This window comes from Thamnophis elegans, chromosome 2 (genome assembly GCF_009769535.1).
Source record: "Thamnophis elegans isolate rThaEle1 chromosome 2, rThaEle1.pri, whole genome shotgun sequence".
In the NCBI taxonomy this organism is placed as follows: Eukaryota; Metazoa; Chordata; class Lepidosauria; order Squamata; family Colubridae; genus Thamnophis; species Thamnophis elegans.
The window spans coordinates 40,255,306-40,543,663 of record NC_045542.1 but is presented as its reverse complement, the minus strand read 5'-3'; the positions used below and the strand labels follow the sequence as shown (position 1 = coordinate 40,543,663).

General features: G+C 40.8%; 2 protein-coding genes and 1 non-coding gene across 5 annotated transcripts in view; 2 read left to right on the top strand and 1 right to left on the bottom strand.

Annotated features, from left to right (window-relative positions):
• Positions 1 to 52,842: 52,842 nt before the first annotated feature.
• MAP2K6 (mitogen-activated protein kinase kinase 6) lies at positions 52,843 to 173,785 on the bottom strand. 3 transcript variants are annotated; one of them, XM_032209993.1, is made up of 12 exons: positions 172,618 to 173,785; positions 98,081 to 98,147; positions 90,141 to 90,189; positions 89,032 to 89,145; positions 86,137 to 86,256; positions 84,867 to 84,983; positions 81,673 to 81,724; positions 78,343 to 78,470; positions 72,489 to 72,566; positions 69,924 to 70,063; positions 55,815 to 55,860; positions 52,843 to 53,163 (listed from the first exon to the last, which is right to left on the bottom strand). In XM_032209993.1, the coding sequence occupies exons 1-12, from the start codon at positions 172,628 to 172,630 to the stop codon at positions 53,086 to 53,088; spliced, it is 1,002 nt and encodes a 333-aa protein (XP_032065884.1). In that variant the 5' UTR covers positions 172,631 to 173,785; the 3' UTR covers positions 52,843 to 53,085. The 3 variants fall into 3 exon arrangements, with proteins under 3 accessions (XP_032065884.1, XP_032065882.1, XP_032065885.1); XM_032209991.1 differs by lacking the exon at positions 172,618 to 173,785 and adding an exon at positions 171,859 to 171,996; XM_032209994.1 differs by lacking the exon at positions 172,618 to 173,785 and adding an exon at positions 134,960 to 134,999.
• LOC116505099 lies at positions 168,572 to 168,678 on the top strand. Its single transcript, XR_004254888.1, has one exon. It is a non-coding gene; the product is annotated as a U6 spliceosomal RNA (small nuclear RNA).
• A 49,042-nt stretch (positions 173,786 to 222,827) lies between the features above and the next one.
• ABCA5 (ATP binding cassette subfamily A member 5) overlaps positions 222,828 to 288,358 on the top strand; it is a 79,218-nt gene continuing 13,687 nt past the window's right edge. Inside the window, 41 exon segments of the mRNA XM_032210824.1 lie at positions 222,828 to 222,857; positions 222,860 to 222,939; positions 224,655 to 224,670; positions 224,673 to 224,891; positions 226,138 to 226,268; positions 227,231 to 227,326; positions 229,607 to 229,649; positions 229,652 to 229,738; positions 229,741 to 229,797; positions 229,800 to 229,837; positions 233,356 to 233,523; positions 234,432 to 234,620; positions 236,386 to 236,411; positions 236,413 to 236,506; positions 236,508 to 236,532; positions 238,050 to 238,218; positions 240,283 to 240,310; positions 240,312 to 240,342; positions 240,637 to 240,747; positions 245,290 to 245,465; positions 246,103 to 246,222; positions 257,337 to 257,475; positions 257,601 to 257,691; positions 259,543 to 259,682; positions 259,980 to 260,099; positions 260,839 to 261,040; positions 266,874 to 267,043; positions 268,853 to 269,025; positions 271,629 to 271,766; positions 272,913 to 273,026; positions 276,319 to 276,489; positions 277,625 to 277,738; positions 279,188 to 279,325; positions 280,239 to 280,304; positions 282,262 to 282,353; positions 283,588 to 283,711; positions 284,442 to 284,559; positions 284,662 to 284,753; positions 285,943 to 286,118; positions 286,655 to 286,730; positions 287,146 to 287,240. Coding sequence (XP_032066715.1) covers positions 222,836 to 222,857; positions 222,860 to 222,939; positions 224,655 to 224,670; positions 224,673 to 224,891; positions 226,138 to 226,268; positions 227,231 to 227,326; positions 229,607 to 229,649; positions 229,652 to 229,738; positions 229,741 to 229,797; positions 229,800 to 229,837; positions 233,356 to 233,523; positions 234,432 to 234,620; positions 236,386 to 236,411; positions 236,413 to 236,506; positions 236,508 to 236,532; positions 238,050 to 238,218; positions 240,283 to 240,310; positions 240,312 to 240,342; positions 240,637 to 240,747; positions 245,290 to 245,465; positions 246,103 to 246,222; positions 257,337 to 257,475; positions 257,601 to 257,691; positions 259,543 to 259,682; positions 259,980 to 260,099; positions 260,839 to 261,040; positions 266,874 to 267,043; positions 268,853 to 269,025; positions 271,629 to 271,766; positions 272,913 to 273,026; positions 276,319 to 276,489; positions 277,625 to 277,738; positions 279,188 to 279,325; positions 280,239 to 280,304; positions 282,262 to 282,353; positions 283,588 to 283,711; positions 284,442 to 284,559; positions 284,662 to 284,753; positions 285,943 to 286,118; positions 286,655 to 286,730; positions 287,146 to 287,240 — 4,475 coding nt within the window. The 5' untranslated portion in view covers positions 222,828 to 222,835.

The following is a 288,358-nucleotide window of genomic DNA, read 5'->3' as shown; positions in this document are numbered from 1 at the left end:
GAAGAGTAGAGACCTGATCTGATCATATCTCTGAATATTTAATTGAGTCATTTGGCTAATTTCCATGTGTTCAAGTTTATATTTTATATAAAATTTCTATATGAGCAAAGCAAAACAAAAAACAATTAGAGTGCGAGAGAAAGACAAAAGAAACAAAAAATAAATAAACTTACCCAGAAAGGGAATGCTTCCACAACTGAAGAAAGGAAAAATGTTCAAGTATTTGAATTTTTCAGAGGTGTCAAAAGGAAGCAATCTGACCTCTCAAGTGGAGGTGGGGGGGGGGGAATCCAGTTCTTTGGCTCGTGTGGTTCATGCACATTGAGGACATTTAGAAACATGAAACTTAAAAGGTTGTGTTTAAATGACATCCTGTATCCAAAACTCTGCAAGGGACACAAACAGGAAGAATTTGGAATGAATTCTGCCCATTTTAAAACATTACCCTACAGTACTTAAACATGGAAAGAATGTCAAGCTGTTCTTCTGCATTTGTTGAGGTGCCAACTGTGGAGAAATTAGACTAACCCACACTCAGGTTTTGTTTGTTTTTCTTTGAAGGGGAAAAAATAGACTTGGAATTAGTACTTGGAGAAGAGAAGCAGCATGTTCCAGTTCCATCGGCCCTCTTTGGATCTTCTGGCAGAATACCTACTTATTATTGCTCTTAATTCTTCCTTGTACCCCAGATTTGGCACCAGCATTGTCGATCATGCTGTGTTATATACAATTAGTAACATCAAGCAGTGGAAAAATATATTCCTTTGGATATGAATGGAATATATTCCTTTGGATATGAATGGATGAAAATTGCCCAGAAACTCTGTCTGGGACTGTAAGAACAATAATTATATATACACAACCCCTGGTATGGGGTTATATTATACACAATCCCTGGTATGCCCCAATTATGGGAGGAAGCTAACTGCTTCCATTCTCTGTCCATCGGCTCGTCACAAGAGACCATCACGACAGAAACCCAATATTTTTACTGTCGCTTTTGTTACATTTGTGTTGTATTTGTGCTGATAAATAAATAAAGGGAGACTAGTATAGATCTATTTCAAGCTATTTAGCTCTCATCAGCTAGCCATACCCTTCAAATCCCAGTAAGGGTATGGCTAGCTGATGAGAGCTAAATAGCTTGAAATAGATCTATACTACTCTCCCTTTATTTATTTATCAGCACAAACACAACACAACACAACACACACACACACACACACACACATACATATGTATATTTTCTGATCTGGAGTATTCATTATGTTTAGTGGAAGGGCATCACAAAATACATAGATTAAAGAGCGATGCATCTAGAATGGCAAGGCATCATAATGTTTAGATGTGTGTATGGTCTTCATCCATAGTGGGCTGATCATTCTCAATGGACTGAGCTGCATTCATAAAAATGGGGAGTTGTATCACTGGAAAAAGCATCATCTAGAACAGAGCTCTGGTCCTGGCAACTGACCCAGATTGGATCCAGAACAGAACTTGGACCACTTTGTATAATGCAAGATCAAAATTAGCTTCACTGTTTCAGGTCGATGAAGGAAAAAGATAATAAAACGGCTGTGGATATTTGTGGATGTTATGTATGCGCAAGTGTATAAACCAGAGTTCTCCAAACTTATTCACATTAATCTTAATGTATTTTATCTTTCCAGCAAGTTTGTCTCCTTTGGAAAATCCCAAAAGCTGTAACTATGAGACATTGGCTAACCAAGCTTATTAGAAGCTTTGAACACTATGATTGATAGTGGCAGAAAATTGGAGTAATAAGAAACCTCGGAAAGGTCACAGAAAGGCAGCATATGTTTCTCTGTTTTTTCGGCTAGCATGGCCTCTCAGCTGAAGTTTACCGGAAAAAGAAAAGAGAGATTTTTTCTCTCTCCAGCAATCAAAGTTTTGAGCAAACAAATGTGAGGGAGGAGCTAAGAAGCAGGGAAATCAAGAGTTGGGAAAAGAATAATTCTTGCAATTGGAGCTCCCATTCTTTTTGTGGGAAATTGATGATGTCAAAAGCCAGCTGTGATATTCAGTGTGAGCTTTAGCTCTAGCATTCTAGTGGAAGAAGAAAAGCTGTGTAGAGAATCAAATAAGGGGTAGGAAAATGTGTGTATTGCAAATGCAACAAGTTCATTGGTTTAGGATAATGGTTTACAAGCACTGCAGAATCCCAAAATGAGTCCGGCCTAAGATCTCAAAAAAAGAAAAAAGAAAAAGAAAGAAAGAAGACTTCATCAAAGCTTAGTTGTTTTCTTGCAGATGTTTCATTAGCAAACTAGATAACATCATCAGTGTGCTGATGATGTTCCCTAGTTTGATACTGAAACATCTGCAAGAAACCCACCAAGTTCAGAGAGCACGAAGGACCCCACAGTTCAACTCCTGTACTATAAATATTCTCTACTATTAAGCCCTCCTCACTTTCATTAGTTGTTTTTGAAAGTGCGCATCTGACCATGCTTCTAACGTATCAGACATCCCAACCTAGAAATTATCCTCTGTTTTATTTCTAAATTTGATATGGGGAGAATGGATACTCCTGTTATACTTTGCCAAATTATCAAGATGGTGAGAAGAACCTGCAACGGTATGTGGGAATGATCTGAGGAGACAGGAAGAATCATCTGTAAGCAACTGGCATATAAAAAATGTCTCAACCCACTGAACAGGGAATGGCATAGGAAATACTTTCAGTCTGGCAAGATTCTATTAATGTAGGCTAATAATAAAGATAGTATGGGTGACCCTCCTTGGGCTTCTTGTCAGGACTACCGTGCAATGCTAACAGAAGCAGAAATAGAGCTGCTACCTAATACAGGAACAATTCTACTCAAACCTATTTGTAAGCCGCTTTGCAAACTCAAAGTGGAGAACGTGGGGACATAGAAATCTGACCAATAAATACAACTTGGACTCCAGTGACTTCACTAATATGCAAGGACTCAAATAAAATTTCGCCTGATTTCCTCTCTCCCATGGAATGAAGCAACAGGGACTGTGCCTCACCACAAAGGAAAAAAGTTTCTGAGCTCAAATAAACCAAGAGTCAAACATTCTAAGCAATGTTCCAATGTTTGAGAGGCTGTCACAAAGAAAAGGGGTCAACCTACTCTCCAAAGGACCTGAAGGCAGGACAAGAAGCAATGGGTGTGAACCAATCAAGGAGAGAACCACTCTAGAACTAAAAAGAAATTCCCTGATGGTTAGTACAATTAATTGGTGGAACGACTTGCTTTCAGATATTGTGGGTGTGCCAGCACTGGAGATTTTAAAGAAAAGATTAGACAGCCACTTGTCTAAAATGGTATAGGGTCTCCTGCTTGAGTAGGGGCTGGGTTAGAAGATCTCCAAGGTAGAATAGAATGGAATGGAATGGAAAAACAAAGATGGAAGGGATCTTGGAGGTCATCTAGTCCAACTGTCTGTTAAGACAGGAAACCCTAGACAATTTCAGACAAATGGTTATATAACATCTTATTAAAAACTTCCAGTGTTGGAGCATTCACAACTTCTTGAGGCAAGTTGTTCCACCAGTTAATTGTTCTGTCATGAAATTTCTCCTTAGTTCTAGGTTGTTTCTCTCCTTGATTAGTTTCCATCTATTGCTTCTTGTCCTATCCTCAGGTGCTTTGGAGAAGATCTCCAAGGTCTCTTTCAACTCTGATACGTTTCTTCTTCAAGGATGCTTTAAATCACTCAAATAGCCCTCCCTATAAATCTAAAATGAAACAAAAGTACTATATCAGAGGTGGGTTGCTCCTGGTTTGGCCTGGATTGGGCAAACCAGTAGTAGTAGCGGCGGCATGCACAAAAGGATCGCAAGCAAACCGGTAGTAAAACAAAAATTGGAACCCCACCACTGTACTATATGTGTTAATGTTGAATTAGAGAAACCATTTGTCTCTGCAGATTGAAAGAACTCAAAAATAGGGGGATTTGGAAGAATGTAATCTGTATATGTTCCTTTTTCCTTGAATCTGTGGATAATCTCTCTCTCCCTCCCTCCCTCCCCTCCTCTCTCCCTCCCCCCATCCCTCTTGTTCTCCCCTTCTAATGTGTCAGCAAGGAATCATTTGAATGAAGACTAGGGATATTTGCAGAGTTTAGTCAAAAAAAGTCAAATGCAGAAAACGGAGCTTTGATCACCATCATAAATACTGTCATCTCAATGTTTTTGACCACAGCCTTGTGGAATGACAATTTCTCCATATTATTAAAAGGCAACAGATAGCCTTTATTTCACAGAAATGGTAGGACTAAAACATTCATTGGCCTACTGGCTTCCTTTTATGCCTAGCAAGGTAAAAGTACTGCATGCCCCCCGACTGAATTGGCACAGCATCCTAAACCATCCCCACGAGCTGATTGTTTTTATCTTAATAGATTTGGTGAGCCTGCTCAAGGTGGCTTAGAAACCATAGTTTATGGACTAGCATATTGCATGAACAAAAGTCAATTGTTGTTTAATTTTTAAAAAGACCATAAACCAAACTTGGCTTAGCACATTGGAGGACCAAGTTCTAATCTGACTACAGGTAAAGGTAAAGGTTCCCCTCACACATATCTGCTAGTCATTCCCAACTCTAGGGGGCGGTGCTCATCTCCATTTCAAAGCCAAAGAGGCAGCGCTGTCTGAAGACGTCTCCATGGTCATTTGGCTGGCATGACTAAACACCGTCATGCCGGCCAAACGGAACACTGTTGCCTTCCCACCAAAGGTGGTTCCTCTTTTCTACTTGCATTTTTACATGCTTTCAAACTGCTAGGTTGGAAGAAACTGGGACAAGTAATGGGAGCTCACTCCGTTACGTGGTGCTGGGGATTCGAACTGCCGAACTGCCGACCCTCCTGATCGACATGCTCAGCATCTCAATGCTGGACTTCTGAAGTCCAATGGCTTCTAGAGAGTCCAGTTTCTTACTTCAGTAGTTCAGGTGCTTTGCATAACCTCCAGAAATCAGATTCTGCAAGTTTACCAAAGTGATTGAAATAAGCATCTTCTGTTCAATTTGCTTTTCAGAAACAATAATACCAATGGTAATAATAGTGGCTGTATTAATAATAGTAGACTGATCAGAAGCTCCAATTGGCCAGTTTTGATGTCTGAACTTGGATATATGTAGTACCTCCGTCTGATGTGCAGAGGGAAGTTTCAAAATCATCCTCAGGGAGTGAACAAACAGTTTCTCTGCTGGTAAACAATAACACTGTGTGGTATGAAACAATTGTTCAAGCTGTTTCCCTCTACTGGAACGTGTGGGATCTCATGACCATCTCACTACAATAGCCCACCTTTCCTTGAGAAACATCTAAGGGGAGGAGGAGGGAAGAAACCGCATCCATTCATAAAGTCAAGATCAAAAGACCCAGTGATGCATAAAATTATTTTTCTGTCAGGTCAATGCCCAGCTTTTCATGGCGGCAGGAAGGAAGGAAGATGCAACTTTCTCAGCTTGATGGAAGTCAGAGCTTATTTCCAGCAGCCCCAGGTCAAGAGGTGATGGGAAAAGGACAAGGTAACGTGGGTCTAAAAATAGAGCTCCCTGTGGTGGAAGAGGAGAGGCGATGCCTTTAAGCACACAAGCAGAAGTGGAAGAAGGTAAAAATAAGACCTGGTGGCCTAGTAGGGCTTGAGCTCGTAGCATCTGGAGCAAGTGTCTGAGCATGCCGTAACTCCCCAAGAGGAAATGAAATCTGGAAGCAGGTGAACAAACACTGATGATCACAGCACGAAGGTGGCTTTTGCTGAATTGTCTCTGGCGTGACAACGTGGGCATCAGGCACTTTCTGAGAAGTGCAAAGAGATGGCCGTACATTAAATCACCAAGTAATTCTATCCCGGCTAGCTCTTCAAACTGGGCATGGTTTACTTTATTTAGCTCCACACACACCAAGGTCTCAAGGCTTCCCACAGTCCTAGAGGACCATGAGGGAAAATCCCTAATGTGACTCCAAAGGTTAACCCCAAATTATTACTATTGCTCATGCAAGAGGCAGAGAAAATGATCAAATACCTTGGGAAGAATCATATGAATTAGATCAGATTAGCAGAGTTGGAAGGGGCCTTCTAGGTCCGTAATAGCGAACGTACGACACACGTTTCCAGAGGTGGCATGCAGAGCCCACCCTGTGGGCATGCACGCCATTGCCAACTGCTCTTCTGGGTTTTCTTGTGCACATACGGACTGGCCAGCTGCTCTCTTCCGAGTTCCGGCATGCATGTATGCACCAGCCAGCTGCTCTCATCTGGGTTCTGATGCTCTGGTGCATGCGCATGAATGTACACACTCCAGTTTCAGCACTCGGTGCCAAAAAGGTTAACCATCACTGTTGTGGGTCATCTAGTCCAAACCCCCACCCACCCAAGCAGGAGACCATTTCTGACAGATGGCATTCTAGTCTCTTCTTGAAAGCTTCCAGTAATGAAGCTCCCACAACTTCTGAAGGCAACTTCTGTTCCATTGGTTGATTGCTCTCACTGTCAGAAATTAGATTTAATGCATTTAAGGCTAACTTAATTAAAATTAACTCAGGGAGCAACAGTACATTTTCTTCCTTATTGCCCGAGCCTTCAAAAGTAAATGTCCAGTTTGATCAAATTTCTGTAGATAAAGTTTAACTTCCCTTTGAGAAGTTAGAAACCAAAACCAAAGGAAAGGCTGGGATCTGGGATCAGATCTTCCAAATATAAAGCAGACATGGCACGGAAAAATTACCCTGATGCTGATTGAAGCAAGAGGAGTTGGTGGGTGGTGGAGGAGAGGGGGAGGCCAGCTTTTTCCCCTTAGGTACATCTGGTCAGTTTGCCTCCAAAATCACAGAAAGATATGGTGAGCCTTGCACAAAATGAAGGAAAATACAAGTATTTATGAAATGATCGTTCAAAAGGGGCAATGTTGGATTGTGCAAAAGGCCCAGGAAAGCAATGCGGTAACCTTAAGGCGTATGTCAGCATGTGTTCGCGTGTGTTGCAGCATGTACATTATTAGCAAACAAATGGAATTCTACTTTTCTTCCAGTTGCTGACTGTTGGAGAAGAATTGGTATGGAATGTTAATTAGTAAGCATGCCGCTTACAAAGATCTCTGAGAAGGAAATACATTGCATAATAACTTTTTAAACCTGGCCTTTCTTTGTTCAGTTTTGCAATTGTTAGAAAATTTGGCATTACCGGGAAAGTTAATGTGGGGACACAACATATTTGTCTGTTTTCTAAAAGCTTGTGTTTATTTCAGTGAAAATGTTCTACACCCTACACTTTATTGTGATGGCTTATACATAGTGCTACTAAGCAACAATGATATACAGGCAGCCCTCAAACTTACAACCTTTCATTTAGTGACTGTCCAAAATTACAACAGCATGTATTTTCACATTTATGACAGTTGCAGTATCCCCATGGTCACATAAGGAAAATTCAGACCCTTGGCAACTGGCTTATATGCCAGCCCCCGACCACCAGATGGTCCAGGGCTGCCATTTGAGTGGGGGAGGAGTGGCCAGCTGGGACACACGCGCATGAGCATCAACGTCCATGCCAGCTTGCCATCCTGAGCCACCATCTGGGATGACTTTCCAGACACGCGCCTAGATCCTGTATCGCATGGATCTTGCATCCACAGGGCTGCCAACTGGCAAGCCGGGCCCAGACTTTACCCAGCTGATCCTCAATGCAAAGAAACAGCTGGATGTTGGATCATGAGAAAACAGCTGATCATTGGATCGCAGGCTGGACTTGCTAAGCCGGGATGGGTGGCTGGGAGCATGGCCAGACTGCGGTGGCTGTATTGGTACAAGCAGTTTGTGGGAGGGGTGTAAGCACAAGGGAGTGGAGCACGATAAAAGGGGTGGTGAAATAACCATGGTAGCACAAATTTTGACTCCTTTCTGGGTGGTCACTTTGTCCCGGGTCCACATTTTCAGATAAATATTCTCACATTGACCTCTGTTGCTGGCTTTTCTTACAAGGGGCGCCAGAATATGACATTATATTTATGACGGTTGCAGGGTCCCGACGTCATGTCTCGGGATTTTGTGACCTTCCGACAAGCAAAATCAATAGGGAAGCCAGATTCACTTTACAACCGTGTTACTAACTTAACAACTGCAGTGATTCACTTAACAACGGTGGCAAGATAGGTCGTAAAATGAGACAAACAACTGTCTCACTTAGCAACAGAAATTTTGGGGTCAGTTGTGGTCATAGGTTGAGGGCTACATGTAAACTGAACATTTATGTCCAATAAAGATAGGAGGAACTGTAATTGTTTTTAATACCTTTTCACATCTGCTTTGGCACAAGGGTAGTTCTATAAGGCTTATGAGCGTTTGACGTTAAGCTTACAATTCATTCAAGTATATCATTTCCTATAATCGTTTTTTTTAAAGCCTCCCCAAGGAAAAAGTCTCAGATAACACTGGGAATGTCAGGAAAAATGACCTGCAAATGAGGCTCTTATCTTACTGAAATTATAACTCCCATGGTGTTCTCCCTTACTTTCCCTTGCATTACTCTTTCAATTGCTTTTCCTATCTAGAATTTACTATAAAAACATTTCATGACATAGATCATAGAAGCTGAACCACATGTTGGAAAATTCTTGCAGACCATATCAACTGGTTCAACTACATTTACACACTCAACTATTTTATGATTCTGTTTTACAGCATTTACAATTTCCACATGGAAAATTTCTTATAGGATAAGCCTAGCCACTTTGTAGTTGCATTGCAGTTTCTTGTGCTATTTCTTCCCACTGGATTCTCTTTCATGTAGTCAATTTCCAACCCCATTAAGTGCATTCTGAATGTTACTGCTTTAAGAGAACAGCTTTTAGAAGCATGATGTTAGATCAGGGGTATCAAACACGCAGGCCGGATGCATCACGTGCAGGCCACGCCCATCCCAGCTCTGTGAATGGGAAAAATGTCACGAAACATCACATGACGGCAACATGGCGCCACAGGTTTGACACCCATGTGTTAGATATAGGGTAACTGGCTACTTATGATCTCTTTCTTAGCTAGAAAATGGCTGTAAAACATAGGTATCCAACCTTGGCAACTTGAAGGTATGCTAACTGAGAACTTCTGGAAGTTGAAATCCACAAGCCTTCATTTTGCAAGGTTGGACACCCCTTCTGTCAACTTCCATAAGCTGCATCATTTGTCGGAAAGCCATTTAAATCAGTGGCCTCCTGGGCCAGATTTGAAAGTAGTCAGAATCAAAGGTTTCTCATGATTCTTTGGTAGGACATGGTTTTGTTGAGATCCCTGTGAGATTGGTAAAGGACTCAGAATTTCCACCATACATTCTCACAGGGTATCATTGAAGTGAATAATAGTCTAGGAAAGAGGAGGAGGAGGAGGAGGAGGAGGAGGAGGAGGAGGAGGAGGAGGAGGAGGAGGAGGAGGAGGAGGAGGAGTGGGGGGAGATGGTCCAGTAATGAGATGGAGAGTCTCAATTTCAGCAAACACCTCAAAGCAAATAGCTACATGCAATGAATATTATACAAACTGGTGTTTAACAATTAGGAACACTAACACATTAGCCACATAAACCATATATAATACACATATATAATACAATATAATTAATATATAATATAATTATTATAACTAATATATAATATTTTTCTCATCTGCATATTGTAACTAAATATAAACTAGATTTTTAAATGGAAAGTTCACAAAGCACATACTAAGATCCAAATAAGGGCTACTCTGTCAAATAAGCTTGGGCCAAAGAAAGAAAGGTGTCTTTGCTATTTTCCTTCATAGCCATTCTCCTAGCCCAGGGGTCTCAAACTGGTGGCCTATGGACCAGATGTGTAACATGCATGTGCCACGCCCACCCAAGATCCGCGAAAGGGAAAAACATCACAAAACGTAATTTGTCAGCAACGGGACCCCGCAAGGTTGACACCTGTGCCTTAGCCTTTTCCCCCTTAGCATGATGCACTTGACTGACTCCATCTAGAGATACATCCTGCAAGGAATTCAGAAGGTTGGAGGCGACAGAGAGTCCCAAACCCTGACAGGGCTGCTTTACGCTGTTGTCACTGCGTGTAACAAACAATATATGCTAACCATGGCATTATCACAATCATCTATCGGCTGTGACCAGGGGGGCCTTTGCCCAGGTTCGTCTGGTGCACCAATTGCGGCCCTATTTGGATCGGGAGGCACTTCAAACGGTTACTCACGCCCTTGTCACCTCAAGGCTGGATTATTGCAACGAGCTCTACATGGGGCTACCCTTGAAAAGCGTTTGGAGACTGAAGTTAGTCCAGAATGCGGCCGCGCGAGCAATATTGGGTACACCGAGGTACACCCACGTTACACCTGTCCTCCGCGAGCTGCACTGGCTACCAATTGGTCTCCAGACACAATTCAAGGTGTTGGTTATCACCTTTAAAGCCCTACATGACTTAGGGCCAGAGTACCTCCGAGACCGCCTACTGCCACATACCTCCCAGTGGCCAGTAAGATCCCACAGATTGGGCCTCCTTCAGATACTGTCAGCCAGACAGTGTCGGCTGGCGGGCCCCCGGAGGAGAGCCTTCTCTTCCGACTCTTTGGAATCAGCTACCCCCAGAGATCCAGACCATACCCACTCTCATGGCCTTCAGGAAAGCTGTAAAAACTTGGCTGTTCCGGCAGGCCTGGGGCTGTTGACTTCACTGTTGAGGTCCAGCCCCAATTAGAATGAATGTATGAGGTGTTGCTATTTTAAACCGTTTTCTTTCGTTATGTGTTCGTTATGTGTCTTTTTTTTCTCTCTTTTTTGTAAGCCGCCCTGAGTCCTTCGGGATTGGGTGGCATATAAAATAAATAAATAAATAAATAAATAAATAAATAAATAAATAAATAAATAAATAAATAAATAAATAAATAAATAAATAAATAAATAAATAAATAAATAAATAAATATGCTATCCATTCAGTCATGTCCGACTCTTAGCAATTCTATGGGTCAGCAATTCTTTGAGGTGTTATCTGCCCTGACTGGTGTCAGCTTTGATGGTAACCAGCCACTGTGTTCTTTGACAGCCTGGTTTCTTTTACTGCTAACTCTTCCAAACATAATTGCTTTCTCCAGTGAATTCTCCCACATGAAATGGCCAAAATAAGTGATTTTGTTATTTTTCCTTCTAGTGACATGTCTGGTGTTATGTGCTCCAGTACTTGCTTGCTAGTCACCTTTGCTGTCCAAGGAATACGTAGGAGCATCCACAAGTGCCACAGCGCAAATGAGTTGGTTTCCTTTCTGACAATATCACAATGATCCACACCTTTACTGTCTTTCTTCTAAGCAAGGTTTCTTATCCTTAAGATATCATGAAGTCACTATTATTCCTATTCTTCTGCAGAAGGAAAATTAAAGTTGCAAGGCCTACTGGCTCAGTACCATCTAAGAAGATTGGGGTCAGGATGGGGGTCAATTCCCAGGGTCTCTAGGGAAGTCAATTAGCCACCTTAAAATCCCAACTTCTAGCCATGATTTGTGTCATACTTAAAGCCCTGATCAAGAAAATCTGCAATCTGTTTATTCGATTAATATCTGAGCTATCAACTGGAAGTCTGGAAATCTTTTGACAGCTACTTCCCAACCATCTTTGCTGCTTTGTAGAACTCAGTGCTCTGGCAACTCTTTTACCATCTATGGCATCTCTGTTTGAAACCAGCTCCAAATATTTTCCCAGCCTTCACGATCTGCACTGATGACTGAAGTCCTGCTATTTCAGCCGGACTTCTCCTTTCCCATGTTTTAAACTTTAATCCTTCCTCTGGGGATACCAAGTTACACAAGCTTGTTCTGTGTTCTTGCTGGAGAGACGCTGGTAATTATTTAGTTGGCAAGATCACATCCAGATAATCCCAATGCGGTGAAGTGGGTATCAATTACAAGATTCCCCCCCCTTGTCTTCTTTTCCATAACTTCACTTCTTTTGTTAAGTTATTTCTAATAAATAACACATTATTTATTAGCACAAGCTAACACATTATTTATTAGCACAAGCTGACTAGATTGGTGGTTTTGTTTTTTGTTTTTTTGCCGTCCTGAAGTTTGTTGATTTGCCACCTACCAGGCCTTGTGAGTTTGCTGGGAGCAGACGGCCTGTGTTTGCTTTACAAATTCCTTCGTGCCAGTTTGAATTATCGTGGACAATGGAAAAACTACTCAGCGTATTTCATTGTGCATATTCTTTCAAAAAGACCCTATTCCCAATGTCTCTTCCTTGGCTATTAAATGCATACATTGCCTACATCATCCATCTTTCAGAGAGAGCCAAACTCACTAAGCTCCTATCACAACAACAGAAAAATTCTTCCAGTAAACTGGCCCACAGAAATCTCGGATTTATGAGGTGGTGGTGGTTTGAGCCTATGTAATACTTTCAGGCATCTTTTGCTCCATTTCAACGTTTCCCCATTTAAAGCAGGTCGCAAGTACACTAAATCTGAGTTGATGTGAAGGTAGCTTACTGTTTGTTAATCAACAAAGACTTTCTATGCTGCATTATTGACTCATCAGTTTCTTTTGTGCCTATGTAATCCATGCCATGATAGTTTTGTTGACCACTTCTCCCCATTTTCTTTAAGTCTAAATATTCATTGGAAGCCAAAACTGTAGGTATTTATTATGCAAGAGGAGATTCTTCTTAGGAGTTGGAAACCTGCTCTTTACTGTTCTGCAACCTCTCTAAGGAATTGTATCTGGTGTCTTCCGTTCTTTCTGTTCTCCTACTACTAATGTTTCAGTATAAGGGCAGTTTTTTGTAGGAGAAGAACAGCAGAGCTGGGAGGAAGGAGTTAAATGTCTCATCAACTTAGAATCCTTATGTTGTCACAAACAATCCAAGTTCAACCCCTCCTGAATTCCTTTGTCCCTTATCTGGTGTCAATTTAATGTTGAAGTTTAGTTGACCAGATTCGTGTGTATAGGCATGAATAAATCATCTATGTTGCAACCTAAAGAAAGGTTGGGTTTTTGTGCCTGACAGTTTCCCCTTGTTGACTAACAGGCAAAAAGGTCAGAGTTATCTCCAGGCTCATGTTGGTTTTGATTGTTCTGGAGAGAAGGGTTCGTGTTTCCTCATCATCCCAAATGCACTTTTCTTGAGTCACTTTTCAACACCTTCAAACCAAGATTATGATCAGAGAATTTAATTGTTTACTGGACATTCTAGTTTCTAAGAGGGAATTACTCCTGAAGGATTTGGTAAAAGAGTTTGCATTTCAAAAAAAAAACCTGAAACCCTTTCCTGGGCAGCTGATAGAAAGAACGGTGAGAGATTATATACACCCATTGCATTAGGGAATTTCAAGACAGCACTTGACTTGAGCTGTAGAATTTGGTATTCTGGAAATATGTATCAATATTTTTCAAATATAAATGATTTAAGTACAGATTCTAATCCTTAAGGCTGCAAAAACTTAAACTGGATAAACCACGTCTGGCAAAATGTCAGAAGGGGAAGAATATGCCGATCAGAAAATGGATAATGTAGGCAATGTATGAATTTAATAACCAAGAAAGAGACATTACAAATAGTATCTTTCTGTATTAAATAAGCATATTTTTAAAAAATCCCTGAGAGTTAGAGGATCTGTAAAAATGCAGAAACCAGAAAGTAAGTAGATGCAATTTGGATTATTTGAAGAGATTGCTGTTTTTGTTTTAATTATATTTGATACCCAAATTTGGGAAGAAACTTTCTATACATGCCGAATATGCAGTACAGACCCTGAACTGTTATACCAGGGGTGTCAAATTCAAAGCCCTGGTGCCCTGGAAAAGAGCCAAGGACCACCCCGTGGTGCCTTTGTCAGAGAAAACGAGCTCAGGAGGGCTGTATGTGGCCCTCCAGAGATCCATTTTCACTGGCAGAGGGTTGCAGGAAGCCGTTGCAGTAAAAAACAGAGCTCGGGAGCCCGTTTTCACTGGCAGATTGTTTGGGCCACCACAGGTACCCCTGATATGAGTGACATCAAGCTGACCATGCCCACCCTGACCACACGCACTCTGCCCCCCCAAGGTGAAACACAACCCTGATGTGGCCCTCAATGAAATTGAGTTTGACACCCCTGTGTTACACCAACCCAATGAATACAATTTCATAGAGAGTAAAGTTTATTCTTTAGTCATCTACGTGTGCTTCATTTGATTTACGATATCAGAATTATTCCTGAGTATTTTAAAGGCCCTTTCCTTCCCAGCAGGTTCAATATATATATTCTGAATTCTGTAAATATTTCTTCTTTGCAAAATATTGGAATATTTTGGCAAATTGAAGTTCAATATCCAGATTACAATAACCACTAATTTATTTCATCCACTTCACTTCATTAATAATTCTATTCCATGTTACTATGCTTTTCCTTTTGGGAAATCTAGGTTCATACATTAACTTGAATCACATAGCAGGAGTTAGCAATTTTTAGGCACTTTTGTTTGTGCTTTCAAGATTTTACCACTAAGATTGTGTGCCTTAAAAAAAATGAAGAAAAATGGAAATAGTTATTTCATATTTCCTCTTCCAGAGATTTTAGCTCAATTATGCCTATAAAATATTATTAAACCTGGTTGAAAAAAAAAATCCTTTGGCTGACTTATGTTTGAGCCCTGAGCTATTTCAACAGTCAGGCCTGTACAGAGAAATTTTTAGATTCACTCTCTAGCATCCCAAAGAGAGCAAATTCAAATTACAGGTGATTTGTATAGAACTACTACTTTGGCTGAGCTTGGAAGCTAAGCAGGATTCTGCTTGGTTATTTCTCTGATTGGAGACATCCAGAAATTTCAGGAAAGGCTAGACTGGAAGTTCAAAAGTATCCTGGAGAAAGTAATGGCAAACCATTTCCTTACAGCTACTAAGAAAACTGCATGACTGTGTCTATGATCTAATCAAGAGTTGAGTTTGACTTGAAGAAGGGTTTGCTCTGACTTTTTACATCCAATCAGAATACATTATAAGATCTAGTACACCGGCTCAGGAATTGGACTTGGATTTTGGAGTCTATCTGGTAAACCGCTCCAAACTTGACTGCAGAAAATAAGACTTCAGTAACAGAGTTGTCAATGCCTGGAATGCAATACCTGACACTGTGGTTTCTTCCCCAAATCCCCAAAACTTTAATATTAGACTGTCTACTGTCAACCTCACCCCATTCCTAAGAGGTCTTTAAGGGGCGTGAATAAATGCACCAGCTTGCCTACTATCCTTGTCCTAATATTCCCTTGTATTCATACTCATTTCATGTATTCATAATCATGTTTATACTTATATCTGCTATCTAATTCATGCATGATGAAAAAAATAAAAATTCACTGGATGCTCCTTCTCAGCTCAAACCACATCACCAGGGGTTCTGCTATAGGGTTCGTCTTAAAAAAATGAAATTCCCATGGAAGTTACCTTGAACTCTTGGAAAAAAGATGGGAGATAATTGTCCAGAATTATACATATAGAAATCCAACACACCCAAATGCTTCAAGCTGAGGGAGGATCATAGTAATTGGTAATTAGTAATTAGAAATCTCAGAGTAATTGGTCTGGGACCAAGAAGACCTGTAATCAAGTCCCATGATTACGGACCTCACTGGGTGACCTTGGGTTAATGATACTCTTTCTTAACCTGTCTGTCTGATGGGATTATCATGTGGAAGATAATAGCCAAGCAGAGTACCTAAAAAAACATAAATGTGATGATAAACCAATATTTGGGATAATTTATATTGGTGAATCTTTCCCACCAAGACTTCCTTCACTTTTCAGTATTGCATTTTGGGGCTCCGCAGGTGGGAGGATGGTTATGAATGCTGGAAAACAAAAGCACAGTCAAAAGGGCAAATGCCCAATTGTCTAACAACAAAGCCATAGGTACAACCCTCTGACTTTCTTTTATGAATACAAGCTGGCATCTGTTCTTTGACTAACTTAGAGAAGATTGGACAAGACCTATGGGGTCACCGTTTTCCATATTTCCCCTTATTTTTAACAGGAGGACAAGTGTTTGACTTCCAGCCAGTTCCAAATGATTTTCTTTTTCTCTGCCAGTAAATCTCTGTGTGAATCAGGCTCTAAAATAATTCCTTTTTCCTCTAACTTATTTCTGAAATGGGGAAATGTATCTTTTGCTGCCTCCATGTGGTTTGTTAATGAAATAAGCTGATTGTTGGAAACCTGGTAGCTTCTTTTTTCCATGGCTTTCGGTAGCATCTGGGAAAACTTCGTGAGCATGAATAGCCTTGTATTCTGCATCATACATATTTTGGACTACTCCACTTAATTCTGACTTGCTTCACATCCCATACTGGAAGAACGTAGGGGATATTTTGCATTCTGGAAATTGAACCGATCCTTTGGGTCATAATCAGCGCATGTGTATATATGTCTTTGTGTTTAGTCCTACAAAACAATGTAACATTCACCTATCCCCATCAGTACTTCTGTCTCAGACCTCCTTGAGTCTTACAAGAAGAGTGGAATAACAGTGACAACTTAAAATAAGATAGCCAACTTTGGTGAAACAGAATATAAAATGGATTTTCCAGATGTGTTTCAGTGTCGGATATTTTATAGATCAAGAGTGAGAGAACGACAGCACCAATTTACCTTTAAAAAGGAAATCAATGCCATAAAAAAGTGACACAAGTAACATAAGCATTAACTTATAAAATAGGATAGCCGGGACTTGGGTGGAATATTTGTATAATAAATGATGATGATGATGATGATGATGGTGGTGGTGGTGGTGGTGGTGGTGGTGGTGGTTCGTCAGTCTTCCAGATGTTTAGGCCACATTTTGCACTTTTCCACCTATTGTATCCTTCCCAAAGACCTGAGATAGGCAGATGTTGCTGTTTGATGGTGCTAAAGGTATCTCCCAGGATGTAAGCTGCTCCAAGTAACTTTTTTTTTCTACAATTGACTGGTGATTTTGTCAATGTTGGTGGTATTCAAGTGGTGCTCCAGTTGTTTGGGGATTATACCCAGGACACCTATTACAATTAGTACTATCTTTCATTTCTTTTGTTATTATTATTCATGTAAGTTTATCAACCACGCAATGGATTATGAGTAGCACCAATGGACTCCACATGAATTGTTGTTGCTCTTGTTTGTGTTGTGGTGAAGAAACAAATGAGTTGTTTTTTTTAACCATGATTAGAAATTATATATGTCAGATTTGGAAGGCACAATGCAGAAAACAGCCATGGTTATTAAACCTACACACGCATACAGAAGAATGGGGAAATGATATTTGCACTAAGAATGGCTCACTTGGACAACTCTTCTTGAAACTTTCGAGCAATTCATAGATTAGTTTTATGTAATAATTTGCACATGCTTAGCAATCACAGTTAGAAGTTGAGGGTGTGCCAAAATGTACATATTAAACCAGGGCATTTTCTAGAAGAAAAGTGAGTAAGTCCTAATGATAGTTAAGTCACCAGGACAGAAACTGGGAGACCTTGAATTCTAGCACTGCCTTAAGCATGTAAGTCGGCTGGGTGACTTTGGACAATCACTCTCTCTCTCTCTCAACCCAACCTATCACACAGAGTTGTTGTTATGGGGGAAATAAGAAGAGGAAGGATTTTCTGCCTGGAATTACTTCTAAAAATAATAAAGATCGGATAAAAAAATATCTAGAATCAAATCAATAAAATATAAAGGTACACTTGTCCAAGTACATATCATAAATTAAATGGATTATCTGTGTGTATGAAATACAGATAGTCTTCGACTTAAAACAGTTCATTTATTGATGGTTCAAAGTTACAACTACATTGAAAAAAGTGACTTATGACCGTTTCCCACACTTACGACGATTGCAGCATCCCCTTGGTCATATGATCAAAATTCAGATGCTTGGCAACTGACTCATATTTATGACGGCAGCAGTGTCCCTGGGTCATGTGATCCCCTTTTGCAACCTTGTTTCCAGCAAAGTCAATTGATAAACCAGATTCACTTAACAACCTTGTTACTAAAAATGGCAGTGATTCACTTAACAACTGTGGCAGGAGAGGTCATAAAATGGGCCAAACCTCAAACAATGTTTCCTTTAGCAATAGAAATTTTGGGCTCAATTGTGGTCATAAGTCGAGGACTACCTGTATTGGGCAGGTTGTTGCCACATGTTTCGAGAGCAGTAGGACAGATGATCTCGGAAGATGAATGGAAATACTCTAGAAACAAGATTTCCAACAAGCTGACTTCAACTGCTGCCTGTCCCAGCCCCTTAATTAATAGGAGATAAATTCTGATTTCCAAATCCTGGGTATTAAAACTGAGACCTTGTATTCGAAGGGAATAGCATTAAAATTTCTTATTAAAATGCTAAAGAGGCTGTACCCATTGTCTTTAAGCAAATTCTTCCTTGTGTTTGTTTCAGCATTATATCAACTTGAAAGAGTCCCTCTCTAGGAGCTGTGTCAGTGGATAAGGTCTACAGGAAATGGGTGTATTTTGCCTCCTGGTTTTGTCAAAAATGCCGCAGCTTTCTTAAACGCTAAAGGCAATGTAAAGCCACACACTTTCCCCCTGCCTTCAGAGAATGAAGTGGCTGCTGCAGAGTCATCCATCTTAAAATATTAACATCTGCTTTTGCAATTTCCATTGGGGTTGCCAAAAACGTAGCCTAACAGTACTGTGCAAGGCTCAGTTTACAAAGCTTTTGGACAACTCCTCACTCGAGCTCAAACAAAGCTTCAATAATGTTTAACATCAATTTGCCCTCTTGATTAATGTAAAATGTTAGCAGTTCACATTTGCATCAGGTGTCTCCCACAAGATGGAATAAATGGAAAGTTAGTCTCAACTGGTTTTGGTCACCCATATGGCCATACATTCTTACGTAGCCTGCAGGCTCTTCCTTTTGGGGGTGGGGAGGGGAGTAGTCAAAATTCCTACAAGATAACTTATACTTGTGTGCACCACACAATACAGCAAAATATACACATCTCAATATTATTTGAAATGATACCCACAAGCCTAGGGACTAGCTGAGAATATATTAGACTTGCTATTTCTGAAAGTTGTCAATACTGACATGTTTCATCATCATCATACATTAAAATGATTTAGACCAGCCCTCTCTGATTTGGAATAGGTTTACAACAAACTGTTAGAACTTTAATAGAATAACACCATTTGCCCTATTCAAGATTACCAAAGCTGAGTAATAATACCTCATCTACAATCATGGCCTTTGGGCAGAAAGGAAGAAAGAAAGAAAAAATAACAGAGTTGAAAGGGACCTTGGAGATCTTCTAGGCCAACCCCTTGCTCAAGCATGAGCCTGTATACTGTTTCAGACAAATGGTGGTCCAATCTCTTCTTAAAAACCTCCAGTGTTGGAGACCCATAACTTCTGGAGGCAAGTCCTTCCACTGATTAATTGTTCTAACTGTCAGAAAATTTCTCTTAAGTTCAGGGTTGGTTCTCTCCTTGATTAATTTCCATCCATTGTTTTTTGTTCTGCCTTCGTGTGCTTTGCAGAGTAGGTTGACTCCTCTTTTTTGTGGCAAACCCTTGAAACACTGCTACCGTGTCACTCTTTTCATTAAACTAGACATTCACAGTTCCTGCAACCGTTCTTCATATGTTTTAGCCTCCATTTCTCTAATCATCTTTCTTGTTCTCCTCTGCACTTTTTCTAGAATCTCAACACCTTTTTTATATTGTGGCAACCAAAACTGGATGCAGTATTCCAAGTGTGGTCTTACTAAGGCAATATAAAGTGCTATTAACACTTCACATGATCTTGATTCAATTCTTCCGTTAATGTAGTCTAGGACTGTGTTGGCTTTTTTGGCAGCTGCAGCATACTTCTCTTTCATATTTAAGTGATTGTCCGCTGGACTCCAGAATTCCTCTCGCAGTTACTACTATTAAGCCAGGTACTACCTTTTCTATATCTATGCATGTTTTTTTCTTGCCTAAATATAGAACTTTACTTTTCTCTCCACTGAATTTCATTTTGGCTATTCCTGCCAGCTTGGTGTCATCTGCAAATTTGATGAGTTCCCCTTCTATCCCCTCATCTAAATCATCGAGGTTGAAGAGTACTGGCCCTAAGATGAAACTTTAGGATACCCCACTGAATACTTGCTTCCATGTAGATGCAGTTTCATTAAAGACTACGTGTTGAGTGCAGTTGGTCAACCAGTTATGAATCCATCTGATGGTGATGCTGCCAGCCCATATTTTTCTATTTTATCAAGTAGTAGGTTGTGGTCAGTGGTGGGTTCTGGATCCCGTCGCAACCAGTATGCTGCGATGTGGCCGGACATCCTCCATGTGCACGGGCATTGCGCACACATGAGCACCATCATCCTGCGATGCTCCAGCTGCTCAGTGGAGCATCGCGCAGGCACCGTACGCTGCATGTGTGTGCACAAGTGGCCCGGTTGGATCAAATACAAGTAAGGAAAACAGGCGGGCTTCTCCCAGCAGGCACAGGTATGCCCATACTGGGGCATACCGGCCATAACCCACCACTGATTGTGGTCTACTTTATCAAATGCCTTACTGAAGTCCAAGTAAATTATATCCATAACATTTTGCTTGGACCACTAATGTTGTCAAAAACATTTTTTCTTTATGCCTTTTTTCTCCTTCCTTTTCTTCTAGAGAAAATTCATCCTTATCAGTTTTTGTGCTAGGAACGATATGACATGCCCATGATAAGTTTCCTTCACTCCTATAACTTGCAAACTTTGGAACGTGGAATCTAAAATTGGAAATTTCCATCTCTTTGCTTTTAAATGGGGATATTCAACATATTGGACCTGGAAGCTCTCTCCCAGACATAAAAGAATTGATACCAAAGTGGAAATGAATGATCGATTAAATTATAGAAATCATCAGCAGAGTGACTTTGAATCAGTCCCTCTCGGTCAACCTAGGAAACAGGAGTCAAGGGTAAACAAGAAGCAACCTACTTTTGAAAAGGTAGTTTTCATTTTTCTGCCAGGAAAATTCAGGGACTTGTAAGTCATAGAGAGTCAAAACTGAGTTTGAGTCATACACACAGCTAGGCTAGCCACAGAGAAAATGTGGCAAACAAAATCCATAGCTGAGTAGTACAGGAGAAGGAATGGCAGGGCCTGGAGATGGAGTTAAAAGAGGGATCAGGCTAGAATCCTTATGTCACCACAAGCAAACTAACCCCACCCCCTTTGAGTGCCATTAACCCTTATCTAAACCTGGCCAAGTACTGATTAATCAAGAAGATGCCTGTTCTTAGGCCTTTAGCAATAAATCAATTTAATTGACCCTTTTTGTGTGGACCTGGTCTTCTGCACCTGACAAGTAGCTATATTAGGCCAAGTAAAAGAATTCAAAATCATTGCAAGTTTTTGCATTTTCTCCCAAATCTGATGACTTTTTAATATTTCCAACATTCATCAATCAATTAAGCAAATAATACAATTAAGCAAATATTCCTTGCTTAATGACCAATCGCTTAATAGCCATTTGAAGTTACAATAGCCACCACCCATCCAAACTTGCAACCTGGTTCCGGGGTTCCAATACGCTTGCAGTCACATGGCCAGATTTTGGGCGTTTGGAAACTGGCTCACCTTTATGAGCACAGTGTTGCACAGTCGTGTGATCACAATTTATGATGGCTTTTGGTGGTTTCTGGCCTTTTCAGCCATTATCCGCAAAATGTACTGTGCCCATAGGGATGCATTTATTTGTTTAACATCCATGGAAATAATTAATAACCTCTGCAAAAAAAAGTTATAAAAATTATAAAATTGGGTCACATGGATGCCTCAACTTACAACCATCATGATTTACAGGAGGAATTCCGGGCTCCTTATGTTCATAAGTCAAGCACTTTCTGTACATACAACATTAGACATTAAAAATCTTTCAAAATGTGAAAAATACAGTAGAAAAAAGAGAAACATATCATGTTTCATATCATTATAGTAATTAAAAGATACAACTCTCTATATGCCAGCAAATATTATTCAAGTATGCATGTGGGTGTATTAATTTCTAATACATTTATGTAACTATTGTTCTTTTTTAACCTTCTGTATTTTGCATAAATGAGTTCCATATTTCATTACGCTAGTCCATACAAAAAGACTGTTAGTGTAACATTGGAATGATAATTGCATATCTCCATTCACTCAATGGATTGAATACCTAATTACACTTGCCACCTATGAGCAGATTGCCTGTAATCAAAGGTCTCATAGACTGGGATGCCATCTCCTGTGGCTTTGTTGAAGCTTTGCAAAACTTCATCTGTGTGTGCCAGACGTATAATAGGAAAGAGACAGCTTTCTGTTGGGCAAAATACAGGTCAGATTTTAATGTGAATTATATCCTCATCAGAAAATGTTGTAGGAGATGATCAAACCCAGACCAAGGATGAGGTCAAACATGTCATCAGTTTGGAGTCATTACACTTCCACCAGAGGCCTAAGTCCAGCCCTCCTTGAAGTCCATTCTTACATCACTTTGTTTTGACTGTTTATGCATGAAATAAAGTTTAGGAGTTTTGAACTCTATCCTGGCTCCTGGTTTCTTACGCCTTATATATATGATAAATAAGCACACACTAAGGTAACCATTGGTTTGATACTTAAGGTGGTCTTCCTGTCTATAGTCCCATTTGAAATAATACAAGATCAACTTATATTACAATATTCTTTCATCTACTATATAGTGTTCCTGTTTTTATGGGATGTTCATGTGTGAAGGCTAACCACTTAATCCTTAGCATTCATGGAAGGATAGCACATTAAAATGAAGGACAAAATTGTACAGTCCATTCCTAGACAAATATTCATGAATAAACTGTACCATTTTGGCATATGAATAAGAGAGTTTGGAAGGGTAAGATAAATTTGGAGCAAGTGTGCACTATTTCATGAGTAAAGCAAGGCCAGAACTTTCTGAATTGACCCTTTTATGGAAAATTAGATGATTAAAACAAAGCAATTTTTTTGGGGGAAAAGTATGGTCCAGTTTCTGGAATAGAACAAAACAAAATCTGTGAGTGCTATCCTTTCATTTGGTTTGGATTTGCTTTTAACCAAATTGTATTCAACACTAAAGATATGTTGGCCCAGATGAAGACACTCATGAAAATTGAGCAACCAAAAATCACACATAGCTTAAAGTATTTGAAGTTCAATCAAATAATTTATTTTAAAGATGAAATTATATCCTTTAAAAGTTAACCAAACTTCTCATATAATCAGAAACATTACATCTTAATGAATCATTTGAACTACTGTCAAACTGAACCAGGTTTCAACAATTTCCACAACCATTCAGATAACAGTTTCTGATGACTACAACTGCATGGTATTCTCATGAGAAGGTTGAATTGTGAGCCCTTATTTTGTTTCAAGAAGAGGATTTAGTTTGGTTCAAATTCAGCCTCCTGAGAAACTTTGCTCTCCATGATCTGATGCAGGGTGGGAAGAAACACAAACGAGAACAGGTTTGGTGAATCAAGTCTGAATACCCTGACAATTGGTTCCAAATATATTTGTCACCCCCATGGCCAAGCCTTCCCAAAAAATGTTGGCAGACAGCCTTTTGCCAGTGATAATCCTTCCCAAGTAGACTGGCTTGAGCCAAGTAGAATGAATCATTCTTTGTCCAAGAGTAGTACTGAGTAAAGGAGCTCCCAAGATGATTGGTTTCCCAGTGGTGCTCTGTGGAGCCAAGTGGCTGAGCAGAGTGATCCCTCCAAAACATCTTTAAAAGAGAATTTAAAAAGCTAAGAAGGAAACAAAAAGACCAGAGCCAATGCCTAGATAAGCAGGGATTAACACCAGACAAACAACCTATCAATGAGAAAATAATACTCTAATCAAGGAACTATCAAGGAGAAAATCATACCCCCATCAACACTGGCAAGTAAGGTGCTGTAAACAGGAGTAAACCCACAATGACTAGTACTGATTATGTTACCTAGTTAGGTAATGAAAGTTAGTACTGATTATGTTACCTAGTTAGGCCAGTGAACAATGAGGCTCAGAAAGTACCAAGGACCCCATAATTCAACCCTGAGGTACAGATATTCTCTTCTATTGAAAGGAGAACATATAACTTCATGTGACAGCTTGTGTTATTCACTGACAGCTCATGCAGCCACAAGTCATATGCATTACTCTTCTGTATAAAATGGAAAATTTAATTTCACTCAATATCTCATTTTCTTGCATTTATATTGTCCCATTTTAGAATGACTGCATGAAGTTTTTCACCTGCTCCTTGTGTGTGTGTGTGTGTGTGTGTGTGTGTAATAAGACACTCCCATCTTTGTATTTCCAGATGTTATGATGTAATTTGTGACACTCACAAACGTGTGTTTGTGTGTGTGTCACAAATTACATCATAACATCGGGAAATATAGAGATGGGAGTGTCTCATTTCATACATACATCTGGAATGTACAAATTGGAAATACAAAGTTTAAATTCACATTAAAATGCAAAGAATATTGCTCCTATCCCTTAAATATCTTCTTTTGTGCTTGTGAATAAAGTTATTGAAAAAGCAAAATGAATTTTGTTTGGTAGAAATACATTTTATTAATCTGTGGGCATTCATAAGAGAATGGCATAACACTGCAGAGTACATTGTGATTGTACTTTTTGACCGTGCCAAACTTTTTGACCTGGCAGAGATTTTAAAGATTCAAGAATGCTGCTGTTTTCACACACTCTTTGGGTTTATGGAGAGTTTCGGTGCTTCTTGTTGTTCAAAAGGAAAAAAATGTACAGTCATGCGCTATCTGTTGCACCTCTGATTGAAAAAACTAATCTGACACATCACTTTTCCATCTATTCTTTGATCACAGAAATAGAAGTTGCATTGAGGTTTGCAGGTATAACTTAGAAACCGTATAAATTGAATATGGGGAAAAATGACTACAACTACTGTATAAAAGTAGGACAGGTACTATCCAGAGCATCCTTTCTTGGCTCAGGTGCCCTCCATACAGTAACTGTGGATTTCAACTTCCAGAATTCTTCCAGAATTCTCTACCAACATGTTTGATAGACAGATCTATGTCAAGAAACCATGTTATTCTGTTTTAGCAAATTCAATAAATCTTACAAACATCTGTTCCTATCATTGGCATTATTGCAGATTGCTGAAGATACTGCTCAGCATCAGATGACTTCTTATTGGTTTTGAGATTGTTTCAAATGATGTTATAGCTTAATATATATTAAATGGGTGAGTGCGAGGGGACAGGAAAGAAAGAAATTGTAAATATAAAGATTGCAACATACTTGGCAACAACAGCCAAAGTCCATAGCATGACCTGCATCCTACATCAGAGTTTTAAATGCAATTTTGGAAAAGCAACAGCCAAATGACAATTTTTCATGTTGGGAATATACGAAGTATGCAGTTGTTCAATTAATTATCTGTAATTGAATTGACATCTTCAATGGCAATCAAATCAAATGGCACAGAATAGAATTCTTTATTGAGGAAGTAGACACAGAAGGAATTTGTCTCTGGTGTATAAGCTCTCAGTGTACATAAAGGCAACAAAGTGATAAGTCGTGGATAATAAATCATAAACCAGTTTAGAATGGATGTATGATTTATGATCTATGACTTATCACATTTAACACATCTTTATATTACACATCTATTTAGTCTTTAACCTGCTCCAATTTATTTTAGAGTTCAGCCTCCAACAAATCACTCAAAGGCCATGTGTGGCATTCAACCTTCCCAGTAAGTTGAGAACAAACTGGTACATCCTCTCCTTATCTTATACTGCAAAGTGAGAAGAGAGCTAAAATTGAGAGGTCACATTCATTTCTGGAGACCAAGAAGCATTGTTGGGTGGTAGAGGAGAAACTATGCACATTCTCAAAAGGGAAGATGAAGGGAGGTTAGCAAGACAGCCCTTTTTCTTCAGATATAGATACAGATTAACAGAGTTGCAAGGGACCTTGTACATAGCCAAGTCCAGCCCCCAGCCCAAGCGGACACTACACCATTTCTGACAGATGGCAGTCCAGTCTCTTGTTGAAAGCTTTCAGTGATGAAGTTCCCACAACTTCCGAAGGCAAGCTGTTCCATTGGTTTATTGCTCTCACAGTCAGAACATTTCTCCTTATTTCCAGGTTGAAACTCTCCTTAATCAGTTTCCATCTATTATTCCTTGCCTGGCCTTCAGGTGCTTTGGAGAATAGCTTGACCCCTCCTCTCTGTGGCAGGCCCTCAAATATTGGAACACTGTTATTATGTCTCCCCTGGTCCTTCTCTTCACTAGACTAACCATGCCCAGTTCCTGCAACCGTTCTTCCTATGTTTTAGCCTCCAGTCCCCTAATCATCTTGGTTGCTCTTCTCTGCACTTTTTCTAGAGTCTCAACATCTCTTTATAGTGTGTTTATATAGTGTGTTTTTATAGTGTATAGTCTTCAATGTTTTCTACTTTGGCTATCTCAGTTTTATGAGGCAACATTTTTCTCATTAATGGGAATGGAAGAAAACATCACTTCATAGCATAGAACACTTCCATCAGCCCTCTGATTTCAGGCATACCATCTTCCAGATTCTTTGTGTTCATGACTATGGATCCAACTATAATGTCTGCATATTAAAGAGAAGCATTAAGATGCCTTGGATTTGCAACAGTATCTCAAAATGCCAGCAGCATACCTATGCTACTGAGACCTTTCATGATTCATAAAACATTCCATTGTCTAGCAAAAATAATACAATTTAGTCATTAACTAATAACATCTATAGCAAACAAAGATGACAAAATGTCAATGCAGTACCATATCATAAATGTTGCCATTTTGGACCTGTGTGTGACATCTGATGCAAATAAATTCCAGTGTTGGCACAATGTCATTGTTCATATTTAGACAATTCCCTGCTTACCAGTTTGCTCTGCAGTTGCCTAGAGGAACAGCTGACTTTGTTCTCCCTTCATATCCCACTTCAGAGAACCAGGAACAAAATTCCATTTTCCTTCCACATATTTTTCTATAAAAAGATTTCTGCAGTATATTCCGTTTTCCAAGAATCCAAATAATATCTTGTCTGTCTGTCTATAGCTAACTAGCTAGATAGCTATCATCTATCTACTCTCTGTATGTCTATATCTATCTAGCTATCTCTCTGTCTGTCTTTCTGCCTGCCTCCCTCTCTCTCTCTCTCATCTATCTACTTTCTGTCTGTCTGTTTCTATCTACCAATCATTTATTTACTGTCTCTCTGTCTGTCTGTCTCTCTGTCTGCCTCTCTCTCTCTCTTTCTCTATCTATCTATCTATCTATCTATCTATCTATCTATCTATCTATCATCTATCATCTATTTACGTCTATCTGTCTGTCTGTCTGTCTCTCTCTCTCTTCTCTATCTATTTATCTATCTATCATCTATTTACTGTCTCTATCTATCTATCTATCTATCTATCTATCTATCTATCTATCCATCCATCATCTATCATCTATTTACTGTCTATATCTGTCTGTCTGTCTGAGCCAAGGTGGCGCAGTGGTTAAATGCAGCACTGCAGGCTACTGCTAGATCAGCAGTTCAGCGGTTCAAATCTCACCGGCTCAGGGTTGACTCAGCCTTCCATCCTTCCGAGGTGGGTAAAATGAGGACCCAGATTGTTGGGGGCAATATGCTGACTCTCTGTAAACCGCTTAGAGAGGGCTGAAAGCCCTATGAAGCGGTATATAAGTCTACTGCTATTGTCTGTCTAGCTATCTGTCTCTTTTAATTGCTCCACTCACTCATTTCTCAACTTTGTGCCTGTATCTACAACTTTTAAGCTCCCCAGTCTTGATTTCTAAATCAACACATCTGGAGGGCATCAGATTGAAAGAAGCTGTACCAGATTTTTTAAAATGTTAACATTATAAAATGGAAGAATTGGGTTAAACCTTGGGCAAGCATACATTTTAAGAATAGCTCAACAATGGAAAATGGCTTCCAGGAAAGCCATACTTTCCTCCTCTTTTCTATGAAGTTTTTCAAGGAATAGAAGTCCTTGGATTTGTGCTCTTTTAGGCCCGTGGCTTAAGCTCATTCTTTAATCAGGTTTTCTTTTGCCATAAAACGATTCATTAGGTTTTCAAAAATAATCTAATGTGAAATAAAGTACAGCCATCAAGATATTCAGATTTTATTACTTCTGGCATTGTGGCAGAGTTGATTCAAACAGATTTGCTCTATTACTTACAGCTATGGAAAAAAAAATAAACCGCACTTTGAAACATGTCTCATCAGATGAGACTTCTAAATCTTGCATCTCGCCTTCTGTTGTAGAAGCAGAATTCTCCCATGATGCTCTAGGAACGTGAAATCAGGTAAAGAGAATAGCTTTCACCTTACTTCCAGATAAAAACTATCCAATAGTTAAAATTCAGGTGAAATTCAGCAGGTTCTGATAGGTTCTGGAGAACCAGAAGTGGAAATTGACTGACTAGTCTCACCCCCATCTATTCTCTGCCTCCCGAGTCCCAGCTGATTGGGAGGGAATGGGGATTTTGCAGTATCCTTCCCCTGTCACACCCACCAAGCCACACCCACAGAACCGGTAGTAAAATTTAACCACTGATCCAATGGAACTTTAGAGAGGGGGGGAGAATTCTCAGAAGAGAATGGAAGATGACACAATTGGAAGGAACCTTGGGGGAAGAAACTTTCCCTTTCTGTAATAGACAGTGACCTTGTGAATCAGAGATGCATAATTTTTGACGATTGGCTGGTCCCAGCACACTTTGGTGGCTCATAATCTGAAAATGAAAGAGACAGGGTCCATTTTGAAGGCACTTTCAGAGTTAATGCCTTCAAATGAATGCCTTAAGCATAGGTATAGCTTCAGGGGTGGAATTCTACCGGGTAGGACTGGATCAGGTGAACCGGTAGCTCCGACTATCAGCTGGGAGCGAACCAGTTCGCTCTGACTTTCAGGTTGGCCCACCTGCCTGCCCCTGCACTATACTCACCTATATTCCCTTTTCTGAAGCCTAGCTGATAGGCACAGCTGAGTGGATTGCTGTTTTCCTCCCCATCAGTTATTTTGAAATAAGAGGAATCCAGAAGGTCTTGAGGGCTTCCCCAGTAGAACACAAGGTAATTTTTCTGTAAATTGTGCACATGTGCGAGTGAAGCGAGCCGGTTGTTAAACCAGTAGGATCACACGCCCGCATGGCTTCTCATGTTGCCCCTTAAAGCCACCCCCACCCAATACAAAAGAAGGAGGCTCATCCATTGGAGGCAAAAAATCAAAGCAGATACATAATACAGGTAGTCCTCAATTTACAACCATTGATTTAGTGACTGTTCAAAATTACAATGGCATTCAAAAAAAGTGACTTATGACCAATTCTCATATTTACATCCCCTGGGTCATGTGATCAAAATTTAGTTGCTTGGCAACTGGCATGTATTTTGACGGTTGCCCTGTCTGTAACAGGGTGTGTGTCATATGATCACCATTTGGAACCTTCCCAGCCAGCTTCTGCCAAGGGCAGTCAATGGGGAAAGCCAGATTCGCTTAATCACTGCAGTGATTCTCTTAATGACAAAAGGGCGCAAAATGGGACACAACTCACATAACAATTGCCTTGTTTAGCAACGAAAAATATGAGGCTCAATTGTCATAAGTCAAGGACTGCTTGTATTATTCCCAAGTTTTCCTTTTGTTCATACTTGCTTCAAGTCCACAACCAGGTAAGTTGCTAACACCAACTCTACTTGGTGTCTATTCTCCAAACTATGAGAACTGAATGAAAGGAGGCTGGATCACCCTCTACTGGCCAAAACCTCTTGCTCCATTCCTCTTGCTCAGCCATGTCTGCTCAGCCATATTAGAGGAGTAATTTTTGCAGTAGGAAGTTCCATCCCGTGAGAAGCATCGTTGCCATATAAGTTGGGCTGGAAGACTACGAAGCAGCCTTTCCTTTCAGATAATCATCTTTTAATGTAGGGAGCAAGATGGAGGAAGAGAGTTGATCCGGTCCTACTGTCTGCCTCACATTTTGCTGATCGTGCAGGGTTCTCCATATGTTCAAGCATCTGACCCGGGAGGGGGGGGTTAGTCGGTTTGGACTGGTTCGGGAGAACCAGATACTAATTTTACTTTTGGTTTGCTGAACCAGTAGTTGCAACGACTGGCTGACCCCACCCCACCCTGCTCCGCCCCTCCCAGGAGTTTCCACGCGACCCGTTTTGCATGCCAGGTAAGTGAAGGGCCTGTGCGGAGACTCTGGAACGGTGGGTTGCCAATTATTTTACTACTGGCTTAGGCGCGCTCCCACACATGCTTCTATGCATGCGCAAAAGCATCCAGGCAGGTGGGCAGAGCCTCTGGCTGCCACTACTACCAGTTCACCTGATTTGGGCCGAACCAGAAGGAACCCACCTCTGCTCTGGGAGGGTGAAAAACAAGCCTCCCAGAATCTCCGGAGGGCCTCCGGAACCCAGGAAAAGCCGTTTTCACCTTTCAGGTGAAGAAAAGCTGAAGAAAAGCCTCCGGAGCCTGGGGAAGGCAAAAAATGGGCCTCCTGGAAGTTCCGGAAATCCAGAAATGGGCCCATTTCCAGCCTCTAGAGGGCCTCTGGAGCCCGGGGGAGGACGTTTTTGCCCTCCCAGAGACTCGAGGAAAGCCTTCGGAACCTGGGGAGGGCAACCCCCCCACCACCGCCTTGGTGCAGGAGGCGGAGTAGGCTACTCCCACCCAGCAACCAGGCAGAGAACTAATTGCTAAAAATTTTCATTCCCCTCTTGATCTGACAACTGAACTACTTTAGAAAAAAAATCATTTCAAGCAGCAGGGTTTTTGTTTTTTTTAAATATCCTTTTGGATTTCTCTCACACATGCTGATTGCTTGGCTCATAGTTGTTCCATTCTATTCATCTGAATATCCATTGTTGGCTCCACAATATTCTCCTTCCAGCTTGCCAAGGCTATCTGGCTCACCAGGATATTGCTCTACATAGTCCCTTGTTCTGATCCAAGAGGCAGTTTGTGCGTCCTTATATCAAATGTCGTGGAGATGGGGGAGAAGTCTATTAACCCTGATAATTAGAGGGTTGCAACTAAAATGCTTTTGAAGATGTATCTTTATACTGCTAATCACTATCAGAGCAGAAGCTCAAGCTTCATTTCCTGTTAGGCAACCCAGCCGAGCACTTAAATGCAGTAGGCATTGGGCATGTTCACTAAAGGTTGTGTGGCAGCCAGAGATACAGGTAGTCTTCAACTTACAACCATTCATTTAGTGACTGTTCAAAGTTACAACAGCACTGAAAACAGTGTCTTATGACTGTTTTTCACACTTACAACTGTTGCAGCATCCCCATGGCCATGTGATCTAAATTTGGATGCTTGGCAATTGGCTCGTATTTATGGTAGTTGAAGTGTCCCGGGGTCATGTGATCACTTTTTGTGACCGTCTGATAAACAAAATCGATGGGGAAGCCAGATTGACTTAGCAACTGCATTAGTAACAACAAGTGCAGTGACTTAACAACTATGGAATGGAAATTCATAAAATGGGGCAAAACTCATTAAACAACTGTCTCACTCAACAACAAAAATTGGGGGCTTAGTTGTGGTTGCAAGTTGAGGACTTACCTGTACTTACAGTTAAGTAAGTTTTTCAAGAGGCAATGGACTTCCTGTTTTTCCTTTGACTTTCTGGTTTTTCTGTGTCCAAAATGTGAACTATGCTGTAAGTGGCCATTGTCTTTTAAATGCAGATGGCCTGCTGAATCTTGTCCTGATGGCTTTGTTCTCTTATGTTGTGCCATGAGCTTATGAAGTGGTTGTTTTGTTTCCCCAATGTACAGATCTGCACATGGCTCACTGCCCTCTATGTCATCTATGTCAAAATTGAACAGCCCTCTCTCAACAGAGGGGGAGGGATGCAACATCATCCAGTCCTTTCAACAGTTCCAAGAAGGCTCCGCATCCAATTGCACTCCTCAGGTGACCCTGATGACACAGATAAACCTCAACTACTCACTAAGGGAATGCAGCTGTCTGCAAGGAGTATCAATCCTTCCATTCACCACCATCCAGTCAGAACTGAAGAAGCTTCTTCAACGAGAAGCAAAACGTCTTCAAAGAAAGTCCAGTTGCCTCCTGAAAAAACACCATGACCTGGATGACTGAGACTCTCTATAGACATTTCCCCATCAATTATATTTAAATAAGAGGAAACCAGAATATCTTGAGGCCTTCCCCAATAGATCACAAAGAGACACACAGATATAAATTGCTCTTCATTCTGCTTTATGTAACCTTCAGGCAATTGTTGATATTTGGTGAATTTAGTAGATAGAGATGGGTGGAACTGTAAAAACAGCCAATATTATGAGGCAAAGTAGTACATCACTGGAAACCTTTTAGAACTATAGAATTTGGCCAAGTACACCATTTCATACCAGACTGTTTTTTACAGGAAAAGAAAGCTGAAAAGAAACAGTAACAATAGATACTGGAAGATGATCAGACTCCAGTAACTGTTAACTCAAAAAAAAAAAAATCTTCAGTCAAGTAAAGTCCCAGAAAGTGCTTGAGTGTGTGTGTATATGCACATGCCCAAAAACCCAAACAGAAGCAAAAAAAAAAAAAAAAAAGGTTTAAAAAATGTAATTTTTTCTACTCCTGGCCTAGCCAAAGCCACAAAAAAAACTGGAAATCTCCAATTGATGCCTGATTTTGATATTTCCAGAGATGCTTTAAAGTTCAGAGATGTTTCCAAACCCTTGTGGAACTTTGCAAGCCGTGTTTGATTGTGGTTTTTCTATTGAAAAAAAATATCTAAATCTTTCTAAGAAGTAGCTTTCCACTTGTTTTGAGCATGCAGGGTTCAGAACCTGATCTATGGTATGATTGTGTAAAACCATGTTTGGAATCTCCAGCCAAACCTTGTAAGAAATACTCCAAGACCTTCACAATGCTATACTGTCTCATTTATAAGAAAAAAACCACAGAGGTCCCTGACTGTATACAGTTATTCTGAGATATTGGATACTATTTATACAGTGATGGGCAACTTTTCAGGGGTCTGGGGCTGCAGGAAGCCCTCTGATGAAGCAATGACATCACCAGAAGGAATACAAACGAAAACAAATTATTTATTACTCTGCTGGATCTGCCAAGGTCTCTCATATGTTTGATCAGTTTGTGGGGTTTGGTATGGGGATGAAAACAAGCCTATCAGAATTTGGTCATTTAAATAACACATTTCTATGCTGCGACCTCATTGTTTTGGAAGGATGCACATAACACTTTCCTGATGTAAAACTTATTACTGATTACTTTATTTTGAGTGATTGACCTATTCAGGTCAACTCATAGGCATCAGAAGTCAAAAAGTGAGTCTGATTGTTGAAAGACCTATTAGTGTCTACTCTGTTTCCCCCAAAATAAGACCTCCCTGGATAATAAACCCAGTCGGGCTTTTGAGTGCATGTGCTAAAATAAGTCCTCCCCCAAAATAAACCCTCCCCAAAAATATTGCAACACAGCAGCAGCTATGAGGTAACCACACTCGCTGCCTCCTGCACCTCAAAAATAAGACCTTCCCAAAAATAAGGCCAAGTGTTTATTTCGGGGATCAATAGAAAATAAGAGCCTGCCTTATTTTCAGGGAAACATGGTATTACTGGAGATTCAGACCATAATAAACATTGATTGATTGATTGATTGTCTATTGCAGATTCAGTGCAGCTTGGTCTCAATCAGAGGGCTTCCATGACAAAATCTTACTTTCCTGAACCAAGGCATCTCCTCCAATAGGATTGCTCAAATGAGATGATGCCAAGGGCGGCTAATTAAAAAGGACAACTCTTTGCAGATCTAAATCTGGAACAATATTTTCTATTAGGAATAGAGGTAGAAGAGAGAGAACTTGATCATTAAGACCAAGTAACAGCTACACTTAACTAATATGAAAGAAAGACAAGCTGTGGCATGGTTGCAGTGTTTCAATATCGAAGGGCCTCCATAAAGAAGAGTGGGTCAACCTATTCTCCAAAGCACCTGAAGGCAGAACCTGAAGTAATGGATGGAAAGGAGAGAATCAATTTAGATCCACGGAGAAATTTCCTGACAGCGAGAACAATTAATTAGTGGAACAGCCAGCCTTCAGAAATTGTAGGTTCTCTAACACCGGAGATTTTTAAGAAGAGATGGGATAACCATGCTAAAATGGTATAGGGTCCCCTCTTGAGCAGGGGGTTGGAATAGAAGATCCCTTGGAGGTCCCGTCCAATTGTTAATTTTGTTCTGTTGTTCTCTTAAAATATAGTCAATCACTGAATGTGTTTCTCTAAAATTTGGTGCTTCTTTTATGTTCTTTTTTTTTAAAAAATTTACAAAACAGATAGGCTAGTTCAAAATTCATTACACAGGTTCAAAAATTATGTATTAGAACAAAGTTTCTTTTTGTCCTATTGGTTTTTGTTTAGTCATTTGCTTTTTAGGAGTGGAATTTTTTTATTCTTTTAATACACACACACATTCAAATAGATATATTAACTGCCATAGTGCATACGTATTAGAGAAAAGGCTGAATCCCTATTTCGTATAATTCCTAGGGATTATAAAGACATTCAAACAGCCGTATCATTTTACATCACATATCTATTATTTGGACATTCCAGTTAACGCATAGTTATATAATTCGTATAAACTGAAGCGTCAACAGTTGCTGCATAATTCAATGATGGCTAGATTTAGAGTTATTGTACAGGAACCACAAAATTACTAAGCATTTGGAGTACAGTTCTCATTGTCCAAAGTCCCAAAAGACATTGAAAGCAAACCTTTGTAGAAACACAGCTTTTGAAGAAGTCTAGATCATTGCAAAAGCTCAGTAAAAAAGGAAATATGATATTTTGGAATTATTTATTTCTTCAGAGAAGCAACTTCTGCTTTTCTCTATCAGAAGGCAGCAGCTTCTTTAGAACTATTGTTCATTCCTAGAACTGAATTTTCTGTATTTGAAACATTTATTATTACAGTTAAGATTTATAAGCCCAGGATGGACTTGCAAATAAACCAAGATTTGGATAATGAATATTGTCTTAGATGTTATCTTAGGAAAGCTATCTGCTTTTCTGGAATCCTTAGCTATAGTTCCCAGTTGACCTATAAATGAAAACTGGGATTAATTCCAGCTTCCTGATTTCTTCCATTGCTTGTATAAAGAGGGGAATAAAAGGTCAGCAAATGAGCTCTGTCCCATCTTAATAAGCCAAGATCTTCCAAAAGTAGCTAAAGTTATGGGGCTGATCAGCACATAAAGATGAATATAACTACTGAAGTTTTTCACTTGAAATTATGGTAGGAGATATACGTGTCACCTGTGATGGTTTCTGCACACATTTAAGATAAATATCTGTTCTGACCCCCCTCGTCCTACACCAAAGCACACTGAAACAAAGATACTTCAAGGATTTATTAACACACAGACTAGACCTTGGCAGCAATCCAGCACAGACTAGACGTTGGCAGCAATTCAGCATAGACTAACCTTGGCAGCAATCCAGCCTGCCAAGCTAGCCACGAGAGTTCTCCAGCTCTAGTAAATATGTTGACTCCTACGACAAGCGTGTAGAAAGTCATTCCTTTTATAGTCTTGAGAGGAGCCTAATTACCACTAGCTGAGTTCAATTATCTCCTGTAACTACATAACTGTTCTTTATGCCCATTAGCCCTCCGTTGCCGGGCATCCAGGACCAACTCCCTTTTCTCCTGCCCACTGCTCCAATGCATGATGTCAGGATCACACTCCCTTGTCTCCTCCCCACTGCTCCAAGGCTCAGGTGCCTCCTGGTGGCCAACCAGCCTCTCTGCATCCTGTTTGGAGTCGGAACCCTGTCCAGGGTTCTCCACATCCTCCAGAGCTGACTCATAGGGCCCCTCGCTGTCGTTGTCTGGTGGCAGCTCCAATGGCTCCTGCTGGGACACAACAATATCTATGGAGATTTTCAATCATCCAGGTCATGGTTGTCACAAAGGTGCTTTTTTCAAGAGGCAACTGGACTTTCTGGTTTTTCTTTGAAGATGTTTTGCTTCTCATTCAAGAAGCTTCTTCAACTTCTTGAATGAGAAGCAAAATGTCTTCAAAGAAAACCAGAAAGTCCAGTTGCCTCTTGAAAAAAGCACCATTGTGACATTTAAGATAATGTGCACTCATTCAACAATTAACATCTATACAAGAACAGTGTGAAACAGGTGTGCATGTTACTGTGATGGTTTCTGCACACATTTAAGAAAAACAGGCACTCATTCAAAAATGAACATATGTACAAGAACAGTGAGGGCTCCTCACCCAAAAATAATTCCATGTGCAAGATTTCATGTGTTGGTGTATGAACCAATCTTTTCAGTCTGGCAATACTGACATTTACAACTTGCTTTATTCAGAGACCTCAAATCTGGCTGTGCAAACTCATAAACCGTTTGTGATCACCGCAATTTAAAATTTTAAATAATATTGGCCTTTCCAGAAGGGAAAAACGGAAGGAATTAATCTACAACCGAGACAAAACGGGAAGGCATTTAAAGACCCTAATGTTTGCTTCATCAAGAAGACCATCTGTTTGCCAGACTGCCAACGGCAGAAGTGGTTTTCTTTCTAACCTCAGGTTTGTGACTGTAGGTGTGACAGGGTTGTGTTCTACCAGAAGGTGCACTTAGTTCTGTTTCAATTATCTCCAGACCATTTCAAATAAAATATGAATGAGATGCAATCATCCTTTGTGAGACAAATACTGGGACTTAATGGGGTTGTCACCACAGATACTAATGATATTTGATTAACCCACAATTTTTAAAGGCTTTCTATTTGTAGTTAATATATTTCAATTGCATGGAGTTTTTTTTAAAAAAAATCAACTGCTCTGACAATGATTTTCAGATTGCTAACATCATAAAATTAAACTAAAATACGAGTTTTGAGTGTTACCAAATTCTTTTTTTTCCCCCAGTGAGGCTTCAGCAGTGAACTACACTTAGAAATCAGGTGAGATAGCGATTTCAGCGAAATCCAGATGGCAAGAACGGATATCTAGCCTTCAGAGTGTGTTCTGAAAAATATTCAAACTCAGGAGCAAAATAAAGATACTAGAAGAAAATTAGGTGCTTTCCAAAAAAAGAAAGAAAGAAAAAAATACTCCAAGGAACTGAGATTGAGGAACAAAGTTGAACAAGATACTGTTGATAACTTAAAGAGAAATAGAACAAGTTAAAAGAAAACAGAAGGAAAAATAAGGAGGGGGAGGGAGAAGAAAAAGAATGGGAAAACTTATTTTGCAAGGGGGGAGAAAAATGCTGTTAAATCGGAACTGAGCATGCCTGGCTGTTGAATTCTGGGAGTTGAAATCCCACAGTCTAAAAAAATTGCTGCCTCACCAGCCATAAGCTCACTGCACGTCACTGGGGAAGGACCAATTTCCTTTCTCTTTCTTATAGTTCACAAGTGGAAGATGAAAAAGGTATCAAGAAAAGTTGAAAGAGAATGGAATTTAGGACTCTCATAGGAACTATGCAAAATGTTAAATCCTCTAAAGCTATAGAACACTCAGAGCTCAATGCTGGTAGTCCTTGACCTTGATTTAGGGACTTTGAAATTTCAACAAGCATTGAAAAGGGACTGAAGACTATTTTTCACTTATGACCATTGCAGCATTCCCAAAGGTCACACGATCCAAACGATTATTGGTACTTACCTGAATATAGATTCTAATGATGAGAGCGGTAGGTGCTACCTTCGGCTATCGTCAATCATGATTGACGATAGCCAATGGTAGCACCTCCCATTCTCCATCATTGAGAATTTGGATGATTGGCAACTGACATGTATTTATAACGTCCCAGGAGTGACCTTTGTGGCCTTCTGACAAACAAAATCAATGGGGAAGCCAGACTCACTTTACAGCCATGTCACTAACTTAACAACTCCAGTGGTTCACTTAACAAATGTGGCAAAAAAGTAGTAAAGTGGGGGGAAACTCCCTTAACAACTCTATTGCTTAGCAACAGAAATTTTGGCTTCAAATGTGGTTGTAAGCCGAGGGCTCTCTGGAATCATTTTTGTTATACACAGATTTTCTAAATTTTATTTTGTACTTGCAAACTCTTATTCTTTTTTAAAGAATAATCCCCACTTGTATTGAGACAGAGCTTCATTTTTACTGTGGAGACATCAAGTGGAATGAAGGTATGGGCAGAGCTACCACAGAAACACTCATCTCTACTAATCTCTAGACAACCCATGCATCTGTTTGGCAGAATGATTCAAGAAATCTGATTTCTGATCATCGTGGTTAAGTCATGTTAAGGGTGTAGGGCCGTGATGGCAAATCTATGGCACGGGTGCCACAGGTGGCACGTGGAGCCATTTCTTAGGGCCAGCTGACTTCGGCCTTGCCTGAAGCCTCTGGAGGGTGGAAAAAAACCCAACGTGCAAACCGGACGTTTGGGAACAGCCCTAGGGGATTACCCGTAGTGCCATTTTTCGCCCTCCAGAGGCTTCAGGAGGCTTCCCTGAAGGCTCCAGAGGACGGGAAAAAGTAACTTCCGGTTTGCCCGTAGGGCCATTTTTCACACTCCGGAGGCTTCGGGGAAGCCTCCCAAAGCCTCCAGGGAGAGGGGGAGGTTGTTTTTGCCCCTCCCCTGGCTCCTAGAAAGCCTCTGGAGCCTGGGGAGGGCAAAGAACGGGTCCAACACGTGCCAAAAGCGGGAGGGTGGGGGTGGGTTGCACACACATGCACTCAGGGAGTCCCATGCATAGCATTATGGGTGTGGGCACGCCTGTGCATGACCTCCCTGCGCTCCCCCCGCTTTTGGCACGTGATGGGAAAAAGGTTAGCCATCACTGCTGTAGGATGTCTAACCAATAAGAAGAATGCAAAGCAAGACAGGAGCCCTACCAAATATTCAGCTTTATAGAACTGGTTCAACCAAGAGTGTACAGAAACCAAACAAGATCTTACCACAAGTTAGAAGTCTGATAATCTTTCCTGGTAACTGGTTCATACATTCTCCTGGGAAACAAATGACATTCAAAAATTCCTTTGAAGTTCAAAAAGATGAAACTTTAAAGACCCCTTGTTAACAATCCAGGAATTCAAAAGTTTTCTAATGCATTGTATTAACACATTGTTTTGATGCAGGTCCAGCTGGTTCTACATGTCAGATTCCCCCCGAGGAATTTTCTTTTGGTTCCTATTAAATCTGTTCTTCATCCATTACCTGAGGCTTTGTTTCAGACTCAGGGATTTAAAAATACCACTGAAAATTGGCAACAACCTAGGAGGTGACCATGTCCAAGATGAACTTGAGATAGATCCCAAGTGGTGAATTCCAGGCTTGAGATTTTTTGTTTTCATCTCACAGATAAAAGATTCAGGGTTGATTAGAAGATGGCATTTTCCCCTTAATTCTCAGAAAGGATCTATCTATCAAACTGCCAACCCAAAGCCCTTTTAAGTATCATGAATAAATTATACATCTGTATGGCAATTCTACAGTAGGAGAACATTCTGCCTGAGAAGCAATCAGCCTTTACAATAGGATAACAAACCCTGGTTCCAATAGAAGAGAACATTTGTGGTCCAGGGTTTAACTGTGGGGTCCTTGGTGCTCTTTAAACTTCATGGTTTTCTTGCCCACATTTTATTACCAAACTAGACAGCATTATCATCATCATCAAATCCTAGTTCTATACCATGCAGTAGAAAAATGTAAATCCAAAGTATCTCTATATGCAGCATTTGTTGATTTTAAATGTACCTTGGGCTCTTATTTCCAGCAGAATCTTCCAGGAAAAGTTTAAGACTTTCTTCATACTGAATTTATAGGTTGTACATGAATGCAAATTTGTCAAGAGGCTGCCTACAACACAGAACTTCTATTCCATTTGTAACTTGTATTCTAACTCGGTCAGGATCAAGCATAGCTGTTTCCTTGACCCTTTGCAATTCTATATTAATCAGCAGCTTGCAAAACTTCATTGGACAAAGGTATCCAAAATTACTTTATACGCATGTCATGGTGATTTTATCAAAAATCCTAGATTGCCTCCGGAGGGCTCTTTCTAAGGACAGAACTGACAATCAGCTCTTGTTTAATTACCAGAAGACAGATTTTTGCTCTTTGTCAAAAGCCCCCCAAAATTAGCAACTGGAACATCAAAGCCAACATCAATGAGTAGGTAAAATGAATGTCTGGGAGTTGTACTCTATGCCTTATGAAGAGAGTGCAAATTTGAAGCGTGCTGCAGACAATTTAGAAAAGTACAAGTATTACACAGGAATTGTTTTTCCTAAAAAGGAAATGTGCATGCTACGTTTCAAGGCTGTTCCTGGCTCAACGTTTATTCTGAGTTCAGACAGAACCATCAACACCCAATTTCATCTTGAAGCTTCTCTAATAATCTTTGTTTTGAAACTTAACTTCTGCCCAATGAGTCTAGCTCCACTAATATATATTAATGCATTTTATTCTGTTTGGTAAAAGAGCTGGATGGATAAACTGCTAATTTTTGTCTTATGCCCGTGATGGCAAACCTGTGACACGCAGAGCCATCTCTGCGGGCATGTGAGCCATCACCCCAGCTCAGCTCCATTGCACATGTGCACGTGCCTCCTGCTGGCCAGCTGATTTTTGGGTCTCTGCCATGCATACGTGAGGGTTGGGGTTCACATGGGGGGGGTCGTGGTGCACATAAACAGGGGGCAAGGGGCATGCAGACATGCGTAGGGGCAGGGGGAGCACAGGGGTGTGTGCACGTATCCATGGAGGGGTGGGGCGTACACAGAGCTCACACGTGCATTGCATTATTGGGTGGGTGTGTGCTTTTGGTATGCAATGACAAAAAGGTTAATAATAATAATTATTATTATTATAAATTGCGGCACAATTCAGTAGCACAAATGATCCATTGGAATTTGTGCAAAAATTATAATATTAAAACAGCAACAAACTGGTGGGAACATCAGCCTGAAAAAGTCACCGAAAATCAGATGGTCAGAGTCTTGTGGGATTTCACATACAAACAGACAAAATACTGGCTCCATAATACACCAGACATCACACTGGTTGAGAAAAATAAGGTCACATCATAGACATCGCAAAATACCAGGTGATAGCAGGGTCGCCGAGCAGGAACATGAAACAATAGCAAAATACCAGGACTTAAAAATCGAACATTCAACGACTATGGCACAAACAGCAGTGTAATTCCAGTGGTAATTGGCACACTGGGTGCTAGTCCAAAAGCACTGGAGTTACATTAAACAGTTAAAAATTGACCAAAATCACCATCAGTCAAATGCAAAAAGCCGCACTGCTTGGATCTGCACACATATTATGAAAATACACTACGACGTCCTAGGCCCCTGGGTGGGGCCCGACTAGTAACAATGCCAAATCCGGTGAAACAACTGGCTGCTGTGATACAGTTGTATAATAATCAAGAATGGAGAGTTGGCAGAACAAAGCACTGCATGGCCAATTTCTGGAAAAAATAAAAGATGAAGTGGACAGTGAACAAACTTGGTTATGGTTAACAACAGGTACATTAAAGAAAGAAACAGAGTCACTAATCCTGGCTGCGCAAGAACAAGCTATCCGCACAAATGCCATTAAGGCCAAAATCGAAAATTCCTCTGATGATGCCAAATGCAGACTTTGTAAAGAAGCTGATGAAACTGTTGATCACATACTCAGCTGCTTTAAAAAAAATCACGCAGACTGATTATAAATTGCGGCACAATTCAGTAGCACAAATGATCCATTGGAATTTGTGCAAAAATTATAATATTAAAACAGCAACAAACTGGGGGGAACATAAGCCTGAAAAAGTCACCGAAAATCAGATGGTCAAGATCTTGTGGGATTTTCACATACAAACGGACAAAATACTGGTTCATAATACACCAGACATCACACTGGTTGAGAAAAATAAGGTCACAATCGTAGACATCGCAATACCAGGTGATAGCAGGGTCGCCAAGAAGGAATATGAAATAATCGCAAAATACCAGGACTTAAAAATTGAAATTCAACGATTATGGCACAAACCAGCGGTGGTAATTCCAGTAGTAATTGGCACACTGGGTGCTATTCCAAAAGCACTGGAATTACATTTAAAACAGTTAAAAATTGACAAAATCACCATCAGTCAAATGCAAAAAGCTGCACTGCTTGGATCTGCAGGCATATACGAAATACATTATGACGTCCTAGGCCCCTGGGTGGGGCCCAACTAGTAACCAAGGCCAAATCCGGTGAAACAACTGGCCGCTGTGATACAATTGTATAATAATAATAATATAAACATAAAGTGGAAAAAGTTATTGAAAATGAAAAGGTGAAGATCTTGTGGGACTTTAGAATACAAACAGATGGTAATTTGGAGCACAACACGCCAGATATCACAGTTGTAGAGGGCCGAAGTGTACAGTTTATTGATATTGCTGTTCCTGGAGATGCCAGAGTTGAAGAAAAAGAGCTAGAAAAAATAATGAAATATCGCGACCTGGCCATCGAAACTACACGGCTATGGATGAAGCATGTTAACAGTGATACCCATTGTCATCGGGGCATTTGGCACCATGTCCAAGAATTTTACAAGATACATCAACATCTTGGTGTTATTTTTCCTGCAATAACACCAGCAGAACTGCAAAAAACTGCACTACTCGGAACGTCTTATATTTTAAGAAGGTACTTGGTTGATACCTAGGACACTGGCAGCAAACCGTATCAACCATTAGCACCAATCACTGGTATTTGTGATGCATTTTTGAATGTTCAGTTGGCTGAGTTTCATGTTTAATGAATAAAGTAAATAACAATAACAATAACAACAATAATAATTCTTTATTGTCAGTGCACAACATATGTACAATGAGATTTGTTAGCCATCACTGTCTTACGCTATCTCCAGACAATGATCAGGTTGGAATGCTTCTTAAACAATCAGTCGACATTGCTGAATGGCAAACAAAAAATCTAATCTGTAATGATGTTAAACCCTAGACATTGAATCTGCAGCTAGCAATAGAAGTTACGACCACAATTGAGTCCAAAATTTTTGTTGCTAAGTGAAACATTTATTAGGAAAGTTTGTGCCATTTACGATTTTTCTTCCCATGGTTGTTAGGTGAATCATTGCATTTGTTAAGTTAGTAACATGGTTGTTAGCAAAGTCTGGCTTCCCCATTGACTTTGCTTATAAGGTCACAAAAGCCCATCACATGACACCAGGTCCAGAGATGGGTTCCTATCTATTCAGTCCAGTTTGCACAAATAGATAGTAACTTCAGCAGACACGTGACCTTACAGGTAGTATCCTCGGTGGCAACACTATCTTGGTTTTCTGTTCTGCACATGCGCACAACAATCTTCATGGGAAAATGTAATTTTCCCCCTTTTTTACTGTTGTGCGCATGCGCAGACTGTTTTAAGTGCAAATGCCCTGCCCACCCGCCCCATCCAGTCACTCCTCACCTTTCGGGTAGCTTCTCTGCCTAAGCTGCCACGTGGTGCTTACCCTGCGCCCCAACTGAGCTGCCTCCTCCTCCTCCTGTCTACAGGTAAGTCTTGCTACCCCCCCCCCCGAGCTTCACCCCACCATCCCCACTGGGATCGCAATCCTACCTTCCCCCGCCCTTCCAGAATTCCCACCAGCCCCATTTTTGTTCCAGCAGGCTTTAGGGAAGCCTGCTAGGCCCAAAAAAGGCATGGGGGGCCTAGCAAGCCTCCCTGGGAGCAAAAGCAGGGTGGGGGCTTCAAGAGAGAAAGAAAGAAAACCTAAAGAAAGAGAGGGAGAAAGAGAGAGAAAGAAAGAATTCCCAAGTGCATGGAGCAGGTCTGCAAACTTGGCAAATTTAAGACTTGTGGACTTCAACTCCCAGAATTCAGCTCTGATGGCCTGAGAATTCTGGGAGTTGAAGTCTACAAGTCTTAAAGTTGCCAAGTTTGCAGACCTCTGGCATGGAGTTGAGAGCTTACTGAAAGCGTGGGTAGCTATCATTGCTCAGGCTAAGCTAATCAATAGTGGAAGGGAGGGAGGGAAGGGAGAAAAGGGAAGGGAAAGTGAATATGATATGGATGGATGGATGGATGGATGGAGAGAAAAAGGAGGAGGGAGGACCACAAACCTGGCACTAGACGCAGCTTCAGAGGATGCTTTGAAACAGCACAGCAATCCTGGGCTGGAAGGGAACTCAGAGGTCATCTAGTGAAACCCCCTGCTGCAGCAGACCTTATATCATCTTGGTTATTTTAGGGCCTCCAACACAGAGGAGAAATTCCCAGAAATCCCCAGGCATCGCCAACCTAAAAAAAAAAAAACCTAGAGCAAAAACACCTAGAGAAAAGGAGGTTGCTGTGTATTGCTTAATGGACTGCTAAATTGGCAAAATGGACGGCTAAATTGGCCATGGCCACCCAGTCACATAACCACCAAACAATGCCCACCCAGTCACATGACTGCCAAGCCATGCGCACAGAATGAGCCACGCCCAACAGAACCGGTAGTAAAAAACGTTGAAACCCACCACTGCCCAGGTCACTGCAAGGGTCATAAATATGAATCAGTTGCCAAGCATCTGAATTTTAATCATGTGACCATGGGGAATGCTACAATGGTTGAAAAAGTGTGAAAGATGGCCATGTCACTTTTTAAGTGTCGTTGCAACTTTGAATGGTCACTAAATGAACTGTTCTAAGTTGAGGACTTATCTATGGGAGGTTCTTTTGCATTTTGGACATGCCCAATCTTCTTTCAGGCTTGTTTAACATTTCCTCATAGTCTGTGGGTGCCCTTACAGCTCCAGATCAGTCAGAACAGTCATGGCAGTCCTGAAGGCCCAAATGTAAAAGATGGTGCTGGGCAGGGATTTGAACTTTCTTTTGGGTGGGGAAAACCTGGAGACTTTCAGATTCAGGTTTTTCCCAGGTGCCAAAGTGACATCTCTAATAAAATTTGAGGAAACTCAAGCCTCGACGTCTTCTTTAGTTGGGGATGTTACTTGGAACCCTGACAAGCTGTATGTAACATTTGCTTGGCTCATCTTTTCTATTTTACTATGTATCTTTTTGACTTATTACATTTCTATTGGGTTTTAAACTGCTGGATGTGGGCCATCATCCCATGATCTTTCTCCATTTACAGCTCTACTATGGTCATTGCAATTATGCAGTGAAGAAATGCAAATTGGGTGAACTGTGATTCGTGGAAGTTCATGAGTCTCTGTAAACGTATTCCGAAATTTGCACAATATTTTCATTATAATGTGGAATCTTTTCTTTTTAAAGGAACATTTCATTAACCAGAAAACCCGTCTTTCCACTGTAGGAAATAATATGGTGATGAATTACGCTAATTTATGTGTTTCCACCATTGACTAACATTTATCAGCTGGAGTTGGTCTTTAAAGTAGTATAGAAGTCTAGTCAAAAAGGCTAATAAAATTTTATTGTCTATCCGCAAACTATGCTAAGCCTTTATTTTCTGTTTCAAGCTGCATGCTGATTCAATGGTTGTCTTACTCAAAGAATGGGGAAGCAAAAATTAAAACTGACTGAATCGGATTTACCTGCCTCCAAAAATTAGATAATGAAGAGGAGGGGGAGGTGAAAACTGTGTAATATGAAAACTATTATTGAGACTAAAATCTAATAAACATATACCTGTGTGTGTATAAAGAATGGGTGATAAAATTGTTGATTTTCTCTCTTCTCTCAATCCCTGGGAATCAAATCAGGTATTCCCCACAGAACTGAACATAGCAGTATTTCTCAACCTCACCAAGATGTGTGGACTTAATTTCCAGAATTCCCCAAGGAGCTTGCTAGCTGAAGAATTCAGGGAGTTGAAAACCACACATCTTAAAAGTAGTTGAGGTTGAGAAACAAATATAGTCCTTGACTTACAACCGGTTGCTTAATAAATATTAGAAGTTATGACAGCTTTGAGAAGAGCGCTTTACAACCATGTGAATTGTCTTTGTATATGTGTGTGTCTTCAAGTAAAGGGTTGACACGTGGAGATGGCCTGGACTAGTCCTCTGCGGTCTTTTTGCAAAGGTTTTTCAGAAGTGCTTTGCCATTGGCTTATTTGTGACTGAGAAATAGTGACTGTCTATCCATCCAACTAGCTTTGTACCTAAGATGAGACTTGAACTCAAGGTTCCTACTGGTGCCTTAACCCCTATAACAAATCACTTGGTTTAGATGAATTATCATGCTCAATTTAACAGATATTGTTATTGAAGTATTAATGATATTAACCCAGAAGTATTGCATTCAGCCATTTTTCGAGATGGGAAAGAACTTTCCTCCCATGCAATAAAAGACAAAATGGATACATTCCTCAAGAAGCAATTCCTAAAAAAGTTGAGTTTTCAGATTTCAAATTTTCTAATTAACAAATGGTGGGCAGATAGATGGTTCTTGGTAAATTCCTTCTCCCAATATTGGCTGTGTCATTGTCTATCTATCATGTTAGAAATCCACCAATGCCTGCTCTTCTAGTGTGGGAGAATCGGGAACAAGAAATTGTCAGTCAACTATTACTTTATGATTAAACCAGGATACATCAAATCCTGTCTTTCTGTAACTAATATTGCCACTGTATATTTATTAGAAAAAAAAAATCCCACCTATATTCAAGGATGGTGATGATGGTTTTGTTGCCCTTCTCACACATCCTTAAAACAAAGCCAATTGTTTATGGAAAAATTATTGTATCAATCAATCAGAACAGAGCTGAAAGGACCTTGGAGGTCTTCTAGTCCAACCCTACTCAAACAAGAGACTCTATATCAGGGGTGTCAAACTCAAGGCCCGTGGGTCAGATTCAGCCCTCAGGGTGCTTAGATCTGACCCATGGGGCTGCCCTGGAAATAGCAAAGGACCGGCCCACAGTGCCTCTGCCACCGAAAATGGAGCTCGGGAGGGGCTGCACACAAGTGATGTTGAGCTGGCCACGCCCACCTGATCCCCAAAGTCAAACACAACCCTGATTCGGCTCTCAGTGAAATCAAGTTTGACACCCCTGCTCTATACATTTCCGACCAGTCTCTTCTTAAAAAAACCCCAGTGATGAAGCACCCACAATGTCTAAAGCCAAGCTGTTCCACCGGTTATTGTTCTCACTGTTAGGAAGTTTCTCCTTAATTCCAGGTTGCTTCTCTTCTTGATTAGTTTCCATTCATTGTTTCTTGTCCTGTCTTCTGGCACTTTGGAAAATAATTTGACCTCCTCCTCTTTGTGGCAGCCCCTCAAACACTGGAATACTGATATCATGTAATATATCATATGCATAACATATATGATGATGCCACTATCTGCTAATGCTATGCTAATGAGAGGAGATTGCCTTTTTCTTTTCACAGTGCTGTGGGCTTGTAACTCAGGAATACCTTATTACATACAGCAGAAAGCCACAAGAAACAGATTGTGGGCTTTCACTCCATTACATACTGCATAGGGGTAACTAAAAACTATGCTTGGGAGTTCTGTATAAAACCTTCCATTCCCTGTTCAATTTGGAGTATCTCACACACCAGATGCCGTGGTGTGGATCAGAGTTTAGACGCTCTGAATATCAATTGTACAAATTTACGTAGGGTGTATTTTCAATTCACGCACAATTAGGAAAGAAAAATAAGAGCAACCAGTAGATCAGTCAATTATATCAGATACACTATTTCAGCTAATCTGTCAAGTCCATTATGAAACCACTTTTTGGGAAAATGCAGCGATGGCAAATTTACAGGCTCCAAATCCCAGAGAGTGAATAGCAGACTAGCTAAAATTTGCTGTTGTCTGTAACTAACATTAAAAGGCCTTAACGTTATGGTTGAACATCATCATCATCAACTGACTCAAAGTGAGGTGCAGAATACGTGGGCCAGAACTTACACACACTTAATGATGACTAGGTATATTTGTACATCACCAAACAGCAAATGTTATGGTTCAGAAAATATTACATTATTCAAGAATAAAAATTTTAATTTCAGGAAGAAATTACCATAAATGGAATTTTAAAAATCCATTTTAGTCCCATGCAATCATGGATTAAGTTACTCATAATTATATGAAGCTTCATAGTTCAATGGATTTATACTATCTCTTATTTTATTTTAGACTATTAACTCCAGGGTCTGGAGTTAATTAGGCTGTGTTTTATGACATAGAAAAATAGTTTTGTGACATAAGAAAGGGCATTTAATTTTCCTATTTTGAAAAGAAAACATTGACCAATAAATATTAGTCAACATTTAAAACATAAAATGCGGCAACTCATCCCTGCATTATTTCCTTCAGTGGAAAGATAGATTTTTTTAGCTGAAATGTTCCTTTAAAACAAAAGAAAACAAAACACTTTCCACATTATAAAGGGGGGGGGGCAGAATCACACAAACATAATTTCTAAGGCCTTTTCTGAGGTTGGTCTGGAGACTGTATGAAAATCAGAATCCATGAAAATATTTCCTTCATTCCCTAAATAAATGCACACCAGGCTGTCTTTAATTGATTGGTTGCTTTCCCGAACAAGTTGTGTGTGATGAGGAACCTCAGTGGAAGAATTCAGAGCATTCAGAATAAAAGGAACCCCAAAGTAATTAAGAGGCTGGAAAAAGAAACCTTAAGATTCTTTTGTTTTTAATGGAGGAATGAGTTATCATGGTCTACATCTGAAAATAGAAAATCATCAAGTAGTGTGTGGCATGAGATGACAAAAGCAATACCCTGTAGAGAAGAATTCAACAATGACCTTTCAGTTCAAATAAGAGGGCAACACAGTGTGTATATGAGCGCTTGCGCGTCTGTGCATGCCTCAAAGCCACCCCTTTTCCTTCACTGCTCCAAGCAATTCTGAAAATGGGCATTCCTGCTTCATAAGCTTTTAGGATACACAATCCAAAGGTGGAGACACAACTTCAGTGCAGTGTTTATTAGCTTGCTATCATGCATGGCAAAATGTTCTGGTGTTGTTAATAGGATTTTGCTTCAGGCATCAGTCTCTGCCAGCTACTTCTTGCTTAGAAATGGTTTCAACAGTCATCTATATTCGTTTCTAGAATGTATGCCATTATGGCAATTTTTTTCAGCACTGTTTTACAGATCAGGGGGGAAACCAACAACCCAGGAGATCACCAGTTTGCATATAGCCGTGCCCCAAATCCACATACCATTAAAAATAATTATTCCGAAGTAACTTAAACAAACCTAAGACAGCTGAGAAGGCTGAAATTAAAAGATCAGTCACAGCAGCCATGATTCCTGCTCTGTTAACATTTACTAGAATAGAAGAATTTTACTAATAGAGCCTTGCTGAACCCAGAAACATTTTCAAATATTGGAAAACATCAGATGAAGGGTTCATTTTTCTGTATAAAACACATAATGGTTATCTGTGTCAGTTTATTTATTTATGACAGCCTATAAAAATGAAGGCTCTGTAACAACTTCAAGCAGGATGGTGTATTTCAGAACACTCTGGGGTACATGTGCAAGTCTCTGTGAGAGAATGAGAGAGAGTGAGAGACAGAGAGAATACACATAAATACATGTAAATGGGCGATGTCTTCTTTTAAGCCTGTTTTCAGGAGACAATCCGATCAGTTATTTATTTTCCATTTTTACCTATCTTCCTTTAGAAAATGGACGTAAATTCGGACTGCATTTCAAGGGCTGTGAACATTTTAGGGGAATTATGCTCACTAACATGATATGAGAACTTTTAAATAACAAAGACAAGCAAAGCTTTAAATCTGGAATAGAAAATACAGATGTTAGGCACGTTTTATTCTATAACTGTGGTAGGGTTCGTGTACCTGCCAAGAGATGAATTATATTTGGACAAACCTGACGAAAGAGCTCACAAACACCACATTCTAATTCCTAAAACAAAGCACGAGGCATGTAGTGTTATTCTTTCCAGTCAGACTTAACTGCAGACATCACTGGCATGCTCCAGCAATTGGAAACCAATGGGAATATTAATATTGTCTATTAAGCCCAATTTGATCTCCTGAATCCAGCCCGTCTGTTACCACAGCACTCCGATAAAGGTGTTCTGAGGTCAAGAGGATGTAATATCCAACAGAGCTTCACTATTCCAAGAAGGGAAAAAAAGGCAACAAACCAATCTCTACAACAAGCGTCAGATCTGTTTATAGGAAAATCCAAAAGTGGGTTTTAAATGACATGTTTTTCCAAAGTGAGACTAGATGCTGGAACTAGTTCTAAAACCTAACTGGCTGAGCTTTAGATGCAGCTGAAGACAATCAATCACAGCAGCTAAGAATCAGCTAGAGGGGGCAGAGAAGGTAACCAGACATGTAAAATAGTTACAAACCATTCTTTGCTTTTGAACAAATGCAATGAAAGGGAAGAATTTTAGTGTTTTATCTGCAATTAAACATCTTCTAAATCACTTCCTGTGGACTTCTGCAAAAAAGACCAGTTATACTGTAAAATATGGACTGCTGGAAAGCAGGATCAAAAATGTCTTTGACAAAAAGCCACCTTATCAATACTAATACTGGTCTTCCCCAATTTGATGCTCTCCCGATCAGAGGTGGTATTCAGCCAGTGTGGACCAGTGCAGGTGAACCAGTAGTGGAAATTTGGAGTAGTTAGCAGAACCGGCAAATACTTCTGATTGGTGCCGCCCCCGCTGTTTCCTGTCCTATATTCCCTTGTTTTTTAGCTCAGCTGATTCGTGTGGCAGAGTGGATTGCCACGCCTCAGCTGAGCTAAAAAACAGCTCAGCCCACCAGCACTGACAACAAGGGCAGTCTTTAAGTGCTGCATGCGCACGCAAAGCGCTGTTTCATAGAACTGGTAGGAAAAGGTTTGGAATCCCACCACTGCTCCAGATGTGTAGGGTGTTGACTACATATTGGCAAGCACATCTTGAAGACCCTGGATGCATTTCTACATTCTACAACCTCCATTTGGAGTGCTTGAACCACTGGGAAGAATTAATTAATATTGCCAGAAGGAAACAGAAATGCTTCTTGAGCAAAAAGTTGCCTTGGAAATCAAGGGAGAACTGCAGTTATTTTCATCAGATAAGATCTGGTCTTATTTCTGAAACAACCCCAATAAAAAAGTGTATTGTGAAGTAAGAGAGACACACAAATTGCCATTTTCATAAGTTAAAACAAAATCTATGTCAACCACTTCTGAATGAAAAATCAAGTAGTTTTAGCCCTACCAGTGTGTGTGTGTGTGTGTGTGTGTGTGTGTGTGTGTGTTTTCTGTTGCTCATGTTAGATGAGGGGAATAATGCTTATTAAGTAATTCTATCCTGTTCTATCTTTTGTTTTCAGATAGAGCCTAGTCTAATGTGTGCCAGAGATGAGAATCTCTTCAGCCAACTTGCTGCAGTAAACTCATCGCGGCCAACCTGCAGCGGGCAAACTGGCCAAGGCCAACTCGCTGCAAGACAATTTGTTGCGGGACAATTTAACAATTCTATTTAATTATTTAAAATAAATAAACATTATTTTAATTTTTGCCATTCACATTTCATCCTGTCCTTCCTTTTGCATCTTTTCTTTAATGATTCTATTCCACCATTTCTTTGATATTAGTGTAACTCTTGTCCCGAAGCAAGCTGTTCTGTGGCAAGTTGTCCTGCAGCGAGTTGTCCATGATGAGTTGGCCGTGGCAGATTGGTCATGGTGAGCTGGCTGCGGAGAATAGATTCATGTAGGTGAAAAAGAAGACCACTATAGGACACCTGAGAGTCCAGAGCAAGCTCAGTGTTCTCAGAAGAATGTAAAACTAGTAAAACTTTTCTCATTTCTTGATTACCACCCCCCTTTGTGAAACCCATATCTCTATGCCTCCTCAGTCCCACTTTCCTTTGTGAAGCCTTTTTTTTTCATTCAAAGGCACAAAACTCTCTCCTAAGCCAATAGGGACAGAGTTCTTCCTTGATTGGCCATGATTTGGAGCAGGGGTGTCAAACTGGCAGCCTGCGGACTTGATGCGTCAGGGCCACTCTGGTTCTGTAAAGGCAAAAAACACTGTGATATGTTGCGATACGTCACGTGACACTATCGAGTTTAACACCCGTGAGTTAGAGAAACGTCATTATTTAAGCAACAATCAAATGTCTAAAGGTGCTTTTGATTTTCCACTAGCTTTTAAATACATCACTGCCACTGTTAATCCCACAGAGCCTGATACTGAGATAGAATCTTAATCTTAAAGATATAATTGTTTATAGAAACTGCAGTTTTAAACCAAACCACTGGAATAATAATTTCATCCAACAAATCATTTTTTTTCTTTTTTTCTTTTTGCATCCTGCTGATGTTCTTGCCAAAACAATCTTCAGACATATCCTAAGGAATGATGTAGACTTCCTCATACATTGCTGGAGTAACATACAAACCAAACTCTTATTTCAATGTAAATTAGTCATCCATGTCATAAATGGGCCATGCCTTCGCCTCTTCCTTTTCCTACAAAGCACTATAAATACTCTTTTCTGTAACTTCAGTGTTTTAGCTGTCATTATTGTCCATTGTCTCACATAAAAACAAAAACAAGAATTCTATTAAAAATCAAGCGCTTAACATAAATATTAAAATAATAGTAAGGACAAAATATAACTCTATATCGAACTTCATTACTACCGTAGCACCTATTACCATAAACAAAAGAAATCTGATTTGACAGAAAATTAAGTATGGCTAGTTGAGAGGTTGGTTAGAGAGCCCTAAAATATCATCATTTAAATCACTCGTTGTTTTGTGTTTTGTTTATGGTTGACAATCTTATTAAAATTCATTTCACTAATCAGTTCATTCTATATCACTATGAATACCAAAGAACCCTTTAAAAAAGCCTTCAAGGGAAGGAGATTAGGATTTTACAAAAAAAAAAAAAAAAGGAAAATGGCCACCAGTTAAATTCTCCTCTGGCTTTCCTGTAATGAAGGCTGTCCTACCATGACCCCTTCCTCCTTAATCCCACCAGTCCATCAAAGAATAAAATAATGTACAAGTCCTTTTTTTCAGTTTTCCAGGATGAGTTTGACAAAAGAAGCCACATCTGTTTCTTTGGATTCATGAAAGGTAAAGAAGGGGTGTTGCTAAAAAAGAAAAGAAAACAATGAGTGGAAGGTGACAAAAAGTCCCAATAAAAAACCCATATTTTTAATTTGTTTGTTTGTATCTTGCCTTTATTATTTTTACAAATAACTCAAAGCAGAGAACATACAACACACTTTCCTCCTCCTATGTTGGGCTGAGAGAAAGTGACTGGCCCAAAGTCACCCAGCTGGCTTTCATGGCTAAGGCAGGATTTGAACTCAGTCTTTCACTTTCTAGACTGGAGCTGTAAGCATCACACCAAACTGGTGTGCTATAATAGGACCTTATTCCCCTCATGATCAGTTTGCAGGCTTCCCACAGACTTTTTAAAAAACTTTTCAGCATAGTGACTGAGTGCTTAGTCGGCATTGGTTGTCACAATGCAAGTATGGGATATTGTTTCTTGAGGGAACAAACTCACAATTGCTTTTCTACTGCCCTTAGCCTACTGAGATTTCAACCTCCATCGACTGTTTCCTACTCCGCATCAAAAGTACATTTACTGACTTCTGCTGGTTCAGGCAGTATTGTTCACTTGGCCTCCTATGTTTCATTTCATTATAGGCTGCTGACCACTGTTATTGCTGCCCTTGTAGATATTTTTTGTGTTTTCCAATGAAACACAGGTGTTAATACAGCAATAACTCAAATAGGTTCACAGGCAAAATAGAGAAAGGTTGTGTTTGTTTGTTTGTTTTTAAAAACACAACCTCATATCTCTTTTTTTAAAAGAATACTGATATATTACTCCATAATGAAGTCACTGGAAAGTCTTGATAAGCTACCTTTCCCAAAAATTTAGATACCTCACTATGCATATTGAAAATTGTGGCAATAATAAAAAGCAGAGCTCATACTTTCCATATGAGTGAGTGAGTGAGTGAGTGTGTGTGTGTGAGAGAGCGAGCGAGCGCATATGTATGTTTGTGTATTTCAATTTATAGAAAAGCAGAAGCAAAAATCACTTGGATTAGAAACCTACTGATTCATCCATGAATGAGCCGAGGTGGTGCAGTGGTTAGGGTGCAGTACTGCAACCACTTCAGCTGACTGCTAGTTCTGCAGCTCGGCGGTTCAAATCTCACCGGCTCAGGGTTGACTCAGCCTTCCATCCTTCCAAGGTGGGTAAAACGAGGACCCAGATGTGGGGGCAATATGCTGACTCTGTAAACTGCTTAGAGAGGGCTGAAAGCCCTATGAAGCAGTATATAAGTCTAACTGCTATTGCTATTGCTATCCATCCCTGATGCTAATTCATAAAACATCATATCAAGCAACTCTAGCCTTTGAAGGGGAATCCTTCCTTCCTTCCTCCCCTCCCCTCCATTCCTTCCTCATTCAGTGATTTCAAAATTGTGCCTGGGTGTTCTGCATTCAGATATACCATATTTTTCAGAGTATAAGACACACCAGAGTATAAGACACACCCAGGTTTTGAAGAGGCATTATTTTAAAAAGAAGTAGGTAGGTAAATAGATAGAGGAATAGAGAGGGAGAGAAAGAGAGAGAAATACAGTAGGCAGATAGGGAGAGCGTAGTTACGTAGGTAGGTAGATAAAGGGAGGGGGGAGAGAGAGGGAGAGAGGGAGAGAGAAATACAGTAGGGAGGGAGGGAGGGAGAGTGTAGGAGGTAGGTAGGGGAATAAAGAGAGAGAAATAGAGAGAGATAGAGAGAAATACAGTAGATAGGTAGGGGGAGGGAGAGAGTAGTTAGGTAGGTAGATAAAGAGAGAGAGGGAGGGAGGGAGGGATGGAGAGAGAGAAATATAGTAGGTAGGTAGAAGAGAGAGTAGTTAGGTAGGTAGATAAAGGGATAGAGAAGAAACAACTGGAGAGAGATAAATACAGTAGGTAAGTAGGAAGAGAGAGTAGGTAGGTAGGTAGATGTTTCCAGGTGTATTTAAACATGTGCTGGAGAAGGAAATCACTGACAACCTGTAGCACTTAAAACTCATCAATAACTCTAACTAAACAGCTTTCTGAAAGGGAAAAAAAAGGTTTTGCACTTTGCAAACTTCCCCAAAACGGCCTTTTTTCGCGAAAACGGGGACGGTTTTTTTTTTCAAATAAAAGGCATAAATAGCCCTGGCCGGGGGTGGTGGTGGTGTTGCAGAGTCCTCCTGGGGGAGGGGGCAAAAAAGAGCAAAAACCGGCCCGTTTTTCTGTCAAAAAAAATGCATGCATAGCCTTATGGAGGCTTATAGAGCGCTGCTGGGGGCTTGGCGGGGGGAGACAAGAAATGGCCCATTTTTTGCTCATTTCTGCCCTCCCCAGCCCCCAGCAGCGCTCTATAAGCCTCCATAAGGGTATGCACAGCAATTTGGGTGAAGGGGCGGGGCTTCAGGAGGCAAAAAATGCTGTATTCGGTGTATAAACGCACCCAGATTTTCAGCCTCTTTTTAGAGGAAAAAAGGTGCGTCTTATACTCTGAAAAATACGGTAGGTCGGCAGACAACAAGGGAGAACTAGGTGCAAGCTAAGACATGGTCCTACAGGCACCAACTCTATAACTGGCATTTCTTTTGGCTATGTAAAGGCTGAAGGCAGAGAACAGAAATATTGGGATGGCACTATTCTTCTTGCTTCCTCATTTTATTCAAAAGCATGAGTGAAATCTATATTACACTTGAATTCAACAAGATAAACTCACCATTAGCTCATGATATGTAGGTCTCTCTGTGGAATTTTTCTTCAAGCTTTGAAAGAAAAAGAAAGATACATATTATTTTACATTCAGTATATAAGCAACAGCCAAATGCCAATCTAACCCAATGAAAGCTTAACAGATAGATCTCTCTAAAACCGGATGGAGAGATTAACCAAACTAATAAGTCATCAACAATATAAATAAATTCCCCCCAAAATTGTCAAATAAAGTAGGGGGTTTAAAGACTTCACTATTTTAGTATAGAAGAGTGGCCCCCAACCTTTTGTGCATCAGGGGCTGTTGCTGTGGAAAGAGTTTTTTTGGTGGAGTGGAAGGGGCGTAGTTTTGTGTGCTGCCTGCACTCCCTGGATGGGGCTTCGCTTGTTTGCATGGCCCTGTTTCTGGCATGGTGTGGACCAGAGACTGGAGATTCCTGATATAGAATGCTGTTCTATGAGCATTTTAAAAAAGCAATCATACTATTCTGCACAAATTCAATAGCACAACAAATATACATTCTGATGCATACCCCCTCTAACCGTAATTCTGAAGCATCAGCAGGATATATGCAGTAACCACATCTCACAAGCACAGCAGTAGGGCAGATTTTTTATGACTGAAATTAAATTCCACATGTAAAATCTAATTTGTGTCTGGCTGAAGTACAACTAAATGGAATAAATGTAGCTTCTTCAAGCAAAAATGGTCTGTACCTTTGAGTTTACAAATTCAAGAGTAAGACAGAATAACACTAATATAATTTATAATCTCATATAAAAGAGGTTAAAGTAAAGTTTAAAAGTATCCACTGATGGTACATCATATCCATACAAATTAAATGTGATTTACCATATTCATTTGATTTTATAACAAGTTTTAAAGGAAGACTTTTTGCTCATTTTTGTTCCTTTTAAACAAAATATGAGTTAGAATGTAGTTCCCAGGTAACATTATACAAGCTACTCATAGACTTTAATTTTGTTTACTGGGCTAGGGGAAAGGAAAAAAGAAAACTTTTTAAAAATTCCTTCTGAATTCACAGTGGCAACTGCTTTGAAACTTCTGAAAATTAAATTGATTTTAAAATAGGAATTCAATTCTGCTTACAAAACTGGCATTTCAATAGAGGTCAATATAATCCACAGCATGGCAAAAAATTTAAAAAAGTGGTTTCTATTCATTTTTTTAAATGGCTGCTTTCATGATAATATCATCCTTATGTTTTTATGCTATAAATAATATAATGTGGAAATTTCTAATAAAGCTTGGCTTCTGCTTTATGTACTTGGTGAATGTTTTACTGTGTAGTTTTATGAGTTTTCAAGTTTAACCAAAAATAGTTTTAAATGTAAAAGAGAAATTATGCCAGTTATTTGGTGCTTTAACAAACAAATGTCAAACATTTTTAAAAAACCAAAAAATGCTGCTAGACAGCATTGTGTAGACAACTAATGCTGAAAAAATTTCTGGCTTGCTTAAAATTTTCAATATGGCAACCAGAATCTCATTTTCTTAGTTTACTGGCTAAATATTTTTAGAGTTGGATTTTTTTTTAACCTCCAAAAATGTAATTCAGAAAATAAGGAAACCCTTCTACTTTATGTCATACATTCTGGCTTTAAATGGATACCCTTACCTTGCTGGATATCTTCCATACCAAGACTCTTCATAATTAATAAATCATACATTTATATGGTGTAGGACCAGTGGTGTGATTCAAATAATTTAACAACCAGTTCTCTGCCCTAAAGACCAGCTGGATAGGCGGGGCTTGGTGGTCATGTGACTGGGTAGGCGTGGCCAACTCAACATCACTCACGTCGATGGGCACTTCACCTTAGCTGTTACAATGTAATAAGGGTTAACCTGAGAGGCAGTTTCTGTTAGTAGGGCAATAAAGGTTAGGCTAGAAACACCAGAATGTTTTCTTCCTGCCTTCCTTACAGGATTAGCCCTGTAAACTGGAAAAAAAATAAAATTTCTTCAAACAACCGGTTCTCCGAACTGCTTAGAAAGTTAACAACCGGTTCTCCCGGATAGGTGTGAACTGGCTGAATCCCACCACTGGGATTCAGTTATACAAAGTTAATTAGCTTACATTCCCCTGCAATCCCCAGCCAATAACAGCTATGACCAGTTTTACTAAAGGGAAGTTCTGTATGAAATGAGCTGAAGGAGGAGGAACCAGCAGTTCCCAAGCTAGAAAGAAATGTTACGCTAACTTAGTTTGACCACCTCCCAAGGCCATTACCATAGCCACATATCCAATGAGCCCTGGGGACACAGTGGTTAAAGTGCAGCATTACAGGCTAATTCTGCCCACAGCCTGGAGTTTAGAATCTGAACTCTATAACAGACATATTAAGGCTTTGACTTTTGTGACTGCAATATATGGTTTCTATCTGTCCTGCAATAACAAGTTTATTAACTTTTCAAACTGTGCCTAATGAGGCTTTTTAGAAGAAGCCAAGTCCTTAATAGGGACCTGAAGAATCTGAAGAACTAACATTCAAATCCTAGTCAAAAACAACAATTCAAGTGCTATTAATATCTGCTAATATTTGTGAAGGTGAAAGAAAATCAGCAATTTTGGTATCTTGGTATCTTCTGTATGTTTAATACTGTATCTGCCAAGTCAATATAAACAATGCCAGGAACTGAGAAACTGGTACCAGATTGCTTTACATCTTACACAAAATGAACAGAATAGATTTTTGGGTAAAACATCTATAGATATGAGTTACTTTACCATTACTGATAAAAGATGCAAGATAACCGAGGTATTTTACTTACTCCAATAGAGACATTACTCCCAAATTTTAAAAATGAGAATAAGAGCTACATTTGACTTTATGCAAACCAAAAACCTAGAATAAATTAAGAAAATTTCAATTTCAGATAAACTGCAGCAGGATGGATTGCTGTAATTAACATTGGTTCTCAGTTCACAATTTTTTATTATGTTCCGCTTCTTAATACAGAGCTCGAGAGTACCGTTATATGCGCAAAAGTAAAACTCATTTGGATCGAACAACTGACCACTCTGCTTTTAAATCAAAGTAACCCTTGTGACTAGATTATCACTACTTGTTCAATCCTTTCAGAAAAAGAATCTGTGATTACTGGTTCTTGGCAGTTTACAATTTCTTATCCATTGAAATAACAAAAAATGTTGCTGTGTTCTTAAAAACTACAATTGATTTTAATGAAAAAATTGATGTGTTAATCTCTTACACTTCACAACAGTCAGTTTCACCAAATTCAGGGAAGGGCAACATTATTTCTTGCTACCATCTTTCATCTCCCTGCATGAAGCTCTCAACCTATCTACTAATATTCATCACAATATCCATACATTATAAACACAGAACCAAAACTTTAAAACAGTATTTGTACCATTTTTATGAATATTGATATTCATATGCTTAATTACTTATCGTCAACATAACTTTCAAATAAATTTAATGCCAAGACTAAGGGGGAGGGAGAGAAAACAAAATTACATTGAACTACAGCAAATTTTATTTCTTTCGTTCCCTGGTAATATTCTTTGTTGCAAATTTTATCCTGTTCTGATTTTAAAACTGATTATAATTATTTAAGTTTCCTCATGAAATAAAATGTTAAAGTAGATCTCTAGTTTTTATGATACATATTCAATCAAGTTAGGAAGGACTAACCCACCCGCTTAGACAATAATATCATAGTTGGATTGAGGATCTGGCATGAAAGGTAGTTTATTGCATTGACCTAATTTTAAGAAAAGGTTATACAAGTAGTTCTTGACTTACGACCACAATTAAGCTCAAAATTTATGTTGCTAAGCGAGACATTCGTTTAGTAAATTTTGCCCATTTTACGACCTTTATTGCTACAATTGTTAAGTGAATCACTGTAGTTGTTAAGTTAGTAATGTGGTTGTTAAGTAAATCTGCCTTTCCCATTGACTTTGCTTGTCAGGTCATAAAAGATGATAATGTGACCCCAGGATACTACAAGCATCACAAACATGAATCGGTTGATTTAGCATCTAAATTTTGATCACATGACCACAGAGAAGCTGTAATGGACGTGTGAAAAACAGTCACAAGTCACTTTTTTTCAGTGCCGTTTTAACTTCGAATGGTCACTAAATGAACTGTCGTAAATCGAGGATTGCCTCTACATGAAATCCAGGAGTAGATCCTTGCAAAATTACTTGATTGGCACATTACTAATGTATGCTGTGATTTTGGACTTGCAGTTGATTAAGACCAAAGACATCTAGCAATACTAAATGGAAAGCTCTTCTAGTCTCTTCTTTTTCCCTGCATGTCTTTCACAATTGATGCAGGTGATATGGAACAGTATTTATTTGAGTTCCTAGAGCAGGGGTCTCAAACTCAAGGCCCGCAGGCCAGGTCTGGCCCATGGGATGCTTAGATCTGGTCTCTAGGGCTGCCCTGGGAACAGTGAAGGATCAGCCCGCAATGCCTCTGCCAGCAAAAGCGGAGCTCGGGAAGGCTGCATATATAAGACGGCCTCCTGCAACACTCTGCCAAAGAAAATGCTGTTTTCACTGACAGAGCGCTTGTGCTGCTACAGGTGGCATGGACACGAGTGACATCGAGCTGGCCACACCCAGCATGGCAATGCCCCACACACCCCTAAGGTCAAATACAACCCTGACACAGCCCTCAATGAAATCAAGTTTGACACCCCTGTTCTAGAGGATGACTTCTAGCTTCTGTCCTATATTCATTCATGAAGTCAATGCTGTTCAAATTTGACCTATCTACTAGAACCATGATGCATTTACCATCATTACCAGGGAGCAAAGTGGCATCACTCAGCCATGCAGCTTCTCCTATCATTGATAACCATGGGCTGAAGTGTGGCCCATATATCTGTTGCAGAAACGTAGGCATACATGTCCCCCCCCCCCCCAAACCCACTCAACACCCTATGAGATGGAATCCTGATTGGGCAAGGCTCTAACTTCCAGGGCCAGTTATATAAGCAGGTCTGCTTATAACAGGTATTCATGCCCAGCAATTAAAGATATCAGGGTAATCAGCAAGAAAAGCCTTCAGAACTATCTCCCCAGTGAGTTTACAATTACACTTTCATGTGTATAAAGGATAAAAAGAAGTTAGGACGGCAAGCTATGCTTAGGATGGAAAGTAAAGATAAGTTTTATGACCTATGTTCTGTAAAAGAATTAATGGCTCTCTCTTTGAAAATTGCAGTTCTAAAAGATGCCTTGTGGAAACAGGTACAAATCTGACACAATAATGCTGGTCTTCAAATATTTGACTAAGCGCTGAGCTGATGCATCTAACATTTCATTACTGGCTCTAAAATACAGGGCAGGCTCGCCTTCTACATTCAATTTATTTAACCTACTGACTAAATATGGAGTTTGTTATTATTCATGCTTGTGAAGATCCTCCGTTCTGAAAATAGCTTTACTACAACGGCTGGCTGGAAACACTTGAGGGCTATGGGGCTGGTGAGATGAAGAGGCAAAAAGACTGTTTATTTCAGTCTCTTTCCACCAAAAAAAAAAAAAAAAAGCTTTGAAGACAGGATGTAATAGCCACTCTCTTCTTGGCAGGGTATTTATGGGGAAGATGCTTGGAGCAACTTGAAAAAGATCCTGACACATACACGTGAGTTCATGGAGGGGAAGGAGGCATAAAGAGCCACATTATGAGAAAGCCAAGTGTGTTCATCAGCTCCAGCAAACACACACCCTCTGCTGGGATTTATCAGGCCCGGAAGAAATAAGGATGCTTGTTGAATGGGTACTTCCTGATAATCTCTTGCTGCTTCATCACAGAGCTCAGGTGGACGGAAGCGCTTCTGCTGTGTAATAACAAAAGCCGATGAGTCACATAGTCGCATATGCACACGCTGCCTTGGCTTATCAAAACTGACAGGAGAGACCGTGCGTGGACAAAATGGATTATTTTTAAAATTTGCATTGAATCCTATCCAAGTTCATCCTGAAAACACTTTTGCTGTAGACTAATGTCTGTTGGTTTGTTGCTTTCCAAAGATGCTTTATGCCAGCACCCCCCAATCTTTTGGGCACCAGGGACCGGTTCCATGGAGAGGTTTTCCCTGGATCAGAGAGGGTGTGGTATTGTGTACATCCCATAGATGGGGCTTTCCTTGTTTGCGCAGCCCGGTTTCTGGCATGCCACAGCCCATTGCTGGTCTAAGGACTGGGAGTTAGGGACACCTGGTTTATGCTATATGGATAATGTTTTTTGTAGAATTTGATATCTATCTATCTATCTATCTATCTATCTATCTATCATGAATTATTATTAACAAACATTAAAGATAAAGATTCCCCTCGCACATGTGCTAGTCGTTCACGACTATAGGGGGCAGTGCTCATCTCCGTTTCAAAGCCAAAGAACCAGCACTGTCCTAAGACGTCTCCGTGGTCATGTGGCAGGCATGACTAAACGCTTAAGGTGCATGGAACGCTGTTACCTTACCACCAAAGTGGTTCCTATTTTTCTATTTGCATTTTTTATGTGCTTTCGAACTGCTAGGTTGGCAGAAGCTGGGACAAGTAACAGGAGCTCACTCCGTTACGCGGCACTAGGGATTTAAACCGCCAAACTGCCCACCTTTCTGATCAACAAGCTCAGCGTCTTAACCACTGAGTTGCTCTAACAAACATTACCAAGTACCTAACTTAATATAAATTCAAAATGCAGAGAGAAAAAAAATATAGAAAATGCAAAAAGAAAATCTACTAAAAAATCAGTACAAAGTATTGTACTTATAACAAATTTACCATATGTATACAGTATTCCTGTATTATGATCTATTGCCATCAAAGTAAACCATGACATCCTAATTTTAATAGTAGTTGTTTTGCTTCTGATGTATTGATAGAACCGGTGAGCCACCAATGTTGCGAGGACCTTTGTGAAGGTGCAAGGAGCTGAGGCCAGACAAAAGGGGAGGGCGTGGTATTGATAGTGGAGGTCCTCGTGTAAGAACCTCAGGTACCTGCGGTGGGCTGGCAAAATTTGAACGTGAAGGTAGGCCTCTGTTAGGTCTACCGAGACCAAATAATCCCCCTGATGGATCCCCTGGAGAATGGATCTGAGGGACAACATTTTGAAGCGCCTGTAAACTAGACATTGGTTCAGGCGCTTGAGATCCAGAATTGCCCTCCAGCCCCCAGATCTCTTCGGAACCACGAACAGGTTGGAGTAATGGCCCAATCCGCGCTCCGCTGGGGAAAGAGCTTCCACCACCCAAATGTCGAGAAGATGATCTATAGCCAGATACATTAAGCGTCGGTGTTCCGGGTCCCGGGAGGGAGGGAACATTCTGAAGGGCTGTGACAGGGTGGAGAGGAACTCCAGCCGCAGACCGAGCCTGATGATGGATCTGACCCAGGCGTCCATGGTGATCCAGTCCCATTGATCCGCAAAGTGAGCCAGGCGGCCGCCTATGGGAAGATCTGGGTTGGAGTCATTTCCCCCTGCGGAAGGGACGGCTGCCCCCTCCGTGAAAGGGCCGCCTAGACTGGCCCTGGTACCTGCTACGGTCCTGGTAAGATGGGCGTTGGAACTGTCTGTCTGGTCTAAAGGAGTTGTATCTCTGCTGGTGATCATGCTCGGGTGCCCTATAGGAGGGCCTACAATAGGGGGCAGGGCGAGTGTCTGACTTTTTGGTATTGGATGGAAGGACCTTCTTCTTATCCTTATTTTCTATTAAGATAGGATCTAGAGATTCCCCAAAAAGATTAGCACCTGTGTAAGGAGCGACAGCCAAATTCCATTTGGCCTTGTTGTCCATCTGCCAACTGTGCAACCACAACAAGCGTCGGGAGGTGACTGACATGGCCAGAGTGCTGGAGGCAAATTTAACGGCGTCCAGGGTTGCATCGGCTGAGAATTGAGAGGCTGCTATGATCTTAGTTATGTCTCGATGCAGAAGCTCATCCTGGATCGGAATACGCTCCTGGAGTTGACGGAGCCACATAACGGTTGCGTGGTTAAAGTAAGAGGCCGCCGCTGCCGATCTGATTGCCCAGGCAGAAGCGTTAAAGTTCTTACACAAGGTAAGTTCCACATGCTTGTCCTCCGGCTTCATCTTATCAGCCGCATCCCCAGAAACTACAGGGGAGGAGGCAACCAGAGCTGCTACTGGTGTATTGATTGCTGGCAATTGCAGGACCTGGGCAAAAGCCTGCTCCACATTGTAGAAGAGGCGATTGCTGCTGCCCGGATTTGAAAAGGTGGAAGGACTGGCCCACTGGTTCTTTACTATGTCAAGGAATGGGGGGGGGGGGGGCAGGAATATCCTCCTTGTTTGTGGTGGTGTTAGAAAACATAGCCAGATCGGGGTCCCTAGGCTGAGGGACCATTGGATCCCCAGTTCCAATCTTAGTTGTTTTCCTGGCCTCGTGTAGCAGAGTTTTAAACATGGCTGGTGGAAAAAGACCCAGAAAGGTGGGGGGATCTGGAGGAACTGAATCCTCATCCTCTGAGAAGCCCATATCGTAGTGATTGTCCTCCCCCAAAATGGAACCTTCACTGACCATGGAGGGGAATGGGGGCCTGAGATGCTGCTGCCTATGAACCCCCGGTGCCCTGCCAGGGTGAGGGGCCCTGTCTCTCTGGGACATGTTGGCTATGCCACGTGAGATGGCTGAAGAAATGAGGCATTTAATACTTTCGGGCAGGAGATCTAGTTCTTCAAGATCCTCCTGCAATGGGCCTGGTAATGGTGGATCTTGGGGAGCTAACCCTGCAGAGGTGTGGTAAGATCTAGAAAGACCCTCCAAGGGGTCCACCTCCCCACCCCCAACGTCTCTGGGGGATATAAAAGGGGAAGGGGAAGCCCCCTGCCTGGAATACCTATGGGGTCTAGATGGGGAGACTGAAGGGGAAGGACTAAACCCTTTCCGGGGAGAGCCCAACTGGGTGGATAAAGGTCTGATGGGGGACCTGGATCTGCTGGCCAAACAGAGCCTGGTGGTCTGGGTCTGCTTTTCTGCTCTGGCTATGGTATTCTCCAGAGCTCTCTGTCTACTAAGTTCATCCCTTGTTGCTGCTCTGTAAGGGCGCTGAGCTGCCATAGTTTTGGAGGCTGCAGCCCTCGTTCTGGACCTATCTGTTTGGTCTTCCCTGCCTTCGTTGGAGGCTTCTAATGGGGTCTGAGGAGGCTCAGATCTTGCTGCCATCGCAACACTCACGTGTCCAGATTCAAAGGCCACTGTAGGTTCCACCGGTGCCTTGGGCTACGGGAGCTGCAAATCTGTATTCAGGACAATGTCCTGCCGGCCTCAATTAGTGGCTGTGATGCAGGAGCTTGGGGGCGGCCATGCGGTTCCTCGGACGGCTTTCTGCATGTGGCGCAGTTTAAAATGGCCGCCGGAGCCTCCAAATGCACTGCCGAGAAGTCTGGAATGGCCGTGGCCTGCCTTTTAAGAGCCACGACTCGTCCTTTAATCGCCGCGGCCCCTTGCTGATCGGGGACAGCGCAGCAGAAGGCAGCAACTGAGTGAAGGAGAACGGCGCGCTGGGGAATCTCCGTGTGCTCCGAGGCTCTCAGCGCTGGAAAAAAAGCCGCGGAGTCTCTTTTTAAATTTTTGCGGCTTGCAGCAAGCTCCCAGGAGCTGCGCTTTGAAGCCCGTCACCCCCGCCAGCCTGGGGATCAGAGCAGGGCTCCTGGCCCACGGAGTGGGAGGGCAATGCCCCGAAGGGCTCTCCCAAGCCGCACGAAGCAGAAAAGACTGCTCCTGGGGCCGCAGCTGATATAATTTGGAATTTAGAAACTAATCAATCGAATCAAATAATCAATTATAATGAATTTATAAAAAATTTCCTACCTAAGAGCCAAAACAACAGTGCTTGGACCAAAAGACTGAGAGGAAACTGGGAGCCAATGGGAAAGGAGGAATATTAAAGAAATTTCCCTCAGTCTATGGACCAATCAGACTGTGACAATACCCATACGTAACCCCTCCCTCGATTCTACTGGAAAATGAAGTTGGATACATTACTTTTTATACTATGAGACACAGAATTCAGGAAACCATCACCATATTACTAACTACTTTGAACAGATTTGAGCTATATTATAGAAGAGTTAGTCATCAAGCTTTTTATTTTTCCATTCTCCAGATGAATGCTCCCAAATATATATAATCCCTCCAAAGCAACGCGAGGAATATTGCCAAGTACTGTTTGACAAAAGAAAAGAGCAGAATTCCATTTCATGTCACTTTTATGGGCAAACTTCAGAAATGAGAGAACTACACATTGCTTTCTCCACACTAATTTTAATTCCCTAATTTTAATAGTTAATTTAATTAAGTATTTCTTACCACAATTTTATTTCTGAAGGTATTTTGCCCAACCCCCAAAATGGCTTAAAACTCTGAGAAACCAATCTCAGTTCCTCCATAATCTTCTGGGAGGTCAATGTGACATTTCCTGAAAGCCACTGTAAATAGTCCTTTAGGAAAAGTTCACTCAGACACACATGGCTTAGCTCAGGAAGAGGGCAGTGGAAGTAAAGCCAGTTTGCGTAAAGCAAACAGTAAAAAATCTTACTGTACCTTGACCATTTCCTTTGAGGACTTCTGACTGTTTACAAAACAATGAAGCTTCTATAGAAAGCTTCAAGGTGATTCTTTAATAGTCATGGATGAATGTCCACTAAAAACCCACTTCCAGCTAACCCCCCCCCCCACACACACACAAAACAGATCGGAAAAATTGTCTTCCTTTTTCTTTTTTTAAAAATTATTTGTATTTATTTATACACAAAATCCTTAAACAATCAGAACTCAGGAAACTAAACTTGCAAAGATTGGGTATAATGTGTCACCTTCCAAGATTAACAGGATAATATAAGTAAGACCTACTATTGGTTGCAATCTTATTGTGGCCACCTCACTATTTACAGATTTCACAAAGTAATTTTATTCTAAACTAAGGATATATTTTGTCTAGGCTCCAAGAATATAAATTAAAAAAAATACAAAATAACTTTATGAGAGTCAAAGTCTCTACAGAAAATAATTACAATAAATCCAACAGGCCTAAACAGAAACCAACACAAGACATAACAATAATAACAAATCAACCCACAACTCTAGGGGGCAATGTGTTAATCAGGATTTCAGAAGAAGTCCAAGATAGAGAGCCAGCTCATCATTTTAGCACAATAATTTAAGCCTACTTTCTCTTTTGCCAATGCTTTGCCTTCTAAGTGGGAAATTAAGAATATATATAACTACTTTTGATATAAGATACCAACTTCTATTTCCTTCTATGTATGCATCTTCTACTTCCCTTTGTTGTTCTTTCTCCTATTGTTTTAACCTCATTCTCACTCCATCTTAACTTTTGTAGACCTTTCTCTGGTTTTTGTGTTTCCCACCTCAATAGTTTTTGGGGTAATATTTCCTTTTTCCTAAATTCAGATCCACTAAATTTAACCGTCACTATTTACAGGCAATGATCACAGGCCACAGAGATTAGGATTCACATGTTCTGCATGGTTACATCTTTCCCATTAATTCCAGGCTGATCCAATCTGAACTCTCTACTACTGATTCTTGCTGGGGACCACTTTATCCTTGGCAAACAAGAAAATGAACAGAAGACTGTGCATGACACCCAAACTTTCAAGGATATGGAAACCTGCTATGCTAAAACAGTTTTGAAACACTTAAGAGGTTTGAGATTTTTCATTTCACAACATTCATCTGTTTTTCCTTTGCTTATTTTGTTTGGCACTATTTATTACAAGGTTAGGAGTAATTCAGAATGAACATTCAGTATTTAATACTTTAGCGTTGCTATTGTTTTTATGTAATATGGGTTATTGCCCCGTGCAAGCTTTGTTTTATATTCTGGGATTTCTAGTTTATGAGCAAGTGTCAACATTTATTTTGATTTTATTTATTTATATTTCATGTTTCTAGACTGCTCATCTCCCTTAAGGTTAGAATAGAAAATGATGCGTTCATTAGAAATATCTGCCAGCTATACTTCCAATGAACATATTTAATAATAAACATATCAATGGAGGGAAAGATAAAGAGGTTGGAATTCTTTCCAACATCTTTGCTAGTGGCAGTCATAGGAGGTGTCTGTATTTTGTTCAGTATAATAAAGTACAGGTAGTCCCCAGCCTAAAACTATTTTTTTAGTGACTGTTTAAAGTTACGTTTCTGAAAAAAGTGACCTATGACAATTTTCACATTTACAACCATTACAGCAGCCCATGGTCACGTTATCAAAAAAAACTAGATGCTTGGCAACTGGCATGGATTTATGACTGTTGCAATGTCCCAGGGTCATGTGATCACCTTCTGCGACCTTCTGATTAAGCAAAGTCAATGGGGAAGCCAAATTCACTTCACAGCTGTGTCAAGAAAGGTTGCAAGATGGCGCAAAATTAACTTAACAAACTGTCTTGCTCAGCCACGGAAAGTTTGGGCTCAGTTATGTTGTAAGTCGAGGACCACTCGTGTTTTCTCTCTCTTTCTGTGTTTGAGGATAGCTGTGTATCTTTCCTTGGGTTGGGTCTGATAGGTTGCAAGTGACACTGTGTCACCTAAAAAGTGGGGACAGAAATAAGCAGTCAGCAGAATTCCAAAATGTTACATAACTCCATTAGGAATTGTTTTTCGCATCCCCTGGACAAGTTTGGCCAGTTTCAACCAAAACCTTTCCTTTGTTGGCTTCCCCTTACAAATCTGGTTGCATTCTGTTCTGTTTTTAGATAGTTATTGTGCTTATGGACAGGCAGAGTCTTTAGCTTATTTGGTTACTAACTCTGGGTTGGAAAGAATAAAAAGAGCAGGACACTTTTGTAGAAAGAGCTTTTTACAAGGCATAATAATGATACAGCTGCAGCCGGACATCTGGAAGAAAGCATCCTTCATGGTTCTGGGAGAAACTCAGTCCAATGGGATGGACAGGTCTGCAGCACTGTGAGTTAGATGCCAATACATCTGGAGGTCTGAGCAGAACTGCAAAATCAATTAGCCCACCCACCTTTTTGCTGTTTTTAAAAGAGAAAACTGTGAAGACCAGAGACAGATATGTGGGTGCCTAATTGTTCTCATTCAAGAATAATATTCCACACATCACATAATGTAAAGCTAATGCTTTAAGAACACAAGTTAACAGATCTGTTCCCAGCACTAAGAACATTACAGTTTACAGCTCGAGACATGTAAAGGACAGAGAAAGAGGAAGGGGACACAACAGAAATGTTAGCATGGTTGTTAGAACTAGTTGATTGGACAGACTGACTCTAGAACTCAAAGACTGGGGTGAGACAGAATATCACAAAATCTGGAACAAATGGTACCAATGGTTAGAAATGAGGGGAAAAGGCCGGGACAGAAAAACATAGACAAGTTAAGAATTGAAAAATATGCTATCAAGAATGTGTGATAGGTAGGAATTGAATATGTATTTGTACGATTAGTAATTATATAAAAGAAAGGATCAACTGACTGACTACATACACCTATGTAATTGATATAAAATGTAATTGTTGTAAGATCCAATCACTATATGGAAATGTTTATGCCAGAAATGTTGCACTATGTCCAATGTTTTTAATGTTTATCTAATAAAAAACTTTTTATTACAAAAAAAAAGGTTACTTTGAGTAGCAGAGACCATTAGTGTTGTGCCCATTTTCATCCATGCTTCATTTTCAAAGGATAAGCATTGTAAGACTTAAAAACAAAAACATGTATAACTTGATATTCAAATTACATGTTTACTACCTTCCTGAACAACTACTGCACTCCTGTTCCAATATTTGTATTAAAAGACTGATTGGGGTAAAGATAGAAAGCAACTCATAAGCAACTGGGTTTTTTTTTCCCTTGTCAATTTCTCCTTTTGTGAGAAATGACACATTTTAGAGACAATCTAGGCATCCTCTGTCATTTGGGGATTGCAGTGCATTTTGGAAGCAACTGCCTGATTTTAAGCTGCATTTATCTCTGGTCAGCATGTCAGCGTACACCTGTATGCCCCCAGTAATATGTGAGCAAATTCAAAGGTTAATGAAGCGGTATCTGACTTCTCCATGATTCAGGGAGAATGTTCTTACCACTGTGAGGTAAAATCGACAAATCCAGCTGAAAACGTGTCTACAGGGAGCTGTGGTGATGGTTCTTCCACTACCTGTTTGAGCTGCTGGAACGGCGTCCCCCAGGAGTCATACGGAAACCGCAAGATTGCTAATTCAATCTAGGTCCAAAAACAAAAGACAGGGAGACATCAAGACATCTTCCGGAGACACTTCTCCCCCTCCCTCTCCCCCATGCCTGCCCAAAGAAAAATATGAAAAGACTACTGCTAAAGAGGACCCAAACTCAATCCAATGTTGTTGCACGCTGCCACCTGCAGGCTGAGAGCTGAAATTACAACTTCGTTTGGATTTTATTTTTGTGATTTCTGCGCCGGAGGCTGTGCTTTTCTCCCACCCCCCTCCCTCTTCCATTTTTCCTTGGAAACACTGGGCTCATTTGGTGCCTCTGAGGCACAGCCTGTGCAAGTCTCTGGAGACAGCATGTCTCTGGGAATATTTCAAAGCTGCAGCTTTGAAATATGTGAGACGAGTTCTTCTGGTTTGTGCCACGTACCCACAGCTTCTCTAGAAGACACGAGGATGCCAGGGGAGAGTCTGCTTTCCTCTCTTTGCCCAGCCCACGAGGGCTGTTGCAACAAAAGGGGACTAATCGTTCCCAAGAGAATTATTCTGACTTGCTACCAGGAACCTTAATGTTCACCCCAAATGCGTATTTCTCTCCTGCGGGCATGGTGCCAATGGAACGAGCTTTGTGATGGATGGTTGCTATAGGGCTTTTTTTCCCCCCCGTTTGCAGACACGCAACCCACGTATGCTGCTGCCTGGTTTTTCAATATTCATCACAAGCAAATGCAGAACTATGGCTGAGGACGATAGCTGGACCTGCTAAGATTCTTCCATTTCTGAAGAAAGTATAAAAAGCCCATTCTAAATTTAAATGGATAAACTCTTTTGCCAATCACATGGACCAATTGGGGAGTTGTTTATAAATTATGCTCTTATAGCTAACGTAGTGCTGGGTAAATTCTGACTCTGAAAGGGTTTGCTTCCCCCCCCCTCCCCAACCAGGCTTCCCTGAACGGTTTATTCTTTCACCCCTATTGCATAAAGGTGATGCACAATAAATTCTGGCTTTTGCCCAGAAAATACAATTATTTTGCAAAAAAACCCCAATAAGTTGGGGGGGGGAGCGAGAGAGTGAGAAAAGGGACCACTCTTTAAATCACTTAAAGAGTACAAACCAGGCAGATTCCCAAAACACAAACAAGACAAGCAAAATAAAAACAAGCTAAACGTCGTCTTTCTATATGCAGCTGAATTCAAACAGTTATGGGAAGAGAGAATGGGTCAGGAACTAACTGTGTACTCTTTTATCAGTCAATCAATAACAGCCAGTCAGGATGCTTTCTAAAGGATGCTTACCTTTGGAAGGGTGTAAAAAACTGTGGGGATTCATGGTAAAAGGTAACGGTTTCCCCACACATGCATGCTAGTCATTTCCGGCTCTAGGGGGCGGTGCTCATCTCCGTTTTTTAGCTGAAAAGCCAGCGCTGCCTGAAGACATTTCCGTGGTCATGTGACTGCCATGACTAAATGCCGAAGGACCACGGAACGCTGTTACTTTCCCACCAAGGTGGTTCCTAGTTTTCCACTTGCATTTTTACATGCTTTCGAACTGCTAGGTTGGCAGAAGCTGGGACAAGTAACGGGAGGTCACTCTGTTAAGCGGCGCTAGGGAGAAGTGTGACCCTGAAGGAATTTAGAGCAGACTTTGGGAAATCATGAGAGGCAGAGCAAGGCAGGTGCAAATCGTGAGAGGCGGAGAAACCTGGACAGGAGATAGTCCAGAGATAGAAGGAATTATAAGAAAGAAACTCAAAATATTCCCACCTTGATTTTGTTTCATACAAAATGGGACTCAGAAAATAGGTTTTCAAGATTCTATGGTACCATTCAACAATAAAGCAGCATTCCTTGAATCCCTACTGCACCTCTGTTAAACTCGATCATGTCATGACTTATCGTGAGGTATTGTGATGCTTTTTGCCTTTGCGGAGTCATGGTGGACATGGCCTGTGCGTGACACATTCAGCCCGTGGGCCACCAGTTTGACAGGCCTGCTACGGTGTCTTTCTTCTTGAAGAGAAACTGAGTTGAGTCTTGAAAACCTCTTAAAGTTTCTCTCTCTCTCTCTCTCTCTCTCTCTCTCTCTCTCTCATTTTATACTCAACAAAGTCAAGACAAGCTTTACCTTGAGTTTCTTTCTCACACTTTCTCCTTTTTTGGTCCATCTTTAAAATCCCACTCTCCTTCTCCCCATAGTGGCGCTCTCTCATCCCTTCTCTAAGGTCAGTTCTAAATTCTTTTACAATGACTTGCCATCAGAACACAATCAATTCACTCAAGAATCTTCCATGCAATTTTCCCCTTTCTTTGAAACCGTACGTTTACGCTACACACCTTCTTAATTTAAATGCAGTTAAACCCATTTCAGATTACAAGGATTTTGAGTTGCAAAAGTCAGCAGAAAAGAATAAATAATAAAATTATTCCCGGCATCATTCTTCAGTAATGTATTCTTACCATTGTAATCCCCAGACTCCAAATATCAGATTTTACACTGTATCCTTTTTGGTTTAGTTCCGGGTTGATTCTTTCAGGCTTGAATGGGGAGTAAAAGAGAGAGAGAAAATTAAATTGATATATACTGATTCCCTGAAAATAAGACCTCCCCAGATAATAAGCCCAATTGGGCTTTTGAGCGCATGTGCAAAAATAAGCACTCCCCGAAAATACTGCAATGCAGCAGCAGCAGCCATGAGGTGATCACACTCGCCACCTCCTGCACCTCAAAAATAATAAGACCTCCCCGAAAGTAAAGCCAAGTGCTTATTTCTGGGGTAAAAAGAAAATAAGATCCTGTCTTATTTTCAGGGAAACACGATAGTTAGTTTTAAGTGTTTACTCAGGGAATGGAATAATGTTCTACTACTGCTATGACAAACGTAACACATTCACAGGCCAAACTGTTATTAAATCAACTTAAACTGGGTCTGGGTCTATACAATATGCTTTGAGTCAAAGGCAAAGTAGCCAAATTGTATTACAATCTAGTATGCAACAGCACAGGACAGTATATTTACAAGAACCAGGTTAGTTACAAATAGCAATTTGCCTCCCTTTCTAGGATAGAAGTGTTGTGGTCTGCTGGTGGCCTGCAGAGCTGGCAGCAGTCAGACAGTGAGGAGCTTGGGGAGGAAAATGGGCCAGTCCTGGAGTTTTGCGAAGGAGGCAGAGTAGGGGCCAGGGCCATCTGGGAGTTATGTGCTGCCTCCAGAACCTCCGGAGCATGACACCAGCGAGGCAGAAGAACAGTGTGAGCCTGTTCCCACTGTGCGCATGCACAGAGCTTCCAGAAGGCAAGAACAATTAAGACAAAAAGGGTCTACAAATGCCTGCCTTTGCTCACCCCCCAAACATTTGCACAAATGGACACATTCATCCCTCCCCATATTACTTTTGACATCAACAAAGATATTGTTTTTTCTCTTTTTCCCCTTATGCTACAATAATCAAAGTACTGGTAATAGGGGGATTCGACAGGAAGTTCTCCAGTTGCACAAACGTGGGGAATGTGAGCTCTGAAGAGCCTCACATGAACCCTGTCTGACAAACTTACTCTGGTGATCCTTTTTTGGATCAGAACCCTCCTGGAGGGGGGAGGGGTAAAGAAAGGCAGAGTCTCATCAGACCCAGAGGGAGGCAACAGGTCCCTCGCAGGTCGGAGATTTGCCTTATGAATCGAAGTGGGGGCGACAGCCTGCAATATGGCTGACAAGATGCTGACTTCCTGTCTAAGCAAATGAACAGGAGGGTGAGAAAGAGATGAAAGACTGGTAAGAAAATTTATCTAACCCACAGCCATAAATCAAACCTGGTAAAGGCAAAGAAATCTTGAGAGCATAAATAATATTGATGGTCAGACCGGGATTTTCTCCAAAAGAAAGAAAGAAAGGAAAGAGAGGGTTGAACCCACCCACCCCCACCCCCCAAAAAAGCTATTTTGCTTGAAACAAATTCGGACAGAAAAGGAGAAAGCAGAGAAGTGACAAACTCACTCAAATACAAACTCTAAATTTGGTTTTGGTTTTGAAATAGAAACCAAACTTTCCGAAGGATTTACTTCGCTTTGAAGCAACTCCAAAAAATCAAGAAAAAAGGCACTTCTTCTCACTGATAACTGATAACCTAACCTTGACTGTGCGGGAAGTTCTAATTAACCAACTGCGATAAATCAGAATATGGGAAAGCAGGAGGCAAAAGAGAAACGTACCCAAATCTGCCTGTTTGCAAGTTTGTTCCAATTGGTATGTTTTGAGCAGCTGTGGCTGACCAGAGGCGGAAGGTGACAGGGGAAAGAATTATTAGAGTCAAGAACTGGGAAATGTGAGGGTTCTCCCCCCCACCCTCCTTTTGTCCTTTTTTTTCCTCTGCAAAAGAATAAGATGCCCCCGGCTTCTCTTCCGGTCTCACAGTAGTTGAAATTTAAGGTGGATCAGACCCTCAAAATAAGACTTGTATAACTAACTGCAATTTTGGAACTGGACATTAAGGAAGAACAAAAGACTAAAATGGCTCCCATCGCTCTTCCCCACAGTAGCTGAAGTAGATAAATTTAAGGTGGACCAGAACTCTGAAATAAGAACTGTATAACTGTAACTTTAGAACTGCACATCATGGAAAGCTGGGAATTTGAAGAACTATGTGAAATTATAAAAAATATGCAGAAATCATTAAAATCGTTAAAATCAAGCCTAAATAGAATTTTGAACCCAGAGAAGCAGAGTGGGAGGAACAGCTGGATCCTGTCCCAGATGCACATATGCACGGAGAAGTGTGGAGAGGAGATCAATGCAGGACTGAGGGCCAGCTATCCAGGAAAAGGAGGAGACGTTAACAAGCCCCTCCTTGGCTGGGATATAAGGAGGGGTGTGGGAGGCATGGTTGTTGGCGACATTTGTTCATGCTCCAGAAGAGTTCCCTCCGGTGGATTCCTTGACAGGATTTCCTTGCCACTAACCAGATTGGTCAATACTCTTTGTGTTGAGATTGAAGTGCCAATTGAGGCTCCCTGCGGGGAACACAAAGACAGCTTGTGAATCACCTATGGATGTGTGACCTGGAGCTTTGTCAGTGATTGCGGTGTATTCCTGCCTTTCTAAATAAAAAGGAGTTTCTCCTCACGAGTAGGCTGTTGAGTGGGGCTCATGAAGGCTGAGTCAGAACAGAGTGCGGTAAAGAACTATGGAGCTGTATATAAGTCTAAGTGCTATTACTATTGCTATCAGATACCAGGAAGAAGTGGGTAAGATCTTGCCTTCCCCAACTCATGATTTTTTTAACAGTTAAGGTGACAGAGTGCTGCCAGAATGACTGGGTAAAATGTTTTGTGAAGAAAGCTTGAGGTAAAGATCATCACAAGCTAATAAAGATTCAGGATAATTTGTTTGATAAAGGCAAATGGAAGGTCTTCCATCTTCTGCAAAGATATCTGCCTCTTCACCACTTTATGGGAAGGTCATTAAGGGAAAGCAGACCAAGTCTCCACTCTTAAGAAATTCCAGGAGATAAAAGTTGTTCTGTATGATCAGTTCTTGAAATTCTTGTACAAATTAGTTTCAGTTCAATAAATCTTGCCAACAAAGCTGGGTGAGAATCTTGCTTTTAGTTTGAGAAGCTGGTGCCAATCTTAACAAACACTTAGCACAACTCCCATCCTATACATTCTCCAGTTTGAGGGTATTTCCAAAAAAAAAGGCAACCAAAAATGCTGTTGTCTTCCTTAATGGGATAGAATGCAAGCTTTCTGAAGCCAATAATCACATCTTGCTAGTAGAAAAAAGCAGCAGATTGCAAAGACTCCTCAAAGGGGAAGAAATCACAGATGGCAGCCAAAACAACAGTGTTAATATTCCAAAGCCCTGCATGCTTGGTAAATTTCTCAGCAGAGCATCCTCACTGACAGGTTTGTGCATTTTGCTTAATTGTGATGGAGAAGATCCTTGCAGATTTGTCTGTAATCCTGGTAAGTTTATTATAGTATTAAGATGGCATGGCCACCCATGCACAACCTATAGAAGGCAGCCGAGACAGTGACAAATTCATTTCTGTTGAATTCACAATTGGCTCAGTGTGTGCAAGCTGAAAGAGTTCCAGCCAAAGGCACAGGAAATCTATAAGCAAATGTAGGAAAGTGTATGTATTTCTGTAAGAAATGAACTAAATGCTTATATGGCACTACAGTTTCTAGTAGTCACGCATCAAGAATGCGTTTAAGATTAAGGTATTGGGAGGGAAGTTCTTAAGAACATAGAAAAAAAATCAAGAAAAGAGAAACTACTGCTTCCTTGTTCCCAAGGAATATGAGACTCTCCAAGTTCTTTAGTTCAAAAAAATAAACATTACTTGGATATACTTGTTCAACTTTGAACTATAATGTCCGAGTCTCATGATACTCTCAGATTTTTACAAAGATGTTCAAGATAGTTTACTTCTAATTAAGTGTGCATTGCAGATTGCACATATGCTGTATCTCATTTTCATTTTATAGTATCAGGTTTCAATCATTTTTGGCTGACCTTAATTGCCAGAGTAGAAGCTGTAATTACCAGCCCCTGTGTGAACTGTTAATGTATGTACCTAACTCCAGACATTCCCTTCAGGAAGGCTGAGAAAGTGCTACATCACTGCCCAAAGGCATCTATTGCATTGTACTGCGGCAGAATCTAACACGCCTCATCTGGGCCAGTCTAACTTGATGAAAAGTTTGGGGGAGGGGGGAATACTGTAAATGTTAAATGCTCTTTGGGGTTTTAAAGGTACATGGAGCACCATGATATGATTGAGCACAGCGACTGTTCTCCCTGTGTTCAAGGGTCTCCAAAGGAAAGATCAAGAGTTCCAATCCAGCTGTTTCACTGCCTCTGAAAAGGAAAGGCTGGGGGATACATCAGCTTATCTGCGCACAGTCAAAGTTCTCATTCTGGTTTGAATAATGCATCAAATGATTCTTTCTGCTTAAAGTGAACATGTGTATGTGGCTTCTTATCTCCAGTGTTCTTACTGCAGAGTTTCTATCTGGGTCTATCGTCTAATCCTAGAGAGGTACTTAGAACATTTACTTGAATTGAAACCAACAAAGAATCCTATGGCTGGATGCATGGCAGGAAAGCAGCACACCAGCCAGCCACGATAGTTTTGTTTTGCAAACTTTATGCCTATGGTGGTTCCGAATAATTACACGTCCTCTTCCTAGTTTTGAAGACTGGGAATTGACAGGTCCCAGTAATCTCTTCCTGTCTCTCCAGTTTCAGTGCTAGTATGAAAATTGGTTAGATGGGCATGGGACCCAAGATTGGTGGTGTTATCTTGGTTTTTCGCAGTATTCATTTAGAAGTTCACTGTAGAAGAACTAGAGTTAATCATAACTACCATAGTTGTAACTTATCTTACCATAGTTGTAATATATCTTAACAAGATGTTGGATAGCCATTTGTCTAGAAAGGTATAGAGTTTCCTGACTAGGCAGGGGGTTGGACTAGAAGACCTCCAAGGTCCCTTCCAACTCTGCTATTGTATTATATTGTATTATATTATAAGCTGTGGAGAACTGTATTTTGAAATAGGTCATTATGAACTTGGTCAACATCACTGGCTGGAAATGGTCATCAGGAAGTCATATTGTGAGTCTCTATTTCAGATCCTCCCGTTGACAGAATGTGGTAGGTTCAGTCCTGGCACCTTAGAGCAAAACAGCTACTCTAAAACATTGTTTCATTTTACAAGATAACCAACAAAGTCATTCTAACAGATTTTCACCAAGCCAAATCTTTAGACCTTCATTCTTCTACTGCCTTTCTGATATTTCTGCTGTTTCTATGGTGTTTTTTTGGTGTTCAGATGCAAAGCAACCTTGAATACCTTAGAAATGTAGACTACATACATAAAAACACCCTTTCTTAAGGCCCTCTAATCTCTTAATTCGGGTTAGAGTCCGGATAACTGAATACAGCCAAGTGTTTACTGGCCGGATGCCCTTCCTGATGCCACATGGACTTCGCAGCAGATACCTTTTCTTTGCACCCTGAAAAACTATCTAGGATTGAATTGTGAGTGGGAGGCAAGCATCTTCACCACTACACTGCCCACACACTCACATACACACACACGGATCACAGAGATGGACAGTCACTTAGTGACTGAACAATACACACACAGAATATGTGTATATGTATATAATGTATATGTGTGTGTGCACATGCACACGCACATGTATATATCTTAAATTTGATAAAACAAAGCAAATATCTGCCATTGTGTGCATAGTAAGTGACGTGACACAGTTTGCCCTGAAGGTTTCACGATTCACTGCACTTACTGCCATATACGGTTTGCATCCAGCATCCATTGTCTTAGCCACAGAATCAACGAGGTACCCACTAATTCCAAAGTCACACATTTTCACCTGTCCTTGTGTATTAATCAGCACATTGGAAGGCTTGACATCTGCAAAAGAAATTACAGAGGAATGTCATTGCTTGCAAGCACTCCCTTTTTTTTTCTTGTTGGAGATTATGGTGAAAAAGGAAGCAGGCTACAACATGGGTTGTCACCAGCAGAGGGCACCCAAAGCAATGCACCGTTTATTTGTTGGCTTAAAATAAAAAGATCTACACACAAAATGCACACACGCAGACACAAATGTATTTTTCCATAGACTGTAGTCTGGCGTTTATTCCTACCAATAATTCCACTATTAATTTACACTGAGGAAACAGCTAATAGAGTTCAAACAGAATGGCAAATGCTTTTAGCTGTGTGTTAATCAGGATGAAAAACCTAGAAATTGGCACTGAGAAGACATACTTTCTTTCAAAGTTTCTTCTCTCCATGGAGCAAAATGAAACATGGTTAATTGTTGATACTTACCGTATTTTTCAGAGTATAAGGCACACCTTTTTACCTCAAAAAAAGAGGCTGAAAATCTGGGTGCGTCTTATACAATGAATACAGCATTTGTTGCCTCCCGAAACCCCACCCCCTTCACCAAAATGGCCATGTAGAGCCTCTAGGAAGCTTTTAGAGAGCTCCTAGAGGTTGGGGAGGGCAGAAATGAGCAAAAAACGGCCCAGTTTTTGCTCAATTCTACACCCCCCCCAAGCCCCCAGGAGCACTCTATAAGCTTCCTAAAGGCCATCCATGTCCTTTCTTTTCTTACAATAAATGGGCCCATTTTCGCAAAAAATGGGCCATTTTTGCTTGGTTGTCGTCCCCCCCCGGGGAGCACTTTGCAAGCCCACTAAAGGCTATTCATGCCTTGGGGGGGGGGGAAACGGGCCCGTTTTCACGAGATTTGCAGAGTGGAAAAACTTTTTTTTTTTAATTTGCCTCTTCAAAACATTGGTGTGTCTTATACTCCAGTGCATCTTATACTCCTAAAAATACGGTACTTATTTGACCAATCGATTTATACCTTGCTTTGCATTCAAGAGCTCAAGATGGCATGCATAACACTCACTTATATTGTTTTTCCCAAAAGAACTCTGTGAAGCAGATTGGGTCGAGAGATCAGCCCAAAGTCAGCCAGGGAGTTTCAGTGGCTGAGGAGGGACGAGAACCTGGGTCTCCTCCTTTTCCTAAGCCAACTTCTTAAACACTACAGCAGTTAACTTTAAAAGTGGCCCTCTAATATCCTACTAACAAATGTCACAAGTCACACTAAACTATAGTACATGATCATAAAAGTAGTCCTCGCTCAGCAACCACAATTGGGCCAAGCAACTCAGTCACTAAGTGCTGTGTCACTAAGTGTATCCCATGAAGAGCTTATAAATTCATTTCCCCCTTGGTCATTAAGTGCCACAATCACTAAGGAAAAAAAAGTTATGTGATTGCGATGTGCTATTTTGTTTCCACCTCCTTCATGAACATTGCTTGTCAAAAACCAGTTGTGAAGCCTGCAAAAGATAATCACATGATTGCATGATGCTGCAAGGGTCATTAATGGGCCTGGAGAATCCATTCGGAGCCAATCAAGTGGCTTGTTTGATTCCGAAGTCAACTATCTTGGGTGGTGGTGGTGGGGGAAACGGGAGGGTTAAATTCTGAATTTTTAAATTTTTTAAACCCGCCTGGAGTCACCGCGTGTGAGTTGGGAGGCTATGTAAATCTGTTTAATAAATAAATAAAATTCAAGGATTGGTTGCAGTGCTATTTTTTTACATTATTGTAACTTTGAGCTAAACATGGCAATCGGTAAGTCAGGGCTACAAATATGATCATGATGGTGCACTACTACAGGCTAACTCAACTACTTCAGCTCGCTGCCAGGAGTTCGATCCTGACCGGCTCAAGGTTGACTCCGCCTTCCATCCTTCCAAGGCTGGTAAAATTGGGACCCAGATTGTTGGCAGGGCAATATGCTGACTCTGTAGACCACTTAGAGAGGGCTGTAAAGCACTGTGAAGTGATATAGAAGTGCTATTACTAGTGGTATATGCACATCATGAACATGTTTGAGGCCTCCTTCTCTGCAACACTGGTTTGCTTAACATGACACAAGCACTATTTGAGATCATGGCAGTCACAAAGCTTAATTTATCCATTTTGGATTCACCATCTGTTACAGCATTCAGACAGAAAAGATGGCAGGTGTGTTTCCTTATTGTGAAAACAGACAAACAGGACCTCTGATTAGAACTAAGGCACGGGAGCATTCCACAGAGCTTTGAGGTCAAAACTGGCTCTTAATTTGATAACTATCTGCTCATCAAGCTACTCCAATGAAAATCTCTCCAGCCTGGATGTCCACAAAATACAGTGAGGCAGGATTTTAAGTTACAATCCAGAGGACAGCATTTAACTTTTCAGTTGTATTACTGATTAATCAAAGCATATGAGCCAGTTTGTCCCCTAAGTCAGAATAGCTTGGCCTGACTTTAGTTGCTCTCCATAGCCCAATTTAAGACTTAAATACCGCTTCATAGTCTTTTATAGACCTCTCTAAGCAGTTTACAGAGTCAGCCTATTGCCCCCCAACAATCTGGGTCCTCATTTTACCGCTCTTAGAAGGATTGGAGGCTGAGTCAACCTTGAGCAATTCAGAATCAAACTCCTGCAGTACTGCATTCTAACCACCACACCACCACTGAGTAAGCAGCAATATAATTTTTAAAAAATAATAAAATAAAATAATACAATAGAATAAATAAAAAACCGTTATTCTAAACGATGTAATACAAAGTAGTCGCCTTAGAATAATAGCATGGCATTCCACTGTCTGTCCAAAGGCTTTCAGTGAAAAAAAAAAATCTGGGAAAACAGGAAGCCACTATTATGCAAAAGCACTACTTGCCCAGTGCCCCGGGGCTGCAGTGACATCCCCATAGGGAAGCCTCCCCCCCCCCCAGTCAAAATGGTTGGCTGGGGTTTTTCTTTATTGTTCACTTTGGACCCAGGGTAGTTAAATGAAAGATTTTGCTTCTTTAAAACAAACAAAAAACCATAGCTTTTCAGAGCTGAATGTCAATGGCAAGATCCAAGAAGCATTGGAAGGAAAAGAAGGAGGAGGGGGGAAAGGGTGGGAATCAGAGACAAATATATGTGGGTTCGGGGGTTAAATGATAAGAGAGATCTTTTATCCAAAAGCCCTGCCCCCTCTTTCCCAGCTGAGTGAGAGAATTGAAGCACCAAGTTTGTGCTTACTTACCTCGGTGAATTACAGAGAGTTTACTATGTAGGTGTTCTAATGCTTTTACAATCTGAAATGCATAAGAGAGAGAATCAGCTGCAGCGGCTGAAGCAGAAAGAGTTATTTTCAGGGCACAAGTTCACACACACACACACACACACACACACACACACACACCCTTTCAACACTTAACCCCAGGTAGAGACAGTCTGGGGTTGGGCATCTTGGTAATTAACCAGCAGAAGAATGCTGAGCCTGCAGTCTAATACCAACATAATAAAACATGATTCATGCCAAACACCCTTTGCAGCATGGCCAAGCTAAAGGTTGATATAAGGAGCCCTTTTTCCAAGGGTCAGACTCTACCCATCCTTTCTGCATCTTTACAGGGGAAATTTTTTTGATTAAAATTCCAGCCGTCTCCCAATGAATCAAATGTTTTTATAGCAAGGATCTGTTTTGATTATTTTTCCCCCGCAGAACAGAAAGAGTTGGGGGATGAACAGAGCGCTGGTTACCAAGCAGGATTAAGTTTAAAAATTCCTTTGCAATAAAATAATATGCACCTCCTATTATCAATTACCTTACTGTACAGGTAGTCCTCGACTTACAACAGTTTGCTTAGTGACCATTCAGTTACAAACGCACCGGACAAAAGTGACTTGTGATCGTTTTTCACACTTCTGACCGATGCAGAATCCCCATGGTCATCTGATCAAAATTCAGCCACTTGGCAACTGACTCATATTTATGACGGTCGCAGTGTCCTGGGATCATGTGACCAGCTTTTGCGACCTTCCGATAAGAAAAGTCAATCTGGGAAACCAGATTCACTTAACAACTGTGTTGTTAATTTAACAACTGCAGTGATTCACTTAACAAATGTGGCAAGAAAAGTCATAAATGGGGCAAAGTGTACTTAACAAATTTCTCACTTAGCAACATGAATTTTGGGCTCAATTGTGGTCATAAGTTAAGGACTATCTGTATAAACACAAGAAATGTCAAAAGGTTAAACAGATATTTTTTGTTGTACCTAAGTTGGTCCTGATCTTCTCCTTTCCTGAGAACGGTTCCTTCCCCATTAACAAAAATACTGCCACCACTTCCATCAATGTATTCCAGGAAACTTTTAAGGAAAGATAGCTATATAATAATTCTGTGCACCTGCTTTTACTACAGTCCATTTTCAAATGTGTGTTGTTTTTTTAAATGAAGGCAGATTGTCTGCAAACTGACTCCAAGCAGATCAGGTTGCACCCAGAACCCTTTCTCCTGCCTCAAGGGTTTAAGAAGCTGCAGACTGCAGACAGATAGACTAATAAAACCAAATAATTGCATTTCCTTCCATGCTCTTTAGAGGTATGAAGAAAGAAAAGGAGGAAATATAGCTGCGATTGACAGCTCTGGCTTCCAACCGATAGCTCCCCCCACCCCACTTTCAGCCCTAGTGTTTAGTGAAAGGTATAAGAACCTCAGTTAGTCAGCTAAGCAAAACATAAATACAATCCTTTTTTTTTTTTCAACTTTTTTTTGGGGGGGTGGATTTTTACTTTTACAAAACAAATAGATTCCCCACTCCAGAGTTCATAGAACTCTGCCCCAAAACCTACAAATTACAATCTTTTTTTAAAAAAAATCTCAGATTATCAAGGTATTTAACGCAGAAAACATTGTTATCATTTATCTAACCCATTTGGATTTGAACTAAGGTGGCTCATGCTTGAAGCAGGAAGGGTAAGGCCCAAATCAAATTTTATTTTCAATATCAGATCTTCTAATTACCATATTTTTTAGGTATAAGACGAACCTTTTTCCCCGTAAAAGAGGGTGAAAATTTGGATGCATCTTATACACCAAATATAGCCCCGTCCACACCGGCCCCCGCCCTTTGGCCTCTGCCTCCCAGCAATTTACCTCCTTGCAGCAAACAGGAAAATTGGGCTTACAGAGGTGGCAATAGGCTATGGCAATTCCTGCGGCCTGAAAGAGCTGATCATAGGGAAGCCCTGCTGAAATTGAAAGTGAAACTGGCTGTTTGCTATTTGCTGCAAGGGGCAAATTGCTGGGAGACAGAGGCAGATTTTTTTTACTTTTAATCAGGCTAAGCTGTTTGCTGCCAGGAGGTACCGTATTTTTCAGAGTATAAGATGCACTGGAGTATAAAACGCACCAAGGTTTTCAAGAGGCAAATTTTTTTAAAAAGTTTTGCATTCTGCAAACCTCCCCAAAACAGCCCCCCCTTTTTTTTTCAAAAAAAGGGCATGAATAGCCCTTAGGAGGCTTGTAGAGTGTTCCTAGAGTGGGGAAGGGGGGTGGCAAAAACGAGCAAAAAATAGCCTGGGTTTTTTTTTTTTTCAAAAATTGGCCTGTTTTTTGTCAAAAAAGGCCATTAGGAAGCTTATAGGATGCTCCCCGGGAGGGGTGTGCAAATTTGAGCAAAAAAACATTTCATTTTTTGCTCATTTCTGCCCTCCCCAGCCCCCAGAAGCTCTCTGAAAGCCTCCTAAAAGCTATGCAAGGCTATTTTGGTGAAGGGGCGGAATTTCAGGAGGCAAAAAAATGCTGTATTCAGCGTATAAGACATACCCAGATTTTCAGCCACTTTTTGGGGGGGAAAGGGTGCGTCTTATACTCCAAAAATACTATAAATGCCTATAGAATGTTCAAATTATTAGACTTATTTTTTAAAGACTGTTTTATTATTGTTCTAGACAACTTAACTAAATGAAGCAACTATTTAAAATAAATGCTTGCAACCCAGTGCTATTGTATTTTCTTTTAAATAGCAGAGAATAATGTATACTTCCAGAAAGCCACATCAATTTTAACAACATCTGTACAAGTATAGTCTGAAATGTAACACCACAAACAGTGTATATCATCTGTACTGTTTGCTGCAAGGAGGAAAATTGCTAGGAGACAGAGGCAGATTTCCCCCCCCCCTTCTTGTTTTCCTCCCCAGAAGCTAGGTGCATCTTATACTTCTGTGTCTTATACTCTGAAAAATACGGTAAAAGAAACAATCCCTTAAAACGCACTGTACACACGTGATCCCCATTTAATAACAACAGCAACGGGGACTACCAGAACTACTGTTGCTAAGCAGTGTGGTCACACTGTTTTTTTTTCTTTTACCCTGACTTACAGCCGCAGCAATGTTAAATCATTTTTGAAAGAGAATTTCAATTTTTAAAAAGTAGAGCACTTACAGAGACAGCTATTTTCCCTAGGATATCCTCAGGAATCGTTAAGCCCCTGTCAATCACTTGCTTGTAGAATTTGTCCAGTGAGGTATCCATCAATTCCATACAAATCCACACATCACCCTAGACGAATGGGAGTTGGTGAAAGGGAGAACACATAAGTGATTTTGAGCTTTGACCAGTTTCTATCACCAAAACATATCCTTACCAAAACACATATGCACCACCTCCAAAACTTTCTTGTCGACTTAGGTTAGATTTTCAATATGGCCTACCACACACCGTAGTCTTTAGCTGCTGTGTGGAATGTGAATTATTTAGATTGACTGATGGAAGCAATGAGCAATAGATGTGTGGGGAAAAGGCACCAGAAATTAGATAATAGTACCAAGAGAAAATAAATCATTTACAAGCTGCTTGTCAGATAAAAACGGTTTGATCAATAAAATTCAACCAGAGAGAGGTCTACCTTCTAAATCACTGCTTAATTTGATTGTTTATGAAAAGGATGAAAGGATATGAAAGAAAATTCTGCTGCTGTTTTTGTTATTGTTGTTGTTAGGATTTTGCTATTTTAAAAGTCTAGCATCACAGTCTGATACACTAAGGCAGCCATAATTAATGCAGCCCCAAAAAAGTCTTGCAGATCTTCCAACAGCATAACTCTTCTTTAGTGAGATGATTTGGGATTACACATCCTTCCAATACCTCTTTTGCTATTTTTCATTGCTGGATGAAAATACATGCTATTCTCCACCGAGCTTTTCATCTTCTAGGTCAAATGAAATTTTTGTTGTTCAGAACCTTCTGTCCGTGCCTGGGTTTCTTTGTGGGTTTTGTGTATATACTGAAGATATTTTGTATCAACTGAATTGTCTCCAGGGGTCTTACTGTAACAACTGGTTATGCGCTGTTTGAAAATGATTTAAAGAAAACCTTTGGGCTTTATTTGACCACCGCAAGCTCTCTGCCAGTTATTAAAGCAGTCCATCTTTTTTCACAAGAAGGCGCAAACCCCCTTCTGAATAATCTTTAGCAATTACCAACTTATAGTATTTTGGTTTGTTGTAAGGCATATTAAATAATAGGATGGGACCGAGTTTGAGTAACTGAAATCCATGCATTATTTGGTTTCAGATCCAATCAGTTGTCAAATGAAGGACAACACTTGGAATAGCCCAGCAGGTTGCCCACTCCCAGGCTAAATGACCATCCGGTTAAGCTAGTATAATTTTCTATGTCCTAGATAAAAGCATGAAAAGGTCTTAAGTCCTACCTCTCGAAATAGTGCACCATAGAATGTGACAGTGAAATGACAGTCTACGGTTCTCATAGAAATGTCCAAGTCCATCAATAGCCTCTTCTGTTCCTGGCTATTCACGGTTGCTCGGATTCGCTGGAAAACAAGAGCCAGTTCACTCTTCCTATTTTTAATCATGGATGCTTTATCAGACAACCACCTGGCTGTCAAAACAATGACCATCCGTCAAAAAGATCTTACCAGAAGCAAACCTTCTCTTCCCTGATCTTATGGATGAACAGAATCAACCAAAGAGAGTTTCAAACATGTCCAGGCAATTAGCCCTGTAGGTGCTTAAAGAAGATAGCTACCTTTTCAATCACACCGCAAAATTAACTGGCAGCCAGGGCTGTTTTCACAGCAGTAGCATTACATTGGCAGACCTAGGAGTTTGGCTTATTTTATCAAGCTAATTTAACCAGTTATTTTTCTAGTGGCTCATCTCTTTTACTGCAAGACAAGGAGAAACAAATGCCTGCTGGCCTACTCTCAGAAGCAGGAAGCCTTCAAATTAGGTTTAAAGATGGCAGCCACAAAAGTTGAAGCCAGCCAAGGTTGTGGCTTGGGAGCCTTACCCCGAATCCCAGCATCCTTTGACAAAACTCAAGGGCTTTTACGGCCTTAAATAAGAAGACTGCAGTCTTTGGCACACTTACCCAGTGGTAGTGGTGGAGAGTGAGTTTGTTGAAATCCAGTATAATCTACTACTGAGTGCATAAACATAAGCTTAGGCTACAAGTGCCCCATAACAGACACTCCAATACGAAACTTTTTTAAAAGCCTCTTTGTGTCTTTGTGAAATGGGGATGATAACACTTACCTACCTCACAGGCGTAATTTATGTCTGGGGAGCACTGTGAGATCCTCAGATGTGAGGTGCTATAGAAGGGCAAAGGATGATTGTTATTACGTAAGTGCTTTTCTTTTCTTTCCCCCCTCTCCGTTTATTTATATTTGCTTTCTTGGGTCTTCTATCATTAACAAAGCAACAATGGCAGAGCACTGGATAAAGAGGGACCACAGAATGTGCACCAGGTTTAGGAATGCATTCTTCACCTGCCCCAATCCAACACAGCTGTTTGCATGAATGGCAGTTTTGATGCACTCTGCCAGGATTCTGCCATTCATGGGAAAGGTGTTTGTGCATGTATGTGCATCTACTGAATTCTTGCTATCCATGCCTCGATTGAGTAGGCTCTCATATTTATCCAGTCTCTGTGCTCACTAGGGATAAGTAGGCCTTTGTTGACCTTGGTATCTTTTATTAGGCATTGGTTACCTCAACAAGCTAAATCATGATTTGACTCTGTATCTGGATATTATCAAAATATTAAGGGAGTACACTATGGTTTAGCAGTAATTTGGATTCAATAATATATTTGTATCAGGCTAGTAGTTGTCAAAACAGCTGGAATCTGTGACTAATATAACTGATAGGCAGTTTGGCACTCCATAGAAAATTTATATTTCATGTAATTGTAATTGCTTTAAAAACAAGTTCTAGTCTGTTCCCCAAAGGCATACTTTACCATTCTCACAGCTTCTAGAAAGGAAACGAGCAAGTCATAATCAATTATATTTTGTATGCTAATCAGTTTCAGTAGAATCTGCCATCAATATATGCAGTAAATTCTTTTTCAAGTGTTTTAATTCAGTGGAAAGGGGACAAAATATTTCTTTCTCTTTCTGTTTTAAATTTTCATATTTAAAATATTGGAATGAAATTATCTAATGATATGATCTGTATGGGTGATTAGCTACCAGGAATTTATATTAAAGCAAAAAACCCATTGATGTTCAATGGCTGTAATGATATTCAATGGTTATAATATCCATAGTAAATTCTAAATATTATTGAATATGATGCTTTAAATACATAATTATAAATATATCATTGTAAAGGCATATTACAAAGAACTAAGTAGAAGTTCTAAGTCAGTCAGATTTTTTTTGCAAATAGCATTCTTTCACTCTTCACGCAGTCCGTGTGTGTGCGCGCGCGTGTGCGTGTCTACATGTGCCTAAACTTTAAACCAAGGTCTGAAGTAGATTTAGGATCTTAGCATATTCCAACTGTGGTTAATCTGAGGCCTTCACAATAAAACCAGATATTAGAAGGAAAGACCAAAACCCACATTAAAAAACTTAGTCATTGCTTAACAACCCTAATTGGGGATGGAATTTCCATAGTTAACCAAAGTGACTGTTAGATCAAACATCACATAACCGCACCGCTCAGCAATGATAGTTCTAGTATTCCCTGTGACTACAAGGGATGTCATGTGCTTTATGATCACACTCCTTAGGAATAGAAATTCCAGTCTCAATTACCATTGTTAAGCGAGGACTACCTGTTCCACTCATTCTAAGCAAAAAGAAAGAAAGAAATATTACATGCTAAGAAAAATCTGTTTCCAATGTAAGCAGCCAAATTGCTGTAAAAAAAGCCAACACACACACACACACACACACACACACACACACACACACACACATATTTATATATATATAAATTAGTAAAGAACCACAAATAATTTCTAAAACCCATTCCTGTGTGGCAATCAATCACAAAAAGGAGAAAAAAATATAAAGAGATGTTTGATTTTTAAATATGGAAGCAGCACTTATGGAACATAATGCAAATACGGGATCAAATTTTATGAATGACTGTATGTGCGTAGATCTAGACAACTTATGATTCACCAATGTACAAGTGAGCCAGATATTTGGGGCTTTCAAAACTGAATGAAATCTGACCATTACACTTTGGCCTGATCTCATCCATCTTGCAATTTCAGAATCCTGAAGAAGAGCTGGGTGAATTTGGACAGTTGGACGGTTAATGCACACCAGGAGAGAATCTTACTCTACCTTCACTGCCATTATTTGCCCGCTGGGCATATGTCGCATCATCTCTACCACCCCATATGCACCACGTCCTAATTCGGATATTGGCTCCAGGTCATCAGCTTTAACTTCAAAGTTCTGTGAAGAAAACAAAACAGAAGTTAAAAGGCAGATCTTCATTCCAATTCAGCCAAAGCAGGTGAGCTGTTTAACTTTCCGTTTTCTTAGACTTTGTTTCCCTAAAGGGAAATGAACACTTGATTTTCACACATTAAATAATTTTACTTTTGTGTGCCTAATTGTTTGCATAGGTTCCCCCCTCCCTTTCACTAGATTAGACAAGTGGTTTGCACAAGAGATATTCTCTCTTTGGAACCCAAAAGAATAGCAGTTTTATCCCTCTTCCATTCTCCAGATCACTTCAGATGTAATTCAGCGTCTGATTTCACCACAGGTGAGAGTTGCAGGTGAAGGAGGATTGTGAACAAGCACTCAGGGTCATGGGCAGGTGTATGGATGCTGCAGGGGTGAGGGGAGTATTACAGGCAAGGTGTAAGCAGACACTGCAGAGTACAGGTGGGTGAAAAAACTGCAAGAACAGGAACAACTTTTGATTCCCCAATGGCTTTCCCATTGATTTTGATTATAGGAAGCCATTAGAAAATGTTGGAAAACAAAACCATTTGAACATGGCTTGCTGTATTGTCATAATTGCAAGATGGGCACTGACCATCATGTTGCCGTGGTGACAATGGCAAAGCCAGAGCTCTGAGGACCATTTTTAAGTTCCCCCATAATATCACCATTGTAATTATGAATGGTTGCTGAATGAGTATCTACCTATATTGATGCTCTAAATTGAAAGTTAATTCAATGCCTGTAAAAGCACCCCACATCATTTAAAAATGTTAAAGCTTTTTGAATGCTGGATTAAACAGATACAAGATATAATATATAAAAATGTAAATAACAAGAGTGAGAAATAAAATTATATTCATACAGAGACACACACACATACACACACTTATAAGACTACTGCATTCATTCCTATTCACTTCTTCATTAATTTCCACCTTAGTCCTCCCAACAAGCACACAAGCAGATCCACCCACCATATTTTATCTTCATCATACCTTGTCTCCAATATTAATGCAAGCTTTGGAATCCAAATCTCTAGGTGGCCTGTGAAATTAAGAAAAGTAAAATCAGAAAATAATCTGATTTGCACTTAAATTCACACCTATGAATAATTGTATAGAAAAATGCATTAATCTACTCAGAGGGGAAAAATGCTGATTTGGATTGCATTATTAGGAGAGTTTGGGAATTAATACATTTTTAAATTGTATACTTGGAAAATATTGCTCTTTAAAGAAACTATTACTTGTATATGTGAATCTCCTATCAAGTAATTTTTAAAATATGAATCTAAGTTTAGGGGTTGCCAATAATTAGCTATCACAAGAAATTTTTTATCTATCTCAAGTTGTAAAAATATTTTTAATTAATATGTGTATAATGATAAAAAAACACTGAACATTTTTAATGTAAGAACTTTTTTAAAAAATGCAGCAGCAACAATTATAAAAAGGCAGAAACTGTATTATTCAAAGGACCTTCAAAGTATAGTTTGTGAACAGGCATAAATACATTTTAAGCCTTAAATGTATCTTAAGTGTTAAATGCTTACTTAATTGATCTCTTCCATTCTTTATATTACAGGTAAATTACTTTGCTGATCAGTTAAAAAAATGGAAACTCAGGCAATTTTTAAATATTCTTCACAATTCTGCTTGGTGGTTAGAAATTTGGTCCATTTTCACAGACCATCTTTTGAATAATATTTATTCAGAATTATTATTTTGAATATTTTCTGTACTCCTATAGATAGTATTGTGGTTGAAAGAATAACTAATTCCTTTAAATGATGAACTCTTCAAAATACCTTTTACTCACCACAAAAGAGCCATATATTATGTTTGATCTTCATGTCTTATATATTGCTGAAGTTGGGGTTCATTATCACTCCTTTCCTCTAACCCTCTGTTTTATTTTAATTGTGTGCCTAAAGAGATATACTGTAAATGTTCAGTTTTCATTTAATCTAATCTGATGAATTGCACAGAGAAGTAAGCTTACCTGGAAAATGTCTTATTTATCTTGCATTATACCTTATTTATCTTTCAAATACCTTATTTATCTTGCATTATCCATGACAGAAATAGCTCCAAGTAACCTGAGCACGGATGAACTTTGTCATGAATCCCTTCTTTTACAAAGGACCAGCAACGTTTCTTTTTAAAAAGGCTCCTGCTTAAGTCGACTATAACTTAACACAGAAAAATCAGAAGATGTTAATGAATAAAGGGAATATATGTGTCCCAGGATAATGAGAAAGGATCCAATCTGGGTAGGTCACTGGGTCTTTCAGACCAGACTGCAAGTGGTCAAACAAGGAGACCTGAACTCATTGGTAGCCCCACACTGCAATGAACAAGGACACACATTCAACTTTGCAATAACCAAGATTGTTGGACGGGCAGGGACAAAAACAGCTGGGGAAGTGATTGAAGCCTGGGAAACACACATACCCCCAGTAAGCCTATAGGAGTGCTGATTTACCACCAGCCTATCAAGTATTTAGAAGACCAGGGCTGGGCAGCACACAAACAACAGCTAATGACTTAAAAGCCAGCCATCAACACACCCCAATCACTTACAATAGGCACTATAAATACCACACACAAAACAGCACACACTCTGCTAGAGAGAAGTTCCCTGAAGATGGGTTTTAGCATGAGTCTGAAAGCTCAGAAGACAAAACCTCTGGTCCGACCCAGATTGGATCCTGCAGAAGACATTAAGCTGAATTCCTCAACATAATCCAAAGTCCCTGTATCCATGAATTTTCAACTTCTGATATTAATAGAAATTTGCTTACTGTATTTCAAATTCCAAATAGGCCTTTCCTTTTCTTAAATTGTTCTTATTTTTAAAAAAGGCTGCTTAAATAACTCAGAACTCCTAAATAGCAATACAGTACTGAAAATATATTCGCTGTCTGTTTTAAATGGCTTGCCTCACATAACATTAGAATAGTTTTTAGAATTTTCATGAATATTTTGATACTGTGGTAAATACAAAACAGTTATCAATATCATTACTCCCTATCCAGTTCCCAATCAGCAGCAATTAATAATGTGAAGTGGGAAAATATTGTGTCATCACAACGTGATGCACAACGTGCAGTGAATTGCTGCAGATATTTCACAGAACTGGAGTGGACCAGTTTTAAGACATAACCGGCCACGTTATATGAGGGACTAATAAATGACAGCCTCCACACACATGCATACATTCATACATATATGCAGGCACAGCTTGTGCCACTAGCCATTGTGTGTTAGAATAATAGGTTAGGATTAATAAACTGGGAAGGTTAAAGACCCTCTCCCACTTTCCTGACCTTTCCTGACTTATTAATGTTGTTAATGTTGATTTTACTTAGTGCCCTATATCTGCAAGACATATTGATTATAGTGCAGAAAACTAGGGCAGTGAAAAAGGACACTGCCACTGAACCTTGAAGAAACAGAAACTTAAAAAAAAAGACTGTTGGGGCTATCATAACACTAAGACAGACTTAAGGACACAGGAGGCAAGAGGGTAGAAACAGCAGTAGACTCTTGTGATGGGCCATATCAAATAACCAGAAATGTAACATATGAACACGGGAACAGTGCAACTATACACCTTATTTACAGTGGAAGCTCCTATAAATCTGTATCTTTATCAAAGAGTTATTTTTACATGGACTTCATAAGTGATCGTGGCCACTTCGATTTATCCACTGATCATTCTACAATTTCAACGGGGTTGAAATTCAGTCAGTTCTGACAGGTTCTGCAGAACCGGTAGCGGAAATTTTGTGTACTTCGGAGAACGGGCAAATACAACCTGGAACGGAGATTTTGCAATATACTTCTCCCAGGAGTGGGGAGGGAATGGGGATTTTGCAGCATCCTTCCCCCGCCACGCCCACCAAACCGAAAGTAAAAAAATTTGAATTTCACCACTGATTCTACAGTAGCTTTAAACCTTCCCCATTGCCAAACGGGTAACTTCTTCCCTACCAGTGGCTCATTAAATTTCTGCTGGTGAGATAGTCACACCTGAATTGCTATTAATTTCTCGACATTTGCCAATGATATAGGTATGGCCAACTGAAAGCTAAAGAAAGGAGAAGAGAAATAGTTCTGCTCTAGGAAATTGATCACAAGAGAACATTCAGCCTTAAGAACATTTCTCTTATGAGAACATTAAGAATGTTCAGCATTCTGTTGATTACTAGAGCAGCATCGGGTTCTTGGTGGAGACTGTACTTCTGTTGGTGTTTTGGATGCCTTGTTATCAACTAAAAGAAGAGGGAAGCACGGGAAAAAAACAGATACTGTATGCTTAGAAACTACATCCAAAGGAACTTATAAGATAAAACAGACCTCCTTTTTGAAAGGAAATACAGCAGACAGAGTCAAGAGCAAGTGGGAAAAAAAGGTTGTTATCCTAGCTGACTGCCAAACTAGAAAGAAAGGAAGGCTTGACACAATTCAGTAAAGCAAGTCTCTGTATTATCTGACAAATTTGTCAAGGTATCAAGAAATCATTAATCCAGCAAATGTCAAGGCTCCAAGTCACTCTCCGTGACCCTCCACACTAGGCAAACATTATCTTTTTCCTGGAAGCAGTGGAAAGGACTTTAAGGGCTTTCCAGGCCCCATCAGACTTCGAAGCTAACAGAAGACGTAACACAAACCCAGAAAACAAGAGACAAGACAGCGAAGAGAAACTTGGTTTTCCTCCTGATGATTGTTGCAGATCAAGCAAGAAAATGTTGCCTGATACTTTCATCTACATCACAGCCTTGAAATGAATGAAAACTGCACAACTGAAGAGTCCAAACGTTTAAGCAGTCAGCTTGTTAGAATGCAATGTAAGAACTCTGTCTGGGGTAGTGCTATCCCATTCTGAGAGAAAGATAATGTCTAACATAAGACCCCCCCCCCCCCACAGTCAGTCTCTCAATAATCTAAGTTCATGCTATGAATCCCCAAGCTACCCATGAATCCACATCTAAAAAAGAAGGCAAACTTAAGTCCCCAATGCCTTAGGTTCTGGAATCTTTACTGCCAAACTTGTCAGAGTTTTGTTGCAGAAATCCCATCCAGAAAGCTCACACAGATAACTGATTCAACAGGATTCATTAACTTCTTTACATACATAATAACACCAACAGCAGATTCTTCCAATGTGATAGAGTTACAGGAAAAACACAGGCAGAGGAGAGATGGTTTCAGTTTCAATTCAGAGAGCAGACTAGATTAGTTTTCTTGCACAGACTCATAGCTACATAGGTAAGTCCTGCCTAGGCTCCAAGCCATATGGCATGGCTCTCAGTCACCAAACAGTTCCCATTGGCTGACCCAGTTGCCATGTCTATACATTGGCTGACCTTGTTATCATATCTCTTGCCAGTTCATGAATATTCTGACAAAACTGGCCACAGCATCAAGCAGCTCAGGTAGGGCAGGCACTTTGTAGCAGAAAGTTCTGATACACTAACAGCAGTACTAGCTGATCTCTAGAGCTAAACTTCATGAGCAGGATCTCATGTCTGGTTTCTGCAGAGCAGTAGCCCCAGAAGTCACTGGAGTCCTTTCAAATGACAATCACAACAACCACTGTTCCTACACCAGAGATGCTACCAAACAAAACATTGATGGGCACATTTGCAAGAAGGGCACCCCACCTCTGACCCCATGTCCTGCAAGGTTCACATAATACATGCAAAGTTGACTCTCTCATGCAGAACTAGAGCCGGAGTGGCACAGTGGTTAGAATGCAGTACTGCAGGCCTCTGCTGCTGAATGCCGGGTGTCTGCAGTTCATCAGTTTGATTCTCCCCAACTCAAGATTGACTCAGCCTTCCATCCTTCCGGGGTTGGTAAAGGAACGTTGGTCCCAGGTGAATGTTCTCAGCGTGGCGCAGGACGGTCCAGGAGTGGGTTGTTCAATCCTTATTTGCCCAAGAGACTGAGTCAAAATTGAAGCCACGCCTCCAGCTTCCCCTACTGACTTCCAATTCCGACAAGGTGCAACTCCAACTAGAGAAACAGAAGAAGAGCAGGCCCTGCCCGTAGCATTAATAGCCCCGGAGACACGGACCTAACTAAACAACAAACAAGGGTGGGACCTGGACCGTCCTGCACTACGCTGAGAAGTGTGGTAGGACCAACGTTTCTTCTCCAGCTGATAGCGCAGGAGGGTCCAGGAGTGGGACATACCAAAGCCTCAGTCCCTAGGGCGAGAGCTCACTGGTCCATGGTACCCGAGGGAGCATGAACTCCTTGAAGCACCCGACAACCAAATGACGCCTCGGCAGATGCAAAAGCATCCAATCTGTAATACCTAATAAAAGGTGAAGGGGAAACCCATGTTGCAGCTCTGCAAATATCCCCAATTGGAGCCTGAGTGTTCCACAAGGCAGTTGTGGCCGCACTCCTAGTTGAATGAGCCGTTATCCCTGTGGCACCAGCTTACCTTCACCTCATAGGCTCGGGCAATACAAGCCCGTAACCATCACCCAATGGTAGAGGGGGACACCCGTGACCCAATGGTAGAAGGCTGGAAAGAAACAAACAGCACCTCTGTCTTCCTGGAGGGCTCTTCTCCCCATCCCCTGTACTCCTTGCCTGAGGAGCTTGCTTCACTAGGGAAGGAGGATCCTGAGGGGAACTCTCCTCTTCTTGGAGCTCTTCGATGGAGCTGCAGAAGCCACCCCAGAGGTGCTCTCACTGGGGTAATCAGCCATGGCAATGTAGCAATACTCTTTGCCCCAAGGCCTCACTCTGCTCAGTTCGGTAACCAGCACAGCAATCTGCGACTGTTCTCACCAGAGCCGGCAGTCGCAATGAGCTTCGTGGCAGTGAAAAAGGGAAAACAAAATGGCTGTCGACCATGTGACCCACCGGAGTTCCAAACAAAATGGCTGCCACCTCATGGCCACTAACCACAAGGACCTTCCCAAGATGGCCACCAACCAAGAAGCTCTCCCAAATGGCCACCCCCAGGGCCCCATACTCATGAGGGAATAGCGTCCAGAAAACAAATGGTTGTCGGCGAGCAAACGGCCCCAAGAACATGTGGATCAGCTAGCTCGGCCCTCCGCAAGTCCAGCCAGCGCCAAACGGGCCCTCCTGTGTTCTGGACTGTTTGCAGCCTCATGGGAGCGCCTGCGCTCCGCCGCGCACCCTTCACAGCAGTAGCTTCGACCTCACCAGCTGCAGTCCCTGAGAACCAGCAGCATGCAGGGAAACCTCCCGGGCCCGTGCACGAGTCAGCAAGCAGTAATCAAGCCGAACGGAACTGCAATAGATCTCTGATAGCCGCCCCATCAGCTGCTTGCCTGCAAGGAACCTGGAAACCTCAATCAGGACCTAGCCCAAACTCTTCACCACTCTAACAGTAACCAAGTGGAAAAGAACTTGTGAGCCAAGTTCAACACCTTCCATCAGCTAGTAACATTAAAAAACAAGAAAAAAATACTTTAAAGCAAACTAACTCTAAAAAAAACAATTTTCACTCACAGCAATAAATTTTACATCTCTTATCGGGCAAGATTGAGTCAGAATTGGAAGTCAGCAGGAGAAGCTGGAGGTGTGGCTTCAATTCTGACTCAGTCTCTTGGGCAAATAAGGATTGAACAACCCACTCCTGGACCCCCCTGTGCCATCAGCTGGAGAAAGGAGGACCCAGATTGTTGGGGGCAATATACTGACTCTGTAAACCGCTTAGAGGGAGCTGTAAAGCATTATGAAGTTGTATATGTCTAAGTGCTATTGTTAGATTGTATATGAGGAAAACTTTATTACAAGCCAAGCATGCATTCGGGACCAACAACCGGAAACTAGGGCAATTACCGTATTTTTCAGAGTATAAGATGCACCTTTTTCCCTCAAAAAAGAGGCTTTAAATCTTATACATAATACAGCATATTTTGCCTCCTGAAACCCCGCCCCCTTCACCAAAATGGCTATGCATAGCTTTTAGGTGGCTTTCAGAGAGCTCCTGGGGGCTGGGGAGGGCAGAAATGAGCAAAAAAATGGGTCATTTTTTGGTCAATTCCCTCCCCCCAGCAGCACTTTATAAGCCTTCTAAAGGCTATCTATGCCCTATTTTTGACAAAAAAAACAGGCCCGTTTGGGGGGAAAATGGGCTATTTTTTGCTCATTTTTGCCCCCCCCCCCCAGGAGCAGTCTACAAGCTTCCTAAAGGCTATTAATGCCCTTTGGGGGGGAATGGGTCCGTTTTCATGAAAAACAGGCCATTTTGCGGAGGTTTGCAGAGTGCCAAAAAATATATTTTTTAATTTGCCTCTTCAAAACCTTGGTGCGTCTTATACTCCGAAAAATACGGTAGGTCTGGGGCAGACAGAGCATGGGAACCCCTAACCATATAGCTCTAGCTAGCCGTTCATCAAGCACAGGAGACAGGCAATTTCATCTACTGGATTATCCAGAGGGTCGCTCCAAATAATTCTCAATCCGCTGACTCCTGAAACTCTGAACAGACCTGGAAAACTTCCAGCCAATTATCAAACCTCTGCCACCTCCATAAACCTACAGAATAATAAGCCTTTAACTCCTATGAACCCGTCCTAAAGATGTTAGGACAGGCTCATAGGAGTTAAGGGCTTATTAACATCTTTTTTAGATCTCAGTATCACAGTCCAGCTTTTGCAGGTGACACCACCTGGCTGGTTATTAATTCTGTGCAACATAAACTCACTGAATTAGCACCCTCCTTAGTTCTCATCAAAGGTGCTCTTTGCTCTCACTATTAATCAAACACAGCACTTGCAACAAAGGAGAGCTGATAAGCCACTCTAGCTCTAGTCTCCCTTCAGATCTGTTAAAATCTGTTGAAACCCATGGAATTAAGATAGGGATTGAGGTTGAACTGCTCCAGCCCCCTCTCCATGCCCCCCCTCACCATAATAATATTAAGATATACATACGTTGAGCTTGTCTGTGGTTGTTCAAATGCTTCTTTAGGAATTTTCAACCCTGGATTTTTCTTCTTGCCTGAGAAATTTAAAAAAACAATGCATTAATTTTTTAAATTAAGGTTTAGCCTTACCTCGCAAAGTCTGCCATAAATATCAATCACTTTTCTTGAGGAATGCAAGGTTCCACATATAAAGTCCTTTGCGTAGACTTACTTTCAGCCTCAATAAGCCCTAATATATTTAGGTATCTATCTGCGTATTCTCCCTTCCACCAATCAGATCCCACAGATTAGGCCTCCTCTGGATACCATCAGCTAGTCAATGTCGACTGTCAACCCCCCCGGGGGAGGGCCTTTTCTGTGGCTGCTCCGGCCCTCTGGAACAATCTCCCCGTGGAGATTCAGACCCTCACCACCCTTCAGGCTTTCCGCAAAGCCATCAAGACCTGGCTGTTCCGGCAGGCCTGGGGCTGATGAGTTCCCAGCCCCACTCGAATTGCTGATTGTTGTGTAGTTTTTAATTTGTCTTTGTATCCCATTTGTCTCGTTTGTTTTTGTATTGCCCCCTTCCCCATGTGTTTGTTCGCCGCCCTGAGTCCCCCCGGGGAATATGGCGGCAGACAAGTATAATAAATAGAAATACAAATACAAACACAATACTCTATTCAAGATGGCAGAATGATACACCATAACCCATCATTTCTTAGAAAGACTTAGTAGAAATCCAAGCCTTAAAATAATCTGGAGAGAATGAGACCCTGACAGATGATGCATGTGGCAAACCTGAAAAGCCAAAGTCTTCAAAGAAAAGAGCTTTTGTGTAGAGCCTTTTAATAGCTTCGAATCTCTCACCCTGACCCTTCTTGACCCCCATGTATTTTAACATCTGGGATGCCACAAAGGAACCAAAGTACACATTTTATTTAAAATTGCATGAATGGGATTCATTCCAAGCACAAAAAATGAAAGCTTTATTAGTCGAGATTGGTTGGCTTGCACATTGGAGGCTCTAATAGTATCCATGTTAATGCTTCCGTAAAGTCTATTTTATAGGGACGCAGTGGCTCAGTGGCTAAGAGGCTGAGTTTGTCGATCAGAAACATCAGCACTTTGGCGGTTCAAATCCCTAGCACTGCGTTAACGGAGAGAGCTGCTGTTACTTGTCCCAACTTCTGTCAACCTAGCAGTTCGAAAGCATGTAAAAAATACAAGTAGAAAAACAGGGACCACCTTTGGTGGGAAGGTAACAGTGTTCCGTGCACCTTCAGCATTTAGTCATGACAGCCAAATGACCATGGACACGTCTTCAGACAGTGCTGGTTCTTTGGCTTTGAAACGGAGATGAGCATCGCCCCCTAGAGTCGTGAAACAACTAGCACATGTGTGAAGGGCACTTTTACCTTTAAGTCTATTTTACTCAAAAAGCATAAAAAGAAGTTACTGGTGATTCCCAAATACTTTAAATTTGAACACAGATAGCCCAGAAGCCAAAAAGATAAGCAAGGCAATTTCAGCAAGCAAACTACCAAAATCTCTTTTTACATCCTGCTGAGATTCTACAGGTAGGAGGAAGGACAATTTATTTGGTTTATCACTGAAAAATCCATGGCCACCAATTTGGACACCTATTCCTTCATCGTTTTATATACGGTAACAGGCTTCCTTCTATGACAATAAGAACAATATTAAGCAATATTATGCAAATTCTGCTGAGTAACCCAACAGTCAATGGCAGGACCAATATCTGACCCCATCGGTTAAAGAACTTACCATGTTTTCCTGAAAATAAGACAGGGTCTAATTTGTTTTGAGCCCTGAAAATAAGCACTTGGCCTATTATTTGAGGTACAGGAGGCAGCGAGCATGGTCACTTCATGGCTGCTGCTGCTGTGCTGCAATATTTTCAGGGGAGGGCTTATTTTAGCGCAGTCGCTCAAAAGCACAGTTGGGATTATTATCTGGGGAGGTCTTACTTTCAGGGAAACAGAGTAGTTTCTTGGTGAAGTCTAAGAAGAGGCTCTTACTCTGTGGTTGCTCCTGCCTTATGGAAACATCCTTGCCCCAGGGTATGTTGGCCCCCACTCTCTTGATCTTCCAGAAGAGCATGAAGATGTAGCTCTGACAACTCACATGGGTATCCAAGAGCACCATGTATCCTTGGGAGTGGTTGGTACCTTGAAGGCACACCCTCTGTGTTTTCACTTATCTTTCTAATGTTTGTTTTTCCTTGTTCCTTGTCTTTCTTTTAAGTCTATTTTAATTGTGTCTCTTTACATGATTTTATGATCTTTATTTTTTTTAATCCATTTTGAATGGATATCATATTCATATCCATCATCTTTACCTGTAAACCACCCACAGCCACTGGGATAGTGAGATGGGAAGTGTCTAAATTTGATTAAATAAATACATTTTAAGAGGGATTTCTCAAGCCTTCTCCTTTCCCAGGACAGAGTTGTCTTTTACTTTTCCCTTAATAGATCTTGCATTATCTTCATCAAGGTTATCTCCATATTATTCTAGAACAGCTTATGTACATTCCCTTTTAGAATAAAAGGGTTAAAAATCAAAATTATATACAGGTAGTTCTTGATTTACAGCTACAAATTTCGGTTGCTAAGCAAGACAGTTGTTAAGTAAGTTTTGTCCAATTTTAAAATCTTTTTTTGCCACAGTTGTTAAGTGAATCATTTCATTTCTTAAGTTAGTAACAGTTATTAAGTGAATCTGGTTTCCCCTCTGACTTTGTTTGTCAGGTCACAAGTTGATCACATGACCCCAGGACATTGCAACTGTCATAAATACATGCCACTTGCCAAGCATCTGAATTTTGATCACTTGATTGCGGAAATGCTGCAATGGTCTTTAGTGTGAAAAACAATCATAAATCACTTTTTTCAGTGCCATTATAACTTTGAACATTCTTTAAATGAATGGTTGAGGACTATCTGTAATAAAACAATGGATTAACAGTACAAAATTACAAAAAGTTACAACAAAAGACAAAGACCAGGAGAGCAAAACATCCAAAGTAAGCCAGGATGAGGGTTCAAGCTTGTATTATACCATCTCATCACAGGGCTTTCTTAGTAAGCCACATTTTAACTTCTACTCTGAAAATACAAACTGGGGGCCAGTCTGATTTTGGATAACAACCTTTTCCTAAGTATAGGCAAATCTGTTTCCTATTACTGCTGTTCTGGGTAGCACTTAGCAGACATCCATTAATTGGCAGCAAAGAGATACACAAAACTAAATGATTTAAAAATGAACTTGGGTGTACTACACCAGTGATGGCTAACCTTTTTGTTGTTGCATGCCAAAAGTGCATGCACACCCATAATATAAAGTGCGTGTGACACCTGTGTCCTCTGCCCCCACACACATGCCCTTGCAACCCCCCCCCCGTGCTCCTACCCACAGACCCTCGTGCAGGCCCATTACCCTGCTCTCATGTACACGACCCCCCTCACATGCACACGGATCTTCCGCATGCGCCCTGCCCCCTGCACATGCTTGGCAGAGACCCAGAAAGACCAGCTGGCGATTGGGAAGACTGTGCGAATGCGCGGTGGAGCTGAGCTGGGGCAACAGCTCGCATGCCTGCAGAGAGGGCTCTGCGTGCCACCTCTGGCACACATGCCATAGGTTCGCCATCACGGTACTAGACCAAATGGGCAACTATCTTAGAAGATCTGGTTATAGTGACTGGCTTTTAAGGGGGAAATAATAGGAGCTATTTGAGAAGTGCGATCTATGCAACTAGGTCACTCTCTCTTCCAACAGCTTTGGGGAACATACTTAAAATGTCAACAATGATTGTCAGGGCTATTTCTTCTTAATACTCAGTGTACTATATTGTTTCCAATATTACACTATCTCAAGCGGCTTAGAATACATAAAATGCACCAGAAAAATAATAAACTGTTAAAAACATGCACAGGAAGGAGGTGAAGAAAATGAAAACAAAACAAAACTGATTTGGGCTTTACCCTGAGTGGGGCAATAAATCACTTTCAAGAAACACAAACACGGGAGCTTAGCTGTAGAAGATTCAAGGCCGTGGCTCAGTTTCCCAAGATAAGTTCGTTTCTTTTTTAGGCAGATGTGAGAGAAACTCTTATAATGACGATCAGTCACTGCAGAATCTGGGCATCTAACCGTATTTATACATCAGTTCAAGGATGTAAACTCTACCATAAGTGAAATTCCACTCATTTCTCAGCTCTGGAGAAGAAGAGCACCTGCAGGGTCTTAACAACGATGCCTTTTTTAACACTTCAACCTCCCTGGTTCCACCTTACAATTATTTCTTGACTTACTACCACAATTGAGTCCAAAATTTCCATTGATAAGCAAGACAGTTGTTAAGTGAATTGTGCTTCATTTCATGACCTTTCTTGCCATGGTTGTTAAGGGAATGACTGAAGTCGTTACATTAGTAACATAGCTGTTAAGTGAATCTTTGCTTGTCAGAAGGTTGCAAAAGATGATCACAATGATCCCAGCATAGTGCGTCTGTCATAAATACATGCCAGTTACTAAGTGTCCAGATTTTGATTACCTGACTGCAGGAATGCTGCAACGGGCATGTGCAAAATAGATATAAAACACTTTTTTCAGTGCCACTGTAACTCCAACAGTCACTAAATGAATGATTGTAAGTCAAGGGCTAACTGTACAGTATTTAGTGCCATTTATATCATAAGGATATGGAATATGGGAGCAGTGGCTCAGTGGCTAAGAAGCTGAGCTTGTCGATCAGAAAAGTCGGCAGTTCAGCAGTTCAAATCCCTAGTGCTGCGTAATGGAGTGAGCTCCCGTTACTTGTCCCAGATTCTGCCAACCTAGCAGTTCAAACACATATAAAAATGCACCTTTGGTGGGAAGGTAAAGCGTTCTGTGCGCCTTCGACATTCAGCCATGCCGGCCACAGGACCACGGAGATGTCTTTGGACAACACTGGCTCTTCAGCTTTGAAACAGAGATGAGCACCGCCTCCTAGAGTCAGTATTTCAATATGGGAGTCACATGTACCCATCAGCAACCAATTGCTACATTTTCCATGAGCTTCTAGACCAAATGCAAACACTCTACAGTACCTAAGCATGAGGTTACCCGTATGTGTAATAAGCATCCCTGGTCACAAAAATAAATTGAGCCTCAATTACATAATAGGAACATAGAAACATCACATTCTCAATATTCCCAATTGATAAAATGTCTCCATTTTGTAAAGATTCAAACTATTGTTGTTGTTGTTTTTTTAAAAAAAAACTTCTTCTACTCATCACTGCATTCAAACCCTGGTTCATAACCTGTAAATGGCTGCTTCAAATGTCAGCAAAAGACTAGAGCCAAGTGTTAGCAATGCATTACTGACACTTAACCCCAAAATTCTCAATGGCCACCCCTCCTGATTTTATACAGAGGTAGCACTGAAAGAAAACAATACTAGGGTATCACACACTGTAACTGCTAACTCTCTCATTGTGACAGCATACTTATTGGGAGAAAGATAACCCAGAATTTCTCCAACCTTCAAAACGTAAAGCCCCAACTAACATAGGCTAATCTCAGACTAAGAGATAAGCAGTCTTGATATTGGTAAAGTGACCACTGTCTCACTGCGATATCACACTCTGATGAAGTTTGGTCTCACATGGTTATCCAACTACAGGAAAATATTATCTACTCTGGAATCTGGTGGATTCTTAAATGGGAGATTTTCTATAAGACAGAATTGTTGACTATATTAATATCCTATATGATTCTCTTACTGACACTTTACAATATAAGTAGTATTGGCCTACTTCAGTGCCCCCCCCCCAACCTTTTGGGCACCAGGGACTGGTTCCATGGAGAAAGGTTTTTTCACGGACCAGAGGAAGTGTGGTTTTCCATGCTTCCTGCATCCCATGGATGGGGCTTTGCTTGTTTGCGCAGACCAGTTGCTGGCATATTGCGGACCAGGGGCCGGTCCTCAGACCGAGGATTCTGGTCTACATGACTTTGGCATCCTACTCAGGTGTACCTTGAAGGGCTGACAATACCTCTCCTGAGGAGTAGATGATAAGAAAGGGTTGTTGTCTAAATAAGCTGCTTTTCAATGTCTGTAATAGGATGCTAGTCTGATCCAGTGAGCCTCTTAGACCCACATTAGCTAAACCTACAAGACGTATTGCATTCCTTCAGTTCTCATTTCAAACATTTACACCCTTAGACTAAACAAGAGCCATCGAGGAAAGGTGCTTTGTGGCCAAATCTTCAGATCCCCACTCACATAAAATAAACTGAGAAACAAAACAGTCATTTGTCTTTCAGAGGAATCTGGCACTGGGTGAGGTTTGGGCCTCACAAGTGTGTTTTACCACTCAGACCTCTAAGGACCCAAATGGAGCTTCAATTCTTCTGAAATAAGGCAAATAGCAGCCTAGTCAATCTCATTTATAGTAGTTCTGGCCTATTATCTTCCAATACCTGAAATGAATGACATATGCAGGGTTTTAGGTAAGTTAAACCCCTTCATGAAGCCATTCCTTATGAGGCCCTAATGCTAAGACCCGTTTAAACAAACTACCTCTGTGGAGTGATTAAGCTGGGTGCCCTTCAGCCAGCCACCCTCTTTTGGCCCTAAAGGGAAGGCAAACTACTTTTAAAATCTTGCCAAGAAAACTGTAGGGTCTAAGACAGCGATTGAGAAATATGATACATGCGTCACATGACATTTGGGGTGACATGCCAGCATTCAACAATAACCAACAACTATTCTCAAAACTACATCCCATTCTTGTACAATTTTCAGGGTCCACCTGGGAATGGGCCCTGAAATAAAATGTGCTCTGTGCAGCCTCCCAACCCTCAGGAAGTTGCCCAAGAAGGTCTCTCTCTCATGTGGCTTCTGGAACCTCTGAATGTTGAGAGGCTCATGAGAACAGGGCATGCTTTTGCCTGGTTTTTGGAGGCTGCAAAGGTCATGGAAGAGCGTCCTCCCAAGCCGTTTCAAGAACAAAGGCCTCGTTGACGCAGATCAACCTTGAATAGGCTGCCAGGAGAATACACCTTGGAGAACAGTGCAGGTAGCCTTTTTGAGTGACAGCAGTAGTTCATGATGGCCTAGATGGGAGTGACAGTAGAAAACTGCTTATCTTTTGTTTGGGAATGTGATATGGCCACAGAGTGAAGTTAGGCACTGTCTGAATTTTCAACACACTGAGTCCAAAACATTCGCCATCACTGGTCAAGGCAGTCCGCAAGAATCAATGCTGACTTCAACGTTCCCTCCTCCCCAGATAAAAAAGCACAACTCAAAAGTTACAAGGCTGCACAGGGATAACGCTGTCCAACCATTTGGAACTGATGAACGTATCCAGAACATTGAGGTGTTCTAAATGGCTGCTGTGAGGAATAATAATAATTAATAATAATAAGTAAAGGTTCCCCTTGCACATATGTGCTAGTCGTTCCCGACTCTAGGGGACGGTGCTCATCTCTATTTCAAAGCCAAAGAGCCAGCACTGTCTGAAGATGTCTCCACGGTCATGTGGCCGGCATGACTAAATGCTGAATGCTCACAGAACACTGTTACATTCCCACCAAAGTGGTCCTTATTTTTCTACTTGCATTTTTACATGCTTTCGAACTGCTAGGTTGGCAGAAGCTAGGACAAGTAACAGCAGCTCACTCCGTTATGCGGCACTAGGGATTCGAACCGCCGAACTACCGACCTTTCTGATCGAAAAACTCAGTGACTTAGCCACTGAGCCACCACGTCCCTCCCTATAGCCAATTACAAAGCACCAATCTATCATGATGTCATCCCTCTGGAACCATTATACTCAGACAGGACATTCCTTTCTTCTTCTTTTTAAGGCAGACACTTAGCTGCAACCGTCCCTTCATTTTATTTCATGGGGGGGGTGTCTTATGGTCTGCTTGGTACTAAAGACAGAGGATGTTGTTTTGCAACCTAATCGTTTTCCATTTTCTATGATTGACAGTCAAGAGCAACAGGAAGCCCGGAAATTGAAAAGGAGAAAGGCTATAGCTGTGACAGAGGCTGGCGAGCCACACTGGGATCCATAAAGATAATGGAACCCCAGTTGGCTCTAAGCTGAAGCATCTCATTTGTGACTGGCATGGTTTAAATGCAGCTACTCCTTTAGCTCTCAGTCTTGCACAATGCATAGTACGTTTGCCGGAAAGGGGAGCAAAGACAAGATTGCTAAGCCTCACAGGAGACTTAAAAGATAAGAAAAAAACTGTTACACCTGATCAAGGCCCATTTTATCCAGTATTTTGTGTTGTATATCACCTTCCTCAGTCCATCAGGTTATTTGCAAGCAGAGTCCTCTCACAGTTGTTCCCCTGCAAATGATGTGCTGCCACCAACTTGAAGGTAAATAAGGAGTCTTCCACATTAATAGCCCTGGACTTCGATAATTTCCTTTTAAAGCCATCCAGGTTAGGGGTATCACCATCTCTCATGGTAATTAATGCCTGATTAATTATGCTCTGTTCAGATGTTATTTGCATTTCCTTAAACAACCTCTCATTCTAATGCTTTGAGAAAGCAACAAAATGCTTTCTCAGTCTACTTTTTCCTCCTCCTCCTTATTTTGTCCATGCACCCAATGTTCTGTGCACAGGCCAATTCAGCTACTCAGGTATCTTCTGCTTGAGCGGGAGTTGGGCTAGATGACCTCCAAGGTCCCTTCCAACTCCATTATTCTGTTATCCAGGGAGCTGGCCTCAAAGGTTTTCCCCATTCACTCAAACTGTCAGACACAATCCCTGCTGAAAAGCAAATGATCACACTCAGCTGGGCACCTAAAGCATTGGATATACTAGTGAAGCATTCTTGTATATTATTTTCAATTTTAAAAAATATTTTTTATTTTATTTCCAAAGTTAAAAAATAAAATCCAAAAAGGAAAGGAAAAAAAGAAAAACAAAACAATACGAAAAAAAAGGAAAAATGTGCATAAAGACAAAGTAACGAAGATACACATAGATTGTCCTCACCAGTCAAATTCTGATAAAAATATTTCAATAATAAGTTTCTCTCATTGTAAAACAGCCACAATTTAAACAAAGCAGTCAACAGGTAACCCCATCAACAAGCCCAATTTCAAAGCCCTCTGTTAATTGTTTATTATTGAATTTAACTTGCCAAAAATCCTTAAATGACTTGCAAACTATCATAAGCCCACTGCAATCATTATCTACGATCCATCCATGATCACATATCCTTGATTGATTCTTGTTTTCATTTTTAAAAGACGTTACATTATAATCTCCATTCCTGCCAGAACTACTATACTGCCTGTCCCCGCTTTAAAACTGCTGCTATATTCCAGATAAAGGAACGAGGTAGGGACAAACAAAAAGATTTTTTTTTAAAAAAAAAGTTTTCACTGTTCAAATTATAGCTTAAATCATGGCACCAGTAGGCCCATAGGAATAATTCAGAATTCCCCCCTTTGCTGTAAATCTGCAATTTATTTGAAAACACAACTAGTTTATTAGAGGAAAAGGTTGTACATTTTCAAAATAAAAAGGATAGTAGCATTATGAGCAAATTTCCTTTTGACAAGTAAAGGGGATTTCGGCAACTAACGTAAGTGCCAATTTCAGGTGTGCATCTGGACCTGTTTCCCCACTGCCTATCTTGGCTACTTCTTATTGAATGTTTATAAGAGGTATCCCTGATCTCTGGTCTACCTACACCACTGGCTGCATTCGTAGACTACCAGACAAAAACAAAGAGGTTGACTCAGCCTTCCATCCTTCCAAGGTGGGTAAAATGAGGACCCAAATTGTTGGGGGCAATAAGCTGACCCTATAAACCGCTTAGAGAGGGCTATAAAGCCTGTGAAGCGGTACATCAGTCCAAGTGGTATTGCTATTAACATAGAAAGAGGGTTACGGAGGTAGAGAATGACAAAAAAAGAGGAGGATTCATGGAACATATGGAAAAAGGGCTAAGCTAGCACAATGTTCGATGATTAAGGCGAAGCCAAAATGCATGGTGACCCTTGGAATTATTGTAAAAGCATCGAGCACTTGATCCCACATGCATTCTAAGAGGTTATAAAAATCAACAGATTGCCAAAGGCTCTTAGAAGTAGAAGGCCAAATGAATTCTTATGAAGCTTACTGCTAGGGCACAGGGAACATTAAATTGATCTCAGGTGAATTATAGCACTTCAAACCACAAAACAAATAATAACCTTTCTCATGCCCACAAGGTTCAAAGAAATCATATGGGGAAGGTGCCTGTTTGTGTGTGTGTGTGTGTGTGTGTGTGTGTGTGTGTGTGTGTTACTTAAGAGTGGGTAGTGGCCTTAGTCTGCAGGACCTACATTTGGCTAATGAAGAAAAGCCAAAGGGAGGAGTTTACAACATTAAAGACATTGCGGCTTCACTGTGTTACTAAGGGGCGTTGCTGCCTGCAATCTCTAGGATCACTTTTTTCTCATCCCAGAGGTTTACATAGTACTCTGCTAGAATCAGTTTTGTTTTCAATACAAATCTCCTCCTTCTGAACTCTGCAACCCACACTGGCTTGCACTACAGCTCCTAGCAACTTCCAGAACATAGCATTGCTACTGTTGTTCTGGAGGACACTGGTTAGTACACGATTCATTCATATTCTTTTGTTATTGTAGACTGCTGGGCAGAACAGAGCAGGATACTGCTACCAAGAATCATCCATGTGATTCTTAATAAGTCATGTTTTAAAGGGCTGCCTTTAAACAGTCAGTGTTTGAGTCTGAAGAACATCTCTTTTGGCTCTTCCATCCGACCGTGCCATGATATAAAACATAGAAACCGACAAGCAAAACAGCACCATGAAAAATTAAGCCTTGTCAGGGAGATTAGTTCAAATCAGGAGTATTCAGATGTGCAATTCTCTAGATGTGGAGTATGCAAACTACAGCCAAAAAGGACAGTGCCACACCTGGGTTTTGGAAGATGTAGTTTGGATGTTTAAAAGAAATGTTCACAATAATGACCCATGCTTCTTAGAGAGCGGGGGGGGGGGGGGATTCAGCAGTCTAATTTCAATTTTCTCTTTCACTTCAGTCCAGACAATGAAGTCAGACTTTACAATTTTCTGCTTAGCAAACACTAAAGTCTAAAGTACAGTGGTAGACAAATTGCAGGTGTGCATTCTCTGTGGGCATGTAAAGTTCCTTGCCCTAATGAAACAAGACCAAGTACATAGCTTCTTTTCCTGGTTTTAAGCAAAAATTCTGTCAGGACATTGTTGCAAAAATTCTTCTGAAAGACATCAGATTTGGGTGAAGAATAACAGAGTTGGAAGGGACTTTGGAGGTGCTCTAGTCCAACTCCTCACTCAAACAGGAGACTCTATACCATTTCAGACAAGCTGCCATCCAACCTCTTCTTAAAAACCTCCCATGATAGCGCACCCACAACTTCTGGAGGCAAACCGGTTCCACGGATTGATTGTTCTAACTGTCAGATACCAATGTCAAGAAGCAATCTAATAAAATTTATTTCTGTCTCCAAAGACAACAGAATCTAGTTTATCAAATCAAAAGATTGCCTACAAAGCTGTTGCTATATTAGTCATTGAAAACAGAAGTAATAATATATTGGCGGATAAGCTCTTGGAAGGCAAGCAACACTAAAATCACAGGCAAGTGTTAAGAATTAGACAGTACAGATTATGTAAGGGAAATGAAAGATTTTTATATACTGTTCAGACTGTAGATTCATATTTTATCATTATATTCTGTTTTGTATAGAGCTACAAAAATCCTGATAACGACCAGATGGCAGCGAGCGATTAGATCTTTCTGTATCTTCCTGCCTCTACGCATCTATATTTCTGCAGTTTGGATCTAATAACAGTTTCACACTCTAGAAATGGCACTTTTATTTTATACCTAAAAATACTAACGCACATGGAAAATCTATATGTATTAACTGTGCGAGAGTGCAAAGAGTGAAATGGTAAAGGAAAATATTGTATGGGAAAATGAAACTAAATGCTCTAATTAAATTATCCTCTAAAACAGGAGTGGGAGATTATGGTCTCTTTATGACCTGTGGATTTCATCTTCCAGAATTCCTGACCATGCTGGGAGTTGAAGTCCATAGGTCATAAAGGAGCTATAGTTGCCCACCCCTGCTCTAAAGAATTTCCTTGTCTTTTCAAGCATGAATTGCCCCTTGTGGCAATCTATACAAAAATAGATCATAACAACATCTAAATGTAGTGAGACATAATTTAAAAACTACCATAATTTTAGTAGCAATCACAAATCTCCATTCATTGCTTTAATAATAATCTAGATTTGCAATAGAGAACCATCTGTTTTCTTGCATTATCCATATTAACCTTCAACTTCCTGAGTTCTTCTTACTGTGTGCCATGAAAAAATGATCACTGAGGTAAAATTCAGTTTGATATTCGATGTGCTTGAAAATGCCACAACAGAAACATAAGAGTTATGTGTGAAATCACCTAATTTACCTTGCTAAATAATTCCTAACCAAGTAAGATAAAACTCACAGTCATGTTCTTTGGGACTTAACATTATCTTCATAGACTGCTCCAGGTAATATGAGATATGGGAAGGTATCCCTCTTCTTTGGAGAAATTTATCCCACAAGCAATGTTCCCTCTAATTTTTTTTCAGTGTGAGCAGAAAAGTATAGTGTTTGAGCGGCATATTTTCATGCCTGAGCACCTGAATTTTTTTCACAGATGTCACCTAAGACAACAAAATCAGTATTATTTGAAACTCAAAGTTATGTTTATTCAAGGTACCCGCTTAATTAAAAGTGTTATATAATATCAGTATCACTTAACAACGCTCCTGCTTAGCAACCAAAATGTTGGCTCAGAAAGTCTGGCATTTGAAGCACGCAAGTCTTAAAGCTGTTGTTACAAGACCCTTGCACCCCTAACCCTTTAGGGGAAAAAAACCCCAGGGGTCTTCAAACGTGACAGCTTTAAGACTTGTGGACTTCAACTCCCAGAATTCCTCCCTGAGGGGAATTATATATTTGGACTGTTTCATAGTTACATTAGAGAACTACATTGTTAGAACTTAGCACAAAAGATACCTTTTATCTGAAAATCCAAATAGAGTAAACCTGCTATTATCCCAGAGCACTAATGTCATTTGTCCCAATCTGTTTTACGAGTCTGTATTAAAATAGATAGAAATATTTTCACTAAATTTTATAGATCTATATTTCAGGAACCTATCAGAAGTTAGGGCAAGATAAGAGTGGAAGAATGAATTTTGTTGCAGGTCATGGGGATTTTTTCAGCATCTTAAAAGTGGAGCGCATGTGCATTGAACTAGCAATAACCATTTAATAACAAAAGGAAATGGCTGAATTAAATTTGGTAAAGTTGCAAGCGAGCTGTAAAAAGCTTGTGGTTTTTAAAAACATAGAATCAGAAGGGATACTGGAGGTCTTCTAGTCCAGCCCCTTGTCCAAGGCAGGAGTCTTTATATCATCTGAGACAAATGGCTATCCAGTCTTTTGAAAACCTGTAGCAAATGAATTAAGATTCCATTGATTTTAATTGTTCTTACTGTCAGATTTCTCCTTATTTCCAGCTTGAGTCTCCTTCTGACAAGTTTCCATTGGTTCTTGTCCTGTCCTCAGGTGCTATTGCTGCCGCCTCCTCTTCCTCCTCCAACAGTACCAACACATTTGCTGCCCAGCGCTGCGGCTGAGGTGAAGCCGCCAAAGCTCCCGCTGGTGCCCCCGCAGCATTGGGCGGAAATCCGACAGTGCTGTTGGAGGAGGAGGAGGCGAACCAGCCTGCCACCGCCGGCCACCGCCAGCCCCGCTGCTCTTCCCGCCCCCTTCCCAGCCCCACAGTCCAGCGGTCGCAGCAGAAGCAGCCCCGGGGCTCCGCTGTCGCTCCCCGCGTTTTCTGGACGAAGTCTCGCAGGAAGGAATCCCCTCTCCAAGGGATCCCCGTCCAGAAAATGCGGGGAGCGGCAGCGGAGACCTGGGGCTCTTTCTGCTGCGACCGCTGGACTGTGGGGCTGGGAAGGGGGCGGGAAGAGCGGCGGGGCTGGCGGTGGCCGGCGGTGGCAGGCTGGTTCGCCTCCTCCTCCTCCAACAGCACTGCCGGATCCAGTTGTAGCCGCCTGCAAAGGACTTCCACACGTTTCCTTTACAGAAATCTGCGCAGCAGATAGAAACTGCTGCGCGAGGTTTTCTTGCAACGTGCGCGGCCACGCAGCTGCGCACCTTAGAGGGAACAGTGCCCACAAGGTGATGGCCTTAGGTTCGTGGACAGAAATGGTTTGAACAATAGCAATAGCAGTTAGACTTATATACCACTTCATAGGGCTTTCAGCCCTCTCTAAGCGGTTTACAGAGTCAGCATATTGTCCCCAACAACAATCTGGGTCCTCATTTTACCCACCTCGGAAGGATGGAATGCTGAGTCAACCCCTAGCCAGTGAGATTTGAAAAGCCAAACTGCAGAACTGCAGTCAGCTGAAGTAGCCTGCAGTGCTGCATTTAACCACTGCGCCACCTCGGCTCTTCTAAACAGAAGAATAGCCCAGCAAAAAGCAGACGGCTTGAGTTCCAGATTAAATCCCTGACATGTGTGTGTATGTGGCAAGGGGAGCAGCTCCCTCAAAATCTGGAACATGGCATCTAGCCAGTGCAAACCATATTCAACTAGTACAGTGATTCCCAAACTTGGCAACTTTAAGACAGAGCTCTGCTGGCTGGAGAATTCTGGGAGTTGAAGTCCACAAGTCTTAAAGTTGCCAAGTTTGGGAACCACTGAGCTAGTAGAACAAACGGGTCATGGTGGCTTTCTGTTTTACAATATGCAGGCCAGGGATTTGACACAGGTTGCATTGTTGAACCAACAGTATCACCTAGCAAGGGAAATTAGCAAACAATAGCATTCAACTGAAATCAACTGGAATCGATGGCATTCAACTGGAATCCCTGATTCTACCACCCCTTTATCCCATTTTACTATGTGAGGTAGAGATGTAGAAGAGGCTGGACTCAGGTTTCTATTTTTCTTCACAACTATTATTCTGCTAATGATACTGGGACTTGAGCATAGTATCTGAAAAGTTAACTTTGCCCACTCTTGGTGTAAATATTGTTATTGTGATTCATTTGCAACTAGCGGTGTTATCGTTAAGGAATTTGGTCTTCTTTCCATCTGCTTGCCAATTCATCTAGGAGAAAGAACATTTTCTATCCTCTGCTATCATTTTAATCAATGTTCTGATTTGCTGAAAGTCCAATGACAAAACTGTTCTAATGCCAAAGAATACATATGTCAAAAAAGAGGTCAATGGTTGTTTCCCCTAATCCATCCCCTTCACCTGAGCACCGGCTGCAAGTCACAATTGCTACTTCCTGACATTCAACTAATCTCACCCCAACATATGTTGTAGAGCAGCCTCCAGTGTCTTTTAAAAATCCACAAGTGTAAACCAGCTATACAAAAACTCCACTCCTTCAATGTAAGCCAGGAAATCCTGCAGAGGTGACTTGTTCCATTAATCATTCAGTCCCAGAAGGGAAAGGCTATCACCAAATAATGTAACTACTACTGCATATTTTCCTCCCACTTTAACAGATGTCATATTGTGGTAATTCCAACCAAGAATTCCATTTCCTGATTCAAATAAGCTATTTTTCGGGTGGCTGCACCATTCTTAGTAGCCAGGTTCAGTCATCTGATGCTCCACATACCTGAATGAGATCTTTTAAGCTAACATGAAAAACATAAAATGTGGCCTTTCTTTTCCTATTTCCTTGAAGAGAGAAAAAAATGTACAAGGATGAGTGAGTGTGTCTGAGAGAAAATGTAGAAGTGATTAACTGTTTAAGGTAAGCCAGTTACTTTGCCTACCACCCCTAAGTCACTTATTTCAACTTACTTGAATTCCTTCCCTTTTTCTTAAGGTGTAAAAAAGAACATTTTTAATACTGGCTCAGGTCAGTGAGAGTTGGTCTAATAAAGCAAGCCCGCAACTTTCTAGACAGCTAGAACAGTTCTAGCTGTTATACAGTTCTCTAAAAAACAGCCAGAGTCAGAAGTGTAAGAGGAGAGGCACATCTGAAACTTTGAGAGCTTATGGTTCCCAAAGGATCTGCCATGGTAGACACAACTAGTCATAAAATTTGGCACATCCAGGCACATCCAAAGACTTTAATATCTAAATATTTAAATTTAAAATTTAAATTTCTAAATATCTAATATTTAAACTTAAATATCTAAGCTGTAGGACAAAAAGAAATGTAAGCAGATTCAAAGAAAAAAACGCACTATGTTTTCTATAGTATAAAAAGACAAGCATGATAGCATGCTATATACTTAAGTATATTGGAAGTAGGAACTTCCCTTGTCATCATCAAATTAATTGAAGTTATACTCTTGTTTTGTTTTTTTAAATTAATGTGAGGGTAGGAAAGAGAGAAACTTATTTTATTGCCCCTGAATAAAAATATTCAACTTCTCCAACAAAGTTATACAGTTCTCTAAAAAACAGCCAGTCAGACGTGTAAGAGGAGAGGCACATCTGAAACTTTGAGAGCTTATGGTTCCCAAAGGATCTGCCATGGTAGACACAACTAGTCATAAAATTTGTATTAATCAGAAGATGAACTAGTTTCCAGGATGCTTCAGCCCCTCAATGGGAATAAGAGACATTATTGAAAAGAAAGAGAGAAAGAGAGAAAGAGAGAAAGAGAGAAAGAGAGAGAGAGAGAGAGAGAGAGAGAGAGAGAGAGAGAGAGAGAGATATCAAATGTTGTGCTCTTACTTTGCTTTGATGTTCCACTAATTTCTTTTTATTAAAACAATGTTTTTAAAATGTCAAATGAGTCAGTGGGGCTAGTAGGCACAAAGAGAGGCACTTGGGAACACATTGGTGTGCCCATTGACTCAATGATTCCTGCATTTAATCAGTGCTTTCTAAACCACAACAGCAAGTCTCCTCACTGCTCGTGAGTTCTAATTACATCTGCGGTCTAAAGAAACTTAAAAAGAAGCAAGTAAGCTAAAATCCCTCAGAAATTTTCTTCCAGTACATACTACACATAAACACACACGCACACACACACACCTCAAAGCAAATCATGTGATCCTGGAATGGAATGGAATTTTTTATTGGCCAAGTGGGATTGGACACACAAGAAATTTGTCTTTGGTACATATGCTCTCAGTGTACATAAAGAAAAATAAAATAAAATAATGAAGAAAACAAAGAACCAAATACCTTTAGAGCAATTCCCATTGCCATGCAAAGAGAGAAACCAAGAGAGAACCCAAAATTTAAGGGATGAAGGGGACAAGCTAATTTCTCAAAACTTTCTTTGTCTAGGAAATGCTAAGGATAAAGGCATATTAATACCTGAAATGAAGATGGTACAAGATGGTGATCAACACACTAGAAGTATCTATTGAATGTACATAATGACATGAAACAAAGGTTGCATTTTGAGGGATGGGGGTGTTTGCCTTCAAACCATTCTTGATTCCCAGTTGGCTTGATGCCTAAGGGAGGACTAGAGCTCATGGTCTGGTTTCTACCCCACTGCCTTTATTCACTACACTAAACTGGTTCTCATTAGATATGTCCATGCTGGCCTTATCTTCCTCTTTAAAGAATCATTGGGCTCCATTTAGCTTTCTTATCTGCCCAGACAAATGCCTCAGGAAGCAGAAGCTAAGTAGAGTCAGGTCTGGTTAGGACAATATGTGAATGAAAAACCATTAGGAAATAGTACTAAACCTGTAGGTTATACTTGGAAGTCAAAAGAAAAAAAAAGGAAGTGAAGCAGTGAATCATTTCTATATTAATATAAAAAAAGCTGCAAAGTAATGAGCAAGAGGCAAGTCCAACTTGGAAGACGTGTTTATCACTGCCTTGACAGTGGAAGGAAACTTTCTCCCTAGTATTTCTGGCACAGAGTTAACAACAAGTGTAGTTTTGCATCTACAGCACAGATCGGTTTGCTCAAGGCTATCTGGCTGTCAAACAGAAGTGGCTGAAGATGTTGAAAGGATCAGCAAATATCTCGCTTAGGAAGAAATCTCATTTCTGAACAACATTGTTTGGCAACAAGCATGCTCCTAAACCATGCAGAGTCACTGTGTGGGAGTTGGGTGGCCATATACATTTGTTTAATAAATAAATAAATGCTGATAAAAGCTGCTTGTTTTTTTCCCACTGGCTGGACAATGCTGATAGACAAATAAGGAAACATGATTCACAGTTTGAGTTTATGAGAGTACTTGGAAGGGAGCTAATCAGGGTTAAACAAATAAAGCTAAACAAACCATGGCTCGGGTACCTCATTCATTTAACTCTTCCTGGCTTTTTTCCTTCTCCTGCCATATTATCTTTTCTTTCTGTATGAAGCTGAGCATCAGAACTTTTATTTTAAATCCCTTTTGGCAAAATCAAAAGATCAGCTCAAAAAATAATACTGAAAAGAAGTACAGAATGTGATAGACACTTATAGTTGAACAAGTGACAGGGTGGTTAGAGTTCAGTACTGCAGGCTACTGTATTTTTTGGAGTATAAGACGCACCCAGGTTTTGAAGAAGCATTTTTTTTAAAAAGTAGGTAGGTAGATAAGAGGGATAGAGAGGGAGAGAAAGAGAGAGAAATACAGTAGGTAGGTAGGGAGAGAGAGTGAGTAGGTAGGTGAAGTATATAAGTAGATAGAGGGAGAAAGAGACATAAAGAGAAAAATACAGTAGGTAGGTAGGGAGAAAGAGAGTAGTTACGTAGATAGAGGGAGAGAGAGAGAGAGAAATACAGTAGTAGGTAGGGAGTTAATGAGAGTAGGTAGGTAGGTAGATGTTTCCAGGTGTATTTATCCATGTGCTGGAGAAGGAAATCACTGACAATCTGTAGCGCCTAAAACTCATCAACCACTCTAACTAAAGAGCTTTCCAAAAGGGGGAAAAAAGGTTTTGCACTCTGCAAACCTCCCCGAAAAACGGGCCTGTTTTTTCCCAAATAAAAGGCATGAATAGACTTGGGGGGAGGAGCTTGCAAAGTGCTCCTGGGGGAGGGGCAAAAAAGAGCAAAAAATGACCCATTTTCCACAAAAATGGTCCCTTTTTTGTCAAAAAACTGCATGCATAACCTTATGGAGGCTTATAGAGTGCTGCTGGGGGCTGGGGGGGGCAAAAAACAGTCCAGTTTTTGCTAATTTCTGCCCTCCCCAGCCCCCAGGAGCGCTCTGAAATCCTCCATAAGGCTATGCAGGACCATTTTGGTGAACAGGCGGGGCTTCAGGAGGCAAAAAAATGCTGTATTCTACGTATAAGACGCACCCAGATTTTCAGCCTCTTTTTAGAGGGAAAAAAGGTGCATCTTATACTCCGAAAAATACAGTATGTCTGCTGACTGCCGGTAGCCTGCAATTTGGCAGTTCAAATCTCACCAGGCTGAAGGCTGACCCAGCCTTCCAAGGTGGGTAAAATGAGGATCCAAATTGTTGGGGGCAATATGCTGACTCTGTAAACCGCTTAGAGAAGGCTGTAAAACCACTGTAAAGCGGTATATAAGTTTAAGTGCTATTGTTATACGTACAAAAAGTCCTTGAATAATGACCAGAATTTCTAAAGAGAAATCAAGGCAGTTATTACCGCATTTTTCAGAGTATAAGACACACCTTTTTCCCTCAAAAAAGAGGCTGAAAATCTGGGTGCATTTTATACACTGATACAGCATTTTTGCCTCCTGAAATCCCGCCCCTTCACCAAAATGGTATCTCTTTTTCTTTTATTTTTAATGTCAATCTGCCCATTTCTGCCCAATCTAAAAAAAATTTATTACATCATTCTCTCTAGGTATTTCCTCATTTTCCCAGGTGTTTCCTCATTTTGCAGATTTAATGTGCAAATTCTTTTTTGCCATTTTTGTTAAGTGAATCACTGTAGTTGTGAATCATATGGTTGTTCAGCGAATCTGGCTCCCCCTCCTCCCCCGACTTGCCAGAAGCTGACTGAGAAGATTATAAAAGACGATCACGTGATTCCAGGATGTTGTAACAACAATGTATTTACATGCCAGTTGCCAAGCACCCAGATTTTTGACCACATCATTGTGGAGATGCCTACGGTTGTAAGTGCGAAGACCGTAGTCAGTCAGTTTTTTCAGTGCTGTGGTAATTTCAAACAGTTGCTAAACAAATAGTTGTAAGCTGGAGACTACCTGTATATAAATGAATGTTCGATTAAAAAAAATCTTTCCAGCAGTAAAATATCTGTCTGCTTCAACACAGCATGCTTTTTAAGTTCCAGTGAAATCAATTGGCTTTGTGATCTCTTCCCCAGAGTTCAGTGAATGAATCCAATCGAAAAAAAATGGATCTAAATTTACTTATTTAGAGACGTCCTTCCCAACATAATTTGCATTATGTGTCATGACTTGTCTGTTTGCCTCACCATTTTCAGAGCCATCCAGATTACCAGAGAAGCAAATGAGTTGTACTACCTCTAACACATGGTGGGGTCAACAGCAGCCAAGTGAAATGACTGTGAAGCACTTCCAAACCAGTTGTTCTTCCTGTCATGTTGAACAGTGGCTATATTTAATTCTAATAGCATGTCTGACAACAGTCCCACATTCTACTAAGACATAATACCCTTGTTACTAGGGAAGGCTTAGTTCTTCTGGTTTGTCTTAAGCCACTCTGCAAACACGGTTGCGTTTAATATTTTCACTTCAGCTTTGAATGAAAACTGGGCCTTCAAGAAACTGCCAGACATGAATGACTAAATACTGGACGCATTTCCACACCCACCACTTACACATGCAGTGAAGAGAACGTGGGAGGACCTTTCATTTCTTTGGCATAAAGAAAGGAGTGCATTTGTTTTTTTTAAAAATGGCATGCATTTCATGGAACAAGCAAAGTTCATCCAAAAAATAATAATAATGATCTTCAAGCTGCAAGAAAGAAGTACATAGTGATTCATTGGGTACTATACTATCCAACAGAATTTTCTCAGAAGTTTCTTTAAGTACATCCTTCAAATAAGTTAACACACTCCATTCAACTACAGAAGCTGGCAAATGCCAATGGATGATCACACGGAGCCTTAGAAGGCAAAAGCAGATGCTTTGGATGGAGAAGGCTATGGCGAACCTATGGCACACGTGCCCAAAGTGGCACACGGAGCCATGTCGCCTGGCACGCATAGCATCACCCGTTCCTCTTCTGGGTTTCTGGCACGCATGCGCATGTGACCATCAGCTGGCCTTTGTGCATGTGGAAGTACAAGAAACTGGAAGGGCTGGTCTGTTTTTCAGTGTGAGCATGCGCAGTGGCCAGCTGATTGGCGCACATGCATGTGCGCAACAGCCAGCTGATTGGCGCACATACATGTGCGCCACTAACTGGAAGACTAGCTGGCCAATGTGCATGTGCACACAAGAAACTAGAAGTTCATTTCAGCATGCACATGCACCCTGGCAGCTTCAATTCCAGGTTGCGGCACCAACAAGCGCACATGGGTGTGCTTCCTTTTCAGCACTCGGTGCCGAAAAGGTTCGCCGTCACTGCTATAGGGCAAGGATATTCCAAAATTACAATGGTGCTCTAACCCTACAAGGGCATCTGAGTTGGCTGCCCAAGACCTCTTGAAAGTAGAGAGGAAGATGAACTTATCTACTTCCTTTCCTAGCACTGTTGCAGAAAATTTCATTTTTCTTATTGCCTTTACTGACTAGAGAAACATTTCCATGCCTATCAATTGTCAGATATGTTTTTCTAGTGAGATCTGAGAAGAAAGTTCTTCCAGATTCCCTTTATGAGTTTCACAGCAGCATCTAGATTCTCTCTTTTATTTTAGGGATCAGGCAAGGTAGAACCTGAGGACATTTCTCCTGCCACTAAGCCAGGATTCCTTTTCCCATTTGGTTTTAATACTTCTTAAATATTATTTTCATTTTAAAAGTACATGGGAAACTGCCTTCTTGGAAAGCCAAATGTTGATCTTCTAGCAGGCTTCTTATCTACAAGGTCTCAGAATTCCATAGAGGTCCCATGGGAATTGTACTTATTAAAAAAAAAAAGTGGAGGATGCTCACTTCTTTTACCTTCTGATGTCTGGAAATTGTTGCAACTGTTTTGTGAAAATACGTATTCAGTGTTTCCCAAATGTATATATCCTGTGGCCAAAAAATACTGCCTATTTTTGCTTTATTTTAAAGCACAGGTAGTCCTCAATTTACAACCATTTGTTTAGTGACTGTATAAAGTTACAACTGCGTTAAAAAAAGTGACGACTATTTTTAGTAATTACATAACATGATTGTTGTAGCATCCCTGTGGTCACGTGATCAAAATTCATATGCTTGGCAACTGGCATGTACTTACGGCGTTTGCAGTGTCCTGGAGTCGTATGATCTCACCTTTTGTGTCATTCTGAATAGCGAAGACAATAAGGAAGTCAGATTCATTTAACCATCTTCCCTAACTTAACAACACCAATTCACTTAACAACTCTGGCAAGAAAGTAGGGGGGAAACTCACTTAACAACTGTCTCACTTAGCAACAGAAATTGTGGGCTCCATTATAGTCATAAGTCGAGGACTACCTGCATTTGCAGCATTGTGGCCAGATCAGCTGATAAAGAGTTATAATTGGTGCATTTGGATTGGAAAATAGGACTGGCAATTACAAACGAAGTACAGAAAGGGAGCTTTTTCCGACCACATAGTCTATCTGCTCAGCACCAGCAGCTAGGTAACCTTTTCTTTTTATCTCCCATGGCACCAGGAACATTGTCATGTCAGCAGCATTCTAAGGGCCCAGGAATTCACCTCCTGTTAGCATTACTTCTGCTGCAACTGCCACCAAGGGATAGCACTTAGAATTATATACCACTTTACAGTGCTTTACAGTCTTCTCTAAGCAGTTTAGAGAGTCAGCCTATTGCCCTCCACAATCTGGCTCCTCAATTTACCGACCCCAAAAAGATGGAAGACTGAGTCAACCTTGAGCCTGATGAGATTTGAAAATGCAGGCAGCAGGCAAGCAGGCAGACAGCAGAAGTAGCGTTCTAACCACTGCACCTCTAAATGGGTAGAAAGGGTGCCAGATGGGGCAGCGCCACATTGGAGATGGCTGATTACTGTATTTTTTGGAGTATAAGACGCACCGGAGTATAAAACGCACCAAGATTTTGAAGAGGCAAATTAAAAAGAAAGGTTTTTGCACTCTGCAGACCTCCCAAAAATGGCCCATTTTTTTTCCCCAAAAAAAGGGCATGCATAGCCTTTAGGGGGCTTATAGAGTGCTCCTGAGGGCTGGGGCGGGAGGGCAAATTGAGCAAAAAACAGTCCGTTTTTCGCTCATTTCTGCCTTTTCCAGCACTCAGGAGCACTCTGAAAGCCTCCTAAAGGTTATGTACGGCCATTTTGGTGAAGGGGTGGGGTTTCGGGAGGCCAAAGATGCTATATTCAGTATATAAGAAGCATCCAGATTTTCAGCCTCTTTTTTGAGGGAAAAAGGTGCATATTATACTCTGAAAAACATGGTAATTAAGAGGCAATCTGACCTCTCCCCTTTGTACATCCCACTCCCTTCCCTTCCCCATTTCTCACTATAATTTTAACTTCGATTGCAATTCTATTTTTTATCATATTAGAAATATTTAACTTTATGGTTTTTATGCTTGTAATGCTGTAAGCTACCCAGAGTTGCTTTGAAACAAGATAGGTAGCAAACCAGTCAATCAAAGAAAAAAACAAATAAATAAATGAATACCTACGGAACCTACTTAGGTTCTGGCTACCTTTGGAATTGGCTTCGCCCCTTCGCATCAGCCTGTCCCACTTGTTCAGGCAGGGAGGGTATGCTACAAACCCCATCAGTCAAATAATTTTTGCTTGTGGGGTCTAGAAAGAAGGCCTTTCTGCTGCCAACCCGATTTCTCTGTAGAAAATCTTGCCCTTGGAGGTGAGGAAAGCCTCCAATCTCTTGGCATTTGAAATAGGGTCAAAACTTGGCTGTGTAGCCTTGCATTTGGGGGGGGGGGCACACACAACACGAGCTGGTTGCCTCATAAAAAGCCCACTCCCAATTTTAACAATTGCTAAGCTCCCTACCTTGGAACTCTCCATCTTTTGTATTTTTTTAATGTTTTTTGTATTTTTAGAAAAAAAAATTAAATTATTCTGGTTTTAATGCTTAATTTTATCGATTAAATTGTACACCGCCCAGTATGAAATATAGACAGAGACAGATAGACTGATAGACAGACAGACAGACAAGACAGACAGACCTGAGCCTGAAAAGAACTCAATGTTTTTAATGCTTTCTCAGAGCCAATTGTTAGTAATACAGTTCACTGAATTTCATAATCACAGAATAACTATCAGTAACATCATAAATTCAGATTAATTGGTTGTAAAAACCCCTGGGTGTATCAAAACCAGTCTTGACATTTCCAGACATTCCTTCTATATATTCCACTGACAACTTACACAATGCTTGACTTCTCACTCTGGTGCCCCTGAAAAAAATTGAGTACTGTGAGAAAAATAAATTGTCTCCACATTATGAGCTTCCTAATTGTAGCACAGAGTTGGGGCTGCATGAAATTGCAAAAACAAGATGATTGTTCTGATAAAAAAAATGTCTCCTCCACCAGAAGTTATCTGAATGATGGAGTATAAGCCTGGTCCTGTCAGTCCCTGGACAGTAAAGAATAAATGGGGAAAAAAACATAATGGCAAAAGAGGACTGTAGACAAGAAGCTTGTACACACAACCCTCTTCCTGGGCCAAGAATGAGGAGTTACTCACAGACGTGGTGCAGGGACATCTTTACAGAAGATAAACCTTGCAGACTGTTTCAATCAGAAACAAACTTTAATTAAACAGGGGGGGGGGAGAGATATTATGATTGAGATTGAAATTGTTTGGAAGAAGAAGGCACTAGATACACCTACTCAGCAGTGTTCATGTTGTCAAAGAGATAATAAACTTTATTGTCCTGAAACCATAGACAAGCTGGTGCCCTCCAAATGTTTTCAATATTTTACCTAAATTTTTATTTCTTTTCCAAATGCTACCTATACTTAAAAAAGATGTGAACCTGCTAAAATGGCAGAAAGGTATTAATAAATTTGTATGGACAGGAAAGAAGCCGAGAGTAAAGCTAAAAATAATGCAAGATGTGCGTGAGAGGGGAGATTTGAAATTACCCAACCTAAAATTATATTATGATGCAGTAGCATTATCTGTAATTAGTGATTGGATTGATTTAACTAATGATAGTATACTTAATATCGAGGGGTATGATCTGGTATATGGTTGGCATGCTTACCTGTTATACAACAAAAAAGTGGACAAAAATTTTAAAAGTCATATTTTAAGGAATGCTTTACTGCAGGTTTGGAAAAAATATCAATATAAATTAAATGACAAGATACCCATGTGGGCAATTCCTAGACATGCAATAGAAAATATGAATATAGCACAAATGTTTTCAACTGCGGCTCCCTAAACTCCTGAATCATAGCCATATCATTCAAAATATACAGAGGCAAGTTAAGTTGTGTACTCTCTAGAAAATTAAAGCTTTTCTTACAGTTATTTAAATAGACATTTCATAAAAGGTACTCATAGAATCTCTACTACCAAACGTTTTTAGAAAACTAGGGAATTCTTATATGTCGAAATACATTGCACTTCAAGAACGGATGGGTTAATTAGTATAACATCAATAATACAGTGTAGCTGCTGCTACTTCTTCTGATCTTTTCTGATCTGAACATGCTACTGGTCATTATAGGAGAGATGGGCACAGAAGGACCATTGGACTTACCTGAAGGGTCGTTTTCAGGGCGCTGCGAAGGAGAGTCCAAGCAAGGTTTAACTGCCCAGAACTGAATTGAAACTTTGGTTTCGCCTCTGGTGCTGAATATCTCCAGATTTTTTCAATGAAGACGTGGAACTGTTGCACGCTGAGAAGTCCAACAATGGAATCAAACAATCACAACAATAAACAAGTCCAATTGGAACCTCCACAGAAAAACTAGGCCACAGCAGAGCCAGACCCCAGGGTGGGGTGATCTCTCCTTCGCAGCGCCCTGAAAACGACCCTTCAGGTAAGTCCAATGGTCCTTTTCCAGGGCACTGCTCAGAAGAGTCCAAGCAAGGGACATACCCAAGCTAAATGTCACTAGGGCGGGAAGCAGAAGCAGTCAAGGTCTCTCCGCTGGAATGGAGGCCCTGCAGCACACGCCTCCCAAAGGCCTCTTCCGCCGAAGCAAACTTGTCCAACTTATAATTCCACACGAACAGAGACAAGGAAGTCCAGGTGGCCGCTCTGCAAATCTCCTCAATCAGAGCCCAAGTCGCCCAGACAGCAGTGGTGGCAGCGCTTCTGGTCGAATGCGCGGTGATGTGACTGGGTACTGGTTTAGACTGCAGAACATGAGCGAGGGCGATGCAGGCCCTAAGCCACCCACCAAGACACCTTCCTGCCCTGAGACAATGGCTGGAAGGAGATGAACAGTGACTCGGAACGTTGAAAACTGGCAGTACGCTTGATGTATCTGCGGAGCGTCCTGCGTATATCCAGCTTGTGCCAGCGCTTCTCACAGGGATGTCTGGGATGCGGACAAAAGTCAGGGAGGATGACCTCCTGAGCTTGGTGGAACCAGGAATTAATTTTAGGAATGAAGGATGGATCCAGTCTGAGGATCACTCTGTCTTGTTGAATCAGTCCTCACGGACAGACAAGGCAGCCAGTTCAGAAATACGCCTAGCAGAAATGATGGCAATGAGAAAGGCAATCTTAAACGTCAGATGTTTCATGATGGCCGTCCGGATTGGCTCAAACAGAGGCTCAACAAGAGCCCGCAAAACCACGTTAAGGTCCCAAGTCGGGTATCTGTGAACCGTCGGGGGACTCAGATTAGCAGCCCCTCTGAGAAAACTGCGGATGGTGGGATGACGACCGAGAGAATACTGGCCGACAGGAGCCAGGATGGTGGAAAGCGCAGCCACCTGACAGTGGAGAGTGTTAGGCGCCAAACCCTTGACAAGGCCATCTTGCAGGAAGTCCAGAATGACAGGAACCAAAGCTGAGGGAGCCAAAACGCTATTGGAAGAACACCAGCCAACGAAGGCCCGCCAGGTAGCATCGTAGATCCGAGTCGTGGAGGGACGACGTGACGCCTGGATGGTGCAGATCACCTTGATGGAAAGGTTGTCCTTGCTCAAGAGATCCCTCTCAAGTGCCAGACAGCTAGTTGTAGCCACTAGGGCTCCGGATGTTGAAGGGGTCCCCTGACAGAGGCAGATCTCATGCGGTGGAATCTGCCATGGATCTTGGATGGAGAGACTTACCAGGTCGGCAAACCAGGTTCTCCTGGGCCAAAAGGGAGCCACCAGCAGGATCTCCGCTGCCTCTGCCAGGATCTTCCTGATGACTCGAGAAATAGAGGCAACAGTGGGAAGGCGTACAACAGCCCTCGTGGCCAAGGGCAGTGCAGAGCGTTGACCCCTTCACGACCCCGGTCGTGAAATCTGGTGAAAAACCTGGGAAGGTATGAGTTGGCCGCTGTGGTGAACAGGTCCACCTGGGGGTAACCGAACCTCTGAACTATGCACTGGAACAACTGCGGATGCAGGTGCCACTCCGAGTGGTTGACAGTGGTCCTGCTCAGCCAGTCCGCTTGGGTGTTGGTCGTGCCGGAGATGTGCTCCGCCTGTAAGGATAACAGACCTAGGTTGTACACCCACCGACCTAGGTTGTCGGCCTCTGACATTAAGGACCTGGAGCGTGTGCCCCCCGGCGGTTGATGTGCGCCTTTGTCGCAATGTTGTCCGTCAACACTCTCATGTGATGTCCCCGAATGCCAGTCTGAAACCGAATCAGGGCCAACCGGACCACTCTCAGCTCCAGCCAGTTGATGCTGTGCAATGCTTCGGCTGTGGACCACCTGCCCTGAGCTATCTGATTGCAGAAATGGGCTCCCCAATCATACAGACTGGCATCCGTCGTGATGGTGAGCTGGGTCGGTTCCTTAAACGGGGATCCCTTCTTCAGGGCTGGAGACAACCACCACCTGAGCAAATGACGCACCTTCATGGACACCAGTATGAGCCTCAGCAAGCTGCTCTTGTTGGCCCTTTGGTAAGGGAGCAGGAGCCACTGGAGGGGCCGAGAGTGAAGACGTGCCCACGGGACGATGGATAGACATAAGATCATCTTGCCTAGGAGTTGCAATAGCTGAACAATCTTGGCTCGGGAAAACCGTTGTACCTGCGTGACCCTCTTCCTGAGGCTCGCCACCCGCTCCAGCGATAGGAAGATCTGGCAGTGTCGATGATGGCCCCTAGATGTTGAAGCCTGGTCGTTGGATGAAGGTGGCTCTTTTCCAGGTTGATGGAAAAACCATGACTTTGAAGTACTTGCATCGTGTATTGCAAGTCCCGGACCGCCTGCTGGGGGGATGATGACTGGATGAGCACATCGTCCAGGTAGCAATGCAGCCGCACCAGACATGATCTGAGGAAGGCCACCACTGCTGCAAGAATCTTCATAAATGTCCTGGGGGCCGATGACAGGCCGAACAGCAGGGCAGGTATCGGCGGTGGGCTTTGCAGATGGGTATGAGGAAGTAGGCCTCTTTTAGATCTATGGAGGTCAAGATGTCTCCCGGCCTGATGCAGCCCAGGATAGATTGGAGGTACTGGATCTTGAACCTCCGATAGGTTATGTGATAATTTAACCTTTTTAAATCTAGGATCCCCCTCCACCCTCCGGAGTTTTTGGGGACCAGGAACAGGATGGAATAAACCCCTGTCCCCTCCTGACCTGCTGGGACCGGCTCTATGGCCTGATCTCCCTGAGATGCCTGACCTCCTGTTCCATGAGAGACCTTTTGACCGGACACGAAGGAACTGGGCACCTGATGAAGTGACATGGAGGAAGAGAGGAACTCCAAGGTGAGTCCCAGTCAGATCGTTTGCAAAACCCACTGATCCGACATAATCTGCTCCCACTGGGCATGAAACAACTGGAGCCGCCCTCCTATGGGAGCTGACCTCTGACAGTCATTTATACCTCCTGAAGGGGCGGGAACCAGAGCCACCCCAAAAGGAACATCTGGAATAGTGCTGCTGACAACCCCTGTCCCGGAAAGGCTGGCGATCCTGGGACCTATCTGCCTGCTGGTTAAAGGATCTATGTGACGGAGCGGAGCTCGAGGAGGGCTCCATGTTCCGAAAGGGCTGCCTCCTGTAGTAGAAGCCCTTCTTGTCGGATTAATAGTAACCGACGGCATCACCTTCTTCTTGTCCTTGTTTTCAACTATGACTGGATCCAGGACCTCCCCGAAAAGCTTGTCCCCCTTGAAGGGAGCAGAAACCAACTTCTACTTGGAATGTATGTCTACATTCCAGTGTCTCAGCCACAAGAGACGCCTGGTGGTAACGTTAGAAGCCAGGGCCCGAGAAGCTAACTTAGCCGCACTGAGGGTGGCATCGGCTGTATGCTCCATGGCAGCCATGATTTTAATAATATCCTATCTTAACTTGGTATCCCTAACCGGAATTCTTGCAATTAACTTCCTCAACCAGAGGAGAGCGGTCCTGGAAAGAAAGGAAGCTGAGGCAGACGTCTTAATCGCCCATGCAGCTGCCTGATGTATCTTATGGCAGGCATTTTCAGATTTCTTGTCCTCAGCCTTGAGACCCCCCAAGAGATCAGGCGGAAGCACTGACGTCGAGGTGAGGGCTGCTACAGGAGGATCGATAGGTGGCAGCTTAAGTAAATCCTCCAGGCTGGCATCCACAGTGTACAGCTTCTTATCATTGCTACTGGGGGTAGCCATGGTAGCTGGTTGAGCCCACTGCTTCTGAACCAAATTAAGAAAAAGTTTGGGAATAGGAATAATCTCTTGGGCCGAGACAGGCTCCTCAAACAAATCCCCAGATAAATCATCTGGCTCAGCAGGAGCCTGAACAGGTGGTGTTGACCCCATATGGGTGGGCTAACTTGGCCTTATCCAAAGTGGTTTTGAAATGGGCAATCTTAAATAGGCCTGAAAACATGGGCTTTTCAGTAGCAGCACCTTCCTCCCCAGAAAACCCAGCCTCTTGTATAGGAAGAATGTCCTCCCCCTCCTCCCAGTCCGAATCCTCGGAGCCCAAAGAGGAATGGAGGGAATGCGTGACACGTGTGGGAGATGCAGCCCTAGGAACTGACTGGGGCTGAAGATGTTTAGTCTTGCAGGTGCGTTTGCCCTTGTGCAACATGCCCGCTTCAATGCCCTGGGATATGGCCCTATTAATAACTCCCTGCATCTCAACTGAAAAGTTGGACCCCAGGTCCTCCATGGGGCAAACCCTGGGGTCAGGCCTGGGAGGTGGGTGTTGAGGGGCCAATGGACCCAGAACAGGGCCTTCCTCCAGATCCGAAGGGCAAGCGAAAAGGTCAGCCTGATCCACCATTGAAGGCCCAGAAGACACCGCCATGGCCATAGAAGCCGTCGGCAAAAACTTCCGGCCCTCATCCTCACTATCCGAAACAGGCCTTGCCTGGGCTGGTAGAACTTCCATTGAGAACTCCTCAGGAGTCATCGAATGAGAGGTTTGTGTCTGGTGCTGGGCCTTGGAGAATTGTTTCAAGGGCCTTTTGGCGGTGCAAAGCATCCTTGTCTGGCCCCGATCCCTACTTAGGACCGGGTCTGGAATATGGTTTGGAGCCCCTGATGGCCTCCCTGGCAGCCATGCCGGCCTGCCTGGAGAAAGCCCTGGAATGGCCCCCTGCTTGGTTGGGTTCTTCAGGGACCCGATCAGCCATATGAAATACGATGGCCTAGCTGATAAATCAGGGACTACCTCCACTCACCACCTTGCAAATCCCTTGCAGACCAACAGAACACTCAAGAGAGACAGGGCGTTGGTACTTACCTGATACGCCTCTTCTCATAGTGGGGGGAGGAGTATCCAGAATGGGTTGACCTTATCCTCTCATGATTGGTTTGAGTCAGATAAGCTCTTTGGGCTCCGCCCCCTGGAAGTGAGCCTGCCCAGTTTTATGACGAAGAGCTCTCTCCGACTCGTTGCATCATTCGCTCCAGATTCTTGATTCAGTTTTTTTGCTTTTATTGTCTTCAACATCAATAATTAAATAACAATATAAACAATGAACATAACACTTAGTTGTACAAACATAGTCAGGGAGGGACTGGATACTCCTCCCCCCACTATGAGAAGAGGCGTATCAGGTAAGTACCAACGCCCTTTCTCCATAGTGAGGGGGGAGGAGTATCCAGAATGGGACGTACCAAAGCCTGCACGTCCCTAGGGAGGGAGATCCCTGAGGCCATATGTCCCCCACTCAGGCCTGTTGAGGCACGGGTCCTGCCCTGTGAACCGCCTGCAACACCCTGCGGCCGAACGAGGCCTCTGCCGAGGCAAAGGAGTCCAACTTATAGTTCCTAACAAAGGGAGAGGGGGAAGCCCACGTGGCTGCCCTGCAGATTTCGGCCAGGGATGCTTGTGTGGCCCAGGCCATGGAAGTGGCTGCACTCCGTGTGGAGTGGGCTGTGATATGATTTGGTGCCTGTAACCCCTGCGATTGGTAAGCAGTGGCAATGCAGGTTCGCAGCCACCTGCCGATAGTGGTGGAAGTTACCTTATTACCCAGGGATCCTGGTTGGAAGGAGACAAACAGGGCTTCGGATTTCCTGTTTGACCTGGTTCTCCTGAGGTAAATCCTCAGAGCCCTCCTAACGTCCAGAGTGTGCCACTTCCTCTCCAATGGGTGAGAAGGGTCTGGACAGAAGTTGGGCAAAATCAGTTCCTGGGCTCGATGGAAGCAGGAGCACACCTTGGGAATGAAGGATGGATCCAGCCGTAACACCACCCTATCTTGGTGGAAGACACAGAGATCCTCCCTGGTGGACAGCGCCTGCAGTTCGTATATCCGCCTGGCGGAAGTGATGGCCCCCAGGAAAGCCACCTTCAGGGTCAGGAACTTAAGGGAAACTGTTTGTAATGGCTCAAATGGGGCGCCCGTTAGAGCGTCCAATACCCTGTGTAAATCCCAGGAAGGGTACCTGTGTACCCTAGGTGGTCTGAGGTTGGAGGCCCCCTTAAGGAATTGCCTGACCATGGGGTGGTGTGTCAGGCTCTGATTTCTGCCACACAGGAGAACTGATGAGATGGCTGAGACCTGTCTCCTAATTGTGTTAGGAGCTAACCCTCTATCCAGGCCCGCCTGGAGGAAGTCCAGAACCTGAGGCACCGTAGCCTGGATGGGGTTGAACCCCCGGGAGTTGCACCAAGAGTCAAAGGCCCGCCACGTGGAGCCATAGATGCGCTCTGTGGAGGGCCTGCGGGCGGCCTGGATAGTCCTTATCACCCTGGGGGAGAAGTGGTCTTTCCTCAGGATGCTCCGCTCCACCGCCAAGCGGTCAACTGGCTGCAGCTTCCGCTCCAAGTTGTCCCCTTGGTCCGGTTGAGCCAGCCGGCTCTGATGAGCCCACCCCTGCTGTATGTTCTGCCCTCAGCGAATGTTGTCTAAATTCATAGGCTATCTGAGGTGCTTCTGCGATCTCTCATAGTCGGGCATCCCATTCTGAGTTTGTGGTGGGTTCTGGCATGGGGACCAGCCTGTCTGACCCCTTTTTTTTTTTTTCCCCCCGGCCATAAGGGTGCTATGATTCTATGGCTAGGATTAGCGCAGAGATATTCAGAATGTAAACACAGACGGAGTTTAATGGGCGGCCACTAGAGTGTGTGTAAAGATGGAGTGAGGGGAGCTAAGGCTCACAATAAAGGCCTGCCACAAAGGTAAATTAATAATAATAACAACAAGAACCACAACCACAATAATAATAATGAAATAGAATAACATACAAAAGGGGGCATCTTCCCGCCTGATAAAACCAAGAAAGATTAAGGAAACGATTCTTGCTGGGAGAAGTGGCCCTAAGGTGACAAGCAGCAGGGGTAAGCCGAACTATTTAACTCGTGCTTGGCATCTGTCTTTACCCGAAGGGATAAACAATCCAACCTATCAAGAACCGCATCCCAAATTCAGATTAGGAACCCAAGATGAGATAGGGAAGAAATGGTAGCCTGTCTATCTTAGGCAAGGTCCAATTCCCAGGACCGGGTGGGTTACACCCAGGGGTCTGAAGGAGCTGGTGGACAAAATCTCCAAACAACTGAAACTATATCTATCAGAGATCCTGGAGTACTGGAGAACCGCTATAGAATTGCTGATGTGATTCCCCCCCTTCAGAAAGGAAGAAAAACCGTCTCGAGAGCCCAAGGCCAACATGGGTTTGTCAAAAACAGATCATACCAGACTGGCCATATTAGATTACGGTGACAACCCTAGTGGACCATAGGAATGCCATTGATATAGTTAACTTGGACTTCAGCAAGTCCTGATAAGGTAGACCATAACCTACTATTAGATAAAGTAGAAGAATGTGGGTTAGACCTAGTCACCCCAGGTGCCTTGGTAACTGGTGCACCCACCTGTACTCCTCAATGGAACTGCCTCTTCATGGAGGGAAGAGTGCAGGGAGTCTCCCAAGGTTCAGTGTTGAGCCCAGTACTCTTCAACATCTTCATCAGTGATTTGAATGAGGGTGTTAGGTGTGTAAGCTAACATTTGGGATAGCAAAATATATGCCATGATAGTAGTACTGTTTCTTTAAGAACTGCTGTTATCTCAAGCGGTCATAAGAAGGAGCCGGAATGACTGTTAGCTCCCTGTTTGTTAACGGCTGATGGGGGGGGGGTGTCATCAGGTTAGCAGATGACCCCCGGCTGGCCGGAATAGCCAACACTTCAGAATACAGGCTAAAGCTACAGAAGGATCTTGATACCCTTGAACATTGGGCACTACCTAGGAAAATGGGATTCAAGAAAGTAAGGTTCTACCTTTAGGCAATGAAGGTGAAGTGCACAGGTACAGGATACCTTGCTCCACAGTAGTAACTGTGAAGGGGATCTTGGGAGTCCTAGTGGACAACCCCTTTAATGTGAGTCAGCAGTGTGCAACAGCTGCCAGAAGAGCAACCCAGTTTTTGGCATCATAAACAGAGGAATAGAATCAAGCTCCCATGAAGTGTTAATCCCACTTTATAAGGTCTTGGGAGGCCACACTTGGAATTCTGCACTCAGTTTGGTCCCCATGATGTAGAAGAGATGTGGAGACTCTTAAGGAGAGTGCAGAGAAGGCAACAGGGGATCAGGGTACTGGAGACTAAAGCCTATGAAGAACGGTTGCAGGAACTGGGTAGGTCTAGTCTACTGGAAGGAAGGACTAGGGGAGACGTGATAGCAGTGTTCCAATATCTCTGGGGTTGCCACAGAGAAGAGGCTGCCTGACTATCCTCTAAGGCACTTGAGTGCAGAACAAGAAGCAATGGGTGGAAACTAAACAAGGAGAGAAGCAACTTAGAGCTGAGGAGAAATTTCATGACAGTTAGAACAATTAATCAGTGGAACAGCCTGCCTCCAGACATTGTGAGAGCCCCAACAGTTTTTAAGAAGCTGTTGGGTGGCAATGACAATAGCAATAGCAGTTAGATTTATATACCGCTTCATAGGGCTTTCAGCCCTCTCTAGGTGGTTTACAGAGTCAGCCTAATCAACCATAGGAAGCCATTTGTCTGAGATGGTATAGGATATCCTGCCTGGGCAGGGGATTGAGCTAGAAGCCTGCAGGTTCCTTCCCATTCTGCTATTGTATTGCATAGTATTGTATTGTATTGCATTAGCCGTTTGCCTAGTCACCCCCACCCTTGGAAGGTCTTCAGTAACCTGATTGGGGGCTCCATTGGGAGCTGCACTTTAGCAGCTGGGCTGAATATTCTCCCCCCCCCCTGCGTTTTTCCAGGCTGCAGGGGGCTGCCGGTTTGGGATTAACAAAACAAAACACAGTTTTTGCTACTGGGGCCAGTAAGCCTCTCGCCTCTCCCATTCTGTCTCCTAATTAAAGGAGAGTTTTCTTAAGGGGGAATCAAGAATTAACCACAACACAGCTTGCTGCTGATGCCCATCAGTCTCTTGCCCCTCCTGCTCTGTCTCCTAATTAAAGGAGAGCTTTCTTAAGGGGGAATCAAGAATTAGCCACGGCACGCAGCTTGCTACTGATGCCCATCAGTGTCTTGCCCCTCCCGCTCTGTCTCCTAATTAAAGGAGAGCTTTCTTAAGGGGGAATCAAGAATTAGCCATGGCAAACACAACTTGCTACTGATGCCCATCAGTCTCTTGCCCCTCCCGCTCTGTCTCCTAATTAAAGGAGAGTTTTCTTAAGGGGGAATCAAGAATTAGCCATGACAAACACAGCTTGCTACGGATGCCGGTCAGCCTCTCGCCCCTCCCGCTCTGTCTCCTAATTAAAGGAGAATGTTCTTATGGAGGAAGCCTTCTCCTGTTACTTGGCAGCCAGAAAGGTAGGGGGGGTGGTTCTTCCTGCAAGCCTTGTGGCAGCTACCTTTGTGATTCAACAAGGAAGTAGGCTTGGGGGGGGTTAATCCACCACCTGCCTCTTTAACTCCTTGATAGGCCTCCTTTTGGCCCTTTGCTGCCTCCCTCGCTCTTGGCTAATGCCTCTGCGATCGTCTCTCACCTTTGTAGGTCTCCTCAAGTGGTGGTTGTTGTCCTGCCGGCCTCCTGAGCTGCTGGGGGCCGCCATCTTAGACCACGTGGCTTCAAGATGGCCCCCGGCTCCAAATTCAAAAGGCTCCTCTTTGCTGGAGCACATGGAAATGGCTTTTGCCTTTGCAGGCTTGCCATGCGGCTGCCGCTCATCTCCCGCAGCTGTTTTAGAGCCTTTCCGGCTCTCACCTTGTCCACTGGTGATAGCTGCCAGCACAGGTTTTCCTTTTTAAAAACCCTCGTGGCTGAGGGGAGCGGAGGAGCGCTTCTGCTCCTGAGAAGCCTCTCATCAAGGGCTGCCTCTAGGAGGCATGTGTGCCCGGTTCTCCTGCTTGCCCGGCAACGGTCCTCACAGAGTGACTCCATCTCACTCAATGGCCAGGGCAGCGTGCCTCCCCAGAGGGCTTGTGGCAATCCAGTCGTTGCAGGAGGAGGCTGTGTGCGATGAAGGGAGGCAGGGTTCGCCGGGTCCAAGTTTATTTTCTTTAATCCTTTGTAAATTACTGGAGGTCTGGAGAGGTGCAACCTTTCCCTTGGTTGGGGTGAGTCAAATCTCCAGCTCTTACAAGCCTCAGCTGTTAGGGCTGCCTTTCCTGGAGCTCTCAAATGAGCAACTTCTCACGATCATTTTGAGTCAGAAAACTGGGCAGGCTCACTTCCAGGGGGCGGAGCCCAAAGAGCTTATCTGACTCAAACCAATCACAAGAGGATAAGGTCAACCCATTCTGGATACTCCTCCCCCCTCACTATGGAGAAGTGGGAGGTCGTAGCACCGATTTTTTGCCACCTGGTGTTAAGCGCGAGCATTCACAGCTCCCAGCGCCTACAGGATCCAAGGTTCGTGACCAGTAGGCCCCAATCCTTGCCACTCTGAAGATAGAACACGAGCCAAATTGCCATCCAGGCCGGACAAAGAAGGCACCACGTGGCTCCTGCCGTGAGTCAGGCTGCAGAACTGCACCGCATGCCAGCCACCAGGAGGCACGGACGACGGCCACGAGAGCCTCAGCGGGGACCTTCCCCCCCATCGGGGGTCGCGGCAGCACTGGCATCAGAGCTCCAACCAGCGTGCTTCCCCGACAGCTGCCTGAGTTCCAAGCAGCACCTGGGTGTTAAACAGGACGCCGGGGGAATGAGCGAGATTCAAACAGTAAATCACAGAAAAACAGCAAACTATCTCACTAAGCCTGCTCACACCTCAAATTTAACACTACTTACAATTTAGGCTCAAGAGAGTCCAAGCAAAACTGTTAGAATTGAAGAGAAACTCTAAGCGTATCCACTGGGCTAGCTGAATTGAAAAAAAACTGGAGATTTTCAGCACCAGAGGCGTGGCTTAAAGTTTCAATTCAGTTCTGGGCAGTTTGGCTGTATTTAACCCTTGCTTGGACTCTCCTGAGCAGCGCCCTGGAAAAAGAGCATATGGGTAGTTCTTGACCTACAACCATAGTTCAAAGTTATAACGGGATCAGTAATGAAGTTACCACCATGATGTCCCAGGTCATGTAACTGCTTTCTGCAACCTTCTGACAAGCGAAGTCAACAAGCCAGTCACTTAGCAACCTTGTTACCAACTTAATAATTGCAGGAATTTATTTAATAACTGTGGCAGGAAGTGTTATAAAATGGGCAAAATTCCTTTAAGAACACTCTTGCTTAACAACAAAAAGTTCAGGCCCAATTGGGGCCATCAATCAAAGACTATCAAAAAAATTTCATCAACTACTGTTACTATTCTACTCCCAAAACATGCCCACACGTTTTCCCCCTCTGTATCTAAAGAAAACATCCAGGGTCTTCTGGACATCACAAAACATGTACAATAACCTCTGCCATGGGTCATCTCTTGCATCAATGCCTATAAAAATCAGCTGTAAGAGTAAGCTGGAACAGGACCCAAGAGTATTCCCCAGTGGAGCATAAATCACACTTGCATTTCCCTTCCAGCCAAGCCCAAAGGCAACAATTATTTCTCATCCCACAAATATGGTTTCCCTGACTGCTTATCTGAAAAAAGGAAAGCCACAAGAATTCCACTGTAAAATTTGTGGGAAACTTTATGAAACTTTCAGTTTCACTGGAAATCATCTTGTCTAATTTAGTGGTTGCTTATGTTTTTAATCTTTGTGGCTAGAGATATAAAGGGGGAGGGGTGGAGGGACAGAAAGAGAATAATGAGAGCAAATACCATTTTTCTTGGGTTTTTCCCTTCCATTTTCCCCCAACAAATAGAAGAAACTGAAAACCATTGGAAAAAGTAATAATAAATCCCAACAGTAGATTTCCTTTTAACCTAATGGGTGACACAACACACAAGGTTCATAAATTGCTATCCCATATATTTTCTAATGCATCAAAGCACTACAGTTCTTATATACAGAGGGCAAATAGTATAAAAAAACTGCCCAATGCAAGATCAATATGCATTTCTGTCACACCTGTACAAACATATACACACCCTGGCCCATGTTCATCAAAAGAAGGAAGATTCAATTTCACACTTGTAAGTCTGCCTATGTGGAATTTAAGAATTTAAAACATTTTAAATAAATTTGAAGTGAATTCATTTAGAACATGTCGCTGTTGTCTCAGTGTACTTTTGCATATAATTTTAAAAAATTGAGGATTGTAGAGCAAATTAATCATATTTAAGGTACCACAATGAAATAGTAAAGGATGTATAGAAATGATTACTGCATTTCATTTTCTCCCATAGATCCATGTTTTTCTTGAAAAACAGAATCAAACAGAAAAATTACACATTTTAATTTACAACCGAGCATTCCCTCGTTTTCAAATGTCTGACTGCATTCCCTCCCTCTCCCTGTGTGTGTGTGTGTGTGTACGTACACATACTGCAGAATTACATATTTTAAAAAACTGAACAATGTTGATAGATGTTAATTGCATGCAGGCAAACTATTTTTTAAAAAAATAATGCATTGGAAAGGTGCCAAATATAAATTGTAGGCAAGTGAACCCATGCATTCTGCCACAAGTGTTGTGAGTAGGTGGGGAACAAGAAATGCAGGAAGGTAAATGACAAAAAAGTGTTGTGGCCCTTTGGTAAGCATGTTGACATTGCACCTACAAAGATCATTGGTGGAACTTGCTCATTTTGTCTTGCTGAAAACTTCCAGTCCCCGGGAATTCCTCTGAATGGCAACAATTAAACTTTTGACTTCAATTACTGATTGCTACCTTGTATTTTAATCATGTTTAGCAATGTTTCTTCTCATGAACATAGAGAGGTCAAGAACTAAGTTTGGCCTGAAATTCTGAAACTCAATTCTGTTTTTAGTTTATTTCATTATTCATGTTTTAACTTCATTCCTTCTACTTCGCTTATTCCGTCTTTTCATTATTTTAACTGAAAGCCATTTCTAATGCTCATTTTGAGCAGAATAAAAGCATATAGATCAAGTATAATAATCAACTCCAGTTTAATATCCATTTCAGTTAGAAAGAAATTGTCACCAATTTCATTTCTTAAATAAGCAAGGGATAAAATTATCTGCTGCTTGTATATCAAAAGAAGTCCAGGCAATTTCATTTCTATTATCTACTATGCTTTACACGTGGTCCTCGACTCACAAACATTTGTTTAACAACTATCTGAGGATACAACAGCACTGAAAAAGTGACACAACTAATTCTCACATGTCCGCCACAGTATCCCCAAAGCCGCATGATCAAAATCCTGGCCTTGGCAACTAGCATTGTTTAAAATGGTTACAGGGTCCTGGGGCAGTGGTGGGAATCAAAAATGTTTACTACCAGTTCGGTGAATGTGGATTGGTGGGCATGGCAGGGGAAGGATACTGTAAAATCCCCATTCCCACCCCACTTCTAGGGGACGGTTACTGAAAAATTCCCATTTCCTCCTGATCATCTGGGACGCAGGATGCAGGGAATAGATTGGGGGCAGGGGCAGTCAGAGGTGGTATTTACTGGTTCTCCGAACTACTCAAAATTTTCACTACCGGTTCTTCAGAACTGGTCAGAACCTGCTGAATACCACCTCTGTTCTGGGGTCATGTGATCATCATTTGCAAACTTCCCAGCTAGCTTCCAACAAGCAAAGTCAATGGGAGCAGCTGTATTCACTAACCTACTGCTTAATAACTATGGCAAAAAAAAAAAGATAACAAAATCAGGGATAACTGTCAGGTGCAAGGAACCAGAATAATGCCTGGATGAGCTGATCAGAATTGCATCTTTATTACTGCAAACCTATTTAGAAGAATCTTACCATGCTGAATACATTCTCTTGGGAACAGCAAATAACGGTTTCGGGGACTGTCTGTGTCATTTCCTGTACTGCAAGGACTCTAAGCTCATTAATCCATTTACTCCTTCCCCCATCTAGCTGGACATTCTAGCACAGTAATTCACTTACCACCTGTCTTGCTTAGAAATGGAAATTCTGGTCCCAATAGTGGTCATAAGTCGAGGACTATCTCTATAGCTCTATGTGAACATTTTTGCTGCTGTTTGCATATTATGTTTCCGTCTAGGAACCAGGTGGACATGTGCCACAGTACAATATAAAACAGGACTAGGCTGAAGTCCAATTCATGGTTACTTGATTGTAAATCAAGTCTAGATTTGATTTTCAGAAGCTCAAGTCCCAGAATTCCCCAGCCAGCCAATTTGAAGACGTGTTAGAATAGAATCATGGAGCTGGAAGGGACCTAGAAAATCTTCTAGTCCAACCCCCTGCCCAAGGAAGGAGACGGCTTAGATCATCCCGGAACAAATGACTGTCTAATCTTTTCTCGGAAACATGCAGTGACCCACAACTCCAGGAGGCAAACTGTTTCACATTAATTGTTCTCACTGTCAGGAAAGTCCTCATTTCCAATTGGATCTCTCTGATGAGTTTCCCCCAATTGTATATTGTCCTGCCTGATGCTTTGGAGAATAAATTGACACCCTCTTTTTTATGATAGCCCTTCAAGTATTGGAAGATTGCTATCAGGTCTCCCCTAAGACTTCTCTTTGTCAGACTAGACATACCTAGTTCCCTTCGTCATTCATCATGCAATTTAGCCTCCAGATTCTTTATTATTTTTGTTGCTCTTCTCTGCATTCTTTCTAGGGCTTCAGCATCTTTTTTGTATCATGATGATCAGAACTGGTTGCAGTCTTCCAAATCTGGCCTCACTAGTGAGTATAAGCGGTACTGTCACTTATTATTCATTACTCATCGCTTTCCCTCTGTTGATGCAGCCTAGGACTGCATTGGCTTTTTTTCAAAGCTGCAGCATACTACTGGCTCATATTTAAGCGGTGCCCCACCAGGACATCTAAATCCCTCTCCCAGGCACTACTATTGAGCCAGGTACTGTCTGCATTCTATACCTGCACATTTGGTTTCTCCTGCCTAATAATAGGACCTTACTTTTCTCATCACAGAACTGAATCTTGTTGGATACAGTCCAATGCTGAAACCTTCTGAATCTTAAAGTTGCCATGGTTGAGAAACATTGTTCTAGGATAGTGATGGCGAATCTTTTCAGCACCAAGTGCTGAAAAGGGAGCACTGCATGCACGCTTGTCTGGATCGCAATCAGGAAGAGGAACTGCCCAGGAGGGATTAACATGCCGGAAAATGAACATCTGGTTCAGTGATGGGTTCCAGATCCCGTTGCAACTGGTATGCTGCGACAGGGCCAGGCGTCCACCTCGTGCATGGGCGCTGCGCACGTATGCACATCACCGCCCTGCGACGTTCCAGCTGCTCGGTGGAGCATCGTGCAGGCCCCGTATGCTGCGTGCGTGTGTGCAAATGCTCCGGTCGGCTCAAATAAAGGTAAGGAGAGCAGGCAGGCGGGTGGGCCCTCCACAGCACTGTACCAGAATGGTGCCTGCGGTTCCCAGCAGACACCAGTACGCCCATACCATGGCGTACCCGCCAGAACCCACCACTGGTCTGGTTTCCTGCATGCTCATGCGCGACAGCCAGTGAGTCTTCCAGTTACCAGCAGTGCCACACACCAGCTGATCTTCATGTGCGCATGCATGCCAGAAACCTGGAAGAGGAACAGGCAACGCCACGCACATCAGGCGACAAGGCTCCGCGTGCCACTTCGGACACACTTTTGCCATAGGTTTGCCATCACGGTTCTAGTAAGTGAATGTTCCTCAAATTCCACTGTTGGGCTCTGAAGGAGTTCTGACTGCCCTAATCACCAAGCAACTGGACTATACTTCTCCCTCACTTGATCACTACTGCCTACACAGTTTCTAAACCATCAAGAACAACTTATTCAGCTGTGGCTGATGGATTCAGCCCAGCCCTCCTTTTGCCTACAGCAGTGCTTAATCTCCAAAAGTTAAAGAGGCCTTGCAGACTCAGAACACATTCTAGCTGTTGCTATCAAAACTCAGTCTAGTAAACAAAGTTGCAGCAATCACTTCTTACAATAAAGTATAATTAAGCACAGCTTTATCAACTATATCCTTTATTGCCTTTGGAGCTCAGAGTAACACACATGGATCTCCACTCATTTTATCCTCATAGCAGTAAATCTGTGTGATGGGTTGAAGAGTCAATAGCAATTGGTCTCCAATCAATCAGTCAACTTCAGAATTGAGTCGAGGTTCAAACTTAATTTTTCTTAATTGTAGTCCAAAAACCTAATCTTCTACAAACACATATGCACATACAGACACAGACCTAGACACAGACACCAATATTAATAGCTTCCAAGCAAGCTTGACCACTGCTTTAAAACTCAATTTCTATATCCTGGCTTGTCTTAATTACACTGATTTCCCCCCCCCCCACTAGAATATAATGGGAATAGTGTTTCATTACGTGTAAGAATGAAGGAGCTAACTAGACCATGCCTGATTAAACTTCTATCTGGAAGAAAACTTACCAATAACATATATCTCCTTTATAATTTGGTATTTTGATACCGCATTACATTTCTAAAAATTTTCTATACAAGTCTTTTAGCTACACAAATATGTTCATGTTAAAAATAATTTATATTCGCAGGCTGACATCCCCGTCCCCCAAATCCTCATCCCTTCTTTTTTTCCAAAGTATAAAATAAACATATTTGAGTGTTTTCCTCAGCAGAAACTTAAAAGGAAATTTTATGATTACCATATACCCATGCAGGACTTGACTACAAATTTCATTTCCACAAATATCTGCAGGCTTGGAGGGGGAAAAAATTAAAAAGAAGTTGAAGATGAAATAAAACGTGGCTTGCGGTATTTGGTAGTAGTTTTAATTACACTCCTGATTACTTTTTAGTTGATGTTGTAATATTGATTTCTAAACATGAGCACACTTTTAAAGCATTCCAATAATTACTAAGTCACAAAGCTGTCTAATTTTAGAAAGAAATGCAATACCATCTGGTATGCTTTCAGGGTTAGGGGCAACAGCCTGGGGCATGGATGAAAAAGAAGAATCTATGTTCTCCCCAAAACTCTCTTTGAAGTTCTAAGAAACAGACCTCTTGTTGTCTGTGACATTGGTGACTTTACATTATTAATCTGGTTAGTTAGGAAAATGACCTCTGGCTTTGCTCTCCAGCATGCAAGCATCAATACATTTCCTCTGGTCTCCCTTCACAAGGCCTCCATTCCAAATTCTATTCCCAGGACAAAAAGTCACCTTAGAAAGAAATGCAAACAGTAAAGCATTCTGCAATTTTCCAATCACAGCTGCTGGTCCTTAAAATTAACAGTGATAAGGGCTTTAGATTTCAAACGGACTGTTTGTTAGTGATTTTGCCAATATATTGCAAATATGTTTATTGGCAAGATCGTTTCTTCCCAGTTACATCCAGCAATCCCATCCGGTCAGGCAGGAAGGACATGCTATAGACCAGTGATGGCTAACCTTTTCCGGACCGAGTGCCCAATGCGCATGCCCCTGAACCACCACCACCTCACGCATGCATGCGCTTCCCAGTGTGCACGGCCTGCATGCATGCATGTGCTCCCCCGCATGTCCCCCACCCCCGTGCATATGCAGCAGAGGCCTGAAGACCAGCTGGCTAGTGGGAGGCACATACGCGTGCGGCAGAACTGAACTGGGGTGATGGCTCACATGCCCACAGAGAGGGCGCTATGGCATGCCACCTCTGCCACAAATGCCATAGGTTCGCCATCACGGTTATACACCCTGTTGGCTAAAGAATGCCAACTGGTGATGTCTAGGAGGAGAGCCTTCTCTGCTATTGCCTCCACCCTATAGAACACCTTTCCCCAAGGTAAGGCTGGTCTCCATTCTGATGGCCTTTTGGAAAAGCATTACGACTTGCCTCTGTCAAATGGCACGGGGGATCCAAGAAGGGTACACAACCCTGGGGGTAGCTGTTGGCTTCAGAGTTCTCCCTCCTTCTCCCTCTTCCCCCCACCTTCTCTCCATCTTAATTTTGTAAGGATTTTGTGCTTGTTATGTTTTCTTTTTCTAGTAAACCTCTCAGAGCTATGTAGACAGTACACATTTAATTAATAAATAAAATCAATAAATACTGTCAAAATTATTAATATTTTAGTTTATTAATAGACTGGATAGCTGGTGCAGTATCTTTAAAAAATTTTAATGCAAAAATGAAGCTATATTTACTTACCGTATTTTTCAGAGAATAAGATGAACCTTTTTCCCTCAAAAAAGAGGCTGAAAATCTAGATGCATCTTATATACTGAATACAGCATTTTGGCCTCCTGAAATCCCGCCCCTTCACCAAAATGACTGTGCATAGCCTTTAGGAGGCTTTCAGTGTTCCTGGGTGCTGGGGAGGACAGAAATGAGCAAAAAACTGACTGTTTTTTGCTCAATTTTGCCCCCTCCCAGCTCCCAGGTGCACTCTATAAGCCTCCTAAAGGCTATGCATGCCCTTTTTTTGACAAAAAATGGGCCTGTTTTTGCAAAAAAACCAGACCTTTTTTGCTCGTTTTTGCCCTCCACCCCACCTCCAAGAGCTCTCTACAAGCCTCCTAAAGGCTGTGCATGCCCTTTTTTTGAAAAAAAAATGGGCCATTTATGGGAGGTCTGCAGAGTGCAAAACACTTTTTTAAAAAATTTGGCTCTTCAAAATCTTGGTGCATCTTATACTCCAGTGCATCTTATACTCCGAAAAATACGGTACTTAAAGCTCTGAACAGCTTACAAACGATAAGAGTAAAATACAGGTAGTCCTTCACTTATGACCAATCCAAATCACAATGACACTGAAAAAAGTGAGTTATGACTAGTTCTTGCATTTAGGACTGTTGCAGCATCCCCATGGTGACATGATCGTGATTCGGGCTCTTGATAACCCTGAGTGATCTTAGTCCACTTAAACAGCCCAAGCAAAGAACCTCTCAGCCCACCACCAACACTGATAAGGCAAGCCACTAGAACTGTGATGGCGAACCTATGGCACGCGTGCACGAAGTGGCCTGGCACATTCAGCATGGCCCGTTCCTCTTACCGGTTTCTGTCGCACATGTGCATGTGATGATCAGCTAGCCGGCACGCATGCTTGTGCCAGAAACTGGAAGAACTGGTCTTCCATTTTTTGGCGTGAGCATGCGCACCAGTCAGCTGATCATCGCACGTACATGTGTGCCAGTAACCAGAAGACTAGCTGGCTGGTACACATGCGTGCATCGGAAACCAGAAGTTCATTTTCCAGCACACACATGCCCCCTATGCAGTTCCTCTTCTGGGTTGCAACCCTGACAAGCACGCCCACGTCGTTTCCACACTCGGTATCGAAAAGGTTCGCCATCACTGTACTAAAATATAAACTGAGCCACTAAAATATAAATTCCATTCCTTACTATCACTGAAAACAACCAAGTTCAGAGAACATCAAGGACCCTCATTTCAACCCTGAGCCACAAATATTCTCCCTTGTCATAAACAAATATGTAAAAGCATTGCATTTCTCTCATACTGTTAGAAGCTCATCTTTCTGGAGTTCAATTGGATTAAATGAACAGTCCCCTGGCTACTATTTGTAAGTATAGCATTCGGTCCTAGTTGTTAAACTACTAGTCTATGGTTTTTTTCATTCAAGTGAACAGATGCTATCTACAAACCTAAAACCTAAAGCAATATACTATGTATTATCCAAGTGAAGCCACATTGTCAATGAAGCCTTTCTCCTTAGCTACAATCTGTAACCAAACCTTGTTATAGGTTATTTACCTGAATGCTAATTTAGAGTGTTGTCCAAACTCAGATTAATGACTAGTTTTATTAATGGTTAACCAGCAATTTATTGGAATGCCATGAAAACAGTTCACAGTGCAGAAGTGTTTACAAAATGAAGCCACCACAAAATGAAACTTCTCTTGCTTTGTTCTTCTGTGGGTGCATGAGAACTTTCTTTTGAAACAAGGAGGTTGGAAGCTAAGCCTTCTCTGTCCTGCACATGTTGGCTTTGTCAAGAATGACACCACTACAACTTTAACGTTCCAATTCTGCAGGAAATCTAGCCCTCAATTTACTACAGTTTGGACCAGAAGGGTTGTTACGTGAATTGCACAAAATTTTATGTCTTTTTTTTGCAGTGGCTTTTACATGAATCACTGCATTAATGAACTGCACAGTTGTTAAGTGAATAGCAATAGCACTTAGACTTGTATACCGCTTCTCAGTGATTTACAGCCCTCTCTCTTAGCGGTTTACAGAATCAGTGTTTTGCCCCCAACAATCTGGGCCCTCATTTTACCAATCTCAGAGGGATGGAAGGCTGAGTCAACCTTGAGCCAGTGAGAACTAAACTGCAGACAGTCAGCAGAATTAGCCTGCAATACAGCGCCACCAGTGCTCAATGAATCAGGGCTTTTCTCATTGACTTTGCTTATCAGAAGCCCCTGGGAAACTCAAATGGCGATCACAAAACCCAGGATACTGCAACTGTCACAAATACATGCCAGTTGTCAAGTACCTGAATTTTGATCACATGACTGGAGATGCTGGGACAAGCGTAACTGCAAGGACCAGTTGTAAATCACTTTTTTTTAAAGTGCCGTTGTAGTTTGAACAGTCGTTAAAATGAATGATTTTAAGTCAAGGACTGCCTATAAATAAACCAGGAAGTGATAGTCAGAACAAAGATGGAGAAGTGCTATTGCATCACTGCCCATGGTGTGCTGGGTTGTGTGGTATGCATTTATTGGCCTTAACTGTGGTCAACCTAAAACCACACTTAATGTATTATGCAAACATTGTCACTGTGTATGCAAACACTGTCATCAAATTATGGCTACTTTGGAGTATTGTTTGCCTGGGAAAAGCAGGAAGACCAACAAATAATAAATATCTAAAGTGTTCAGAAGCTGCTTATAGTCTATTCAACAAATTTTATGTATTTTTAGTATGCTAAAAATGAACTGAAATTTAATTTTACACAAATTACTATTATATTATTATAATTATTATTTTTTGACGTGAAGGGGAGTAAAATAATAATTCTTCCCTAAAGGGAGAACCAGATAGACGATGCCCAGGTCGGCCCATTCACTTCACCAGAGTATCTACGGCTTCACCGAAATCTATTGAAGACATCAATGTATTAAAGTGCCAAACTACATTCTTAAGGGTTCTGTGGATAAGTAGAAAATAAATACTGATGTAATCCTGCCCACATCTAGCCTGAATTACTGCATTTAAAGCGGCTTCTTCCAAGTGAGTAAGAAGTTGGGAGGCTCAGTTTTCCAGTTCAAAAGGATTCTCTTTAAAGAAACGCCAGTAATTTCCACTTTACATATTTTGTCATAATAATTTAGAAAGGCAGCTTTTCAGGAACCTGCCTTGTGGAGACATTTTTCATTTGAAGGGCAGGAAAGAAGGAGAAAGATCACATAGTTGGCTCCAGAGCTTTTATTTATTATCTTATTTGTTTCTATCCCATCTTTATCACTTTTACAAATAATTCAAGGAAGCGAACGTATCATATCCAATGTCTTCCTCCTATTTTCCCCACAACAACCCCCTATGAGGTGGGTTGGGCTGAGAGTGGCCCAAAGTTAGCCAGTTTGCTTTTATGTCCCTAAGGCAGGACTTGAACTCATCTTTGTCTATTTTGCTCTCCTCCTACAATCTCAGCCTCAGCCACTCTAAGAAGTGTGAACTTCAAGGATCTACTGAAAGTAGAAAAAGTTCAATTTGGCTACCAAAGGAGTTGTACTAACCTGGATAAAAACCATAAGAATATCCAGTGATCATGCAATATTTGCAGGACTGAACTCCAGCATAGATAGTTAAGCAAAATAGAGGAGGGATGTAAATCATGCCAGATTCTGGTCACATTACGCCTTTCTTGTAAAAGAGAGGAACCTCCATGGAACTCTTTGATATTGCCGTTATTCATAGTGTTAGCTATCATCAATCAGGGTCATCAACAAAAACCGTGATAGACTACAAGGTGTCCAAGGTCCTTCCAACTCTTGTTATTCTATTATTCTGTTATTGGCTCCCTCTGCTGGCAATGCAGAAAAGCCCCCCAAAAGGCGAAAGTGAAGAATCAACAAGGTGAAAATGGGTTTCATTTCTCCTTCCTTCCTCTGCCTTCTTTTCTTGAAATTTCCAGGAAACAAAAACGTTATTTCCCCATATACCATTCAAAAGCCACTCAAAGTCATCTGACAACTTCCATTTATATAAGGAAAACTCTATAATCATATTCAAATGGTTTGCACCAAAAATTCAATTTAGGCCCTCACTAGAAGGAAAAGCACCCCAGACTGCCTTTTTCCAATTAAGTTTAAGAAAAGAAGCTTGCTTCTTCCTTGCATAAGATAAACCCCATTCCCTGCCCCATCCTCCATTAACAAATATATTTGGACAGAGGGCTAGAAAAGAAATTCTACTATGTTCAAGTAATTTCACCAAAGTACTTAATTTATGAGCAACGTATCTGAAGTTCAGAATATGCAAAGCAACAATTGAAAAAAAATGGTTGAGTTGAAAGTATCACTTCACAGCCTAACACAAAATTAGGGAAACATTTTTCATTAAAGGTCTACATACTCTTTGGAATATTTATCTGTTGGAGGAATCAGGGTTAAGGATTTATGAGATATAAATGAAAACAGCTCCCTGCTCATTTTCTGGCAATCTCTTTTCTGACACTTTTTAAATATATACAGGCAGTCCTCCACTTACAAATGCAATTGAGCCCAAAATTTATGTTGTTAAGTAAGAAATTTGTTAAGTGAGTTTTGCCCCATTTTACGACTTTTCTCACCACATTTGTTGAGTGGATCACTGCAGTTCTTAAATTAGTAACAAGGTTGTTAAGTGAATCTGGCTTCCCCATTGACTTTGCTTGCCAGAAAATCACAAAAGGGGATCACGTGACTCCAGGGCTCTGAAACTGCCATCACTATGAGTCAGTTGTCAAGCATCTGAATGTAAACCACGTGACCATGGGATGCTGCAATAGTCATAAGTGTGAAAAATGGTCATAAGTCACTTTTTTCAGGGCTTTGAATGGTCACTAAATTAACCGTTGTAACTTGAGGACTACCTGCACAGGTAGTCCTTGACTTAGAACTGATTCCTAAGCAACTGTTTGAAGTTCCAACTGACCTACTTGGAGATGCTTAAGACCTGGAAATTTCAATGGTTGCCTCCACTCCCACCCCCGCCATGTGACCACACTTTGGGCACTCAGGACCAGGCCACATTTACAGCAACCAGGCCATTTACAGTGTCCCGCAGTGACAGATATTTTTTTCATTTCTGCCCTCCCCAGCACCCAGGAGCTCTCTAAAAGCTTCCTAGAGGCTCTGCACAGCCATTTTGGTGAAGGGGCGGGACTCCAGGAGGCAAAAAATGCTGTATTCGGTGTATAAGATGCACCCAGATTTTCAGCCTCTTTTTTGAGGAAAAAAGATCCGTCTTATACTCCGTAAAATATGGTAATTACATTTCACAACATCTTTGCCAAAACCTGGCATTTACTTCTCATTTTTAACAAAAGTGCACTTGTAAAGTAAACCTAACAACCACGTTAATCTTCACTTAACAACTGTGGAGTCCCATCATGACCACCACAAAGAAGTTGTAAAATTGGGTTGGTTACGTGGCTGATCCATTTTACGACCAGTGTGATCATGGTGGGAAGGCCACACTCAAATATTACCTGTGTGTATCTCCCTCCACTAACCTTTCTTCCCCAACACAGCCAGCAGGTTACCTTGCCTGAAGTCTGAACTGCTTGCTTACTGAGGGTGACTTGGACAAAGTAGATAGCTGGTATTTGTTCTAAAAGAAATGCCAGAAATTTAGCAAGACCCAAGATCCATGCTATATGTTTGCCTGACTTTCTAATAATGATGAATAATGCTTTACCATACAGTATTGCAATGAATTACCTTGTTGAAAATTGTATTCCTGCAAATAATGGGGCACCCAGGGAGGGGATTCAGAAGTCGTCAACCTAAAAAGCTCCAAGAAGCTAAAATACAATAGTGGTGTTGCAAGAACCCTTTGCATCAACATCTGGACTGGGGTGGCACCTGCTGCTGTAACATCCTTTTCTTTCTTCTCTTTCATAATGTTTTATTGCCTGGCTCCACATGTTGATTTTTTTTTCTTCTTATTTTTCTATAAGAACAAATTATCCTTTCCTGGAACAGAACAGTGCCAATTCCCAATTCTAAATGAGTTGTTTGCTTTACAGCTGAAGTAATACACAAGACAATCTATAACGCCTCACCCCATCTCAACCATAAAAGCTGGAGTATAAAAGGAAGTGGCTGTACCAAAAACATCACGCAAAGGTGTGCCAAAATAATCAGTTACAGAAGCCCTGACCACAGTGTTTCTCAATCTTGGCAACTTTAAAAAATGTGGATTTCAATTCCCAGAATTCCCCAGTCAGCATTATTGGCTGGGGAATTCTAGGAGTTGAAGTCCACACATCTTAAAGTTGCTAAGGCTGAGAAAACCAAATCTATTTTTCTTGTCTTTATCACAATCCCTGTATACTTCTCAGCAGTTGTTTTTTACAAAACGATTTAATGTATCAGGGACCAGGGAGTCAAAATTTAGATGACTCTGGTGGCTCAGTGGTTAGAATGCAATACAGGTAGACTTACAACAGCTCACTTAGTGACTGTTTGAAGTTGCAATGAAATTGAAAAAAAGACTTATGACCATATTTCACACTTATAACCAGAAGTGGTATTCAGCAGGTTCTGACTAGCTCTGGAGAACCAGTAGCGGAAATTTTGAGTAATTCAGAGAACCAAACTAAATACCACTTTTGACTGGCCCCACCCCCAATCTATTCTCTGCCTCCCAAATCCCAGCTGATCGGGAGGGAATGGGGAGGGGTGGCGAATAAGTCAAACTCTGGACGTCCGAAGTGCTCCGCCACCTCCTCAAAGATCGCCGGCTGCAGCCTCCACTCCAAGTTTTGCACCGCGGCCCAGCTGAGCCAGTGGGCTCTGGTGTTGTCCACCCCCGCTATGTGTTCTGCCCTCAAAGACCGGAGGTTCCTTTCGGCCCACTGTCCCAGACGTTTGGCCTCCTTCATGAGGGCCCTCGATCTGGTCCCCCCCTGTCTGTTTATGTGAGCCTTGGTGGTGATAGTCTGTGAGGACTAATATGTGAGGGCCCCAGACCGAGTGCTGGAAGTGTAACAGAGCCAGGCGGACCGCCCTGAGCTCCAACCAGTTTATGTTGTGAGCCCCTTCTGCCTGAGTCCATTGTCCTTGCGCCATCTGAGCCTGCAGATGGGCACCCCACCCGCTCAGACTGGCGTTCTTTGTTACCGTCATGCGGTCTGGTGTCCAGAAGGCTTTGCCCTTCGTAAGCGCCGGGGACATCCACCAAGTCAGGGAGCGGGAGACTTCTGCAGGAAAAAATACTTTGGCCTGCGAGCAGCTTGTGCGCCTTCGCTGGAAAGGCAAGAGGAACCATTGGATGTCTCTGGTGTGGAGACAAGCCCACGGGACAATGCCAGTGGCAGAGACCATGGTGCCCAGCAATTTAGACAAAGTGGCTAAGGACACCCTATGTTTCCTGGCTACCAAGGATGCTAGCTGCCTAAGAGCTAGCTGTCTTTCAGGTAACAGATAGACTGTGCTTGCCTGGGTATCTATTCGGGCTCCTAGGTGGATCAGACTAGTAGAGGGGTGGAGGTGGCTCTTGGCCAGATTCACCATAAACCCGTGTTCTCTCAGGGCTGTCATGGTGATGTCTAGATCCCGTAGGGCACCCTTAAAGGAGGATGACTGCAATAACAGGTCATCTAGGTAACATTGGATATGCACCGGAATCTGCCTCAGGTGTGCTGCCAGAACAGCCATTACCTTAGTGAATACCCTCGGGGCCGAAGACAACCCAAAGGGCAGGGCCCGGTACTGAAAGTGGTGCCTCAGGTAGCAAAATCTGAGGTACCTGCTTTGTTCCTGGGCAATGGGAATGTGCAGGTAGGCCTCTGTGAGGTCTATAGAGGTGAGAAAGTCTCCCTGTCTAACCCCCTCCAAGATGGAGTGGAGAGAGTGCATCTTGAACTTCCTTATATCGGATGGAACGGTTCAGGTGTTTCAAATCGAGGATTGCTCTCCAGCCCCCCAAGGCCTTGGGAATGACAAAGAGAATTGAATAGTGCCCCTGAACCTGTTGCTGTGGAGGCACTGGATGGATCGCCCTCATCTCCAATAGGTGTTGGATGGCCTCCTGCATCAACAACCTCCGGGTCGGGTTCTTTGAAACTGGGCAAATCCAGAAGAAACTTGGGGGACTGGAAAGGAATTTGAGTGAAAGGCCATGCCTGATGGTCTTCTGCACCCACTTGTCGGAGGAGGAGAGGTCCCAGCGGTCGGCGAAGTATGCCAAGCACACCCTAATTGGAGGAGCACTGGGCCTAGATTTAATTTTTGCGGAAGGGGCGCCCCCTCCGCCTCCTCAAAAGGGCCACTTCTGCTGCCTGCCTCTCTGCTCTCTGTCTGGTATCTCTGCCTAGCAGAGAATCCTCCCTGGTACTGTCTGTTCCCAGAGTACCCTGCCTCTGACCCCCCTGAAGGAATCCTGACCCCGAAAGAAGGACCCAGAGTCTTGACCCCGGCAATAGGAGCGTCTGGGGTACGGAGCCGTCCTGAAGCTAACCTTCTTCGGGGAGGTGGGTAGGACCTTCCTTTTGTCCTTGTTCTCAATCAGGAAGGGCTCCAGGGCCAACCCAAAGAGGAAGTCCCCTGTTAAGGGGGCCGATGCCAGGCGCCACTTGTGGTGAACGTCCGAATGTCAATGCCGTAGCCACAGCAGCCTGCATGATGCCACCGATGAAGTGATCACCCTGGAGGCAAACCTGGCTGCAGCTAAGGTGGCATCCGATGAAAAAGACCATTGGCTTACCTGAAGGGTCCTTCTCTGTGCACCGCGGGAGAGTCCAAGCTTGCCCTGGACTGAGAAGTCTTTTCTCTGGCCACACCTCTTTGCGTGGCTACGTTCTCCAGAAAAAAATAGAAGATTCTAGACCGTGAGGATGGAACAAGATGAGTCCAATCTTCAATTCAGGTGAAAATGATATCATGTATCCCGGGATGGACCTGGGTGGGTTGGACTCTCCCGGGGTGTACAGAGAAGGACCCTTCAGGTAAGCCAATGGTCTTTCTCCTGTGCACCGCTTGGAGAGTCCAAGCAATGGGACATACCCAAGTTACTGTCCATCTGGGCGGGCAGAATCAGAGTCCCGGGAGATGGTCGTAGGAACAACCGCCTGGAGTACCCTCCTGCCGAAAGCCGCCTCAGCCGAGGCAAATATGTCCAGTTTGTAATGTCTGACGAATGGGGAAGGTGAAGACCATGTGGCTGCCCTACAAATCTCTTTGATTGAAGCTTGGGTGGCCCAGGCAGCCGAGGTGGCCGCGCTCCTTGTAGAGTGGGCAGTGATATTACGCGGAACCTCCCAAAACTGACTTTCGTAGGCAGAAGCGATGCACACCCTCAACCATCTGCCCACGGTGGCGGAGGTGACCTTCTTGCCCAAGGAACCAGGCTGGAAGGATACAAACAAGGCCTCGGACTGATGGAACTCCGAGGTCCGGTGAAGATAGATTTTGAGGGCCCACTGAACATCCAGTTTATGCCAGGAATGCTCCCGCGCATGAGATGGGCGTGGGCAAAAACTCGGCAAGATGACTTCTTGTGCCCTGTGAAACCGGGTGTTGACCTTCGGAATGAAGGAAGGATCAAGCCATAACACAACACTGTCGGGATGGAGAACACACAGGTCCTGACGGACTGACAGGGCCGCCAACTCGGAAATACGGTGGGCAGACGTGATGGCTATCAAGAAGGCCGTCTTCAGTGTGAAATGCCGCAGCGAGGTGGAACGCAGTGGCTCGAAAGGTGGAGAAGTGAGTGCTTGAAGCACCACGGACAGCTGCCAGGTAGGATACCGATGCACGGCGGGAGGACGAAGTTAGAGGCGCCCTTCAGGAAGCAGCGTACCCTGGGGATCTTGCCGAGAGACAAAGAGGGATCCCCGGACCAGACAGTGGACAAAGCCGCCACCTGGCGCCACAGCAGGGGACAGACCTTTCTCAAGACCCCCTTGTAAGAAGTCAAATACGCAGCACACAGGCGCAGTAACCGGATCAATGAGAAGGTCCTCACACCATCTGGCGAAGGATGCCCAAATGGCATCATAGATTCCCGTCGTGGAGGATCACCAAGCAGCTTGGATGGTGCGCACTACCTCCACTGACAAACCCTCGGTCCTTAACAGGTCCCCCTCAAGTGCCAGACGGCCAACTGGAGCCACTGGGGCTCTGGATGGACAACGGCCCCCTGGCTGAGGGAGACCTGATCCGGCGGGATTCGCCACGGAGGGGACACCGACAGCTGACCAAGTCGGCGAACCACGATCTCCGGGGCCAGAAGGAAGCCATGAGTATCACCTCCGCTCCCTCAGCTATGATCTTCTCCACCAGGCGCTTTGCCCTCTCAAACTGCTTGTCGAGGGCTCTCTGGCGCCTTTCAGCGTCCTTAGCCTCAGCTACAGAGGGGATCTTGGGGTGTTTACCCTGCCTGAACCACTATCCTTAGTGGAGGGAAACCTCGCTAGGAACCTGCGCTGGACCCTGTCTACCAGCGAAAGAACCTGATGTAGAGGGTTCCATGGTGAATGATCACACAGATAGATCAGACAAGTGCAGGGAGGCGGCAGGAGTAATGGATGCTCTGACTGGCTACTCTGCAACAAAGGAAACAAAAAGGGACATAAGTTGAGGAATCCAAAGTGGGGGAAAATGTACATACACACATATTCCATATATAGAGTGGTAGTGCCAGAAAGAACAGAGGGAATGGAGGTTAAAAGGTCTGCAGTGCAAACTGCAAGACCCATCAGGAGATCAGAGAGTGCCCAGGCACATGCGAAGAAAAAAAGGGGTTTAAGCTTAACATTATGCAGGCCCCGGGTGTTTCCCTGTGCCAGACCGCAGGCCGCGGGCGGCACTGGCACTAGCGCCGCTTGCCGTTTGTTGAGGATGGCAGAGGGACAGTTGAGGGGGCCCCGCTGTACCCCCTGTTCATCCAGCGGCTCCTGATGAGGCGGCGCTGAGGCAGTAGGCCTGGGCATAAAAAGGCGCGAAAGGCCCTTGCCCAAAATGGCCCCCGCAACAGTGTGGGGAATAAGGAGGACGAGCGTGGCGCGTGTGCGGCTGAACCACCAGCCTCACTCGCCTCTGCAGCAGGCTGGAATGAAACTAAGGCCAGACAAAAGAAAAAACTCCGGCAAAACAACAAACGGTGGATCACAGAGGTCGCTGCATGCCCTAGGAGCCTTGCCGCTGATCGCTGCGCTTTTTAAAGGCAAGCGGCAGGCCTCCGAAGCTGGCTGAAGCAACGCGGCCCTGGAGAGCCCTCCCCCACTGTCCGCCTACCTCCCAGCCTCCGAGAGGCTCAAATGCAGCAATCCAGAGGCCGCCAACCACAAGGGAAGAAAGAGGAAAGGAAGGGAAAAGTTTAGAAGGGAAAAGAATAGTTTGGAGAGTCCAAGCCAAAAGGAAAAAGCCAAATAGCTGGAGTTCACAGAAAATCAATCCAATCGGGCTGGACTGAGAATTTTTTCTGGAGAACGTAGCCACGCAAGGAGGCGTGGCCAGGGAAAAGACTTCTCAGTCCAGGGAAGTAACCCATTGCTTGGACTCTCCAAGCGATGCACAGGAGAACTGGATGGCTGCCACCAGCTTGTTGATGTCCTGATGCAATCGGACATCCGCTATGGGGGTACGTTGCTGTAGCTCCTACAGCCACAGCAAGGATGATTGGTTGATGAAGGAGGCTGTGGTGGCTACTTTCACTGCCCAAGCAGCCTCTTGATGACCCCTCTTGCAAGGTGAGGTCCGCCTTCTTGTCCTCCAACTTCAGAGCATCCTCTGGCTCCCTGGGCATGTTGGTAGACATATGAAGAGCCACGACCGAAGCATCGATGGAGGGCTGTTCCAGCACCTTAGCCAACTCCTGATCCACGTTAAAAAACACCCTGTCCGTGGATGAGGGTGTGGGACCAGTGGCAGGAGATGCCCATTGGCACCTGACCAGGTCGAGGAAGGCCTTAGGCATAGGCACCGTGTCAGCCTCGATGGCCTGCTCATCAAAGATGTTCTCCACTGAGAAGCCCTGGCACTGAGGCGGCCCCTCTGTTGCTGAGCTTGGCTGTTGTCTTGACCTTGAGGAGCAGAGACTTGAACAATGAGGGCTGGAACAACCTGGTGAATGTTGGTTTAGGAGGAGGCATGCCTTCGTCCTCAGACAGTTTGTCCTCCCTGATCTCGCCCTCCTTGCTCTCCAGGTCACTGTCCTTCTGGGATGAGGCTGAGGAGCTGGGAAGCTCTTCGTCATGGGCTTCCAGGTATTCAGGAACCCTGGGGGGAGGGGAGCCTCCTGTGGCTGTGGCTGTTGGAATGCTGCTGCCATGCATTGCTGTAAGGCCCGCATCATCAACTCCTGAAAGTTGGGTGCCCCTGTGGAGGGTGTCTGGCTGGAGACCATGCCCCCCCCCCTGAGCAGGGGGAACATCCAAGTGTGGAAGTCCAGTGGGCAGGGCTGCTCCCACTGCAGAATAGGGTGGGGATTGCCACCCCTGAGTAAAGCCCCACAGGCCTGAGGTGTCTATAGGGATCCTTGCTGGCATGGCTGGATTCTCCTCTATGGCTCCACTGGGTAAGGGAGTGCCTGGAGTTTTCCCCTCTGTGCCCAGGCCTGGGTGCTCTGATGGCTGCTAGCCTTCTTGCAGAGCCTCTCCAAGGTCTTGTGCCTTCGCCTCTTGTACTTAGAAGGGGACTTGGAAGGCTTGTCACCCCTCCTTCCTCTGGATCTGCCCTGAGGAAGAGGTGCTTCCTTTTGGATTTAGCCTTTCCTTTCTCCCCCCCCCCCCCCCCACCCCCCAGGCAGTCTCTGGGAAGGCCAGTGACCTGGGTAGGTGCTCCTCTGCCTCTCTGATGAGGCCATGTTTGCAGCTGCCTGGGTCCTTTCTTCCTGAGAGCTGCTGGGTGCCGCCATCTTGGATCATGTGGATCCTCACGGCTTCAAAATGGCGCCACGTGGCTGGAAACGAAGGGCGCGAATTACAAAGGTACTCACAAAGTGGTGTGTGCTCCCAGGAGCTGCCGCGAGCCCCTGTAACCGGATTTCTCGCTCCCTGCCTCTTTCCGACGCTGGCCACGTGGAGGCAGCATGGGCACTCCGCACCGTTTGGGAAGCCACGGTTTGCCACTTGATCGCTGAGGGGAGCGGTGGAGTGGTCCAGCGCCTGTAGAGCCTCCGCGGCAGGGCTTGCCCCCAGGAGGCTTGTGCCCTCTCCTCCTGCTTGCCCGGCAAAGGTCCTCACTGAGTGACTCTGGTCTCACTCAGTGGCCAGGGCAGCATGCCGCCCCAGAGGGCTTGTGGCAGTCCAGTCCTTGCAGGAGGAGGCTGTGCGCGGTACAAGGAGGCAAAATTTGTCGGGTCCAAATATTTTTTCCTTTTAATTCTTTGCGATTTGCTGGAGATCCAGAATGGTGAACCTTCCAGTAAGTGGATTGAGTCGATAACTGGGGAATACCTGGTGGCCAGGAGCGTGTCCCAAAGAGCTTATCTGACTCAATCCAATCAATGAGGTCAACCCAGTCTGGATACTCCTCCCCCCTCACTATGGAGAAAAATCATTACTCTAACTTGCATCTAAGACTGTGGAGAACCATTATCAGTCAGAGTGAATTCTAGCTGGCTAGAGAGTTCTGGGAAGTAACACATCTAAAAGATCCCATTTTTGGGGAAAACTTAATATATATTGACAAATAGTCTTGCCTGTTTCAATAGAATTAAATATAATTCTTTATTGGTCAAGTATGATTGAACACATAAGGAATTTTTCTTCGGTATATAAGCTCTCAGTGTACATAAAGGTATAAGTGATAAATCATTATTATAGCTATCATAAAACATAAAAAATATAGGTTTCTAAGCCTTATCTTTTTTTCCATATCAATTATTTAATCACTGAAGTCCAACTGTACTTGTAAATCTTTTAAAAGTGGACATTTAGTACATTTTGAAATTTTACTTATTTTGGTCAGAATTACCATTACCATTTGCTGATTTCATTCTCATCCTATTAACCATCCCCCAGAGCATTTTCACAAACTAAATTATAACATGATCTCCATAAGAGGACTACATTTGGAGCGTGATGTTGTCACTTACAGCAAGCCTGTAGAGAAAATAGCTCTTTCACATAAGGAATTGAGTTAAGCTAATTAACTCTAGGCTACTGGGGGGCGGGGGGGGGGGCGTGTTAGTAAATTTTCTTCAATTGTTATATTACATAAAGTAAAATAGGCCTGATTCAAAAATGTCTTTCTGGGTTCCCAAGGACTTTCCTTAGGTCGGTGTTTGTCTGTTTGTCTGTGTGTCTGTGTGTCTATAAAATCACCAGAGAGTACGCTTTACGAGCACCATTATAAAGGTAATAAAATTAGGTCCATCCATGTGGTGAATCGCTTTACAACCATCATGACTGATGACCATAATTGCCAATCTCAATTAAGATTACAACTCAAGGACTAAGTGTGTGTGTGTGTGTGTGTGTGTGTGTGTGTGTGTGTGTGCCTAGTTTTAAATGATTTCCAAGTTATGCATTTGATTTATTTTGAATAGTTAAATGTTAACAGTGTGGTTGTACAATACTCCCTCCCTGACAACAGAATAATGCTAGATGGCTGTTAAAAGAAGCTGCAGATTCTCCACCACTTTCTAACTCTGACAGTTCATGCAACCATACAAAACATATGTTTTCCTCTGGATCGGCAATGTGACTGAATCCTGTAGAAAGTTTGGAAGCTTTAAATTTAAAGCCCATCCTATCTGCCCTCATTTCACCTCCATATATGTGAAGGAGTAGGAGTTTCTAAGAAGATTCTCAGTCTATCAAGGAGAAGAACTGTAAGATTTATTCAGTAAGTGGATTTTCTATTGATTTCACTCCCCACTTCCATACATTTATTCTTTCAATTTAAACACTTTTGGGAAAACTCCAATGCTCAGTTGGAGAAGGCTAGTATTTGGATGGTCTAAAATGAACAACCAATATTTTCAAATCTCTTTGGACACCTAAGTGGTAGTCTTGGAGTAACATCATCGAGAGATAAAAAGCAAATTTTAGGCTGTGGTATAAAATGCAGTATATGATCAATGTTTCTAGCATAGAGCATCTATCCAGATTTTTTTTAAAAGCATTGCCTATAGAAGTTTCAGCACTTTTCACAAAAAAAATATAACAAGAGAACGGATGCACTTCTTTTGTTATTTAAATAAGGTGTCTTTTGCCTCTTTAGTCTAAAAAAAATTTACTTTGATTTCTGTGGAATAATCAGCTTCATCAGATGCATGGAGATGAATTCTTCCAGGACGCGTATTATATATCCATCAACTGTTGAAGGAGAAGATAAAAAAGGAAAGAATAGTAAAAGGAGACATTAGAGGAAAATAAAATTTAAGGGATGAAACCAGTGAAAACGACTTGTATGATGGCTAATTTTTTCTAAAAAAAAGACTTGTTAGATACAAAAGCCATTATAAATACTATGCACACAAGGGATGCATAATGCATTTGGGGGGCGGGAGGGACAAAAATCCCTTTTTTTAATTAATGATGATTCCACCAACAGAATTGTGATCCCAACAATAGATAACAATACACATCCACAACTTGATCCATGAAAAACATCACAGAGAAATTAAAAGGCTTAAAAGAGCATTTTGTGTTTAGGCAGCCCAGAAAAAGTAATAAATAGCTAACTGAAGGGGAAAGTACTTAATGTTCACATTTAGATTTAGTTTTAAACTCCTGGACAAGATGTCTCTCTGCTGTTGATGAGAGATGCAATATTGCTGTTTTAAAAATCTGTAAATTAACTATAAATATGATTGTGATGTAGGGACATGGTGGCTCAGTGGCTAAGAAGCTGAGCTTGTCGATCAGAAGGTCAACATTTTGGCAGTATGAATCCCTAGCACCACATAATGGAGTAAGTTCCCATTACTTGTCCCAGCTTCTGCCAACCTAGCAGTTTGAAAGCACATAAAAATATAAATAGAAAAATAGGAACCACCTTTGGTGGGAAGGGAACAGCTTTCCATGTGCCTTTGGCGTTTAATCATGCCGGCCACACTACTACGGTGACGTCTTCGGACAGTGCTGGCTCTTCGGCTTTGAAGGAGATGAGCACCGTGCTCTAGAGTCAGGAATGACTAGCACATATGTCCTTTACCTTTACCTTATGATTGTGATACCTGTTTGGGACCAGCGGTATAAAGAATATACTATGCTGTCTATGTGAAAAGATAAAAGTGATAAAACAAAGATATTTATAGATGACCTTTAACTATAGCCTCTTGGAGGGCAATATTTGTCTGGGATAAAGCCTGGAGTGGCTCTCTTGCCAGAAGAGAGATTGTTGTTGGTCTCCTGCCCCAAATTGCAGTGTTGGCAATGACAGCCAACTAGTGGTGAAATTCAAATTTTTTACTACCACTTCTGTGGGCATGTCTTGGTTGGCGTGGCAGGGGAAGGATACTGCAAAATCTCCATTCCCACCCCACTCTGGAGCCAGCCAGAAGTAGTATTTGCCGGTTCTCCGAACTACTCAAAATTTCCGCTACCGATTCTCCAGAATCTGTCAGAACCTGCTGAATTTCACCCCTGCAGCCAAGCGTCCTTTATCCCCACTGGAGTTGGTTTAGTCCCTTCTGCTTGTTCTTAGGAAAGGAAACTTCATCCTCTACAGCCCACAGCAACCTGGCACAGTCATCCCCATAGGATTGTTCCACCCACTACATTATATTAATGTTCACAAAAAGGAACTAAAGTTCAGCAGCTCACATCCTTGAGCCAAACCTATCCTTTTATTCAACATCTGTATTAATTAAATTACAACTGATTAGTCACCACAGCATGCTGCAAGAATTATTAACATCTGATATTAGGGAACTTATGGGAAGCAGCCTGTAATGTATTGAGCACAGCATTAGACAAAAGTAGTCTATTATCAAATCAGGATCTGCAAAAGGTATGAGGTAATACAGGTAGTCCTTGACATATAACCATTCATTTAGTAATCATTCAATGTGCCTTATGACCATTTTTCCCACTTACGTTGTTGGAGCATCCCCATGTTCACGTGATCAAAACCCAGACGCTTGGCAACTGGTTCATATTTATGATGGTTGCTGTGTCCTGAGGTCATGTGATCTCCTTTTGCAGCCTTCTGACAAGCAAAGTCCATGGGGAAGCCAGATTCACTTAACAACCGTGTTATCTACTTAACAACTGCAGTGATTCATTTAAGAACTGTGGCAAGAAGGATCATACAATCGGGCAATCACGTAACTGTCTTGCTTAGCAATATAAATGTTGGCCTCAATTGTGCTTATTAGACGAGCATTATCTATAGTCATTAATCAAGAATTGCTTGTATCATAGAAACAGTTTTTTTACATTTAAGTGATTTTCCTCATTCTTCCCACAAGTTTTTTCCTGCTGCGTTTTGTCTTTCAGATTATAAACTTAAGGTTATTATTATTCAAATCTTTGTAAGCCATCCTGGAGCCTTTTCAACTAAAAAGATATTGAATAAATAGTATACAATCCTATTTTATATACTGTATATACTCGAGTATAAGCCTAGTTTTTCAGCCCACTTTTTGGGCTGAAAAAAGCCGCCTCGGCTTATACTCGAGTCAGTGAAAAATTTGCCCGAAATGGAGGAGAAAAAGGGGCGGGGCCATGCCGCTGGGTGACACTCGTGAATGGCCCAGTGCCCCTGTGAGTTTCCCCTCCCTCTGTGTCAGTTTGCCGCGCAGCGCGCACCGCACCATCCCCCCTCCTCACGTTCTAATGTAATGCAGGGCTGTCTTACGATTCCCCTTCCTCCCCCTCCTGCCGCTCTGCAACGATGTCCCACCTCCTCCTTGTTATGGCAAGCAGCCACATAGCGATGTCCCACCTCCTCTGGTACAGTGATCCAATGATAGGAATCACTGTGCCGTGTGTCATAGGAGGCGGGACATCGCTCCCGCGGCTGCACGGGACATCATCATCACAGCGGGACATCAGCATCATGAGGTGAGTGAAGTATTTCATTGAATACACCGCTAGTTTACTGTTTTTCTTTGAAATAAATATTCAAAAACATTATTGGTATCTATTTTTATTTTTGAAATTTACCGGTAGCTGCTGCATTTCCCACCCTAGGCTTATACTCGAGTCAATAACTTTTCCAGTTTTTTGTGGTAAAATTAGGTGCCTCGGCTTATATTCGGGTCGGCCTATACTCGAGTATATACAGTATTCTAGAAATCCTCAAGCTAATGAAAGCACAACTAAATGTAAAACCATTGGGTTAAAGCCCTGAATAATTATAATATCATGTATTGTTTGAATATTTATCAAAGGTTATTCTGGTGTCATGCATGATTCAGCGACCAGAAATCCTAATAATGGTGTACACATTGTAATATCATGGAGGTCAAGTTCTGCTGACTGTAGTATTAGTTTAAGTTGCTAACTAAAAACACCGAAGACAGAAGCTGCATTGACTTACAATCTCAATTGGGACCAGAATTTCTGTTGCTAAGCACAACAGTTGTTAAGTGAGTTGTGCACCCAACTTTATGACTTTTGCCAATAGTAGTTAAGTAAATCACTCCACTTATTAAGTGACTTGTGCAGTCCTTAACTAAATCTGGCTTCTCTCATTGACTTTGCTTGTCAGAAACCAGCTGGGAAGGTTGGAAATGGGATATTGCAACTATCATGAACACATGCCAGTTGCCAAGCACCCAAATTTTGATCATAAGATCACGGCGATGCTGTAATGGCGGTAATTGCAAGTTTACTTTTTTTGTGTGCTGTCATAACTTCAAACAATTGCTAAATGTGTGGTTGTAAATTCCTGTACATGATATACTATTTAAAATATGATTTTGTGAACTTTTAACAAATTCTGTATTTATGAAAGAAGATAAAATATAAATATAACATTTGTACATTCTAATGATAAAGAGTGCAGAAATCTTAACTAGATGTACTTTTGACATCACTCTCTGCTAAACATCACCCGAATCAGCAGCAACTTCAGCCATAGGAAAGAGCAGCCCTAGGAATACAGCAATTAAAAACCTAAATGGCAGTCTACATAACTCTTAAATACAATATAGGCTCTACAGAAATATTAGATTTTTCCCCCTCCACCTTTACATACCTATTTTCATACGTATGAACAGGTTGATCGTATCTCTAACGTAAATATTCTATCTTCATGGCTCAAACATAAAAACCACTAGGCCCCTTTGCCATATTATTTCTCCCAGATACTCAACAAAAGGGAGGTTCTTGTTCCCAATAACAAGAGGACCAGCTAAAACCTATGCAATAGATATAAATCATACGTTTTTCAATGCAACAAATGCTCAACTAGGGTTGAGTGGATTGTTTTTTTACTAGATTTCACAGCATTCCAATTCTCAAGTTAATTCCGCATTGCAAACACATGATTCAGATATCGAGATCTGAAAGTGTACTAACTTAGAAGACACACAATACTGTATTAGGCTGGAAAGAAAAATGGGAGGCAATTTAATTTTAAGCTCTCTTTTCCTTGTCCCTTACACCCCTCCCTTTCAAAACAGCAGGAAAATTAGGGATTCTAAAGGATCATGCTAATAAATACACTGGGATTTGTGTATCTAGGGACATATCTTCCTCACCATGCCATCTGTTTATTTATACAGTATTAAGTGTTTTATCAAGTAGGCTTTGCAGGGCCTATGACTAATCAGGAGAGCTTACAAGAATAAACTGCAGGTAAAACACAGTAATAAAACTCCAATCAAAACAGAGATCACAGATCAATCAGACTAAACCAACCAAAACTGCCAGAATAAAATCTGAAAAGGAACGTCAATATTCAATGACAGGCAGTAAACCCCTGGCTAGCCTTATCCCAGTTAGAGAAAAAAAAGCAGGCCTGGGTCTGGTTATTACTTTGATGGGAGACCTCCAAGGCAATGGGCTAAATTAGGAAGTAAAAACAAGAATCCCAGAAGAAAGCAAGGTCAACCACTTCTGTATTTCTACTGAGGATCCTCCATGTAAAAGCTCAGGGAACTATCAAAGGTGAAACCTCTCTCAAAACATCCCCTGCCTCATTCTTCTCAATTCTGTCCTAGGAGAAAGATATTTCCTTCTACAGTTAGGGATAGAAGGGAGGATGCGAGGAAGGAGATAATTCTCAGATATCCAAGCCTTTTTACATTTGAAAAAGATCTTAACCCAAACTACTGCATCCTGAGCTACAATCTTATTGGGATATTCATAATCCCATGAAAATGTTGGTACTGTAAAACAATGGGATGTGGTGGCTCAATGGCTAAGATGCTGAGCTTGCCGATGAGAAGGTTGGCAGTTCAGTGTTCTGAATCCCTAGCGCCGAGTAACAGAGTGAGCTCCAGTTACTTGTTCCAGCTTCTGCCAACCTAGCAGTTCGAAAGCATGTAAAAATGCCTGTAGAAAAATAGGGACCACCATGTGTGGGAAGGTAACAGCATTCTGGGCGCCGTTGGCACTTAGTCATGCCGACCACATGACCACGGAGACGTCTTTGGACAGCGCTGGCTCTTCGGCTTTGAAACAGAGATGAGAACCACCCCCTAGAATCGGGAACGACTAGCTCATATGTGTGAGGGGAACCTTTACCTTACTGTAAGCCAAAGCTGGTATACTTAAAGCATGGGTCCTCCTAGGCACCACTGACTTCCTGAAGACAAGTTCAAACAATCATCAATCAGAGTGGATTTATTGGTTCCGCCTGAAGAAAGTAAAAGCACCCCCCCTGACCTTTTAAAAGCTCAAGAGGCATACTAGGAGTTAATGAAACATTACAGGTAATCGTTGAGATACAACAGACCTCCCCCAAGCTACATAGGATCCCATTTCAAAGTTACAACCCCATTTCAATGTTGCAACATTTACAGTAGTCATATTGTGGAAGAAGGGAAGGCCATATGAACCAGGGCTCCACAGTGGCGATCCAAATGCCGCTGACATTTTGTCCTGTCCATTTGTGGGTGGGACAATATGGTGGCCACCAGCAAAATTACATCAATTTGCTGATTTAGAGAGGTCTGAATAGTGCTCCAGAAGCTTCGGAACACTGAAGAAAGGTTTTCCAACATTGCAGATCTTGGTAAGACAGCAAAACAAAGCAGTTTGTCTCCGAGTTGTAGGGAGGCAACCCAAATGCAGCCACCATTTTGTGGGTGGGACAAAATGATGGCCGTTTTCAGAACTGTGCCAAGAGATTGCACAAAGAAGGAAGTCATTCCTATGCCCTGGAAGGTCTCTGAACTCTTCAAAAGATAAGGAGGAAGGAGGATGTTGGGTTTAGTGGGGTAGGAATCAGGACTAAGGACTGGGAGGACTTGGTGGGAGTGGGAAAAGGCCCAGAGGAGCCCCAAGGCATGTGAAGTGGAGCATGTGGTCACTTGTGGGTGGGGGAGGCCTTGAGAAGATCAGGGCAAGTCGGCCTGGGCTTGAGTTAGGCCTCCAACGAACCTTCCCACCCAGGAGGCACCCACACTCTGCTTAATGACCCATACATTCATTTTATGTTGCATTGGGGATAGCAGGGAGGATGGAGTATGTCATTAGTTAACACATTTCACCTAATAACTGCCACAACATGCAACTGTAATGGGCAAGCTCTATTACGGTTGTATCTTGAGGACTACTTGTACAGAATTTTTGGGTCTCAGCTGCCAGGAGTTAAGGACTGCATTCTACACCAACTTCAGGCTGAGTGGCTTTCAAAGTCAGCGCCAGGTAAAGCATATGGCAGTTGGAGAATGGAACAACTGACATACTATCAACAGCATTAAAGGGGAAAGATGTAAATGTATTAAAATATATACAATTGTAGTTTCTTCTATAAAATGGGAAATGAAAAGCTAGAGCCCACAGTTTCATTCCAAGAGTGTCTTTTTAGTAGATAATTTACTACAGTTGCCTATGTGTTCCTTTAAGAGACTTTCCTCACCCACTCAACTAAAACTTAATCTGCCAAAAAAAGGGCAGACATCAAGTATACATTTAGCTGAAATATGGCCACAAAATGTCTTGATCACAATCAGATGGTCATATCGCCAACATGTACAGCAGCATGAAGACAACTAGTCATGATACCAGGAAAGTATCACTCACCCTAGTTCAGTGACATTGTTCACTGACATTGTTCATTGGACAGGTGAAAGGATTTATATATCTTCTATAGGACATTTAAGCTTATAGATTTCTGCTTTGCTTTGGAAATCTGAAAGCGGGTTTCCAGAGTGAAGTCACAGCCATAAGCAAACAGGCAGGCCCTTCCGTTATTTAGGGTTGTCAGAGGGGAAGAAATACTTCTTTTAGTCAGTCAAAAAACTTTATTTACTGTGTAAGTTATGTCAAGACTTTTTATCTACCTGATATGCACAGGGAAAACTTTCAATCCTCCAATGGTTCTACTGTCTCTAAATGTTTAATTTTAATTTCAAGTTATTGTATTTCCACTGTTTATTTTTACTGTTTTATTCTTTTCTTATTGTTTACATTTTTAATCATTTCCCCCTCCCCATTTAATTGTTGCAAGTCGCCCACAGTAGACCCATGTTGAGATGGACAGCAAATAAATATAACGAACAAACAAACAAATAAATGAAGTGCCATTTGTGAAAACAAGTAGATGCTCTGGAAGAGACTCTAGGTCACAGGTGTGTCAAACCTGTGGCGTTACATTGCTGTCAAGTGACTTTTTCCCATTCATGGACTAGATGGCTTGCGCGTGAAGCATCCAGGCTGCAGGCCGCCAGTTTGACACCCCTGCTCTAGGTAAACTGGAATTGAAAAAGGACTCTTTACTTGAACACCAAAGTGTAGTTACATTTTCCACTATAGTAAAGAGAATTCTAAAGGGACACGGTGGCTCAGTGGCTAAGATGCTGAGCTTGTTGATCAAAAAGGTGGGCAGTTCGGCGGTTCAAATCCATAGCGCCATGTAACGGGGTGAGTTCCCTTTACTTGTTCCAGCTTCTGCCAAACTAGCAGTTTGAAAGCATATGAAAAAATGCAAATGGAAAAAATAGGAACCACCTTTGGTGGGAAGGTAACAGCATTCCATGCACTTTCAGCATTTAGTCATGCTGGCCACATGACCACAGAGATGTCTTCAGACAGCACTGGCTCTTCAGCTTTGAAAAAGAGATTAGCATCTCCCCCTAGCGTCAAGAACGACTAGCACATATGAGCAAAGGGAACCTTTACCTTACAGAGAACTCCAGGTCTTGCCCTTGGTTATGCTCATTACCTGAAAATAATTACCGTATATACTCGAGTATAGGCCGACCCGAATATAAGCCGAGGCACCTAATTTTACCACAAAAAACTGGAAAAGTTATTGACTCGAGTATAAGCCTAGGGTGGGAAATGCAGCAGCTACCGGTAAATTTCAAAAATAAAAATAGATACCAATAATGTTTTTGAATATTTATTTCAAAGAAAAACAGTAAACTAGCGGTGTATTCAATGAAATACTTCACTCACCTCATGATGCTGATGTCCCGCTGTGATGATGATGTCCCGTGCAGCCGCGGGAGCGATGTCCCGCCTCCTATGACACACGGCACAGTGATTCCTATCATTGGATCACTGTACCAGAGGAGGTGGGACATCGCTATGTGGCTGCTTGCCATAACAAGGAGGAGGTGGGACATCGTTGCAGAGCGGCAGGAGGGGGAGGAAGGGGAATCGTAAGACAGCCCTGCATTACATTAGAACGTGAGGAGGGGGGATGGTGCGGTGCGCGCTGCGCGACAAACTGACACAGAGGGAGGGGAAACTCACAGGGGCACTGGGCCATTCACGAGTGTCACCCAGCGGCATGGCCCCACCCCTTTTTCTCCTCCATTTCGGGCAAATTTTTCACTGACTCGAGTATAAGCCGAGGCGGCTTTTTTCAGCCCAAAAAGTGGGCTGAAAAACTAGGCTTATACTCGAGTATATACAGTATCAGTGACATTTCAACTAAGTACTAATTTGCAAGCACTCAGAACTAATTATCCTTTGGTAAAACAACAGAATTGGTGTTATTTCAGTATTTATCCTTTTCAATGGCTCTGTAAATAGTCATTCACATTGCATTACACCAGTAACATGACTGAGGTCATACAAAAAGCAGGACAAATATGGTCACTGCGACCTGAAGTCTTTGGGCAGAAATTTTATTAAGTGTTGTGTCATTCCCAGGCCCCGTGGCTGAAAGTAGTCAAATACCCATGGAATTCCATTCTGAAGAAATCCACATTCAATAAGCTTTGAAGAAAAAGTGAGAATTTTGTAAATTGCTCTACAGTAATATACTTAAAAGGACTGTTCATTAAAAAGATTGAATTCACCCACTCACAGAATACAAGCGCAAACACTCACTTTAATTCTTGAGTGGCATTCAACTAATACATTAGTTGCAAGATAGGGCACAGGACTGCCCAGTCACTTAGCAGAAGTCATGCATGCTATTTCTCATGACGTTTTCTTTGGAATTAACACCATGGAGATTATTTCAAATAAGCCTTTTTAAACAGAACGAAAGAGTACAGGTAAGTTCTCACATTCAGATAGCTGCAGATAGCACCGAGGCTATTCAAAGGTCAAAATAACAGGAAAATAAATACTAACTAGGTTCACTGCATAATAAGACATAAAGTAGGTTGGTTGATTTGTGGTAAACCTAGCCATAGCAATGTGTAAAATCATGATTTATACAGCTTAGCATGTAGTGGAAAACCAGTAAATGTGATTTACCAATAGATCCTACTAAACTTAATAGTTTATATATTCTTTAGCTATTGAGTAAAGTGATACATCATACATTAATTTCCTTGTGATTTAAGGGATTGCTAAACCTGCAGATGGGCTACACAGAATATATTCCAGTTACTAGTATAATCCAATTATTTAACATTCTTCCCCGTGCAATGCTGTATTCAGGCTCAGTCAAGAAGAATCATAGTAGTTCACAATTACAGATACATACACACAGTTTAAACAAGTGTATCAACTACCGGTAATTCAAAGGACACCTAATATTAGTTCAACTATTTATCTACATCACTCTTCATTGAACCTACATCACTTGGAGAAAATTACTTGAGCTGATCCAGAAAGACATGAAAGTTGTATCTATAGCAACCTGTTGCAATCAAGCACTTCCCAGATGCATTGCACTGCAGTTCCCAGAATCCTGAAATAGCATCAAGTTTTCCAATGTTCAACAAACAACAAATGGGAATATATGAGCGTTATGGAAGTACATCAATTGAAACAAAACTTCTATTTTTGAAACATTAAAACATCTGCACTCGTAAAGCTTACAGTTGCTTCAAAGTTGTCTTTGGTTTTCTACACAGACATCTACATGCAGACAGCACTTCTACTGAGGTCACAGGCAAAATAAACCACAAACTGCAAAGCAGCTATGCAAATCAATCAGAAGATGCAGCTGCTTTTAAGGCACTGCATTCATATTTTGTTCAGAACTCTATTATGAACTTTTGGCAATCCAATTATTTCTTCATTGCCAACACAATCTTCAAATAACTAAAAGAATTGTGTATACATAAGCACACACATGCACACACAGATAGGTATCACCAAATCAAATTAACTGTATTACTAGTAGGAAGAAATAAAAAAGCTCAGTTCTACTGTAACAACAAATATGCGATCAGCGGCTGATTGAGGAACAAAACACAAACTTCCAAGTTAAGCTAAGTGAAAGCAGAAAGCCAACCAGTTGTTACAATGTGAAGCTGAGCATATCCCCACCATGTTCATGAAGAACATCAGGAATCATTTTGCTTGAATCTTATTGCTCTGGAACGAGAGGCACTGCGGAATTTAAAGAATTTTGTTAAGGATGAATATTAAATCACATTATATTAGGTAAACCTAGCAGTAGCTGTCACTCTACACATTGCTGCATTCTGAACCAGTTGTAGCTTCTGGGTGGTCTTCCAGAACAGCCTCATGTAGAGCACATTGCAGTAATTTGAACAGGACTTCAGAACCCTCCAAAACACCGGCTCTCAGTCTCCTTCCAGGTGCAATTCAAGATGCTGGTTATTATTACTTTTAAAGCTCTATGTAGCACAGAGCTAGGTTATCTGCAGGATCGTGTCTCCCTAAGGACATCTACCTATCCTATCAGATCAGATGCACTCCTAGACCTTCCCGTTGCTGTATTATGGAATCTAAGAAGCCTGCCTTTTCGTGCTCGCTTCGGCAGCACATATACTAAAATTGGAACAATACAGAGAAGATTAGCATGGCCCCTGCGCAAGGATGGCACGCAAATTCGTGAAGCGTTCCATATTTTTTGGGGGGGATAAAAATATGGTGGATTATGCAAAATGTTCTTTTAAAAAGGATAAAGTTTACCCCTCAGTTATTTTTGTTAGGTATAATTACTGATTGTACAGTTATAGAGACTAACCTGATTTTGCATTTAATAACCGCGGCAAGACTGTTGGTGGCGCAATACTGGAAGAAGGAAGATTTGCCTACTATTCAAGAATGGACATTAAAAGTAACAAACCTAGCAGAGATGGCTAAAATATCAGCATATCACAAGGACCATTAAACTGGAGTGGAGAAGATGGATTGACTATACTCAAAATAAATATGGGACTAAGAAATTCCAGATAGTTTATGACTGAAGAAACAAGGAATGATATAATCTGTTTAGAGCTAGCTTAGCAGAGAGAAGTTAAAGCTCAAATGAAAGATGATACTAACTTTTTTTAAAGTTTATCTTAGAATATCTTTGTTAAAGATTTATACCCTGTATTGGTTCTAGGAAGGGGGAGGTTGGGTGGGGTTGGGTGGGGAGGGTAGGGGGAGGGAGGTAAATATTTGTAAAAGTTTTTTTTTTCAAAATTTTCAATAAAAAAAAAAGAAGCCTGCCTTTTCCATGGCAGTCCCTACCCTGTGAAATACCCTTCTCCTTGAGGTTTGGTAGGTCTCTGTTCTCCTAGCCTTCTGAAAAGCACTTAAAATCTTTTCCCTGAGCACTGATAGAATGAGGGGGATGAAAGAATTTAACAAGGGACTGCATGGTGGAAGATTAGTTTCAGTGCCAAGGATTTTTTAAGTTTATAGTTTTAATAGGTATATGTATTATGTTGTTTTATTGATGGAGGTTTTATTGTTAATTGTGAGCTACCCAGAGTTCAATATAAAATGGGCAGCTACAAAAATGTTTTAAATAAATAAACAATTGCAATGATGGACACACCATTAGAAAACCTGAAGGATCAGGGTGGGGACAGATCCTCCTGGAGAAAATCTGTCTATGTCAGCATTCTACAAAGGAGTCAATATTGACACCCAAGGATCAATGGGACTATGCAAGGGGTCAAATGTATAATTATGGTTTGTCACACATCCAGATGTTCGGACTAGATTTGGCATTTTTATCCATCTATTGAGTCCTTCCGAAGGACCTGGGTTAGGCAGATGTGGAAGCCTGATGGATTTAAGCTGTTACAATTGCCTTCTGCAATTGACTGGTGAATTTGTCAACGCCGATAGTGTTCAAGTGGTGCTCCAATGATTTTGGTATTGCACCAAGGCACCTTTTAATAATAATATTATTACTTTAAATAGCATTTAGTAAATTGTTTTCATATAATACAATGTTTGGGGATCAATAAACAATCTGAAATTTCGTGAAGGGGTTGATGAGGTCCCCAGAATGTGATCACTAACACTCAACAATGACTTGATTACACTTAGGCAACCAATCAATCAATCATTGACACAATTGAAAACTATTACACAATTGATGGAAAACAGTACCATTGAAGTCAATACTGCTAGTTGGAGGCTACCCAGAATTGCTTTGTCATGCCAAGTCTGCACATGGCATGCCACATGGATAAATTCTCATTCTGTAATCTGTCTCCAGCCTTCTGCCAAATCTTCTTGAAATGAGAACAAGATGGCACAGAGATCCATTATAAGGAAGGAGCCAAGCTGCATGTCCAGCTGGCATACCTTAAGTATTTATTAAAATGAAACAAGCCATAGATTTTCTAAAACAAGTCTGCATTATGAGAGCAAAAGATGACTCTCAGAACAGAGGTATTGGAATATCAGGTAATTAAGTGGTGGAATGATGGCAGGACATGGAATAAAGAAAGATCAAGCCACAATTAGAGTTACTAGTACTATAATTAATTTTTCTCCATAAAAATCTAGGCCATCTATTTCTGCAGATGAAAATAAAGAGTTGTGGACTAAAGTAAATTCCACAATGTTGACCTTAAAACACAAACAAAATGCCATTTTCTTTTTTGAAATATTATATTCTTCGGGACACTCAAGTTTGCATCTTTACAAAATCCTAGTCTTTCTCTTCAGAGGCCAATAAGAACTGGATCATCCTCAAATCTGCTTAATACTAGTTCTCAAAAACAGAATATACCAAATATTAAACTGATAAGACCAGATACCACACTCAGTCAAGGCCCAGAAATAGTGAGACACTTTTATAGTGACATATTTCAGATCTTACACTTTTCTTCAAAAGGGAGGAGGAGATCATAGGTAAGGATGTCCATTTCCATATTAGAATGTCTAAATAGCTGCCATTCTCTCTCTTTGAAAATCTATGTTGTACATTTAAATTTATGAGGAAGCTGACATTGGATGGTGCTGGAAAGCAGTCAAAAAAACAAAACCAACCCAGAGTGTCCAAAGCAATCCTTCTTCCCAGAAACCTAGAGGCAGGCAGGCAAAAGACTAGCTTGTGCTTGGCGGTAAATGAAGGGGGGGGGGAATGAAATGTGAAAAATCACCTCATCTTTCTTTCAGCCCTCAATCGGTTTTTCCAAGGCTTTGGAGAGAGGCGAGAAAGAGTTACACCTCTTTCCCTCCTCCACGTATCAAAAGACGGATTTCTTTCTCACTATTCACTAAATTAGCCCGTTGGATGAAAAAGCCTAAGCGGAAAAAAAAAAGCCTTCGGCGCAGGCATCTTGACAGCCTGGCCATAAGGATTGAGCTGAGAGCTTTTATTGGGACCACCAAAACCTCCATTTGGCTGGGAGAGATCACTACAGCAAATGGGGAGTCAATTATGCAATTCGGCCGCCCTGAAAAGCAGCAACCTTTGTATGCCCGTCGTATGTGAGGGGGGGGGGGGGGAATAGCGGCTGGCCACCAGCTTTTTCCTTTCCGAACAGCAATCACGACGCCTGTCTCTGTCCTTGTCTGGCTTAGGCGCTGTTTACTCACCGAGCAACTCTTACAAGTGGCCTTTCGGAGTTTATCCCGCAGCCTCTGTCCCGAAGCCACTCTCTTCCCCCAAGATGCAGCCAAGAAACCTCCAAAAGCATACCACCCACCCCAGACGAGAGGAGCCCCCAATTCAAAGAACAACTCCTCCTACGTTCAGCGAATTCTCCCTAAAGTTTGAATGAGCCACGGCAAGCCGCACTTCCTCCTTAATTCGTGTCAAATGCAAGTTTCCACTTCTCCCAAACCTTTAACAGTACCTCTCCCGTAAGACTCGCAGAAGCCTCGCTGCTCTGTCTTCATCTTAAAAAAAACAAAACACACACGCGAGATTAAAAAAAAACCGCGTTCCAAAGTAAGATCAGGCGAGCCCCCTACGTAACTTTCTCAAATCTAGCCTTTGCAATACGCATACTACTTGCGACGATGGGAAAGGAGCCAAGTCTATGGAAAATGAGCTCAATACTGGGCATCAGAACAATACTTTCCCATAGAAACCGAGACTTATATTTAATTCTTGGTTAACTCCACTCAAGTTTCACCTTCCATTTCCTCCGGAGATTTAAAACGCACGCAAGGATTTAAATCTGCATTGAAAACTGTCTGCAGATTTATCTGCATTGGCCTTAAGGGGGGGCGGGGGGGAGTTAGAGGTACAGCTGCTCATGCATAAGCTTTTCAAAACCCTTTATCAATGAAGACTGCCAAGGGGGGGGGGGCGCAAGCTCAGGAATCCCAGCAAAAGAATGCAAATAACGTCAATGCACAACTAAACTGCAAGCCCTGCCTTACAGGAACTCTGTGCGTGCACGCCGCGCGCCCGAGTATGTGCGCGCCCGTGTGTGTGTGCTTGTGTGCCTGCAAAAAGCACACAGATACTAAACAGGAAATGCAACTGAGAGCTATTCAGCGCCTCAAACTTCAAAATGCAATAGTATCCCGCAAATTGCATGCATGCAATTCCAAAATGCATGAACGACTTTTTGCATATCTGCAAATAACGCAAGTCCGAGCCTTACCTCTCTGAGACATTTTCCCCTCTGCTTTGATGGGGGAGGGGAACACAAAAGACTTTGCCTTCTGTAGCTAGTTTTGCAACAAAGATGCAAACTGCAAGCGCTCAATCTTCATGCAACTGGAGTTTTTCTCACTTCTCACAGCAGATTTCCTTGCAGAGGAAGGAGCTGCAATTGCACGCCTTGCAAAACAGATTGCAAAGTGGGGTTTCTCCCGCTATTGCAATGGGAAGGAAAGCTGTGCTGCACCTACATGATGGGCCAGGACTGGCAGCTAAAAGCTCCAAACTTGGATCCGAGTGTCTTAGTGCGCAGACGTCCTTTGCACGACTAGCGCGTTGACTTCTGGGTAATGTAGTTCTTGCGAATATTCACGCGAGGTGCCCCTTAAAAAGACTATCGGCTTCATAGTCGACGAGGCGTGCAACCAGATATGCAGAGGAGGCATCTACCTGGAGGCAATCGATAGATTTCGTTGAATACTTTGATCTCCACTATCATTGCAAAAGGGAAACGGCGGCTCACCGATTTCTCTTCTGTAATCCAACGGCGGCTAAAGAGGCAGCATTGGGAGCCGACTTCGCCTGCAACCACGTTGCAAGATCTCCTATCTAGCAGTTGGCAGTTTCAAAACGAGACGAGTTGCCGTGCTGGAAGGAAGAGACGGAGGCACGTTGAGTGGTACAGCCGGCTGGTCTGAATCCGCCATCGGCCAGTTTCCCACGATGGACCTCCGCGAACGCTTTTCCCTTCCGCAGCTACCGTTACTTAAATAAATACAGGATGGCAAAACTCTGAGGGGGAGGGAGGGGGAAAATCTTCAACAAAGATTTTGTAAAGTTTACGTCTTGCTTGCGACGTGGGTTTCTGCGGATTACAACTCATTTCGGATTGCCGTGGAGGATGGTTTATATGGCTAGTCATGATCTTTGGATCATAGTTTTCTGAGTTTTCTTCATACTGTACTTTCACATTTATTTTTAATAATGTCATCAGTAGCCTCAAGGGGACTAACACGGTATAAAGCCCTGCTCAATATATCCTTCCCCCTCTAAATTGCCAAGAATATTTCTTAGGATGCTGTATACAGTCAAAATGAAAATCTAAAATTCATTTGTAGATTGCATTGTTTTATATGATTAAAGGAATAGAGCGAGTCTTTGATTTAGAACCATTCGTTTAGTGACTATTCAAAGTTACAACAGCACTCCCCCCCCCCAAAAAAATGACTTTATGATCATTTTTCACAGTTGCAACATCCCCATGGTCATGTGATAAAATTCAGGTGCTTGACATATTTATGATGCAGTTTCATAGGGTCATCTTCTGAGAAGCCAAGTCAATGGGGAAGCCAAATTCTCTTTACAACTGTATTACTAATTTAACGACTGCAGTGATTCATTTAACTGGCAAGAAAGGTCGTAAAAGGGGGCAAAATTCAGTTAACAGATATCTCGATTAGCGGAGGAAATTTTGGGCGCCATTGTGGTTGTAAGTCGAGAACTTAAATAAACTTATGTTTTTTAACTCACTTCCATTTGTGAAATGACTTTTTTATCAGATAGTTAGACTGTTTGGCATTTTCATTTACCTACCAAGGCATGCCCAAGGACCTGGGATGGGGAGATATTGCTGTTTGATGATATTAAAGATAGTGTTGCAAGATCTCAGCTGTTCCAAAGAAAGCTGCTTTTTGAAATTGATGCTTTCATCAATGTAAAGTCAATATCTATGACTCAAGGATAAAAAAGAAATTTATTTATTTTTTTAAAAGGAAGGGAAAACTATTGCACCAGAAAACAAAAACCAATAAGGAACTTTAAAAGATTAGTATAATAATACTGATTTTACAGTTAACGGTAACTGTTTCTAAACTATCTTAAGAAGCATGCAAGATGAATATGGGACTCTGAAGAGCAATTCACAAGAAAATGGAATATCCCTGCACCACAGATTTCCCACACACACATACACATGTGTATTAATCTAAATTGCTCAAAAATGGTTGCTTAAAAATAGGAGAAAAACTATTGAAAAGTGGGTCCCTTCATTCCAAGTACAGGTAGTCCTTGACTTATAACCATTTGTTTAATGACCTCCAAAGTTAAAACAGCACTGAAAAAAGTGACTTATGACATTTTTCACATTTCTGACTTTTTTCACATTTCTGACTGTTGCAGCATCATGTGATCAAAATTTGGGCACTTAGTAACTGGAATGTATGATGGTTGGCAGTGCTTGGGGGAGGGGGGTATCATGTGATCACCTTTTGCAACTTGACCAGCAAAGTCAATGGGGAAGCCAGGTTCACTTAATAACTGTGTTCTAACTTAACAGCTGCAGTGATTCACTTAACAAAGGTTGTAAAATGGGGCAAAACCTACCGGTATTTAACATCTCATTTTACAATGGATAATGGTGACTTGTTTAATGGCGGGAAAGGAACTCATCTTGATAATCCATTGTAATAATACGGTCTTCCAAATTACCATGATGATTAGCAACTGAGTTGGCTGGTCCCAATTGTTGTCACTAAGCAAGGATTGGCTATGTTTATTTTGCTGTAAGCCAGCTAAAATTATTTAAGATGATAGCAAGCATATTTTGTAAAAGGAGAAAAAGGGGGAGGAGGAAGATAGTGTTGATTTGATTTGAGCCGCAATTGTCACTTACTAAGAGAACCTCAAGTTACACTCCATGTAATGGAGTGAGCTCCCATTACTTGTCCCAGCTTCTGCCAACCCAGCAGTTCGAAAGCACATAAAAATGCAAGTAGAAAAATAAGAACCACCTTTGGTGGGAAGGTAATAGGACTTCAGTGCACCTTTGGCGTTTTGTCATGCCAGCCACATGACCACGGAGACGTCTTCGGACAGCACTGGGTCTTCAGCTTTGAAACAGAGATGAGCCCCACCCCCCTAGAGTCGGGAACAACTAGTACATATGTGCAAGGGAAACCTTTACCTAAGAGAGCCAGTGTGATGTAATAAATTAGAGCAGGGGTCCCCACCCCTGGCCCGATAGTAGGAAGCCGGCTGTCTTAGCAGCAGATGACCACACAAAGCTCCATTTGTACAAGCAGCAGGTCCATATGTGAAACCATCTCTCTCACGGCCAGTCCATGAAACCAGAAAAGTTGGGAACCGCTTAAATAGAGTAAAGAGCTCTAGATTTCATCCCAATCTCTTCAAGGAAACCCACTAAGCAATTCACCCAACCTACCTGACAGGGTTGTTGGGGGAGGTCTAGGAGGAAGTGCTCTATATATCCCCTTGTGTTTCTATAAACTAATAATTTAAAATAAAATGAGTTATGAAGCAAAATTGCAAAGAATACAAAAACAGATCTTACCATTGTTAAGTATATAGATAAAACAGTTGAGAAAAATAATGTTGAGTTCTATTTTTGTAATGTATTTTATTTTTTAATATACAATTTTCTATTGGAAGAGATAGGCATACCAGAAATGTATCTGGCAGAATTATAGACAATATTATCAAAGGACGCCTAAAATATACCTCAACCTTACATCAGCTTCAGATATAAAGTGTCTATGATGCAATAATTATAGAATTAAGTGATGGTTCCTGCTACAGATTTCCCTCACTGTGTTCTCAAAACATTCAGGCTTCCAAATTTTCTGCTCAAGCAATATTTTTAATAGTTAGGCAATAAATCACAGAAGTTAAATGTTTATTATGGAAATGCTGACAAATCAATAGTCAAGTGGCAGTATAATACATAACCATGACTGTAATCTAATGAACGGTGGAGTTTGTCTCCTTAAAGCCATGGAGGATATCCCTGGCAGAAATGTGTAGGCAAAACACTTCAGAAGACCTATATAGACTGTGTCTCTTCTTTTCCTTGAAGACATTTTGGAATTCTCCTGTTTCAGCTATTTGCAAAACAATCAGGTCTGCAGAAATCTTGGACCAAATCAGTTGTATGGCATCATACAATATATGGATCATCTATTCTAAACTACAGTGCATTGGGAAAACCATTAAACCACCCAGGCAGATAGCTATCCAGCCTATTTAAAAAATCTCCAGTGAGGGAGAACCTATCAATGTTTAGGCAAACTATTTTACTGCATTGCTGTTTAAAAAATCAGAAAACTCAATCTGATGTTTCCTTCTTTTAATTGGTTGTCTTGTCTTCATATGTGTGTGTCTGTGACTGTGTGTTCCAGCATAACTCTGGAACATCTCAAGCAATTTCAACCGAACTTGGTACACAGATGACTTTAAAAAAATACTGTGTGGGTAAAATACCCCTAACAGCCCTCGGTGTGTGTGTTCTGTTAAGATACAGCCTGTTGTGCCGTAAAATGGCTTCTACTGTACAGCGCAATGGAATTGCCATGGTAATGGCTTCACAGTACTCCACAAAGGGGCTCCCTCTGGTAAGGAAGAAAATCCAACATTAGAAATTACGTTTGGTCAGGACATTTTCCCCCTATAAATAAATCCCCATGCAACTCCGGGTTATCAGATAGTTTTCAATAAAGAACAGATTTGCACAGGACAACATTTGGATATTGGTGGTCTCCATTTTCTCTTAATGAGTAAAAGAGCTGAGTATATTCAACTTGCAACTCCCACCCTTTTATACTTTGATCACAACACAAATGCATAAATCATGGGGATTGCATCACAACGTAACAACACAAATGTCTACCCTAATTGCCTCTCCTTCCCCAGACACCTTGGCAAAGTCCTAGACACCTGAATGACGTCTCTCAGATTTTCCTCTTCTAGTTCCCTTGAATTCCAAAATGAATTGCTTTTATCAAAGATACTTAAGGCCTTCAATCTATTGGTTAATACCAACTGTCAGGATGAGGTCCAGGATAGTTGACCCCTTATTTCTTCTTCTGAAAAATAACATTGTCAGACAGAAGGGGCAGCAATCTGTTGGATGTTCCATTGTTAATGGAGTAAGTTTTCCAGCAGATATCAATATAGTTGAAGTCTCCAATTTCCACTAGAACTTATATAGTGGACATTAGCTATTAATCCATGCTACAGTTCAAAGCCAACTGGTGAGAAATCCGAGAGAGGCGCTAACTTCGAAGGTCAGGAGGTACTACCTGTGCTTCCTGAGTTGTATGCAATGGTTGCATGCAGCCAACTTCTGGAACTTGGGAGAAACTGCCTGTGGACTGGGATCTGTTAATCAATTGCAATTATTCTCATCACCTAAAACCATTTGCCATTCCCAATAGAGCAATTCATTTTCCAGATAGTAGAACAGAAAAGTTCCATAAACTGTCTTTTGCTTTAAGAGCCAAGCTATATATTACACAGAACAGCCCCAAAGCCCTTTTATTTAGAATAAGCTATTCCAAAGAGTACTGACGGTTTGGCATCATGGCATGGGGAGATAAAGTAAATCCTTTTTCTCTGTGACATTTTTTTAAAAAAATTTGAAGGGTGGAAAATTTTGAAACTCTCCAGGTTAGGATCAATTGCAGTTGTTAAATATATTGCTTATATTAACTAAGATTAATTTTTAAAGTTCAAATGGCATCAGTCTTAATCCCAGAAACAATTCTGTAAGGTCAGCAAAGAATAATCAGCAAATTTATTTGGAAAGGAGGAAAAAACCCAGACGAAATCAAAAATCCCAAACAGAGCCATTACAATGTGCGTCCCTAATTAAACACTGACATGAGGCCCACTAGAACAAAGCTACAATACCTTAATTAGTTGGAATGTGGCCAATTCGTGGTCAAAATGTGGAGATAATCTTGTAAAGTTCATAACTGCATTGCCATCTTGCTGCAAGAAACCTAGTTTTCAACTGAGTTGGCACTAAATGGATAAACACCTTACTCCTTAAATGGGAATAAGATAAGAACCATAGGCAGTTTAGTGGGGGGGGGGGTTTTCAAAATTACTGGAAAAAATATACAGCATTATTTAAAACAAAAGTTAAAAGCAAAACTTGAACTGAAACCTTCATATGCGTGTTTTTAACTAGGAATTTTTCCAGAGAAATAAAGAATATCACAATGTGTTAAAATATATACAGTACTGATGACCATGAAGATAAATTTAACCCAACACTGAAAAAAGACATACTTACCTGACAATATTAGATTGAGAAATCAAAATTGGGGAAATCCCAGAAGTAATAAAATTAACATATCTAGAATAGAAGTACAGTACTGGTAATCCTTGACTTGCATTCATTTAGTGACTATTCAAATGGCATTGAAAAAAGTGTCTTTTGACTGATTTTCAGTTATAACCTTTGCAACGTTCCTATGGTCATGTGATCAAAATTCAGATGCTTGGCAATTGGTTCATATTTGTTAAGTATTGGTTAATTATTCTTGCTGTCAGTAACACCCTCTAGCTCTCTGATTGGCTGAGAGCTCCAGAGGGTGTTGCCGACGTAATGTTATTGTTGATTGGCCGAGGGACTGACGTCAGCTGTTGCTGTCTCGTCCCTGGCCGGTGATTGGTTTAAAAAAATAGTATAAATACCTTGGCGCGAGTTTTCGTTCTTTGAATCGCCTGCACTGAATAAAGAGTTCTGTTAAGTTGAAACCCTGGCTTCGCGTCGTCCCTCCGTCAATACTTAAAACTGGCGACGAGGATGGGATCCGGCGATTCCACGCAAGCCTAGGTTAAGAACAGAGAAATTATTTCAGCTAGCTGCTGTAAGTCGCTGTCCGCGCCAGCACCGAACGCTGAGGGAAAAATTTCCTGTCACGATCTCAGTCACTCCGCTCCTCACAAGTGAGCTTAATCAATATGAATCCATTACCGCCTTTCGCTCCTTTCGGCTCCGCCGGTGAATCCTGGGAAGGATTCATGGAGCGCTTTGAAACTTATTTAATCGCTACCAAAAATCAGGCTCAAACGGATGAGGAGAAGTGCAGCTTCTTTTTATCATGCTGCGAACCCTCAATGTTTGCCTCAGCCCGAGCTATGGCTGCTCCCAGACCCGCATACAAATTGGGCTGGGACAACTTGATGGCGAAATTGAAGGGGCACTATGCCCCAACACCGTCCAAAATTGCCCGCAGCTTCGCGTTCAGGAGACGAGTACAGAAGCCGGGGGAGACTATCAGTCAATTTTTGGAAGCCCTGCGCACTGTGGCGGCCCAGTGCGATTTTTCGAACCTAGAAGAAAATCTAGTCGAACAGTTTGTGTGCGGAGTGCGGGATGTACACTTAAGAAGCCGCATGTTCCGCCATCACGACATTACACTTCTCCAGGCAGTCGAGATCGCCAGAGCAGCTGAGCTCTCTGAGCAATCAACAGCAGATTTGGAGAGGCTACAGCTGTCAACTAACCCGGCACCGGCCTCACAAGTGCATGACATTGACTATGATGATTTTACACCTTGTGAGGTCCGGGAGCAAGACAACATCGACCAAGTCCGTGCCCAACCACGGCGGAAGCCACCTGCTCTATCTACAGCCGCACCGCAAAACGCCAGGGTGCCTTGCCTTAGCTGCGGAGGCCGCCACGACCGCCAAACTTGCCAATTCAAAAACGCAATCTGCCGCCGTTGTCAGAGGCAGGGGCACCTCGCCCAAGTGTGCCGAGCCTCTTTGCCGGCCCCTGCCTTCTTCCAAGCTACTGAGAGAACCAAGCAGCAGCAGCGCCGCCAGCAGCCCACGAAACCAGCTCACAGAGGAGATGACTGCCACACTGTTTCCGAACCGCAGGAAGTGGAGACTTCCATCAATCAGGCCTCTTCAGGCAACCGCAAAATTACAGCCAATGTCCACCTGGCAGGTCAGCCTTGCCAGATGGAGGTGGACTCTGGCTCCTCCCGATCGTTATTGTCATGGGACATGTTCTCCTATCTCTGCCCTACAGTTTCCCAAAATAAGTTAGCCCCCTCCCGGGTACTCTTAAGGGATTACCAAGGAAAGTTGATCCCTGTTCTGGGATCCTTTCCTATTCCCGTTAGGTATGGCAAGTTTGAGGGAGAGCTGCCAATCATCATTGTTAAAAATGATTTGCCGGCTCTTCTTGGCCTTGACTGGTTTGAGGCACTGGGACTGTCCATTGGGGGGGTACACCAAGTAAAAACGTCAACAATTGAGGACGTCCTACAGGAGTTCTCTGATGTGTTTGATGGACAGCTTGGGTGTTATAAGGGAACCCCCATCTCCCTTAGCTTAGATCCTCAGATTGCTCCTATTAGGCTGAAAGCCCGCAGGGTGCCTTTTGCCTTAAGGGCCAAGGTTGACGCCGAACTTGACAAATTATTGGCGCAGGGTGTCATCGAGCCAGTCGATCATGCTCCATGGGAGACACCCATAGTTCTTCCGGTCAAGCCGGATGGCTCGGTGAGAATCTGCGCCGACTACAAGTCGACGATCAACTTGGCCCTTCAGGCAAACCCCTATCCAGTCCCTGTAGTGCAACACCTGCTCCATTCCCTGGGGCAGGGTTGCATATTTGCCAAACTGGATATGGCGCAAGCCTATCAACAGCTCCCGGTGGATGACGATGCGGCGGCTGCCCAGACCATCGTCACCCATCGTGGGGCTTTTCGTTGTCGCCGCCTACAATTCGGCGTATCCGTGGCCCCGGGGATCTTCCAAAGTCTCATGGAGCGCCTGCTCCATGGACTTCCGGGGGTAGTTCCATATTTCGATGACGTTCTGATCGCTGCTACGAGCCGCTCAGAACTCATCGAAGTATTAAGGAAGGTCCTCTGTCGTTTCAGGGGCGCGGGATTAAAATTAAAAAGCAGCAAATGCTCATTTGCTGTCCCTAGGGTAGAATTCTTGGGCTTCTTAATAGATGCCCAAGGCATTCACCCTACACCCTCTAAAATTGCCGCCATTAAGAACGCCCCTGCTCCCACCTCCAGGGCGGAGCTACAGGCGTTCCTAGGGCTGCTCAATTTTTACGCCCCCTTCATTCCTCACAAGGCGTCACTAGCCGAGCCGCTGCATCGGTTGCTCGACCGATCCGCGGCCTGGCGCTGGGGAAGCCGCGAAGCGCATGCGTTCGCGGCTGTCAAAGAGACACTGACGTCATCGGCAGTCCTCATTCAATATCATGATGGGATGCCTCTGACGTTGGCGTGTGACGCCTCCCCATTCGGAGTAGGGGCTGTCCTGAGCCATATCCTCCCTAATGGCTCATAAGCCCCTGTGGCCTTTTATTCCCGGACACTCTCCTCGGCGGAGCGCAACTACAGTCAGATCGACAAGGAGGCTCTGGCTGCAGTGTCCGGGATTAAGAGGTTCCACGACTACCTCTACGGTCGGCACTTTACCCTTGTCACCGACCATAAGCCACTCCTTGGGCTTTTGGCGGGGGACAAGCCGACCCCCTCCATCCTATCTCCCCGCATGACTCGCTGGACGGAGTTCCTCGCAGCGTATTCTTATACGCTGCTGTACCGTCCGGGCAAACAGTTAGGGCATGCAGATGCCCTCAGCCGTTGCCCACTCCCGGAGACGGACACCGCCCCCGTTCCCTCTCTCTCTGTCCTATCCATTGCCGACTCCGGGTTCCCACTCTCTGCCGCGGACGTAGCGGCCCACACAAAGGCCGATCCAATCTTGTCCCAGGTCTCTTCCTGGGTTCTAAGAGGATGGCCAACGGACAAAGTGGCAGAGGGCTTCCAGCCCTTTAAACATCGCCAGGCGGAGATCTCCCTCCACGGGGGATGTCTCATCTGGGGGGATCGGGTGCTGATCCCCACCGCACTCCGGCCACTAGTTCTGGATCTGCTCCACAAGGACCACCCGGGCATAGCACGGATGAAGGCATTGGCCCGTAGCTATGTCTGGTGGCCCTTGCTGGACACAGAGATAGCGGCCCATGTAGGCCGCTGCACGACCTGTCAATTATCCAGGCCCAACCCCCCAGCCGGGCCTGCTCGGGAGTGGGAGGCTCCGAGAGGCCCATGGTCTCGCCTCCACATCGATTTCGCCGGTCCTTTCCACGGCCAGAATTTCCTGGTAGTGGTGGATGCCTACTCTCGGTGGGTGGAGCTAGTCCTCATGGGCTCTACCACAGGCGAGAGTACGGTCAGGGCCCTGCGGAAAATGTTCGCAACCCATGGGTTGCCGGACGTGGTGGTCTCGGACAATGGGCCCCAGTTCACATCCACCACTTTCCAGGAGTTCTTGGCCGAGCAAGGGATCCGGCATGCGCCCATAGCCCCGTATCACCCGGCCAGCAATGGCCGGGCAGAACGGGCGGTCCGCTCAGCTAAGGAGGCACTGAGCCGCATGGACCGGGGCGACTGGCAGGCAAGGGTGGCGGCTTACCTGCTAAGCCAACATTCCACCCCCTGCCCAACTACCAACAAAAGCCCCGCGGAGCTCTTGATGGGCAGGCGTCTGCGGACTTCCCTGGATAGGCTTCATCCGCTCTATTCAGGGGATCAGCCGAGCAATCTGGGGGTCCTCCCTCCCCGGTCCTTTAAGCTAGGGGATCTAGTGTGGGCTCGGTCTTTTACGGGGGAACCAAAATGGGTGCCTGGTGCTATCGTTGCCCTGACCGGCCCCTGTTCTTTCAGGGTCCAATTGGCTGATGGATCCCAATGGAGACGCCACCTGGATCAATTGAGGAGGCGTCTCCCGTCGCAGGCTAGTGGCCGCGAACCCCTGAGCGACAACACCGCAGCACCGGGGTTGCAATGTGAAGCCTTCGCCACTCCAGGCCTCAATCTGCACCAAGCACAAAGCCCTCAATCCGAGAGACCACAGCCATGGGCCTTTGCCACACCAGGCCCCCTCCTGCTTCAACAACAACAGCGTTCTCAAACCGGCGGTCCGCAAACGAGGGCCTTCGCCACACCAGGCCCTGCTTACCCAAGCGCCACCCAAAGGGACGCCAGCCCAACAGCTCAATCCGAGGAAGTTGCCCAGAGGATTCCCCCCACGACAAGTGACGCGCCCCCACGGCTACACCTACCGTTGCAGTTGAGCCCGCCTTCTGGGCCTTTCCGAAAGGGCGTGCCTCGGAGCTACACTCCCTTCGGGGAGGAGCTACCACGAGGAGGTCCTCCTCCGCCGACGACTTCCCCTGCAATGAGAAGATCTGGGCGGGTCCGGCGCCGCCCAGCGTACCTTAAGGACTACGCATGCTCCGTTTCGGGCATGCGCAGAACTGGGGGGAAGGGGTGTTAAGTATTGGTTAATTATTCTTGCTGTCAGTAACACCCTCTAGCTCTCTGATTGGCTGAGAGCTCCAGAGGGTGTTGCCGACGTAATGTTATTGTTGATTGGCCGAGGGACTGACGTCAGCTGTTGCTGTCTCGTCCCTGGCCGGTGATTGGTTTAAAAAAATAGTATAAATACCTTGGCGCGAGTTTTCGTTCTTTGAATCGCCTGCACTGAATAAAGAGTTCTGTTAAGTTGAAACCCTGGCTTCGCGTCGTCCCTCCGTCAATACTTAAAAATATTTAAAAATGTTGCTATGCCATGAGGTTATGTGATCATTTTTTGCCACCTTCTGACAAGCAAAGTCAATGGGGAAGCCAAATTCATTTAACATCTAACTTATCACCTGGAGTGATTCACTTAACAACTATGGCAAGAAATTGGGCAAAATTTACTTAACAAACATCTCACTTAACAACAGAAACTTTGGGCTTAATTATGGTCATAAGTCAAGGCCTACCTGTATAACTAAACTGAAACAAAAATGGCTTCCCTATGTGCCACACAGGCAAAATCAGAACTTGGAGTACAGTTTTTAAGGGGAAAAATGTTTGATATAAAGCAATAGGCAGAAGCAATTTTAATATTTAAAAATAATTGAGCAAACTCACCAGTTAGGTGCAATACAATGTGAGGGAATATTGAATATTTTTTTTACATATTTCTTTATTTGTTTATCTCCTTCTTTCACAAGATTGTGTGCAGTTATTTCAGATGATGATAAATAGTATGTTATCAATGTAAATACTAAAATTTAGAGTTTTCCAGGGATTTATAATTATATCTAAGTTGCATCTGGTGTTGAGAATTGAAATCCAAGAAGGCGCATCATCAGTGGAACACTGAAAAAAAAGAAACTATATCTTCAGGGGAAACTGTCTTGAGTTTCTTCAGAAAGGAAGGAAAACCAGCAAATTGCCTTGAAATCACGCCTGACATTATAAAGTTAGGAAACAATAAAGCTTAGCACCTTCAGACAAAAGCTATTTTGAAGTTCAATTACTGAAGATAAAAATAAATGATATCATGCATTCCATTCTCTCCTATTATAGAAATTCATAAAACCACATGTGGCTAATCCTGCCTTGGGTAGGATTGGAAACCTTTGGAGGTTTTAACTTTGGGTTAACTTTCAATCTCCTCTGTTCCTGTCATTGCATGTATCCTTGAAGCATTTACATTCTTTCTTCTTCTTTTTCTTTACACTTTCAAAATAAATCACATTGCTTTGTGCGCGCTTGCATGTGTGTCTTATTTTAGCAGCATGAGGCCTCCCATTTGTCAAGTCTAGCCTAGGAAGTGGTGTTAGAAAAGGTTTTATAGCAGGATTTTTGTAGAAGGTAGGGCAATCTATAAAAAAAAATTCAGGAGGAAAAAGTGTGTAGCTCATAACAATGAGAGAAACCCAGTAAAAACAACCCATTCGCCCTTCAAGTGGCTACGATTTCAAGGAGGCAAAGGGATGAAGGAAGGGTCACAACAGCTCATCAAGGAAAGAGGCAAACCCTACATTGTAACAAAAGGGCCAGAAAGAAAGCAGCTTAGCAAAGCAACATAGCTTTCATTTGCTGAGAAACCCTCAACCCAACAGCCTATTCAGGACCTAAAGTTCATCAAGAATCTTCTAGGTCTGTGATGGCGAACCTATAGCACGCATGCTGGAAGTGGCACACAGAGTCATCTCTCCAGGCACACAAGCCGTCGCCTGTTGCTCTTCCCGATTCCGATGCACCGGCCAGCAGATCTTCTTGTGCACCGGAAACTAGGAGAGCAGCTGCCTGCACACACCGTGTGGTTGCTCTTCTGGTTTCCGGCACACACATGAGCACCATCCCCCTGGTCTTCTGGTTTCTGGCATGCATGCGTGCACAAAAATCAACTGGCCGGTGTCCATGCAGGTGCCAGAAACCAGAAGATCATCTTCCCAGCACTGGATGGCTTCTCTTCCTGTTTCTGACATGCGTATGTGCACCAGCCAGCTGCTATTTGCACACGCATGTGCACCAGAAATTGGAGGACCAGGTGATGGTGCACATGTGCGTGCTGCTCTTCCTGTTTCCAGCATGCACATGCGCCTATGCTCCTGTTTTGGCACTCAGTGCAGAAAAGGTTTGCCAACATTGTTCTAGGTACACTGCATGAACAAATTAAATCCTTTTTAAAGTCAGACTTTTGAACACTGTTTATTTTAATGTGGTGTACTTTACAACACACAGTTCTTTCTGTGTTTTTTATTTTAATTTGCTAACTAGACAGGTTCAGCGCTTATCAGTATTTTTTTACATTTGCAAATTCAACAGTATGCTGCTAGAAATGCTTATGGGCCAACATTATTGCCTTAAAATCTGTTATGGATGGCCCAAGGATCACTGGACTTTATTGCAAATAGAGTGTGAAATGTTAGGCACTGTAATTTTCTAGCAGTCTGGCGATATAAAACACATGGCTTAATGATTGAAATAAGCATCAGTTTCAAGGTCAAGGCATCAATGGACAAAGTTAATTTCCACAGCCAGTCTAGATCAATTTTACTGCATGAAATAAAGGTGAGTGGACCAGGGCCTCCTCTTCATTAGAAGGCAATGGAGCAGAGGAATGGTCTGGTGGTGTGAGAAGGAAAAGCTCAGTGGGTGATGCTCTTCTCTAGATCTGCACTCACAACTTGAAGCAACATCCTAGCTTTTCAAAGGGTTCAGACAGCCTGATTTGGCATTCAGCTTGGCTTCCAAAAAACAATTAAAAAAAAGAAACCTTCTGTTCCTGCGACACCATTGTCATGCAAGTAACAAGTCGAACAAAACACCAATATTCTCATTCAAGCACCTTTTTCAACAAATTGGCTGACACTGTACTTTGTTTGAATGAGTGGCAATTTCTCAGTTCAGGCTCTAGGAATAAATTTGCTTGTACTATAGTTCCAAAATTTCTCCAAAAGTAGTATCCCTGTCCTAAAAGTCCCACACGGTTATTTTGGCAAGAGATGGAGAGGTTGGATATGCACAGATGGATGTCTTTCTGTATCACCCTTTTTATGGTTAGATTGCAAAGGAAGAAGTATTGGCTGAATGAATAGGATTCAGTAATCCCCATTCCATTTGTGTGTACAGGTAATCATCAACTTGCAACCATTTGCTCAGTGATTGCTCAAAGTTACAACACCATTGAAAGAAGTGATTTACAACCAGTCATCGCACTTATGACTGTTGCAGCATCCCCATGGTCATGTAATTTAAATTCAAGACCTTGGCAAATGATCAGACCATGTAATTGTCCTCTTAGAGAGGTGGATGCCAATAGGAAGACTGTCATTTTTTCCAGTTGTGAATCAATATGGGAAATGCCTCAGTTCATAGAATACATTCAGCAGTCACAATGCTTTAGTTCACAGAACATACTGGACCAATCGAGTCAACAAAGCATGCTGTGGGTTAGTGCCTTGTGTGAACCCAGCTGCACAAGTTCATGTTAAAGCAGGTGTTTTGTATTGACAACATGTCTGCAGTGAATTAATTGCCCTTATAAATGATCCCAATTAGTGAGGCTTGCATAATGGTGGAGAGGACGTTGTCCTACATAAAATGCCACCCACCATTCACTATGTCAGCAGAAAGCTTGCTACCATAAATTAAGTTCTCCAGACCATCCATTGCACACAGAACTGGAGCACCTTTAGCAGCTCACGGTCAAACTGTGCTCTTATCATGGGGAAATGTGTCGATATATCCTCCCCTAGAGTGTAATTGCTATTTCCCTTAGTCAGTGCCACCTACTAGGAAAAAATATAGGGAGACATCTGAATGCTGTAATCTTGTGTCTAATCTTGGTTACAGGCTAAAACATATGAAGAACGGTTGCAGGAATTGGGTATGTCTAATTTAATGAAAAGAAGGAATAGGGGGTGACATGATAGCAGTGTTCTGATATCTCAGGGGCTGCCACAAAGAAAAGGGAGTCAAGCTATTCCCCAAAGCACCCGAAGGTAGAAAAAGAAGCAATGGGTGGAAACTGATCAAGGAGAGAAGCAACTTAGAACTGAGGAGAAATTTCCTGACAGTTAGAACAATTAATCAGTGGAACAGCTTGCCTCCAGAAGTTGTGAATGCCCCAACACTGGAAGTCTTTAAGAAGATGTTGGATAGCCATTTGTCTGAAGTGGTGTAGGGTTTCCAGCCTAAGCAGGGGGTTAGACTAGAAGACCTTCAAGATCCCTTCCAACTCTGTTATTCTAAATTCTAACGTTTTTCTCCTGTGCTTTTTTACCTTTATCTATCTATCTATTTATTTATTCATTCATTCATCTCACCAGCAAGTGATTCTGGGACACATAGAATAAGGTTAAAGCAATAAATATCTAAAATCATTATCTATAACAAAAATTTAAACATTAAAAACTGTAAAAAAAAAAACAACAGCCAAAGTAAAATTAACAGGCGAAGGAATGTTAATTGTAATGGAGTTCACCAGATCACCATTTTTGCACCAATTCAGTTTTGACCAAATCTGCCTCTGAAGATTTATATGATTTTGCTCCCAAAGTCTGTGACCCTCTCCTCTTTTCTATTCATTCATTCGTCTGTTTGTTTGTTTCTTTGTTCATTCATTTATCAAATATAGAGATCATCCATCTTGTTTTTAGGGGCATATGGTAGTTTACATGGAGCCAAAATGTTGAAATATTCAAGAAGAAATTGAACTTGACAGGGCTTGTAAAGAAACATTGTTGACAAGGAGATTGGGCATTTGGAAATATCTCCCCTTTTCTTTATTCCTTAACTTTATATTTCATTGCTTCTGGGAAAGGGGGTGCAATGGGATACTGTATGCATTGGATTAATGATGGAGCAGTGAAAGGTAAGCACATTGGAAGAATTAAATATCGTAATTACATGATACATATTTCTTTGTTCAAAAAAACAGTATTAAAGAAAGACAGGCACTAACACCGCACACAAATTTCATTTTAAAAGAGGGAATGCAACAGGAAAGGATTTGAAGCAGGAGTCTTTGGAAAATAAAGAATATCACAGTGCCAAGGTATTATTTATCTACTGATATGGATCATTAAAGCAGCTGCATCTTTTCCACAAAAGCAAAAGTTGCTTTTGGGGTTCATGAATTCTGAAACACATCTTCCAAATCAAATCCAAAACATTGTATAGCCATAATATATAGACATGTATTAATAGCCATGCTGTCTTAGCGTACCTAGAGCAACACTAAGAAGAGACTATTGGTTTAGCTATACCAAAATGTGACTATAGTAGAATCCTGCTAATTTAAGGTAGAAAAATTCCTTTTGAACCAGAGGTGAAGTGATGATAAAAGACTGGTTGAACTTTGAGTTGCAGTTAGATTAAGCTAGCATTGATGCTGTTATAAATTGCTAGTATCTCCTTAAAATGTGAGTTTCATCATTCACTTAAACTTTTGTTGTTTACCACTAAGATTTTTTTAAATGATCATTGAATGCTGTAACATTTCTACAAACCAAACTCATATATGCTTTTGTGCTTTTGACCATATATGATATATAAGAAAGGAAGAGAATATGTGTAAAAAAATTATCTTAAGAAAAGGTTGCAACAGAGCTCTTGTTATATATTATTAAGAAAGTAGAAGCACACATAAATTCTGCAGTTGCCTTCTAACCAGCCTTTTATAATATGAACCATTGCCACATATATTGTTAAAGAAGAACTTTCATTGGGTGCAACTTCTGCCCTTGTTTATAATGCTAGACAGGTAGAACAAGGTCCATGGGGCCATTGCCAGTGCTGCCACTATGAAAGGAGCCTGACCTTAAAAGAGATTTTTGGAGCAGTGAGAACAGTCTGAGAGCATACTCAGCAGTTTCAGTATGAGAATGCCTTCTACATTCCTGTGATGATGTTTGAAAAACCAGCTCTGCAACATTGCAGTGTGCCTTGATTTGTATTGTGGAAAACCAAGTTACAAAGAGTGCCAACTGTTTCACAAATTCAGTGGTGTCACCAGCATATCTGTACAATCACAATGAAGTCACCAACCTAACTTTGCAAGTAGTTATATAATATCTGGGATATTTCAAAATAAAAGCATTGGATTGGCTCAGCCTGTAAATGTTGCTTCACGCTCTCTGATCAGAAAGATGAAATTCTGAACAAGGATCCACCTGAGATAAAAGAAATCTGGGCACATTTAGAATACCCCTCCAAACAGCACTGCCCATTTTCCTTTTCAAACCTGTCAACATTAACACTGTTCAAATGGCTCTACATATGAAGCTAGAATCTTTTCAAATATATCTCCTAAACTTTCTATGCAAGTACTCTGCTTCTATGTTTAATTAAAAAAGCACCAGCACTGAAGAATGTGTATCATTTCATTAGTGTAATTAATTCCTGGTATTAAACCAAGGCAAAGAAGGTTTATTTTCTGAATAAGCAATATGAACCCCTACATAATCTGAAGTGGGGAGGGAAGGAGAATAAAAAGTGGGAGGGAAGCAATAATGTGATTTGTGTCTTGCTACCCAATAAAGAAATGTTGACCTTTTGTCTGATAAATAATTCTGTAGTCAACCCTAGCCCTAAAACTGAAGTATTGCTGATAAGACAATAATTTGCCCTGACATAGCATAGTATTATTGTTAGTTTGTGCATCTTATCTCTACCCATATAACTGAGTTCTCTGTAAAGATTTCCAAACTCCTTCTGGATTTCAAATATTTGGTTTAATTCATATTTGCTCAATGATAGAACCTTTTGATTCTGATTCAAAGAGCTTTAAATCTCAGTATCCCTGGGGTCATGTGGGTATAAAGATTCCCAACTCTGGAATATACAAACAAAATTGTAACACATTACAAAATACTTTCTCATTTGATTATTGCAATTTCAGTCTTTCAGTCCTAAAGTGCAGCTGTTCCTAGAGGTACGAGATCTTGGCTACAAAACTGGACAGTCAGTGCATAGTAGAGAAAACTCTGCTTTCTTGCTGCCATTCAGTAGATGTGTGAATTTTTGCAGGCCTGATATGGCAGACTCTTATATCTTTTCTGCTGCAAAATACATAACTGAAATGCAAGAGAGATGACATCCTCACCTGCATTCAACATTAGTATTCTCTCCAGAGCTTCTTATTGTTGTTGTTGTTGTTGATTCCAGATAGGCAGAAATGCAAATAGTCTGCTACATATTCTTGATGGAAAGACAGAGCAGGGAGTGAATGGGAGTGAGCCAAGATAGCAATCCTCCTTAGAATCCTGTATTTTTACTGTCAAGAAACAACAACTCCTCTGTGAAGTATGTTGGGCTGAGAGAGAGTCACACTCTGGCTTTCAGGCGTGAGGTGGAACTAGCAATAGCAGCAACATTTAGACTTATATACCCTTCCATAAACCACTCAGAGAGTGGTTTACAGTGTCAGCATATTGCCCCTAACAATCTGGCTCGTTGTACTGGCCTCGAAAGGATGGAAGGCTGAGTCAAATTTCAGCCGGTCAAGATTGGCTGTGGGTAGAGTTAGCTTGCAACACTGTATTCTTACCACTGCACCACCATAATGACTAGAACTCACACTCCCTTTGTTTCTAGCCTAGGGCCTTAACCACTAGACTAAACTGACTCTCCATATACAGTATGTGCTTCGGTCTCCTTTTTACTATAGGGGTTGACTCAGTTTATTAATTCTTAGACTTATCCTGTAAACCAACTCTTGATTGCTATCAATATATCAATTTTGCTCTGATTTGTCACTTACCTATCAACTTTTTAATGCGAGAAGTTGACTCAGCTTATTAATTCTTAGACGTATCCTGTTTTATAGATGTCTCTATTTTTTTCAATAGCAATAGCAGTAGACTTATATACCGCTTCATAGGCCTTTCAGGTCTCTCTAAGCGGTTTACAGAGAGTCAGCATATTGCCCCCAACAATCTGGGTCCTCATTTTACCCACCTTGGAAGGATGGAAGGCTGAGTCAACCCTGAGCCGGTGAGATTTGAACCGCTGACCTGCTGATCTAGCAGTAGCCTGCAGTGCTGCATTTAACCACTGCGCCACCTTGGCTCTATTCATTGTCTGCTTTATGTTCTGGGCTTTATTCCCTTTGATTCTTCCTCTACTTGTAAAAGAATTTTGATATGACCTTGGTTTGAAAGAACCATCAAGGAAAAACCACTTGGAAAAACAATTACACAGGCCAGGGGATGAAGCAAGTGGGAAAAAGAAATTCAGAATTACTCTGCCTTGATTTTATTGCTATAAAGGGAGAATAGCCAGAAACTTGAGCAGATTTTCCAGATTCTGTTATTACTCTCTACAACAATAAGTTTATATTCCTGGAATCTCCATGGTATAAATTCTTGATCTGGACTATCTCAAAAGGTTGACACTACCTTTGTCAAGTTTTTTTTAAAATTCTCAATAGTGCAAGTAGTCCTTGATTTACAACCATAATTGAGTCCAAAATTTCCATTGCTAAGAAAGGCAGTTGTTAAGTGAGTTGTGACTCATTTTATGACATTATTGCCACGTTGACTTTGCTTGTCAGAAAACACCTGGAAAGATTACAAATGTTGATCAAAAGACCCACATGACCCTATCATAAATACATGCCAGTTGCCAACTGCCCGAATTTTGATCACATAGCCTTGGGGATGCTGCAATAGTTGTAAGAGTAAAAAAAACTGTCGTAAGTCACTTTTTTCAGTGCCATTGTGCATTTGAACTGTCACTAAACAAATGGTTGTAAGTCAAGGATTATCTGTATAGTTTTAGATGCACAAAACGTTCAAAAAAGTTTGTGCACTTTTCAAAATTGTTTCTGTTATGAAGTTGCCTTATGAACAAGACAGGATGACTTTGATGTTTTGTATCATTTGTCGTTTATTGTAAAAGCGTATGGCACAAGCCATAATACATAAATGTAAGGGAGGTCAACATGCCATTTCAGGTTAATGTGTGGGGTTTTTTTTTAATTCAAGAAAACGCATTTACCTTATGCAGCTCTGCAAGATGTTTATTTTAACCTGAAATAATTTCTTCTGATGATATCTTCCTGACCAAATCCATTCTGTAAACTATAGCAATAGCAATAGCAGTAGACTTATATACCGCTTCATAGGGCTTTCAGCCCTCTCTAAGCGGTTTACAGAGAGTCAGCATATTGCCCCCAACAATCTGGGTCCTCATTTTACCCACCTCGGAAGGATGGAAGGCTGAGTCAACCCTGAGCCGGTGGGATTTGAACTGCTGAACTGCTGATCTAGCAGTAGCCTGCAGTGCTGCATTTAACCACTGCGCCACCTCGGCTCTAAACTCCATTTGGAATATGCTAAATAATGGAATAGAGTAGGAAAAAAAATGTTTATTTTTCCTTAAACAGCAGGAAATACTAGGAGAAAAGTCCTGCCAATGGACTTCCCACATTTAGAGGTGCTCAGTAAATATCTAAAATTTAGGTATTTGAGAGTCAGACTGCTAGAGTGTTGAATGTGCTGGCCTAGTAGCAATGAGACCCAAGTTCTTCAGTCCACCCTCTACCACAGAAGCTCTATGGTGTCCACTCTATAAGGTAGACCAGACTAAGAAGAACTGTTTGTATGAACAGAGTTGTTCAAGTCTGAATGTGCTTCCCTTTTTCTTTTTTAATCTTTGTGTAAATTGTGGGAGTGAGGATGCTGTCTTAGGCATTTCCACAAACCATTTTCCTGGTCTGGCCTCAAGTCTCTTTTATCTAATTACTGTTGTAGTAATGAATCTTTCCTCTGACCTACAAGGTCATTCTGTATATTCATTCCACAGGATGGCCACAAATCACGCATCCTATTTTTCAAACCAACATATCTCAAAAGTGTTCAAAGGAAAAAAAAATCAGGGGAGGAAATGATAAATATTTTGTCTTGAAAGGACTTGCTAGCCCCATTCAGTTGCCCAGACTCCACCCCGCAAGGGATCATGGGGTCGTTAAAAGAAAATGATGAATATATCTCTATATAAATCTCCCTCCCTCCCTCCCTCTCTCTGATGTTTCCTTTTTTTAATTGGTTGTCTTGTCTTCATATGTGTGTGTCTATGACTGTGTGTTCCAGCATAACTCTGGAACACCTCAAGCAATTTCAACCAAATTTGGTACACAGATGACATACTCTCTGGAAACAAATACTGTAGGGGAAAGACCCCCTAACACCCTTCTGGATATGTGTTCTGTTATGATACAACCTGTTGTGCCTTCAAATGTCTTCTACTTTACTGCTGTAAAATGGCTCAGTGCAGTACAGTTGCCATGGTAACAGCTTCATAGTACTCCACAAGGAAGTCCCTCCAGTAAGGGGGAAAATCCAACATAAGAAATTCTGTTTGGTCCGAACATTTTTCCCTTATAAATAAATACCCAGACAACACTGGGTTATAACCTAGTATGTGTACCTATATATAACAAATAATTAATTTTAAAAATCCACATCAGAGCATAAACAGGCTACCTTTTAACTTTAAAACACAGGCTTGAGGCCTGTATATGTCCCAACAATCCTGTTCTTCTGATTCATCAGTAATGAATGCTTTAGTAAAATGGGATCATTGGAATAGTCCCAAATGGTTTTATTCCTGCCGGGATGGAAAAAACTTCATTCATGGAATTCATTGGAAGGGGGCCAGCATTTTCTGTTCCTTCCTCTACTCGAGCCAAACAATCCCATTGTTCACAATGATTTCGAGGCAAACAAAAAGACTAACAGTAATTGCAGAACCTACAAGAATAATGGCAAACGTCAAACACGTTACTGGGATTCTATTTTGCCCAGCCTGTTCTTCTACGTTTATTATCATGTTGGCTGGCAATAAAACAGGAACTGGGACACAACTAGAAATACTGTTTTGAATTGAAGATATGGTACACATGGACACATACAGGAAGGTGTAGGTTTGCTTAATGTGACCTTATGTAAACTTGCTTTAATAAAACAAAGCTAAAAAGATATCTCTTTATATAAGGGTGCTATCAACTGTCAAATTAGTTTATCAAGATGATTTGATGCTCTATGTAAATCTGCATCTATTAAAAAATCTACCTAAAATGTTTTTCATGGAATATCAAGTTTTGAAATTCTGAGTTCTACTGGTGGGACCTCAAGTTTTCAAACATAGTAGTAAATAAATCCTTAATTAACATCAGCATTAAAGCAATTCCAAACAACAATACAATTCCTGAAACCACTGGAATTTGTTAATCCTGATTAAGTTAAGTAATTAATTTCACAGGAACTATTTCAAGAGTCTTTCCCAATTGCTGAATTGTAATCTCTCTTTCCCTTCTTCAGATTTCACTAGCGTATGGTGCTTTCTCTTGACCAATATATATTAACCTCTGAGAGATGAACAGGGAGTCAAGCTATACATGGATATTCACAACCGCATGAACATACAAAGAGTGCACTTAAGAGTAGAGGGTAGCTCAAGTATCCTTATGTAATTCTGCAATCAACAAATCTGCTTTATGCAGCAGTGTCTCCTTGCCAGTCTTTCATAAACAACAGAGGCATCTGTGGAAATGCCAACTCCATGTGCTGCCCTCTGCACTGCTTTCTAAAATGTAAAAATACAACTGGAAGCATGGACAGCATAGGCTGGCAAGGAAGGAATCAGTTGTTCCTAGGCTACACAGAACCATTCTGTAAACATACCTCAAGCACCCAAGACCACCAAGTGAATTGCCAAATACCCATTAACTTAGAAAGACAGGAGGAAAAAAGACTAGATCGTGGATATTTAAAGGCCCTGAATTCTTGTTCTGCAGTAAGCAATCAATGACTGCATTAAGGTTTCCTTCTCATCTGCAGGAAAGATCCTGAGTTAAGTCATGTCTGGAAACCTTCCGCTAAGCCTAGCTGAGAGCAGAATTAAGGATTAAATGTTTGAACGTTTATGATTTATTGCTGAGTCCTAGCATGAATTTTGACAAAAGGAAAGATGTCAAGGGACTGAAGTGGGTTTTCCAGGGTTTGATACAAATCAGAATGTGTGTTCTGACCGAGCCTTCCCAAGAGCATGAAGCAAATTCTTGGTCCTGACAAAAACCCCTTTGATTAATTTACTGTGAATTCTGCTCGTTCACATACAGCAAAGTCTTTCAAGGGAGGATTTACAGTCACAGACCTTATCTGGCGTAGGGAGCTGTTGCGTCCTCCCGACGCAGCTGACAGGCGGGACCGGAGCAGCCGAGACCTGATTGGCTGAGGCACGCCTTCTGAAAGTACTGTTGCTGTTAACTGTTCCAATAAATCACTCTGTTTTACCTCACGCCTTGATATTTAATAGGAGCGAACCAGACCAATATCTATAGAACTTGGCAAGGAGTCTCAGAGAGCCACGAACCAATTAAGCAAACCCTATTTTCTCCTGCAAACTCTACTCCCCTTTTGCTCCTCTTTTGTTTCCTCAGGGAGGGGCCATTCACTGTCCACCTTTGGATTTACTCCCAAGTTGATCCTTGTTCTTCAACTGTTCCCTTCGTCTGGCAACTCTGCCTATGCGCACACTGGGAACAGGCTCCAGCTGTTCATCTGCCTCACTGATGTCTGACTCTGAAGGCAGCTGATAATTGGCATATGGCTCTGGCCTTATCTCTGCCTCTGACACAGAGCCCTCGTCAGAGCCTTCCCCAGACTCCAGGACTGGCCCATGTTCCTCTGCTGGCTGCTGGCAGACCACAAGAATGTGATTTTTTTTCTTAAGATATCGAACAGCATTTAGCTTTCACAACCTTTATTGCCAAGCATCATTTACAGCTAGGTAACTATGTTTGTTCCATTTTCTGCCTGGACAACAACAGCTATGGACTGAATTTTAAAATCCATTGTAAAATGGAAGCTTTCAATTTCTAACTATTGTGCAGACTAAGTGAATTCTGCCTGTGTGTTATGCATCCCATACTATTTACTTAATGCATATGTAAACTGCCCTATTTCTAAATACCTTACCTACTTTCAATTTTGAGGTTAAAAAAAAGAGAGGCTAAGTATAGTGGCCAGCATTCCCTCTTCCAGGCTGGCTGAGGCTTCTCTTTGGTTGAGAGAACTTCATACATTCTGTCATTTCAGCTTCTCCAGAGACCTTCTGCAAAGAGTAGACAAGCTTCTCCAGATCTCATTCAGCTCCATTTTAGGAGACTTCAGTCCCCACTTGAACCAAAAAATATAACATTGCCCAGTCCTGCTCAAGACCATTAGCCTACATTGCTAATGAAAACCAATAACAATTATTCATCAGACTGCATTGTCTAGATTCATCTTGGATTGCCTGCCATTGCATCTTTTCCCAGGTCCAAAATTTCTTCCTAGTGAACTTTTAAAAAAAAGGATCCCTCTTGTTGGCCTGCTCAACAACTTTCTCTTTTGGAAGAATTTTTCTGTGAGAAACTAAGCTATTTCTTCTGCTCTCCAGATCTTCTTATTAACTGCAAAAAGCAGTATATTAGACCAATGGTCCCAAACAGTAGTGGGCTTCAATTTATTTTACTACTCGTTCGCTCGTGCGCCCTTGCATGTGCAGAAGCATCTGGGCAGGTAGGCAGAGCCTCCCGCCTCCCGATCCGAGGCAAACCAACAGAAACCCACCTCTGGTCCCCAACCTTTCGGCCCAGCGGAAGGGGAGAGAGCACGTAGTTCCGTGTGAGTGGCAGGTGCATATGTGAATGTGCGCAACTCCATTTGTGCAAGCAGTGGGCACTGGTGCCTGGTGCTCATACTAATGTAGCTGCGCGTTTGAGCAAGCGCCTCTTGCTCAGACAAGTAGAGTTGTGCACAGATGGGCTCACTCGCTGCTTATGAGGCCCAGTTCCAAATGGCTGCGGCCCGGTAGTGGATCACGGGGGATTTGGGACTCCATTGTTAGGCTAACCATTTTGCACAACTAAGAAAGTTTTCTCAAAGTGGTTTTCCCATACTAAACTACCTATGTTCAGTTCTTTCAATGGAAAAACAGAGAATAGCATAGGACAGGCAGCCTACGACTGTGATGGAGAACCTATGGCACACATGCCAGAGGTGGCACACAGAGCCCTCTCTGTGGACATGTGTGCTGTTGCCAGCTGCTCTTCTGGTTTAAAAAACAGACCATTTTTGGGCTGTATTCAGGCCTTTTTTGGGCTGTGTTTTGGGCTGTTTTCAGGCCGAAAAATTGTCTGAAAATGCCCCCTAAATGCCCCCCCCCAAATGGTCTGAAAACAGCACAAAAAACAGCCTACAAATGGCCCAAAACAGCTTCAAAAAGGCCCAAAAATGGCCAAAAAACCCAAGCACGCTTGCACCAGCCAACTGGTCTTCGAGTTTCCAGCACTTTGGCATGTACACATGCTCGCAAATGCACACATGTTCCGGTTTCGGCACTTGGTGCCGAAAAGTTTTGCCGTCACTGGTCTAAGAACTAGTATAAAGACCTGTATTACCTTGAAATGGCTTATACAGTAAGCCCCTTGCTGATCTCTTCCTCTAAAACAGGGGTCCCCAATCTATGGGCCGTGAGGGGGTTGCAGCCGGGCTGTGGAAACGGCTGGCCACTTGCATCCTGATTTGTGCCAGCAACAGGCGAGTGCGTGCATGCTTCATTTGTATAAGTGGCAGGCGTGCGTGCTTGCCACTTGTGCAAATGGAACTGCATGTGAGTGCTTGCCGGCTGCATACGCAGAACCATCCCCTCTCCCTCCTCCCACCACTCCGCAAAACCAGAATTCTGCTCTACAAGTAACCTGACCTCACTACAGTACAAGCTTGCAATGCCACTGAATGCTATCAACTTAAAGGGGAAATTAGCATTTTAATAATTAACAATATCTAAAGCAATGCAAGCCTACAAGAAAGAGGAGATGACATAGGTTCAGCACATAGTGAAAACTGTAATCTTTTTTTTTACAAATATCAAATCTTAAAATATATAAACAAGAAGAAAAATTATCCTGAATTATTCCTCCTCTCCTAAACTTTAACAGCAACAGCAACAAAAAAATCATTATGTAACAGCAACTTTGCTTTACAGTATAGTCTAAGGTGACCAGACGTCCCGCATTTGGCAGGACAGGCATGCTTTTTCATAATTTTTCCCACGTCCTGGGCCGTTCTCAAAAGATCCCGCTTTTTAATTTTGGCGCCTTCTTCGATCGCTCGCTCCCCCGCCCATCCGCTGCTGCTCGCATGGGCGGGGTAGCGTAGTGAGTGAGTGAGCGGATGGGTGGGGGAGCGAGTGAGCCGCTCATTCGCTCCCCCACCCATCCGCTGCCGCTCGCATGGGCGGGGTAGCGTAGCGAGTGAGCGAGCGGATGGGTGGGGGAGTGAGTTCGCCTTTCCAACCCCACTTCCACCCGGACAAGCCGTGGGAAAGCCTCCGCCTCTCTGAAAAGAGCCACCTGTGTGTGTGGCCCTCGGTGGGGTCTGGAAGCGACGCCTTTCCCCAAAGCATCCCTCGCGCACTTCGGGGGCCGGCGGGCGAGACGAGCGCAGCGGCCGGAGACTCCCCCGCGAGACCCCTTCCAGCTCTGTCCGCTTCCCAGCCTGTCCTGGCTCTCCTGACTCCCGGGGCTGCCACTTCTCCGAACTCACCCAAAATACGGTGGAGTAAGTGACGAGCATAGTCCCCACTTATTTTCAAGACTTGCTCAGTGGTGGGTTGCAGGTGGTACGGAATGGTGCTTTGGAGGGCATGCCCTCCCTCCCTCATTCCTTACCTGTATTTGAAGGAAATGGGCCATCTGTGAACGTGTGTGCAGCGTACGGCGCAGTGCGCATCCCTGTTGTGCACGCCCGGATCCCATTGCAGTGTACCGGTTGCAACGGGAGCCGAAACCCACCACTGGACTTCCTGATTATCAAATCTTAACCACAACTGGAAGAATATATGCTCTTGTCGTTGTCTAATGCAGTCTTTTTCAGCTAGGATGCTGCAGAGAGGTTGCTAGGGTTCTGCTAAAGATTGCAACTGAAAAAAACTTGGTGTGCTAAGCAGTAGTAATGTAATACTTGCAGTGCACTAAATCGGAATTTTTACATGCTATGACTCAGTTGCCTGTCTGACATTGTTGTCATTGTAAACATTAGAAAACACGGGTTGTGTAGGTTAGAAGTGAACTGTATGCTGAAATTTTCATATTGTTATATCTGTAGCTCATACTAATCATACTAATGTACCAAGAGCTGTAGATATAATGATATTTATGCAGGGTTCTCTGAGACCTGAACATTATTTCAAGCCTTTCTCTAAAGTTAAAAAAAGGTTAAGAAAGGCTAGTCTAATATAAAGGCTGAAGCTGCAAGGCAGGAACCAATGATTTTCAGGCCAGAAAAAATCATTATGTAAACAGCAAGCATCTGTCTCCTATTCTCAAGAAGAGTCCAAAGTTAGTTGGCTTGAAAAGGCAGAAGGAAAAAGCCTAAAAATTATATCTATTGTATGTGTAGAGATTGGTTTACTTGTTCTCTGATAATTAGTATATGATTTTTTATTTCTGTCTGCAATAAAGCAATTTAGCTGTATTCTGCTTATAAAGTTTTTGTGTACTGTAAGCAACTTTCTGATATTGGTCTGAGTGTCTGGAGAATCAAATTTTATTGCATGCCTAGTGTAAAGTCTGACATGTAATTAGGAAAATTAAATATCAAACTTCAACACATACATACAGTCAAAAAGCAGATAGACTGAATACAAGTTAAAAATATTCAATACAATCATTATAGTAGATTCAGTATTTGCAAGATACATTGGCATAATGCTAACATATGCCATTTTCTTCTAACTTGAAAAATAAATATACAGGTAGTCCTTGACTTACGACCACAATTGAGCCTAAAATTAATGTTGCTAAGCAAGACAGTTGAGTTTTGCCCCATTTTACAACCTTTCTTGCCACAGCTGTTAAGTTAATAACTGCACTTGTTAAATTAGTAACATGGATTTTAAATGTATCTGGCTTCTCCATTGACTTTGCTTGTCTGAAGGTTGCAAAAGGAGATCACATGACCCAGAACACTGCAACTGTCATAAATAGGAGCCAGTTGCCAAGCACCCAAATTTTGATCAGGTTACCATGGGAATGGTGCAACTGTCATAAATCTAAAAAGCGATCATAAGTCACTTGTTGGAACTTTGAACTGTCAGTAAACAACAGGTTGTAAGTCAAGGACTTCCTGTATTGCATTCTATCCTGATAAATGGTTCACCTTGCTATTTGCATTGTCAGAGCTGCTAGGTGTGGATGTTCACAGGTTAGTAATAATTATAGAGAAGCACATATAGATTTTCTATCTTAATCAGGGGCCCCTATCTTTTTCCACATAGGATAGCTTTGCAAAAGTCTTTCCTTTCGCATCTTTCTTTTCCAAAGTGACAAAGCCCTTGAGTACCGATAGTTATATTATTAATATAAGCTTAGTTTCTTTAAGTTTCTGAGGGAGGGTTTTCTAAAGAAAAAAATCAGATTAATGTAAGTTTCAAGCACTATAGCAGATGGGAGGAGAAAAGAACAGAAAGAGCTACAGCTCTGGAACTTATCTATTTACTATGACATTTCATTATTAAGACCTCCTTGTGGATAATAGAAAGTTAATTTAAGTAACTTCACCTAATATTATCTAATCTATATAGAAAAGATTTTTAATATTACTTCCAGCTATGCTACTGTTTAGGGAGGATTGAAACCTTTATGACTTAATCGTTCCTCTCCAGTTATGTGGTTGATGACATTTCAGTCTTTTTAAAAAAATCTCCTAAATATCCTTGCAGTTGCATAGGGCTTCACACACACACACACAAACACACACATACGCACACACTCGTGTTCTGGCACACAATTCCTGGACTGACTTCCCTGCAATGTTGCCAGAGAAAATTTGTTAAAGGGCCAAATCCTTTACCACCTTGTATACTTAAGTTTCTTCTCAGTGTGTGATAATCATCTTTTACTTCATATGGCTAGAACAACCAATTTTCAGTTCTTACTTTGCAATTCTCTCCTGGCTACCTACAACAGAAGTAGACAAACAATGCCTCTTTTGCAGACTGTGAAGAAATTCATAAAGACAGAGGAACCCACTAGTAGTTGCAGTTGATGTGGTGTTTTTTCTTAAGTGCCAAAGAATTAGAGGTACCTCAATATCTGAGGGCTTCTACAAAGATGAGGGGTCAGACTATTTTCCAAAGCATCAAAAAGGCAAGACAAGAAGCAATGGATGAAAACTAATCAAGGAGATAAGCAACCTAGAAGTAAGGAGAAAATTCCTAATGGTGAAAGCAATCAACCAATGTAATAGCTTGCCTTCAGAAGTTATCAGTGTTCCATCATAGGAGGCTTTCAAAAAGAGACTGGAATTACATAGATCTTTAAAAAAAAAAAAAAATCAAAATCCATCCAGCAAAGCATTATTATGATCAAAACAGACACACTTTCCAGTTTAAATAATGGACAAATGATTGTTTTGATACTGTAGGTTTGTTTACCTGGGTCTACAAACTAATGTGAATATTTCATACAGAGACATTCGCTCCCTCCCCTCTCTCTCTTTCTTTCTCTCTCCCTCTCCCCCCCTCTGTCTCTCACACACAGCTTGTTGCCAAATCTACCTTCTTCATAATAGTTACTGCATATTGCTGGATTTCTGCTCCTATTAGTTAGGATTATTTCTGTTCTTATTAGTTATAAGTACAGGTAGACTTATGACCACAATTGAGCCCAAATTTCTGTTGCTAAGTGAGTCTGTTGTTAATGAATTTTGCCCTATTTTACAACCTTTCTTGCCGCTGTTGCTAAGTGAATGACTGCAATGGTAAATTAGTAACACAGTTGTTAAGTGAATCTGGCATCCCCATTGACTTTGCTTGTCGGAAGGTCATAAAAGGTGAGCCCATGACCCTGGGACACTGCAAGCATGCCAGGTGCCAAGCATCCAAATTTTGATCATGTGATCATGATCAGCTGCAACAGTCATGTGAAAAATGGTCATAAGTCACTTTTTCCCATGCCGTTGTAACTTCAAACAGTCACTAAGTGAACTGTTGTAACTCAAGGAGTACCTGTAACCAGATGCTTACTTTGTTAAGATTATTTTCTTCCTGCCATTATCCACAACAGAAACCCCTTTGGGAGAGTTCTCCATGGTTTCATAGAGACTTCGTGCAGCCCTCCACAAAACATTGGGTAACTGGCTGTTCAAAACCTGGCTGTTCCGACAGGCCTGGGGCTAAAGAGCTGTTGCCCCCGTCTCGAATGGTATGACTGTTGTGAGTTTTAAATTATATATTGTTATTGTTATGCTTGCTGTTTGTTTTTTTAAAATCTTTTGTCTGTATCCCCCTTCCCCGGTTAGAGTTGTGAGCCGCCCTGAGTCCCCTTCGGGGGAAAAGGGCAGCATATAAATTTAATAAACTGAACTGAAACTGAAACTGAACTAGTGGCCAGCTATGTGAAGTGGCTTAAGTGTGTACTTTATGCATGCTGTAGTATTTGTTTTCAGGACTGACAATGGGATATTGCAGCCAATCCCAAACTGCTGCCTTCCGTTCTTCCTCTTTCTTGCAAGCACATTTATGCATGTGCTGCTGAGAACTTCATTCCATGTGAGAGTGTGGAGACGTGTCCAAAAATCACGTAACTGGTCAAATAAATTAAAAAGAAAATGCAGCAAATCTACAATTAATTTTTAACCTTCCTTGGAAGTAAACATGTCACATGAGGTTTATTTACTTGTTACTTCTTGTACTTATATGTGGCATTTTCTCCCACAGCTCAAAATAGTTTATGCAAGGACATTCCCCTTAATTTTATCCCACAGTAATCCTATGAGATGGGTTGGGCTAAAAAAAGGAATTGGCTCAAAGATACTTACCAAATTTTTACAGTTGTGTGGGATTGTAAACTTATGTCTCTCCAGTACCCAAACCAACATCTTATTATTACATCAGTTTGACATAAAAACTCAAGAAAAGACAAACCACGTAATATACTACCAGGTTTTCCTGAAAATAAGACAGGGTCTTATTTTCTTTTGACCCCTGAAATAAGCGCTTGGCCTTATTTTGGGGGAGGTCTTATTATTTTTGAGGTGCAGGAGGTGGCGAAGGTGGTCACCTCCGGGCTGCTGCTGTGTTGCAATATTTTTGAGGAGGGCTTATTATCCAGGGAGGTTTTGTTTTCAGGGAAACAGGGTAATTATATTGGTATAAATGAAAATAGTCAGTATTTCCCTGATATTTGGTGAGTAATTTCCTCCTCCAATTGATGGTGAAGAGAGAAGGAGGAAACTGTCCATTATATAAAATTACAATCTCACTGAAACTAGTAATGTTCACACCCTTCTAACACTCTTAAACTCATATGAATTGAGAATTAGTTTCTTTAATTTAATCTCTTTAAACATATTTACAATATGGAAAGATACATGGTTTGATAGCGATGAAATTCACAGCCTGATGAGAAACATTTTTCTTCTTATAATTCAATGCAATTATTGTATTTCTTGCAGATTCCTCTATGTCCATGATGGCGAACCCATAGCATGTGTGCCACAAGTGGCATGAAAAGCCCTCTCTGCGGGCATGTGAGCCATCGCCCCAGCTCAGCTCCACTGCGCACGTACACATGGCTCTCCCGCCGGCCACTGGCTTTTGGGTCTCTGCCATGCATGCACAAGGGTGGGGCATGCACGGAGTGGTTATACATTCATGCCCAGGAGTCAGGGGAGTGGGGGCATGTGTGGGGATCAGGGGAGAGAGAGGGTTGGGGGGACAGGGGGATCATGTGCGCATGTGCGTGGGGAATGGGGGGGAGCTGACACCCCCTAAACTCTGCTGAAGATGTTACTCAGCCTGGTAATGAAATGTTTGGAAACCAACCCACGTGCTTGAAGAACAAACCTCCAGCCCCATATACTAAATTTTGTAAATGACAAAATTAGCTCCCTTATATGTCTGTGGCATATTTATACTACTGAATGGGAATACTGTGATACATAACTAGTTTGTGTAAAATTTAGTCCTTGACACTGAGTTAAATCAAATGCCTGGTGGGTTTGGCAAAGTGCATTTACAATTCTGTATAGTCTGGTTACACTTTGAGGACATCTAGTGGAATTACTGCTTTACTGCACTGTTACAACTTTTTCAATCCATAAACATACATTGTATGTTATATATACATTGTATCATGCTCATATTTATAAAACTCAGTGCCTCTGTGAAAGGTAAGGATGACTACTGCGTTTGTGGTGCAATCAGAACATTGCGTGTGTTGAAGTTGTTTTAACGCAAACCAAAGATGCCTTTTAAAAACAAGTTTACATCATATTCTTATGCATGCCAGTGCTGTGTGTGAGGTAATTTAAGGTGGTTCTGACAAGTGTTGTCGGCATCTTCATATACGGTCACATGGGTGGCAAGCCACTCCCATCCGGTCACATGGGCGGCAAGCCACTCCCACAAAGGAGACCACACCCACAGAGTAGGTTTGAACAATTTTTGAAACCCACCACTGTATAGTATGTATATTATTTTAAATAAAATTTAAAAAATAAATAATATTTATCGGGCCTTATGTTGCATATCTTCATTCACAAATGAATTAAAATATGAAGAGATGATTAAGCTATGCATCTCAAATTCAAACTAGGAAACTTTTTTTTTCCCTTTGGACTGACTAAAAGCATTAGGATATAGGTAGTCTTCAACTTATGACCACAACTAGGACTAGAACTTCTGTTGCTCAGCAATGCAGTCATTAAGAGGGTTGTGCTTGATTTTATAACCATTTTTGCCATAGTTGTTATGTGACTCACAATCATGATTATGTCAATCTGGCTTCCTCCATTGACTACTTATTAGAAGCCCCCTAGAAAAATCAATGGTGACCATGTGAGCCTGGGACACTGCAATCATCATAAATAGATGCTGGTGCCTAAATTTTGATCATGTGATCACAGGATTGCGGCAATGGTTATAAGTGCAAGAATTGGTCATATCACCTTTTTCAATACCATCATGAGTTCAAAGGGTTGCTGAACAAATGGTCATAAATCAAGGATTATCTGAAACTTTGATTCCCATATTTGAAATTTTCCTGGATACTCCTAAAATCAATCTAGACTCTCAATGAGGGAGATGGGCAAATATGATATTTAAATAAATAGATCACATCTAAAAATTAAAGTTTGAGGAGTCGGGGATTTTTTGATGAGATTTGGAGGATTTGGTTGTGGGGATAGAAATGATTGGCCTCCCAGAAGCCTGGCCCTCCAATTCCCACTCTTAATTTTACAAGAAAACTGTGATGGAATGTGCACCTGGAGGAGCAATATAGAAGACTTTTGGCAACAGAGCTTTTCCAGAAAGAGGTCCAGATTAAGAGACTGCAAAGACCTGAGCTGGAATTGGGAGGAGAGAACCTTCCACCCAGAGATCGCAGGATTACAATCTTCTGGGGTATATCCAGCAAGTTAGAAGGTTATAGCTTTACTTTGGCAAGATTTTTTCCACTAAGTGTTATTTTTAAAAAAGGGATTGAAGTTGAGTTGGTTTTGTTGTTGTCTTTGAGCTTTGGGCCTGACAACACCTTATCTACCCACCCAGCAAAAAATATGCTGTTGAAATTCAGTCTGTTTGCTGTTAAGTACTGTAATTTGTAGGCTTCCGTTACCCCATTTTTTTTATATAAAGGAAAACAACTTGCTTAGAATACTGATTAGAAGATAAGAGCCATACCGCTAGATCAATGTAGCCAAGTCTCCCAAAATGTAATCCAAATGAGAACAGACCTATCACATCACTTTATAGCTGATGATGTTCACAGCAATGAACAAGGTTTCTTTAAAGATTGTTGGCAGGGTTTTTATGCCAATGCATGACTATATAGAAAGCTAGGAGTGTTATCTACCTCGTTCATTCTGATTCTTGTGACTCCATTAATTTTTTCTTCTTCCTCCAAGAAAGAGATAGAACTAGCAAGTTCAGGTTGAGCAAGAGAGCTTACAATCTCCAGCAGCATCCCAGGCAGCAAAATCATGTTCTGTCATTGCCTGAATACCTACTAGCTGACTCCTTTGTTAAGTATGGCTCTTGTTCAGAAGTGGTATTCAGCCAGTTCTGACCGGTTCTGGTGAACCAGTAGCGGAAATTTTAAGTAATTTGGGGAACTGGCAAATATCACCTCTGGCTGGCCCCGCCCATCTATTCACTGCCTCCCAAGTCCCAGCTGATCGGCTGGGTCGTCTTTTGTTGCCCTGCACAGGAGAACAGAGCTGGAAATCAGGTTAGTAAAGTGGGGAGGGAATGGGGATTTTGCAGTATCCTTCCCCTGCCATGCCCACCAAGCCAACCCATAGAACCAGTAGTAAAAAAAATTAAATCCCATCACTGCTCCTGTTGGCATGCTTGATGTTGTGAATTGGGATAATCTAGTTACAATCCAGATCCATGATGAGAATCCAATGGGCAGTTAAGATAGAGAAGGACCTGGAATCAGGGCAGACTGAGACAGGCCACCTGGGGTTGAAATAGGAGGTACAGAGGTGTTGGGTGTGGACACACACAAAAAAGCTATACACAATAAATACTACATTAAAAGAATGTTGTAAAGAATGCATAGACTACATGGCAAATGAAAATACATCTCAGTAATTGGTAGATTGTATTAGAGTTACTTTATTTTGATTGAATTCAATGCCTAAGTGTAATCTCAGAGGCTACGTCAGACCTTCTTGAAGCAAAGCTGAGAAAACTGGACAAAGAGGGCTTCCTACCTCTGTGCCAATCAAACTGCAGAGGGTTGCCCAGAAAACAAATTAAAGCCCAGCAGGCCAGCAATAATGCTTAAAGTAAAAGAAGCCAGAAAACACTAGTTTGCAACTTAGAGCATGCCAATACAGGCTGAATACAGACAATACATAGGCCAAGATTGCATTCATAAGGGGACCACTGGAGGCAAGAAGACATCATCCAGTCTTGCCCTTCAGAAATAGCTGATGATCCCTTATCAGGCAATCAGCTAAACCCCTTGAATTCAATCTTTTTTGTCTCTTGGCCCAACACTTATTATTTTTCTTTCTTCTGTTTGAATGTGTCTGGTTCTCAGAGACTGCCTGGGTAAGTCTCCCCAGTTTTCTTGGCAAGGTTTTCAGAAAATGGTTTGCCATTGATTCCTTCCTAGGGCAGAGAGAACGTGACTAACTCAAGGTCACCTAGCCTGGTGCCTTAACCACTACATCAAACTGGCTCTCTACTAACAAATATAAAATGCTGAAAAAGCCTTGAAGCAAAAGCAATTAGCGGCACTTCCAATCTTAGATCCAGCACTTTATAATAGCAATTAGAACAGAACAAAACCTGGCAGTTTTCCTAGAAATATCTATAAAATGATCCATGAATAAAAAATGCATAATCTCCTCTACAGAACAAGCCATGTATTTAAATTACCACCACCAGGAGTGGTACAGAAGGGAAGCATAACAAAGATGTGCGAGTCTTAATAGGTCTATTCTCCCTTTAGCAGCCTTTATTACAAACGGCTTACTCCCCAATCTTCCCACAGCCTTCTCCTTTCAGTTGTCATCCCCAATAATAAACAAGGCATATATATATACCTGTTCTTAAATCTACTAAAATAATTCTGTTAAATTGAAGGGTTTTTTTAATCTGAAAGAAGACAGCATTTTTCATCTTTTTTATCTGAAAGAAGGCAGCATTTTTCATCTTTAAAACTGCTCCTACCTCCATGGTTAGTGGGGGCAAAATAAGGTGATTGCTGTCAGTATCAATCCTGCATCCATACTGGGCAGATTCATTCCTCGGAGTTAGTCCTCTTATAGAAGTGTCATATATTTTGCATTAATGAATAAAATCTTTGGCCAGTCTTTAAAACATTCATGATTTATTGAACTTCCAAATAGATCCTTACATGTCACAATCAGGAAAAAGTTTAATCCTATGGCAGTTACCCTAGGGGACATCAGTGCATTCTCGGAGAGTAAATTTTCATACTTTCTTTTACTAAGAACAAAATCTTCTTGCTAAACAACAGGATTGTTTTTCCTAATATGCAGAAGTTTATCCAATTTTTGTTAAAATCTTGGGTGATAGGACATAACCTTTTTGTGTTTCAGCTAGCACAGGGGTGTCAAACTTGCGCCCGCGGGCTGGATGCATCACACACTGGCCACACCCACCCTCATTTTAGCAAAGGGGGGAAAGTTGTGATATGTCACGTGTCAACAATATGCATTACGAGTTTGACACCCCTGAGCTAGCAATTTAAAGTCACTTCACCTAAAAGTTGGCCTAGAAGATGAAGAATTTCTAGGCTCATGTTAGTTCCCAGCAACTAACTGCAAGCAGTATCATCACATTATTAGATCAACACAGTTGAGTTTTACTGTATTAAGTTATTTACATGACTACATTCCCTACTATCATTGCTGGTGGAAAATATTATGAATAAATAAATGAAGTGAATGAATACTTTGAGGTCTTAGACCACAATAAATATTATACATAGTTCTCTACTTACAACAATTCACTTATTGACCAAGGTTACAATAACACTGAAAAAACTGACATGACTGTTTTTTACACTTATGACTTTTGCAGTATCCCCAAGGTCACATAATCAAAATTTGGATGCTTGGCAACTGACTCATATGTATGATGGTTGCAAAGTCCTGAGGTCATGTGAAGACCTTTAGACAAGCAAGGTCAACAGGAAAGCCAGATTCATTTAGCAACTGTGTTACTAACTTAACAGCTGCAGTGATTCACTTAACAACTATGGTAAGAAAGGTCATAAAAGGAAACAAAACTCATTTAACAACTGTCTTGCTTAGCAACAGAAATTTTGGGCTAAATTGTAAGTTAAAGATTATCTGCAGTGGAGCAGTTATATTGTTAGCAATTGTTTTCAAAGTTTCTAGTTTATAATGGGACCTACTAAATTAAAAAAACTGAAGACACTTAAGAAGGCTTCATTCATTCATTCAATTTCTATACTTGTCCAACTGAACCAAATGACTCTGAGAGGCTTACAAGTTACTCTTATCATACAACACAATATGGGGATGGTGTCATTCTGGAGGTGATTAATGGACTAAGATAAGGCCTACCCTTTGTGAACCTTGTTCTTTTCCTTCCCATCTTTAATTTTAAAGCAATTTTATCAATTTCACTTGTTTTAATGTTTAATTTTGTTTTTATTTATTGTAAACTACCTAGAGTTGCCTCTAGGCAAAGTAGATGGCATATAAGTTAAATAAATAAATATTTTTCCCAAGAGCATTAAATTTCCTTAGGCACATGCTTATACTATACCAATGAAACTTAAATGATATAAGTATTATGCATAGTTATTCTTAAGACTTCAATACTCATTTCTCAGCTGTTATCAATCTTTCCCATTATACAGTTTTTTTCATTACAGTAATTTTAGGATTCATTATTTGGTCTTCTAGATGCTGTACAAGTCTGATCTCTACTTTTATAGTCTTCAAAATGTTTTAGTTCACTTACACAATATTATGCTATATTTCCATGGAAGGAGAAAGAAAATAATATATTGTACTGGTCTCAGATGTAATTGACTTGAATAATGAAGTGCAACTACATGGTTGTGTCCATGAAATCACCAGGAGCCATGCTCAACTAGAGTGCACTTTTGCTTTTTATTTAAAATTGGCAGATGATGTATAGCAGTTGCATTTAAAATGAAATGACTATATTGTGCAGAATAATAAACAAGGAACACACTCAAAATATTGTGTTGAATTGTTGTATTTATTCTGGAGCATATTTTATAACAGCCAAATTGCTATGCTCTTATGTATTTTAAATAATGCATATAATAAGGTTTCAGAATCTTAGTTTCTGCTGTAAGGATCCAATAAAACTGTGTCTGAATACGGATTGTCTCAATATCCAACTGTTCTCTCTCCCAAGAGCAGTGTTGGCTCTGGGGATACAAACTTTTAGGAGGCATCATGAAAAGACTTCAGAAATTAAGCCAATGTGCCTGGTCATAGATTAATTATAATTTTGCAGAACTGTCTCCATTTGACAGTGGGTGATATTATAACTAATATTTGTATGAAAAGGATGAAAATGTCTGAAAAAAGAAAACAATTCAGGGCTGAAAACTGTAAGTGTAAAGCTCAAAAACTAAAAAAATATAAGGCTCCCTTTGAAGTGCCTAAGAAAACAAAATTAGGAGATGAACCAAACCATAGAGAATGCCAGAATATGACCTTGGTGCCATCAAAGTGGCTGGAGCTGGCTCTGGCCAAGACAGTTTAATTTATCTGGTCAGCACAACTGTAACTAATTGTCTGAGCTTATCATAGTTCTTTATGTCTCAATTGCATTTAAGTGTATGTGTTTTCCATGCTTTGATGGATTAGTGACAAATGTAACAAGATGGATATATTAAGGGTCACAGGTGTGTTATCATGTGTAACAATTCAGCAAATTCCTGAGGCTGAAGTGAAGTTAGTGACTCTTGCAATAAAGAAGTAAGCTAAAAGAACTGCAGGATGATTCTATAGGCATTTGATTGGGGAAAGAGAGGAAAGAAAACATTTAGCTCTATAACAAAAATACTATAAATATGGGGATTATGAAAATGCAAACTTGTCATTTATTTGAGACCAGTTATGAGTTTTCATAAAGCAAGGTTGCACTGATATAATTTACTAAATTCTGTTAACTTTTAGCTTGTTAATAACTAAAATCTGGACCATATTAAGAAATCCTTCACACTAACCAAAAAGCATAAATAGCACTTCAAATTATAGGTGAAATTTAAATGGTATCAGGCATAGGTAAAGGTAAATGTTCCCCTTGAAAATATGTGCTAGTTGTTCCTGACTCTAGGGGGCGATGGTCATCTCCGTTTCAAAGCAGAAGAGCCAGCATTGTACGAAGACGTCTCCATGGTCATGTGGCTGGCATGACTAAATGCCGAAGGTGCACGGAACACTTTTACCTTCCCACCAAAGGTCGTTCCTATTTTTCTACTTGCATTTTTACATGCTTTCAAACTGCTAGGTGGGCAAAAGCTCTGACAAATAACGGGAGCTCACTGCTTTTACGCAGCTCTAGGGATTCAAACACCAAACCTCTGACCTTTCTGATTGACAAGCTCAGCTTCTTAGCCACTGAGCCACCGTGTCCCTTTCGGTATCAGGCATAGCAACCTTAAAAAAAGAAAAGAAACAGTAAAATTAAATCAATTATGGAAGAATTCTATAAGTATTTTATAGACTTAATAATTATTTGAGAAGATGGTAGTGATCTTCTAAGGAAAATTGAAACAGTAAATCTTACCTAAAACTAAGATCTAAGAGTCAAAGCTTGCTAAATCACATTCCACAGCTTGTCATGACTGACAACATTCCATAATCAACAAAACACATGCTGACTTTTTCTTCCATTGTCGTTTATTCTAGCATATGGCAACAATAATATATCTTGTTCCTCTGCCTTTTTAAAACCAGCTTTAGCATTTGGCACCTCCCTTCTTATGGAGTCCTTGGTGCTCTGTAAGTTTGGTTGTTTCATTACCCAGGTACTTAACATCATCAGTACTAATGGGTGTGATTTATATTTATACAACAGTATTTATAAAGAGTAGCTTGCCCTGACAGTGTTGGTGGGAGTATAGTTTTTCCCTTGGTAGTTCCCTGATGAGGACATTGTTTAGCTGGTGTCAGTCCCTGCTCAGGTGGATACAACCCAGCAGCCCACTTGGCAAGAAGCTCTTTTATCCAGCCCCCAAGAGACAAGAGGGAATCCTTGGCAGGCAGTATCAGCTTGCAAGCTTCCCTGCCAGTTCCCCCCCTGCCCCCCCCCCTTGACTTTTTGTGGAAGCTGGTAGCGAAAATTGTAAAATGCATTCACATGATTGTGGGGCCTTGGCAACCAGGCATGTGTGAACAGGTTGCCAAGCATCTAAAACATTGGCTGTGTAATTCTAGGGCGGCTGGTACAGTGTTTTACAACAGCTGGAAGTGCTTTACAAGCAGTACTTCAAATGGTCATTAAACGACCATCATATGTCAGGGTCTACGTCATGTTTCCTGTCTGATACACTGGTACTACATCTTACCTGCTCCTCTGGCTATAGAAAGTCTCCAATGATGTTAGCATGCTCATGGGGGAAGTTGTTATTGCCATTAGCTGATGCCATATGTAATTCACCTTGTCTTTCTAGGGCACGGGTGTCAAACTCGCCATGTCACACTGCTGTCATGTGATGTTTCACGATGTTTTTCCGATTTGTGGAGCTGGGCTGGGTATGGGCCTGTGCGTGATGCATCCAGCGTGCGGGCTGCCAGTTTGACACCCCTGTTCTAGGGCATTCAGAGAAAGGAAGGCAACTTGTGTTTATTAAACAAGATGTCCATTTGAACCACCTTGTGAAGATTCGGCTCCACAAAAAGTCAGAATTATATTTAATTGATAAAAGGATAGTGCCTTTGGGATCTGATTAATCCCCCATTGTCCTTGATTGCCATTTTATATTACTGGTATGCTCATAAATATACACTAGAGCAATGTGCTTTGCAGGCTTTTGTATTAGTGTCATTGTTTGTGCAAATCTTTCGATTATTTATTAAATTTAGAATTTTTGAATAACCTCTCCACTCATTTTCAACAGTGCTGTTACATTGAACTTTCAAAAGGACCAACTTGCATTTTCCTTGGGTTGGTAGAACATTATGCTATAATCCCTAACGTCAAGGTCAGGGATAAGAAAGATGAAAGTTGGCAATGGTCCAAATTAGACATAGCATTTTGGAGTATGTAAGCTGTTGAAATGTTATTTAAGATAGATTTCATCTTTTGATGGGAGAATATCCGAATGGAAATAATTCTAAATGTGTGGGGAAAGGCCTTTATTTTAATTAACAAATTATTAAATTGCTGAAAAAACCCTCCAATTTCTATTCATATTGGGAAGCCAGTTAATATGAACAAAATCAATGGCATGAGGCTGGCAGTGAAAATAGCTGGCACAAGGAAAAACAAACAGAGCCTCTGGAAGCCTATCTTCCTCAATTAATATTATTACAACAGACAGAACTAACTGATTATGTTGATATATGAGGAGAGAATCTTTTTTTATTGTCAGGGGTTGAAGGACCACAAGATTTGCTATTTTCAAACTGCTAATCAGTTGATGGGATAATCAGCACAAAAACTCACAGAGTAATTTGCTGTCTGTATCTCTGGTAACCATCCTGTGTAGGCATCAAACACTTTCTTCAAATCATTAAGTTTTACAGAGATAATTGCTAATTGCTCAGACAAGGCTATTGTAGTCTGAACAGTTAACAGACAATGTTTAGCCAAAAAATCTGAAGGGAGCTGTATTCAGGAGGTATTATTTAACTGATCAGCTAGAATCTCATTGGAGATGTAGAACCAAATATTAGCTTCAAAATTTGCAATGTACTTGCTACAGGCAATATTTTCCTGGAAGTCATCACTCCACAGGAATATGTCTCCCACATTGCGAAGGGAGTTTGGTGTTTTGAAGCAGTTTGAATCTGCTTACAGAATTCCAAGAGCTTAAATCTGCAGTTGAATTTTTTGAGGTAAGAAGGTGATAAATGATTATTTTGCTGCTTCTGCTGATTTTTAAAGTTTCAGGACTGGTTCTGTGATTCTATTTTTTCTTACTTATACAGCAAGGATTTTTAAATAAAGCTAATAAACTAAACAAAATATTAAGACAAATTATAATAAAATAAGGGATAAAGAGAGGGAAACAATAACAAAAGTCCTCCTTGGAAAAAAACAGACGTTTTGATATTAGTTTTATCATTTAGAAGACATATTTCTGAGTGTCTGATGAAAGACAGAATTACTGAAGGATAACAGGGTGATGAAAGAGTTAGATAAAATGGATGTGGTAAAAAATGTAAAAAGTTAAGAAACTTGAGTTAATAATTTATTATTTGAAAGTAACTGTTTTACAAGTAATGAATATTTGAAAAATAGTAGAAAGTCAAAACAACTATCATATTAATGCAATGCTTGATTGTATTATTAAAATATATTTCGCCTATACGAGATTGAAATCTCTTCGAACTATGGTTGTATACTTGACGAATGTTTCTAGATTGTGATATTATGTTCCATAATCTCCCAATCTGAATGACTTTCATATATTTGGACTTCATTTCACAGAATTAGCCAATCCTAGAACCACATTTTAATTTTTCAGCCCCCCCCCCCTTACAGCACAAAACAAACAAAAGCATTTTTTTTAAAAAAAAATAAGGTATTAATTTAATAAGTATATCCTTTATTTTTAATTATCAAATGCTAAAACCATCTATCTCCCAAACAGAAGATAAAATATTACAGGCAAAACATTACATACACTATAATAGATATTCCTCATCTTACCACCTTTCCTTTAGTGACTGTTCAAAATTACAAAGAAAAAAGTGACTTGACAATTTTTCACACTTATGACCATTGCAGCATCCCCATGGTCCTGTGATCAAAATTAAATATTTATGTATTTATGTATGTATTTATGATGATTCAGTGTCCTGGGATCAATGTGATCACTTTTCGTTACCTGCTGACAAGCAAAGTCAATGGAGAAGCCAGATTCACTTAATAACCATGTTATTAACTTAACAACTGCAGCAATTCACTTAACTATGGCAAGAAAGGTTGTAATATAGGGCAAAACTCACTTAATAACTGTCTTGTTTAGTAACATAAATTTTGGACTCAATTGTGATAATAAATCAAGGACTATCTGTGGTCGGCTTATGATCACAATTGGGCCCAAAATTTATGTTAAGTGAGAATTTGTTAAGTGAGTTTTGTCCATTTTACGACATGTACAACACAATTGTTAAGTGAATCACTGCAGTTGATAAATAGTAACATGGTTGTTAAGTGAATTCCCCATTGACTTTCCTTGTAGAAAGTTGCAAAAAGGGATCACATGACTCTGGGAGCCTACAATGGTCATAAGTATGAACCAGTTGCCAAGCATCTGAATTTTGATCACATGATGCTGCAAAGGTTGTAACTGTGAAAAATAATGTCACTTTTTTCAATGCCATTGTAACTTTGAACAGTCATTAAATGAATGGTTGTAAACCAAGGACCATCTGTACTACCGTTTCCAGATAAAGAGACAAGGAAGCCATCACGGTAGAAACTTTTGCTTCAAGATATTTTTGTCACTTATATTATACTTTATTGGATGTTATGAAGCACAGGTGGAAAACCTGTGACTTGTCAGATGTGGCAGAAGTCAACATGCTCCCCAGTGAATCCAGGGCTGTCAGGAGCTCAACAACATGCAGTAATCCAAATGCTGTAATCCGTTTACCAAGCCTCCGTCCTTATTTAGGAATAACCAATCCATTTACCTCTATGTGCACATAATCAGAAGGGCCCATGATATGTACCCTCTTTTAAGGCTGCAATTTATCTTCTCGTTCACTCGAGCAACAACGGGTTTCAGTGAAGTCGACAGGCGGGACTTTTATTTTCGCTAGACATATCTAGGGCATCCGCATCAAGTGTTAAATCCCGTTTTCTGCTGAATCCTCTTCGGGCGTACTGTACACACGAACTTCCGATGCTCATCGCTCGCGAATGAGAAACGTTTACCAGGGATTACCCTCTTGATTAATTTTGGATTTTCTTTCGCGGTGCAGAACAACATTCCGGCACCCTTGGGCAAGAGTTAGGAAGAAGGAGCTGTGGCGAACGTGACTGTAGGTTGTGAAGAAACCGCCTTACGAAGAAAGCTCTGCTTTGTGACCCAGGCTGGAACAACGGCATAGTTAGCACTAGGTCCAGGCGCCATTCCCCAAATATGTTGACAGCCTTTTGACGTTGCTCCTTTTCTTCTCTTTTTGGCCGGCCTTTAGCTATTCCAGGGTTGGGAGGCGGAGGAGACAGACAGAGACTGGCTCTGCTGGCGGAAACTTGCTCCCTCCTCTCTTCCGAAGACCAAACAAAGCCGGAGCGACGGCTCCCCAGAGGGAAGGGGAGTCCTCGGCTGCTGCAATCCCTGCCGCCGACAGCTGCGCGGAGAGTAACGAAAGCGCCCTTCCCAGAACTACGTTTAAGGCGGTTCGGCCTTTCTTTTTTGGTTTCGCGGGCGCCGAAAGGCCCGGATTGACGAGGACCAGCGTAGACACATCCCCCTACCTACCCACTGCGGCCAGACAGCCTTGAGGTGAAGTTGGCTGCCTGGGTGGAGGCGAGGATGGGTTTGTGGTGGTGGCGGGGGGAAGGCTGGGGACTGCGGCTGCTTTTTGCCCGGGACAGGCGCGCGCTGCGGCGAGGCTGCGCGAGGTGCCCCCCCCCCTGCCCACCAGGAGAGCAGAGGGAAGGTCGGAGAAGGCGAGGCGTGAGGAGAAAGCAAAGGAGGCGGCGTGGGAGGGAAGGAAGGAGGGGGAGCAGAGGTGGGAGTCAACGCGGTATAAAGGCGGGAGAGATGCGGCACGGCGAGGGGGGAAAGGAGGGGGTGGGTAGGCGAGGAACCAGAGGCTTCCCCGACTCCTTTTTGGGCTCGGTTGTCCGGGTTCAGCTTTGAATTGAGTGGCCGGCTCCTCAGTTGTGGGGAAACTGCGCGGGGCGGCTGACGGTAGCTGGGCGGCTCCTGAGGGGGCATCTAAGCTTTGCCTCCAGGAGAGAATGCAAAAAAAGACAGCCGGCTTTCGCTCCGCTTGGCCGCAGGTGTTTTAGCCCGGCGTGGTCAATTATTGAGGAGCTAATCAGCGAGAGCTGCGGGTGTCAGATGTCCCTCGCCTGTTGACCCACGACGCAGCGCCTGCTGTGGCGATTATGTGACAAGCTGTCTTTTTTGGGTCGAGGTGTAGATCTCCGACTGCCTGAGACGGTGCCTATCTAAGTGAGGGGCTTCATGGGTGAGACGTGGGGTGCTTTTCTCATTCCATTCTCTTTTCCTTGACTCTCTATTTACTTGCCTCAGAACATCATTAAGGCTGTGTGGTTACATGTAAAAATGATATTGCATTGCTAGCGACTGTGTAATGTATAGGGTACAGTTGGGGAAGTCAAAGAGAAAAGATCCAAACAATGAGAAACCTGAATAACCAATACCATAACTGTTAGAGTAGCATTGTTGATTATGAGATGACAAATGGGACTTCTTTGGTTTGTAGGGAATGCGTTTATGGTTTGCTTCAAATAGATCCTAAGGCTATTCTGAACAAATCACCAGCAATTATGATACAATTGCAGCAATTATCAAATATATAATTGCATACATTATGGACAAGAAAAGGGGTCTTTAATTGTAGACAGGGAAAGGCCATCTTGTTAATTTGAGAATCAGTTACTATTTAAGGTTAATTTTCAGAGTAGTTAACTGAAAGATGCAAATATTTGGAAACTATGGGAGTTGAAGAGTTTGTTATATAATTAAGAAACTGGGAGAAAGAGACTAGGAAAAAATTAGCTATCTCCATCTCTTTTCACCAATACAGCATCAGATTTTGAATTATGCTGCACTTTCTTGTACCCAAAACACTGGTAGTATTTTCTGGAAGAGCAGAAAACATTGTAACTTAATATAATAAAATGTTTGTGAACATTCACTGTAAGACATTTAAAGTTCTTAAAAGGAAGTTACAGATTTATTTTTAAAGTAACTGTTTATACCAAGAAAAAAGATAAAAAGCATAAAACAATAAGAGAACTTGATGTGAATGAAGGAGAACGCCAACTAAAGAACTGGCAGGTGTATTGTGTATACTAATAATACAAGTAGTCCTCAATTTACAACCATTCATTTAGTGACCAATATTACAATGGCACTGAAAAAGTGACTTATGACCAGTTTTCACACTTAAAACTGTTGCAGCAACCTGGTGGTCATGTAATCAAAATTCGGGCACTTGACAACTGGCATGTATTTTTGAATGGATGTTAAGAAGGATGTTAAGCTAAGTTGTCTCTCATTAGACTTCATACTACAAGATAGATTTTAGTAACGTGCCTATATTCTTGACAAATTTAGAAACCTGTAACACACTCCTTTTAAGTGTGATGGCTGCAATCCCATATACCTCCTCAGCATCCCCTTCTCCCGAGTTACACATAGTGGCCACTCTCCCAAGTGTTCTTGCAGGACCCTTAAGACTCTGGTGGCTCTGTCACCAAGTCTGGTTTAATATGTTTATGGAGCCCCTGTGATGCTGCTTGATTGTTATGGTTCCTTGTCATGATTTTTATTTTATCTACTTTAATTGTATAATCTGATGATGTAAAGCCACCCAGAAACTTTTGGAGTGGGTAATCATAACACATCTAAATAATTATTTTATGTAACCAGGATTAAGCTCTGTTCAATGCAGTAAAAACATGTGTAATAGATCCCTTGATCTGATAAGCACTTCTACTCAGAGTTTGAATTGAAAACTACTAAATTATTCCTATAAATTGTCATTGCCTGTTGTACCTTTCTCTCTTCTTGTGAAATTAGGGAGGGCGGGAGGGAGATTAGGTTCTGAAATGTAAATTTTCTACCATAGTACACTACCATATTATGCCAATAAATATTTCAGGATTTGACATGTAAGTGTATAAATGCTTTCTGTATAAGCATTTTATCCGGAATTGGGAGGTGCTATGAGGAAAAAGTGCTTGTAATATGCCATGTTGTATAAACAATCTCAGTAGTGTAATTAGGGCAGAGCTTTGTGTAAATTCCATGCTGGATAGACTACTCAGCAGAAAGAACAAGAGGACTTGCCAGTAGAGAGAGTTTATTTATTGAAGTAAATATATTTTACAATCTAAGGAGATCTCTCATAGTGTAATTACCAAAATGCATTTCTAAAAACAATTACTAAATTCAGCTTTCCTAAAACAAATACTAAATTGAACATCAGAACTATTTTGTTTTAATCTATGCCTATTTACGTGTAGCATTTCTTAGATATTTACTTTGACTGGATAACTATAGAAGTATGACCCTCTTGTCAGCTTGAACCTGATATGAAGGCTTGCTGCATGCTTATGCATACTTAAAAAGAATTTAAACCAATTGAAATCTAAGTAATCCTTGTTAGGAGCAGATCACTTACAACAGTTTATTCTTGGGACTAGGATATAAGAGACCCACAGATGTATGCTGTACTGTATAATCATTTCTTAATTCACTAATTCAATCCTGTTGGTAGACTAATTTAGATCTACTCCTAGGTATTGCACAATTTTTCATAAGATTGGTCTTACTAGCCTTTTTTTGCAGACTTTAGAATGACTATTTTATTTGCTTAAGTCTGTGGGAGAACTTGGAGCTTATTTTTGATTAAGATCTGTAGAAAAATACAGGCATGCTAAACTTGGAACAATTAGTTTGGGAATTGTTTTCTTTTTTGGAGGGGAGCTATTTTAGATGGTTAGATTATTTTTTGGGAAACATTACATATTGTCTCTTGGTAATCTTTTCAACAAGCATTGCTTTGGCATGATACTGGAAGAGCAAAAAACACTGTCATTCTGCAGAAGCTTAGTGCAGGGGGCCCTCTATGAGTCATCATTCCCAGCTTCTCAGATAAACTTCAGTTGCTACTTTCTTAGCACTGGCTCACTAAATGCTGAGGAGAGAAAATCTTCACTAGTGGTATCAATAATTCTGTGAAGGAGTAGATATGAAATTCACCGTGGGAAAAGAAAGGGTTTTCAAGTAATTTGGTCAAATTTCCTGAGTTTTAAAAATTAACTATATGTTTCCATGATCTTTTAAAATTGTCTTTCTCCCTTTACCTTCAAATTAAATTCTGTATCTGTTAGCCTCTTGCAATTTCAGATTTTGTGATTAATTGGTATTTGAATGTCCTGAAATAGATATTTTTAGTTTGTTTTTTAATGTTTAAAACATACAGTAATAAAGTAAAAATACTATTTTTGAATACATTGGGTTTAGTAGATAATCAGGCACAACAAATACAAACACTATCAGCTCAAGGTTCAGTGTTAATTTACATGTGTCATAACATTCAGTTTATTTCTAACAGGCTTCATACAATATGTTATCTCATGCTTAGTGCCATTGCTGTCCCTCTTTATTTAATAAAGATAAATGATTGAGTGCTTTTATTTCAGTACAGTATAGTACTATAGTGCAGTTTTAAGAAGCTGTGATCATTTCTACCTGCAAAAGATACCCTTCAAATGTTAGCATTTATTGTTTTCTACATGCTAGAAAATAGTCATTGCATTTAGTATTTTCAGTGGTAGTAGATTCTGACAGAGAAAGAAGGCCTGCTAGATTAGATTATGTGCTTTTGTAAGATTATGTGCTCTTCATAATTTTAACATTTGAGAATAGATGTAGATCTACATCTATGAATCTACATCTAGGCTGTGAATATTTGGATTTAGATAAACATACTAATTACAGTTGTACATAATGAAGCTGAATATCATGAATATAGAGCTGACAAAGAGCTGCAGCACTGCAAAGGATCATTCTCAGCATGTTCATATTACATAACATGAGTGACCAGAATTTGATAGATGATGGCCAGTATCATCTTCTGATAGTAATTAAGAGATTAAGAACTGAACTATTACAACCAGTTGATTCATGAATTCCAAAATGACACCATGGTAAGTCAGAAGACACCCAGATACACCACCACCCCTTTCCTGGAGGTTATTCCATAAGGTGATCAAAGTTCTGTCTTTGTCAAATCTAGTTCTAAAATTGCAGTCTGAAAAATATTGTAGCAGTGTTTGAAATCTGTAACAACTATACGTTTTTAAAGAGTATTTTTGCTTCAACTGAATGTTCATTTAGGCTATAAATTCTCACACTTCCACCAGTTTCAAAAAAAGGCATTCCTATCAGAGACTTGGAACATGAACATAATTTGAGCAGCATCAGTTGCAGAAAACTGATGCAATAAAATGTATTTAATTTGTAAACTTTATTTTTTTATTATACATAGGAGTATACTGATTTCCACATTTTGTATTTGAATATTCCCTTTTATGCTTAATGTTGCAATGTTATCAGTTGAAACTGGCTGGTTCACACACCCATGCTCAATTGCATAATGGCAAAAAAGGGGAAAATATCAGATGTTATTATATCTAGCATTATTGCTATTGTAAATAACAAATATTAAATTGTGGTCAATAAAATTCAGGTACTTTTGAATAATAGTTTAAAAGCAAAACAGAAAAAAATTGCCATGAGAAACTTTGGGAATTGTTTAGTACTACAGTGAGTCATATAATTTGTTTTTTTAAGAGTTAATTGGTCATATTAATCATCATTAGGATTTGGACAAATTCAATTTTAATAATAAAAACTGAAAACAAATAGCAAGTGTATATATCCCAGCTTTATCAGAACATGTTAAACTAATACTTTAGTTGCAATTAAGATGATACAAGTAGTCTTTGACTTAACAATCACAAGTGGGATTGGAAATTCCATCACTAAGTGATCTAGTCGTAAGTAAGTCATGCCTGATTCTACATCCTTTTTTGCCACAGCTGTAAGTCATTAAGCAAATCTGGCTTTTCCCATTCACTTTGCTATTCAGAAGCCTACCAGTAGGTCACAAATGGAAATCATGGGACCCCAAGGATGCTACAACTGTTGTAAATAAATGCCAGTTGCCAAGTACCTGAATTTTGATCATGTGACTGGTGCACTGCAATAGGTGGTAAGTGCAAAGATCAGTGACTTTTTTCAGCACTGTTGTAACTTTGAAATGAATGGTCATAAGTCAAGGATTGCTTGTCCTGTATTTAGAGCAGCAATAAATCTGCAAGTCTGGCTTCCTAAAATTTATCTGAGAAGCATTTTGATTATCATCCTGTATCTACTTGATATCACTTAAAGATAATTAATAGTTTATGTAGGTTTTGTTTTTAGATGGTGAAACCTATATTACAGAAATGTATCCATTTAAAATATTGATTAGTAATATAATTAAATATAGTGAATGATACTATCGTTAAAACAAATTAATTGACTTAAAAGGGGCATACATTTAAAAAATGCATGTAATTGTTTGCTTTTCAGATGCAAAAATGTCTACAGATGCTTCAAGACAAAAGGAGTGTGGCGACAAACAAGAGCTCTTTTTTATAAGAATTGCCTAGTTAAATGGAGAACCAAGAAGAGTAGTGTTCAGGTCAGTTGATCTGCAGTTTTCTAAGGTTTGAAGAAATTAAAAGATGAATCTTTGAATATTTTAAAATAATTGTTAATGATAATAGTTTATATATTTATTTTGTTTTATTATGCTGTCCAGAGTCACTTGTTTGTGAGATGGGCAGCGATATAAATTACGGTAGCTAAATAAATAATCATTTTGTTCATTGATTTGAGCTCTGTTTAAAATTTTTACATCAGAATTATTCTTAGGCTTCTAGGCCATTAAATGATCTTATTAAGGACATGCTTCCTGAGATATTTTAATTGGAGAACAAATAATTCCATTTGCAATAACAATAGATAGATTAAGATACTATATTTTAATCCAAGAAATTATCATGGGGGAATCTATATCTCAGAAAAACATTAAAAGTTTAATCTGTACCACATCAAGGCTTTTTCTACATCCAGTGAAGCAACTACTACACAATTTAGTTTTTCTGATTTTACTTTTAAAATATTAATCAGTAGTCTAGTATTATCTGAAGCTTATTCTTTAGTAAAAGACTTAGTCTTTTATCAAGCCAAATTGTGAAAATGAATTATTGTAGGTAATATATTATGTTTCTGAATGCCAGAACTACAAGCTGGTTTTAAAGAAATCATGGATTTGCTCATACCTTTCTACAGAATTTCTACAGGCTTCAATATACTTACATAATCTTCACAAAAAGAGGGTAGCATTCAAATATAATTCAGAAACATTTTTATATACCACCAGCAAGATGAAAATAAAAATCTCAATATATACTGTATGTTATAGAATTCTACTGGATTAATCATGTGGACCAAGGACTTTAATCTCTTTTCATATCTGTTAGAATAAAAAATAAAAACAGATTAAGATACAGATACTGGATTGTAAAGAAATCATTTTGCTTTATTAGATTTAGCATATTCATTTATTAGATTTAGCATATTCATTTTTGTTGGCACAAGGTATGGATTGTAACTCCAGTTTTTGTTAGGGATGTTTAAAAATTAAATTAAGCTCCTCTTTCAGCAATATTGCACTTAGACACTGGGACTGTTGTTCATTTCCTGGGGTCAAGTATGCAATTGTGACTGAATAATGCATGTGAAACGTTACATTCATATTAGTCTTAGCCTTATAACCACACTGAAATAGCAATATGTGTGAAGTTTTCACATGTGATTATACTTGTTTAATTATTAATGATCTGTTCTATCAAACATTCATACTCGCCAGGGAAAATATGAATGCTAAGACTATAAGCAGGGCATGAAACTGCATTTTGTACATCTTTTAACATTAGATGACCTCATGTGCTATTTTAATTTCATAAGTATACTAATTTAGCAAACTCTGCCTGCTCTACTGGCCAATCAAACTTCGTTGTTGCCAGAATTTAGATGTTATCTTTGAGTCCCTAGTGCCCAGTAAGTGCCAGTTAAATCAAATCAAATCCTGCTAGAGAGTGGAAATGTCCATCTTCAGTTCTAGATTTTGAAAAAGTCTAGATTTATGTTATTCAGAGAAAGCTGCTTTCTCATCACATGGGGAATAGTAGGCAGAATTAGTGATGCTATACCAATAGCCAGATATGTAATGTTTAAATACTGAAATAACAGATTTTAAGAAGATTCTCTGTTTCAGTGAGTATTATAAACAGCTGTAAGTGGTTGTTTCTGAGTCTTACCCATTTTAACATGTTGGTTTTATTTGTGCAGGAAATACTGCTTCCACTTTTCTTTTATTCTGGCTAATATTATTGAGCATGATGTACCCAACTAAGAAATATGATGAGGTGCCTGATTCTGATCTTTATTCTGTGGATCACTCTAGTATTTCTGAGTTTGTTGTTGGCTACACACCAGTGAACAATGTGACGAGAAAAATCATGCACAAAATGTCTGCAGAATATTTTACAGAAGGTATTATAAACACACACTTCTGTTCTCCCAAATGTTTATATTTTTTTCTTGTATTTGCTAGGAAGATGCAGTTAGAAAAATAGATTAAACATGTATGTTCATATAATTGCATGCATGTTATTTCATATTAAATATTTATAAATAGTCTTTTATATTAACACCCATTATTTGTGTTTCCTTCTAAAGCTTATTCTCGCAATATGCCTCTTACTGGTGTCCCAAATGAATCAATCATCCTATACTCTCTGTGAGCCATTGAAGTTCTTGTGATTGGACTGGGATACAAATGTGATAAATACATAAAATAAATAATAAAAGCCGTATTCTAATGTATTTGATAATAGAAAAGAGGCTCTGAGGCTGCAGATCCAAATTCACCTAGGGTCCAGCAAGTTCCATGTGAACAAAACAAATCGATTAATGCCCCCTAACAGCAAGGACCAGAACCACTGGATATGTATCCAATGGAGCTAACCTCATCTGACTGGGCATTGGCCAGGACAATAGTTCTTATATCTTGTTCCTCATGATGACAGAATCTGGTTATAATGCAATCTGTGTTGAAAACCCATGCCTTTTGATGACCAGGTAGTCCTCAACATATGACCGCAATTGGAGCCCAAAATTTGTGTTGCTAAATTAGATAGTTGTTAAGTGAATTGTGCCCCATTTACAACTTTCTTGCCACAGTCAGTGATTCCTGCAGTTGTTAAGTTTCGTAACAGTTGTTAAAGTGAAAGTGGCTTCTCCATTGACTTTGCTTATCAGAAGGTTGCAAATGGTGATCACATGACCTCAGGACTGCAACTGTCATAAATAAGAGTCAGTTGCCAAGTGTTTGAATTTTGATCATTACACCATGGGGATGCTGCAATGGTCATAAGTGTGAAAAACGGTCATAGGTCACTTTTCAGTGGTGTTGCAACTTCAAACAGTCACTAAATGAACTATTGTAAGTCAAGGACTACCTGCACACAGAATTCTATTCTATAGACCTAAACTGATCCTCTCAAAATAAGTTCTGTATTTTGCAAGTATACATACTCTATGCATTTAAAAAATCCACATTTTTAATGAGAGACTTAAAAAATTAATTTGACATCAATACCTTCAGATATACTTTAGGCTGAATGTTATATGTAAAAAAATATTATACGGTTAATAAATGAGACAGTTACAGATAGGTTTGCACTTGTATTGGTACAAATAATCGGAGATGAAAATAATGAGAATCAATATTTCTTTTATAGGAATCACTACTGAAGAATTTCTAAGTGAGCAAGAATGCAAGAGGCTACATTTCGTAGTCCCCGGAACTTTGTGGGTGTAATTTTTCAGGATTCTATGTCCTATCAACTTAGATTTCCTCCTACAAAAGTTCCTGTTCTGCAATTCATGTGGAATCAAGAGGTATTTAAATGTATATATAAATATTTGATTTTTCTCAGACATAGGAGTGATCTTTTGTAAAATTATGTTTATAATTTATTATTCAATTTACAGAATTACTGTACTTTTAGATACTTATGAGGATGCATAGATTCCATATGTATTTTAAAAACATTCCAACTATTTGTTACCATAAAGGCATGTAGTCATTCAAATATATTGCAAATGAGATTATATCTGCTGGACATTTAATTTGAAGTCAGTTTGATCCACCAAATGGCTTGATTTGATGTGTCTGAATCAGTTTAGAAAATCAGATAAAACTAACTTGGTTTTCTGAAGCCTTTAGAATTGCTTAATTGACATGATGATCCCAAACTGATTGAATGTTGGAATTAGATTCACAAACCCTTAATGATTTTAGTTTTAATTATATAAACAGCCTAAAAATATAAATGTAAGCTTATGCCATCGATTGGAAATGAAGATTTGAAGAATATGATGCTTTACTATATAAAATAAAAAAACTTGTCTAATACTGTAATATTATATTTTTAATCCTTCCATATGCGTTTAGAAGATATACATGTTTTAAATGTTTTAGGATGAACTCAGGCTTTCTTTACATGTATATCTTTATTTTTCACTAATAAAGATACTTTAGTACAGCTTCCACTATAAATGACTGTAAACTTTAAGAAGAAGAATATATGCTGCTAATATTTTGTCTTAATTGCATTATGGTTTTTTTGTGAGTGCCTATTTGGAAGAAGGCTATGTTAAATATCAGTTTCTTTCTCATATATTTTATATGAAATCTTATATCCTAGTATGAAACTATAGATCAGTGTTATTCATGCCAATATGATAAAAACTTAGTTGAAGATAAAGTATCTTTTTCCTCTATATGGCAGAAACATTAGCCTATTTTTGATGTGGAATAGTTAGATAGCAAAAAAAAATTTAAAAATTTTTTTTTACAGCAGTTGTCAAACCCTTCCAAGATATGTGAAGCTGAAACCTACTGGCGGTATGGATTTACAGCTCTCCAGATCTGCATTGATGCAGCTATTATTCAGGTAAATATAAATGAATTAGCATACAACTCATATTTCTTTGTATTAGTCAAAATACAATATAATATTTATTTATTTTTATGTACAAAATGCTTTATCCAAGTGAGCAGTTAAGCTATGCAGTGATCTGAATTTGAGAAAAATACAGTATGTAATTTGGAACACAGAGCACTTTTGAGTGGTCCCTAATGTTATATTTGATTGAAAAAATGTTTCCAAGTCAAATTTGTCTATCAAATCTCGATATTACGGTTTTCTCTTCAATCTAGACAGTGCACAAACTAATGAGTCCCTGTTATAGTCACCTAAGTGTTTGACTGAATTTTGAAATTAATGTTCATAATTAATAGCTGAATATGAAATTCTTTGCTTGAGATGCTACATGAATGTAAACAAAGTGTATTTGGATTTATATTTTCACCAAGAATATATATGTATAATTGTGTTTCCTTGTATTGACTGCTTAATTCATTATGCAGTTACAATAAGGTCCTTGTTGATAGTTGGGGACAATAGGATATCTGTCTCTTCAGGTATCCTCCAACTGTGCACTGACCAGGACTTTTAATTGAATCCATCCACCTTGTTGCTGTTTATTTTCTGATTCTTTTTACTTCTACCTTTCCCAAAATTACATTGCATAATATGTTCAAATATATAGCAATAGCACTTAGAGTTATATCCACTTCGCAGTGCTGTTACAGACCTCAAGTGGTTTACAGAGAGAGCAAATTGTCCCCAACAATCTGGGTCCTCATTTTACCCACCTCTGAAGGATGGAAGGCTGACTCAACCTTGAGCTAATGAGAATTGAACTGCTAGCAGATGGCAGAATTAGCTTGCAATGCTGCATTCTAACCACTGCACCACACGGCTGTGTGCCTCCTTGGATTGACTTGATCTATAATATTTTTGTTTTGTTTTATTTTGCTATGATAGCATTTCCAAAGTAATAATTAGTTAGTTTAATAAATTATATGCCGCCCAATCCCATAGGACTCCGGGCGGCTTACAAAAACAAGATAAAAGATAAAAGTTAAAAATAGAAAAGAAAAACAAATTTAAAAACAACACACCATACATTCCGTCTAGGTGGGGCTGGACCTCGTTCATGAAGTCAACAGCCCCAGGCCTGCCAGAATAGCCAGGTTTTAGTGGCTTTTCGGAAGGCCGAGAGAGTGGGAAGGGTCCGGATCTCTACAGGTAGATTGTTCCACAGGGCTGGAGCAGCTACATAGAAGGCCCTCCCTGAGGGGCCGCCAGCCGGCATTGTCCGGTCGATGGCACCTGGAGAAGGCCCAGCCTGTGAGATCTTATCGGCCGTTGGGAGGTATGTGGCAGGAGGCGGTCTCTCAGATATCCAGGTCCTAAGCCATGTAGGGCTTTAAAGGTGTGACCAGCACCTTGAAGTGCTTTCGGAGACCAATAGGCAGCCAGTGCAGCTCGCGGAGGATGGGTGTAACATGGGTGAATCTAGGTACACCCGATATCGCTTGCGCGGCTGCATTCTGGGGAGGGCAGAAATGAGCAAAAAATGGGCTGTTTTTTGCCCCCCCCCAGCCCCCAGCAGCACTCTATAAGCCTCCGTAAGGCTATGAAAAGTGACCGTTTTTGCAAAAAATGGGCCATATTTTGCTCATTTTTGGCCCTTCCACCCCTGCAGGAACACTTTGCAAGCCCCCCCAAGGCTATTCATGCCTTTTTAAAAAAAACACCTGTTTTCGCGAAAAATGAGTTGTTTTTGGGAGTTTGCAGAGTGTAAAAGCTTTCTCCCCCCTTTCAGAAAGCTCTTTAGTTAATGTGATTCATGAGAATTAGTTTGATCAAGTGCTGTGCCAGGAGAAACAAAATCTTAGGTGCTGCAGATTGTCAGTGATTTCTTTGTCCACACATCTGGAAACATCTACCTACTTACCTACTCTCTCCCCTACCTACCTACTGTATTTCTCTATTTCTCTCTATATATTTTTTCTCTCTCTATCCCTTTATCTACTACTACCTACCTAACTACTCTCTCTCTCCCTATCTACCTACTGCATTTCTCTCTCTTTCCCTCTCTATCCCTCTATCTACCTACCTACTTTTTTAAAAATTTGCCTCTTCAAAACCTTGGTGCATCTTATACTCTTATACAGGTCTTATACATCTTATTAACAGGTTTTATACTCCAAAAAATATGGTAAATTAGGTCTGTCATAATTATTTTATAGCTTTGGATATACTGTTTCTTTATTAGCAGAAGCTATTCCAAAAGTGGTTTTAACAGTCATTTTCTTTTTTCAGCTGAAGACCAATCATTCAGTTTTAGAAGAACTGGAACAAACAAAGCTGTCATGATGGGGGAATCTGCTATTTTGGAAATAGATAATTTTCCTCGTGCCATCATTCTGATTTATTTAGTGGTTGCCTTTTCGCCTTTGGTTATTACTTAGCTATCCATATTGTGGCAGAAAAAGAGAAGAAATTAAAACAATTTTTATGATAATGGGCCTGCATGACACTGCCTTTTGGTGAGTAAGTTCCTTAGTTCTTCATTGTTAAACAACCGCAGCAGTTCTTGTTCAGTTATACAGTTTTGAAAGAAAAGGGTACAGCATCTTGATTGTGGCTCAAAGTAAAAAAAATCTCTTTATATGAAATATTTCAGGCTATATATTCAAACTTCCCTAGACCTATTTCTTAGTTTGGATAGAGATGACTACGTTATGATATAGTTTGAACACTAAGCTATGTGAAGAATCAGATGCAATTTTGAAAATAAAGTGAACTTGAAATGCTTGCAGTCTTTGGTCACATTATCACTGGTCTATCATCACTGTGTATATATGTTAACGGAGTTACTTTGTAAACATGTACAGAGTTATTTAGAGATGTCTCTTTAACTGTAAGCTGCTTTTCTTGATACTGTTATGCTGAATGCTTGAAAAAACTGACTAATGCTTGTGTACAGATTCTCAGTTTAAATTTTTGGTGCATATGCATGACAAAGCTTTAAACTGAGGCCAGATGTAAAGAGGATGCATGAAGCACTTGATTGGTGGAACTGCAGATGCTTTCCTTACCCCCCACCCCCCTCCTTTTTAAAAATGTAATTAATATGATAAGAGTTTGGCTAGTTTTCTTCCTCTGGAAAATTTGGGGGCAGTGAACCTTGAGCTGGTCACAATCGAACAGCCCTGCAGAACTGCATTCTAACCAAACTGCTACCACGGCTCTTTTATATGTTAGCGATACATAGAAAAATACATTTGTGTACTTGTGAATTTAGAAGCATCTTGAACTGATGAAGCAAGATAAAAAAGAAAATTTTGGGAAATTCAATGAACTTTATTTTAAGATACTATGGAAGGATTTTTCTAGAGCAATGACACTTTTGTGTAAAGGACAGGTCAAAGTATTCCTCTATTTTCTTTAAAAATCCCGATAAGTCATGAAACAACTGCCATGCAATTAATTTGTTCTAATATTATTGCTGCTTCCTCTGTTGGGGTCAATGTTGACTTTAGATATTAGAGATGTGCGGGTTTTGGATATGTTTTCCAAAGGCTGTTTTGGAATGTGCACAGATATGAAAGTAGTGGCTGCCTGTAACTCTTTAAGACAATAGCATCTTTTCCCAAGAAGATAGTTTGCAAACACATTCTTGTTCCTGTGCTCTAGAGCAGTGGTTCCCAAACTTTTTCAGTCCACTGCTCCCTTGGTACTACAAACTGATCCTCAGTACCTCCCCCCCCAAGTGGTGGAATTCAATTTTTTTACTACTGGTTCTGTGGGTGTGACTTGGTAGGCGTGGCTGGGGGAGTCATGTGACTGGGCAGTTTGCACGATGGAAGGAAGGTAGTAACAGTAAAATTCAAAACTGTAACAATTAATTGCACATTTATTCAAAATCCAATTTAAAAACCTTTTTAGTTAACGTTAATTTAACAAAATTGTTGAACATGATCCAGTGATACCAGGTTTTCAAAGTCTGATAGTCATTTATCAAGAACCTTAGTAACTAGTAACTTAGTAAACGCAGTAAAATTTAGTAATTACTTCACTGTTCAGTAAATTCTTAATGTGATGGATGGGCTTGATGAAGCGATACCAGTTTCCCAATGTCTGGTTTTAAGTCACTTAGCAGAGTGCAATGTTTCCCAACCTTGGCAACTTGAAGATGTCTGGACTTCAACTCCCAGAATTCCCCAGCCATGGAATACTGGCTGGGGAATTCTAGGAGTTGAATTCCAGACACCCTTAAGTTGCCAAGGTTGAGAGACACTGCTCTAGAAGCATCAGAACTGTTTTCCTCTCCTCTCCTATTACAATATCAGAGGAGCCTTTTCGGTGGCATTAACTCCTGGCTCTAGTTTCCAGTAGTTTGGGGTGATGGTTTGTCTTAAAAGACACTTAAAAAGAGCAGCCCGTTTCCTATCAGTTTGCCCCTGGAGTTCGTGCATAACTTGCTTCGTCGTCGCCCACGTCGAAATTCCCTTTGGCCATTGCCCCACTGCCCCTTCCCACCCAAGGAACACCACCAACCACCACCTTTTTTGTGTCTTCGGAGGATTTTAGTTGCCATATGCACATATGGGGATCCCCAGTTCCGGGATCGCCCTTCATGCGCCCGCAAAAAAGAGGGCTCCCTGCCTGCGGAATGTGGTACTGCCGCCCTTGGCGCACAGTGTGCGGATTGGCTGAGCGCGCACTGAGTGACTGACTACCCCGAGGAATGCGTGGTATGCAAGAGGCCAGAAGCAACCATTCAACAGGATGGGGAGGGGGAGGATGGGAGCGACCCATGTCTGCGATGGACTCAGGGAGCACGTGTGTTCCGAGCCATGGCGCTCAGTCCGGAGAGGGGAGGGAAAAAGCCCTGAGTGGCGTGTGCCTAGTCGCCATGTGGGAGTGGCTCGGTGTCTTCCGATTTAGTTGTTTAGACTCTCCCCCCTCTGCTTGGTTGCACGTCTATATGTTTTTCCTCTCCCCCCCTCTCTTTTGCTGGGCAGTGGTTGAGGCTGCTGGTAGTTAGGATCGATTCTGCTGTTGCTTAAGTCGCTGCGGCAGACAGCAGCAGCAACGAGAAGCAGCAGTGGTAGTATCGAGGAGATCAACGAAGAAGGTGCATTTATGGCAGGCTGGCCAGCTGAAGTTGTAGGCTCAGCGCGGCTCCTTCTCTGCCACCTGCCCCCCTTGCCTCTTAGTGCCCCCTTAAGTCATCCCACCGCCCCCCAGGGGGCGGTACTCCCACTTTGGGAACCACTGCTCTAGAGCATCTTTTCAGAATCACATCCAAAAGACTTTGGAGTCCTACTAGATACTTACCGGTTACTTGCCAGATATTTGCAAAGCTTTTGTCTTTTGTATTAACAGTGTTGCAGAATTATGTAATTCTTCATGTTAGGTTGCATGAATATAACACCTCTGTGTTCCTATTTGTGGGCTACCTAGGCACATTGATAACATTCACTAAACCAATTTTTTATGAACACAGTTTGTGCAACAAATTGCAATAGTTTGGTTTACACATAATACTGTTTGTGGACATGCCAAGAGCAAGAGGTCTTCAATTAAAAACGATTCGTTTAAAGGGGACTAACTCAGTTTTATTGCCACCAAGAATTACTTGATGAAATGGGCAGCTATATAAATTGGATGGATAGATGATAATGCTCACAAAAAGATTCAGTTTTTAATTGCATGATTGCTTTTTGAAAGAGCTAGAACATGGATTGATAATAATGGCAGTTATAATGTTATCTATGATACCACTGAATTATGTTCTTTGAATCTTCAATTTAAAAATAACTAGGTACTGTCTTTCCAGATAATAAATACTGTAAATATCTGTTGCTACATTAACACCACAAGATTTCTGCCTTTTACATTTGTTAATTTATTTTTGATGTCGGCAACATTGTGGCAAACTAGCATGATGGTGCCTGCTTCCTGAAAAGATTGCTGATCTTTGAAGCAGAGGTAATTATCTTTGTGTAGTAATACTTACAGCTTTGAATTCATGAATCTTCATTGTATGTTTTCTTTTTTAGGCTTCTTGGGTCCTACTGTACACCAGTCTGATATTTGTCATGTCTCTTCTTATGTCGATCATTGCAACATTCTCTTCGCTTTTCCCCAAAAGTAGCTGCGTTGTGATATTTCTTCTTTTTTCCTGTATGAATATCTTCCGTAAGTGTTTGTGTGTGTGTGTGTGGTCAGTGTTACTATATTGTGGTTACCAGTATGTTTTTAGAGTCTTATTGACCTACATACTCAATTAGTTACAGCTATGGTTTTCTTTTCACTGAATGATAGCTGGCAAAGGTCTGATGCAGTTTTATTTGCTTAGATAGCTTAACAGATGTTGCTTCTTATTTTGTTTGAGTATATTTTCTGATTTACCTAAGTGTTTTTCTGTCTTCAGACAAGCAATTTGTGATGATTGCAGACATCACTATTAATAACAAATATTTATATGTCCAAAATGCACTAATCTTAAAATTATATTAATAACATGACATATTATATGAAAATAAGTATATGATCTAGCGTTCATTGTTTTCTGGTCTGGTTCTGTATATTAAATTTGTTGTCCATTCTTACAATGGAACAGTTGTGCAAATTATAATCAGCACATTGTTATTCTCATTTTTAATTATTTACACATCAATTAACAAAACTAAAAATACATAGAATGTCATGATTTCACTTGTCCTCTCAGTCACTGACATTCTTGATCTGGAAAGGGATCTGTTTGAAAAGGTAATTTGTTCTTGAATACAGTATTATTTTTTCCAACTCACAATGAAAACATATCTTGCCTTTAGTAGAATAGTTTTATATATTACATTTTATATTTTTACTTATATGTTCAGTAAAATTGAATATTGCAGTCTATGAAAACCAGGTTATTCTAGAAATTTAGAAATACCTTGATCATCTCTGACTTTTAAATCCTTTGGCCACCCCCAAAACTATAATTTAAAAATTAAAAAAAATCCATGAAAACAATTGGTATGTTAAATTTAAATGATTGAATTATTGCAATATCAACACCGAGGGCATCATTTCAGCATTTTACTGTAAGTTTCTAATGCATTGAAATATTTTTTTCTTTTCTGTTTAGGTTTTCTTTGCATTCATGTTGACTCCTCTTTTCAAAAAATCAAAACATGTTGGTACAGTTGAGTTTTTGTCAACCCTGGCTTTTGGTATTGTGGGTCTGACAATTTTCCTGGTAGAGGATATTCCAAAATCCTTTGTGTGGCTGATAAGCCCTCTGTGTCAATGCACATTTTTAATTGGCGTTGCACAGGTTAGTAAAATATATTATTTGCATATTGCTATACAAGTTTTTATGGTTCAAATCCCATCTATAGACCTAGTGAGAGAAAGGCAGACATAGATACAATATTTGCCTTTCTATACTTGCAGTAAACATGTTATTTGCTTGTTGCTATTTTCTTTATCAGTTAAAAATACTTTTAAAAAAATCAAGGATTGATTTCTGTAACATACCAATACTTTTAGAATAGGAATTGAAGATACCAGCTTCTTTAGTGAGCACTGTACAGCTATTTCTTAGGTTATGACAGCAATTGGGACCAGGGTTGTTGTTGTTAAGCAATGCAAAGGTAAAGCACAGGTCACACAATCACAGTGATAGGGGTCCAAGTTGCTATCAAAATTCAGGAGCCCTGGCAGTGGAGTGGTTAGAATGAGTATTGCAGGCAAACTCTGCCTATAGTCAGGAGTTTGATCTTGAGTGGGGCCAAGGTTGACTCACCCTTCCATCCTTCCAAGATTGGTAAAATGAGGGCCCAGATGATTAGAGGCAATATGCTGATACTCAGAGTATAGTACAGTATAATGGAGTAGTAAATAAGTCTTAAGTGCTATTACTATTGCTATAACTCCCAAATGTGTGAGTTTGGGTCATTAAATACTAAGAGGTAAGACTTTGAGGTAGAAAGTGTGGGCGGTGCTGCGCAGATAGTACTAGGAAGCACAAGCAGGTCAGTGGGCGGCACAGGAGGATTGGTGGAGGCTGAGGTCAAATTGGCAGAGGCCATACGAGGCCACAGAAAGGAGGGATGCCATAGGCAGGCGCATGCTACAGAGTGTGGTTGGCATTGGGTGCTACAGAATAGGAGACGTCTGGGATCTATAGTCCACAGTGGACTTTTTGTGAGAAAAGGTGGCAAAGTGATTTACTGGGGTGTCTTGCGACCTTCCTGTCGGCTTTCCCCATTTATTTTGTTTGTCAGAAGATGGCAAGGAAGGTCACAAATGGTGATCATGTGATGCAGCTTGCTGCAGAGTAATCATGACCCAAGCAGGGTCACAACCATGTCACTGCAGTCAGAACATCAAGGACTGATCATAAGTCCATTTTTGAGTGATCGCTGAAGCAGTGGACGTAAACTGAAGACTATTGATATGTAGGTAATGATTATTAGTTGCAATCTTGTTTAGAAGCTTTATTAACAATACTTTTATGAAACAGTTTATCTTTGATGTTAATTTAGGTCGTAATAAGTTCATTATGTTACAGCAGAAACAACAGTTACTCTTCTCTGGAAACCATTTCTATAGTAAATGTTTGCATGCTATATTCTGGTCATTGTGTTGCTTATACTGCTTAATATTTTTTTTCATAAAGAGTCATGAGTTTATATGACATTTCAGATCAAAAAGCAAGGTTTTGAAATTTGCAATAAAAAAATGTGGATCAACAGGACAAAAGACTGACCATTTGAAAACATGTGATACTTAAATGCGCAGTAAAATGTGTGCTTATTTTAATATATTAATTGTCTGAGTTTGAAGATAACAATGAATTTTAGAAATATTAAAATTAGTATGAGTAAGCTAATTATAAAAGTAAACAATAAACAAGCTCTATCCAAAATACCCAACCTAACCTAACCAGGTCAATGATGAATCCTAAGAATAAAGTGGTTTTATGTGCCAAATTGTACTAATTTGCAATGGAGTGCCATAACTGTTAATTACTTCCCTAATATTTTAATACTATAATGGTATTCCAAATAATAATCAAATTCCATATTTGTTTGCAGGTTATGCACTTAGAAGATATGAAGAAGGAGTTAATTTTCAAATTTAACTTATGGACCTTATCCACTAATTATTGCTATACTGCTCCTGGCTCTTGACAGTGTGCTTTATCTTCTATTAGCCGGTTTACTTGGATCAGGTTATTCCAGGTATGATTGAATGACTAAGAAAAATGATTTCAACGAACTTTAATCATTTATTTGATCTGCATTGAATTCAAAACTTAAGATATATGTATCAGCAATGTGCATTTTATATATATTTGTAGCAATACCTACATTCTGAAGGATCACCTACATTTCTCATGCAGGGATTTTTTTTTGCAGTCCGAGTACTTGATACAAAAGTATAGTATGGTTGCTTCATAGCAACTAGTACATTTGTTGAAAGTTAAATTTATGACTATTTCTGGTGTTATTTCATATGTATTACAATATAACATTCAGTTTTTTAAAAATTGGCACTTAATAAGCCTGAACTAATTGATTTAGCCTTTATAGTTTACATAACCATTGTCTCTTAGTGAGTCATAGGAAAATGTATGAAAAACTCTTTAAGGACAATAATATACAATCTGACATACAGTTTATTTATACCTTTTTCTTGAAAAGTGAGGAAATTGTTTGTTTTAATAAAAAAATAGCAATTTCCATTCAGATGTCTCTTTTCATTTTAGATTGGCAGCAAATCAGAATTTGCCATTCTATTTAAACTGGGCTAGAGTGCATATATTCCAGTCCAAACCACTTCTAGTTTAATAGAGAACATTTCTCTATATGTTGAGGTAGGGAAAGTACTTAACCTCGGAGTAAAGTTACAAATGAAACTTTTACTTGCGCATTGCATCTCTCCAATGTCTCAAAGGCATTAAAAAGTATAATACTTGGAATGCATGAGAATAAATTCTGCCAGTTGTTGAATATTATTGTGCATAGTTTATTTCATGTATACTTTGTTACATTAAAAAAATAGTTCACCACAGATGGGTTCAGATCTGGATGTTAAACCATATGTTAAAAAATACGTTGTTGAATATTTCATAAGGAAAACTCAATCTGCATTTGTCATAGTGAGTTATATGAACCCAGTGATATACTTCTTGATCTATTTGAGCAATAGAGTTTTGATTCATTTTATATTAAAAATTAAGACCATGTTCTTTTGCTGGAGCTTGATACAGGTACTCCTTGCTTACAACAGTTTGTTTACTGGCCAAAGTTACAACAGTACTAAAATGACTTATGACCGTTTTTCACACTTACAACCATTGCAGCATCCCCATGGTAATGTGATCAAAATTCAAACACTTGGCAACTGACTCATATTTATGACAGTTGCAGGGTTCTGGGGGCCTTTTGTGACCTTCTGACAAGTAAAGACAATAGGGAAGCAGATTGACTAAAAACCATGTGACTGACTTAACAATTGCAGTGATTCACTCAACATGGTGCTGAGAAGGGTCATAAGATGAGGCATAGCTCACTTAACAACTGTCTCATTAAACAGAAGAAATTTTGGCTCAATTATGGTTATAATTGATGACTACCTATAATTAATGAAATAATTAATCATAGACCAGCATAAGTGAACTATATCTTTTAAATGTTTATATATTATAACTAGCAGCATTTAATATTTGTAGATGTTATTTTTCTTTTATTGTTCAGGAGATATGGATTGCGCAGAGATTTTTTTTTCTTTCTCAAGCCCTCATTTTGGTCAAAGAGAACAAAAAATTACAAAGAACTGTATGAAAGCAATATTAATGGGAACTTAGATTTCAATGAGATCATTGAAGCTGTATCATCAGAGTTTCAAGGAAAAGAAGCTATCAGGTATGATTGGCTATTCTGTGGTTTCCTTTCAATTGCTAAAGCCAGGTGCTAATATTTCTTTACCTAATTTGAAGTTTCTTACCTAAATTTCTTACCTAAGTTTGATAACTCAGAAGCTTACATGATCAGCCACTATGGACTAAGATTGAGTTTGAGGGTTTTAGTGCATACAATGTAAATATTATATAATGAATTTTATATGTGAAATTCCATGAAGCCAACAGTTTTTTTAAAAGACTGTATAAAGAATTCACTTTGGAAAAAAAACCTACTTCCAAAATTTTTGTTTAAAGCAGTTAAGCACCATATCTGACCCAGCTGTTTTGAGGATCTTTTTATGTCATGCAGTCATTTCGCTCATGACTGCATTGTGTAGCAACGGCCATTCTTAAGTGAACCCCATAGTGTCATTAACCATGACATCACATCACCATTTGTGACCTTTTGCCAGCTTTCCCATTGACTTTGCCTATTGGAAGCTGGCAGTGAAAGATTGCAAATGGTAATCATATGACTGTAGGATACTGCAACATTGTAATTGCAAGCAGAATGCTGAGCAAGCATGGGATTGCAATCATGTGACCACAAGGATGCCGTGATGGTCAAAATACAAGCACCAATCCTAAGTGGTACTAATTCAGTACCATATAAATTTGAACAGTCACCTGCTTGAATGGTCATTGAGGATCATGCTTGTGTATCCACAGAAGACCCTTGAAGTGACCACACAAGGCTTAAAGGAATGCAGTTTTTCAATGTTGGGGGCATTCTGTTTAGAGCATCAATCCAGATACTCTACGAAATCCTTTTTTTTTAAATTGTTGGCAAAGAGAAAGTTCACTTTAGGAAAAAAAAATCATTTTTTCTACTAAATCCCAAAATTGGGTGTGATAGATAAAGAATTATAGCAAGAAAACACTGAAACTATCAGTGTTTATAAACTATAATTTAAATCAATGGTCAGTAAGCATGAGTAAATCTGGCCATTATGTGTAAAAATCACCCATGGTATCTACATGTAGGAATTGCATTAGATATGTGAGTTGTATATAGCAAGCATCTAATTGATCATAAAGTAAAACTGCTTGCATCAAACATAGTCAGAAGGTAATTTTTGCCCAGAGGCTGAGGCAAATAAAGTAGCTATATCAGCCTGAATGTTCAACATGTAGAAACTTTCTAAAGAGGAAATTGTGGTTTGTATTGAATATAATGAAAGTTGTTTGGGCTTAGGAAATCTTTGTACATGAATTAGTACTAAACAAATTGATCCATATCCTTTCACATATGTAGAACTGTTCTGTCAACTTTTTTTTTTAGTATTTCAAACATGAATTTATTCATTTATTTCGAGTGTGGTGTATCATATAGGGGCTAGCAATATATATTAATATTTGACCTGAATTAGTAAAATATAATAAAATATACATGTTAAAATTTCTATGTTCAAATACCAAAGTCTAGGCTTTCTAACCATTGAAGCGCAGCATCCTTTATGTTAAAATCAGATACTGGACCATTATATTGCCCTCAGCCAGTCACGATGTGATCTACACTTTGGGCATGAGACCCCGCAATCATGATTGCAGGAGGATGCTATTCCCCCATTTATGCAGAGAGTCCCAGTAGACACCATGTGAGGTGCAAATCCTATTCAGTATTATCCATTGCTGGATTTTGTGGAGTCATTTATATATCTACCTGTGACCCATTTGGCTTTACATTGGGAATCAATGTTAAAGTCGTTGAGTGGATGTTCTGTAAGTGCTAGTGGTATACAGTGTCTTTAGAATTTAATACCAGTATTGTACTGAATTCAACAACTATTTCTTACATTGACAAAGTTAAAATCCAAGGAAAAATAGGATACTGAATTTAGATATGTTCCCTATTTAAGAGCTCTCAGAATCTGAGAAACTTTCACTATGCTTTGTGAGTCTTCAGTTAGTGTTAACTTAGATTTGAGTAATATTCATACTAACATAATGATTATTTCATATTGCTTGCTTTTATTTTCCTGAACTATTTCATTAAAAACAATTAAATTACAATGTTTTCTTTCAGAATCAACTCTGTCCAGAAATCTTTTGTTAAAAAAAGGTGAAACTGTGGAGGCTTTAAAAAGTAAGGAATTTGGCTATTTTCAACTATTTATCGTAATAAAAATCCTTGAAGTTTAAGTGGGTTTTCTTGTCTTCTGATAACCAGAAACCTGCATTTTGGCAGTTCTGTTAAATAGTATATTAAATAATCTGTGAGTTTATTATGTTAATATTATGCTAAACATAAATTGTTTTTCAAAGATGAATGCAATTTTGTATTAAATGTATTTGTTTAATAGTAATATAATGATATAATAGTGTGGTATAACATAATTACTTCTCCCTTGTTGGCATAATCATGTCATTATTTTATTAGATTTATCCTTGGATATATATGAGGGTCAGATTACAGCATTACTTGGACATAGTGGAACTGGCAAAACAACATTAATGAACATTCTTTGTGGATTGTGCCCACCTTCTGATGGTAAGTATGATCAAAATAATTTTGACTTGCCATATTTAATGGCAAGTAAAGAGAAAATGCGCTACTTTAGGATATGTGTGTGTGTGTGTTGTATTTGTGCTGATAATAAATAAAGGGGAGACTAGTATAGATCTATTTCAAGCTATTTAGCTCTCATCAGCTAGCCATACACTTACTGGGATTCGAACCTGGGCTGTATTACATATTAGGCAGATGTGTTAACCACTAAGCCACAAGGTTCTCCTCCTTTTTCAGCTGAGCCAGGGAAATAGGTATGTAATTAGTGTCACAACCCCTGGTATGCCCAAATATGGGAGGAAGCTTACTGCTTCCATTCTCTGTCTATCGGCTCGTCACAAGAGACCATCCAGACAGAGCCGATAGACAGAGAATGGAAGCAGTAAGCTTCTTCCCATATTTGGGCATACCAGGAGTTGTGACACTAATTACATACATACATACATACATAATACATACATACATATGTTGTATTTGTGCTGATAAATAAATAAAGGGAGACTAGTATAGATCTATTTCAAGCTATTTAGTTCTCATCAGCTAGCCATACCCTTACTGGGATTCGAACCTGTGCTGTATTGTATCTTAGGCAGATTAGACAATACAGCACAGGTTCGAATCCCAGTAAGGATATAGCTAGCTGATGAGAGCTAAATAGCTTGAAATAGATCTATACTAGTCTCCTTTTATTTATTTATCAGCACAAATACAACACATATGTAACAAAAAGGCAACAGTAAAAATATTGGGTATATATATATATACACAGACACACAGACACACACACACCGTGTTTACCTGAAAATAAGACATGCCCTGCTAATAAGCCCAATTGGGCTTTTCAGAGCATGCGCCATAATAATCCCTCCCCTGAAAATAAGCCTGCCCCCAACTATATAAGCACATGCGAAACCAGTCCCGCCATTACCACTGTACCACCTACCAGTACAGCTTGCGGGGCAAAAAGAGGGCTTGCCGCAAAAACAGCTGGTGAATCAAAGTGCTTCCACCTCACGCCCTTCCCTCCCACTCAAAAAGAACCCGCCGCAAAAAACAGCGGGAGGCCAGCAATGCGATTACCCCCTCCTGCCTGTTCCTTCTTCCGCAAAAAAACACCGCCCACACCAATGTTCCCTCTAATTTTTTTTCAGTGTGTGCGGAAAAGTATAGTGGTTCGAGCAGCACATTTTCATGCCTCAGCACCTGAATTTTTTTAGCCATAATTGCCATTAGAGCAGATGTTGGGAGGGGGGCAAGGAGGAAAAGGGTCCCCCTCCTCTCCCTCAGACCCCAGGAAGGAAGGGGAGGGGGAGGGAGGAAGGAAATAAAATGGGAAACACGAAAGGAAGGAAAAGGAAAGGAAAGGAAAAGAGAAAGGAAATAGAAAAGAAGGAAAGGAAAAAGGAAAGGAAATGGGAAAGAGGAAAGGAAAAGAGAAAGGAAAGGAAAAAGGAAAGGAAATGGAAAAGAAGGAAAGGAAAAGGAAAAGAAGGAAAGGAGAAATGAAAGGGAAAGAGAAAGGAAAGGAAAAAGGAAAGGAGAAAGAAAAGGAAATGGAAAAGAAGGAAAGGAAAAGGAAAAGAAGGAAAGGAAAAGAGAAAGGAAAGGAAAGGAGAAAGAAAAGGAAATGGAAAAGAAGGAAAGGAAAAGAGAAAGGAAAGGAAAAAGAAAGGAAGTTAGAAGAAGGACAGAAAGGAAAAGGAAAGAGTGGAAAGGATTGGTACTGCTCAAAAATCAAGTCTCAAGATCCCGTGGACCCCTTTGGCTCAGGCATTCCAATTCCACACTGCTTCCCTCTCTCCCCAAAGCGAAGGGAATCGTAGAAAAAATGCTGAGCCCAGAACGGGGCTTCAGATGAGGCAATGCCTGAGAAACCCTGGATGTGCAGAGAAACGCAGGCTACAACCAGCGAATCCCGTTTTCCCAGGAACTGACGGAGCCCCAGAGGACCAATGGGAATTCTCCCTTCTGCAGCGTCATCCATCTCCAGGCAGAGTCTTCCTTGATTTCACCAATCAGAAATCAGAGTTCAGAAGGGAGGGAAGGGGGATATTTTCAGTCACATTTAAAGACATTAAAAAACACTGCGCTGCAGTTTGAAACTTGTGCGTGGTGTTTTTTCGTTACCTGCGCTGGCCCACACCAATGGTAAAGGCAGCCTGCCTGGTTCCTTACCCGCCCTCCTTTTAGCGAGGGGTGGCAGGTGGGGAGGGGAGAAGTGAGGCGCGCCTCTTACCTTTCCAGCTCCATCACGTTCCTCGCCCTTTCGCCCATTGAATCCCCTTGTAAAAAAACCTCATGTTCAACTCGTGAGGTTTTTCTTACAAGGGGATTCAATGGGCGAAAGGGCGAGGAGTGAGACGGAGCTGGAAAGGTAAGAAGCATGCCTCGCGGCCCAACACCGCCCACCTCGCCGTAATGATAAAGGCAGCCTGCCTGGTTCCCTCCCTGCCACCGTCCCTTTAGCAAGAGATGGCAGGTGTTGCGGGGGAGAAGGGGGGGAGAAGCGAGAGACGCGTCCTAGCGCTACCAGAGACTGACAGTTCCGCCACGTTCCTCGCCTTTTTGCCCATTGAATCCCCTTGTAAAAAAAAAACCTCGCGAGTTGAACTCATGAGTTTTTTTACAAGGGGATTCAATGGGTTAAAGGGCAAGGAACATGATGGAGCTGGAAAGGTAAGAGGCACGCCTCACTTCTCCCCCCCACACCTGCCACCCTTCGCTAAAGGGACAGCGGGGAAGGGAACCAGGCAGGCTGCCTTTACCATTGGGGCGAGGTGGGCGGTGTTGGGCCCCGAGGCGCGCATCTTACCTTTCCAGCTCCATTGCGTTCCTTGCCCTTTCGCCCATTGAATCCCTTTGTAAAAAATACCTTGCAAGTTGAACTCATGAGGTTTTTTTTACAAGGGGATTAAATGGGCGAAAGGGCGAGGAACGCGACAGAGCTGGAAAGGTAAGAGACACGCCTCGCTTCTCCCCCCCCCACCTGCTACCCCTCGTTAAAGGGACGACGGGGAAGGTTTGGTGTGTTTTTTTCTGTTAAATGGTGTGTCCTAGGGAGCCATTGGGTTTTTTGTAGATTAGGACGCCCAAAAAGGGAAGTTGGTTATTTGCTTCTATTTCCATAGTGAATTGTATTTTGGGGTGTAGGCTGTTGAGATGTGTGAGGAAGTTGTCCAGTTTTTCTTTCCCGTGTGGCCAAATCATGAAATCATGAAATTAATTTTGAAGGAACCAGGTTAATCTCCAAAACTGAACACTTCAACAAAAGAATAATTATGGAAGCTATCGAAATAGAGAAACACCCCCACAACAGGAATAAACGTTACCTCCCACCTACCCGACATCTGAAAACCAGCCCTAGTCAACAAATGAGCCCCACCCACCACCCAGACCTTTACAACACGAAACAACGGACACACAGCCAGCTCCAATCAGCACCAATCTAACAATCATCATACAACCACACAACCAATCATTCCACTTACTGAAACAAAGCCAGCACTCCACACCCACCCACCAAGATTTATAGAAAGGATTGCAAATTTTTCCATAGTAATATCCTACCCATACAGTGCAGAATACTTGCATATAGCTTGACATTTCTGTTAGGAATAAGTTATTTCTGCTCCCTTTTAATTATACATTGAGTTCCATTTCAACTAACTGGAACTTATAATTGCAGGATGTTGGAATTAGATATTGAGAGTGTAATTTTGCTGTTCACTTGCTTATCCCTTTGTTCTGTTTGATTTCCTAAATATATGTTTCTTTTTCTACCCGTGCACCAATGACAAGTAAATCTCAATTTGTAAAGAAATTGTTGTATACATGATGCCAAGACCTACTGTATTATCTTCATCCCTCCATCCTCCATCATTCCAGTGCTACTTTATTCTCAACAACTCCTGGTGGCTCATAACAATCAAAGAAGAAAGTATTATAAAAACAATAAAGATATGAGATTAAAATATGGCAAGCATGTGAAACCAAATGGAATGAAGCAAGGGGTCTCCCTCACCAATTGCCAGGTTTTCATGGCTGTTCTAAACAACAGTGGAGACCATTTGGCTCTCAGGAGGAACCTCAGTACAAAGGGCTACTACAGAGAAGGCACACTTCTGGGATCCTGACAGATGATACTGTTTAATTAAAGGAATCCAGAATGCACAAATCTTGCAGGCTCAAATCTGCCAGGCAGATGCTATGCAAGACATCAAGTAGCCATGCCCCATGCCATGTAGGACTTAATATTTTGATTGGCTTCCTTTCTACAAACTATGGAAATATACATGCAGAAAATATTGCACTTCTTCATTTTGTTTTTCTAGTTTTAAGCCCCTCAAACGTGGGGAAAATTCAGGAAGAGAGAAATTTTCTTGATTTTCTTGATTTCCAGTTGAAGTCTCTAATTTTGCTGACTGTTTTATGGTCACAGTAATGGTAAAAGTCCATTATTTTTTGTGATGTATACATGTATGCATTTTAGTAGCAATCATTTTCTTCCTTGTTTGTGTTTATCAGGATTTGCATCAATCTATGGATACAGAGTTTCTGAAATTGATGAAATGCTAGATGCCAGAAAGATAACTGGCATATGTCAACAAATAGACGTATGTTTTGATGTATTAACTGTGGAAGAAAATTTGTCAATAGTTGCTGCAGTTAAGGGAATACCTCCCAATTATGTGATACAAGAGGTGAGTAGAATACAAAGTATTTATTTTTAATTGAAAAATTGTGTCATATATGCCTTCAATAAAAGATAATTTTACATGGACATATAATAATGTATTGACTGCATCTTTTACATTCAGATTCCATAGTATTCTACCTTATTTTGAGAACTCTTCTAAAACACAAAAACTTACAGAATTTAAGATAAAATAGAATGATATGAGATAGGTATAAGCATCAGTAATTGTTGGCTTTCCTGCTATCTGTCCTTCTGAACTTTCAAATACCAGTTTGACATATTTTTTAAAAAGATATGATTAACTGAATAATTAAAAAAACATTTTAATGGATGGATGGATAGATGATAGATAGATAGATAGATAGATAGATAGATAGATAGATAGATAGATAGATAGATAGATAGATAGATACTGTATTGGTTTTGGAAACCTCACCTTAACTCTTCCAGAGCAGGGTTGTTTTTGAAATTGCAGGGAATAAATGGAGTTTGAGTTATTTTCATAATGTATTATATCATGTTCAGTTACAAAACTTAGATTCCTTGAGCTTTAACAACAATAGCATGATAAATGCCCTGATTAATTATGGAATTACTTGATTTAGTTATCTCTAAATATTTTTCATGCTTGATTCTGAAAGGTTCAAAAGATTTTATTGGATTTGGATATGCAGCCCATTAAAGATAACCAAGCAAAAAAACTAAGTGGTGGACAGAAAAGAAAGCTGTCAATCGGAATTGCAATTCTTGGTGATCCAAAGGTAAATAGCAAAGTAACCGAAATACTAGTAGTAATACTCATTATCAATTGCAAGCCACATACAAGCTGAACTATAATTGTGTTGTACAAATTAGGGGAGTTGGGAATAATAAAATAATACTTGCCCAAGCAGGTCTTCAACAGCAGCAGTCCTCTCAACAAAGGCCTAAGCAATTAATGTCATTCTCATTCTCTCTCTCTCTCTCTCTCTCTCTCTCTCTCTCTCTCTCTCTCTCTCTCCCTCCCTCCCTCCCTCCCTCCCTCCCTCCCTCCCTCCCTCCTTCTCCCTCCCTCCCTCCCTCCCTCCCCCCTCCCCCTCCCCCTCCCCCTCTCCCTCTCTCCCTCCCTCCCTCCCTCCCTCTCTCTCTCTCTCTCTCTCTCTCGTGTGTGTGTCTGCTTCTACAATACAGAAAATACAGACATTTTGGACAAACTGTCCCTCCCACCAGACATAAATCTAAGATGTTCAGAATTGCTTGTACTAGTCATTCTCAAATATAATTCTTACATGAATACATTAAACTGATTACAATATAAATGAGACAAGAAAGAAACCTTACAATGAATTTCTGTGAAGAAAGCAAAGAAAGAAAACTTTAGGATAAATTTTCACCCTCCCCTATAGTCTTTACAGCTGTCTTCTGGGGATAGAAGAAAGTCTTTTGGTCTTTACTTCTCCATCTCAGGGTCCATTCTTTCATATCTGCTGGATGGCAGTAGGCTTAGTTTGCTGATAAGAGTGGTCAGTCAGGCTTGGTAGTCAGTTCCAGACTTGGCTAAGTTTTTTTTCCTCATGTCAGGTTTTAGCAGGATGCAATCATCAGCAGCCAATTCAAGAGTTAGGGTTTGAGCTAGCAGTCCTTTGTTTCTGAGGTGAAGAAAAAGAGAGGCCAAGTATACAGTTCTTTACAGACATATCTTTAGTCCCATGTTGTGGAATCTCACCCATTCTGTCCAAATGGAAATCCAAACATTATTCCAGAAGGCAGACGATGTAAATGATGTAAATTTCATGGAACAGGACATTCCCACTGCTTCTATGATTGAAACACTTTTGCAGTAAGATGAGTAAATTGTCAAAAGGAACAACAACTTGTGTTGCAAACAAACAAACAAAATATCATAGGGTAGAGCATGTTGACTCACAAGCTTTAAAAATGCACTCAGGTGTAAAAGAGAAAGGGAAGAAAAATAGCTTTTTAAAAAAAATGCAATTAAAAAAAAAAGAGGTACTTTGAGTCAACACTCCAAAATATTAGATTCCATTCAGATGGAAGCAAATTCTCATCAAGTATGTTAAAACATTTACAAATGTAAGCAAAATATCTCAATCATTTCTTTTTATACCTCAAAAATTTCCAGAAGAAAAAAAAATCAAAATTGTATTCAGAGCAGAAAAGGAAATGTAATTGCATAACTTTTATAGATGAAAAGATAACAGTGAAAGGTAAAGGTGAAGGAGCAAGTCACCCATTTATTCCAAATTTCTCAGAAGAGAGAGGAAAAAAAATGTTTAAAGTGAGCAGAAAAACTTCAGCCCGCCTTCAATGACCCAAAAGGAATGAGGGAAAGAAAAGGGGTGGGACTTCCGGTTTGGCGTAGCGCCGGAGCGATCTGCCGACAGATCCTCTGCTCGGTTCGCCCGGTCTTTGCACGAGCGTGGCTGCAGTAGGCAAGGTCCCTTCGAGGTGCGAGGACCTGTGGAGAGGGGAAGCATCGGAGCAGTGGAGGGAGAAAGGCGATCTCCCCCCACGAAGCGAGAGGCTCCCTCAGAGCGCGTGCAAAAGAGGTCGGCTGATTAATGGCCGACCAGAAGATGTGACTGCCAGCCTTCAACAAGGAAGGGAGAGACAGCTGCAGGGAACGTTGCGGATTGAATGACGGTAAACGTAAGATCTTGACTTAAAAGCCTAAATCTGAAGGGATAAACAACTTAACTGTAATAAGTACAGATACGTGTGTGGGCGCATCTGGTTGAAGCGGCTAGTAAAGACGGACAGGAAAGATTTGAGAGAGCCGAGTGACGGAGCGGATAGAGAAAGACCGAGACTTTGGATTATTTAAATCTGGAGGATTAACGGAGGACGAGACGGAGGAGAGAAAGACAGTTGGATCTGCCCCCTTCGTGGGAAAAAGGGGGAAAAGCCTATGAGTCGCGAGGGTTTGAACCAGCTTTAAAACTCTGAGAGCGCGGTGCCATATTACAGCCAGAGACAACAGAAGGACAACATTATACTGACAACAGGAAGTGATTGTTGGGTGAGCTCTAAAATACTTTCAGAAACTCTGGCCTCTCCCGTCTCCTGTCTCTTCACGCTGAAACGTCTTCTCCTGGCTAGTAGACGCCTCCCAGATACTACTACTATAGAACTAACTGAGTCTATACTATATAGCTTAACTACCTTGTATGTATTCCGGGTACTGTATAATTATTCAAGCAGCATCCAGAAGGTACTAGATTTACAGCTTAAAGGGGGAGAACTGAATCAACGTAAATGGCAACAAGAACAGTAACTTTAACCAAAGGGAGTAAAAAGCAAACCCCTTTATCTACCCCGGTGAGGGAAAAGTCCCCTGAGGGCAGGCAAATGGGAGACAAGACAGCCCCAACTCCACAAGGCCAGGTGGTAACAATGGACTCCTTACAGGAGGCAATATTGAAGATGGGCGAAAGTGTCACCCAAGGCCTGGAGGGAGTAAAGAATGAAATGCATGAAGTTAGAAATAATATGGGAAAGATTGAGGAGCGTATAGGAGCAATACAAACAGCGCTGTCGAAAAATGAACAGGAAATTCAAAATGTTAAGGAGAGAACGGAAATAGCAGAAAAAAGGATAGACAAAGTAGAGGACAAACTGGAATCTATAAACTCAAACCTGGAGGAGGCCATCCTCCACCTAGAATTAGAGCGATCAGCATACTATCTGAGACTACAAAACGTGGAGGAAGCAAGAGAGCTGAAACCTCCGGGAGCTGATTGGAGAAATTCTGGGACTAGTCCTTGACAGGCCGAAAAAAGAGGTCATTAACGAACTGGACGAAGTCTATAGAATCAATACAAGCTTTGCGAGACGCCATCGGCTTCCGAGGGAGATTCATGTGAGGGTGTTGAGAAGACAACTGAGAGAGGACATTCTAAGCACAATAAGAGGGGACTCACTAACATATAAAGGTAAAGAAATTCTCATCTTAAAGCAGATTCCACGGAGAGTCAGAGAGAAGAGAAGGAAATACAACTTCCTCTCTCCACATTTAAACAGAGACAGAATCCAGTTCAGATGGCTTCTTCCAGAAGGAATGTTAATAACATGGAGGGAAAAGAAGTACCGGATAGATACTTTGGAGAAAGCTCAAGAATTCCAGGAACTATTACTAGCAGATGAAGAGAGGTTTAATAAAGAAGGACCTTTAAGACAGGAGGACACTATAATTGAAACTCAACTGGAGGGGCGAGAGACGGGAGAGGTCAGAGAGCGAGAGAGATATGGCAGAGAAGATTCAAGAGCAAGGTCACCAATTGAGACAAGATCTAAAGGTGCCCTCAAAGCGAATAACTTGTAAAGGAACTGAGGAATGGGAAACGAATGTACTATCAGCAAATATAAATGGTCTTAACATAACTTCCAAAAGAAAACGTGTACTGTTGGATCTAGTGACACAAAAGCTAGATGTAATCTGTCTTCAGGAAACCCACATTAAAGAGAAATATAATAACCTGTTGAACTGTCCAAAACTAGGTAAAACATTTTGCTCGTTAGCACAAACTAGAAAAAGAGGAATTGTGATGTATATAAAAGAATGGTTGAACCCCAAATTAATACACGCAGACAAAGAGGGTAGGGTATTAATGGTGGAGATAATGAATGGTGGGAAAAATTTTTTACTAGTTGGAATTTATGCTCCAAACCAAAAACAAGAGAGATTTTATGTTAATCTATACAAGAGGATAAATGAAATAAAGTGGCAAAATATATGTATTCTAGGGGATTTCAACGCAATAGCAGACGGTAAAATGGATTATAAGGGTACACACAAGAAAAGTACAAAAGGAAGCTACCGACTGCCTATGTAAATATGGTGAAGGAATTAGACCTTTATGATGTCTGGCGAACAATGAATGACAAGATACAACAGTACACGTTTTACTCTCATCCACATAATTCATGGTCCCGTATCGATATGGTCTGGTCAAACCCGGAACTACTCATGGATACTGTAAACATTGAAATAACAACGAACAAGTGGGCCGACCATCACCCAGTCTTATGGCAATGGAAAGGGAAGTCAAGGATAAAAGCTAGGTGGACATTAAACCAGAACATATTACAAGAGAAACAATTTGTACAACAAATAGAAAAGGAACTGGGCTATTTCTTCAAGGAAAATGATAAAGAGCAGACCTCAATACAAAACGTTTGGGATACGATGAAGGCAGTTGTGAGGGGAACATCAATAGCCTACATAATAAGAAGAAACAAAATGCATAGGGGAAAACTTAATACATTGAACAAAGAATTAAGAGAGACAGAACTGCTGATCCAGAAAGAGCCAGAAAATAGCAGACACAGGGAAAAAGGAGAGTTAATTAAACACCAAATAAATTTGATCTCTCAAGAGGAAATAGCACAAAACATTAAGAGAATGAAGCAGAATTATTTTGAACATGCAAATAAAACTGGGAGATGGCTGGCCCACAAAATAAGAAAAGAGGAGGTCAAAAGAATTATTAAACAATTGTGTGACGAGGAGGGGAATTTGAAACAAGAAATAGGGGAAAAGAAAAAGATTGTACAGAACTATTATAAGAAATTATACAAACAGGACGAAATTAGTGAACAGGACATTAGAAAATACCTTATAAAGCAGAAACTTCCAGTCTTGCCGGAGGAGATGAGAGAGATGCTTGATAAAGAAATTACAGAAGAGGAACTGAAAAAGGCCATTCAAAAGCAAAAAAACAACAAAACACCTGGGCCGGATGGGCTTCCGTCGGAAATATACAAAAAACTTCAAAACACCATGGAAGACAAATTATTAGAACTATGCAATGAGGCACTACAAAATGGTAAGGTCCCAAAATCATGGGGGGAAGCTTACATTACCCTAATACCAAAGGAAGAGGCGGACAGTAGCAAGATCCAAAACTATAGACCTATATCGTTGTTAAACGCAGATTACAAAATTTTTGTATCAATATTGGCGGAAAGACTAAAAATAATATTAAACCAGAGTATCCATCCGGATCAAAATGGCTTTCTCCCAAAAAGACACATTAGGAACAATACAAGAATAATAATTGATACTCTGGAATTCTACGAAACAAGATCCGAGAAACAACTAGCATTAATTTTTGTCGACGCCCAGAAAGCTTTTGATAACTTAGATTGGAACTTTTTAATCACACAATTAAAAATGATGAAATTTGGCGACAAATTCATTAAGATCATAGAATCTATATATTCACAGCAATCTGCAAACATCATAATTAATGGAGAACTAACAGAGAGGGTACAAATTGGAAAAGGTGTTAAACAAGGGTGCCCGCTCTCCCCACTACTATTTATTATGTCGCTAGAAGTTCTCCTAAATCGGATAAGATTAAACCAGGAAATCAGGGGTTTGACTATAAAAAAAGAACAATATAAAGCACAGGCCTTCGCGGATGACATGGTCTTTATCGTGGAAGACCCTCTAATTTCAGGACCGAATTTGATGAAGGACATTGAGAACTTTGGGCGTGTGGCCGGTTTAAAAATAAATAAGGAAAAAACAAAAATGATTATAAAGAACTTTCCCAAAAATCAGATTGGAGAACTAGAGAAAATAATGGAATTAAAGGTAACCAAAAAAATTAAGTACTTAGGGATCTGGCTGTCTGCGAAATGCTCTTCCATAAAAGAAGATAACTATGATAAACTACTACGAAACATTCAAAAGGACTTAAAAAACTGGTCGAAACTACAAATATCATTGATGGGAAGAGTCGCAGTAATTAAAATGAATGTCTTGCCAAAAATCCTCTACCTATTTCAAACGGCACCGGTCAAATTAGGGGAAAAATTCTATAATGATTTAGACAAAATGATACGAAATTTTGTATGGAATGGCAAAAAGCCCAGAATAAAATATAAGCATCTTCAGGATAAAAGAGCGCAAGGGGGAATGGGCTTACCGGAATGGAAAGCATATCATCAAGCAGCAACAACTATGTGGATAAAAGAATGGGTAATGTTAGCTAACAAAAGAATCTTAACAATAGAGGGCCATGATCTGCAATATGGGTGGCACAATTACTTATGGTGCGAGGGAAATAAAATCCACAATTATTTTAGTAGACACCATTTAAGGGGGGTATTAATTAAGGACTGGCTGGAAATCAGAAGGAAATTTTACACTCAACTACCCAAATGGATATCTCCGACGGAAGCCCTGATATACCCGAATTTGATAAATTTTGATAAAATTGTTATCTACCAACAGCTGCTAAACGATCAAAATAAACTAAACCCTAGGGAAAATTTGGCTGAAAAGGGAATAAACATTGATTGGTGGCCATATCTTCAAATTCAAAATAAACATAAATTAGATCTAGCACAATTTGGCTTCCAGAACAAGAACCAGGAATTAGATAAAATTTTAATTGGACCAGATGAGAAATTAATCTCGAAAATATACAACTGCTTACTGATTCGAAAAATGGAAGCAGAAAGAGTAAAAGAAGTCATGGTAACCTGGGCCCAAAACATCGGCCACACAATAGACCTAGATGACTGGGAAAGGGTCTGGGAATGGAACCTGAAATTGACAAAATCGACGGCCTATAAAGAAAATATATACAAAATGTTCTACCGCTGGCATCTTCCTCCGACAAGACTGGCAAAAATTTCTTCAAAAGTGTCGGCCAAGTGCTGGAAATGTAAAACAATGCTGGGCACGTACTACCATATGTGGTGGACGTGTCCGGTTGCCAAAACGTATTGGAAGCAAACACTAAGATGGCTGAACGGAATCCTGTCAATTAAATTATGTCTCAAGCTGGAAACCTGCCTATTAGGGATAACAGATCAAAAAATATGTAAAACCAATCAATACCTCCTCATCCATATTTTGACAGCGGCAAGGATTGCTTACGCACAGTGCTGGAAGAGTGAAAATGCCCCCACTAGCACTATGGTGATGAATAAAATCTTAGAATTAGCAGAAATGAACAAACTGACGATGCGGATTAACGATAAAGAAGATACAGACTTTTATAAAGTCTGGGAGAAGCTGTACAAATGGCTTGATGAGTCAGTGAAGACTTAGACATAAAAAGAGATAGCTGACTAACTCAATATGATTCAAGTAATAACCCAAACGAATAACATACAAAAATTGAGAGATAAGTGAGAGGAGAAATGTATTAGGGGTGAGAACTCACCGTTGAGCAACTCTGCTAGACCACAATTTTGGAAAAACTTAAAAAGCTGATAGGAAATCCGTTATAACTACCTGCATGGAATTAGCAATCAAGTTTCATTTTAGGTAAGGCGAGATGAGTAACAGAAGATAAAAATAATTCTCCATCTCGCATTTTGTAAACCTTGCCTTTTTTAAACAAGGAAAGAAAAAGAGAACCAGGTCGTCCTCAGTAGAGGAAAATATGTAAATGCAACAAAGGTTAGAGTGGAGGGAGGGGGGTAGTAGGAAAGTCAGGATGGAGAGGAGAAAGGAGAGGAACAGGAAAGGCAGAAGAAGGGGGGAAGGATAAAAAGGAGAAAGAGAAAGGAGAGAAGGGAAAGGAGAGGTGGGAAGAAAGAAGGAGAGAAGAAAGTGGGGGAGGAAGGAGGGAGGGAAGAGGAGAGGGTAGCAAGGAGGGAAAGAGGGAGGGAAGGAAGGAGAGAAGGAGAGTAGAAAGGAAGGAAGGAAAGAGGGAAGAAAGGAGGGAAATTAAGAGAAAAGAAAGGAAGGAGGGAAGTAGGAAAGGAAGGAGGGAAGGTATGTGAGAAGGAGGGGGGATGGAGAGAGGAAAGGGAGGGGGAAGGAAAGGAGAAAAGAAAAGAAAGGGAAGGAAGGAGGGAAGGAGGCAAGGGGGGAGGGAAGAAAGGGGAGTGGAAAAGAAGAAACGAGAGAAGGAAAGAGGGAGGGAGGGAAGAAGATACCTAACCTTTGAGGTCTATAATGATTTTGATATTATGGGAATATCTCGAAACGTAGTCAAATGTAAAGCAAAACAGTGGTGGATGTTGTATTGTCTTTTACAAGTTATTGATTGTTGTATTTTTCTTTTACTAATAAAAATAAATAAATTATAAAAAAGGGGGGGTGCACAGAGGCATTCACAGGTATCTCTGGGGGCATTTCATACACACGTTCACTGTAAAAATGAGCAGACACACACTCTCCCCACCTTTCCTGCTTCCCTCCAAAGAATGACCCAGAGGGAAAAAGTGGGGGGGGGGGGTTCACGCAGGCAATCACAGGTCTTTGGCTCTCTTCAGTTATCACTTTCTGGGGCATTGGGGACATATACATTCATACTGCAATCATGCTTGCTCATGCCAACCAATCATTATAACTATTCCAGGAAGCTTTTTCACAAGCCACCAAGCTTCATTATATTTATTAGAGGATCTCACCCTCCCTTCAGGTTTGGAAATGATAACACACAAGCATATACACACATACCATTAAACAACCTTGCAACTTACTGTTTCTTTATATGAAAGGAATTAAAGTACATTCATACCAACTTTTACCATCGACATACATTTGCACTGCAATCAGATTGCAGACATATGCAGACATACAAAAATATCCCATTTCATTCATTCTTCATGCAAAGCAATTATTACAATTATTTCAGGGAGCTGTACATAAGCCAGTGAGCTCCATTTTCTATTATTAAGGGATCTCAACTTCCCTCCAGGTCTGAAAATGATTACACACACACATGTACACATATATGCACACATACCATGAAACAACACTTTCAGGCCTGGGGGAGGTTCTGTCACTTTAAATCTTCAATTTCCTTTCCTTGGAGAACTTGTGGCTCATTCTCCAAGCAGCGGGGAAACTCAGAGAGCAGCTTAAATCCTAACTACTCTCCCCTCCCATAGCTTCAATGGGGAGCCAGTCAACAGACTTCTAACTAAACCCCTGGTGTACGGGGATTGCACGCCATACAGAGAAACAGCGTTTTTAATTTCCTTAACGGTTTTAAAAGGAATGGCCCTCCTCGTGAATTTGGAGGCATTTGATAAGCAAACGCCATGTTGTTAAAATGCCCGGAGGGGCTCGGGGTTCCTCATGGAAGCAGGTGCCCAATTTTATCCATAAGGAGAGCTTTAAAGACCCCTTTTCCTGGTAGATTGGACAGTGATTTTTGACATAAGTCAATAAGTCAATTAAATGCTTTCGGGGGGAACGGGAAGCGACTTGCCCGTCGCTTGAATAATTACACTAGAAGATTTACAGATATCACGAAGTTCATGAAGGTGCGCTACCTGTTCCTTCGAGAAACCCGACCCCATACTCACGAAATGAGAGGGTGCTCCGTTCACTGACGGCCGTCCCTGGGTGCGAGGCTTCTCCCAGCCTAGGGGTGAGATGAGGTGGGCAACACGGATCACATCGGGGTCACCAGATGCAATTTCTCCACGGGTCGCCCATGAGGCCAATGATGAAGGAAGACACGGACACGAGTCTTCTCTCGGGATGAGACGACCCAGAGCATAGTCTGGATGACTCTTATTGAGCATACACAAAGAAAAGGTGGAGTCACATGGTCTATGTGACCAATTATGGTTGTACAAGTCTATGGTATATGGTAACTCATTTACTTCCATGTAGACCTCTGAACCTAGAGAATGCCCATAGTCAGCAAATAAATCTTTTACTAGCATGCAAACTTCTGACCCCTAGTTAATACTGCAGAGTCAGCATGCAAACTTCTCTAATTTTATTCCAGACCTGTATCAGTGCATCTCTAATATAGTGTCTGTGAATGACCATAGAGAGTATTTTAACTTACTGCATCTGTGTATCGTCACACAGTGGCAGATAGGACAGCACTCCAGAGGGTCAACGTCATTGCCCAGAGGTTCATTGGTTGCCATCTCCGCTCTTTGGATGAGCTTTATAGCTCCCGCTGCCTTAAGAAAGTTCAAAACATTCTTAAAGATCCATCTCATCCTGGGCACCCTTTTTTTGAACTATTACCATCTGGCAGACAGTACAGGATAATAAAAACAAGGGCAAATAGGCAGTTTCTATCCCAGGGCAGTAACCATATTGAATTCTATGGTATAGTGCAATATTGGGTTTTCAATTTCAATTATATAGAAAATAAAGGTTGTATGTTTGTGTTTTTATTTTTATAGTTATAATGTACACTGAAGACAGCATTTAATTTTGTTGTATCATGTGAAATGACTAAACTAAACTAAACACATAACCTTACAAGAACTTGGTTAGATTTCACATGGCTTTCTAGTTGCCTAAATATTTTATTGAAGAATACTAGAAGGAGTTACAGAACATAAGGGTATTTTATTTAGATGTATACATCCATATTCACAGAGTAATAACACCAAATTTTACTCTGGGATCTTCTGTTTAATGTCTAAAATATTTACGGCACTTATCTGACCAACACTTTTTAAAATAGATTCAAAATAACATTAGCATAAATTAAACCATATAATACAGTAATATGCAGTGTCAATAAAGAAAAATTAAGAAATCTTAATTCAAAATTACAGCTGATCAAAAGAAATAAGTACTGTATTCAAGCAAAAACAACTCAACGATTATAGCACTCACACCAGTGAACTGAAGTTCCGGAAAAGGACTTTCTCAGCATATAGAAGCAGACAAGTTTTGGTCCCAGTTGTCATTGTTAAGCAAGAAATAACTATAATTCAGCCTCCTTCCCCCTTGAGTACTCGGCAAACATTTTTTCCCCCAATTACTCTGCCAATCATGAGGCTTTATGGGACTTCTCTCCACTTTCCCCACACTATTTAGAAGATTTTGGTTTCCCTACAGGTTTGGTGCTAGGCAGCATTTGTATTTGTAAAATGAATACCTAGTTTTATCTATTGTTTTTTTCCCCCTCTGGCTGTTGTTTAGGTGTTACTATTGGATGAGCCAACTGCTGGTATGGATCCATGCTCCCGACATACAGTTTGGAACCTCTTGAAAAACAGAAAAGCCAACCACGTGACAGTGCTCAGTACCCATTTCATGGATGAAGCAGACATTCTTGCAGGCATGTTCAATTAGATGCCTGTTAGGTTAGATATATATTATCCATAATATAAATAAGATACTTTTGGTGGTTACCATATAAGCTTTATTTATTTATGATAAAGATCCCTTCTGGCCTACTTCTAGATCGGAAAGCTGTAATTTCTCAAGGAATGCTGAAATGTCTTGGATCTTCCCTTTTCCTTAAGACAAAATGGGGAATTGGCTATCGTTTGAGGTACAACCATTTTCTGTTCTGTTCTAATGTCTGTCACAATCCTGCTTCAATATCTCCACTCTTTAAACACATTTAAATAACTTTGAAATTGAAATTCTTTCATTGTTAGGTGATCGTAATATGAATTGGATTGTATGATTAACATTGTTACCATGCTTGGCTTGAAACTCTATGAAAATTACTTGAGAACTTCAGCTAGTATAGTATAGTTATTCAAGTTTTTGTTAAGACTAGACTGCTCATCTGTAATGTCTATCCTACTGTCAGTTGCTAGTTCAGTTTTAAATCTCAATTCAGAATACTTAACGTTGATCTTTAAACAATTGGAGTCTAGTTATTATTTGAAGGACTGCTTATGCTTGCATTAATGTACTAGGGAAAAAGCAAGTAAGTCTTATTTACCTGCTCCTGCTTTATTGCTTAAACCTCTTAGTGAAGACCCTTTTATAAGGTAGTCCTTAACTTATGATGACAATTGAGCTCAACATTTCCATTGTTATATGAGATACTGTATTTTTCGGACTATAAGACATACTGGAGAATAAGACGCACCAAGATTTTGAAGAGATAAATTTTTTTCCCCTTCCTGGCCCCCAGGAGCACTTTGCAGGCCTCCCAAACCCTCTGCATGCTCTGTTTTTTGTGAAAAACGGGGCATGCAGAGAGTTTGGGAGGCCTGCAAAGTGCTCCTGGGGGCCAGGGAAAGCAAAAATGTGACACGTGGGGGTTTGGGAAGTGAAAAACGAGCCTGTTGTTCACAAAAATGGGGTGTGCAGAGGGTTTGGGAGGCCTGTAGAGTGTTCCTGGGGGCTGGGAAAGTCAAAAAGAAGCAAAAACGGGGCATGCAGAAAGTGTGGGAACCCTCCCCTGGCTGGAGAGAGCAAAAAATGACCCCTTTTTTGTAAAAAAAAAAAACAATTAGGGCATGCAGAGAATTTGGTAAGTCTGCAGAATGCTCCTGTGGGCTTGGGATGGCAAAAACAGCCCTGTTTTTGTGAAAAATGGGCTCTTTTCCACTCTCTTTTGCTCTCCCCAGTCCCCAGGAGCACTCCACAAGCTTTCCAAAACTCTCTGCATGTCCAGGGCAGGCACAGGGTGGGGTTTCGGGAGGCCAAAAAAGATGCACCCTCTTTTTCACCCTCTTTTTTTGGGGAAAAAGGTGCATCTTATACTCTGAAAAATGTGGTAATTGTTGAGTTTCCCCCCACTTTACAACCTTTCTTGCCACCATTGTTAAGTAAATCACTGCAGTTGTTAAGTAACATGGCTGTTAAATGAATCTGGCTTCCCCCTTGACTTTGCTTGTCAGAAGGTCGCAAAGGGTGATCACATGACCCTGTGACACTGCAACAGTCATAAGTATGAATCATTTGCCAAGGGTTCAATTTTTGATTACATGACCATGGGAATGTTGCAATGGTTGTAAGCATGAAAACTGGTCATAAGTCACTTCTTTCACTGCCATTGTAGCCTTAAATGGTCACTAAATGAATGCTTGTAAGTTAAGGGCTGCCTATATATTCCTGAGTAGTCTAGTATCTTTTAAAGCAGATTTAAACCATACTTGACCTCTCTGGCCTCTAGTTTAAAATTGTTGAAGTTTTGTGTTGGGTTGTTCAGTAGTCATTTTTAAGATGTGTTTAGATTTTGCTGAACATCATTACATTTTACTACTTCATATTGTAAGCACCCTTTGGATGGTAACTAATAAATGGTATTTATGAATACCCTTCATGAACTGGATTATGAAAATACAGATAAAGGCAGCAGCATAGGAGTAATTCTTCTTATTCCTATAATGAATGTTGTGCATCCCTTTGCAAAACAATGATATCTATATGTGTTTCTTAGTATGGACATAGATAGGTATTGTAACACAGAAGCCACAGCATCTGTCATCAGACAGCACATCCCCGGATCAAGTTTGCTAAAGCAGAATGAAGAACAACTGATATATGCATTACCATTTAAAGATATGGACAAATTTTCAGGTATAATTTTTTTCTTTATTAAATTGGAGAGAAAAGCGGAAGGCTATGTTTCTAATTGCACTTGATCTCAAAGACTATAATATTAATATACAGAGAGTTGGTGGTTACTTTAACAGAAAACAGCCAACCCCAGATACATTTATTACCTAAGTCTTATTGTTTTCCTGCTTTTGGAATAAAGTTTTGTGGAGATTAGAAGACCGTTCCTTGAGCAACTGTAAAAAAGGACATTGCAGTGGAATATGATTGCATTTACAAATTCATTTCTAAGACCTCCACTGCTACTTTTTCTTGTAGCGCTGTTTGCTGATTTAGATACCCATGCTCATTTGGGTGTTATTTCTTATGGTGTTTCCATGACAACCTTGGAGGATGTTTTCCTCAAGTTGGAAGCTGAAGCGGAGATTGACCAAGCAGGTAAGCGGTGGAGGGGAACTGACCAACTTCCTATACTGTGTTTTAAATACAATACTATAAATGTTGTCTCATTTGTAATTGTTTCATTATTCAATTAAATTTCAGCTTATAGAATAGTAGAATTTTCCATTTTTTAAAATTGGGTTGGACAATGACATTTTTGGGATGGAAGCTTTACTGGTTCCTTCAAATTACTTGTAGTCCTTAACGTATGACCACAACTGAACCCAAATTTTCTGCTGTTAAACAAATAGTTGTTGAGTTTTGCCCTATTTTATGACTATTCTTGTCACAGATGTTAAGTGAATGAATCACTGAAGTTGTTAATAGCACGGTTGTTAAATGAATCTGACTTTCCCGTTGATTTTGTTTGTCAGAAGGTTGTAAAAGGTGATCACATGGCCCCAAGACACTGCAACCGTCAAAAATACATGCCAGTTGCCAAGTGTCTGAATTTTAATCATGTGACGATGGGGACGCTGCAACAGTTACAAGTGTGGAAAAACAATCATAAATCACTTTTTTCAGTGCCATTGTAATTTTAAATGCTCACTAAATGAATGCTTGTTAAGTTGAGGAATATACATATACGTATACATATACGTATACGTATATGTATATGTATATATACACATACTCATACACACAGACATATATGTGTATGAATATATATATATTCATACACGCATAGCCCAATCTAAATTTAAAGCTACCCAAGCTATTCTTTTCTGTTTCTTAGATTTTAGTGTATTCAACTCAGAAAAAGTAGAAGAGGAAATGGAAACAAAATCTACTGATGAATTAGAGCAGAGCCTACTAATGCTCTCTGAAGTAAAATCTTGTGTGGTGAACAAGAAATCTCTCTGGAAAAAACAAGTCATGACTATGGCAAAGGTTCATTTCCTCAACTTAAAACGTGAAATTAAGTCAGTGGCAGTGGTGTAAGTATCTCAACTTTGAATTAATCTGATTTAAAAGCAGATATTGCTGATAAAATAGAAGCAATTAAAAGCATGACTTATACAGGTGAAACTCAAAAAATTAGAATATTGTGCAAAAGTTCATTTATTTCAGGAATGCAACTTAAAAGGTGACATTAATATATGAGATAGACTCATTACATGCAAAGCAAGATAGTTCAAGCCGTGATTTGTCATAATTGTGATGATTATGACTTACAGCTCATGAAAACCCCAAATCCACAATCTCAGAAAATTAGAATATTGTGAAAAGGTGCAATATTCTAGGCTCAGTGTCCCATTCTAATCGGCTAATTAAGCCATAACACCCGCAAAGGGTTCCTGAGCCTTTAAATGGTCTCTCAGTCTGGTTCAGTAGGAATCACAATCATGGGAAAGATTGCTGAACTGACACTTGTGTGGAAAACCACAATTGATACCCTCCATAAGTAGGGAAAGCCTCAATAGGTAATTGCAAAAGAAGCTAGATGTTCCCAAAATGCTGTATCAAAGCACATTAATAGAAAGTTATGTGGAAGGGAAAAGTATGGAAGAAAAAGGTGCACAAGCAGCAGGGATGACCGCAGCCTGGAGAGGATTGTCAGGAAAAGGCCATTCAAAAGTGTTGGGGATTTTCACAAGGAGTGGACTGAGGCTGGAGTCAGTGAATCAAGAGCCACCACACAAAGACGGATCCTGGACATGGGCTTCAAATGTTGTATTCCTCTTGTTAAGCCACTCCTGAACAACAAACAACGTCAGAAGCGTCTTACCTGGCTAAAGAAAAACGGACCTGGTCTGTTGCTCAGTGCTCCAAAGTCCTCTTTTCTGATGAGAGCAACTTTTGCATCTCATTTGGAAACCACGGACCCAGAGTATGGAGGAAGAATGGAGAGGCACACACTGCAAGATGCTTTTTTTTTTTTAAAAAATTTTTATTTTATTTTCAAAACAAACATACAAATCCTCCTTCTTCCTCCATGTATATAATTTATTATCATTATCCTTTCTTTATTTAACTATATCCTATATCATAACATTTCCCCCCTATTAGTTAAAACTTAACTGTGTCTAATTTTGTTTTTTATTATTATTGTTATTAATAATCTTTATATCTTTATATATAGTCCAAAAATATTTCTAACCTTCCCTTCTCATATCCAATTATTACTTATCATTTTTATTTAACTATACCTATTATCACTGGATTTAACTAAGTTTAGCTAATTTTGAATTATACTCTTCCATCTATCAATAGCAATAGCAGTTAGACTTATATACCACTTCATTGGGCTTTCAGCCCTCTCTAAGCAGTTTACAGAGTCAGCATATTGCCCCCATAGTCTGAGTCCTCATTTCACCCACCTCGGAAGGATGGAAGGCTGAGTCAACATTGAGCCGGTGAGATTAGAACCGCTGAACTGCAGATAACAGTCAACTGAAGTGGCCTGCAGTACTGCACCCTAACCACTGCGCCACCTCGGCTCTATCAACCTGTATCTCTCCAATAGCAAAACAATCTTATATCTACTGCCATTTGTGGATCCAATTCTCCAAACATCTTTTTAAACACGTCTGTACGGAGTCCTCTTTGGACGTTCTTGTTTGTAGTATCTCTCATATAATGTTGACGCCCTCCTTCTGTTTCCTTTGTCAGCTTATCTTTAATTCTCAGCAGTGTTATCAAATATTTTGCAAATAGTATTTCATAGTCCTTAAGTTCTTTAATGCTTTCTTCTCCTTCTATGTCCTGTCCTTTGAAATAAGTTTTCTCTCCATTTAATTCCTCTTCAAATATTCCATTCTTTCCTCCCTCAGAAATAAACCAATTGCCACGAATATCAACAGGCTCAAACTCTTCCATTTCAATTTTTTGAATTTCCATCTTTTTATTTTGTATTTGATGAACATCCTCAGTTTTTCATCACATTTTGTAGCCAAATGCACCAAATAGTCCAATATTCTCTCAATTCTTTCCTCTGTATCAAACACCCTCTTCAAAGCTAAAAGTATCGCTTGAAGAGACACCATGTTTATTGTAGTTGTATTTTTTCTTAGAAGCTCGGCAAGATTGAAACACACTTGCAAGTGAAAACAAACTACAGAGGAACAGCTGTACAATCTTATCAGATCTTAAGCCAGAACAGCCAAGCAATAAAAGTGTCGAGATGTAAACAGCCAATTTGTAGCTTACAGAGAGTCAGAAGAAATGTTAGGGTAATACATCCATTTGAAAAGGTTTACTTAGAATCAATCCATGTAAGTAACATTTAGAAAGTAAGATAACCACTCTCCAGAACCATTACAAAAATCAAATTCGCCGCTAAGTTCTTCTATTCTTTGATTTAAGTCAGTTTTTAAATTTTATAGGCAGTCCATTTTTTTTAAAACAATAAAAGTTTCTCACCAGCTTAACACTTCTCCTCCGTATTGCCCTGACTTTGTCAGCCTTGATAGACTAATTTTTATTGCCAGCAGCAGACTTTGCCTTGCTTTTCTCGGAGATTTTGTGATATCCCCGAGATCAGCAAGATGTAATCTTCCTGTTCACCATTTCTTCGAGATGATTTAGGTCCGTTGGAACCCCCCAGCAATAAAAGTGTCAAGTGCGATCTCAGAGCTTTGAGATCGCGTGTCGTCTCGTCATGGCATCGGCCCCTCCCCTCACTGCAAGATGCTTGAAGTCCAGTGTGTAGTTTTCGCTGTCTGTGTTGATTTAGGGAGCCATGTCATCTGCTGGTGTTGGTCCACTGTGCTTCATTAAGTCCAGGGTCAACGCAGCCATCTACCAGGAGATTTTGGAGCACTTAATACTTCCTTCCACAGGCTAGGTTTATGGGGATGCTGACTTCATTTTCCAGCAGGACGTGGCACCTGCCCACACTGCCAAAAGCACCAAAACCTGGTTCAATAATGTGGGATTACTGTGCTTGATTGGCCAGCAAACTCGCCTGACCTGAACTCCATAGAGCAGCGGTTCTCAACCTGTGAGCCGCGACCCCTTTTGGGGTTGAACAACCTTTTCACAGGGGTCGCCGAGGAGCGTCCCACGGAGAGGCTGGCGAGAAGCCGGCCCGAAGGGAAGGAGCAGCTCAGGTTCTCCTTGCGCAGGGCTCTGGAACTCTTCCCTCTCTGCATCCAGAGACGGCTGCTCCGGCTCTTTCCTGAGTCAACACGAAGGGGACCAACCTGAGTCTGGCACTAAGGAGTCTCCTGCGGAGCACAGCCAGCTATTCACTTCACAGTGGCTGCAGTGGAAGGAGTCGCTGTCCCCGCCGCCGTGATCCTGGCCCAGGAGAGTAATTTGCTTGCACGCGCAAGAAAGAGATGAAAGAGAAAAGGGGAGAAAAAGAGAGAGAGAGAGAGAGAGAGAAATGAAAGAGTTGGAAGAAGAGAATGGGAGGGAGGGAAAATGGAGGGAAACAAATTACAGGGAGAAGGGGGAGAGGGAGAAAGAAAATGAAAGAGATCTGAAGGGAGAGACTGAGAGAGGGAAAAAAGAGGGAAACAAATTGGGGAAAGAGAGGAAAAGAAAAAGAAAGAGAAAATAAATAAATAAATAAACTAACTTTCTCAGACCTATGACGAAAGCAATGGCAAGCTAGATTTCTTGGCAAGAAAACTGCAGTTTGCCAGAAGGCACAAATTGGAAGCAAGTCTGATTTTTTAAAAAGAAAGTAACAGAGATTGCAAAAAAAAAAAATGCATCTGAAAATAAGATTATTTATAATTTTGGTATTATATTGTCAAAGTCAAAAGAAATCAAAATATATATCCTATTGCTGTTAGTACAATCTTCCCAGCTTCTATCAACTTAGAGTTCACTATGAAAAGATTACCGAGAAGCAATTTCCTACAATTAATAACTTTATTTTGGATTTGCTATTGTATTCAATGAGAAAGAAAAAAAAAGAAAGAGGGAAAGGGAAGGAAAGAAAGAAAGGAAGAAGAGGAAAAATAGAGAAAAACAGAAATGAGAGGGAGGGGGAGTGAAGAGAGAGAGACCCTATTCTTACAGAAAACACTGAGCCATGAAACCTTGGTAGGCATGTCTGGGGGGGATGTCATGTGACTGTGTGGGAGTCAGTGGTGGGATTCAAATAATTTAACAACCGGTTCTCTGCCCTAATGACCAGCTGGGTAGGCGGGGCTCAGAGGTCATGTGACTGGGTGGGCGTGGCCAACTCAAGGTCACTCAGGTCGATGGGCGCTTCGCCTTAGCTGTTACAATGTAATAAGGGTTAACCGGAGAGGCAGTTTCTGTAAGCAAGGCAATAAAGATTAGGCTAGAAACAACACCAGAATGTTTCCTTCCTGCCTTCCTTACAGGATTATCCCTGTAAAGTGGGAAAAAAGCAAAATGAGATTTCTTTCAACAACCGATTCTCCGAACTGCTTAGAAAGTTAACAACCGGTTCTCCCGAATAGGTGCGAACTGGCTGAATCCCACCACTGGTGGGAGTGATGTTGAGTTTGCCACCCCCACCCAGATTTGTGGCTCCCGATGTTACATAGTAGCAACAAAAATAATTTTATGGTCGGGGGTCACCACAACATGAGGAACTGTATTAAAATGTCGCAGCATTAGGAAGTTTGAGAACCACTGCCATAGAGAATTTATGGGGCATTGTCAAGAGAAAGATGAGAGACATGAGACCGAACAATGCAGACGAGCTGAAGGCCGCCTGGTCTTCCATAACACCTCAGTAGATCCACAGGCTGATAGCTTCCATGCCACGCTGCATTGAGGCAGTAATTGCTGCAAAAGGGGCCCAAACCAAGTACTGAGTACATATGCATGGTTATACTTTTCAGAGGTCCGATATTGTTCTATGTACAATCCTTGTTTTATTGATTGCATATAATATTTTAAGATTTTCTGAGATTGTGGATTTGGGGTTTTCATGAGCTGTAAGCCATAATCATCACAATTATGACAAATCATGGCTTGAACTATCTTGCTTTGCAAGTATCATATATTAGTTTCACCTTTGCATTACTGAAATAAATGAACTTTTGCACGATATTCTAATTTTTTGAGTTTCACCTGTATATGATCACTTTCAGTTAGACTGGGCTAGTTTCAAAATTGGTGAGTAATGGGTGAGGCCCTTTTTCAAACCCAGCAGAGTCATTTCAGAGGCAAGGAATGTGTGGCAGCAGCTAAGGAACATTATGGCAAGAGGTGGCGTAGAAGGCAACAACAGTTGTTCCAAATGTTCCCACTGGCAGCTATTACGATTTCTTGTACTGTTTCTTCGAAAGTTATTCCTGTAGTAATAGCAATAGTACTTAGACTTATATATCAACCGAAGTCTGTTTGCATATTGTTAAATTGTCACTTTAAATTTTTACATTTTACTGCCAATATTATTTTTTCAGATAATGATGATTCCTAAAAATGATAGCTTGTAGCAACAACTGACGGATATCAACACTGATATTAGCAAACACCTTACTTGCTAGTTCTACAATCTTATTCCCCTTCTCTCTCAGGGAAGGGAAAAATGTTGGCATAGCTCAGTCTGATTGGTTAATTGAGACCTTTAGCAGTAATTGTTAAAAATATTTTTTCTGTATATTTGCTGCATTTCATTGTATACTGAGAGTTTTAAGCTTATTTATAACCGTTGTGTATCACAATGTAAGAAAATTCACATTCAAAACCACTTAGTTACAGTTTTCAATAACTGAAGATACCTTTAGCCACAGACTGATGGACTGTAATGCAGTGTAATGTAAAGAATTTCTCAAGACAAGCCTGCCTAATTCTGATCTAGTTCTTAAATGAACCTTTCCTTTTTTTTTCTTTCAGATTTTTGTTATTTACAGTGTTTCTTGTTATTCAGATTTTTATGTTTGTTGTACATCACTATGTCAAAAAAGCTGTAGTCCCTATACAGCTATCTCCAAATTTATATTTTCTTAAGACCAATGAAACATATGACAAGTACAAAACTAGTCTCCTCATTCAAAACTCTACTGGTAAGAAATTTAACAACTACATTTTAAATGCAATATTCTGATTGGTTTTATCTCAATTCCTGGCATTTCCACTTCTTTATTTCATATTTATAAAATCCACTACAGGTGGACTATCTTGTTACAAAATATTATATCTTAGCTTTTTGAAACAAAATGTAAAATTGGAATTGGAAACTCCATAGCTAACTGATGTGATAGTGAAGTGAAACATTATGTGACTGTGCCAGACTTACAACTTCTTTTGTGCTGCAATTGTTAAGCAAATTATTGTGCATCGTTAAGTGCAACATCACGTAAGGGTGACCTGCAACTTCCTGCTAGCTTCCCCACGATCACATGACTGTGAAGATTGCAAGTTGGAGAACCAGTCATTAACTATTTATCATTGTTGTACCTTTGAATGGTTGCTAACCGAGGCAGTCAATAAGCAAGGATTACCTGTATTGATACAATATCTTGGGGCTATGGGGTGTTTAAGAGCTAGAAAATGATTGAAAAGACGACAGAGATTCTCCCAAAAATCAGAGAAGAGAAATAACTGTACAGTAGCCACTTTAGATCTTAGATTCTCTCATTCAGTTTTATTTCAAACAAAGAATAAGTAATCAAAAAATTTAAGGAAATAATTTTCAAAATAAAATACAGTAAAATGGTATCTTGGTATTCAATTGCATTGAAACTCATCAGATTTGGTACTCAACACATTTGATGTGAGCATTTTGTCCCGATATTCATCATTTGTTTGGTACTCACTGCACAGTTAGAACTTGTCAATGCCGAATGGCCTTGTGACTCACTACATTATTCCTTATAGGAAAAATTTGTTTGGTACTCATTGTTTTTAGTACTCATAGCAAGTCCCAGAACCAAATGATGAATACCGAAGTACCACTGTATTCATAATAAAAATAAAATAAAAATAATAGCAATTAAAAAAATCCCAAAGATTACAAAATAAAAGGCCTGGGGTTCCTAATTCCACAGTTGAAATTAGCAGCACTCCACATCTCTATTTAGCATTTTAAGGAATATTGTGGTTTGCTGAGAAATTATAGTGAGTAGAGGAGGCCATTGTAGAGTTCTTTGTTTTCACCATGGAAGTAGTAGCTTGTTTTAAATGTTAGGAACATTGCATAGTGCTTGGGTAACTGATAAATTGACTAAAAGCTACATCCATATTTCTGCAGAGCAAAATGGCAGATTGCGTAGAACACCTGTACAAAAAAAATGGATGTGCAAAATGGATTGTCATGAATAATGAATTCAAGTTCATATTGATAAACTATAGATAAGGAGGCCATGAATTATAAGGTTAAGGTTATATTTGCATGTAGGTTTCAAACTAACAGATGACAAATGGCGAGCTTAACCTTGTATGCATCTGCAGGAACAATAGCAAGGTTGCATCATAAGCTCTTTCCCTTTGTGCTATAAAAGGTGTTTTAAATGAGGACCCAGATTGTTGGGGGCAATATGCTGACTCTCTGTAAACCGCTTAGAGAGGCCTGAAAGGCCTATGAAGCGGTATATAAGTCTACTGCTATTATTGTATTGTAAAAAAAAAAATGCTGCAATTCTGCTTTTGTCATTCTGGTCCACCCCACTCAAATGCCATCTCCTAAGGCTCTCTAGAATTGAAAAGGGCCCACTTTTTTTAATATTGAAATCCCTCTCTCCAGATCATTCTTACATTGTACCTGAATCTCTTTTAAGAGTTAACTGTGGTTAAATTTTATGTACTTCAATTGCTCTGAATGTATGGAATAGCTGTGATATTTTTATGCCCTATTCTCCTTTTTTTTAATCTAGGCTCAAACATAGATGACTTAATTAGTGCTCTTAGAAACCAGAATATACTGACAGAGATACGCAGTGACAGTGATTATGAATCAGCAGATTTCCACAGTTCATCATTAAACAACAGTGGATATGTGTCATTTGCCCCACATGCTGCAGCATTAAATGTATTTAAAGTAGACAAGGTAAGAAGAGATCATAATTCTCTTCGAATATACAGGAATTTAGTAAAATGTGTGTGCAATTATATGTAGTAGTACAATATGATCTGAAAACAAATGTATCAAATTTGCTAGGTTAATAAATTTGTAGATGGTGAATTGCTTCTGGATACTTCAGTTCTGCGAGGGAATAAAGTAACAAAACATAGGGAAAGGTTAAAATAACAAAAATAATTATTTATTTATATATATAAACAGATAGACGGACAGACAGACAGATGATAGAGATAGAGATATAGCTTCCCATCTCAGGACAACAACTCTGGTGGGACATAGATGTTTAATATCAAGAAAGGAGCCACTTTGATATAATGGTTAAGGTGCTGGCCTGCAAGCCAGGAGACAGTGAATTCTAGTTCTACCTTAGGCACAAAAGGTGGTTGGTGACTAGGTCAGTCACTCTCTCAGCCCAACCCATCTCACAAGATTGTTGACAGGAAAATTGGAGGAGGAAGTATTAGGTAGGTTTGCCACCTAGACTTATAAAGTAATAAAGATGCAACAAAAATGTAATCCAATAATAAAACTATACAACAACAAAAATAATATTTTTGTTTATTTATATTTCATCTTTCTTAATCACCCATCTGTCTCAGAGATAATAACACAAAATGTACATCCCGGGCTAAAAATACAAACATAATCCATTCAGATGAAACAAAAAATCTTCCAACAGGGTTTCTTAAGTAAGAAATATGAAAACAGATGTGAAACATGAAAACAGTTGGCCCAAGCAGAATTCATCCCTCCCCCCCCCAAAAAAAAAGCAGTCCAGAAACCATCAATTGAAAATAAAAATTTCTTCATCTGAAGGTGTTCAGGATAAAAAAAGTCAAAATATGCATGAAAGAAATCTTTCTTAAAAGATATTCATTCTGTTAGATATTTATTCTGCTACAGTGGTTTCCACCAAGCTCCTTTGTTCCGGCAGGAACAGAGGTTAAATCGTATTGGTCGAAGGGTCTGACAGCTCCCTATAAAAGGGCTGCTGTCAGACTCAACCTTCGCTGGATTGTTCTCACTTGTTGTACTTAATAAAGAGCTGGGTTTACCGTTAAGCCTGTGTGTACCTATCCATTACCAATCAAACACATTGTATTGCATAGCAGCTCTACCAAATGCAAGAAAAATATCTGCTATTTTATGTGTTACACTAGACACCAAACTACATGAGCCCCCACTAGATCAAGCTAAGACTTATCCAGTGTAGCTTTTTGTTCTGACAGAGGCTAATTATTGGTGTCTGCGACATCTTCAAATAGGATTTAAATTTAAAGAGCTTTTCCCTGTCTCCCCTCTGGCATTAAGAAATGTGATGCCTCTGTTTCTGGAGGTAACGTATAGCCACTGCGGCCCTATTGTGGTAGCAAAGTCTGCCCCAGGAGTGCATCACAAAAGAAAATAGGTCGTCTCCCATTTCATTCTCGGCAAATTAAGATTTATTCATGAACTGTCAGGTGTGAAAAATCAGGACCATACTTTAAGTTGCAGTTGAGATTTATTGCTCAATCCTATACATGAAAATCTGATCAACAAACTGTTCAATACCAAGGATTGACACTAGATAAGGGTCAGTGGAATGTAAGAGAGGTTCAAGAGTGGTTGGATTTAGACCATTCATGGGAATGTAATGACTCAAGACTGCTGACTCACTTAACTTCATCCTCCGGCTCTGACTGTTCTTCTCCTACATCAAGGTTCTATTCAGTTCTGACAAATTGCTAAGGAAGATCATAGAAGTGTATTAATTAGTCTGTTCAATTGTATGTGCTAGGAAATTACCTCTCCATATGGATTGTTACTAATGAATAGATTTCAACAATTAGATCAGAGAGTAATATTAAGAAATAAAAAGAAAGAAGAGATGGTTTCATGATAATCACCCAAATCTAGTAAACCCTTTGACAATACCACCTAGGATTCAGCAGAGATGCAGAAATACTTTGTGATCACACCATAAAGAAATTTACATCTGTTTTAATGATATCATTGATTTATATTTTAAATAGCATGAATGATACCACATTGCATCATTTTATGCTTCTAAAAGTTCATTTTAGTTCCTTTTTTGTAATGAGATATTTATCATTTCTTGTTGCGTTTTACCCAGATTTATTGGTTCCACCACAAATCCGCGAAGCCCTTATCCGCGGAGACATAAGCGCGAAGACTAATTCGCGCCGTTCGAAGCACTAAGGAAATACGCGACCCTACCGCGATGACATAATCGCGGAGGGCAAATCCGCGCATTCCCAAGCACTCAGTACCCTAAACCTAACCCTAACCCTAAACCTAACCCTAACCCTAAACCTAACCCTAAACCTAAAACAAACCCCTAAACCTAATCCTAACCCTTACCTTAATTGAAATCGGCTTTCTGCCACGGCACCGTTTTAAAGTGCCCTTCTGTTGCCGCGCTGTTGTCGCGGCGGTGATGACGCGCGGTGATGACGTTGCGGCTTTAGCGACGCGCTTATGTCTCCGCGGATAAGGGCTTCGCGGTTTTGTCGTGCCACGGATTTATTCCCATAAATATAAATGTTTAATTTTTATATTTGTTGTTGCAGAATTATAACTTTACTGCTGCTTTTAATCGCACCATGATACATTCTTTACCTGTTATGATGAATATTATTAGCAACTTCTATCTATACAGTTCAAACATAACTGAAAAGATCCAAGTTTGGAGTAATCCTTTTTTTCAAGTAAGTGAAGGTAAAATTCCAAATGCTGATAATTGTATATTCTTCATATAACAATGGATAATGATGTTATATATTAAGAATTAAAAGATTTTGGCTATTCTTTCCAGTATTCTACTTTAGCTCCAATCTGATTCAATTGATTGATGTTATTCATTAAGCATTTTTTTACATTGGCATTTGTACATATAGTTTCAAGCTTCATTTGCTCTAGTTTTGCCTTTTAAATAATACAAATTTTCCAAATAATTTTCATGTAAGTTTGTTGAAGAAATTCTAACCTGGGAAATGCCACTTGAGGCCAGAGATTCCCTGAAAAATGAAAACTGGAAAGTCTCAACATATGCTTTCAAGAAAGTGTACTTTGCTAATTGTGTATAATAGAATGTTGCAGTGACTGATCTGGTTTAAAATGCTCATGACGTACACTTATTTTCAACTGGTTATAAGCTGTGCCTCCATCGTTCTGGTAATAATTTGAAGAACTACCAACTATAAGAGTCAAGACATTTTTAAGTCTTGTCTCAAAAATGATTTTAGTGCTGTCATGCATGTAATGCTCTTCATTTTCTCTGCTTTATGATTTGAAAGAATGCTGGAACCAAATACATTACATAGTTTAGCTCATAGCACAGTACAGCTCATACCTCCATGGCAAGATAGAAAATTCTCTGCATCTTAATGTAGGCATAACCAGTGTTCTAATATTATAAAGAATGTATAGGTGTCTTCAAATTTATCAATTATAGGAAGTGATAATATAAAAGGGAAAAAACTCTAGTATTAAGTCTTGTGGGTAGTAACTAGAAATGGTTACAGAGCAGTTTTGAAATGTAATATGGATTCATTTTTGTCAGTAGCTGGTGATACATCAGAAAGAAAAATTGTATTAATAAATTTTGGGGCTTAAACATGTTATTTAAAGTTCTAGAATTCTGCCTATTTCTTGATGTATGAATACAAATTCATTACAGATTGGAATTAGTTGGTATTGTAGGATTTAATATGAGACACATGAAACAAAATGCAGTTAACAAGGCATGATTTATAGCATAGCAAAATAAGCAGGCCATATGTTTAGACTTGGTTAGATTTCAAGGTGTTTTTTTTTAAAAAAAATTTTCTTACACAAAAATCTCTTATTCACAGGAAATCACTGACACAGTTTTCACTCTTGTGCTGTATTTTGAAGCTGTCTTACTAGGAGTTCTTGTCACTGGAATGCCATCATATTTTGCCATGGAGAATGCAGAAAACCACAAGGTAATAAATTTATATATGCCTTTGAGCTGGTTTTGACATAAATACCTGAGAAAATGCTAGAAAAGATCATCAAGCAGTGAGTGTATAAGGAAGAAAGTGATTATTAGAAACCAGTATGACTGTGTTAAAAACAAGTTTTATGTTGATTAAATAGAACAGTGTGATGTTTCCACTACCAAACGGATTGTTGAATAACTATAGCCAATTTATGGTCCTCAATGAATGTACTGGTATGTCTCCATTAAAGAAATATGCATCAGGATTCTGTCCTGGCACAGTATTTATCAACATTTTTAAAAAAAAGAGGATAAAAGGGATGTTCAGCAATTTTGTAGATGACATGAAGCTTGTGGGGGATGGACAAGATTGCTAACACTTCAGAAAACAGGCTCAATGTCAAAAGAATCTTGATAGACTTGAATATTGGCTCTTTTCCAACAAAATTGCAAGCAATATAGACTTCTATACTTATAGAGGTATAATGCACATTGGAACCTGGATCAACAATAGTACTTTTACGAAGAACCTGGGTGTTTTGATAGACAACCGAATGAACATGGGTTAACAGTGTGTTGCTGCTGTCAAAAAAGCCAATGCAATCTTGGTCTGCATCAATAGAGATTTGTCAATTTCACGGGAAGTAAAGTTTTGCTTGTATGCTGCCCTGGACAGATCTCATCTGGCATATTGAATTTGGGGTACCAAAATACAAGAAGAATGCTGAGAAACGGAAATGATACAGAGAAAAGCAACAAAGATAATTGGGATTGGAAATAGTATTCTATGAAGAAGAATAGTTAAAAAAAGTTCAGCCTTAAGAAGATAGCAGTCTTCCTGATACCTAAAAGGCTGTCAGGTATGGGAAGAGAGTATGAATTCATTTTCTGTAGTTCCCACAGTTAGAACAAATACCAGTGATTGGAAATTTTACAAAGATGATCCATACTCAAAATAAGGAAGAATTTCCTGACTATGAGAACTATTAAATAGTGGAACAGCTTGTCTCATGGAATTATCTCACTTCATCTCTGGAGAGTCTGAAACAAAAGTTGGATGGCCATTTGTCTGAATTGATCTCCCCTAGGAGGTAGTTGGATTAGAAGACTTTCAGGATCCCTTACACTGTCCTATGATTCTGGGAAATGCCAAAACCTTAGTGATACAACCTGTGTGGTTTATATGCCAGTTAGAATATTTTCCTGAAGCAACAGAAATATTTGATTGAGTCCATAATCATTTTCTTCTACATATCACATCTCAATTACCATTAAAGGAGCTGGAATAACTTAAAAGACATTTTAACTGATTTCATGTTATGGGTAGTTCTCAGCTTACAACAGTAGTTGGGACCAGAATTTCCATTGCTGAGTGACATGGTTGTAAAGTGCAACATCACAAAACCACATCAGTCAGCAGTGGCAATCCCAGTTTGCCATCATAACCCAAAGACCATTGCTTATTAAGAGAAGGCCACACATAACATGGCCTGTTGGGGCTGTGTAACAATTGAGCCAAGTCACAATGCAATTTGAAACATGAAACCGCTGGGCGAGATCATTCGGCGGCACGGGATAAAATACCACCAGTATGCGGACGATACTCAGTTGTATCTGTCCGCCCCGTGCCAACTCAATGAAGCGGTGGACGTGATGAACCAGGGCCTTGAAGCTGTTAGGGACTGGATGAGGGCTAACAAACTCGTGCTCAACCCAGATAAGACCGAGTGGCTGTTGTGTTTCCCTCCCACTAATTCGGCAAGTATTCCATCTCTCAGGCTGGAGGGTCAAACACTACGCCCCTCAGACAGGGTCCGCAACTTGGGAGTCCTCCTGGACCCACAGCTGACTTTTGAACACCATTTGTCAGCTGTGACCAGGGGGGCATTTGCCCAGGTTCACCTGGTGCACCAGTTGCGCCCCTACCTGAACCGGGAGGCTCTCACAACAGTCACTCGTGCCCTTGTGACCTCTAGGCTGGAGTACTGCAATGTGCTCTACACGGGGCTGCCCTTGAAGAGTATTCGGCGACTTCAGCTAGTCCAGAATGTGGCCGCGCGAGCGATTGTGGGTGCACCTCGCTTCACCCACATAACACCTATCCTCCGCGAGCTGCACTGGCTACCTGTCGATCTCCGGGTACGCTTCAAGGTGCTACTTGTCACCCATAAAGCCCTTCATGGTAGTGGATCTGGGTACTTGAGAGACCGCCTACTGCCAATTACCTCCACTCGACCTATTAGATCCCATAGATTAGGCCTCCTCCGAGTCCCATCTGCCGGTCAATGTCGACTGGCAACCACGCGGAGGAGAGCCTTCTCGGTGGCAGCTCCGACCCTATGGAACGATCTCCCCGTGGAGATTCGTACCCTCACCACCCTCCAGACCTTCCGCACAGCCCTCAAAATCTGGCTATCCCGTCAGGCCTGGGGCTAAAGACTGTAACCCACCCGAATGATATGAATGTTGTGTTTTTTAATGACGTACTGTCCTACGTGTTAAATGTTTGTTTCCCCCCCCCCTTTTCGAGTTGTAAGCCGCCCTGAGTCCCCCCAGGGAAAAGGGCGGCATATAAATAAACTTCTCAAATCTCAAATCTCAAATCTCAAATTAGAAGGGAGAAGCTAAACAGGCAATGGGGTATAACTTTTTAAATTTCCAGAAACATTGTTATAGGACTTAATTTCATGTACATATCAGTGCCATTGCAAAGTCTAGTGGGAAAGCAATGTGCAAATTGCTTCCCAGTGAAATTTGTATCAAAATTATTAATATACATACTATGGACATGATAAAATTCGAAGAAGCACCATTAGGAGAGGTTTTGCTATATTTTGGCTGACTCTCATAGCTATATTTAGATTTAATAACTATCCTAATTATAATTGCTGATCACTCTAATGATTCTAATGCACTATGTAATTACTATCACTTCTAGTATGTACTATTTTATCTGTCTTGTAATTTTCCCCCGTATTTAAGATGCACTTTTTAAAAAAAATTGATGAATTGTTTTTGGATCCAGTTTTATTCATGTCTCAATGTTTTGTCCATTTTTCAAAAATAACTTAATCAACTTTTAGTTGATTACATTTAATAAATTTTAATATTCTTCCAGCATTAGGATTTTATAATGGTTCAGTATTTTAAAAATGTACCATGTATATCATGTAGATATGTTTACTATTAACATATCAGCTACAAACTGAAAGAGCAAAATCAGGATGAATGATGAAATCTACTGCCACAATATGTTACCTACCTATCTATTAACCTATCTATTATTTCTTTTGCAGACCAGAGCATACACCCAACTCAAAATCTCTGGACTTTATCCTTCTGCTTATTGGTGTGGACAAGCACTAATTGATATCCCATTGTTTTACATCATTCTTCTTCTTATGATAGGAAGTTTATTTGTATTTCATCATGGAATTTATTTTTTTCCTGAAAAGTTTCTTGCTGTGGTAAGTTCTATTTTACAACAAATACATTTCCTATTATTTTTTCATTTTATTGTGAATACATTTGGATTTTAAACAATCTCTCCACAAAAGTGAATAAGAATATTTTTAACCCCCTCCCCTCCCCCCCAAATTGAAAACCATGTTATTAGTTAGCCCATATTGGTTTATCCTAAGAAGCAAAATTCCAGACAAATGCTTGTCTAAAATTCATTTTTTTAAAAACTGATTATTGCTTGGTGTAATAAGAATGTTTAATTGAGGTATTAGAATTGCTTATTTTATTCATGTACTAGTATGCCAAATCTAAGCCAGGATCTCATGTCATCGCTAGGGAAACAATAGAAGCATAATTAAAATTTTGCTTCATTTGGAAATGGGTTATAATATTGCAGACATATGGAGATTCCTCATTCTTTGTTAGTGCTGCATTATTACTTTAACGATTTATTACTTTTCAGCCATTTTAGTTAACAAGAGAATCCTCTGTTCCAGTAGAGGCTATCTGAGTTCTGGGTTGAACTGTGGAATCCCTGGTGCTCTCTTAGCTTGGTTGTTTGTTTCCAGACTGTGCAAACCAACCAACCAAGCTCAGAGAGCACCAGGGACTCCACAGAATCCTCTATACTTCTTCTATCACAGTTCCTACAAAAAGTGTTGCATAAATATGTATTTTCATCAGTGACTGCAAGAAGAGTTTTGAAGAATTTTGTTATTCATTTGCTAAATTGTGTCTGACTCTTCATGAGTCAATGGATATAGCATGCCAGGCCCTCCTGTCCTCCACTGTCTCCTGGAGTTTGACCAAATTCATCTTTGTTGTGTCAGTGTCAGTGACACTATCTAATTATCTAATCCTCTGCCATCCCCTTCTCCTTTTACCTTCAATCTATCCCAATATCAGGGTCTTTTCCAGTGAGTCCTCTCTTCTCATTTGCTGGCCAAAGTATTTAAGCCTCAGCTTCAGCTTGAAGAATAGGACAGCTGAATCTGTATGAAACAGATGAGAACAGAAAAAAGGAGAAGGAATTAAGCTGCCCCATAGCTTGCCTGTTAGAAAATTCCTTTACGCTTATGTACTACTTTCTTTATCCCTAATCTTAAAAAAATCAACTAAGAATTTTCTTTTTACCTGCAGGTTTTTTGCCTTATTGGCTACGTACCATCGGTTATTATGTTTAATTATATTGTCTCCTTCAGCTTTAATGCCATACAAAATACCAAAGAATTTTGGTCATTTATTTTTTCAGTGGTAAGTTAAACTTATTTGTTGTTTGTATGATCCACCCCTCTTATAGTATAACCCAGGTGGCTAGCAATAAACATATCACTATAGACGTATGAAAAATTAAAAAAAACAGAACCCCACATTTTTTTAATGACACACTCCAGCCAGGACATCATAACAACTCTATGCCAGTTACACATGTGTTGGTTTAAATTTCTATCCTGGCCCATTGCCTGGGGGAAGAACCAGGTGTTCACAAGTCTTCTGGAAAGCCAAGAGGAAAGGAGCCTCCAAATCTTGAAGTGAAGGCTGTTCCAAAGGAGAGGTATTTTTTACAGAGAAGGCACACCTCCTAGATCCAGCCAGGTTACATTATTTAATAGAGGAGATCTGGAACACATCCATCCTATCTGATTTGGCAGGGCAGGCAGATACTCTCAGGTATAGCCAGTCCTGTTGATAACCTCTCCCATGCATCCAGAGCTTTAAAGATAATAACCAGCATCTTGAATTGCATCCAGAGAGAGATTGGGAGCTAGTGCAGCTTGGATGGCAGTGGTGTAACATGTGTAAAACTTAGAGCATTCAAAACTCCGTGCCCTGATCTATTCTGAACCAGTTGAAATTTAGTTGGTTTTCATGTACAATACTATAAGTGGAAAATGACTAAAGCATGAATGAACATGGGCAGCGGCTTTCAAACTGTGTACAAACTCTCCAAAGGAGTGCTACCCTTTTGAGATTTAAAGATGACAGCTGTCCAGATCAAGGGAGATCCAAAAACCCCAGAACCATTTTGTCTTGCTAGAGTTGAACTGCAACCAGTTCTTTCTTATCAAAACTTTGCAGCCTCCAAGAACTGAATAAGCACCTGGGAGGCACCATTTTGTCTCGCCTTAGTGGAGATGTACAGCTAAGGACCACCAGTATGCTGCACCACATGCCACCGAATAATCTCACTCTGTGGCTTCTCTCCCTCCATCCCTATGAATACAAACTGGAACTGACCACAGAGGAAAGAGAAGCTCTGCAGAACATTCTCAAGCCCCTAAGCCAGTCCATAAGTATGCTATGGTCAATAGTATTGAAAGCCACCAAAAAATCCAGGATGAACACACCCCATTTCAACCCCCTCAACTCCATTGCAAGCCCTTCAAAGATCAGCCATAACTGTATCTTAGTACTATAACTCATCCTGAACTCCCACTGAAAAGGATTTGGATAATCTACTTCTTCAGATTAGTTTGTCCTCCCTCCCTCTCTCCAGGCTATTTAATGCTTTTCTCCATTTTCCTTAATTTACTAAATTACTAAGTCTTATACCTGCCAATGGGCTAGGGCTAACCCTGCACCCTGAGATGCCATTATACGTTAGCTACAATGTCTTGTATTTGATGCCATTTGCCTGGGACATGGAATGCCACTGGATAAAAATAAATAACATAATCTTTTACATTTTCTTTTCTCTTTCAGGCTGCTTTAGTTTGTTCTGTTGTCATCGAAGTAGCCTTCTTTATGTGGTATTATACAACAGCCGCTGTTCTTCATGTTTGTTTTTCTATTTTTGTTCCCATCTATCCTCTTATTGGGTGTCTCATTTCTTTTATAAAGGTAGGTTTTCTAAGAAATTGAAACAGTAAATTTATTTCTGGCACGTGCTAGGAAAATAAATTGACATAAATTAAATTATTACCTGTGTGTGTAGGGAAATATACTTGTATGTTTATAAAATTATATGTGTATATGTGTGTATTGTTCACTTAAGACAAATACTGGATAAATATAAAATTGGAGACTATGTTAAGAAAGATAATAAGTTACAATGCAGGAGCGGTGAGAACAGAAAACATTTTGAAGTGTGATTCTGCCTTCATTTTAATCATATTTATGGGGGTTTTGTTGGTTGTCTTCCCCACCAATGCTTAACAATATTGCAGATTGTGCTGTGAAGTGTTTCCCAACCCCCAGGAGTAAATATTGATAGTGTGTAAAGCATTTGGATAACAAAAGTCATTTCACTAGAGGGTTAAATTATTTCCATATTTTATCTTAAATGCGCTTATGATGATGCTCCTTATAAACTGAGAATCAAAACATGAGAAAGTTGCCTTCAGGCTGAATGAAGATTAGAAGACTCTTTCAACATATAATTTGGATACTACATTTAGTATCATTCCATTTCAATTAGTATGAATTTCCACCATAATGCTTTTAGAGATTTATTACAACCAAATCAGATAGTATACAACAGAGGGACCCTCTCATTTGACTGTTCTGGATATTTCTTGAATTTAGCTTCACTTCCTGTCATTTTATTATTGTCATCACTTCTTCTCACGATAAAAGAAAGATTGATTAATCTTGATACTACTACTGTGAAAAATATTAGAATTAAAAATAAAAGTATTACCTTGTTCACCTGGAATCCCCTCAAGATGGGAAAACGTTCAAATAGTTCAGTAGTCATACCGTTTTTTAAAGTTTGTTGAGCTTGGCTTCAATTAAGTATTTATTGTTTTGTTAGATAGTGCGGAAACTTGATAACAAGATGGAGAAGCATTCAGAAAGATTGTTGATTTCTGTTGTAGCGGTAAGCAACTTTTAAATAAAAGATCCAATAGATCAGCTATTTTGTTACACCTAGAAATAATAACATATTGTTTTGTTTATTTTATGGTTAGTCTGTTTATAATTTGTGCAAAACTATGATGTGTTTAAAAATTGGTTTGGCCATTGTGAAGAATGCTCCCTCTCCCTCGCAAAAGTAATAGTATTGTTTGATTTTGCAGGAGCATTGATTATACATGGAATAAAAACACATACATTCAACTTTATTGTGTTAAATGCAGTATCATGAAAAAATGAGTTATATTATGAAGACTTTTGGACTTGGGTGGGAAAGGAACACACAACTTTTATTAGCTACTTGGAGGAACAGAACTTTTTTTCAAGACCTTGACAAGAATTATGGGGTTTTCAGTCACCCTTTTAGTCTAGGTTCATATTTATTGCTTGGACCTGAAGAATCATTTAAAAAAAACCTGATCATTTCAGCTGTAATAACTGTATCTCTACTGGTACAAGTGGCTTGCTTCAAAGGCCAGCATAAAAGCAACAGGCCAATCTTGCCAGAGCTATATTTAAAAAATATTGAAGAATATTCATTTTTTTCTGGCATGCTGCCCAGAGTTGCATTACTCAAGATGGGCAGAATATCTCTTATTTCATTTTCATGTTTCTTAAATATGAAACAGTTCTTGTGATGGTAGGTGAAAATGACCTTGGGATGCTGCAGCCTACGCTACAGTCTGATAAGAGGCAACAGTCAGCAGCTGGGAGAAAAGCGTTGCCAAAGGGACCCTCCCTAGTTTTCCTAAGACTAAAAAGGGAGAGGGGATGTAAATACCATCTTGCAAGATTCTGCTAATGTAACTTTACAATAGCAACAGCAATAGCACTTAGACTTATATACTGCTTCATAGTGTTTTACAGTATTCTCTAAGTGGTTTGCAGAATCAGCATATTGCCCCCAACAATCTGGGTCCTCATTTTACCGACATTGGAAGGATGCAAGGCCGAGTCAACCTTGAGCTGGTCAGAATCGAACTCTAGACTATGGGCAGAGTTAGCCTGCAATACTGCATTCCAACCCCTGTGCCACCACGGCTCCTAAAGATATAGTGTTGGTGCTCCTGGTTGTGTTTCTTGTCTGGATTACTCAAAGAGTTAAAATTAATCTTGCCAGACTGAAAGTATTTTTTTCCTTTCTCTTTTAAGTCTCCAGAAAACTAAGGAGGGTCTTTTCTGAAACGCCTCACATGCTTCTCTCTCCTCTCCCCCCCCCCCCCCCGCTCCATTTGTAGACTAAGCTTTCTCCTGTCAGAAGTTGCCTAAGCTGTGCCCAAGGTCATTCTCGCATGCCATCACAATTGTATTATTCAGCTTTGACATGGATTTTAAAAAATGAAATAATAGAATGTAAAATGGAACTTCAATCCATTATAGTCATTTTACTTTGTGCTATATTAGGGCAGAATGGAATTGTGGCATAAGTAATTGATGGCATCAGGCATTTTTATTTATGAAGTGCACATTTGATTTAACAGGAACCTAAGGCAAAATATAATACACAGCATCTTAGAAAAATAATACACACAAGAATATCACCATAAATAAAATAAAAATTTAAAAGCTAGAATGTTAGAGTCCAAGATGAAACAATAACAGATAGCATTAAATGCATGCCAGTTACAAGTGTCTGAATTTTGATCACATGATCATGGGGATGCTGCAACGGTCATAAGTGTGAAAAATGTCACTTTTTCCAGTACTTGTCATTGTGAACGATCACTAAGTAAATGGTTGTAAGTTGAGGACTACCTGTACTCGGCTGCTACAATGAATTATTTTGTAAAACATCCTATCATAAGCAAGTTGGCATTCTAAGTAGCGGTTTTCAGTTGTCTGTTTTTATTGTACTTGCTTACAAATTGTTCTTGTTTCTAGCAAAACAGAAATTTTAATATGTTTTTTTTCTTTCATATTAGCCATATTTGCAATGTGTAGTTTGGCTCTTTCTTCTGCGTTATCTTGAAATGAAGTGTGGAGGGAAGTCAGTAAGAAAAGATCCATTTTTCAGGTTGGTATATCACTGATAAGAAAATGTAATATCCTAGTATCAAATGTCAGTAGATAATGATAAATTTCAAATACCTTTTGAAGAAACTTTTTATCCAAATATCAAATAAATTATTTATTTATTTATTTATTTCAGATTTACTGCTTAGAAATCTGTGCTTACCCTTGCATCTGATTTTAAAAAATCTATTAAAAGGAAACAGAAAACTATAGTATTAAAGAAAAAAAGATTGGAAAGAATAGTCAGTTTCTTGCACTAAAGCTTGGATTTTTTATTAAAATCCAAAGTATAATTCCAAGGAAAACACATATTCTTAGATGTAGAATAAAGAATGTATAGGTTAGTGTTGCTTCCAGACTATAGCAGAATGGCTGTTTGAAAAATATAGGTAATCCTTTATTGAGGATGGCATTGGGACCAGATAGGATGGGATGTGAATTAGCAACAGGAATTCCAGTACTCCGGGTTGCTATCATGAAGTGAACCACTATGGGTCATTAAGCGAGAACATTACATGGTCGCCATTTTGTTACCTGGTGGCATTGATTTTGCTTATGAGAAGCCAGGAAAAAGATACAAATAGCAACCATGCGACACTGGAGATCTGCAATGGGAAGAACTCTGAGGACCAGTCATAACTATTACATCACAGATTGGAATAATCCCTGAACAGGCGGTTGTTAAGTGTGTACCACCTGTATCCCTTTAAAAAACATTTCCCAATGTTTTTAAATGCAGTGTCCTTTTCCAGTCCTTTGCTAATATATTTGTGAATGCCTTCTGCTGATCATATGTTTTATGAATTATTTGGTGATGAATCTGCAAATATCCTTGTGTTGACCATCATTCATTCTACAGCTTCATTTCAATTAATGGACATTATCATTTATTTCTACATAAGATCCAGCTTCTCCTGACTTTTTCTATTAATCATCTTTCATTGAATATAACAGCTTCCTACACTTTAAAGTATGTAGCCTGAAAAGCTTTTTCTTTTTCCTGAAAGATGTTTCAGCAAAGAGGCAGACTTGGAACTGTAGTTTTTCTTCCTGTTGTGTTGAATTGTTCTTCACATCATGACACCTGGGAACTTTTTCCAATCAAGAACAGGCTAATTTGAGGGCTCTTACAGCTGACTTACCTTATTGCTAAATATTACATGGAACATTTTTCCTGTTTATTTTGTCTGTTCAAAGAGCCATTGTAGAGAATGAATCTTTTTACCTGTTTTCAGAACACCTATGAAGCCCAAGTCTTGGAAACACCCGGATGTGCCGCACGATGAGAATGAGGATGAAGATGTTACAGCAGAAAGGCTGAGGGTTAAAGAGCTGATCAGTTGTCAAAGCTGTGAAGAGGTATATCTTCCTATCCCTATGTAGCTCTCTCTCCTTACTGAAAATCAGGATTGAAAGGGGTAATTTGCTTAAGTAGTCTGGAAACAGCTGATGAGTGATATGTTTTTCTGAATCTAAGAAACGGAGACTCTATGCCGACGGGCCTGGTTACATTTTATAGAAACCTAAAACCAGTCTGGCTCCCCCTCCCCTCCATCACCATGCACTTAAACACTTCCTTCTTTCTGCATTCAAGGAAAATAAAAACAGTTTATTGCTATTCTTGTGCAGGGTGTTATAGCACATTTCTCCTGTTTCTGTACATTTTGTATGTTGCCGTGCCAGGACCTCTTCATTTCAGCTCCTTTGTGATCCACCATACAATGATATAGCAGGAACTGGGAAACAAGAGGAGTGCTTTTCCTATGATTGTTCAGACCACACCTCCTAATGGCAGAAACCACAACCAACTTGGGAAACAAAATTAAGCCTGTTTCCCACACAACGTAAAGAAGGAATATTTTTGTTCAATATTAGTTGTGTAGGAGAGGGGAAATAGTGATCTCCTGTTGAGTGGATAATCTGTACCCCCCCCCCCAAAAAACCTAGAACTGTTTTATCTATGTACATTCACTTTTATGTTCTATATGAGAAGAACCAGGTTACTAAGTTTTCGTCCATTTAAAGGAATGTTTTTACATTGTACATTCATTGCAGCTCAGATGTAATCTCTACGTTCTTTTTTCATTAGAAACCAGCAGTTTTAGTCCATTGTTTGCACAAAGAATATGATGAAAAGAGTGATTTTCTTCTCGGAAGAAAAATAAAGAAAGTGGCAACTAATTGTGTTTCACTTTGTGTAAAAAAAGGTTAGTGTTACAATTATTTATTATGGACTCAATATTTTAAAAAAATGAGATGGATAATCTTGACAAGTAAAAACTGCAAACTCTGATTTTTTTTCCCCTTAGGCGAAATACTGGGAATGTTAGGTCCAAATGGAGCTGGAAAAAGTACGCTAATAAATATTCTGGTGGGAGAAGTTGAACCAAATTCGGGCCAGGTAATTGATTTTAACCATTTTTTTAGCAGTTTTTGTAACTGGATGTTATGGGCATTCTCATTTAAAATATCTTATAATGCAGGTGGTAATTCTTTTTGAATTGATAATATGAATACCTCATACTGAGATTGCATATCTATTATTATATACTATGAATGATGAAGGAATAGCATTGGAAGTTCATTGCTTACCAGTGATGTGTCTACTGATGTTATGGGCATCCTCATTTAAAATGATCTTATAATGCAGGTGGTAATTCTTTTTGAATTGATAATATGAATACCTCATACTGAGATTGCATATCTATTATTATATACTATGAATGATGAAGGAATAGCATTGGAAGTTCATTGCTTACCAGTGATGTGTCTACTGATGGCTTTTCATACACACACACACACACACACGCACACACACATACACACACACACACACAAAACCAACTTTTCTTCTATGGAACTCCAGATTTCATGCTTTCAGTCTCACCCCTCATCATGTTGAGAATAGCTGTCCTATAAATAGATGTCCTATAGATCAGTGGTCCCCAACCTTTTTATCGACGCGGACCAGTCAGCCTTTGATAATTTTACCGTGGCCCGCTGAGCGCGCGCAGGGGGGGGGGCGTTGTTCGCGACGACACATTGATTGTTTATATATCACGTGCGTACCAGCGTGGGGCTCTCTTCCCTGGAGCCTTTGCGCACGGCCCAGGAGCTTTTGCGCACGGCCCAGGAGCCTTTGCGCAGCGATCATGGCCCCCGGCCGCTGCAGCGATCATGGCCCCCGGCCGCTGCAGCGATCATGGCCCCCGGCCGCTGCAGCGATCATGGCCCCCGGCCGCTGCAGCGATCATGGCCCCCGGCCGCTGCAGCGATCATGGCCCCCGGCCGTTGCGCGGCCCGGTGCCAGGTACTCCACGGCCCGGCACCGGTCCACGGACCGGGGGTTGGGGACCACTGCTATAGATGACCAAGAATCTACTCAGGAAGCTCAGTGGAAAAGTGGAAATGGAAACCTTGACCTTTGTTTGAACTACTATACCATACTAATTAAAGAGAACTGAAATCCTTGAACTAATAATATCCTATTATTATTATTATTATTTCAGTAAAGTGTGCTTATAATAACTTTTAAATGTTTCTGGCCTATTAATTAGAATCATCATTTGAAAGCAATGGTGTATCAACAGGTGCTGATGGGAGACTTTTCTTCAAGTGATAATAATGAAGATGATTCCATGAGGTTTGTGGGGTACTGTCCACAGATAAACCCACTTTGGCCTGAAATCACATTACAAGAACATTTTGAAATATATGGTGCCATCAAAGGAATGAGCGAAAGTGACTTGAAAGAAGTCATAAAATGGTAAGACATTGCAAGTGAGAAAAATAATTCATTAATATATGCAAAAGATTAATTAATACATATTAATACATTCATTAGCATGTATTGACATCATGGTGTCAATGGTTTTGGAAGGAAAAAATGCTGTATTCAGCGTATTAGATGCACCTAGATTTTCAGCCTCTTTTTTGAGGGAAAAAGGTGCGTCTTCTACTCTGAAAAATACGGTAATTATGGTAAAAAAACATCATAGCATATGCTGAGTATATTTATTTATTTTCATATTGCTAAACTGTCTATACCCCTCAGACAGAGGCTCTATGTGGTATACAATATAATATAAATAATAAATAAAACAATATAAAAATTAACATTAAAATTAAATTAGGATTAAAAAATTTAAAATTATACATAATGGCAAACATCAAAAGGATAAAAATTCTAAGATGGTTATTAAGCATTGGGGATTGGGGCCATATTGCTTTTTTTTTTTACATTGCTTATAAGTATAATACCTTTTCAAGACAGAAAGATGAGTGAGGTTCTTTTTCCCCCAGCATCTCCAGTGCACTTGACTTTAAGGAGCAGCTACAGAAAAAAGTAAAGAAACTTGGAGCAGGAATCAAACGAAAGGTTTGGTTTTCTTCTGAAATAGTTACCTTTCTAATTCATGCTATGGTGAATAACAAATAATGGCATAAACATTTGACTATGCAAGCAGAGAAAAATGTTTCTTCTCTTAACCTTTTATTATGGCCATTAAGTATTGTAAGACAGTATCCCAAATATCTTTTTGTCTAGAGGAATATAACTAAAACTACCATCAGGTCATTTAGTCACTATCTCCTCTTTTACGTGTGCTCTGTTACATAAAATGAAATTTGACATTTCTTTGAAAATAAGGGATATAGAGAATCTCCTTGAGAATTTCTGAAAAATTGACTTCATTTATGCATCTTAAAGTGATTTTTTTTTGGCTTGACTTGGCCTTACCTAAAGTAAATAACCATCTTTGATGTATTTCCCCCACCCTTGTCTCTTTTTTAAGCTATGTTTTGCCTTAAGTATGCTGGGGAGTCCCCACATTACTCTACTAGATGAACCTTCTACTGGTATGGACCCCAAAGCAAAACAGCACATGTGGTAAGTGTCTCCAAAAGACACAGAGAATATATTTGATGTGAAATCACAACCATTTACCCTCCTATTGCATAGCGGGTCAGGATGGGCAGTGGTTAATGAAAAATCCTCTCTGTAGCCTTTAAAAGGCATTTTACTCTTGGTAAAAAATAACTTAAGCATAACAAATTTAGCAAAAAGTCAATGCTCATAATAGAAACAAAAATGAACATATTGGAAAGTTGCGATCCCAAGATGCAGAAAAAGGCTTCTATTCTCTCCCCATATGTCTTTATGTAAACATCTGGTCTAACAGAATTTATGAAGACTAATGCCCTTCGTATTTCAAAACACTTTCAAAGCAGTTAGCCGTAAACAATACACACAGAGAGAAACTTCTCTTACCTAACAATTGTGTCAACCCTCCTTGCTTTCTTCTCTTTGCTCTTTGAAGGTGTAAAATTAATTGCAGGTGAAACTGATCGTGCTAGTAGTTCTGCAAGAGTGCTGCCAGGGCTGGTTTCACTCACACATTATATTTCATTTTTTAAAAAGAAGGAATGGAGAGATAATGCAGTAGTGCCAGACTGACTGGGTGGCACCCAACATTCTAATCAGGAAAGGCATCAGAATATAAATCTCTGACAGGTGATGAAGGAAGCTTTTCTTCATTCTACATAGATGATCAGGTGGAAGAGAATCTGTTCTCTAACTCTGAAATATAAAATGGAGATATCAGCAAAATTTAAAATAGAAGCAACTTTTTCTTAATTTTCAGCTGGGAAATTTAGAAAAGTAACACTTTTATTATGGCATACAGTACACTGCAGGTCTTATTGCTGCAAAGATTGTACAAGAATAATCCACAAATTTCCAGATTGTTGGCATAATGCCCATTTATTCAAATGCTGCTACCATCCTGGCTCAACTTTCCCAGTTACCATTTGCCTCCTTAATCATTTTTGTCTTACTGTCCAGCTAATGTCAGGGTTCCAAATAACACCCCAAGGCTAGCAATTCCTCCAAGTTCCATTTTATTAGAAATGTCATATTGGCACATCTGTGAAAGCCCGAATTGGAGAATTCCGGGTTTTCCCCACCACATGGGGAAGTCCATCACATGGTCCAATCATTTCAACATC

Coding starts and splice junctions, on each gene's coding strand:
- MAP2K6 (XM_032209991.1), bottom strand. CDS start 171,901: ATGAAGACAGAGCAGCGAGGCTTCTGCGAGTCTTACGGGAGAG. Junction 84,984..86,136: donor ATGGTGCACTATTTCGAGAG/GTAGGACTTAAG, acceptor CCATTCGTCTAG/GGTGATGTGTGGATTTGTAT. Junction 81,725..84,866: donor TAGGGAAAATAGCTGTCTCT/GTAAGTGCTCTA, acceptor TATGCATTTCAG/ATTGTAAAAGCATTAGAACA.